Source organism: Cygnus atratus, chromosome 1 (assembly GCF_013377495.2).
Source record: "Cygnus atratus isolate AKBS03 ecotype Queensland, Australia chromosome 1, CAtr_DNAZoo_HiC_assembly, whole genome shotgun sequence".
Taxonomy (NCBI): Eukaryota; Metazoa; Chordata; class Aves; order Anseriformes; family Anatidae; genus Cygnus; species Cygnus atratus.
In genome coordinates this window covers 74,746,938-74,984,888 of record NC_066362.1, presented here as the reverse complement: position 1 = coordinate 74,984,888, position 237,951 = coordinate 74,746,938, and the positions used below count along the sequence as shown (strand labels likewise).

General features: G+C 38.7%; 1 protein-coding gene across 11 annotated transcripts; it reads right to left on the bottom strand.

The window, feature by feature from the left end:
* Positions 1 to 6,108: 6,108 nt before the first annotated feature.
* SCUBE1 (signal peptide, CUB domain and EGF like domain containing 1) lies at positions 6,109 to 219,999 on the bottom strand. 11 transcript variants are annotated; one of them, XM_035540954.2, is made up of 24 exons: positions 219,799 to 219,992; positions 217,487 to 217,609; positions 186,792 to 186,920; positions 163,843 to 163,977; positions 111,040 to 111,165; positions 101,598 to 101,714; positions 98,606 to 98,695; positions 81,071 to 81,187; positions 60,459 to 60,581; positions 37,281 to 37,397; positions 35,570 to 35,692; positions 32,205 to 32,324; positions 30,594 to 30,686; positions 28,957 to 29,073; positions 26,827 to 26,985; positions 25,471 to 25,674; positions 23,910 to 24,071; positions 20,541 to 20,708; positions 19,494 to 19,655; positions 17,835 to 18,032; positions 16,705 to 16,815; positions 14,639 to 14,791; positions 13,488 to 13,567; positions 6,109 to 12,322 (listed from the first exon to the last, which is right to left on the bottom strand). In XM_035540954.2, exons 1-24 carry the CDS (start codon positions 219,884 to 219,886, stop codon positions 12,170 to 12,172), a joined length of 3,168 nt encoding a protein of 1,055 aa, XP_035396847.1. In that variant the 5' UTR covers positions 219,887 to 219,992; the 3' UTR covers positions 6,109 to 12,169. The 11 variants fall into 11 exon arrangements, with proteins under 11 accessions (XP_035396847.1, XP_035396848.1, XP_035396853.1 ...); XM_035540955.1 differs by having other exon boundaries at positions 26,827 to 26,964; XM_035540960.1 differs by lacking the exon at positions 16,705 to 16,815 and having other exon boundaries at positions 26,827 to 26,964; positions 219,799 to 219,993.
* Positions 220,000 to 237,951: the final 17,952 nt, after the last annotated feature.

The window sequence follows — 237,951 nt, the reverse complement described above, 5'->3', positions numbered from 1 at the left end:
GCGGCCCTCTCACAGGAAAAGAGAGAGGTGGCTTGCCCTGTTGGGTTGTTTGGAAGAAGTTTCTGGGAAAATCTTTTTTTTTTTTTTCCCTCGGATTTAACAGGGAATAGCCACCACCTGTTTGACTTGAGTCTCCCAGGGCTGCGCTGGTAGCTCGGGCCTATGCTCAGGTGTGGCTGCAAAGCTGCAGAAGCACGGCATCGATACTTGTGGCCACTCTGTGCACAGGCTGGTGGTGCTGGGTCACGCTGTGCCTGCTGCTCTGGCTAGCCAAGAGCTGCTGCTGAGAACGCCTGCATTGTCTTCTTGCTGGGCTGTCTGCTCCAGGACTGTGCAAGTGGCTTTTCCTGCCAGCCCACCCTCAAACTGAGTCAGGGTCTGATTTCAGCGCTGTTCCTGCTGGCAGCACTGGGAGGGGTGCCCTACAGCCCTGCAAATGAAAGGCATGAGCTAGAAGTAGGAATGTAGGGCCAGGAGCTGGTCAAGAAAGACCCAGATTCATGGGGATCAATCATAAGAGAATGAACGTCAACAGCACATTGAAGAAATTCCTGTTTGCCCATCTTGTGTAGCTGGACTGATGTTCTCTGTCAAATAACTACCCAGCACAGCAGTCCCTCTCTGCACATGATGAAAGAGCTATCAGGAGGCAGGTCTGTATGTTAGAGTTGTGACAGCTTGGTCAGGCACAGAGGGTATAAAGAGATGAAAATTGATGCCTGCATACTGTAACGATACACCACCGTTCTGCAGCTGAGGATCTAGCACAATACCCAGGTTGGATATCTGAATAGTAAATGCAGGCAAATCTTCCTCTTTGCCTGAGATGGTCTGCCCCACTGTGTTCTGTGTTCCCATGCTTTCACAGCACAAAGCTTTTACTAGGATGTCACTAGGAACACCTACCTGATTAAACAACAGAAGCTTGAAAAGTAGCTGTATTCCTGCCATGCTTCTCTAAGTTTGTGGATATTTTTGCTAATATTGTGGTTTGGAGAAAAAAAAAGTCTGTGGTGGTGATCTTGCACTGATACTATAAAATGTGGGAACTAGATCACTTACCAGTCCTCACATGGATCTTGCTTACCACAAAAGCTCCCAAAGCCACCCTTCCCTCACCTCTAGCTCCACTGTACACTCAGTACAGGATGGCATATTATGTATGCACACACTGTCATACAGTTCTACAGAGCCTACATCATGTATGCCAAGTTACAAGACTTGTTTTTTTTGCATAGCTTTTGCTCAGTACACCAAATGTTATCTCAAGCAGTGAATGTTTACTACTGCTAATTTGAAGTAGTTGCTTGTTTACTACTGCCAGGTGACTTTATAAAAATGAGAAAGTTCCCAGAAAATAAAATCATTTTTATAGTTGTCAACCTTTTTTAAAAAATTACCTGAAAAACAGTCAGTCTTTTTCCCTAAACAAACCAAGTAAGAAAAGTAGGATGTATTTTCATTTCTTTGTTCAGTAGAGTCACACTGAACATGCCCTGTCCAGAGGCAAGGGAATGTGATCCTGCTTCAACCTGAGATTTACATAATTCTTGTTTTCGCCAAGTGTGAGCAGGTGCTTTCTCACTGCTTGTTTGCACTTCCATCTCACTTTGGGTAGGAGTTCTGGCTGCTGGCCAGCTGTCTGTGGTTCCAGGCTGTTCGGGTGAGTTTGCAGATCTGGGGGAAGGCTAAAAACGTTGCTGATGAAATCTAAGTAGTAACAAAACACAGTCAGAAGCACCGGGATTAAGAGCAGGTAAGACCCTGAGATGCAGAAGCAGTAGTAAGTGGGCTATTTCATGACTTTATCTAATGAGGTCTTGTTTGACTGCTTCACTCAGCGGCCCACCCCACTTTTTTGCTGGTTTTCCACAACAGGCATATCTCCTGGAGCAGGAATCAGTGTTTGGCACTCTCCCCTTTCACATCACACCACCTCAGCTGCTGGGCTGCACGGTGAGACTTTTGGGAGCAAACATTCCTACTCCATAGCATGGATCACCTGTGATACCAGGGTAGTAGTCCAGAGATACTGCTGGCAGCCCCTCGTTGTGAAAGTAGGCATTTCTGGGCAGTGTCTGTTAAGAAAAAGTTAGCTCCAAATATTATTCTGATTGTTTTCTTAGGAATAGTGACTAATTTGTGGTGCCTGAACAATGCAGCCTTCACTCAGGCAAGGTGCTTGTTGAATTGAATGGGTGCTTTATATGGGTGTTTCCGGAGGAGGGGGGGGAAGGCTGACCTTACTTGTGCTACCCCAGTGTGAAATAAGAGGATCTAGCCTTCCAGCGCTGTCTGTTGGGGGCCAACCCAAGCAGCCATTGTGCCTTTTGGTCACAGCAGTCCCGATGACTTACCCACCACTACCTCATTTAGTTCCTGCCCTGTAGCAGCCAAGAATTAGTCATGAGTTAGCATATGTGAAGCAGCATTTGCCCCCCAGCAAATATAACTAGAGTCTTGTAAGGTTTTGTGTCTGTCAGTTTCCATTTTTTTATGAATATTTGATCCTGAAAGGCTGATATGCTTTCTCCACTTTCTTTTCCTGTTGTTTCAGGTTAGAACAACTATGCATCTTTGATACAGTGTCATGGAAACCTTTTTCAGAAGGTGAGGATATAAGGGATGGAGGGGACCCTCAAAATAAAAATAAAAAGAATGTGAGAAAACATTACTGGTGCATTTTACAATAAATGCCTTAATATGTTATCAGTGAAACCATTTGCTTTCAGATAAACAACTTTCTCAACAGTAAAACTAGAACTTTTAGGACGGAAAGCTGAGATGGGGACTTAGATGAGAGGAACATCATTTGCTGAAAACACTCTATCACAGCTGTGTATCTGAACCTAAAACCTCATACATGCTGTTATAATGACACTAACCTTATTATTCTACATCAGGATAACAGTGATTTGATTACTAGTAACTTTTGCCTACCTGCTTTTGTGGAGGCATATATTTTTGGGAAGGTACTGCATCTCTCTAACTGCAAGAATCCCCAGAACAGCACTGACAGTGTTTTGTGCTCATGTGGCAAGACACCTGTGTGGGGGTAGTGACAGCAATCAGTTGTGAAGCTGCGAGCAGGACTTTGTGGTGAGCAACATAAGGCTTAGACAACAGTGGGGTCATCAGCTCAGAGCTTCAAACTGTAGTGATGCCCTGCCATGTAACTGCACACAAATGCTGCATGTAGAGCTGCAGAACAGGCTTCTGCAAATACTATGGCTATAAGCTGAACAACTGAGAGAAGGAGGAGGAAAGAAAAAGAAAGCAGCCAGGATTTGGTTAGATGCACAACACCCATCTGTAACCTGGAAGCTGTCAAGGGTCCTACACAAAACTTGTTTTCCATACCCTGGCTACTGCAGGTCTCTTCTCCTGCATGACAGTGGGGCTGCACTGTCCTGTTGTGTGCCTAGGCAGGAACTGAAGTGATGAGGGAAACCTACAATTTGATCTTGGGGCAGGTGTGCCGATGTGGGTGTGGAATCTGCAAAAAGCCCCAGAGAACAAGAGCCATGGAGGGCAGCTTGCAGGCAGATGTGTTTTGTTGGGTTAGACCCAGTTCCTGGCCACTACAAAGATCTGACAAAAGATGAATATCTCAAAGGTAGTAAGTAGAACAAATTGTCTGGCACAAACAATACTTTATTTCTTTGTGTCCCTCATGAAAAAAATGGCTACTGCATTTAAATAATGCACTGACATAACGTGCACTGGCGAGTGTAGGTGTTTTAATTTCACAGATGCTCTCTCACTGCTCAAGCAGCACTGTGGTGGAGGGAGGCTGCCCTCATACAGCAGGTGCAATATGAAAAAAATGCTTGCTGGGCAGCTCCAAGGATCTGTACCTCACATCACACCTGTGAGCAATATGACTTGCTGCCCTTAGTCCTGATACATGCTCCTGCACATCCGCAGCCAGGCCTGCAGTTTGTCTCAAGCTTCTTGGACATCTTCAGAAAGGCAGGTCCCTGCTCTTCTTATTTCTGTGTCTTGAGGCACACGTTGCATGTCATTTAACACATTACTTTTATAAAACTATGACCAGTATGTTAGGAATAGTGTTGTATACAGAGTGCAAGTGAGCTGGAGGTAAGCCAGCTGGATCGTGTGTTACTTTGCATGTAAAGTGTTAGTGGAGTGCAGCGTCTCACACCATGCATCAGCAGGCATGCAGTGGAGGGGGCAGTTGGTATGTGTGTCACCTTCGTGCTGGAGTGGTATGGGATGCTGAGGGGCTAGGTGCCCATGTTCATCGCCTTGGGCAGTGCTGAGGCTCTCCAGAGCTACTCAGCGAGGGATCTCCTCAAAAGATCATTAAAAAGTTGTGTGCGATAATAATGCCAACTCCTAAGTAAATAACACATGGCATAAAAAGCTAGATGGGCATTTATGGTGCTTTCTCTGGATTTATGCTTTAGCATAGAACCATTTTGTAGCAAAACCTAGAGCAAGAGCATCTATGCTTGTGTTGCCTGCCTAGTAACGACAGAAGAGAATTTGTTAGGGTTCTAGGCAGCAACAGTAAGATGTGCTTACAGGCAGGAGAAAGTAGACTGCAGCCCATGTTGTCTTCACGTGCTATAGGAGTTCAGGCATGGCTACACAAAATGGAGAAAGAAAATGCACTCTGACAGGGGAGTATCTCCTAAAAATGCACAGGGAATGATAATGATGTCTTCTTTGCAGCATGCAAAGAGGCAGAGACTAAGAAATCACTTATCATTCAACATGTTGCCAGTTATTATGATTGTACAGGACAGACACCCTCTGTGACATCAGGAATTGGTCATGGTTGATGGCTGAATAAAGAAGAAAGTAAATCTCTGACAAGTCTGCCTTCACTTACCTGCTGGGTCACTCAGGAGTGCTGTTCATCAGGCCAAGTGTTAAAATGATGTTTTGTGAGCTTGTTGGGAAGTCATGGCGAGATCTGGATTTTGCATAACTGCGATTCTTACCAGGCAATATTATTTCAGTAAACTGGAATCTTGTACTCAAATGCATATTGTCATGACTGCTGAGGTTTCAGTGGCTGATGTAGTTGTACACAGATACTTCATTACCAGAAATTAATTTGTCTTGCAACGACCTTTAGGAACTTCTGATTTCAGCTCTTCTGTCCTCAATAGGAGCTGACTTCTCTTATTACTCCTTCAGAGCTCTGAAGCTACAAAGACAGCTGAGCACCATCTGATGTTCTCCATCATGAGGCACTGTCTGTAGTCTGATAAAAATGATGATGTATCTTCTTGGAGTGTAATTAAGATAACTGCCAATATTACCTAAATGGATTGCTATTAGCTCGAAACGGCGGTAATTGATTTTTTGCAACCAGTCAGAATGTAGCTCTCTCTCTTTTTATGCCTTCCAAAACTGTCATAGTGACACCAATAGTCATCAGTCATACTGATAGAATTTATATCACATATAACATATATAAAATCAGCAGAGCGTATTATCATACAATAAATGCTTTCTGTTAATGAGATAAACCACTTACAGAAGAGTATCAGTGGAATACCATGCTGCTGTGCCAGGCCTTCTGACTGTTCCCCAATAGGTGGCTGCTGTACTGCTTGTTCACCCTGCAGACTGCATTAATCTCTTAACAAGCACTCCTGAGTGACAAACCTCACCTTTTGTCAATTGACTTAATAGCAATTAATTCAATTGACAAGTAACAATTAAATAGCAATTAAGTCAATTGACAATTGCTTTTTGTCTGATCTAGCACACCTTAATGACATTTTGCACTTCTTGCACTGCAAAAGATTATTTAAATAATTTTAACTGAGCTACTGATGTCACTACAGAGACTGTTACTTTTCACTTTTTCTATTTTTTTTTGCTTTGCACAACTCTCCTTGAAGTCTGTTTGGAAGGAACTCATTGTTCCAGCACTCATGTGCTCGAGTTGTTTGATAAAAAAGAAAAAGCTCTCTGTTGCATAAAGATACAAATTAGACTGAAATATATAAATGTTATCAAAAAGTTGATTTCTCTTCTGATTCCTGTTTATATTACACTGGTGTGTGGTACGTATACCTTGTATACCTTTTACATATACATGAATAAAATGGCAGGTGAAGATACCTATTCCCATTTAATGTTTATTATGAAAGTGATTTTAACAAAATTTTTATTACATGCTTCATTTTGAGCTTTGACATAGAAAACAAAGCTATTAATATACAGAGGCAAAAGGAAATGTATTTTCTTATAAGGTACATTTACAACATTTTCTACTATGAATCTGACAGTAGTGTTAAAATATTGGTAAAGCTTAGATCACTATTTTAGTTTCTAAGTATCAAATTTTGTACAGTTATTCACTGTCTTTGCTCTAAATTACCGTGGTACATTTCATACAGGAATAGCTGTTTGTACATAATTTACATTGATAATAAAGCTTAGAAGTCGTAGCAGCATCTAAAAGGGCTTAGTTCAAAATGTCACTCATGACCAGTGATTTAGACATAGCAAATTGGTACAGAAATCATTATTACGCATCCAGGTATTTTTCCTCAAAATCTAGTCTACCAGAAATTCCTGCTTAATACATGATGGATGCGATCATAGTGAACGTAATGTAGGTAAAAATCCCATAGATCTCAGTGACAATTTTGCCTAAAAAATGCTCATGAGCTCATCCAGTATGTTATTTTATCACTTCCACTGCTACCTATGAGCACAGAGATACCATACCTTTCCTTGTCTTTATGCTATATTTGGTGATAATCGTTTGAATTCCCTTGTATTTCTGAATTTTGTGTTGTTTCTTACCCTAGTAAGAACTAGCACTAACTTTAAAATACATATTCTTTATATGATGTGAAAATGGTAAGCACTTCAGAATGACACTTGATAGTCAGTTCTGTGAAAATTAGCAGGTTAAGTTGCCCCAGAAAATTCTTTCTATTATGCTAGTGAGACTGCAGAAATAAGAAGAGCAGTAGTCTGGAAGGATGTATCTGTCTACTGACCACATGCCAGTGCCCTATAAGTACCTTTTAAATCATCTGTTAAGTATCTGCTGCTGTCAATGCAAATTAGCGGCCTTTCTAAGGTATAAAACATAGAAAACAATATTTACAAAGTAATTTTAATTAAAAAAGTAATAAAAACAAACTAAAAAAGATATTTTCACAATCATTAAAATAAAGTTTAATTAAGCAAAGCCACTTTTCCTAGATATTTAGAAATTCAGCTAAAGTTGAATTGCAGTTGTTTGTAGATCTTTAAACTTATCTCACCTTTCTGAATACAGATGGTTTAAATTATTACATCTAAAGGTACTTCTGTACATTTTACTCTTGTATATTACATATTACTTTTATAGATTAAAAAGTTTAGTGATGAAACAGAATAAATAAATGAAATAACAAACTGGAATTGTATATATTCAGATTCTTTGATAACTATTTTTTTTTTACTTTAAGAGTTTATTTCCCACTTTGTTTCTATTCAGATGAAAAGTGTTAGAATAAAACACAAGACTTCTCTCTGAATTCAAGTCTGATACCAAGGAATACGTTTATATTACCTTACAGAAATTTATTTCCCTTCTTCCATAAATTCTTAAGGGAGACAATTTTTTTTTTCTTCATTGCAAGTGCTTACAACAGTCTCTCATCCTAGAAAACTATTTTATTAATGTCTTAAAGTATTGAGAGTCTATAGAACCTCTCCAGTTACTACCATTCCTGTCAAAGAGTGGTTTTAAATTATGGAAAAAAATGCAACTACTCGGAATCATGACACAGGTACACATAACAGCATGTTGCTCGTTCCCATCATGCAGAAAAGGGGAAACCCAGACTCCTGAGGTGGCTGAGGAATTTGCCACTGAATTCAGTTATTGAAGATTTCACTGCAACTTCATTTTTTTAAGAGCACTCAAAGGTATTTAGAGTCCAGACACGGGTGCTGTCACAGACCAGAATCATACCACTGCTTCTGCTCTTGAAGATTAGAACATGTTATCTACAAGATTAAAACTGGGTTGTTTGTACATAAGACTGATCTGAGAAATTTGAAATTGTTGGACACTTACAAAGGGGAATGGGGTGAGGTTTGACTTTCGTATTCGAATGTTTAATGCACATAAGCATGTTTCTTGTTCATGTGGCATCATCTGTTCATTCTGCATATAGACAGAGGTCCACAGATGAGCTGTTCTCTTTAAAAAACATCTGACAAATCAAAATGCAGACTCTGAGAGCTCTGCAACCAAACCTATCTTTACTTATGTTGGTCTAAAACAACATTAAGGTAAAATTAGCTTACTAGAGTAACCTTACTTAAAGCTAACGTGAGGCTGATGTATAGGAAGGATTGGTCTAAATCTTCAGTATGTCTAACACACTGTGATTTCACTTTATTGTATGGGGGAGGCACAATAAGGAAATAATTTTCTTTTGAAAAGTCAGTCATCAGGTAAAAATCTAATACATGATGGAAATCTAATACACGATGGAACACATTCCAGAAGGCAGGGCAGGAAAATGGGCTGAAAGAAGACTTCAGTGGCTTTAAACCCAGTTTCAGGGACCTAAATCTTCAGGCAGTATAAATCTTACTGCTGCAGGTAAGATGTAGGCAGCAATCTCCTACTGAGCACAGAATCCCAGTGGTCCCTGTACTCAAGTGACACACACAAGCACCTTGCTTACAGCAATCACTAACAAGCACTTTCACGGCATGACTTACGGCTTGATTAGCGACATCTGACTGTTGCAATCTCCTGGATTGCAGCAGGTGTGCAGGCTGTTATTTGGTGGCACATGAGAATGCTTAGGGATGATTCACCACCACCTTGCTAAAAATAAGTGCAGTATTTAAAGCAGGAGGAGAGATTTAAAATGTTAAGTGCTACAGGTGCAGCTTTTAAGGATATAGGCATTTGCAAATTGAAAATAAAAAGCTTGGCTTGTTTGTGATGTAGAATTGGGTGATCACCAATGGACACCCCTTCAGCCTTCCCAGAGTAACACAAATGTGTTGTTGAACCTATTCTGGACACAATGTGAAATTCTGCAACAATAGATAGAGGGAGGTATTTATTGAATATGCTTAAATGCACTATTTCACATCTAGGGTAAAAGCCAAAAATTTCTGCCATATGTCAATTCATTTCATGAAGCTAGTTTTCTTAAAGAAGGCAGTATTTCACCTTGTATGTTTTCTGATTTCTAAATTTATCTAAATCTTTTCCATAGAAAATGACATTCCTTGTTGTTATGCTGTTATAATACAGTAACAATATGCTCTCTAACTTCTTACAGTAAAAACACCCTATGCTACGTTAACAAATGAAGAGCTCAGCTCACCTTTTCTTTGGTGAATGCCAATTTCTGTAACTGTAAATCTAGTATGAAAAATCCTTATGTCCTTCTGAAACTGTTAAGATGTTCTTGGATAAGGTTTGTCAAAGCATTTTTTACTTTCAGAGCTCATGTAAAAATTATGTGCTGTCATAAAAATCAGCTGAAATTGGTTCAGAAGATCCTATATACCACTTGCCAGTATTTTTTTCATGAGAAATTTGCATATTCAGTGGCATTTCTATGCTAAGCTGCATGCAGTGGCTCGTGAAACTCCTATGTATTCAGAAGCATTTAACTGTATAATTTTGAAGGCTAAATTAATCTCTTTCACTGTTCTCAGCAACACAAATTCTGCATTTGCTACAGAAGTCACTGAGTGCTCTGTCCTGACTGTGGAGTCCATGCACTCATGTGGCTCCAGGGAGCATGGGCTAACACACACATCTGAAGTTGTCTGTCAGAATGAATTAGACAAAACAGAGTTTTTGTCTAATGTGGTTGTAATTGAGGGTGAGTTGTATCAAAACAAAACAAGGCTAGTTCTTTCTATATTCACCTCTCACAGCTGTACCAAGGTCCCAGTAACAGTGGCCACAACCAGGACAAGCCTGTGTTGTAGTTGCTGTGTGGCACTGGACTTCTCATGCAGCTAAGAACATGGAAAATGTCACAGTGCTGCCAGTGGTTTATGGACCTTTCAGGGCAGTTACTTTCAGCCCTGATCTAAAGAGAAAGCTTAACAGCCTTTAAAACATAATCTGTATGGAGCTGTTACGTTTGGAAGCAAGGGTTAATATATAAATATATAGAGTTAAAGGCAAAGCTCTTCAAAGACTGCAGATCTACAAGTGAAAAAACTGAGTTGCTAGACTAAGTTGAAACCATTTAGGCACAGAAAAGAAAAAAAAAATCTTCTTCAACAGAAAAGGAAAGAAGGCAAGCAAAAATACAAGATGGCCAAGTAGAAAAAATCAACAAAATATTTAAGGTATCTCTTAGAAATGGCGTATTCAACCAGTTGTAGCCAACAGAAAACAACTTTGTAAACTTAAACAGCACTTGCTCAAAGACAAAAGTTAACCGTAACAACACTTAATGTATGTCTTTGAGAGCATCCAAGGGTAATTTAAATGACAGGGTAGAGATAAAAAAACAAACAAACAACAGTTATAATAGTCTTTTTCTGAAAGGATGTTGGCATGATAGTTAATTTATGCATGTCATAAACTTGTAGGATCAGAAAAGAAAATTATACGAAAGAGGAAGGGACTTGAAGATAAAGAGGCTACTCCCCCACTGAAATTAGCTTCTGTGTCAGGAAACAGGAGGAAACAGGATTTATCATCGTCTTAGCCCCCAGGCACCTGTCACTCTGTGAGGAAGGCCTGACCACAAGGCTAATGCAATCTTGCAGACTGTACAGTCCTCATGTTTGCCGAGGACTGTGGCTGCAAATTTGTGATAAAAGGGAGCGTTGGGTCTCTGATGCCTGCAGGGCCTGACCTCCAACTCATCTAACTGGGGTTCAAAACTTTGTCCCCCCACTGCCCCCTTGGAGCTTGGGCCCGCGGCAGAGGTATGTTCCAGCATTTTTGAGCTGGCAGATCTGACATTTCCTCCTTAGTAAGCTCCTCGCAGGTATGCTGTCCTCAGGGGTAACTCTGCTCCTCTGGGTATGAGGGGTGCCGAAGAAAGAGGTAATAACTGACCCTTTACTGCACAGCAGTTGCATCTAAACAGATGTTAATTTTCTTGGAATAATACGTTAAAAGAGAATGCCCCAAACTAAACCATTATCCTGTGTTATAAAACTCTAAAAGGCTTCAGTTTGGTGTTAACAGAAGTGACAAGCACTTGGAGAAGTCATTTAATCGTCTAAGCAAAGTTACAGATAGATACGAGTAAATAGTGTGTGTGGGAGTAAAGATTTAAGCATGAATAATATTTACAGTAACTAAAGATAACATTACTAATGTACCCACAAATAGAAGTATATATTTATATGTTTATATATTGTACTTAATTAGATGCTCTATTAAGGGAAAGAAAAACAGAACACTACTTTTGTTGCTGTTGTTCATTTCTCATCTATCCTATTTTAACTGCCTCCAAAGGGACCAACTGTTGTATAGAATTCATTAGCTCAATCCATTTCAACGCTATTGCAGACAGCTGGAAAACCTCTGAAAAAGTTTAGAAGAGTACAGACAAAAACGTTAGGATATGGGACTCAATCGTACTTAATTCATAAAACAAAATTAAACATTTTTCTTTGTTTTTTTTCTTTTTTCCTTCCCTTTTGATTTCTACTTGGACAGAGGTTCCACTAAGCCACAAATGAGAAATAATGAAATTTAGATTGTTTTGTTTTCTTCTAAAGATTCAAATATAAACTTCAAGTGCAATTCAAAATCCAAGTATTATTTATACTACATACTCCTTTCTACAACAGAACTTATCGGCAGGTAGTTTAATCAGATTTGAATAGATGCCTTATTTGCTTTGCAGAAAACTACTTTTGAATGAAAAATAAAAAAATAGAAAGAATATTTTCTACATAATGTAGTTTTGAATGGAAACTGAAGATACACTAGTGCAGACACAAATTTTATCTTCAACTTAGATGCGCTCAGGGATCCACATTTTTTTTTTGTAGTAAAAATTCCATTTAGAACATTGGCTGTTAATGATTATAAAACATTGTAGGTATTCTTCAATATACAACTGAAAATAAAGACTGCAAAAAAGAGCCTTCAAATTACCAAATGTTTCTACTATGGAGGAGAGACAATATTCAACAAGAATGCAAAATAACCCCAAACTGAATACCACTATTTGTATGGTCGTAGAAATCTGGAAACTTTTGATCGCAGTAGCTTTATAAATGATCTTGGAAACATCTCTTTTGACTCTTGTGCTGTGTACTTGAAATAGTTTTGTGGATGTGCCAGTACATCAAAGAGAGCTTTAATCAGTTTCTTGTCCTACGAGACAGCATATATGTTAGATAAAAATACTGTTTGGATTTTTTTTCTGCACATCTTTTAAAATTAATGAACAACAATCTTTTTTTTTTTTCTTTTTGCAAAACTTGACTCTGGGTAAAGCAATATAAGGAAACTACTTAATGTTGTGTGGAATTTTACACTGATGAATCTGTCTACTGTGCCTTTTTTAAATTTTTTTTCCAGTTAGTGTTCCTGGAAGGTATGGAATTGAGCGTGTAGCAGCTGGGTTAACCACAAACCAGCTGTAGAAGATTGGCATTAGTACTGCAAGCTACCTCTGGCTGCCCTTCCAGCCTCTTTAATGCTGTTGTTCAGGGCCTTCCCTCCATGAGGGTAAGAGAAGGCTGGTCTCCAGCAACATTTATCTCTTTAAAGACCTTCTCCTGCACTTTGGTAAAACCTTGATTCAGAGAATCAGCTGAGCCTGTGCCTGAGTCTCTCAGCACAGGAGTTGAAACCTGAGTGACCTCAAAACTCTAGTCAGTGAGTATTTGCAGGGTTGGAGCAGGGATGGCCAGGAGAGCTGGCTGTTAATCAGCTCCTCTCCTTCTAAACTACACGTTCAGCAGGCTCAATTTGGCCTTCTGTTTCTTCCTTTTTTTTAAAAAAAAAAAGTTTTCATTAACTAGTTGTTATAGGTGGCAGCCCAGCAGCCTTTCCCCACAATTCTCTCCAATTTGTTGCTTATATTTTTTGAAAATCATTTCGTGGACAGCCTGCAATGCTACATTATGGCTGTACCTTGTGAAGGCAGGACAAAAGTTTAGGTAGATGCATTTTTTAATGCACAGGAAATTCTAACTTAATGACTCATTTAAACGAATTTTAGACTGAGGCGGAAGAAGACTCTTCAGATAATAGGTTTTTTATTCTTGAGTAATTATTCTAACATACAATCATGTTAGCATATGTTTCATTTAGATCCTGATTCAGCAGAGGATGTAGATGAGCTCAGCCCAGCTGAGCTACTGATTTTGTTACTACAAATACCAGCATAAACCTCAGAAGAGAGAGAATTTCATTTGGGGTCACATGTAGGCTTTAAATATTATGATCCTACCAGGGTAGTGAGAGCTATCTTGGGAAAGTATTTAGTAAAATGAATCCTTGGCTAGCCTCAACTAAAGCAGAATTTTTGTACCTTTAGAATGTCTTGATGATTTTCTGATGCATATAATCGTCCATCTCGAACAATATCTTCTATTAGTTGTTGGTAATCCTCTGAAAAATAAAGATCAGTGAGAGACTGTTTGTGACATCCTTTGGGAGGATAATAGCCAGACAAACACTGATTAACTAGACTTTCTCTTCAACACAGAGCTGAGAAATTTAGTATCAAGTTCTTTATTCGGTGTCTCTCATCCTGCTGTAGTCCTACCTAATCACATTAAAATTTAAAATTCCGTACTGCTTTTGAACAGTAAGCTTGAATTACCTATATAAATATTAACTTACCCCAGAAAACTTCTCCCTCCAGATAATAATGCTTTATTATCTGTATTTTACAGATGAAGACACAGCGCCACGTATAGAAAGTAACTATCAAAGATTACTCATGAAGTCAGGGACACAGTAAGGAACTGTCCCTGTTTTCTGCCCTGAGAACAGCTCTCATTTTAATTCTTGAATCAATGCTAATCACCAGCTTAATACAGATTTTCTTACCATTCACAAAATTGCTTTGGTGTTTGGAAAAGAGATGGGCTAACAGCTGCCAGAGGTATCACAGAAAAGTCTTAGTTTTGTTAAAACAGAATCATCCTGGAGTACAAAATATACAGTTTATTGTATATTTCTATATGAGAAGCAAGACTGTTTTAAAACATGTTGGATTTATGAATCCTTAGTGAAAGGATCCTTTTGCATCATTGCTTTTCTCTGTTGGACTTGTGATTTTATTAATTTATACTTTTCATGATTTTGTGGGTTACCAGTAGGGCTTGATGAAAGGGCTTCCTGAAATGCACAGAAATTCAGAGTATTCTTGTTATGCATATACTAAATGACCATTTAAAGGGAGTCTCTTTGAACTCAGTGGGAGAAGGATGAAGTTTATAAAGAATTCTGTGTAACTTGCCATCTGTCCTTCAAATATTAGGAAAATAACAAGTGTAAAATTAGGTATTATTTAAACCAGTTGTAAAGAGTTTGAAAGTAATGCACTGAAAACCTAAGTTACATTGATTTTTTTTGTCATTTTTCGCTCCCTGTCATCAATGTAAGAGAGATTCTAAAGGACAATTTTCTGCAATTCAGATACAACAGAAAGATAGAAAACAATTCCACTCTCACCATCGTAAGTGACATAAGGGACTTGAAATCCTTTGCCACTGTTTCCTTCATTTGACTTGAACTGAATCCATAGCTTCCTTGATCTTGAAGTAAATGCAATAGGTCTCTCATAAGTCTGACATGTTTCATATGTAGTAATTGAAGTAGGAGAAGCTAGGAAAGATTAAATAAATAAATGTTCTCTGTAAAATAACTTTTTTCACCCTTCCTGATCTTGATGTCAAAAATGTCAAATTGAAAAAACACTTTTTGGTTTACATATTCCCAAGAGCAGAAGTGTTTGTGATAGAAAGCACATACTTTTTATCTGTCTATGAAAGGAAGGAGGTTTTTCCACAAAGGTAGTGGAAATCCTTCCCCTCTGTCCCAAGACAAGATGCTTACGTAGACAGCAAGGTGCACCAGATTGTTTTTGATATTTGCAAAATTACTATCAATATTACTCATTCTGTGTACTGTTGGCCCCAGATAGACCAGAACAAGTCAGCTGCACCCCAGGCAGATGTGGTGACCAGCTCCTAACACTTCCAGTATGGGGAGTTAACCTGATAGTAACAAGCAATTACCGCCTGCAGAAGAATTAACGTGCCTATGCCCAGGCCTGTGTCGTGCTGCACGTGCAGCGTGGCCTTTGGGCCTGTACTGTGCTGCACAAACCCCATAGCTGCAGGATCACCTCAGCCAGCACCTGGTAATAAGAGGAGCCTGCATGCAGCTCCCACTGGGCACTTGTGACAATGCCCCCTGCCTGTCCTTGCCTTTATCTAGCAGTGCAGCAACAAGTTTTCATGAGAACATTGTTTTTGTTTGACAGTGGAAATTATGATAGAGTTGTTTCCTTGTAAGAAAATCCCATAATAGCTTGAATAGCCAAAAGGGGAAAATCTCTTCTGCACACAGGGTCTGCCCAGCATGCTGCGTGTGGATCAGAGGTCCACATGATGCTACACTGCCTATGGTTCCCACCATCTAAAGATTATCTATACTATTCTCTCTTTATAGTGCTAGTTCTAATTAATAGCATTTTAAGTAATATCTTACAGAGACTAAGTGCCTTTACCATAATGGACAAACACCTCCCGCTGCAAGACACCTTTCTGTAAATCCGCAAAGAAAATATCATTTATCTATACTGAAATAAAGCTGACAGTTTGGGAACCAGAAAGACCCTCATTTACTCATACTATAACAGATGGAGGGTGCAGGATGTCTTCAAATCATTACAAGTGTACCAGTATGCCCCTCTAAGCTGAAATGAATTACAAGCAAAAGAAAAAAATAGCTTCTTACCCAGTTCAGAAAGAAAATCCCACTCCATAGCCACAGGATAATTAGGGAAAATAACAAGCCTAACCTAAAACCTGAACTTGCTAAGGCTGACAACTTTCACCAATATTAGCAAAAAGAGACCTTTTCAACTGAATGGAATTTGGATAAGATCTTGGATGAATTCTGGAGTAAAGATTATACTAAACTGAGGTTAAACTTCAATATTTATCAAGAAGTCTTAAGGTTGTAACTATTACAATGTCCAAAGACAAACGGTCTTTGCCAGACAGAAGATGGAAATTCTATTTTTCTTAAAGATTTGTAGAAATTTTGAAGTGTTATTTCCGTCTAGGTACAGAAAAATGCCAATATCCAACTAACTTATCCCATTAACACTACATCTACCTATAGTATTGCCCTGCAACATACCTGTACAGTGAGTGTTTTTAATGAGTTCCAGACTAGCGTGAATTAATTTTTAAAAGTTATTTCTTACTATACAAAAGTGGCAGAGTTAAGGTGATATAGCAAGGCTAACAGCTGAATAAACTCCGCAACCCTGCTCACTTTTCATTCGTTTTGCCCGTGTAACTTGGGCTGAACACATCCACAGCACGCTAGAGGACTGTGCTCATGGCTTTTACCTGATCTGTGCAAACAGTTCCACAGAGCTGGAGCCTGCCTCAGCCCACTTCTGCCTGTGTGTGTGTAAGTGATGTGACTGGGTGGTGAGTGGGGTAGAGAGAGGCCTACTTTAACATAACAATACAGGGGAGAACATGCTATATTATACATACATAATATTGCGGTTGAGTCCATTCTTACAGTGCAAGTAAGTGGATCCAAGTGTAGCTCTGGAACTGCAATCAGTTTTTCAACGGTAACATTAGCAGCTGATCTTCCATGAACTGTGATAAATATTTGTAAGGGCTACTTTAACAATGCTAAACATACAGTGATCACAAATCACAGCTCTGAAAAGCTCTGAAAAACTCCTCTCATTTTCTAGCATTGATATTGTGGCACTGTTATTGGTTCTCAAGTGGAAGCCAAACTTTTCACTCATCTGCCTTGCTTTAGACACTGTTGGAACTACAATTCAGGATTAGAAGAACAACTAATTTGTTCTGCTACAATGTTTTGCTTTTTAAAAACTGCTCTAGACAGAAGTAATTTCCTCCCATCTGTAGTAAGCAGGTTTCTCTTTGTACTAATCTGATATATAGAGCTCTTGACACAAGCCCTCAAGGAGAAAAAAGTCATGAAAATTGTTTTAGCGAGTGAAATATGCTGTTTTAAACAAAGCTCCATATAAACAATTGCCTTTCAGGTTTGGTGCATCTTTGAGATTTAACAATAGATCACCAAAAGCTGGATGCCTGCACTGGACTGCAGGAGAAATGCATCTCAATGGCGTCTTAACTTCAGCAGTAGTTGAATTAGCTTTGTAATCAAAGACAGAACACAATATCCACTCCACAAAGAAGTCGGAAAACTTTGTATTTCTTGAAGGTGTCAGGTGTACCAAACCTATGTCACTGCACAGACACAGCAATAACTGCAGCATATATATATACTCGCAAAGGATAACTAAGAGCATAATTTGTATAGATGACGGGAAATTTATCTTCTAATATAACACAGCATAGCTGTGTTGACTTGTAGAGTGGTGGTGATTTATCCCACATGATAATTGGGCCAGAGAGAAGCCCATTAATTGCTTTGTGATTCAGCCAAGACACTTGAATAATTAATACCACTGTGTTAACTGTTATTAGTACAGCATTCTGTTTTAACATGCTGTGCCAGTTCATTCAACAGTCCTTTCAGAAACACTGGAAAGATGAAGACAGTTATCCCTTCAAGACAAACTTTCCACTCATCTGTTTACAATAAGTATTTACATAGCCCATATCTGGCAACTTACCACTTTTTCTCATTACTAAAACATCACCACATTCATCTTCAATTGGAAGAAATATCTCAGGTACTACGATGAGTATTCTTCTCTTTGGGGGTGGATTTATATTCCAAATGCATTCAACATTAGCTGGGTAGTCTCCAGGATAGTTGGGTGATTCAATATAGCCAGTATAATCACCAAGTTCTCCTCCACAGTGCTGGTCTGTGCAGAAACATAAATCAGTATTTGCATTAACCGATTAGCTAATTTGAGGTGTTTTTCCAGATCTGTCAAGAGCTAGTCTAAACTCCTCCCTGTGGCTTTAGAAATGCATACATTCTTCAGCTGCCTCTTTGTGTTTAGCATAGAAAGCCTTTGAAGGAATGCTCAATCTGCAGGACTGCTTCAACTGATTCACAAAACCTTAACCTCCAGTGTGTAAAACGATTTAACTCTTCACTTAGACTGCTTTGACATTTGATTAAGAAGCCAATGCAGGTAAGTAAATATTATCCCATTGTGGAGGTACAGTTGTTAGGTCTGAGACCATGCTGACATGCAGGTTTTCTGACTGAACTTCACATGCTTTTTAACCTGATTTAGCTGAATGAGCATGATGATTCTAATAGGTAACCTTGATTACAGATTTACCTTGCTTTATTTTAGATTAAACCAGTTACTAAAGAATCCCATTTGGCAGATCAGTTTTGCATTCTGAGCTTTCAAAATTCCTATTGAATTTGCCACAGAAGTGTGATTCACCAAGTTACTTTAGCTTGACCTCTCCAGACCTACACATCTACATAAAACTAAATAAATGTTTAAATATTTTGCTTAGTCCAAGCCTCAAAAATTCTGCAAGGTCAGAAGCTGGCTTGAAAACAGAAAATATCTAAGCCAGCAAAGTGACTGTGGACGTGTTTGCTTTACTGGAAATTATCAAATTTCTTCAAATTTCTTCTTATTATCTAATTTTTTATCAAGTTACATTAGAAGTGACAAAGAGCTTCATAGGTATACAGCATATAATCCGAATAAAAACTTATGGTAGCCTTGCATATGAATATTTAATTTAGGTGACATTACCTAATTATTATATTGAGCTTCTCTTAAATTAGCATGGTAGGCATGAAAATAAAATGCTTGCCTAGAAGAATCAGTCATTCACAAAAGATCAAATAAAATTGCACTGGAAACCTCGGAGATACTTAAAATGATAATTGAAGATAGAAGGCTGAGTACTGCAAAAAAGCCTACGAGAAGATTTCACTGTCATGAGTGATTATCTGGCATTTACAAAAGTATGCATGACTGTATCTCCTATTATTTTATAATGATTAGTAGCAGTTACTCTGATAGAAGACATTGTGCTCTACAGAGTCACAGAGGAATACATATAACTGCAAAACTTATGGGACCTGGGAATCTGAAAGCTCAATAGTTATAACTCACAGAGGGCACTCTACAAAATTACATTAATGCTAAAACAATTATATGTGTCAAGTGATATGTTTCCAGGTTTTGTTCTCATTGCTTTCACAATTTTTACTGGTCCAAATGGCAGTAGGTATATGCTCTCTGAGAAATATAGAATTGGAGTCCAGACTGACAGATGGAACCTTCAAGCTGCTGTTCAGATCCACAGAAATGCGTCACCTCACAACTAATACATATGCAACTTACTTTTGCAGTGTGTAACGTTAGTGGAGCCATCAAAATCTGTACTTGTATTCCCAGGGCAGGTGATGCAGTAATTTTGGCCAAACTCGGGCTGGTATGTTCCTACAGGGCATCGGATACATCTGTGTGTTGTGGAGTTGTAGTAGTGTCCAGGAGAACAATGAACTGCAAAGTATGAGATATATTATTTTCAGAAAGTAACAATCTTCAGTGCAGAGACAGCTTCCTTCTACCCTCGACATACTGCATGATCCCATACTGAAATATACTTACTAGGCCATAAAAGGCAAAAAAGACATCAGCTCCCTCTATTTCCAATTACAAAGGACCTTCTAACTAGAATCCTGTTCCGAAGACTACAGCTAAATCCCCATGAACTAGTAACACATGCTACATATGTCTCTCACTGTATTTAATACAGTGGTTTCTAATGAGTATATAACAAATGGAAGCTGATACATATTGCCTCAATGACAAAAATGTCTTTCACAATAGTAAGAGAGGTTTCCATTATGTATGTTTGCCAGGATCAGCATGTAATTCAAGTAACTAAGCCAAAGGACATTTATGCAGATTCCTTCTTCACTATTTGCACTGGAGGCTGTCATCATTGGGCACACATGTTGCACACTTACAGTTTGTGCCCAGCCCATTAGTAAAGAACTCTCAACTTCATATAATTTCTGTAGTGTTTAGTTTTTCTAATTTGGTAAATAAAAATAGGCAACATGTGAAGACCAAAGCATTCTCTGATGCAAGTTGATTTCTTGCCATGCAGTGATACTGATTTACTTTCCAGTTGCAGTGCTGACGCAATATGTGCCTGCGGTAAATTCCCAAGAATACCATAAAGCCTGCTCAGTCTCCACAATCTCAGGAGATCATGCCTAAATTTACAGATTTCCTGAGCATTTAATTTAATCACACAGAGTGTTGCTACATGCAGTGACTATGTTTGTTTTGGAGACTTTCAAAGTCCCTTCATACAGAAACTTAGAAACAAAAGGGCAAGCAGCAGGAAAATGAATCATAGAAAGATTTGAAATTCACCTTTGGTTTCACAGTCTTGAAAGGAAGCAGCACCTTCATACTTGGTCACAAGCCCTCCACCACAAGGAAAGCAGAGGGTTCTTCCTGGTTCAGGCTGATATGTACCAAGAGGACATATTCTACAAGGTTTAAAACCATCTGAAGAATAGCGTCCAGGAGAACACTGGCCTAGAAATTGAAAATGATCATCTGCATCAGTGAGACTACTTTTGTGGACAAGGTATAAATACAGCTCATAGTTAGCAATGCTTTCTTTTCCCTAAAAATGTAACATCAAGACAGCTGCAGATCAAATTTTAATCTTACCTACTGAGTTTGTATTGCTCCTGTAATTGCTTCCTAAAAACAGGGCCAGGAAATAGAACTACTCTCTTAATAAACTCTTTGCTGTTTTTTTTCTTCTTTTTTTCTTTTCTTGTTGTTGTTGTTTGTTTGTTTTATTATTATTATTTACTTATTGACAAGGGCTCTATTGAGATGTTGTTATAATACTTTGCACTTTCACAGACTCTCTCATCTGAGATTTCAAAGTGCTCTGTAGGAAAAAAATGAATCTTTGCATCATATCTATGAACCAAGTCATTGTTTTTATATCTCTATTTTATAGATACGGAAATAGTACATCATGGCATTTGCCAAACTGGATGGGAACACTCTAGAAACCTGTCTGTGAGAATAGCTGACATCAGCAGCTTTTTAGTTAGCTGTGAAAACTAGTGTTTGTCAGAAGCTCTCCTGCCAGAAAATGGCAATTTATGAAAAGCAAGGCACTTTGTGGACGAGTCTACTGACAGCTACAAGGTAGTTTCAAAACTTGCTCTCCGGGCAATTTCTGATAGGCGTTTGTTTGGCTTGGTTCTTGCTAGCTTGAGTAGTTTACTCCTTGACAACATACGTGAGAATCAGGATGTCAAGTTTTTCAAGATGATGGCATTAGTACATATCTTTACACCACCCCAGCCTGGGAGATTAGTACGTTGAGATGTGTTAGGTGTTCCCTGAGGTTGCCTAATGATGATACTTTGTAATTTAACTTCCCTAAGAACTGAAGAGTAGACAGAAACAACTGACTTGAAAACCAGAAGGTTTTGAGAGCTTTGGGTGGGGTTGGGGGTCTCTTACCAACCCTGACACTGGGAAATGTTGAGGACCTCCAGTATCTTGGGTAATCAGTGCTCAGGATGAACAAGAACTCCTGAGCAAAAGTAAAGTTCAAGTTCTGTCCCTACAAAAGTCAAACTTATGTTCAACGGTGGGACCAGGATCTCTGGGATTTAGTTTCACTCCCATCCCAGCTGGCTTGGAATATAACTGTACAAGTTGGCTGCTGACACAGACTTCTGAGACATGTTATAATATTGCTAATTTGAAGGCAATTCTGCTATTGTTTTTGTAGCAAAACCGATCGACCTGGTCTAGTCCAAGTGGTCACTGGACTTTAACATGAAGGCAGTTAATGAAGAATGGATATGGATCTGGATTTTAGTGATTTCAGTGTGAAAATTAAGAACTTGTGAAATGTGGCTTACAGACATCTTTTTAAAGAGGTGTTTAATACTGCTAAAATACCTGCTGCTTTCAGCACTAATATGTCTCAGTCCTTACCTGGAGATGTATATAGAAATGAGCTAAGTTGTTTCCTTCATGCCTTTTGTATTGAAATTGCCTACAAAATGTATCTGATCTGTTTTCCCTGAAAAATGCCCCAAATGAACAGCTTCCTAATTGAGTTTTGGGCTTCTGTCTACACAGATCACATGTAACTTAGGTATCAAACCATCTTTTTCACTTGCAGCTACAACAGGGTTCTATTACAGCCACTTAAAGTCTCTTAAATGCTTGTATGTGCTTCAGCTGTACAGAAGAGGATTTCAGTCATAGCCTATTTATTACTACAAAGGCTTTACTGCTCCAGAAGAGACAAGAAAACACTATTAATTACAGGTGGTGAAGTTTCTAACAAAGACAATGTTCATCAAAACAAATTGTTTCATTACATATACTGAAATATTTTATACTGTTGTTGATAAAATCTTTAACAGGGAGGTTCACGAAGTCCAAAGGATATCCTCTTGCAACTTTCAGAGAAAGAGAAAATGGGACAGTTGATCAGAGAAAAAGACTTATGATCTGACAACAAATATTTTGGGACAAATCCACTGTGGAAAAATAACCAGAAAGCTTTCTTTTTGTTGTGCAGAACAAAAATTTAAATGCAAGCCTCGCCAATTGTGACACAAAACACTCTTTTCCTGCCAGTCATTGTGCTGCTCTGGTCAGTATACTATATCAAACATTTCTAAACTCAGACTGTATTTTGTTAATCTATTCTTTTTGGATTTTGGCTAAGTAAAGTCAACATAATTAAGATGCATGGGTATTTCAAGATTTTTCCAGTGATAGTTCCTTCATGCAGGGTATCAGGAAAATATACCATATGTTTGGCTTGAGACGCTAGAGTTATTTCTTATTCAGTGGATGGGGAAAATGGCTGTTTCTCAAGTGTCATTCATTGTGTGTTCACTCTAGATATCCTTGAAACAAGCATTAATGTAAATTACATGAATGACTTTTAAAGTTAGAACTTGCAAAGCAGATAGGAAGATTTCTTTCAAAGTCAAATAATATATCTGCTATAAACTAGATTCTGGTCATCTGTAGTGAAATAAGGTAGAGAAAATAATTAACAGGGATGTGTTCAAAACTTTATATTGATCAAGTTACAGTAGCAGCATTTACAAACTGAATATCACAGCTCCTTTCTGAAACCAGGGATTATCATCATTATAATCTAATCTATATATCATGAAGTTGAGTCAGAGATGCTGCATCACTTGCCAAGAGCTACATTGAATTTATGCAGCATTGAACCTTGTAGTCATTAGCTTTGAGCCCAGGTACAGATCCTTGCAGCACAACTATCTCAAAATTATAATTGCTGCTGATTAGACTGGGTAAACTACATCCCATGCAAAACATTAAATCAGCAGGTTCATTAAACTCACCAATACCAGCCCAAAGTAATCTATCCCTCTGGCTCACACTATACCTGACGAGTCCTTACAAGTTGAGGTATGTCTATCCAGATTCCATACCTGACTTGAAGCAAGGCAGTTTGCTTGGCTTGTTCATTTCCATACCATAACTCACATTGTGGCAGCAGGTCCCATCTTCGTGTTGGCAATGCCAGCATGTCAGCAGATGGAACAAGCCAAAACATTTTGTGTATTGCTTTTAAGAGCACAGAGATATCTTCTGTTACCTTTACAAGACAGAAATGTGGAAGGCCGCCTTCTCCCTTCTTTTAGCCTCCATGCCTCACAGGTTGTGTGGCAACATCTAATCCTTTTATAACCAAATTAAACTTGCCTCCACATTCTGACACATTCCGGGCGCCCGCTACTCCCTGTCCATCGTTACTTGGGCAAGGCTCACAGGTTAGTTGACCTTCTGTGTCTTGGTATGTTCCTGGTGAGCAAGGAACGCACTGATTATGTTCTCCGCTATAAAAGGTGCCCGTGCTGCAGGTAACTGAGAAAAGAAAAGGGGAATCTGCATAAGGACTTGAATTTTGATCACATCATTTGCCTTTATTCCAAACATTTAGAGAAGATGAGTCTCTTTGGCCCCAGTATTATTAGTGGCACTTTTGCACATGTTAGGCAGGATCCTCACCTGATAAACAGGCCAATCTAGGATCTGTGGTCTAGCTCAATTTATATCAGTGCAAGGTCTTTCTTCTATTGCTTAAGCTATCAAATGATGTTGTACTATGCTGAAGCGCTATCAGACATATGTTGTTAATAAAGCTGATGCAGTCTGAAAATAGTATACTGCAGTTAAATTAAGACAGAGTTTTATAATGTATGGGAAATGATGTGAATTTTTTGTTTATACTAGGTATATTTATGCATTGGTTTTATGGAAGAAGACAACAGAAAAATCCATCTCCTGTCATCAGTTCCAGAGATTTCTCTGAGGGCACTGTATCCCATGTAATATTTTCTTTCTTGACACTCAAATAGCCCAATTAGTAGGCATTTTATATATATATATATATGTATGAATCCACATACTCTTCTGACGGCAACAGGACACATAATTGCATTAAAAGTTTTTCTCTGCTTGATATAGGTAATTAAAATGTATGGGTTTGTAGACACTAACACCAACAGTCTTTCAATAATAGCTTCTAAGTTCCAGCATGATGAAAATAGCCTCTGAAACAATTCATTAGAGGTCCCTATCACATCTGCATTTAACTCTTTCTTTTTGCTTGTAAATGACTTGGTGCCTGAAAGCAGCTGGAAAAACAGATATGCTGATTTTGAAAATATGATTCTAAGCAATTAAAACGCTTGTGCTGCTGGGAACTACCATTAATAGTTTTGTGTTAGCACCTTGGCTCTAGAGCCTGGTAACCTGGGAAAAAGCTTAAAGAAATTAGGTATTTTACATAAAGTTAAAACAGATTTTTATAGATTTTTTTTTTTTAATTGGACTTCTTGAGTGTTAAACATAAATATATCCATGGGTCATAGATTATTTGGTGATGATGAGAGAGACAATACCAAACTAAATACACAGCATCTAGGCAAACACCATTTTATAGTTTTACAGAACTGTATTTTCATTAGATGCTGGGAGCAAGTGGGAAATAATTACCAACAGTGTCTTGTGGCAGGCCTTGACATATATCAACTGGCAGTGTAGGAAGGTATGTATGTACATGCTTATTTTGTTTTCCTGCAATCATTTAACAAATTCTCTTCTGATACCTTAAGAACCTCAATGGTCCATGGACATACACCAAGTAGTATTAATTTAAATCATCTGTTATCTCAGACTTCCCGCCTGACTCGCTAAGAACAAGTTAATTTGGGGTTGCTTGGTTTTTGGGGTATGGCTGAACAGAGCTGTTGGGACTTACCGCATTTTCCATCCTGCACCACTTGCCCTGTACTGCAAGCTTCGTGCCCTTCAGTAGCTTTAGCTGGCTTCTGAGCCACTTCATATTCTGTCCCAGAAAACTGAATGTAAAATTGCTGTTTATTAATAGATTTCCTCAATGTTTTGATTGCAGTTTGCAGCTTCTGCTCCATCCTTTTCCGAACACAGTCAATGTTACAGGTGTCTAGATGGGAAATGATAAGAAAACTAGAAGCAATTGAGATTCATGCTTAAAAAGAGGTGCTTAACAAAAACCTTAGCCTACATTGTACCATGACACCTCTGTTTGCTTCACTGTCTTCTCCATATAAACTGTAGAAGTAGCTTACTGTATTCAAAATCAGGCCTTTTACAGGGTATATCAAGTAGTACACTGTGATCTATCAAACTGAGCTTCTTGGCCTGTAAGTGTACACTGAGTGCTGATCTTCTCTCCATCATTAAGAAATTTGGTTATACTGAGTGCACAAGGGAGAGGAGAGGGCTACAGAAGACACCAGTCTAGCCAGCAGAATCAAGCTGGCACTGTGCGACAACGCTGCACTCTGCTGTACTGAGCAGCAGTGACTGGTGCTTTGTGCACTGCTACAGGAATGGTGCATTTCCCACTGTCTTGTATTTCCAGATATGTGTTCCATCTGACATCACTATTATTTCTGAATTTTCTCAGTCAATGCTTTACTTGGTTGATTAGGAATTCTCCCCGCTTCCCTGACCAAAATATGTAAGTGACACAAAGAAAGGTACTTTCTGGCACGGTAACTTTGAACCACTTGGCTAGCAAGATACCCCTCAGAGGTTAAGAAACCTGCCTTTGAGGACTGACATGTTTATAGAATTCAACCCACATTTTCTTTGGCTGGATTTTATGGCATAATATTTCACCTCATGAATAACTTGAAGCAATTCTTTTTCTTCCTGAAGTTTGTTATGAAAACATGAATTTACCAAATGTGTGATAAAAATGTTTGATTCCCAACAACTTACATTTTGGAGGATATTTTTAGTGTCAGTGTTACAAAACTTCTAGTTAATCTTTACGTTCTCTGTGCATCAATTAACACTTCTGCTGCCTGAAGAAATCATACTAAATTAAAATACAAGACTTAACTCCAGGCTTTGAGGGAATTTTGCTGCAATCTTTGTTCCTTTATTCTGTAATTTCATACCTGACTCCTTTCAATTAAATCTTGGAAACTGAGTTTGGAAAAGCTGTTGAATGAGGCTTGTATTAAAAGTTTTGCATGGCAGCTTGATGAAGTAGCATCAAAAAGATTCTAACACGCAGAGGAACTGAATTATGGTTTCTCTCCTTAGACAGAGATCTTTCACAAACCTGAGACTTCTTCCGACTTCATCTCCACTTCAAACTCTGCAGTGATATGGGATACTTCTTTTGACGGTGACTTGCGGCCCCGGCGCTTTTTCTTGGAGGAATCACACTTGAGATTCACAAAGGTCACATGGCAGTTGTCTGTACAAGGGAATTGACCTCCTTTGTGTGAGAGAAGCAACACAGAAATCAAGTAGCAAAGTAGCAAGTGACAGTCTAATAAGCGGTATCTCAGCTGGATTATCATGAATGCAGCGACAGGTTTCATAACATTTCACATGCAGTTAGACACCTTTTCTGTGCAATTTTTGGTTTGCTCATTTTGCTGGTGACTGCAGGAGGCAAAAGTACAGTGTGGTGGTGCTCAGCTGCGTAGTGGTAACTCTAATTTTGTCTTTTTTCTGTGCAAGAATTAGGAAGTTCTTTACAGAGAGTAGCTAAAATCAGCTATATAAAGTCATTGTATGCTTAACCCAAGCAAGAGAGTCAGTTTTCATACATTTATGAGAGCAGCAGGCCTGAGACTAAACCATAGCAAGCATGGGCCTCAAGAAACTATTGTTACATCTTTTTCAGCAATGAAAATCACCAGATATCAAAAGACTTGAAAACCCTTTGATTAGGAGGTTTTGAAAATATATTGGAAGGTTTGAACAGAATGATAAGTCACAAGCAAGAGGAACTTAATGCATTCTTCAGTTATGTGTTACTGACAAGAACAAAGGCCACAGTCCATTGGGACACAATCATGTAAAGATCCTTTCCCTATATAAATAAGTTTATGTGACAAACATCCTTTTTTGATAAGTGATGAAAATTTCAACTCAGGGAGAAATTTCTAGCCCCAAGCCACCAGAAGGATTGCATTTTGAGTGTGCATATTTATGGTATAATCTGTTAGACCCAGAAGTTCAGGCATGTAACAGATACACAGCAAAGAGAGCAAAGGATAAGGAAATGCATCCGAGAAGTATATTCCTATGGTGACTGTATGGACAAAAAAAAGATAATTTATGACTTTAAAAATGAGTCCAATAGCCACATCTTATTAGAAGACAATACATAAGGACAAGGTAAGCATCTTAACAAGTGAGACTTGCTTTAAGCAAATACTTGGAAAATTAGGAAACTAGAAAGAAGAATGTTTAGACTGCATGATAAAGATAAAATACATGTCTAAATTTTAAAAATAAAATCTTTAAACCATTAACATTTTTTGGCTACCTATTTTTACTCTTTTCTGTTCAACGTTCATATAACTTCTCACTAGCAAAAGTGATATGACAGATTCACAACAGAGAATGTGTCACCAATAGACGTTTTCTGTAAGCTGCTAAGCTCTTCTAAGCAACAACATGAGCTGTTTCAGTTACACCAATGTTGTGTATTAAAATCCAGAAAATTCTAAGTTAATATTAAATTTAAATGAACTTCAAATATTTTAACTGCTGTGGAAATGTACAGCAAAAATACCACGACCTTCTTTAATTGCTTAATTTCCTCTATTATATATCAAAATAAATGTCATGATGAGCTGTCAAAGATGTATCAGTTTTATAATCCTTTTTAACTTTAAAAGTGAAGTTAAAAACTAGTAATAATAAAGATTTAAAAATAAATTTTCAAACAGCACAACTACTCACTCCAATATCACGAGTGGTCTAAGGTTGTGTAACATCAGATTTTGATTAGAACTTTGCTGCATAGGAGTTGTCTTGCTTCTGCAATGAGATACTAATCCAGAACAAAGCAAATAATAGCTTTCACTAGTGTATATTTTCTTTTATAAACCTAACTTGGAAAAAATAAACTGAAAACATTTCATGTAATTTTGCATTGGTCATAACTTTCTGTCTCAAGATTTTTCATTTTTACCAATGTCAGAAAAAGAATCAGCTTAATTCCAAATTTGTGTAGTTTTGGATGAAGATTTTTCAAAGCAACTGGTGACATTTCAGCACTGCCAGATCCAAACTCATGGCACTGTTCAGCTAAAGTGTGAAATTTGACTTGATCTTAAATTCAGAAAGCATTACTTTTTTCTGTCTGCAGTGTGAAAACAAATTATATGAACAAGCAAACAAACAAGAAAAAAATTAGAATGCTGCTTACGTGCTGGAAGAAACAACATACCTAAAACAGCTTGCTTCCCAGTATCTTTTGTTTTTTCTTTGCTGCGAGGCCGTAAGTGGCACTTTGCATCTTTAATTTTAAAACGAGCTTTCTGCTTGATTGGAGGGGCTAAGGAATCTGTTGATGTAAAATAAAAAAGCTATTGTTTGTGATGCAGATGAAACAAAATCTGAAACTTATTTTTGAAAACAGACTCAAAAGTCTTCTTGCAACACAGAAAACAGGCAGCCCAAGAGATACACACCTTGTCCAAAAGGATCCATTTCCTTAAGTTTATTTTTTTCCCATAAACACTTACTCCTGAGCCCATAAAGATCAATGAATTTGCTAGTACTGCATATACTCTGCCCATACTCTTCCCCTCCAGCAAACCTGCATATCTTGGTGGAATTTGGGTGAATTTGTCTCTTATTATGAGAAAAGTTAACTGTTACCATTTTTTCCTGGCTCTGTGACTTCCTATGCTACTTGGCTGTAGTTCTGCTCTTGCTAATGCTAGCCAGTAATAAGAATGATAGTGAAGTTATGCTGTTGACAACTGAAAACCATCCAAAGGAAATGTCTCTATTTGACTGTGGTCTATGGCTTGCTAGGTTTATTCTTCAGCTTTAAATCCAAGCCAGTCATGACTTTAAAGGCTCCAAGCACACGCTGCTTAGAAAATGCAGCTGCTGGCTGACCTTCTCACAAATGCTGTGGTGGAAAAGGCTAGGCATGACCTGTCACCTGCCTGCTGCTGTGGGCTGCTCACTGCAGTCAGAGCAAGTGGAGGGCGGTTGCAGGTTAAGTGCCATAGTGCGGGTCTCTTCTTCCCTGGGAGGTAACCTGCCCCTGTGGCACAGGCAGACAGATCTGCTCCTGTGTTAACTCACTTCACAGCATCGTAATTCCTAATACATTCCAAATATTTAAGAAATACATGGTTAGAGAACAGGCAAATTGCAGAGAAGCATAGCAGGTAATGACACAAAGTGGGCTGACACTTCTCTCTGATGGATACTATTTCATCTGCTTCTAAGTTTGCCAGACTTAAATCATTTGAGCTGAATCTTTTTATTTATTATTTTACTTTATTTTATGCTGGTTATCAGTTTTAAGACCAATTTTGAAATGTCTCTGCAAAATAATGCAGCTATTTCTGTGAACAAGATGAAAGAAACAAAATGTGCTCATAAAATTCCCATACCCTTTTTATCAGGAATGCCAAGAGCCTCTGTGCTCCTAAGCAAGGTCTTTGCAGCTGAGGACTGACCCCACTGCAGTCTGCTGCTACTGTACTAGTGCTGGCCCCCTTAAATCAATTCCAAGTCTGTGAAGAGCTGACATTTTGATGTGCTTATTATTGCCTTGCTGGACTATGGAAAGTAAATTACACTAGATGCTTGTCTTCACTGAGTATAAATCAAACCTCCACTGCTACTATATTGACCTCCCAACACGATGTGACACTAGAGGGCAACTAAGCACTCTCCAGCCCTAGAAGAGAGGCTGTGAAAAAGCAAGCGTGTGTAGGTTGAAACGCAGGCTACCTTAAATCTGGCCTTGTGTAACTTCAGAGCTGTGCATCTTGCAGCTCAGGGAACTTCCGTTGCCTTTCCTCTAGAGGCCATGGCCCAGGTGAGCAGGAGAGCACATACCTGCACAGCTGGGAAGGGTGGCATTGCGTTTCTGTTGAGCCTTGCCTTGCTGGACAGGAACACCACAGCTCAGCGTGTAGCTGTTCTCCGAATCTGCAAGGCACAACACAGAGTCAACACGCATGGCAACTGGTCACTACCAGCACTAATACACTGCACTTGAGCAAACTTTTTAATACTGCTAAATGAAGAGACATTTAAAGTGCTGAACTGGCTGAAATAGCTTGCCAAAGCCTACTGCTTCAACGTTGACTACAAATTTTGTTTCTTCAAACACTGAAACTTTACATTTCATAAACAGTTTGGCATGAGGTTAGCTGTAAATAAAATAATTCCATGGTGCACAATTAGGAAATATTTTACTGTGTTTGTCTGTGGTAGAGTCCTTGTGCTTTGATCATTTCTGTAATTTAAAAAGTAAACCATGTACTTTAGTAATAACGTTAGCTTCAGACCAAGAGAACTTATTGGCAGAAACAAAAATAACATACTTAGAACCATAAAAGGGTTTATATACTGCACAGATAAAACTGTGTATTGATGCATACAAATTAGATAAATGCATGGGTAATCTCTGCTAAATTGAAAATAAAGTGTGAACAGCTCTACAGCATATAATGCCAGGACTAACATTAAAAGTAGAGACACTCTTGTGGAAAATAATCCTGTGTCAGGATGAGAACATCCATAAAAAAGTAATCTCAACCCGTAGCTCCCCTGCCCTGCAAAACTGTATAGATGAAAATTACCTGTAGCAAATGATACAGAAAAGAGGAGGGAAAAAAAAAAAAAAAGGATGCTTGAGTTTCTATAACACTCAGCTGAACTACTGCCAAAAAATTTATTAAAACCCAGCAACTGAAAAAACTGAAGTGAGAGAGGGTTTTTCCATACAATTTCCAGAGACAGATTTAGTTATATTCATTTTGTATGAGACCGTAAGACAGATTTTAAGCGGTTGCTAGGCCATCCATTGCTCCACGGTGTCCCCAGATGAACTGATGGCATTTTCATACTACTGTGGCATGAGAGCTGGGGCTGCCACAGCATTAAATTGCTCAGTGTCCCAGTGCTCCTCTCCTGCCCCTGCCTCATGCTGTGCTCTGTCAGAGGAACCATCCACTTAATGATTTGTTTCTGCTCCTGCTCAGTCACACGATTGCAGGTTATTTCAGGACATGATGCACAGGCCACTTTTTTAAGAAGATGCCTGGATAGGCTCAGGGGTCTCTATTTACAGTGAATAACATGATATCTAAAATTAGCAGGGAAATCAACTGTTCAGTTTTTCCTCCACTTTTGACTGAACGATTTATTTTTTTTTCTTTTGCACCATGTTGGTTACGGTAGTTACATCTCAGTTTTTGGGGGGAATTTCATTCTTTTTTTCTTCAAATGACACCTCAATTAAACAACTAAGGGCCAAACCTCTAATGTAACAGGCAGTCAGCTCTTGTATTTAATGTTTGGCCCAAATTTAATTTATAATGATATTTTGCTCAATTACAGTTGTTCATACCAAAAACTGAGTGCATGAATCATGAATACATTAGCATAGAAAAATCATCAAGTCACATCCTAGACTTAGAAGGATAAATACTCTGTACAAACCTGGAACAAAAAGAGTATTGGATGGGCATGACAGGAAGCAGCTCTCTATTCCTCCTGTTTTACTACACACTAGCTGAGCCTTGGGAGCAGGTTTGGCATTCGGGAGACATTTAACCATCTCTGAGGAGAAAAAAAAAAAAGAAGAAAAATCAAACACTGTACAACCCAGAACCTCACACATCCACTTGTTTATAACAGTGCAGAAAGGTAGAAGTGGCAACAAAGCAAAATCACAGGTCCAGGCATTTCTGAAATAAGCACATAACAGAGAGAAGTATGTGGATCTTGTGCTTGGACTTAGAAATGAAACTCCTTCACATTTTTAGGCCTAAACACTGGATCCAATCTTTTCTTCCATTCCTCCATTTTGGGACTCCAGATCTGTTCTGTGAAATGCAGGTGTGTCTAATTATGAGCATGATGCTGCATGCACAGTGTGATCACAGAAGCAACAGGTCCAGAAGTCCTGTCCCCCCATTTTGGAGGCATAGCTCTCTGGTTCAGCAGGCCCACTACAACAACATAAATGGGAGTCACCCTCACAAAGGTCTATATATTCATATGACCAGTAAAAGCATTTTCTATTTCTCACTCCAGCTCTCACAGACTTACATCTCAGTTCTATGCTTAAACTTCTAAAAGTAGAAAACTTCCCAGCCAAGCCTGGGTGAGGCAGTACATGCTGGGACTGGGGGTATATGGTCCCACCAGTCCTTTCAGCCACTGCTGAAATTCCCTGAGCTATGCTAGGAAGGACACTGTGACATGCACATAAGTGTCAGCTACTTCTCATCAGCACCCACCACACAACGCACATTGCAGCTCATACAATGGAAATGTCCAGCTTCTCCTCATGGCTTCATGGTAGGTTGAAGACAGAATATCCTGTAGGTCTTACTCACACTGCTCTCTTTATCTGGGTGAATGACAGTTTTTATTTGAGTTGAATCTACATACGATTGTTGAGCTGTTGGACCAGTCTCTGTGCTTCCCCCAAAGATGACGGTATGCCACTGATAATTATAATACTGCACCTATTTTAATTCAACATCTTCTGGGACTCAGATATTCTTTAAATACATCTTTTTCCCTAGAAATTAGATGCATTCTCAGCTACAGCCAGTAGGTGCCATGTCTATCTGCAACTCAGATAGAGGCAGCCTCACTGCTTGCTTCTTTCCTCCAGTCATTTCCTCCAGAACTCTGCACTGAGGCTGACTGAGGTGCTGGGCACTTCTTCAAGCAGATACTTCATGCTGCATGAGCTGGCTGAATCTCAGGCAGGTGTCTGCAGAACAGTTCCTGTTTCAGCCCCATAAAAAAATTTGTTCAGGTACATATGCTTTTCCTCTGGTTGTTATTTGATACTTCCTCCAATCATGCTCACCTTGCAAGTTGGACTTGACTGGCCTCCTGTTTAGTTCCTGACTGGCCTTGCTGCTGCACCTGCTATTATTCCTACCCCTCATCTCACCACTGAACCACAGCAAGGTAGGGGGTATCAGAGCTGCAGCATCTGAGTCCCATAGGATGCAGTCAGACTGGTTTGGGTTGGCCAGGGTTTGGGAAAAGCCCAGTAAAGCTGGGATGAAAAAGGCCAGTTCAAATGTGGTAGCTGACATAAGCCTTGCCTGGTTTGGCCTGAGTGCAGAGGAAGGGTTCCAGCAGCTGCCATTTGGATTGTGGGCCTGGCCTCACTGCTGGTTAAATACAAATAAATGCAAGTCCCTTGAACACACCTGATGTTCACATCTGAAATATGGGAATAATCATCCTCCACTTACCTCCCTCCTAAGGCCCTTTTTGTTGCTTTGGTGATGTTTATAAAGAAATTATTTCTTTGGACTGAAGAGACAACACAAGTGCAAAGTGTCATTGCTGAGCACGAAAGGATTTTGTTACTGCAAATGTAGAATGCAGCAGGGAGATGACACTCATTTTAAGCCTCATTAAAGTCATCAGATAAAACAGTGTGTATTTATGGAGAAAGATATTCTATTTTGTGTCTCTAACTGAGTATTACAAATAATGAAGAGAAATTTACAATTAGGAAAATATTTTCAATACAGTTTGTTATTATAGGAACAGCATTCTTAATAGAGGGGGAGTATAACATAAAACTTCTGTGGTCTAACTGTATACCAGACTTCAGAAAACATTAGTCCCTGCTATTAGTTTACGAACCCCTTTCCAGAGGACTAACCAGTACTTTGCAAGGGAGATGCAGTAGATAGCTTAAAACCAAACCAAACCAAAACCAAAGAGTTAACCATTTCTTATTCCTATTGTACTTAGTTTGCTATGTAACAGTGAAGGTAATATATCTGAAGGTAAGTGAGGAAGATGAAGTTCTTAATGGTGCTTAAGAAAAAAAGTCAGTGGCAAAGGCTGAAAGCCAACTCAAGCCCTTCCAGTTATAAAGTGCTTTCCATAGTGCTGTATCCATGTAAGTGGAAAAAATGCCACAATCACCTGATCATGTAAGAGGCTGGCACAGTGCCCTCTACTCCAGAATACAGTGCTTTCCCTTGGTCTATCAGGAGATTCCCTTAAGTAAGGTCTTTCCCTTATTTTTGTGTCTTGCTCCATTAGGTATTAGACATCAGTTCCAAATGTATCCACAATAAGTTATTCATGGTTTAAAAAAAAAAGTAACAACTTTAATTTGCCTAGGAAAGACCTAAGGTATATAATTCCCACTAAAAATATGAAAACAGAATTATAATCTCATAGAAAATATTTCTAACAGGTGTAGCCATGTCCAAGATTTGCCATGTATCAAATTGTGCTTCCAGAATTAAAAATAATCTACTTATAAGATAAACAAGAACAATGATTGGAACAGATATTTGGATCTGCCACAAAGTAAGTGGCATTAGCAGTACGTGTCATCATTTTAGTGGTCTTGGGATTTGTACTTATTGCAATTAATACTTCTTATACAGTTACTGTCAGTACTTTATAATAAGCAGGATACCTTTGGAAAGAACTTGAAAAATTGGGGTATGGTGCTGTGAATATAGATGTTAGCTTGAATTAATATTAACTTTAATTTCTCCTATTTTTAAACAGTTAAATATTTTGGGTATTCTAAATGATTCTTAAAAAGTTGAGTTACATTTAAGGTCACAGAGTTGGATGTCAAGAAAAGGAGAAAATTATAAGATAGGTAAACTAATAATGTAGGAAGACTTAGATTTGTGGGCACAGAATCATAAAATCAAAAAAAAAACAACACAAAATCCAGCATATATCCCATTCTACAGTCCACCTACAGCAATCCTCAGACAAAGCCCCAGGCTTCTCCACTCTCCTGCAGAAATAGAGCATCACTGCAGTCACCTCTGAGTCAGTAACTTACTTACCAATGCAGTCTTTTTTATTCCAGTGCAGTTTCTTTCCAGGTGGACAGACACACTCATAGCTCCCCATTGTATTCAGACATCCATAGTCACAGCTGCCATTGCTGATGCTGCATTCATCGATATCTGAAAAGGTAATTAAAACTGAGAACAATATCAATAATATGTGCCCAGTATCCCTGTATATACTGTACACTGGAATATTATGTACATAAGAATATCTGTACCTACTATATCTTCTACATTTACACCTATATAAATGTGTGCAATACAGGCGATAGTCTTGTCAAACAATTTAGTGCACACTGCATGTATTTGTCCTCAGAAACACACATAACTCCTATTCCTATAAGGATTTATACATCTGATACAATTTACTTGTCAGGACTAGTTACACTGAAATTCTTGGAAGTACTGACAGGATACAAAACATACCTGAAAGTCTCTGCAACATCTCGACAATAACCATTCCATTATATGAAAAATGTAAAAGGTATAAACATCTGTGAGATTCAATCACTTTTACATATCAGGGAAATAAATTTTCCATAGTCATTCACAGAGTTTGCTTTTAGAAATGATTCAGGTGAAGGAAATGATAATATTTGATAGGAACCTAGGAGCTAAAAGGTAGTTGTTTATTCAGTCTTCTACTCCTCAAACAAAAAAATGAAAGCTGAAAGCTTCCAAGAAGGCCAAGCAGCTACCAGATACGTATCACTGATATTTCACATAGAGTCTTTCAACTTTAGATACATTAGAAAAGTATTTGGTCAATATGAGGTATAACCTTTTTAGTCTATTCAATCAGAATTTATATGTGCCAGCATGTCTGATCTCTCTTCTCCTCTTCCCCCCACACCCGAAGGTATGTTTATCTATCAAGCTCACCAGTTGTGCTGCCATGTACTTACCCCTGGATCACACTCAGGTGCATCTTGAGCAGTAGATGGCAGAGGCCAAAATGGTGATATGATACCAGCAAACCATCAATGTGCTATTCCAGACTCTTTAGTTTACTAAAAAAGCCATAATCTAAAAGCCCTCGTTATGGACCATAGCCCTGTTTTAGGCACTGTGCTAACCCCAACAACATGTGGTTTCTGCCCTTTAAACATACCTACCCATCTGCTTGCTAAAACAGTAGCATTACTTCAGTCGACTTCTACAAGGCACATAGGTTGTGCCATTTAACGTATGCTTAAGTGAGCTGGAATGACAACGGTCAACATGAAATACGCTGAATTGCTCAAACTCTACCTTAATGATAGGCCTCAAAATTTAACTGTCAGAGAAAAATTGTCACTGAACATGTTTCTAAGGGAGGTCTGGCCACAACGGCTGACAAGCTGAGTGTCTACCTGCCTTTCCAAATCACACCTGAGCCCCAGCTTGAACTCCAACTGCTGTGTACCTGGCCCTGTGTAAATCCACACACCCTGCTGGAACAGTGCTGGAGATCAAACCAATTCCCTCCAGGCCCCAGGTTTGGAGTCTAGTGACCCAGTCCAACGCCAGAGCATGAGGTACAGGTAGGAAGTGGGGACAATGAGGGACTGGGGTCAAGCGCACACCTAGGTCCTGCACCAATTAACATATGCAGGCCTAGCCCTATTAGCCACGTCTTCCTCTGGAATCTGTGGAAGAATGGCTGCTCAGTAAACAGTTCACAAAGCAAACAAGTAAACAAATGAGCAAAACTCAGTTTCCAAACCTCCACAGTGTGTCAGCCCGTACAAAGTGTAGCCTTTATGGCAGAGACATTCAAAGCTTCCAGGGTAGTTGATGCAGGTGTGATCACAGGTCCTTTCAAAGGAACACTCATCTATATCTGAATTCACAGAAAAAGCATTAAGAAGTTAGAATTCATTTGAACTGAATAGCTGCAATTTCACATCCAGCTGCAACATCTTGTTCATGATAAGCTAGCAGATCTCTTCCCAGGTAAAATCTGAATAAAACACCAGTTTCATTCGTCTAGTGCCTAATGAAGGAAGGACTTGCAGCTACACAGAGCAAGGTAATAAAAGACAAAACATCAAAACTGTATTATAGATATTCACCATTAGGTGGCAACATTTAACTTCTGATCATGTTTTCCCAGAAGGACTATGGGGTTATTTAGGTTTTTTGGGTTTGTTGGTGTTAGTGGCACAATGGAAAAAAACCTTTGAGTTGAATCACATCTTATTCTCTCTTTTCACTTCCTGCATAACCACCAAGTTGAATAGTTTTCACTCAAAATGGAATAGCATGAGTTTAACACTTGCACAAGAGCAAATGAGAAGAATGCCCTAATACAGAGAGCTGCCATGGTCTGTGGTATGTTTGACCTCAGCTCCAAGAAACAGCACTTGACCAATGTGGGTGCTCAGCTCCTCTGTTGCTCGGGGAAAGCAGAGGAACAGCTACCACCTCGCAGGCACACGTTCTTGTTAGTAGTCTACATGGGTGAAAAGAAGTGCCTGCCAATCCCTCCAGTGAATACTACTAACTTCACTGAGCAGTTGACCACTGCTCCGACATCTTACCCAGCAGGACAAGAATTTGCTGACTACTGAACAGTTACCATTCCTCTCACATCTTACTCACCAGGACAGGGAGCTGCTCAGACTTCTGCTCTGCCTACGTAAGACTACAAGGGGCACTACTTGCACAGATACAAGGGGCATAAGCAGAATATTACCTGAGAATAAACTATGGTTAGGAACAGATGGGCTGCACCTAAGAGATAGGGAATCAGTCACAGAGTGGTGTGGACTGGAAGGGACCCTACAGACCACCTGGTTCCAACCCCCCTGCCATGGGCAGGGATACCTCCCACTTTGACCAGGTTGCTCAAAGCCCCATCCAGCCTGGCCTTGAACACCTCCAAAGTGCACATTCTACCTAAGTCAAGAGAATTTGACCTCTTCCCCTTCAAAAAGTAAGGCATTTCTAATTATTGGTGCTCACTAATGTGAAACCCTTATTTACATAGTCTCTTCCATCCAGCAGCCCAGGAAGAAAGCAATTAACAGCACATTACTTCAAAGACAGTACAAAGGTTTTGCTGAGCAGGGCAATATAAAGGTTTATTTGACAGCAGTCATCACAGAATGAACTTGCTGAAAGCCACTACATTAAAAGTACTTTAAATAGCAATGTGTGCAAAATAACAGCACTCGACTGAATTTTATCCTTAAACAATTGGTTTTTGTAAATCCTCTTCAATGATCAATTTTTCTGTTAGAGGGACAGATAAATTTATACAATGGCATCATTTGAGAGATGTAACTTCAGAAAAAAAACAAACAACAAAAACATAGAAAGGAATGGTGTTTCCTTAATAGCTTGCACACTTTTTGGAGTTGCTCATAAACATAACCTGAGCAACACCATTACTATATATAAACTCAGACTTCCACATTGTGCATGTTTAGAAAGGCATGTGTGCTTGAAAAAATGTGGGAAATCACATATACTTTACGGTACCCATTTCCTTTATCCAGGTATTATTTATATAGTTTTGATCTTTAATTAAACATTCTGGATCTCATCTTGCTATTATAAATGCAAATACTTAACTTCAAGAACTAAAAAATTAAGCTTTTATGTATGTATACATAAAACCAAAGTCTTTGTGAGAGTTTATATAAAAATTTACAATGTTGTAAACAGATATATTTAATATGAGCCACAATTCTGAGTGTTTCAAAACATGCACAGAAAGAGAATTCACGACACAGAAAGCAAGTGCTCAAATGCATACTAAAATGAAATACATATAATGAACAAAAAATCTACGCTATCTGGTCCTATGTATGCATATCAACCACTTGTTATGATTAAGTACCAGAAAAAGACAATTGAGATTTTCTATTTTTGCACCTATTCATTTTTAATGCATTTTCCTATATATTTTAAAATATCACTATTTGAGTTGTGAAAGTAATTTCTTTTTAAGGTTTTCTTTATGGTCTTGGAAATATGAAGCTTTTGAATATACATAGATGGCAAACTTTCAGTTTTCTCTAAATAAATACGCAATGCACAATCATTTGGGAATGAACACTGCAGTTACAGTTTTAAAGTTTTTTTAATGCTTAAGAAGCCATATCATACATCATGGTTTCATTCACGTGCAACCTTGTTCAGTATATGGCATTGCAGGAAATTCACAAAAGCAGCTCATTTTCTGGCCTGACTTAGCATGGAAGGCACTATTTAAAAAAATAATTTCATATTTCTCAATAGTGACCTTATCCTGTACTATTTTATTAAACTGAGTTTACATGCTGCTTCCACACATGCTGCTTTGTCCTGTAATGCATTATGGCTTAGACCTTTACAGGTTTTTCTTCACATTAACAAGGACATGTACCGCACCTTGCCTGTGGAAACAACAGTCTGTCTAATAAGACCAGTCATCTGCTTGCCAAGCAACAGGCACTCAAGATGGACAAATGCATTTCTATTGCATGAATTATTGCATGAAATATCAGCTACTCATAAAGTTATATTGCTTACACTGACTAGCAAAGATGCTGAACCAAACACTTTTATTATAATACAAAGAGCACTATAAAAAGCATTTTTTAGCCATTTAAATCCCTCATCCCACCTCCTGCTGCTGTTCTCATAAATTCAACCTCTGCTGAATTCAGCTTCTTGCTTTGGCTGATTGCATGTGGAAAGCCTCCGCACAGACATTTCCTTGCTCAACAACAAGCCCTTTGCTCCCCTCTGCTCCGTGCCTGTTGAGGGTAGGGCTAGGCACTGCCCAAGGGATCAAGTTTTCCACAGCACCGTATCTGAAGAATCACCAGTCCCCTGAGGAATTCAGCACTGGTCATAGAAAAGGGAAAAATATGCACAACATGCTCTTCACTAAAAGAAAGCCGTGGTGTGATACTGGATGCTGAAATCCTCTTGCGTTTTTTTTTTTTTTTTTTTTTCCTTCTAAACTCCAAAACCTGTGTTCTGGGTGCTGTGATCCCCCATCTCCCAGAAACAGTGAAGTTGGCCCTCATGCCTTTGTAGTGCTCCACAACACTTCTCCATATTTACTCTGAAAGGATGCGTTTATTTCCCACTACCCTCATGATACAGGTATATCTCATAAGAAAATGAAGAGCAGGGAATTACTCTACTTTTCCACACTCACAGACCTGGGTTTCAAATTGTGCACACCACACAACTGAGAAAGAACGTAGGTATCTAATCTTTGTCTTCTCTCTATAAACACAACTACACAATCTGCTAGTGTTATCTATTGAAGAGAAACCCAAAAATACAAAAGCAGGGATGCGTCAGGTTACAGCTAAAGCACTGAAAATAAACAAATTGTCTTTTGGTTTTGTGGTCAAACTCACCACAAACATGTGCACATGCTCACACAAACAGAATTTTTTGTATTGGGTCACTCACTCTGAACTTTTCGGTTTGAGGTGCTCCATTTAAATTACATTTTTGAATCATTTTATCATGAGGAGTCAAAAAGTTTTGCTTTTGAGGAACTGCAGTGGAAAAAAACCTTGAAGTCTCTAGTCTATTTTTAGTTGAATATGGCATGAATTCAAAAATAGCCTAAGCTGTCTCAGAACCTTTCAGATTTGCTAGCACTAATCTTATTTTGCTAATCTGATATCTAGCACATTCTTTTTACTTTCACTTAGCCAATAATTCTTTATCACATTCACCACTATAATCAGCAGATGTGGTTGTGTTATTTCAGCGTATTAAGAGACATCTTCACAGTTTAACTGTTTGAGGCTTATGGGAACTATAGAGCTAAATTAATCTCTGATAATACAGGACGAGTTTCCTGCCAGAGGTAGTTTTTCTGCTGGTAGCATATAAATTCTAAGGTGAAGAACTCCCCAGTTCACAGCAGATGGGTCTGTGTAAGTGCCAGTTTCAGGGACCAGACCAGATGACCTCCAGAGATCCCTTCCAACCTCCACCATTCTGTGATCCATGTGCACACCAGATGCCCCAGACCTCCCTAAAGGCACTCTGTTTATGGTATCCAGTGTTGCTGACAGCTCTCCTTCCAGTCAATGTTTCCATGACATTGAGGCATCATCTCAGCCTGAAGTCCAGAATTACTTCTATCAATCCACATTCTCATCTCCAAGGAGACAGATTCAAATTGAAGAGACTGTTCAATGGTTTAATAAAAGAGCAGGATTTTCTGTATTTTTGAGGGAAAAAACTGTTGCCAATGGTGGTCAGGCTTTATAATATTTGCTGGGCTCTGTTCCTATTATTTTAAGACAGCACTTTGGATTTTCTTGTTAGTTCAACCATTTTTATTTTAAGTTCATGCTTTCACACATTAAACAATCTCTTAATGATCTTTCTTGTTCTTGAATATAATGTTTGTAAGTGGGTGTCAGATTGTCAGTAATGGCAAGTAAAGTCTTCCATTTTTCTCCAGAAGGAGAGCTACCACAGAGCTAATTTCTTAAAGGTTTCCTCACACAGTTATGTCTCAAAGGTGACCTGAAGGAGCAGGGAGAAAACAGCTCTTTTTCCATGCTCACTCAGTCCCTGCCCTTTCCACTGGTGCTGCCAGAAGACTCCCAATTACAGTAGCATTAATTGTTCTGATGGTTTGTGTGATGCGGATGCTGACTCATTTGTGGATGTAGAGTGCAGGGCACCAAGAAGCCATCACACAGTAATGATTTTTGCTAAATCTGAAGCTGAGCTGGATTCTCACCAGCAGCTCTGAAGTGAAAGGCTTCTTTCTGTACTCCAATTCCTCAAATGCAGTGCCCTATATTCTTGATTGCCATTGCTTTTTTCCTCTACAATAAATTTCAGAGAAATTAAAAGAAATCAATGATGAGAAAATTTAAGTGCAATGCAGGGCATTTCAAAAAGCATTAGCACTGCAAGCAAACAGCTCAATGCTAAACATTTAAAAGCAAGGCTGATAAAGAACAGTGGATTTGGAGATGCTTTGAGGACTGCAAACCAATGTAGAATCTGTTATGATTTCCAGTCAGAATACACACACGCAAAATTCACCTCGCACATAGTACATAGGTGATCTTGTGTTGTGGTTATAGAACTGAACAATTCAGTGCTCAGCTTGGCCAATCACATGTTAAAAATTTATTGCAAAAATATATGCCTCCTCCCCCCTTTTTTCTTCCTTAATGTCATTTTATTTGTTAATACTAATAACAAGCGATTAAATTAGTTAGTGTAACCTAATGGCCATCAGGACAGTTTTTCTCAGAGACATGCATTAAACAAATAGGTTAATTTATGAAACTGGGAGTCTCCTTCCAAAATACAGGCCACATGATGCTTGAATAAGAGTTTGGTCTTGTTGTTTGACATATTTTTCATGTGGTCTGAAAATAGACATGGTAAAGGAGGTCACTATTATTTGACGGTACTATTTATAACATAGAGAACAATACAGGAGGGGCTCTGAGACACTCAATAAAATCTATGGGTGCAGACTGGATCAGTTCTGGGCACTGTAAACAAAGAACCCATCTTATATTTGATTTGCCTCTGTGAGGGAAGACATGGAGTATACGCTAGATCATGGCATATATACAAAATATATAGATTAAATTTAAATGTGCTGTATTAAATAGAAATAGAATAGAATGACTTTTTGCACAGAAATATAAAGTAAAATAAAAATAAATATCCATTTCTTCTATCAATTCCTTTATCACTGAAAGTGACTCCTGACACCCTGAATGCTGATAGATGACCTCAGCCAAAAAAGGTCACAATATCACATTAATACTTTGAGGTGCTATCATAGTCATTACTTCATACGCTCCCAATCCTTCTCCCAGTTAAGTATACCTTCATTATTGCAGCAAAGACTTATATATATTTCAATGCTGCTCAGGATGCCGTGAAGAATATACGCAGCAAGGAATCTGCGGCTTTCTGATTCATGTGCCAGTAGTGTTCGGCCCCTTGCTGGAAGTGATGGCCCAGGTGTCCCACTGGGACACACAAAGCAACCGATCAGTACAGAGGGGTTATCTCCCAGTGCGGCACCACAGCGGGAGTCATTCTCCCTGTGCAAGAGTCTGCAACACATAGCTTTGTTTCGGCCTTCTCACACACCCTCAGTTTGCGTTTAAGCCCCAGTCAAATGCAGACTCATTGTGGAGTACCCCACTCAACTGATCACGCACACAGAGCAAACCCAAGGCTAGGCAGAACGTTTCTGCTCACAGTCCTCAGCTTCCAAGTCACTGGCTCCTCTAAGAAACAGCGCTTCTCCTTTTTCTCATTCATTAAGCACACATACATAGAAACTCTAAAAAACTGTTAGATGATGTTTTTAAAATAAACACTAATGCTTTTTTATACGTATTTTTGACTGAAAGTGATTTTCTATCTTACCCCCCCACCTCCATCCTCCAGTTTCTGCAGGGAATTCATACCACTCATGTAACGTTGTTCACCTTACAGCCCAGCCAGAGTGGTTTCCAACAATATTTGACAGACATCAGGGAAACCATGTATCTTAATCTGAGTGGTTGCTGGACCATAGGGAGCCATGATTCAAACTCTGCTCTCCAACAAATGCTGGTTTAAATTCACTATTGGGAAAGGTATTATTTTGCTACAGCAGCCACAAGAGGGGTTTCCACCACAGCTCAAGTTTTCTGATCCACAGTGACTTACTCCTATTCACCGTTAGTAAAAATACATCCTCCATCTGAGAACATAACTCTCTAATACACATCCAGCACCAACCAGAAGGAACGGCTTATAGCTACCTTCTTACATTTCAGGGTCTACAAAAATAAAACGAATGAAGAGGAAACATGGAAAGACCTAGTAATAGGCAAAACTTCTACTTCATTGCTTTCTCACTGAGTGCTTTTGAAGCAGGCTAACAAATAAGGAAAAAAAACACCAAACCAACCTATAACCCCAAACCCTTAAAAGTAATTGAAAAACCACACCCATTTAGGCTTCCCACAACAATACTGACTTGCAATCAAATCAACTTGCTGCTGAGACTTAATTGTTAATAACATACTAATGATCTGCAGAAAAACAGATCTGGCCTTAATTGTTTTATTTTTAATGTGAATGTAAGTATCTAAGTAGCCCAGTCACATCTTGTGTTTCAGAAATTTAAGTAGGAAACCGTCCATTATGACTAACATTGACTCGGACCAGAGCATTTATTTATTTAAGAATTTTATTGCTCACAGTTGTGATTAGGGAAGACCAAATGTAACATGCTAATCAGGGAATGAAAGACTTCTGAAGGAAATTGATTCTGCTTGCAAGAAAATGTGCTTTTTATTACAGATGATTTGTTCTTAGAATGCAAAGTGGTAGTAAAACAAATCTATATAAAATGTAAAAGAAACTTGCAAAATATACTAGAGACAGATGCAATAAATAATTAGAAACCTGTGACTTATTATGTAAGCATCCCACAGAGGAGACAGGGCAAGGATTTACAAAATGAAACTATTTTTTTATATCAGGGATAGGCACACGGAAGCAGTTAGTGCCAAATTTTGCAGAATTTTTGCTTCCTACCACTTTTTGCTTCCTACCCACTCTAATAAAGATAGGACCACTGCTCCATGCATTATTTAAACAGGCTGCCTTGGTTCAGTTCACAAACAAAAATTTGCCCATAGCAAATTAGAGTTAATCTAGTTTTCCCAGTCTAAATAAAGCATTTAGTTGTACCCTTGATTTCACTAGTAGCAAATAGCATGTCTCTGATCTCTAGCAATAGATTTAGGCAGCAATGCTACAAGTAGGTCCATGTCTTTGTCCACATGGGAGCCGTGAAATCGATAAGGACCTGCAGTGACACCAGGGTCACTCGGATGTGCGTCCAATGATGTTCCCACTGGTGGACTTTGGGCTCAAGTTAGCTTCTGCTCTGCAACTCACAGAAGGTACTTGCTGCCCCAGAGGGCAACACTTTCTAGGACTGCAGTAGCTTAACACTGACTTCACTAATTAGAGTCATTCCTCTGGGTTCACCATCCTGAGGGAGCTGCTTTCTTGCACGCTACCTGGTAGCCCAAGCTTCTGTGGCAGCAGTAGGGTCGCCACGGACCTTGAGCCTGCCAGCCCATCCAGGCTGGCTGAGCAAGAAGGCAGCACTCTGCTGAGCAGCCAAATGCCCTGGAAGATGCAACTAGGCCATGGTTTCCTTTTAAGTCAGTGTGGTATGCAATGCCTAGAGTGTGAGGCCCATCCTTTCCAGTCCATAGCTGCAGTAAGGACCGCTAGTATTATCATCTACATAGTTCTACCTCACTGCCTCAGTATCTTTTTATGTCTGTATATCCTGTTTATCCAGTATATTGAGATCCTGGAAACAGCTTGTCTTCACCTCCCTGTCAGGCTATCTGTACCCATAATAACTTCAATAACCTCTTATCTCTGTTCTTGAGGCTGTCAAACTGCTGATCATCACTCTTAAGAAAGGCTGTGTCTTTCTCTGTCTTTGTAGAGTACTAAATGCAGAATTACCACTCTATAGCTCTGGTGCAAATGCAATTTAGGGAGCCACAGTTGTCTCTACTGTTTATCATTCTGGTCTGATGGCTTCAGATACTCATATTGTGCTCTAAGGAATATCTGGACATCACTGATTTCTTCTTTCTGTGTGTACTCACACTTCTGCTACATGTCCAAGGCTGACTAAAGTCTTCTAAGTCCTACCACTGTGGACAGAAACTGGACATTTATTTTGATAGAATGAGTTTATTTAATACTAGCAAGATGACCATGCTCATTTAGCCTGACCTCCTGCACTTAAGCAGCATCTAGCACTTTCCTTGGTAACCTCCAAAAGCATCCCTCTTCCTGAACGGATGGTCTAGATGTTTTCCTGGAGTAAATTCCTAGTGTCCTCCATCAGTTTATTTTTTAGAGTTCAAATTAGTGCAATCTTTTTTAATTGCTAAATCTGGTAAAGGCTGAATAATTTCTCTTATAAGAGTGTAGTGCATACCTGATCCTTCCAGGAATCAGCAAGTACCTCTTGATGTATTTCTTGTAGTATCTTGTTGGGTCTGAGGTTACACACAAGAAAGGAAAACTCAACTAAGTAGTTCCCTTGGGCTGGCTGGCTGCCTCTATTAATTCATATCACCAGAGCAGTGAAGTTCAGAAGATGGTAATCATTCATTGGCCCCTTCAGTGGTTAGAGGAACTGCAGTAGTCAGATCTTTCTTTGATGCTATGCACCAACGGGACAACTCTTAACCCAGCAAACTCATCATCATCATTAACATCAGAACAGTTGGCTTCCCACTGTTTACCCAGAAGTTACAGCAAAGGGAACTGCAGTTGGAAAGAACAAGACAGTACAATTGGGAGAGTCTTTAAAGGCAAGTAGCAGCTTGTTTTCTTTATCTTTGCTATCAGACCTATTATAAGTACCCAACTGCACTTTCTGGAAACCGCTTTGCTATCTCTGGGGGTTGAAAGCAGAAGGAAAGAAGGTTAAACACTGAGACTTGGCAATAAAATTGTAGGTCTAAACTGTTTACTCCCTCTCCAGAGTAAATACAATCCTTTGTTTAGGAACTCTTCCAAGGGAGTTTTATGTGATCTCATGTACCAACAAATTAATTTTCCCTTTTCTTCTCCATTTCTTTCAAAAAATCCCTTTTTAATTTTCTTCCACACACAGTCCACAAGCTCGTTCTCTTCTACAAGCTTCCCTCAGGGCTTTCTCAGAATCTGCAGAAATGGGGCTGCAAAATGACATCTTAATGCTGTAAATATCTATTCCCTATGTGTTCCCCTTAATGCATGTGCCAAGTCAACTGACCACCGTACATTCCTCTTCCTGTCAGCACTGCAGAGCCAATTCTGCTACCAGTCAGTATGGTTTTGTTCTGCCTCATGCATCAGCCACAGAACCATTTGCTTGCTTTTGGATCACCAAAAGGTTTGCCTTAGGAGCTGGGAAGATTTATAGTTTTGGATGGAAACTGAAGAATTTGGCAATTTCAGCCAGGCAAAACTTGGCAGCTAACTTTGGGGTCTTTGGGGGTATCTTTGAATAAAGATGGTGGGATTTGGCCCAAGGGTTTTTACATTTCTGTCATGAAATACATCATCATCACCATCATCATTACTATTACATTATTATTTCTTTGCTGTTTGGCAAAGTAAAAAGTTTTCAACATTTTTTCTCTGCAGCACTATGAAAGACCCCACTACATTCTTTTTTTTGGTAAGAAGCAGCAAACTGAAAACAGAATAATGGTAGAGGACTACCCGATAATTTCCCTTTCTAGAAGACAATCATTTCTTCCAATATTTTCAACACAAAGCTACTTGCTAAATCTTGGCACTGCAAGAGGAGCTGGAGAATGGAGCTGCCCATGGGACTGCTGAGGAGAAAAAGGAATGTGGCCTCAGTATTGCTAAGCCAAGCCTCTTCCTTCACTTCTCTTCCTCTTCAGCTGAGCTGAACTGGTCAGCAATTCTGAATTTGACCAGCTGTCATAACTGATAGAGGAATGAGAAACCAGATGCTGGGTACTGAGGCTCTCTGAGTAGAAGGCAGCAGTACATTTCATATCTAATGAGAAATGTTTGTTTCTTATATGCAGACTATTCACCTTGTCACTTACATCAGGTAACACATCCTCAGTTCTCCTTAGCCCCATATTTCCCAGTGCCTCTCACCATATTTCAACCAACACTGCCATGGCTTCTCCCTCAATCTGTGAAATCACTTGAGAGATAACCTTAGTCAATGTAGTGTGTAATTTACTGACCTGCTTTACCAGATGTCTGAGCTTCTGGAGCTGGGGAGAGGCCAGAGACCTGTGCTGCAGCTGAAGATGGGTCACCTCCTGGGAGCACACACTGCAAGGCGCCTATACATCTGTGACACGTTCCACATATCCTGTCTGTACAGACACCCTCTAGACACCCTCAGATTGAGTACTCGTGTACTCCAAGAGAAGAAACTTGAGGGATCCCCATCTGCTCTTGGGCAGGGAAAGGGGGCAGAGAGGGCAGAAGAGCCCTCAGCTAGTGGAGTCTCCGAGGAGGGTTTGCAGAGAAACTCACCAATCACCAGAGACAGGTCTGGAGATACTTTAAAATAAAGAAGGTTAAAAGAAGAAATATTATTTTTGCACGCGAGAAAGTTTTCTGGGTCTCCTATGGAATAGGAAGAAAACATACTAATAACTAGACACAATGGCATAAAATTAGTAAGACTGCTAAGGTCACAGACATGAAGGGAGGTGTTCTAAAAAGGCATTTGGAAAGGAAGATTTCAAATATGGTTTTCACTGTCAAGCTCATTGCACTTAGTCTCACCATGAGCTCATGGCAGTTGCTTTCATCCTACTTTGTGTTTATTGTTATCCTTGTAACAATTTTTAAAAGGACTTCTAAAGAATTTTTTAAAGATTTTAAAATGCACTATAGGGATCTGAATCCGAGTAGTGCACAGCTATCTGCTAAATACAACAAAAGATAATAATATCAGCAATGCACAAGTACCTTCAACAATATTGTTCATTTTTAGAACCTACTACTTTTAAAATCAATAGGAAATGAGTGGAACTAAGAACTTTGCTATTTTTTTTTCCCTAAGAGCTACAAAATCTACCCACTATTGGTTCTGGAAGGGCTGAAACTGCTTGACGAAAGGCCATGTACAAGAGCAAAGAAAGAGTAATTTGGAACCTTTCGGTGATGGCAAATCAGAGAAAGGTCAACAAAGCTATGATAAATGAGCCTGAGTTAAAACCACACCTCTGAATGCTTAGCTTGGAGAATGCAAGTGCAACTACACTCAGTGACATTTGTGATCAGTCTGATCTGTTACGCATGCTAGCACCAACAAAGTTGTAGCACTGTGGGCATCAGGATGTGTAGTTCTCTCATGACAGCTCTTCTCAGTGCCCTGCATGAGCATTTCGACAATCACACCTTCATTGTTAATATGAAAAGAATATGCACATGCTAACAAATGCATTGTTCTGCATTTGGGGGCCACCACCGCCAACACGTATCTGACATTGCCTTTATTAGCTTCATGGCCCCGACACATTATGAACAGAGAGTCTTTGAGACAAGCTTTTGAAACACAGAATTATCTATGGTAAGAAAATAAAGATCCTCTTGAGTCAAGTTGCTTGTATAGGTTGTAGAGGTATTTCTACATGTGACAGTTGGACACAAATCCTTAGTGGAAACATAAGGGCCTCCAAGCCTTGAGGGCTGTTGGAGGGCTGAATCTGCTGAGATAGAAGGTGAAAGAGAGAGAGATGTAGAGACAAGAAGGCAAAAGACTAAGTTTTTGTGTGATGAGCTTAATATTGGCAACTGAAATAGTGTCAACGCTAGATGGCCTGTAGATTTCCCAGACAGAACCCTTGCTCTTGGGCCTATGTTTACCTGTCTGAGCTCTTTCCCACCCTGCAGTTCCTCTCCATTACATGAGGGCTTTGTTGTGCTCAGGCTCCTCTATTAACCTGAGGAACCCAGTAGGAGGCAATTGGCTTTAGCTCCTATTATGTTTATCCTCTTACCATTGTTTTGCTAGGACAATCTAAAATGCAATTAAAGTCACTACTTTCCCAACATTTTTTTAAGAAAACAAAGTTCTTTCATCAGACCATTGCCAAGATTTTATAAACAAACGTATCCTTTTCCAAAATCAATCATTTTCCAAGGCAAAGGCAAGTTGAGTTATCTACTGCTATTACAGCAATAAACTGCTACAGCGTCAAATGTTTGGGGTAGGAAAAGCCATATATCAACAGCAGAAATGCATTAAAAGAAACTTCAGGCAGGTTTATTTGTTTTCCTACAAATATAAACATGTTTAGTTGTCTGCACTCTGCTCAAGCCACTATTTACACAGCAACTCTGTAAGAGCAACTTAACAGCCTGATGAGACAAACAAAAAAGGCTTTACCCTCTGTGTATCAAGTGAGGAATATTCCCTCTATCCTGCAATACATTTGTTTTTTAGACATATTTCTGGAAAGAGAGAACTTCTCTTTGCCAAGCTGTCTCCATCACCGCTGAGTAGTAGCTGCTAGTGAGACTTCTTGAAGGAATAAGGAGCTACTCTGGGTCAAAATCTGCTTTAGTGTTATTTGATGGTGCTGAAAGAGCAAGTACAACAACACAGTTTCAGCTTTCAACTGAAAAATCAAATGCTGCACTTCACCTCCTGTCATTCTGATTGTGCATCCCTAGCTTACTTCAAGCTCCCAATGAAGTGAGTGGCCACTTAATATAAACAATAATTGCTGTTCTCTGGCTCTGCTTCAAAGGCTTGTTTAAAAAGTAATTAGAAGCCTTGTCCTGAGGTCCAGAACTAGCACAAGTCACCTCCTTCTTTGCAAGCACTCAATCTGAGGATCAGATCAAGGTGGGAGGAGGGCATATGGAAGCGGAGAGGTGAAAATGCTTGCCACTGTAAGGCAATGAGAAAAGCAGAAGAGGCCATGAAAAGAGACAGCCTCTTGTCTCTGCCACATGCTTGCTGATTGTTTGCCTGCAACTCATGGTCTGCCACAGGCTCCATGAGTTGTGGCTTGTGCCTGCAGAAAAGTGTACCCTCCATTGGGCTCTTCATGTGTGCTCTGCTCCATGCCACTACTTCCGCCCAGGAAGGCCGGCCTCCAGGGAGTCCAGAAATGGCAGGTATCACTCCAAAAACACGAACAGAAGCTTTTTGCAAATATGAATCAAAAAAAACTCCACCCAACAATAACCCAGGAAATACTCCTCCATCTCATTGCCTCTTAATATTTGGGCTTAAATTTTTGTTTTTATCTCACCTGTCCTAACACAGGGCTCATCAGAAAATTATCAACACAAGTAGTAACAGTTCATAACATGGCTTCTGGAAGAAAATCACACTCCTTTGCTTAAATGAGTTAGGATCTTAAGGGATTTTATTCTCATTAGAAAAAAGTACACAAAATTGAGCACTTTTAAAAGGCCCAGAAGGGTAGAAACAAGCACAGGAAGATGGAGCTCCTCTGAACATTTGGGATAGGGTTGTCATTTTCCTGCAATTCTGTACAGCACTTAGTGTAAAGGATTCCTGACCTTAAGGTGATTAAATGAGTGAGAGCTGTAACATGGCATTATCTCAAGGTGCACCACTGCAATAGTGGAGAATATATATACATAGAGTCTCCCTCTGGTTCTCTTCAAAAACAATTCCTATTGAATTACAGCTTTCACCACTATTTATCAACAGATTATTGTTTGTGGAACAATGCTACTTTCCTGCTCAAACTATTCCAAGGCTGACTCATATCCTGGTAATTCATTAATACATAATATGATTTTAATCCAGTAAAATCATTTCTGCACTATGCATATACTAAATCCTACAGCATCAAATGAAAAATATATCTCAAATTCTCCTTCTAAACATTAACAGAAAGTTTTGCTTGGCTTCCCACGCACAGCATCACTGGGGGGGGTCAGACAGAGCTGTAGAAAGCAATTTTATAGCAATATGCGTTACAGAGCTTAACACGGGAATATAATAGCTGCAATACTGAATGAGACCTGAGGTCAAACTAATCTAGTATCTTACTTCCAACAGTAGCCCGTGTCAGAAGCTTCATGGGAAAATAGAGGTGGAATAACCTGCCCCAGCTGCCCTCCCCACATTAGGTCTCATCCCATTAGAAATTGATTTAAAGCCTAGATTATGAGGTCTAATATTCCTTCCAAGCAGCAGCCACCAAACAAAATTTACTTTTAACTTATGATAAATCTGTATGTGCTGAAGAGAGGAGAACTGGAGGTGGGGGGGGAATGTATTTGTTTTCACATTTCAGCAGACATAATTGCTACAACCAACATGGGAGATACTATCACTTGGCAAACAAACTTGTACTGGCTAGAACTGTTCATAATTTATGCCTGAGGTATTTATTGTCTCTGCGTATGATCTTGCAACCCTTTTTTTCTCACAGAGGCAGACTGTACCACTATTCACAATCTCACTGACACCAAGAGTAAGCACCATGTATAACAGAAAGGTTTTGAGATGTATTCCTTTTATTGACAATGTAACATGTTGCTTCCCAGCAGAGTATTTTTCAACCTGATGCCAGAAGCAATATGGTGCCTGTCATAAGCAAGATATTTTTGCAAGCCTCAGTGACACACAGTGCCTTACAGAAAATATGCATAGGGAACGTACATGATCAGTGACAGGGAAATCATCTCAAATTTTCTTTCTGTGAGACACACTGATTTCCACAAGCAGCTCCCAGGATCACCTCCAGCACTCCAGATTCTTCCTGGTTCTCAACCCACCTCAGCAGCTGAACCAGCACAGCTGTTTGTACGCCACATGTGCATAGAACCAAACATACTGGGCCAGACATAGCTGGATTGGCTGCAAATCAGTCCAAATCAAGAAAATGTATTTTGTATCTTACAGCATGGCTATCTTATGTTGGTGAGGGGACAAGTGCATCAAGGTAAAACCACTCTTCTTCATGTGTATCACACAAATGAGTGTTGACACACAAATGGCTTGTGTCCCTTCATCCCTTTCTCTCATTAGTCAACCCTGCACTGGCACTGACTCACCCTGTTCAAGTGGTTTAATGCAATGAGGACCAGCAGATTCCTTTAGTGTGACTGCAATGTGAGTACAGAAGTCTGCCAAGTACAGTAGCCTTCTTACTTATATAAGCGAGAGCAAAATGAAGCCCTGGATATTTTCTCTGTCTGCTGAAAATCTACAGCTTACAGCACATGCAAACTCAGGCAAATGTCAGTGAGGGGACTTGTAAGCCTGCTAGCTCCTCATCCCCATTGCTGCCTTCTCTTGCAGGGACACAGAGAGCAGCACCCTTAAGGCTTGCTAATGCTCTGCACTGCCTGCAGTCCAGTCCTGAACCACAAGTGTGACATCCTGAGAGAGAGGTTTGCGTGGGTTAAGGTAAAAATGTATTTTAAATATTAAGAAAAAAAAAAAACACACTAAGTAATATTTCTGCTACTATCCCCTTTATGTCTCTTGCCTGGCTGTGAAGCTGTGACAGAGCAGTACTTTAGTGCCATTCCAGAAAGAAGGGACAGGCTAAATAATGCTCCTGTTATTGTACATTTGCTTCTTTTGTTTCTTTAGTGGGGAAGAAAAGGAAAGAAAAGTGTGGAACAACAACAAAACTTTTTAACAGTTTTCACTGGTAAGTCAGCCAAACTGTGATGCTGATCCATTGAATATGAGGGATCAGGGTTTCAACCAGTGTCTTTTAAACTAACTTACTTGAAACATAGGTTCTAGCACCAGTACAGATTAGCTGAAAGATTTCATCATGTGTGCAATTACAGCATGGTGCAGCTGTATCCATCTGCAATCTCCCACAGCTCACTGTCTCTGGGACTACACTAGGATAGATATACTCAGCTATTCACCTGAGCTACTCAGAGCAAGAAGAGTTATAGGAGCAGCAGTAAGGTAAAAAGAAATTTTGTCTAGGCTTGGAGAGTCATGGCATAAAATTCCCCTTTCCTGGTACAAGGAATTTTTTCAGGCTTTTAAAACTGGGGCACGGGACACGGGATTCTCCCTGTCTTCCATTTTCACGGTGCAGTGAGAGAGAGAGAGACAGATGCTCCAGCCCTGACCTCTATCCATGCATTCAGTTAAGTAACTTAAGACTGGTGGCTGTATAAATCAATGCAAGGGCTGTACCCTCATCCTGAGACCTCCATCAGATTATGTGACCGGGACAAGGTCAACTGCTTTACTGGGTTACATGATCAAATGTGGGTGGCAGGTCACTGTCATGTAACCTAGTGAAGAAAACCATCTCTGGTTCCTTTTTATTTTTTAATTTGGTCCCTCTATATTCAAGATGCTTGACGATTCAGTGCTGCTGGTATGGATGCACTGATTTACTTGAGTTTAAACTGGTTCTGTACAGCCATATTTATTATCAATGCTTCCATACAGAAGAGTATAGAGAGATCTTTGTAGTTAATCTTTGTGGGCTTCTTTAGGCCGAAAATAATTCCCACAAACACTTTCTATCTGTCATTCCCTGTATGATTAATCTCTCATTTCATACGCATTTTCAAAATGGAGATATCATGTGAGAGATTGCCCTTGGAAGGCTAATAGCGCATATTTTGCACAAGTAAGTGAAAAGATGGATGTTATTAGGGGGGATTAGATATCCAATTAATATGGCAATGTTTCAAGATCAGGCCTGTGTGATCCTTGGATCATAGACAGTTACTGTATTTTTCAAGGTGCTATTTTCTTTCTCTTGTTCTGAAATGCAAGAAGGTATCTCTTTACAATTATCCATTGGTAGCTCTATGTGAAGCATCCTTCTACTAACATATCACTCATAGGGTCAGCTAGGATTAATCCCTTCAAATTCTCGGGAAAGAAAACCTACTTGGCAATAAAAAAAGGTCTCTCATTTAACAGCATTATTTTAGGACTGCATGGATTATGGTTCTGTGGTGTACGGGTTAACAAAGCAGCCCTAAGACTAGGTTCAAATCTTATTTAAAGCCTGCTCATAGACAACCTGAGGGAAAAAAAAACACAAACAGAACAACAACAACAACAAAACAGAAAAAACCAAAAACACCAGTTGGGCAATGTTTGAAGTATTTCACAGGTCAGCATTGTGATATGCTGGCAGTTACTAAGGAAACTGCCTTAATATCTGCTCACAGCATACCTGGCTCTAGCCATCTCTTTCAGTTTCTCCACTCCTTGAGTGTCAAGTTTTGAGGAACACTTGTCTGGAAGTGAAGCTGAGGAGACAGGAAGGTGGGATACAGTAGGGCGCATAAGAAACACATTGCTTTAAAAGAAAGAAAGACAAGTCCAAATACATGAACATGATAGTGGATATGCTCACATCTTTCTCTTTTTCTTGAAGGAAAAAAAAAAGCACACAAACAAACAACAAAACAAATCAGCTATACTTGGGCTTTTACTGGATAGTTTTGTAGTGTTATAAAACCCCAAACCTCTAGCAAAATGTGCCCACAGAAAATTACTAGAAGGAAAAATCAATATATCATGAAGCTAGTGAGCCAAATTTTGTTTTGGATTTCCTGTTGAATAAACTGACATCTCTGAACTTCCTTTAGACAGATAACAGTACTACCAATAGCAGACTATGAGGCACTGTATTCCAACACCTAGTTATAAAATAGTCATTGCATTCATTTCAAATCTGGTAGGAAAGCAGTAAAGAATAATCAACAATCAAACAGGAAATATGTCAAAGCGAATAAAAAATGCCATCAACTACTGATTGTGAACACATAGCATTAAAGAAGCTCTAGAAATGCCAGAGAGCCTGTGCAGGTATTCCACATGCCAGAGGGGTACTTCTGCCTGGTGGACAATCATCTCCTTTTACAGTGGCTGTATCGATTGACATGGTTGGTGAAATGGCTGCTTGGACAGGTTTCATTATGGCTGAACACCATGTCTGTGAGATCTAGCAATCATCAAGGCCCACTTAAGCCTGCTTTTGAGGCTGTAAGTGGACTAGAATGATGCAAATGCCTTGAATTGCCTCCTGCAGAAGGTTAAATTCCTCAGCATACAAGGATTTGGCACAATTTTGGGCAGAGTTAGAGAGGGGCAGAGGAGCAGAGTGTAGATTTAGCAGTCCAAAGTATTGCATGTTGTTCACTGCATGGTCCCACTAAAAGCACTATTTTTTTTTCTGAATGGAGAGTTATGACAGATGGACTCCCTGGAGAGTTATGACAAATGTGCATGCTGTCTCTCCTTGTCTTCCCTTGCAAAAGGCAATTCCTACAGCAGGAAGAGAAAATTATTTATGACAGAATTTCACACATTTTTCTGGGTGCTTAATGAAGCTTGATCTTGAGTGGAGCAGAGAGAGTGCTTATTGTTGAATTTTTTCCAAGATCACTGCACAACAAACAGAAACTGAATAAGCAATTAAGTTAACTGGCTTTAAAACTCATATTGGCTGAGGATTAAGGTAATTACGTCTGCACTTATACACATTCAGCTTTAAGCAGTCTTGCTCGATGTTATGTTGCTGATGTTGTTCTAAAACTAATCTGAATTCTTGTCCTGCTGTTAATTATTGCAAAGGTTACAAATATAACCTCTCCTTGCTATAAATATAGCTATTAAATGCTCAAAGGAGACGCGGGCCTCTTTTTGCAAGATTTATACAAACAGATCCAATGGTTTCTTTCCATACCAATGAGTTTTAAATTCTTTAGGCTTAAGGGATCTTTTAAAATAATACACAATAGATGGGTTTGGCATTGTCAAACAGTGATTTCAGCGTCAAAAGTGAAAAAAAACAACACTATTTTTAAGTTTGCATGAAAAGAGAGACTCTGGGAAAGTCGTATTAGTCTCCACAATATTGCTGGCAAGGCAATGTGGATTCTTCACCTTCTGGGTTACAAATAAGTTTCCTTTTAAATGGTTGGAATGCAGGGGAGGGGAAAGGAAGAGAAACCCCCTACATTTGCCTTGTCTAACAAGGAGCCCCAGCGTGAGAACCACTCCCTAGCAGAAGTAATCTGTGATTGACAATAGTTTTCTTTGCAACCAGGGCTAAAAATGGTTTAGCTGTAAACAGGCAAATGCAGAACATTTTAATGCACTTTACAAATGCAAAGGCTGCTTATACAAGCCCTCTACATGCAGGGTGGCTAGCCAGTGGCTCCAACTGATCAGCAAGCTTCAGAGTTACTGAAAAATTATGAATTTTTGTAGCAGGGTATAAACACAAATACAAGAGTTTTTGTTGTTGTTTTTCTTTTTCCTTTTTCTTGTAATGAAGGAAGAGGGCAGATTCACAAAAACTTGAGAAAAAATTCTCTGCACTGTCTAGGCATTCCTATGTGTGATCTTAGGCAAGCTACTATATTGGACTTCACCCTTCCGGCTTGAAAAACTCAGAGAGAAATACTTTCCTCTTCACAAAGATAATGAATGTGTGTAAGGCATTTGGTACAATGGGGCGGGAGCTATGCAAACAGCCTGAACAAAGTCTGAGACTTTTGATACAATTTCTCTACAATCCTGAAGTTGGCTCTTTCTCTCTACAATGGGTCTACATAGGTCTACAATGAAAAGACAACAAGGAAATGAGGTGAGATGGGACAACCTGAGTTTCACAGGGAATATGGAAAGTACCTTTTTATTGAAGCATGTAAAGTTGCCTTGTGCTGAAGTTAACATTCACATAAATAAAGTTATGCAGCAACAGCTTATTTGTATTTTTCAACAGTTTGAAAAATGTTGCTAACATAGACTGTATCTCTGTGGCTTTTTTCTTTACAGGTTCTTTCTTGTGAACCAGACACACACACTTATCCAGGGATTCTGCAGGTCTTAAAAGGGCACGCTTATTGACTGCTTCCATGGGTATTTTGTTTAATGTTGGCGGAATCTGTTCCGTGATGTGAGTGATGGACTCATTTGGAGATGAACTCCCTATACACCAGCGAGGCCATCTGAACTAAATAGGACTTAACCCCAAACAACATATACTTCCAAGGTCCTAAATAAGTATTTGCTAAACACATTGATTTATAACTTAAAGAAATCTTTAGTTTTAAAATGAAAACCAGAGGAGAAAGGCAATGTTACAGCAAAATCGCAAGTCCTAAAAACTCTCTTATGAATCAAAATAACAGATATAACACAAATAACAGCATCTTCTATAAAGACAGATTAAACTTCTCTAATTCACTCATTGAAAAGGCTAATATACTTAAAATAAATTTCTCTGAATCTCTCAGTAATGGTCAGTGTTGACTGGCTATTACCAGAAAAAATATTTCTTATTTTACCAGAAAAAAACATGGATGATTTATATGCCAGCAGTGTGACTTAACCCCCAACCACATTTTCCTGTCAGACCTGACATTAGTATCAACAGTTCCACGAACTACATTCCCTTTGCAGGGGAAGCAACAAAGTATAAGTGACTAGTACATCAGATTTCTTGATCTATATCCACTTTTCCTTTTTCTTTGTTAGCAGGCCTTTTGTTTGCCTAAGTCAACAATTATCATCTCAAGCACCAGACAGGAACAGAATTATCACAGTGGTCCCTCCACAAAGCTGGCATCATACCATAGTTGCTATAATCAGTCTCTGGGGCCCAAATACCTCAGACTTCAAACAGGAAATAACTTTGTCCTCCCCATTTCACACTATGAAAGACCAGCATTTCTGGGACCAAAGCAATTCTCCAGAGCAAGAATTCTCTGGGCTTGCACTAATCAGGCTGTTAGTGCAGCAGATAAGCTACAGTTAACATGTCAGTCAAAGTATCGTGTAGAGGCAGACAGAGTGCCTGCCCTTGTTCATTGACAATGGCAAAAGTAGGATGGCCAGGTCATGTTTGTATTTCCAAACCAACAATTCTTGTCTGATCACATGAGGGTGAGAAAATCAGCTATGGCTTCATTCATTGCATGGTATGTACTGTCATCAGCAACTAATTCATTCAGCAGCCCAGGCACATGAAGAAACAAAACTCAGATGTTTACAGAACTGCTTCTAGTTTCTCATGATCACAAGAAATAACTGATTATTTACAGGCAGATTTCAAAGTCTGTTACCAAGACTTTGAACAATGAACACATAATTTTTTTATCTGCTCTTGCCTAACAAGAATGCAGGTCTCAACTTTCTTTATGAGTTTTTCCCTGGTGTAATTACAATGACTTCAGTGTCAAGACCTGTGGCTGATACCGCAGTGAGAAACTGTCATGATACAAGAAATTCAAGAACCAGAAACTATTCCTAACTATCTCTAGATGCATCATGAAGGGAATGTTTCTTTTTAACGTTTTGTTCCTATTTTTAGCAGGTGTATTGGAACCTGACAACTTATCCTTGTCTGACATGACCCAACAGTATTTGTTTCTGTCTAATCATAGAACTAATGGTTCTGGTCTGAGCTTTTCTCATCCTGTCCCAGCATGAAACCAACCTTGCACTGACTCCTCAGTGGCTAACCACACACTCAGGGTGGAGTAGACTTCTCAGATAATAGAAGTACCAATGAGAATCAATGGAAAATCTTTTGAATGACGTATGTATCTTCAGACATTTGTTTCTCCTTTGTTGATGAACAAAGAAGCTCTAAAATACTAATGCTGTTCTGGACTTCATAACTTTTACGTGTGCAAAGCCCATGCAGATAATTAATAAAAAGGCAATTCCTGTAGAAAAAAAATCCTTGAATACTTCCTTCCTTTTCTCTATTTAAAGTGTAATTTCTCCAAATGTACATGGGTTGTTGTACTGAAATGGGAAGTACTTATGCACTTAATTGGTCATAGAATATATAATTTTATATGACTTAAGTAACAAATCATGACAAACAAAAAACTTGACATAAATCATACTTCATCTGAATTCTCACAGAAGTCCTTCAATGATTGCTCCATAAGCAGATTCTATCAGGCAAAGGCGAGCTCATATATTACACTCTTTTTTTCAGTTTAACTGTTGCAAATGCTCTATTCCAGTAAATTACCCCAAATTAATCCAGTGTAAATATGGTAAACCTCTGTCCCATAAAGATCACAGCAAATTAAAGGATTTGAACATAAGATTCTGCCTGTGCTTATTACACTACACCACAGGGATTTTCCTGCTTCAGGACACTGGCATTCCTACTACTAAAAACAACGAAACAAGACATTTCCAGAAATATTCTAAACCAATCTCAGATTATCAAAATCTGGCAGGTCTTTTCTAACTTTACCTCCTATGACAGTATGATTAAAATCTGTAATACTTAAAACTTAATTCTCGCTCCCCCGCCCACTGCCCTCCCCCCAAAAAATCAGTCGAAATTAACAAATTAACATCCTCATTTTGCAAAGAGTGAAATAAGTGAAGATTTACCTTGACAGGTCCGTTCATCCGTGAGCAGTTTATAGCCTTTCCGGCAGCTGCATTCAAAGCTGCCAACCGTGTTTCGGCAGAAATGGTCACAGCCACCATTGTTTACCAAGCATTCATCAATATCTGCAAGGAATGAATGGGCAAAAATTTAGTTCATGGCTGTAATTAGAGTATTTCAGGGCAGGAATATAGGACTTTACTCAGATCCCCAAGGAGGCTGCAGTCCCCACTAAGAAACAGGTTTGTCAAATGTATCCCTTCCCAAACCTTTGTGGAAAAGCTTACAAAAGAGCTATGGATGAATTGTTCTGGAGACAGAAGTATTTCTCTCAGCAGTTCAACCAACAGATGACCAAGCCAAGGCACTTTGATGTTAAAAAAAAAATTTAGGGAAGTTTCTTTGTAGATGTAGTGATGTGCCTAACACTAGACTTCAGACTGTGTGAGATGTGAATCCCTCACCTTACATAGGAACTATCAAAACCTAACAGCATCTGAAAAAATGAAATAACAACAAACACAAAGCAAAACATATTTGATTTGAATTATCACAAAATACTTCCATTATTACTACATAAAGAAATGCAGAGGTACATTTGCTCACATTTAGGATTATGTGCTAGTTTGTCGGCTATGAACACAGTGCCACTGAATAACCATTTTCACACCTCTAACCTTTCTGATTTGATGTTTTTGCAGAGCAACACTAAGTGCATGTGAGATGTTGTCTCTTGAGTTGTTCTCAAGGCATAGCATCTATCGCCTTTATTTGAAAGCCATGTATATGTATGAAGGACAGGATCAATGGCTCTTACTTTAAAAAGTGATCATGAAGATAAGGACCTCTGTTCTGAATTTCAGACTCGTGACTCTACTTCCTCCACCCTATAACTACTCCCAAAGGTTTGGAAAATCTGGAATGACCAGTCCCTTTTCCATTCTATAAAAGCTTGTGCAATAGGTATATAATAGGTCATAGCACCTCATCTGAAATACAGAGCACCTTTCCTTCCTCCCCCAGTTATAAAACCATGGATCCACATTTTCTGAAAAATAAAAAAAAAACCAAGCCTGCTAGTTTTCAGGAGAAGAATACTGCCAAAAATATAGGTCTTTTTAGGGATAAATACAGAGAAGAAGAAATATGTCATAGAGCCCTGGCTGCACACTTCTGAAAGTGAAAATGAGATCTTTGAGAAAAATGAGTGGAGAGTGATCTTCCCTTCTGAAAATTCTCTTACTATACAAGCTCGGAAACTTTGAGGTAACAGCTGGCCATTTAAAAAGGAAACGTTGCAAAACACAAAGCTAGGAACTAATACGTGGAGATGGAAATTTATCAAAATGCATGATGCTGGTGAATGAAGGGAGCATTTAAAATAACTTGATTTTAGGATGACTTTGAGAGTCATTCACTCATTTTTGAATACATATGATTACAGATATGGGAGTGTTGTATGGTTTTTACCACATTCCTGCACATGAAATACAATCAGCAGCAAAATATGTCTGCAAGAGCAGTGAGGAAGTAAATCTAGAATTTCTAATAGCTGCGAAGCAATTTCAGCCTGCTTTTCTAAATGGTGCTTTGTTGCATGGACATTGACAGAAATATGTTCAGGAGGGTGTCCAACTCAAATGAGCAAAGGCAGCATACATCATTATAAAGGTTTGTTCGTGAGCTGAATTTTTGGAAAAGAGAAAGGAAAGCTGCTCTGAGACCCTCTGAACTAATACTGCTGCTTATTGCTTTTGTGTCTGGTTCTGCAGAGGAGTGGCTTTTGCATTCAATCCTATTAAAAGCATGAGGGTAAAATGGTAGGTAGCAGCTGTAGTAGTACTACGCCCTGAGTGCTTTGCACAAATGTAGCTGCAATCTTTGTGTCTCAGGCAACAGAGTTCTCAAACTGAGCTGATGGCTGGAGTCTTGTTTGTTGTCTGTGGTCCTCAAGTTTTGGTGACTGAAATAGAGTAGCCAAGAAAGATAAACTTAGGCTCTCAACCTGATAAACCTGGTGAAGATTACACTCTTGGCTGCTTTGCATAATACCATGAGACTGGAGGCAGCAACCCATTCCCACAGGCTGACATTTCCAATCTTGTGAGTGCTGCCTCCTAACTTTAGGATGTGGGGACTGTGGTACAGGTCTTATGATAGATCACCACAACTGTTCCATCCTTTTTCACAGCACAGGTGTACCTAACTATAGTTTGCTTGCTATGACAAAATGCTTGCTATAGCTTGCTATGACAAAACTTTTGGACAAATGGTATTGTGAGTTAAAATTACTAATATATTAAGTATCACAAACACATAGAGTAGTCATCTATCATGAAGAAGGTCTCTCTTACCCATGATAAGAATAACATGACCTCTGGGCTACTCTGCTGTTGAGACTGCTTGAAGAAGAAATTACTTGCAGACTGTCAAACACCATTCTGGAGGACTGATGTTTTAAATGACAGCCCCGGGATTTCACGTGTTAAATTACAAATTCCAGTCTCGCTAACTTTCTTTTTGGGGTCTCTGAAGTCCATAATGGACAAAAATGAAACCTCCCTGGCTCAGAGGGTAGATTTAAAGCTGTTAATTGTTGTAATTCCACTAACAATACAGCATATCAGTTTTACACCAGCAATTCCTTGGAATAATCCTGAGCCAGGGTCTGGGTAAAACCTGGGAGAGTCCACAGGAAAAGAAAGTATTTATTCATTTCTTCTAGCTGGAAGACATGACGTGGCCTTCTGAAACCAGGACCATCAAAACAGAATAGAGGTCAAAACTGTTAGCTGCAAAAACATTCTAAATAACACAAACAGCACCAGTGTCTCTGCTTTCACTGTATTTCTTTCCATGGCCATAGCAAGAATGACAAGGCATGTAAAATTATTTCACTCTATGGAGAATGGTGTGTTGCTGCACTTCACTTGAAAGAGAGCAGTATCCAACCATATAGTGTCTAACTGGTTCATATAAATTGCAACAGTCTATATTCCCATTATTTTTCTTTCCATAGCTATAGATAATTTGTGTTATGAGCCATGTGAAAATAAATGATTCCACTGTGTGAGAAGGTGAGGCTCCATTTATCTTTAAACTGACTGGTACCCAACTTTGTCAAGTGCCTTCTGTGAACTTCACAGAGTATACTTCCGTGACATGTCTGCTTACCACACAGGGAAAGAAACACAGTGGAAACCCATCATGGTATCTACCAGCTTTGAAATTACTTAGTCAAATCTCCTCATACTATTATTGGGACTGTCTGTAGAAGAGTCATAAAGTTGGTGTCTTCAGTTATAGCTCTGAAGTGGCTCCTTTTCAATTGATGATACAGGTTGCATAAAAATGCCTCAAGCTTTCCACAGTGCTCTGTTCCCCAGTATCCCTAGGAATGCAAAAGTATATACAGAGCTGTATTTCTCTGCAGAGGATGTTTCTCTGCAGGCAAAATGCCCTGACAATCAGTGCTCAGACAATGTGCTGGTCATTTCAGACTACGAGGCCTGATGGACTTTCAGTGCATTAGCAATGAAATCCAAAATGATTTCTCTTAATGCAGTAAGTCTATGCTGTTAAATGATACCTCGCTCATACAAGCTACTGACGTACAAGCACCAACTGATGTTCCCTGCACAGATGGGACACATGCAGAAACAGAAAACAGAGACCAATGACAAATCACAGAATCATTAAAATTTACTCGCATAGCCACAATTTGATTAGAGGTAACTGACATTCCATTATTTTTGTTTTCATGTCATTGTGAAGAATAATGGGAAAGACTGTTCCTGTTCCACTTGTACCTTTTTAAGCTCTGCTCATTGTGATTCGTGTTTAGAAGGAGCTAGTTTTGATCAGGGTATGTGTGCATGTACATGTGTATATGCATATAAACTCGCAAAGGTTTGCCTTGCTGCACGCAAGTCAGAGAACAAATTAAAAAGTAGGGATTTTAAGCAACTTAGAATTTAACTTTCCACATAAGCTGCTTAAATGCAACTGAAAGGGTAATCAATATGCAATCTTCACTTAGCTCTTGAACAATGGTGGATATGGAGATTTCCAAAGCCTCATCACAGGCGGAAGTTAGACTTCTCCTTTCAATGGCTGGACAAATATTTGAACTGATTGTGTCAGCCTAATCCTTTGCAGTATAAAAATGCTACCTAGCTTCAGGAAGATAATATACTCCAAGATTAACCTAAAATTATTACAGAAGCTTCACACCCTTCTAGTTTTTACTAATGACAGCATGTTAAGATTAACAATACTATTATCAACATACAGTGGGCATCAATAGACATGTTTTCTGCAAAGTGGGAAGTCTGACAACTCTTCTTAGCTTCTTATTCTTAGACACGACATTTTTCTTTGCTTTTCTTTCTTTCTTTTTCTCATGCTTCTAAAAATCACTACTGTTCCCTAACCATTATAACTACTGTTGTCTTGTTGACACAGGTATTAGTTTCGTGATTCATGCAGACCACAGAGTACTTTATAAAACAGGCCACAAAACTCTTTAACCTTGTCAGAGATGGGGAAATAGAGGCACAGAAAAACAAATTTACTCTTCCACACTTGAATTCTATCCCCATGCACAATCCAACAGGCTATCTTGCTTAGACAGCGTGTCAAACAGTATAAGCTTGCACAAAGCACATCTTGCTCTACATTACCACCAATGCTCAGATTGCAATTATTTTAATAGTTTCTCTCTCTCTCTTTTTTTTTTTCTCTCAATATAACATGAAATATATTAAGGAATTTGGAATTAACATAAACATAACCTATTAGGCTACACTTGCAATGTACTAAGTAACATTTCCTATTGTATGTATGTCAGGGATATTTTATTAAGGATATTCCATATCCTCAGACATACTGGATTCGGTGACACTGTAAGAAAGCCTAAATCTAAATGCTGTCTGGTAGATTACAGAGAGTTAGAAGTCCTAGTTCTAGTTTTACAATGGGTTTATCTAGCAGTTTTGGCAAGTTGTAACACCTCTCTACTTTACTCCATCTGTGTAACAGGGTATTGGTAACAATCACGTGATATTTTCAGGACCAATACTTCCAAATGGATTAATTTAATTGAAGAAAGCATTTTGAATCAAAGTAGTTTATAGTAAAAAAAAAAAAGGTAGTTAAATTACAGTTGTTCTTCCTTTGTGGGCTAGGCTTTTGAGTGATTTGTTCTGGAAGATTTTGTGAATATGTGCAGAACTGTACAGGCATACTCCACTTTAAGAAGTACATGTGCTGCTCCACCACTCTACCTGTGACTGTGCTCTCCAAACGTAGCTCATTGCCTCTAACACGCTTTGCATGTTTCAGAGAGGAATAATTCTATTTATGCAGTATCTTCTATTTGAGGCTTTCAAAGCACAAGATCTTAACATCTTTATTACATTGAAGCTACACAACACTTCTGCAGCAGAGATAAATTTAATTATTTCTCCCTTAACAAAGGTGAAACTGAGGCAGGTAGGGTAGTGTGTGACTTTCCTGCATCAGATAGCTATAAAATGAAATAAGACATATATTACAGGACTTCTAATTTGAATTCTGCACTTCAGTGACATCCTCATTTTCCCTCCCACAGTGCTAATTAACTGTAATGTATGATAATCATTACTGAACTGAAGTTCCACTAGGTAGCAAATGAAGGTTATCTGTTTAATTAGCTTTATGGCTAGGTTGTGGGGCAAGGAATTTTCCTAATTAACAGAACTAAAACTAGACCGGGCAAACAGGAATGAGTGTAATTAAAATTTGATCTCCCTCATCCTGAAAACACACGGCCCACAAAATAGAGAACTTTGTGTAAATGCTCATAGAGCATGGAAGGGTTGGTGCAGGTTTCAACACATTTCCCTCATGTCACTTTCTCTATTTTCACCTGTTATCTTTGCAATTTCATGAAGAAACTTGTCTTCCAACACAGATGGTAATTTGTCACATATGGATTTAGGTGTCAGGTATTCTCCTCCAGGACATATCCACTCTGACATTATCCACCAACCAATCAATAAAAGAGTCTGCTATGCTGCCAAGAGATCAATCACCTTGTAAAATAAACATTATGTCCTATTATTTTCTTATTACAGTTAATTAGATTCATAAAACACAAAAAGCTTCGAAAGCAAAAAACTTAGAAATGCTGTCAGAACAGTTTAGACCCTGATTTTTCATTTGTGAAAGGGAAGGGATTTACTAAATCTAATATGAAAAGAAAGGATTTCCATCTACAATTTTGCTGAACACTGAATTCTTTTTTAAACTTAAAAACATGTTAGTGCAATGCTACCAACCCAAACAGTGCAAGCTGTCTTAAGACTGTGATGCCAGAATGTGAAAGGGACTGGAGAAATCAAGAGATAAGGGTGCTCCAGTTAATACAGTCTAGGCTGAGCTAAATGCAAAAACTACCAAAAAAAGAAAAAAAAAAAAGAAAAGCAATAGAGATCGCAGAAAATATAGTTAGTTTTCCTCCAACTGTAAGATTTTATTAATCAAAGTGTTTTCTACAATACACTGGAGAGGGAGAAATATGTATGCAATTAGGACTCCTGTCTGTACCTGGGGACAACAAATAATGTCTCTCTGTTACAAAGCATCTGGAAAGCTAAGTACATTAGACTCTGTGAAACTCAGATGGCAATAACGACAGTTTAAGTATATGCAGACTTGGAGGGTGCGGTTAAAATGGTGGTACAGAATTGTGCAAATATATTGGGCTGACTACTTTTCTACCTTTATTATTCATATAGCCACTATTACCATAATAATTCTATATTTAATGCTTATCTGCTATATGTAGGAAGAGCTGAGACAGAGAAGAACTATACAAGTTGCTGAAGGTTACAATCAATGACTACAGTAAAGGAGTTAATTCAGTGTCTCCTAAAGTATATTTAAAAAAAAGAAGTTGAAAATACAAAACTGTCTGAGCTAACACACTTGAGCAACTTCTCTGTACTCTGTCTCACTAAAAAACAGTGCCTTGCTCTAACAGTATTTAATTTCTCCATGTAATCTCAATGAAGAGCACAGGGGCAAGTGAGAAAGCTGGGCAAAGATACAAGAATCTCCGGACTCAGCATATTAACTCAATTTACCTTAACTGTTAGTTATTTTAATTTTTCCCCTTGGAATTGTTGTTTGCTCAGGAAGCTGCATGTTTATTTTCAAGAATCTCAACTTGCATCTAAAAATTGCTTGTGTTTGATTTAATTAAATACAATTAAAAAATGAAATTGGTATTGGGTAAGGACAGTTGAAGACACTGATGCGCTTTCTAAAATCCCATTGAAATTGTGTTGGCTTTACGATGATAAAGGTACTCTTGCTGAAAAAGACAGCTGAATACTATTAACCCATGATAACTCAAATCCGTTATTGCTGATAATGAATCAAAGAAAATTGGCTGGTGACCAAACATTAACCCTCCAAAACTTTTGGAAGACATTTCTTCACCCAGCCAAGGATCAGTTCTGTACCAGGGAAGACAAATACTTTACTGAGAGCAGGATCTGGCCATATAAAAAACAAGCTGTTATTTATGATGAAAAAAAAAAAAGGAATAAAAAAAAGTACTGTCAGTTTTGAATGTTGGTAGCTATGATTATGTGAGCAGTCAACCCCCAAATTACAGAAAGCACAGTACATTTTTACGTAATAAACTGTGGTTGCTCATCCTCAGGGACCTTTATATTGTTGAATAAATGCAAGGTCTTTTCAACAACTGAAATGCAAAATATGACCCTCCCAAGCATTAATTTAAAGGATTTGGCATTTTCAAAGGGGAGGTTCACAAAGACAAATAACAACTGCAAGTTTCCAGGGAACAGGGATATTGCCTACTCATGAAAAAACCCTAAGTTAGTACACATGAATTTATTTTGTGAGGATAGATGGAACCCTTGGGAAGGAATGAAACTGAATGAGTTACATGGCAGCTGACCCAAGTCTGCAATTTTTTAATGGAAGATAATCTGTTATATTATATTTGTCTGTCATGAATGAGTCTACACCAGACAAATGAATTGAATGTCTTAAACCTAAAAAAAGGCAATCCCCCAAAAAGGGATGGTGCAGTGGAAGTGTCACAGCCTGGATTAGATAAAGTTACAGCAACAGTTAGAAGGCAGATGTTATTCACAGCTCTACTTCCATTTCTCAGATTCTGTTCTCCACCAATTCTTTTTTTTTTTAATTGCCTTCCATCCTGTTTTCTTCTTTCTGAAAAATTTCACCTGTGTTGGTATTTAAAATTTTAATTTCCTCTCATTTTTTAAATCCCGTGGGTTTATCACTTCATTTTTCCTCACTGTGACCTGGAACTTCACATCTCTCTTAGAAAATCTGGATCAAATAATGTCTACATATCTAAAATTAATTGTTCTGGTGCTCACTCAAAATATATACCCATCAGTCAAAGTCCAGTCCTCACTTTTCTGATTCCTTCCTTCTCTAGGCTTCTTATCACTTGCAGCCACCTACCACCAAATATTTTCTATGCTTTCTCCCTGCAGAATGCTGCACATTTCCTCTTGGTGACAAGCATCTCTTTCTCTCTCCAACATCTTCTTCTCTACCACATTATGGTCTCACCACCACCTCTGCCCACCTTTCTCCTCTCTCTGTGCCTCCCTCTGTCCCTTGGTCAGTCTATCATCCAATCACATGCCAGATTTGCCTTTGCACTGACAACAGTCAAATCTCTGTTTTCTTTAAAAAAGTGGGGAAAAAAGCAGAATCCAGTCACCCCTCGGTCTTTTCAAAGTCTTGAAACAGTTGTTTCCAGGGCAGCAGTGCTGGGACAGGTGACTACAGCCCCTTCTTTGGGCATGACATAGAGCTCTGCACTGAGAAGCTGCAGCTGCCTGCCAGATGCTGTTATTATTTTTCTCACATTAGGTTGATCCTATTTGTTCTTTGTCCTGAGACTGGTTAACATTGGTATAATCACATAAAATGAGTGTGGCCTCAATAATAAGGCTATTGCAGTCAGGCTTTCATGTTTGCTTCTTTAATCCACATTTCGGTAGATATTTTGAAACTGTTTTTGTAGCTACCTTGGGAGCTTATGCTCTAGTCTGATTTTCTTGTCATCGCTACCTTTTCTAAAACAAGCAGCTTTTTTGATAAACTGAACTTGACCACTGCTCTTCCACCAGTTTTCCCTCTCTGAATTCTGAGTTTTACGAGTTTTCTCAGATACAGATTATCTTGCAGCTTGTTCAAGTCCTACCAAAACAACAAAAATAATTTCAAAACTGCCTCTGTTGTTTAGTATTCCTTTTTGTCTTTAATCTTCCTTTTGTCTCCTCTATGTAACAAATTTTGAAAATTTCCTTTGCTTCTTCTTCCTTCACCAACTACAAGTCTACCTGTTATCTCTGCAGTGTAGCCCATGTATACAGTTGATTCATATTTCAAGGAATCCTGTGTAGAAGCATTTACTGGGTTGCACTCTGACATGGTCTTCTCTCCTTTCCCAAAGATGTCACAAAGTATGCATTCTCAGAAATTCTCACCAGTACTCAAACACTCAACAGGACTGCTGTTTTCATGACAAAAGTCTTAATTTTCCTCTAGTTTAATGTTGCTTTTTCTTTACTTTTTTCTTCAGTTAAGTAGCTGTATCCATTTTTTCACAGTCCTAAATCACCAATTAGCTGCCTTTGGTTGCCTCTTTGGCACAAACACCTCTATTTTCTTAATAATAAGGGTTTTGTCAGCAGTGGATTAGGAAAGGGAAAAGACAAGGAGATCCTTTGCTGTTGCTGTAACATCTACCCAGAAAATCTGGAAAATCTGTCCATTTCTATATATCAAAAAGCAGTTTGAGATTCACACAGTCCATGCTGCCTTTACCAAGAAGCTATCTGCTTGCTTCCTGAAAATGACACGTGACCTTGTCCTTTAACTATGCAGAAGCACTGTAAAATTGTCAGAACTTGTTTGCCAGAAGACATTTTATAGAAAATTCAGCCATTTTTAATTGTACATTTAATTGCACATTTAATTTGTGCAACATAGAGCTATACAGAAGATGACTATTTTTGTTCCTCCTAAAAGCACAAGTCTAGTTACTGGAGAACCTTCATTTCCATTACCATCTTTCTTCACATCGTTCTCATGTTCATGAATTTATTTAGGTGCTGACTTCTCACACAAGGCAAGTATGTTCCTCTGACCATTCACCCCTCTGCATCATACAGTTTATGTATGCAAAGATATAAGAGGTTTTTGCATTTGATTTTTTTTTGTTTTTAGAATAAAAGATGGGCCTTAACCACAAGATTTGTATTTGACTTCAATCCCTTTCAACTCCTGCAGACTACAAAGTTGGTGAGACCTTGGGTTTGCTTCAACAGTAAATAAATTCATTGTTATAAATTCAACTTCAGCTCTTTCTCATTCCCTTGTGTTCAGCATGGAGAGGCCAAAGTTATTTTTTGTTTTGATTCATGGTTGTAGTGGCATGTGATCATATCTGACCTCTTCTGTTTTCTGATAGCTTTTTACTTACATGTATGGAGAAGCAAACTTAAATGGCATTTATATTTGAACATGCACTTATTTCTCGTTACAAACACTGGGAGGGTAAGTTGCTATAGCTTGAAAGCAGAATCATGTAAGGGCTCTGATGGAAGTAGAATTGCTATATAATGAATTATGAAAACTAGATCATGATTTGACTACTCAGAAGTTTACTCTAGGTTTAAGTTGATGAGAAGCAGGGAGAAAGCTATCACAGAGAAAGAAGGACTCAAAATAAACCACTTCAATAAACACTTAAGGGCTGTTAATAGACAACACATACTCAGCTTGCGGACTGGCTTTGACAAACAGGATAGGGCCTGGTGTTGATAAAAATCAAGGATGTCTGATTCCTGTGGAGTAGGAAGTTCTTCTGAGGGAGTGACACAGCAGGTAGAAGGAAACCAAAGAGGGACTAGAATTTTGTGCTGCATCAACTACCACGTGTGAAGGGAGAACATGGGCCTGTTTGCACCACTGTAATAACATCTACTCTTTCCTTATATTTTGTTTCTATTGTTGAGATTAAGAAGAGTCTCTTTATTACTCACTGGTCAGACTCTGAAGGGAAGTGGAATAGCTAACCCAATTCAGATGGATTTTCAAGGCAAGTAAGGTGGATATCCTATAGGTTGGGATTAGGCTATTTGCATGTGCTTATGAGCATGTTATTGCAATAGGATCAGAGTTCAGAGCATGCCAGCTGTTCCGTGTTATTTCCCAATGCACAAATTTTTAAGGAGGTACCTTAGCTATATAATGTAAGACTTCAAATCCCATTAGGAATGACCAAGGCTGATATGCTTATTTTACCTCAGGGTCACCAATTCTGACCATATTCTAAAAAAATGGGAAATTGTGTGATTCCTGAGAGAAGTAAAAGGCATGAGGTACAAAATCAAAGTCAGTGCTCACTGAGAGCTGATGCACAGAAGAAAGGACAGAGGTTCTAGCTTGGTATCCGTGTCAGGAACAAAATGGGCCTTGGGGATCAAAGGAAGAATGGCAGAAGGTGTAATCTATACAAACACCTGAGAATAACAACCTCTGCTTTAAAAATGAACTAGTAATTTTTGATTACTTTTTTTTTTGAGGTTCTGGACTTGAAACCCCACAAAGATCCAACTTGCTGAAATGTCTGAGAATCTTCCCCTAAAACAACTGAATTTTATCTAGCTGATCACCTAAAAACCTTTTTTTTTCACTAGCCACTCCGAGAAACCATGGTTAAAATGCTCCATTTGCTCAGGTCAGCCTCTTCAGAGGGTCAATGCACTCACTGTACCTCAATCTGTTTCCATTTGCAAAATTTTGCATTTTTTTCTAGTGGAGATACCACAAAAGTAAATTAAATACTACTGAGAGTAATCCTGTCTTTCCCTTAATTAACTTTTCACGGGCTTTGAGGAACATGCATATGATTGCTCTGTGATAGAGCAATCCAACCCAGATAGCTTTATGTATGTGCAGCAAGCAAATAAAAGCTATTTATTAGCTTAAATGAAAACCTGCTCTCACTAGTCATCACTGTACCTTGACTGAGTAAGGACCATTTTCCAAATACTACTTCCAAACCAAACTATGAATATAAGGCACCATATCAGCAGAACGTTAGCAAAATTTAATGTGCTGTACACCAAATTAGGCTGGCATCAAGTAGCAATGGTATAAACCAATACTAAAATCATGAGTACAACTGCTCTATTAACTACATAAATTATCTTAAAGAAGCACCACTGAAGTAAAGGCCATTTCAGGTTCTGCTATTATCAAAGGAAATGAATCAGAAGAAACGGTAATAAAACAAACAGGTCTGTGCCCTTTCTGGCTTTGCCAGAGATCCTGTTTAAAAAACTCACTGCTGCTGTAATCTTGTGGTTGACATTTATGCTGACATTTGCTGGTGCCACAGCACTCTGACTGCAGTGGAGATGATGACTGCCAGCAGCTTACTTCATTTCAGTTTATTCTTTCACGCCATTTGTATATATGCTTTTTCCCTTTTTCGAGAGGGATCACTGGAAAATGCTAACAGCCCATTATAGCTAATGGCTCAAATACTTATGTTTTGCAAAAGCAGTATGGGTCCAATGGGGAAGACGCTAAACAGATGTGTGAAAAAATGTGATTCACCATCATGCTGCTAGAGAAAGGTGAGCTGGAAAAAAGCTGTTTTTTATGTCTCAGGACCTGCTATGGGTGCTAATACATCTATTGACACTAACACCAGTAGTCTTTTCATTGTGCGGACTATCTGCGGACAGATATCGCACTAAAGAACAGTGCTAATGGGGGACGCACAGAAAGTATTCTGCCAATCTCAAGTGGTAGTAGTCCAGGCAGCTATGAGCAGTTTTGCTTCTATAAAGTAACCTCTAGAAGTTTCAACTCTTGAGGAGACCATTCAAAATCATTTTAATTTAAAATGCTAACATACCTGAATGTATTCAACAGGGAGGACAAGAACAGCTACGCAGCATGGTATCTTAGTGAATCCAATGTAATTCTTAATCTTGGATTAGGTGTTTAACCACCTTGGCTCAATATGTTCATGTAGCTATAACATGACTACTAAAGGCAAAATCAGTAGGAAATATTGCAGAGACAGCAGAGAGAAAGGTTACACACAGATTCCTACCCACTTCATGCTGAATTGAAGTGACAATGGTTCCTTCTAGACAGCATTAATGGATATGAGTCATCTTCTTGGTTTACTATGATCAATCTTTTTTTTTTTTTTTTTCATTCCCATCTTCCCTCTGAAGAGGAAGTGGAAGTTCCTTCATACTTATCAGACCTGCAGCTAGTGTACTTGCAAATGCATATGAGACTGGGGTTCAAATCCTATGTTTCCTGCAGTGAAAGGCAGATTTCCATGCAATCTTCCTCCAAGTAACTGTTCCAGTCATAGATGAGCAGAAAACAACCTTTCACAAGCTTTCTGATTTATTAGGCATGGGAATGCCTGCCAGAGCAAGTGAACCAAGAAAAGAAGACCAATTTTCCATTGTAATTCAGATTTGAGCTTAGGGTAACTGGAATTTGACTGAGTATGCACCTCAGACACTGGCAGAAATTCAGACACTGTAGAATTTTTGCAGGTGAAAGTTTAGGTCCTTTGGGAATTTACATTGCTTGAAGCTATGCAGAAGGCAAGTAACTAAATTATGTGGCTGTGCACCTTCAAATGGAAGTTATACACTTCAGCAGAAAACTCAGGGGTAGCTTTCAGCATGCTGTTTTAGTGCTGTCTTCTCTAATGCTGCTTATGCATTTACGAAAAAGTCAAGCTTTATTAAAATGATGGTCTCACTTAAACAGAAGTCTATGAATTTTCTGTGGGAATCAAACCCAAGGAAAACTTTTTGTATTTTTCTATTAAGAAAGAAAACTAGAACAATGCCCAAACAAAGAAAAAAATTAATTCACATGTATTTATTTGTGCCTATCTTGCATATGTCTCTTAGGTGAGACAAATTTTAGTTCAGAAGACCTGCTCCAAACCTATGTACTTGATTCTAAAGGCACTGAGTCACCGACATGATGTGAAAAGTATGGTTGTACGTGCCACTTTACTTACATCTGCCTTGCTGTAAATTTGATTGATGCATGTATTTCACATGAGTTATCTTGCACAGGGATATATTTTACTGTCAAACTTTTACTGGCGTGCAAAAAGAATGCTGAGTCAGGCATACATACAAAGCAAAATGTTAGTTCATCATAGATAATTACTCCTACTGCAAAAAGTTCCCCAGTTAAGCAATCTGTGAAAAAATATACTACTCTGATTATCAAATCAATCACAGTCAAACAAAGGTGGAATCATAACTCAAGTGAGCCAATAGTTGATGTAACCAACTAACAACTGCATCTTACTAATGGTAAACAATACAAGTAACTTACAACTCCGTCTGTTGTTCCTTTCTAAAAAAAACGAGAGAACATTTTCAGTTTCATATGAATTGATCAGGATTGACAAGATGCAATTTTAAAAGCTTTAGTCAATTTAATCCAATTTAGAGAAAAAAAACTAAAACAAATTTTAAGTAATTTCGACTAATGGAATGATGGAGGAAATCATAACTGTTCGCAGATATTTTATAGCCAGGAAATGAAGCCAAATTGGCCAACTAAACTGTTCATTGTGAGCTTTTCACTTTGTGTTAGTGTGTTCTGAATGAAAAGAGAGGAAAGCCTTCAACATTTGAGTCAGATTCTCGTACCAAACTGATGTAAGCATTAATTTTACACATTTAATTTAATGAAAACTTTCAGTTCATATTTAACAAAACACAACGTAGTTTGCTTCATTGAAATTCATTCCGTAACAAAACCTTTCCTCACAGAAACGATTCCATTTTCAAAATTTAATCCACTTCTGGGTTTTCATTTTTTTTAATCAAAAAATAATTTAAAATGCATTCTCCTGACATAATAGGCTACAATTAAGAATGATAAAAATGTGAAATTGCTATATCAATCTAATAAAGCCAATATAAAATTTCCCTTCTGTTTCAATAAACTTTGATTAGGTCATTTGACTGAAATAGTTCAGTAGTCATTATGCTCCTGGTTTTCACTTATAGATTGCTTAATGATAAGGAAGGTTACAGAGTTGAGTTAGTGGATAAACCAGTCAATGATAAGGCATTTCTGATGCTCCCACTGCAGCAGAGTCAAGTATTTTAGCACGTAAGTGACACATTTCTCTGCTGCATCTGAATGCAAAAGGATGGGGGCCTGTTTCAAGGAAGTAGAGAGCACACCACATTGCTGGGTAACCATGACAATGAGACAGCAGGAAGAAGAAATGTTTGCCTAAACAGCATCCAGTCACATAACCCCAGCATAACACTGCCTAGTTAAACAATATGCCAGAGGGCTAAGAAGGGCTTACTTAGTATAGAACAGTAAATAAAATGCCCCATCCTTAGGTGTAGATGTGCAGGGACCTTTCTGTCTCCTAAATACACGTCTGTAAGATCATCTGGGCTTGGCAAAGTTCTGTTTGTGTGCATGAATTAATACTGTTGTATTTAGCAACATTACCAATGTAACATCATAGTGCTACCAAAATCTAGCACATTTTGGCCCAGCTGAGGACCTACCTCCCCAAAACCCCACTGTCAAGCCTGCCTGTGAAAGTGAAGCAAACTAGCAAGTTAGCTAATCAAAATAATACACATCTTGCTACTATTGCAAAAAAATCTATGGGCCACTGCAAAGTTAGATGCTTTACAGAAAAGCCATGTTTGAGATGTGGCTTTTGCTCCATACATCTAGAAATCCAGTTATGCTTTTATTCTCCTGCTTTAGAATCATATTCACTCTGCCATTTGAGTCTAGGAATTTGGAGAGTACTTCACCCTGCACAGTCAGACTGTCTTTGTGTACAGTGCTCAGAGGCTGCATTACTCTGGGGCACTGGAGTGCCTCAGGGGGCACAGTTTCTTTGTCAAATCCCTGAGGCAGAGATGGCTGATGCCACACTTCTACATTTTACACCTTGCCAGAAGCCTGTGGTCCTTTCCGTTGCCCTAATTGCTTCTTAGAGCCCACAAAACAACCCCCCACCTTTTTTTTTTTTTTTTTTTTGTTCGATACAGTTTGGCAGCTGGATTTAAACAGTTCAGAAAATAAACTAGTCTGACTTCAGTCCTCTTGAACCCCACAAGTTTTTCTCAAATGAATCTCCTGCTTTATCAGCTACATAGATTCTATTTAATATAATTAAAATGTTAAAGTGATGAGTCTTCTCACTGAGAGCAAATTATGGCTGAATGCATGAAATGGGTACTCAGCAGGAAAGATGCACAGGAACCAACAAGCGAGGGAACTAGGGACTGGAGAATTCTGACACACACAAGACAGGGAAAACTAAAAAGTGGATAGGAAACAATGAGCAATAAGAATCCTGGGCCACTATGTCTTTTAATCTTCTGTCTCCCTTTCTGTCTGTGTTAGCTGACTTCTGTGGGATGACTTGGTAGGCATCTAAGGAAACGAACTACACACTGTTTTGGCATGCATAGCACAATAATCAACAGCATAAAATCAACTCAGTATCAAGCTGGGATCACCAAATTACAATGGCAGGAGAAATTAAATAACATTAATTAGAAGGAGGATATAGAATTCTTTCTGTCTGGGACATGCCTCTTTTCTTAGTTGACAATGGTCTGCATGGTTTGGCTTACTAACAGACAAGGCTAACACCTGATAGGAAAGCTGAAGGGAAAAAAGGATCATTTTATATTCTGCACCAACCCAGCTGAGAAAAGGCTTGGGTTTGAAACTAAATAAAGACGAACAGTAAAATGTTAATGAATCTGTGTCCCAGTCACCATTCATATAACTGAAGGTCCCTCTACCTAGACCACAGACAGCACTTTTGCTCGTATTTCAACATGAGATCACGTAAGTAGTAATGTGTAAGGGAGAAAGAATCAGAGATAAAAAAAGATTTTTCAAGCTCCCCTCTTCAGCTCCCAGAAACCAAAATAATCTTCCTCTACAGCAGTCCTCCTATTGGCTATGCCGCTACCTGTACATATGCCATGGTAAGACTTTATTCACAATGATTTTTCATCTATTTTATTGACGTTTGATATAGACCAGACTGCACTCTGCATTAACTAAGGGAGCCTGATTCTTTGAGGTCCACTAAACTCCCATTTCCCACCGAGCCTGTGAAAGAGGTTGATGCACAAAGCCACTGAAGATAGGTCCCTTGCATTACTTGGAACTTGCTTTCCTGCAGCCTCCGTTCTCTGATATATTGGGAAAGAGCCAGGAGAAATACCAGCACTTCAGTCCCAACTCAGTTTTGTACTCTGTGGTTTGAGTCCCAGCTTTTATGAAAAAACTATAGAATTTGAATTACGGTATAGCAAAGAAAGTGTGGAACAATTAGTTACGTTTAAAGAATTACAAACTCTTTCCTGGGAATTTTTTTTTTTGTATGAAAACTTGTCTTTTTTCTACACTAAACTGTTAATGAAATTCCAAACTACTAAACAGAAACAAACAAACAAACAAACAAACAAACAAAACCTGTGTACATTTTGAACAGCAAACTCTTTTTCCCATTACATGAGCTGACTAGGAATTTTTGTTATTTTAAAAATATGTATATTTATTTCATGAATGTAAAAATAAAAATGTTCTTTAATATATCTGATTCCCTGATTATAAAAAAAAAAAAAAAGGAAGCAAAGCGGCGGAAGATTTCCATAAAATACCAGTTTCGTAAAAACACACTATTGAGGCAATCACCTGCTAGTGAGCTAAAACTACAGATTAATAAACTGCATAATGCCTCCCTTGGAGTACTCAACAGTTCAGATGTTTCTCTGAGTCTTATTTAAGCCTCTTCAATCTCAGCAAATACATAATTTCAAATAGTAGCTGTACTATGTTAAATGCCGTAGGAAGGGAGATGCCAAAATGGACTAAAAAATCATAGACTTCCCAATAAAAATATTATTTTTGGTCGACATTATTTGCTAAATTCAACCTAAACATATTAATCATTCTGCTCAACCCCCAGTTGCATTTTTTGGTTAATACATTAACTATCCCTCCAATTTCTCTCAGCTTTTCTTACATGTCTTGCCTCTCTGTTTTCCTTTAATAGATAACCTTTCTCCCGTATTTAAAAATATGACCTTTCTTAATATCATGCTTCTATGAAAAACCTCCCTTGGAGATGCTGCCACATTTGATAGGCTTTGAAATTCTGTGCATGAAAGACAGGATGTGATAACTCTATGATACCTGAAGATGCTTTAATGGGCACTCAATAGGCAATCCATTGCTCTTACCACACAGATATAATTGTTACAGAGAGATGGAACAATGAACTATATACAAGAAAGAGTAGTGCAGTCAAATCAAGAGGAACAAAAAGAAAAAAAAATCAAAATCAAAAACTTGGGAAGATCACTCTTTTCTATTGTTTCCTACAAAATTCACGGGAAAAAATGTGTGAACACTGAACTTCCCCACCCCAGACATTTCTGGGCTCTACCTATAAGCTGGAGGAGCAGAGAAGGCATCAATTTTACTCTGTCAGAATGCTCACTATTGCACTCAGAAGATGTAAATCTCGTAGAGCAGTCCTGACTAAGGGTTGTCTGCATAATCTACAGAAGCAGCTTCAGTGGTCAGTTTAAGAGCATGATTCTTCACAGATTTAAATGGGAAGTTACTTTGGCTTCAGGGAAGTAGAATCTAGCTCAGAAATCTCACAGTGTAATACATTACAAAAATATTATTAATTTCAGTTAAATTAAATGAAAAACATACATTTTACTATTTTATGCTGACAAGTATTTCCTAAAATGTCAATAAAGGTTAAAAAGAAATGAGCTGGTTGGTTTGTTCAACCATATGAGGGAATTTCAATTTGGTATTTATTTTAAGTAAAAATGTATCTGCAACTTCATAAAAATATAGATTCTGTTTCTCATATTTTCTTCTCATAAAAAAGGGAGAATGAAGACAAATGTGAAAGAGCTTAAAGCTATGGTATTTGGTTTGAGGATCAGTTGAACATTTCATTTTGTCTGTAGCACTAATTATAGATTTGATTATTATATAAATATTGTTTTGTGTTAGTTCTACGGCCAGACTTCTAAATTTAGAATTCATGTTTTTTGTTTTTTTTTCATGATGTAGTTTCAATAATAAACATTATGATCAAGCTTAGGTGCATGTTACAGCATTAAAATGCCTCCTTTTTAGGCACTCGGTGGAATCACTGTTACTGCTCAGCTATGGCTTAGCTAGTCTGCCTGTAAAAATGAAGATTTATTTTTATGTGGCTTAAACTAAAACGACTGAGTTTTAATGTGTGCTCACTCTTAACTATTAAAATTGTGTGCAATGGCAGTTTAAATGTTTTATTTTCAAATAAACAAGCAAATGGACTGTTATTTCTATAAATACTAACAGAATCATGTCCAAGCACTGGGAGTTTTTAGCCTGGAGCAAGAGGAAACCACACATTTTCTGTTTATTTTTTGTGGGTTTTACTATTTTAAGTAACATCAAGGCCTGAACTGGAGATATTCTGACATTTCTGGTTACTTAGAAGAAAAAAAGTCCCAGTAGTTTCTTAGCAAGGTAGGTCAGTTTATGCTAAGTCACTGAGTGACAAAAAAGTATTCTCCATGACAACAATATATGCAATGTCCTTCTGGATGTCCATCACCAAGTCTCTTCCAATGGAGCCCAAAGAAAAAAAAAAAGAAGAAAATGGGAAAATAGTTGATGGAGGGCCCAGTCCTGCAAGCATATATGCAAAACTACTTACATGCACAGTGCCATCAAGTGTCATTCTGCAGGGATATTTGAGAACTGTCCCTGTCTCCTTAACTGAGAACAGATGTTGAAAGTGGTATCAGATGCTCTTTGCTGTTCTCCCTCCCTGTATCCTCAGCATGAAGGATAAAATGACAAGGTTCTTATGATGTCTTTGAAACAGTAAAAGCTGAGCATCAGCTGCAAGGTTTAGATCTAATAAATGTTGCTTTGGCTTTCCTTTATAACTAGCTCCTTTTAATGTTTTGAAGGAGCAGAAATGGACAATTATTTGGTTGTGTTGTTCTAAGTAATACCTGTGGAGCTTTTGCTCAGCCTCATTTAGTGATAAACGATTATCTGCAGGTGACAAAGTATTGGTTGAGTTTTTAAACTAAATTTTGAATAGACAAATTCAGACAGCATTACATGACTGATTTTTTACAAGGGTATCAGGCTATCCTTTGAAACTGTATGTTTTTGCAGCCCAGAGTTGTTCCTCTAAAACTCTGGTCAGTTGAAAACAGTGCAATCTCATTTCTTTGCAGCAATAAAACCCTCTAATAAATAGAGAGAAAAATGATTGAAATAAGTAAATACAACAAAATTAGGGATGCTGAAAGCTAATGAACTCAATTGCAATCACTATGAGAGTAATAGCCTTAACTATTGATTAAATATCCGACTATTTACATCTTGTACTGGAACTGCTGAAGGCAAATGATGCATTGCAAAGCAAACAGAAGCTGACCTTTGCACGTTTTCCCATCAGGCTGCAGCGTAAATCCAACTGGGCAACTGCATCGTACCCCTGTTGCGGTATCCTTGCAAGTCCGATCACAGCCTCCATTATTGACAGCACATGTTTCTGCAGAATGAAAGAGAAAGAGACAGAGAGGAGGGGGGAGAAAGGGAGTGTAATGAAATGTTCTGGGGGAGGGGAGAGGCACCAACTCTTTGGGACAATTTTACAACATTATGAAAGCAATCTAAGTTTAAGCAAGCCAATTCAAGCAAGCTGTCAAGGTCATCAGGGCCCATGTACTTGTTTTGACTGACAAATCATTTCCACAAGTCATGATTTCTTTCTCCCACAAAACTGGTGTTTTTATTTATTATATTTAGTTAGTGCTTTTGAACTGTCTTAGACAATAGGATGGGTTATTACATATGAAACAAGTTTAAAAAGAAAAAAAGTGATTGCCTTTAAAAGCAGAACCAAACAGTCAGTCTGTTTCATATCAGTCAATGTCTAGCCAAGGCTTTTTAAGGTTCATTTTTTTAAAATGATGTTGCAGGCAGAATGAACTTTAAAAAGCAGTAGAAAGCAAAGCAGAGTGCTAGACTTGGAACTGAGAATATAAAATCCTTAGTTAAGAAAGAGTTAATGGAAAATGAACTACATATATCACTTTGACAAGAATCTACATGCCCAATCTGTTCTTACTGAACTACAAGCAAAAGGCATCTGGGTTTTGTCCACTTAAAGCTTTTTGCAAATTGAAAGGAGTTTGGAGTGGGTGGGAGGGCATAATTGAGGTCACTGAACCCATTCCAAGCTGTGTCATTGAAATTTCCCAGTGCTTGTAGTATGTAGAAGGGTGGCTGGGCAAACACAGGCAAAAGAAAGCTGCAGTACTTCTTAGCTTTTACAACAGTGGGCAACGACTATTAAGTACCACTACATTAAAAAAAATAATCTTCAACTTCATTACAAAAAAAGCAAAAACCTCTTCCTTAATGCCGTTATTTTCTGTTACTTGTGTGTGCACATGCGCCCACCTTACACATACATACACATGCATACCCACACACACATCCATAAAATAGATAAAAGGCAAGTGAAATGATTAACTGCTTTGATCCAGAGAATAGAGTGGATGCGAGGATGCCAATTTAGCATGTCAGTTTGAACTGTGTATTTATCTGAAAAGTATTTACTTCAGAGAGCAAGTCCTTTTAATAGTATCTTTTTCAGTTGCTCTGGCTTTGATTAAATTAAAATAGCCTCCCTGCTCCCCCCACGATTGCCATTATTCTACTCAGCTCACCTCATTTTGGCTTTCCCTGAAGAGGCTTTGTCATTACTTACTCAGATTTACAGACTCTTACTGCTGAATATTCAGTCTGTGTCACAATTGTACTCTGTAGACAGGGTCTGAAAATACGCTATAGGATATGCTAATGGAGAATTGCCTTAGAACCGTATGTTGATCAAAAATTATTTACACAGAACAGAAAATGTTTTACTTTTAAACCAACTGGTACTATAGGATTTTTACTTTAAAGTAGCCTCTGCTAATGCCTTCAGTGTGAACTTAGGCTGGTCCTTTGGAAAGACTTCACTGCTTCAAAGTAAGAAAAAAATATATCTGTTTCTTTATTCTTTTGAACTGGTACAGACCTCTACATCAGTTTTGGAACAAGTTGCTGGCACCTATAAACAAACTGAAAGCAAGTGGTAGGGGCACACATGCATTAACAGCATGGGACAAAACTTTGCTGTCCATATACATTTACCTATGCTGTACTAGATATATCTATATCATGTGTGCTACATAATAACATCATATAGAAAAAGCAATAAGTACACGAACGAATTTGCATTAAGCTACTAGCAAGTACAGCTAACATAATGATTGACTTTTTTAGTGAAAGCTTTCTAAAAATGGAGCTGAACCTGCAACTCCTTATTTTCAGGCGGAGTTCTTGCTTACCTGTCTAATCCAACAAAATTAAAAGGCCATTTTGCATGAGCACAGAACATTTATGTAAGACTTGCAGAACATGAACCTAACTGCTTAAGTTCTGATTTTCATTTACTATCCTGGGAATCTTAGATGCTGACACTACTTTTTGGAGAATTCCTTGGTAAATTACAATGCTGTCATTTCCATTTGTATGTGAATGTGTGTGTCCTCGTACACCAACATATCAAATTATTTTACATTCCAGAGAAGGGAAAAGGTTTCAGGTCATTTAATTTATTTATTTTTTTTAATTTGGGTACAAGTTAATGATAGGATGACTTGCCAAGAGTAAAAAGTTAAGATTAAAAAACAGGAAGAAGTGTTGAAGATGTACGTTTGGCATGGCACTGCAAAGAGCAGTAAATCTTATGTTAGCAGATTAACTTTGGCATATGAAGAGTCTTTTATTGCCATCACCAAGATATGTACATAAGCAGTAATATTTCTGCTTTCTGGATGACATCCAGTGAAAATGAATAGACACAACAATTTTTTTTTCCCATGGCATGGATGACTGGATCTATAGGGTAAGGGTCATTCAGTGAACAAGAGTTATTTCTATGTATAAATAGAGGGAATCAAGCCAGCTTTTCTTATTTTCACAGAGATTTAGTAAAACAAACCAAAAAGGATAAATACCCTTCAACTTTCCTGGTGACTCTGACTTTAATACATGACAAACTCCAACAGAATGAAGACCCAAGTGAGTGAGAGGACATCTGACAGTACCTCTAACATTCTGGATAATCAGAGAGATGTATTGACGAAATTCCTTACACTTAAGGTCATGAGAAAAAAATGGTAAAAGAAAGCTAATATGAATAGCAGAATGTGGGAAAGAGGTATTACAAGCTACATCAAATAGAATTGCTGAGGCCTATATACAACATAAACTGAAGCATGTCATCACTGGTGTTTCTGTTAGAAATTACTTCAACCCATTCTTCTCACCACTGTCAAACTTTAGTATATATTTGAAATGCAAATACAAATTTTAGGTCTCAAATAAAGAGCAGAAAGAAATGACTTATTTCCAAGCTATCATGCTGGAGATGCTATACTTATACAGAAGGGAAAGAACAAATGTTCAAAATTTGGATCAAGTCTTCATGATCATATTGATCCTACAGGCTATTTTCCACAGTTTTTGTCTCTGTGAAAGGTAACCTCACCATATTTAATACTCTTTTTTTTTTTTTTCCGGATTATTTTGGCATGTTTCTGATGTTTTTTGTTCTGATGCAGGAGCAGAAAATCACTGGAAGACAAAGTAGTGTTGGGTAACTGATATTTCAGTTCCTTCTGAATTAAGATAAAGCTCATCATTCATAACTAGACTTCACTAGAGTTTTAAATCCTACTTATATCCTCACTTACAGCCCTGCTTATATTCTTATCAAATTCCCACCAGAAAACTTAGACAGAAACAGAGATCTAAAGAAGAGGACATCTATTTATACAACGCAGTGTGGGACAGCTTATATTGTGTTTTTCCACTGTAAGCTCCTAAGTCTGGAACAGTCTCTCATGTAACTGCTCCCCGGATTGATAAACAAGAAGTAACCAAAATCATTACCAACATGATTTAAAAAAATCTACATTTTACTAAATTAAAATATTTATTGATTCAGCAATAGTTCATTGCACTATGGGATATGTGCTGTTTCTAAGCATCCTATTAAACTAAATATCCTATTAAAAAGTACATGCTTGAGCTGTCAGTCCTTCAGCACTGGATCAGAAGTGTTTACTAAGTTAGGAGGTGAAGTTACATGAGTATTCAGTCCTTTAATCACTCCAGTGTCTGTAAGGATTTAGAAGTGAAAGATGAGTTCTCCAGGTTCTAGTTCTGCATCTTTTCGAACTAAAGTGGCCACAGGGACTGGTCACTTCCTTTAAAATAAGCTGACATCATCGGACAGGACTTATTTGGTGTTGAACACTATTAAATGCCTGAAACACAAAACACATTTATCATGGTTTGGGAACATTTCTACAAAACTAAATTTCATCTTTTTTATTAAATATGTAAAAGATAAACACTCAAAATGTAAGCCTCTATCCAAATCTGTTTTTTGGAAATGGTCAATTGTTTCACAAACCCATTCAAAAAGTGCCTCCAATTTTTGTAGTTGCATTTTACCTCTACAATCAAAAGAACATGATGTGATTTCAAAGGCATTACTGAAAATCAGGCAAATCTTGGAATTTTTATTATTTACTTCGGCAGCTTGGGTCAATTTCATCTAAAATCTAAAACAAGTTTTAGGAACTGAGATATGATGCAAACCAAAACAAACTTACATAGGTCTACGTGACCAGAAGGGATACATCTGAAGATTATAAAGTAATATATGTCTTAGTGAGGTTACTGCCTATAATCTTTGATAAGTCATGAGTTAGGTTCCTGATGACAGGAAAGGGCAAACATCAGGAAGGGCAATGGGGAGGCTCTGGGCAACGACAGGCCAATCAGCCACACGTAATAAAATCATGCTGGAAGCCATTTCCAAGAACATGAAAGACCAGTTGATTTGAGAACAGCCAGCACTGGCTTACTAAGGGCTAATCATGCCTGATTAACATGATCACCTTCTAAAATGACATGATTTGCTCTGTCCATAAGGGGATGGCTGTGGATGTTGTTCACCTTAAATTTCGCAAGTGCTTTGGCATTATTTTCCATAGTATCCTTATAACCACAGTGATCAGAATGATTATGCACTGGATAAGTGGATAATATGTCAAGTAGAAGATTGGCTGGATCACAGGGCTCAAATGATTGAATCAGTGGTACAAAGTCCAACTGGCAGTGTGTCATGAGAATTATCCCTCAGCTAGTGATATTAGGGCCAGTATGTCTGTACTAACAATGTGGACATTGGGATGGAGTGCACTTTCTGAAAATTTGGGGTTGATACCAAATTGGGTGACTAAGGACTAAGGCTGCTATTCAGAGGGGCCTTAGCAAGTTGGGAAAATGGACTGAAATGAACATCATGAACTTCAGTGAAGGCAAATAAAAATCCTGCATCTGGGATGGAATAATTCCATACAACAGAAAAAGCTGAGCATTTACTGGCTAGAAAGCAGCTTTGTAGAAAAAAATGGAGTCTTGGCTGAGTGGGATTCAGCTTTGTTTCCTCGTGGCAAAGAAGATAATCCACATCCTGGCCTGCATTAATACCAGTACAACCGGAAGATCAAGAGAAGTGATCTACCTGGCACTTGGAGTAACAACATCTGGAGTGCTTTGTCCAGCTCTGGGTGCTGCAGTGCAGGAAAGGCATGGACATACTGGAACAGATTCAGTGGAGGTCTGCCAAGACCATTTTTAGGAGGTTGGAGCACATGACAGGAAGAGGCTGACAGAGCTGTTCAGCCTTAACAGCCTTCTGAGCCTGAATACTCAGAAGAGATCTTATTTCCGTCTACAGCTATCTAATGGGGCAGTGTATAGAAAGTGGAACCAGACCTTTCTTGGAGGTGCGCAGTAGAAGGACAAGAGGCAACACATGTAATTTGGAATTCCAACTTGATACAAGGAAAAAATTGTTCACTATGACAGTGGTCAAACACTGGAACAGGTGCTCAGGGAGGCTCTGAAATCTGTATCCTTGGAGATGTTCAAAACTCAACTGGACGTGGCTCTAAGCAACCTGGTATAGTTGGCCTTCATATAATATATGAATCATATATAATTCATATAAGAAAGCTTCATCTAACAGATGAAGGTGTTTCTGCTTTGTCCTAACCAAGGTCAGTCATTTTGCATTAGCACTAATTATGTTCTACATAAAAAATTAATCCTACACTCTGGAATGTGTGTATACACCTGCAGATATACGCAAAACTCCCCTTTCCCAGTCTCAGTGAACCTGTCAAAGCATTTGGTATACTGTTCAGTGTGATAAAAATTTGCTTAAGACAATATAAAACGTTCAAATGATTCTCTTACAGAATAAAAAGGTTTAAAAAACTAAAAATGCTGTACTTGGCTATAAGGAATGAAGTGAAGAAGTAACAAAGGAATTGATCATGTTTTTTAAGAAGACCTAAAAATTCACATGGTACACAAGTGTTAGGCAGGTAAGAAGGTAACTGATGAATTTAAAATTTTATGAAGAGCTAAGGTCTCTATTAGCACTGAAAAGGTGTAATCCTGCTTGTCCCACAAGAAGGTTGAGCCAGACGGCAGTCACAAAGAGCCCTCAGAAAAAGATGTTGAATATAACTTGGTTTTACAGTATTACTGTTTAAAAGCACAAGTGCTATTCTGCAGCCAATGCACCACTGTGTGGGCTACCAAGACACCAGTCAGCGTAGTGTATTTCTGCTGTGTAGACCAGTGCAGGTCTACATAGTATCCTGAAAAAGAAAAAAGACAGATGAATGCTGTGTGGATCTCAGCCTGGAGGATGATGATCGTAATTGCATGTTATTACCAGAGTGTCTAAAAAGTGTAAAAACATTGCACTAGTAATCATTGTCAGTTCCCTTTTTTTCATCAACATGCAGCTCTATCCCAAAGGCACTGCAAGGCATGAAAGGAAGACCAAGCCATCTAGCAACAAGATGTTTCCTTTGGAGATACCGAGAAGCGGTTCTCTGATCTTTTCAGTCACCCAGCATGGCAGCCTGCAGTCAGCAGGATCCAGAAGCCCTATGTGTTTTCATTCTCTTGATCACAAAACAATGACTGGAAAGAGCAGGGAACAACTGTAAATCAAAGAACTGTTCTCAATAACGTGCGTATGAACATGCAAAGAAGACTTAACAGAAGACCAAAAGTAGCCAGCAGTAGTGAAAACAACAGAAATCATACATAGGGTCAAGTGAAAATGGAGAGAGAAGCCACTCGAGTCATAACCTACATCCAATGAAGTCTTGCAGCAGCTGCTGTCTTGATCCATCTTTCTCTTTGGAAAAGCACAAGAGAGGGGACAGTTAACAGTACATGCTTCCACAGAAGAAGTTGTTCTTGGAAGAAATGAAAAAATTCTGTATAGCTAATGATTTCTATTTTCTATTTTCTATCCTAAATCATATTCTATGATTTTGACTGACCTTCTCTCTTCAGACTTTGTGCAGACAAAAAGGATATATGCAGCAATGTGTAGGCAGTAAAAGATTAGGATTGGTCATATCTGCTGGTTTATGTCATCAAACTAAAGATGGTGAAATCCATATACTACAAAAGGTGCAGCACTGTCCTGGTTTCAGCTGGGAGAGAGTTAATTTTCTTCAGAGTGGTTGGTATGGTACTGTGTCTTGGACTTAGGATGAAAATAGTTTTGGTAACACTGATGTTTTAGTTGTTGAGCAGCCTGGCTTCTGCGTTGCCAGTGAGTAAGCTGAAGGGGGTGGTAAGAAGCTCGGAGGGGACACAACCAGGACAGCTGACCCATACTGACCAAGGAAATATTCCATACCATACGACACCACGCTGAACAACAAAACTGTGGGGAGTTGGCTAGGGGGAGGCTACTGTTGCTGAGAGACTGGCTGGGTACTGGTCAGCAGGTGGTGAGCAATTGTGTTGTGCATCACTTGTTTTTTTAATTTTTTTTTCTTCTTCTTCACTTTCTTATTAAACTGTCCTTACCTCAATCCACAAGTTCTCACACTTTTACCTTTTTCAGTTGTCTCCCTCATCCCACTGTGGAGGAGTGAGAGAATGGCTATGTGGTGCTTAGCTGCCTGACAGGTTAAACCACAACAAGCATGTACCCTTTTTTCTCACTGATTAGTAATTAGTAACTGATTTGAAGATAATTGCTACTGGAAACATGGAGAGGCAGGTTTGTGCTGATTCTCAAATTTAAAGGCCACTGAGGTGCTTAATGCTGCCTAAAGACACAAATCTGGGCAATGTCTGACTTTAAGACAGAAGGGAGAAGAAGAGATAGCAGTCCCTCAAAACAAAGAATTGTTTCTAAGTTTGCCAAATTTCTGTAAACTGTTAAGACTGAAATGGTAAGAGGTAAGTATGGCTGAAAGGAGGACCTGAGGGACATGTTTTCCCTACCTAGTTCCTATGACTGGCCAAACAATAATACTGCCCATAGTGCAAGTCAAAGCAATCTAGCAGTTCATTGCCCTTCATTTGGAATTCACTTGCAGAAGCTTAAAGTTCACTGGGTCAGCAGAAATCTTAATCTGTGAAGTAATGATGCCTGGCAAGTGGAGTGGCAAAAAGGGTTAACCTACTGGCAATCTCTGTTCCTCAGCAGATGTGCCATAGCTAAAGCTGTTGTAAACTGCTTCTGTGTTTGAGCCAAGAGATAACATGCTTACCTATCCTAAAACACATAAAAAGGTGTTGAGAAGGCCTAATCTTAATGCATTAATTGTCATCATCTGTAATGATTCTTTGCATCTGGATTCTTAGCATTCTGGAGCCCTCCTAAGGATTAACATCAGGACCCAACTGTGCCAGCTGCTATTAAGTTAAGGTTAAGAAACAGTTATCAAAGGAAACAGTATGATTGTAAGGTATTAGAGCAGTTCTATAGGAGAGACAGATCCTGCCCAGCTGAGTGGAACTGGCTCCCTCACTTTCAACAACACTAAATTCATTCAGTTTAACACACACAAAAAAAAGTACCTGAAATCAAATCGTGCCATAACTTTTAGCTACAAGGTGTCACCTTCTCTCACACCCAAAAAAGCCTGTGCTGACATCTCGTTTTTTCACTTCAAGTTGATATCACAGCACAATCTCTAACAACCACGGCTCTCTGTGAATTCCACATATATTAGATTTTTGCATAGTACACTCCTCCACTTAACATTTATATTATGTAGTGGAATCTTATGGAAACAGTTTTACCACTAGTGTCATCACTAGTGTATGCAGGTGAGTTGCGTGACCAAGCCTAACAAAGATATCTAACTGGATAAAATAACACTCAAAATCCCACTCAAATTCTGACCAAAATAATTCTTTAAGCCTGAAACTTGGAAGACACTAAAGCTTAACTTGGGAAAGGTAATTTTGGAGGGAAAAGTTCTGTCGATTATACAGTTGAGCTTGCTTTTAAATAAGAGACAATAGGCAGTATGGGTAACAAGGCAATGAGACAGAGGACACGTGTCAAGACTGCTGCTGTCATCCATAAAGAGAATTTTACTGCAAATGGCAGTGTATGCAGTATACAGCATAAGATCAGGGTAGAAGGAAAGACCCCAAGAACAACAAGCACAAGGAGAAAATTAAACACACAACTAAAATAATTGAATTTTCAGTTAAGTCAGAACGATGTTATTCTCATGCAAATTATGCTCTGTGATGCTGAAAGGATAGAGAAAGAGCATTCAGAAGAGTATAATGAAAGAAAAAAGTAGCTGTGAACAGAAAGAAGGAGAAAGTGAAAGAGCTTCATATTCAGGGAATGAAAAACGTGAGACAGAAAGGGTAACTTGCAGGATGTGGAATTCTTCACTCCATTATGCTTGTCTCCTCATTTCCTTGCAATTTCATGACTGGTAGAATTTTATTTGCATGAAAATAGGATGAGAATTCTGCACTGCCACATAAAGAATGTATGAAGAAATGACTAGGTGAATCTTGCAGTGAATCACTAATCCTGCAGTCCTCATTTCACAGTTTCAGGTTCATCTTCAGGGGAACAGTACACATTTAGGGAATGTCACTTGATAGATTGGATCAGGTGTTTTACAAACACTGGATGAGTCCATTCTGGTCACTTATAAATAGCACTATTAGTTTTGCTTTGTTGTTTTTTTTCTAAATAGGGAAGATGCATTTAAGAAATATTGAAATACTCCAAACATCACTAGGGAGCATTATCTCTTGACCTTGGACAAATCCTTTCATTTAAAATGGAAAAGCAAAAAAATGGAAGGTATTGGTAGGAATTCTGGATAAGGTCAGAGACTTTATCATCAGCAAAGAAATGAAGAAAAGGGATTTTTACAGGAAATAGCACACCATTCACAAACTCAATGAATAAAAGTGATGATAACTCAAGATGAAAATATCTGCCCATGGGAGAGAGAGAATGAATAACCTCAGGGATTCCTTCCCCTATTTTCCGTGATTTCATATAGCAAAGTAGAACTGATAGAAAGAGCTAAAGTGGGGTCTTGGTTTCACTGTTAGTAACTGAGTTAGAGACTCCCCTGGCAATATGCTTGTTAAGAACACATTTTAAATGCTTTGTTGATTAAAGAACAAAAAGGTTGGGATGTATACAGAGCAGCACGTTTGGCTTTCTGACAGCAGATTTCTGACAGTGAGCATTTTAAAATCAGATAAATACCATTCAGAGAAATAAAGACGTATTTTAAGTTATTTGAAAGACTCCTAGGAGGCAGTACAACAGAGCTAAGAACTGAAGTAAATGCTGAAAAGGTGCTTCTGGCATAAAGTGATACTTGGTAGGCTGTAACTATGATAGAAGTTAATTGCTTTGGAAGAACATTTGAAAATAAACACTAGCTTGTCCATCTCCCTGCTCTTTGAGACAGAAAAGCAATACTAGGGTCATCTGGAAACTATCATTCCATTTTGAAAGAGAATCAAAAATCAATACTACAGAATGCATTTTTATTTCACACTGGAACAAAACAACCTAAGCCTTTTGGAAAACTTCTAATGAAAAAACAGACCTCAAAACACTTTATTCTGATGGCATGGTATTTAGGTTATTACATGGCATGTTAGAAGCCCTGGTTCCATTTTCTATCAGTTAATGTTTACTGCAGCTGAAGAATCCTAAGCCCTTATCAAGCTATATTGGTTATCGATATGAGCCCAAAAAGTAGAACACCTTCGTGAGCTAATAATGAGGTAGTCTGAATTTACAGCCCAATGTATCCCTTGAACATGGGTGGTAAATCACCATGAAAAGGGCTTCAGTATCATTTTTTTCACAGCCCAAAGAAGTGTTCAAAACAGACTACTGCGTTCAGTTTGTTTCCCTATTTCTGAAGACCATTCCAGGCAAAAGCAATTTGAAAACCATAGTCTTCCCACAAAATTTTCTTTCAAGAAAAAGGAAAGGCTTTTGCCAGAAAACTTCTATCATACGGAAGAAATTTTTTAGGTGAACAATGCAAGACTTCAGTAAGTTCTACAGTTCCACAATATTCCTTCCTGAGCTGCAAAGGAACTAAATTTGGCTCTACTAGAGAGTTCTGAAATCCAGAAAATGGTGGATTTCTATATGAATTACACAACCATTGTGTGTTATACAGTAATTCAAGACAGAGATTTGACTTTGTAGAAGTTATTCACAGTGAACCATCAGAGTAGAGATCTTTGGCTGAAAAGGTGACCCGTGATTGTTTCCATACTGGTATGACGTTATTTTACACCTGGCAGGAGAAAATCGCTTTAATTATGAGGCTGTGGTAATCCTAGTTAATTTTGTTGATTCTATTTCCCTGTAGCCAAGGAAGAGCTGTATGTCTCTGCTGGAAAGAAAATAGTGATTCAGAGAGATTAAGTCCTGAATTCCTAACAAACAAAACACCAGACTGGAGGCAACAGCTTGGATAAGGTAAACATAACAGACTAGAAAGTCTGCAAGAACAGGTATTCTATGATTCCTACAAAGCTTAAGCCATAATGCCTCCTGTCCTGGTTTCAGCTAGGATAGAGTTAATTTTCCTCCTAGTAGCTAGTAGGGTGCTGTGTTTTGGATTTAGGATGAGAATAATGTTGATAACACACTGATGTTTTAATTGTTGCAGAGCAGTGTTTACATTAAGCCAATGACTTGTCAGCTTCTTGCTCTGTCCCGCCAGTGGGCAGGCTGGGGGTGCAGCAGGAGCTGGGAGGGGACAGACCCAGGACAGCCGACCCAAACTGGCCAAAGGGGTATTCCATACCATCTGATGTCATGCTGAACAATATATATATATAGGGGTGGCTGGCCGGGGGGGGAGGCTGGCTGCTTGGGGATAGGCTGGGCATTGGTCAGTGGGTGGTGAGCAATTGCGTTGTGCATCACTTGTTTTGTATACATTATTATTAGTAGTACTATTATCATTATTATTATTATTTTCTTTTCCTCTCTGTCCTAATAAACTGTCTCTATCTCAACCCACAGGCTTCATTTTCCTGATTCTCTCCCCCATCCCAGAGAGGGAGGGGGGAGAGTGAGAGAACGGCTGTGTGGTGCTTAGCTGCCGGACGGGTTAAACCACTACACTCCTTAATGTTCTACCAAGCTTATACTCTTCAGCATATAAGACTATAACCCTCAGAATTGCAATGTGCCATAGGGAGAAGCAGAAGTAAAAAGAAGACAGCATACTAGAGAAAGTAGAAAGTTTGTATGTTATTCACGTGCACGGTCATAGAAGGCATATATCCTTGCAAGTTAAGACCTGAGATTTTTTAGCCTTAACACCAACATAGTGCCATAGCACCAGTTCTTGTCAGCTCTGGAATCCCAAGAATTTCCAGTTGGACTAAGAGAAAGAAGAGGAGAAGGGTGGCTTACCATATGAATGTGCATATGGCAACATGTCTCAAGTAACTGACCTTCATTTCTCCTCACATGATTATCAATATGATATTTACACACTAGGTATCTGCCCTCTGGGTATCTGCCTTCTTGAGTCCCTGACTTATGTAAGCTTCCTGAAGGAGAATCTTGTTTCATCAGAAATGAGGAATGTAGAGGACCGCTCTGCTAAGAGCTGCATAGTACCTAGAAGCCTCTGAAGGAAAACTGCAGAAACAGAGATGGTGCTTCAGATGGCCTTTCTGTTATGGTCAGGCACAAAATCAATGAGGTACCTTGAACTCCTGGAGGATGTTCAGCTCACATCTGATGGTTCTACCCCTGCTCATTAACAACATGGCCTGACACCTACAGTGTGTATACATCTGATACCTACAGTGATAATCTGGGGTGGAAATAAGTATAACTAGGTACTGTTCTGCCATGGAGGCAATCAGGTGAGGGAAGAGTGCTCCTCAGGCACCTGCTCCTAAACAAAACAAAGTCAAATCATGCTTGGTGCCCAGGGTAAATAGGGTAGCTTTATTCTTAGATAATTGTGGTTTAGGAAAAAATAAACTCAAGATATAAAGCCGGGTACCACTTTAGGGTTCAAATGGGTAAACCTAACCTAAGAAGGATCAGCTATAAATTTATATCTCCCTGACTGACGTACTTGAAGTAATAAATACAGGTTGCCCAGAGAAGCTGTGGATGCCCCATCCCTGGAAGCGTTCAAGGCCAGGTTGGATGTGGACTTGGGCAACCTGACCAAAGACCTGCCTGTAAGTCACGCTCAGGAAATCAGGGATGGAATGTAATACAGGTACATGTAATGTACAGCCTGAAAAAGCTGGTCCTTGTTGGTGTGTATTACCAAATCACTTAAAGTGCTTCCTACATTGCAGAAGCAATCTAGGCAGAGGTAAAGTTCAGCAAAAACAAAGTCCAGGACATTGCCAATGTACTTCACTGCTTATACAAGCACTTCAGTTGACAGTAAAATGGTTTGTAAGGGCCTCGGGAACCAGCTTAGAATCATAGAATCAAGAATCATAGAATCATCTTCAAGGGAAGGAAAGAGAATTACATTCCTGTATCTGAGGCAGGCTGCCAATAGCCTTACTGATGATCCAAGAAGCCAGTGCCCAATGGCAAAACCTTTAGAAGCCCTGACTTACGATGAGATGAGCACATCTTGTCAAAGAGTGAATTTCAGTGCCCAGTTTGGGTGTTATGAAGGTGTTTGTAGTGATGGTATTACTACCATTTGTACGATTATTCTGGCCTTAAACATGCAAGGGAAATTACTGCACTTCTTTAAGTTCAAGGCAGGATCAATGCAATCAGTGCCCCTTGTTCTTTGATATAATAAAAGGAACTTTGTATAACTGTCTTCTTGAGATAAGAAACCAACCTTATACCTTCTAGAATCAGAGGAAGAGCATTTTATTGCCAAAGTGGGATCTTACAACAGTGACCTCTGGAAAGAATGGAAAAGGTATACAGAAGGTGAAGGAGAGAAATGCAGAGAGCCTTTGCAGTGGTTCTGAAGTTACATGGGTTCAAGCCCAAATCAACCTGATCCGCTTGAGTAGCAGAGAGTGCAGGCAGGGAAGTGAAACATGGTGAGAAATGGGTCAGGCCCACCTCTTCAAAAGTTCTGACCATACGGGAAAATAAGATGATAAGATATTAGAAATACCCTGCTGGACAGAAGTTGGATCATACCATGGTGGTGTTGCTAAAGCAACTTGAGGATTTATACTGTCTAGTAAGGTCTGTGATGATGACAATGCAGCAAGTGACTGTATTTTTAAAGATAATTAAAACAATCAAACAAACAAACATAAAATTTCTTGCTTCTAAGAGTTGATGTAGACTCCCCAAAGAGCAAAGTATTACCTTTAATTAGGATATGAGGACTTCTTGAGACTTAAGACCAAACAGTGGCTCAGTGTCCATAATTCTGGCAGACAGCAGAAGTCCATCTGGAATACAATTAAAGGTGCACTCCTTTTCCCTCTAAAATGGCAACTGAAGTGGAAGTGAAGGAAATGTAAATAAGCTGTATGAAGAGCAATATGGCACAACATTTCACTGACAGGAGAAAATTCATTCAGTGACATCTCTTTAATGAGAGCACTCTTTACTCTAAACCCAAGTGGTTTGCTAAGAACAGGGGAAGTAAAAGAAAAGACGGAAGCCCGCAGTATTTCTCAATGTTATGAAAGTAATTGGATAAAAATTTCTAAGAATCACTGGATGGCTCTAAAGGAAAGTCTCTTGCAGATCATCTGAGAAGGCCAGTTTCTTGTCTGCCTCACAAGACCTAAAAAAAAAATACATCAGGCAGGAAGGAAGGGGGTGTATATATCTAGTTTTCTCTATTTAAGATTTAGCTGCAGGTCACAGAACCACACCATGACTAGGACACAGGCCCTTCTAAGAGTCAGTCTGAGATACTGAAGCAGCCACTCTTCCTGTAGGAAATTAGTGGCACTGGCACTCATATCTGACAGCAGTCCCGTTCTCCCAAAGTTATCTAACTCAAGACTATTCTTAGCCTGTGCTGATATTAAGTGTTACGAAGATCACAGTCATTTTAATAATACAGCAAATGACAGAGGACTAGTAGAGATCATCTCAGGGCTTGCAATAGAAGGCATCTTTCATCAGATTACTGAAATTACATAGTCATCAACTTTTCCTACTTTTCCAAGACTGCCTGCAGCAGGGTCAAAAATTGCAGTCCATTTACAAGAGCTGGTAAGGTTTTCTGAGGAACTTTCTAGTGCTTTCTAAAACAACTGTTTAGAAAGCACATGAAGAAATATGGAATTTTATGGAAATGCACTACACTTTTAAAATGTAATAAAACTCTATAAAAAAAACAGTTATGGATTTTATGAGTATCATAACATAGAGTAGAAATAAACAATCAGATAAGTCCCTAAATAGTAAGCTACCCACTCAGGTCTCAGTTCCTAATTAAATTTCTGTACAACCATAGTTAATGTTCTTCTAAGGAATCAGTTGTTCAAACAGGGGCTGTCCAGAAACTGTCAGCTCTTGGCCAATACCTGCTGATACAGGAGGTACTGAAGAGTTATACAATGTGTTTTGCAAACTGATTTTTTAACCATCTCCCTAAACCTACTTCTAGAGTCTATGTTTGTCTTGGAACTTGCAGGCCTAGTGTAACTAAGAAGCTTGTTGTTCATAATATCTTTTTAATTCTGTGCCTGAACTCTTGTAAGCATTGTGAACTTACTCTCAGGTTGGATAATTGCTTCTATCAGAGGGCAAAGTAGCAAAGCAGTACACTATGCTGCTCAGTCCCTCTAAACCACATTTTACATACTGTTAGTGCTGGGTAATCTCACTTTGTAGATAGACCTTGAGTACTGGATTTTCCAATAGTATATAGGTCCTTTCCATGATTTTTTACTGACTTCCTGTGAGATGATGGATCTCACTGGAATTACAACTAGAAGTGTTACTATCACCTTTAGAAAGCAAGATGGGCTGCCTCATAGCTTTTGTCAGCTTAAATCAGTGTAAACAGGGCATCATTAAACAACAAATTTATATGGGTCGCTTGCTAGATCTGTGAACGAATTGCAAATTAACAAGCATAGATATTCTAAAAATAAAGGAACATATGCACAGGTGTTCACAAGAGGGAAAATATTTTACTTCAATATTATCATCTAATACAATTTCAGACTTAACAACACCCTGTGATTTCTAACATAGGGTCTGTCTGCTGTCCTACGATTAAGTGGATGGTTTAGCATGGGTGACATGATATGAAGTGGTATGAAAATTGTGCAAGTGTTGTCACCTATTGCAACTATTAGCCCAACAATTAACTCAAACTGAGACTTCTGGTCTTCCAAAGGTGGTTCTTCTAGGTAGGTGAAGATGTTTACAGCCAGAGCTGAGCCTGCCAAGGGCTATCAGGGCAGAGTGTGTGATGGGCTTACTGCTTTTAGGAAAGGAAACAACAACCAGAAGGGAACAGAGCAGAATCTCATCATGCCAGAATCTCTTCTGTGAGTGAAGAACCCCTACCTTGTAAATGGTTCATTGGGTATATCTCATCAATGCTTGCTATGCTTAAAAACTAATAGAAATATTGTATGGGGTGTGTAGGGCATCAGAATGGAAAATACAGAGTAATAAACCACTTGGAAGCCTCCAAACTGCTGGCATCATTCAGCAGTCTATGCTACCCTGTGCCCTTTGTCACATGAAAAGAATCTGGTAGAGATCCAGCCACTACCCTGTCAAGTTATCAAAAGGTTGTTCTCACTAATGGCCATAAAAGTAACATAAGAAGAGCAGTACAAAGGTAAGCAATGGGTTAACTGAGGAACTAAAGAATTATCTTCATTGTCCAATGCACTTCCTCATCTCTTCCACTCTCAGGCTCCAACAATACAGAGAAACAAGCCATGCTTTAGTCTTGAAAGAAGAACATAAGGAAGCTCACTAGTCACTAGGGAAAAAATCTTTCAGCGATTACAAACATAGCTACACGAAGGAAATAAATCAATTTCCAGTCATAATATTTACATTTTTATCAAAAGTAGGCAAATTCAGTTGTTCATTTAACGCCACATACGTAATAGAACATTGTTTTATATCATCATCATCATCCACTTTTAAGTCAAAAGGCAAGTCTGCAGCATGAGATTTTTTAGGAATCTTAGAGCAACACATACACACAAACACACACAATTCACATGTAAGAAGTAGCTTGCATAAGGTAAGTAAGGTTAATGGCAAAAGCTTCTTTCTATGCAGAAGAAATTGAACATTAATGCTTCAGCATTAGGAAAAAAAAGTTTAAAAACGAGAAATGAAGTTGTACAACAGATGAGAACTTAGCAAAATCGGTGACCTTTCAACTCAGATAAAGTCAGCTAAAAAAAAAAACACAAACCAAACCAAAACCAAAAGGACCAAATGAGACCAAAAGAGAACCTCCCCCCACACGCACATACAGACAAAAGTGAGAGCACAACAAAGGAAGTGGAAGAAAAGTGTTACCCATAAGTAGCCGCCGTTTCACCCGCTTGTCCACATCAGCTACTGACGTGGCATTGTACTCAGAACTCTCAATTGCAGCCTCATCCTTCTCTAAAACACAAGTAGGGGACAAACATGGAGCAGTTGGTTAATCACAAGCCCAATTTTCCGCTGCCTAAGACAGTTTCTTGGCATGGCACAGCCAAAGCCAAGAAGCAAGGCATGAAAGCACTAAATCCCCGTTAGAGAGTTAATTCCCTTAAAGACCCCAGGAAAAAATTAAAGGGAGTTTTGGGAAAGGAGGATGAAAGAGGGGGAGGAGGAAGAATGGTCAACTACAAAGTAATTAACCAGATACATGAAGGTTAATGACTACTGGAGAACAAGACAGCTAACATGAGTGCCCCAGAGAGGTGTTAATGATGGAAATTAAAATTCAAGGATGCTAGTTAAACAACCTATTAAAGACAAACTTTAAAGTGATTCAGGCTAGTGGTGGCATCATGATCTGAAATTGGCAGGTGGAAGACCAAGACAGACAGAGAAAGCAAGAAGAGTCCGGTGATGGATGGGCATGGATGCACCATAGTCTTGTACACATTGACACATCATGAAGAGGAACCAAACAACAGCATGCAAATTGAACAAAAACAACAACAAAAATAAACAAACAACAAACCAAACAAACACAAAAAAGATCAATTTGGGCAGTGCTGGTTGCCTGCTTGTCTATGAAACACTACTAGCTAAACATTCAGTGCTAGAAAGGATGTTGCAAGAACAGGGTTTAGTAATTTTATAAGCATGCAGTAAGCAAGATGATGTCAGCAAAGGTCATTGTACAAGGTAGTCTCTGATATCCTGTATGTAAGAGTTTCAGACATCATAATGAGGACTTAGTTTGGTTATGCTTTATTAGAAATACACAGAAACAGTCACAAGTGTGGGAAGAGATGATCAGTAAGTGAAATAAAAATAAAGATTTCTCATACAGGAGAGCAATGGAGAAGCAGCAGCTTGGTAAATAAAATGATTTATACAGAAAAGGAATTGCTTTATTAGCAAAACAAAAACCAAAATGCAAGTGGGGACTTTCACATGCAGCAAACATAAAAAATAAAATAAAAGGATAAGTTAAGCAAACAAAGACAAAATATGTTAGACAAAGGGTCAGAAAGTATTTATATGGCATTGCAGAAGTTTGCATTCTTGCAGTGATGCCTGGAATCTACACACCACTGAAGACAGCAAACATTGGAATCACTGAAGTGAGGAGGAGGAGGAGGCTGGCAGGTTTTGTTTGTGGCAACACTACATAGTTGGGTAGTAACAAGAGTTGTTTTGTTTTGGTTTTAACAAGTTCTAGATGGGATCAGGCTGCAATGGAGGCTTTTGTTTGAGTTTCTTTTTTATTTATTTATTTATTTTGCTCTGTAAATAATTAATGAACGTCAGTTATCAGACAAGACAGGCAATCAGGAACCATCACCAGAAAGCAGGAATAAAAATGTAAAAAAAAAATAATAAAGAAGTATTCTAAGAGAAAGAACTATTTAGTGGGAAGAAAATCAGCACAGGCAGTAATATGTGACTTACATCACAAGACCAAGGAATGTAACATGAAGTTATATGTATTACATTACAAAAATGGAAAAAAAAGTAAAAAACAGGTGCAGTGTATACAGCTTTTAAAATCATTTTTACATGCTGGATAATATAAAACATTGATCTGAGGATATTAGTGAATGCTAAGAAACAGAAGATCAATAATCCATTCAATATAATATGCTCTCAAGGCCCTCACTCTTGCAAATTCTCTGCATTTGGAACTGCCACAGGCTTCAGGGAGGGTTATTTAAACAGAGGAACTGTAAGACTGAGTCCTCCGTTAATCAAAAAGTACTAGCTGAGAGATCCCGTAAGCTGAGACACAGCTTGTGTACAATACAGCAAGGCAAAGACCAGTGCTGAACCTTGTTCAGCTCTGCCTCTGCCCATACAACTCTTATCCTACCACACAATTTGTGCAATCAAATCCATCAGAAGCAAATGAAGTCCTGTGCAGCCTCTGAGTTTTATGCCATGGATCTGATCAAGAGACCACTAAAGATAACTGACAGATTTCCATGGATTTTAGATCAAGTGCTTTGTCTTGCAGTAATGACAAAGGAGACAAAAGATGATAAACGTGTCCATTTTTTTTTAACCTCAGGAAATTACTAGGAATTCATAAGAACTTGAAATTAAACAAACAAAAAACTCAACAAGACCACAATACTAATGAAAGCCATTATGGATTTTAGGCTCTAGCCTGTAAGAATCTTTGAATTCTAACTTACATTGTGCAAAAATATCCCTTTTTATTTAAAAAAATGCAGGGGATGGAAAGAAACGGTGTTAAGCAAATAACATATTTTATAATCATAAATGTTTGCATAACATCTCCCAAGATGCTTTGTCTCTTGAATGGCTTTCCTACTGGTAATCTTAGTGAAAGCATATTCGCTACAAGTGCTGTAATTTTTAGAATCATAAAAAATACATCAGGGAAGAAAGCACATCACGATGTTTCATTTTCCACAATAACAGCTTAGAAAAACAGGACCATTTTCCTCACCTTACTTACACAAGGAAGGCTGACTCATGAAAGTGAACAGAAGAGCTGAACTTTCATACTAATTATGTAATGAAACTTTCATACATAATTATGAAAGTTCTACACCTGTTCATTAAAAAAAATCAGAGTAATGAAAAGAAAAGTTAAAGAAGAGTAACAAAGGGATACTTCATTAACAAACATTTTGACAAAACACACACAAATGCTTCTCTCTATACATAGCGTGACCTTTGCTGTTATGGCCAGGAACTGCTGTTACACGCTTCTCTCAGCAATGATACTAAACTCCTGGGAGATACAAACACACACACGTGCACACACACACACACACACGTATGTGCACATATGTATTTTACGAGGAATATGAAATAAAATGCGCTGCAGAGAAGTACTTACCAATGCAGGTTCGGCCATCTGAATGTAGGGCATACTTCTGATGACAACCACACACAGGACCAGTATCAGTGTCATCACAGGTGTGTTGGCAGCCTCCATTCCCATAGTTACAGGTTACTAGTTAAGCCCCAAATGAATGTGTATATATGTATATATAAATAAAATGACAATGAAACCAATTAGTCTTGAGGGCCTTTCAGAATACAGAAGAGCAGTAACAAACCAAGACATAAGGCAACATAACATTCGTATTTGCAGTTATTTGCATTCTTTATTCTTTCTGAGCCACATTGTCTTAGCCACGCTCCTGCCTCATGCCTTACTTTTTCAATCCATGCAGTGAAGAAAAGGAAAGAAAGAAAAAAGAAGCATGTGCTACTTTTCCACCAGTCTATTTTTATTAGTAATTTTAGCATGAGTGGTCTGCCAATTTCATCTCTTCCTAACAGCTATATGCTTTTACGTACATATCTGTGATGTATGTGGCAGAAAGAAATGAGCAGTCTCCTAATACAAAGTCTATAAACAGCCTTTCTCTTTTCATTCTTCTTTACTTTCTAAGTAGAGGAAGCAGAGACCGAACAGCAAGAACAGAACCACGTAAGACTTGAAATCTACTGTTTCAAGTAGTGGTCCTCCTAGAGTAGAAGAACGTTTAAAAATAAAGCAGGATTTTTTTTTTCCTCTCTGAGACAAAAAATACAATGTTAATATGGCCCCACAGTGTACTGGCCTCTACTAGGGAGGAAGCATTGGAAAGGTTGCTTTTACTTACAAGCATACAGTGCAAAATCGCTTTTAGCAGTTAAAATGTTCTCTGTTAAAAAAAATACTAAATATACATTAAAGCAAACATTTTTCCTGACAGGTACAGTTTTGAAGTTTACAAGAATTAATAGATTGATTTTTTTTGTCACTTGATGGATTTAATTTCTGACAAACTAGTTTTTAAATACCAACCTGGTATACAATGGCTCTAATTTGCCCCCGTTCTGTCTGATCTTTTGCAGTCACATAGCTTGATGCTGAACAAACCAGTTCTGAATTCAGTTTATTGTCTTTATATACAGATAATTTTGACTAGACTCTTTATGGATATATTTTTATTACCAGATACAGGGGAAATTCAATGTACGATTATTCAGTTATACTTAGAAATTTCAGAGGACTTAGATATTCTGATATGTTAGAGTAATTTAAATACTGACTGCTATTAATCAGAATGAACTTCCTCACATTGGTCTTCAGCAGAAATTTTCTCCTAGATAAGAGAGTTTATACAAGAGCCAGGGTAGCAAATTGCAATATACCGTAAAACTAAGATAATAGTTAACAGGATTTTAAAATTGGGGATCTAAATCTAAACTGTGATTCTACTTAATCCAACATAGCTGAACTCATAATTTCCCAGTGACCTCAGTAACTCTGCTTTAACACTAGCTTCTTAAAATGGAGTAGACTGGAATTTCTAGTAATAGTATCAGTAACTGAAATATCTCACATCTGTTGTGAGTGTCCCTGTGCCGAATAGTCATGCCACTCTCAGTAACCACTGAAGTATTTTACATAAAATGGAACAATTCTAGCAAAAGAAATTGAGGGAGACCACCTCACCATATCCAATAGAATTCCCATTAAATCTCCCGACAACACAGGAACCTCTAGTTGACGTGAACAGCCCCTGAAGTCTGGTAAAGGTCACAACAGAAATTGTCCCTCTCCTAAGTGAGTGTAGACCCCAGGCTACTCTGGGTGCAAGCATTCTTGGTCCTTGACATTGTACAACCTGAACAAAATCCCTGTGATGTTGAGAGATAGTGAGAGAATAATCTCTTGGTGTAGTAAAAACAATCCCTAAGAAGATGGCCTGCCTGGATTCCTGCCTCTCCTTCCATGAATACTGGTATTTTAGCCAACTGAAAAGAATGGCGGTGAGAAAGATGGACAGCAGCTTGATTCATTTTTTTTACTGGAGCCTGACAGCGCACTAGGCTGCAAAATGGGAATTGTGGGTCCAGTCCCACCAGACAGAGGAGGGAATTAATTCAAATCATGACAATCCTATGCTTTCAGAGAATTACATTAAAAAAGCCCTCCAAGCAGCAACCGCTCTCAGGAATTTCTTCTTTTTCTCCTGTTTTATAACTAACCGTTGATTTATTTTTCTGAAAAAATACCTAAAGCAAACCATTCTACTTCGCATCAGATTGAAGCAACATTTTTTTTCAATACACAGTAACAAATAAGCTTTTATTTTTGATGCAAAACAAAAACTTAAAATTTTATGTTGATTCTTCATTCTTAAACTCCCACTTTCTCAATGCAGTCATGATGAAAATCATTTTCCTGCTCAACACTATGCCTGTCCTCATTCACTTCTTTTTCTCCACTCTTTGATTTGCAATTATTTTTGGCGTGTCATCTTCTTGGGACTCCCTCTCTATGTCACATGATGTGCAGAACAGTAACACTTTTTTGTTAGTCTGGGGGTAGATGTAATACTGTTTTACAGCCTAACTGAAAGGTACAGGAACAGACAGAGGATGTTTGAATCAGGTGGCTGCAGGCTGACTGCAAATGTGAGCTGTTCTTCTGGCTGGCTGTGTCTGGGATGTGATCAACCAGGGGCTGTAAGTGGTACAGAAGGCAGCCGCTTGCAATATTCATGGTAAAGGGTGCACACTGGCAGAGCTAATCCAGGCCAAGGTAATTTTCATTTATCTATCTTCCCCTCATTCTCAACCCTGCATGCCTCTTGGACTACTTGGAGATTCATTCAATGTTTCCATTCCTGTTGGACTGCAGTGCCATCACAAATTAACTTAAAGGTGCTGTTTATGCCAGATATTTAAATACATATATAACCAACAGTATTTTTATTAACTATTTTAAAGTACAATCAGCAACAACGTGTACACTTCAGACAACTTGACTGCAATGCAGTCAAAAAACTAAAAACCTCCACTCAAGTCTAAAAACCTCCACTGGAAGAGATGAAAGTATCTTAACACAGTTGCTCTGATCCACATAACATAATGGACTTTTCCTTACTACGTTTGTCTGATGCTGTTCATAGTACATCCTGCAGAATCACACACTTGTTTTATAGTTTCCTTGTATACTGAAGTTAGAGGAATACTGGTTCCTGCTCTACCCAATCAATAAACGTACAATTTAGGTCAGTTCCTTTTACTGTCTCTTACAAATATTTGTAAATCATGAAAAATACTTAAGAGCAAAGGGACATCCAGATTGACTCCATTTTTATCAGAAAGCATTAAAGCAAATTCATGAGTAAAAAGTGTTCTTTTAAAAATTATTTCTTACAAATTTGGACTCTACAGCTATGCAACAGACTATGTGTGCGTTCATTAAGTTTGTGGCATTGAAGAGGCAAACGAAAAAGGACAAAATGGTAAATTCTGACAGACACGGATTATCTTCAAACACTATAAATCAAGTTAAAAGGATGGAAAATACTAGGTAATGGTTTGTTTTGTTTTACCAAAAGAGAATATACACGTATCTGTTAGAATTCAGATACACTGATCCCCACATTGCAGATTTAAAACCTGAATAACACCACTGCTTTTGACACTGCATCAGCATTCACATCTATCTTAAGTGCAATCAAGATGCTGGACTTGTTCTCTTAGTATTTATGGCATGGTAATTAAAATATGTGATACAGATCGAGAGAGTTTTCTGAATATCTTATAGGCCAAATCTCGACATGGCTTTTCCATTTGTGGGGAAGTACTCTGTACATTTGGCTTAGAGAAGAGGAGGCTGAGGGGAGGCCTCATGGTGGCCCCCATCTTCCTCATGAGGGGAGTGGAGGGGCAGGTGCTGAGCTCTGCTCTCTGTGGACAGTGACAGAACCCAAGGGAATGACATGGAGCTGGGACAGGGGAGGATTGCGCTGAGTGTTAGGGAAAGGTTCTGCACCCAGAGGGTGGTCGGGCACTGGGACAGGCTTCCCAGGGCAGTGGTCACGGCATTGAGCCTGCCAGAGTTCAAGAAGTGTTTGGACAATGCTCTCAGACATGGGGTCTGGTTTTGGGTTGGCCCTGTGTGGAGCCAGGAGTTGGACTTGATGATCATTGTGGGTCCCTTCCAACCCAGGATATTCTATGACTCTATGTTTCTATGAAAACTAGCACCAGATAGAGAAGGCTTTGCTCATGCCTGCTACTAACATGAGCAGAAACAACATATAAGCCCTTCAGAGACACACACCATTTATAAGAGATGGCTAACGCTGGTGGCCAAGTTACTGGTCTGTTCTCCCAACATTCTTTCTACTGTGAATGAAGAGCTATAGGGCATCCTGAGCCAAAGCCAAGATACCAGTACTTCAGACTGCATTCAAACAAGATTTATTCTTTTCATTGACTATCACGCTCGGGCTCCTAAACCGGCCAGCCACCCTTCAGGGACTGCAGGCAGGTTGCATGGCATGATCTCCCAAACTATCCACCTGCCTCTGTGTAACAGCAGCATTTACTCTGTTTGGTTGGGCTGTGCTAAGCACTCCTGAGCTTTGCATTTGAGCCAGTGCTTACATCCATGGACTAGTCTTGAAATGACATTTTGATGATGAAAGACAAGAAATTACTGTTTGGACGACAAACGATATATTAAAGAAAAAAAGGAATTGTGATGTGCATATTCCACTAAATAAAGGTATTTTCTACCTTCCATGTTAAAACACCTGGAAAACTGAAAATACCAGAATTCAGCCCCACTCTACAGCCTAGATCCTAGAATTGAATTTCCAGTGCTTCTCTGAACTTTGGTATCATTCTTTTTCTGGTCTCTTCCATCTCTTCCATCTGTCATGCCCATGATAAGGAACATTTGGAAAATATATGGCCAAATATTGAATCTAGTATTTAGTACCAACTAGCCCCCAAAATTCACTAAGACAATGATCTCATCTTGTATATGTGTAGATATATACCATGGCTCAGATGTCACAAAATTTGCAGCAAATTTTGTTTTTTGCAATAGACTATGTGAAAACATGGCTTTCTCTGATAGATCAAACCAGTGTATTGCAATTCCAGATAAACTAAAACTTGCAGTGTTTTTTAACTAAATTGGCCATTGAATATATAATTAATATATAATTTATATAAATACACGGACATCTCTATCTATGCGATAAAGCTATGAATGCAACACTGTTTGCACTACTTATTCGAGTATGGCCTTACATTTTTAACATTCTGAAGATCTGTGTACTGACAGCAAATAGCTGAAACTGTCAGCAGAAGCTGAAAAGCTGCCACTAGGCCTGGGTGGGAGGGCATTTTATTGCAAACATACTAGACAGGATTTTTGGAATTACTTAGCACTAGCCCTCCTGTTCACTTATTATAGGAGGGGGTAGGTAGAAATAGCTTTAGTTAGGTTTATCTAGTATTCTTCATTAAAAGACTCAGCTTTCACTTGATTATAACTCTGTCAGCATTATTTCTTTTAGGTTACGACTTGCATGAATGTGTATCTGCTTTAGGTTTCTTCATACTTCCTCAAGTTCCAGCAAAACTGATCCAGGTAACTAACAAAAAATGCCTTGTTTTGTCCATATTTGGGGAAAAAAAAATCTTCTCTTTATCAAAAAAACTATGCTATCATGATGCATAGGCGTAAGATACGGATTTAGATAGTAGAGGTCATTTCCAATGTTTTTCCACTGTAATCTGGAACCAAATTCACCATGCCTAAGTCTCATCTTTATGCTGCCAGCGAGTACCCATGAAAATCACTGACAAAGCATATTCTTCTTCTAATGGCTTGTGAGCACAGAAGATGGTAGTTTACTACTGTTTTGGATCTAAAGGATGTAGCTTTGCTGAGAAATCATGTATGGTTCTGCCTGGTGCATTTCTAGATGCCTTTCTGACATCACTTCCAGCCTCAATGCTTCTGTATTTTCCCAGTAGCACCTGAGAAACTGCATGTTTAAAATTTACATTAAGAAAACACTAAGGTTGCAATATTAAGCATCCAAAAGCTAAAAAAATACCAGACTTCTGGTGCACAGACATATTGTATCATGATAACCATCCTTAATGACAAATGCAGACAACATTTCTGTCTTTTCAGTGCACAGGTGGGAAAGTCAGGTCTGTGGAAACAGCTGGAGGATCCTTGCCTCACTGCCAAGAGGGGATGGTCTTTTGATACAGTGAATACAGCCCTATAAAACTCTCAATTTCTGCCCTTGTAATGGAAATCCTACTTAGGGCTTGGCAAGCCATGTGGATCTCATCTATTACGGGTTTCTAGTATAATAATTATTTCTCCATGGCATTTGAGACTACAATGGGAGCCATTGGGAGCTTGGCTTTGACCATACTAAGTGCTATAAATGCAGAACTGGGTTCTGGGTTGTCTTGGTTTCAGCTAGGATAGAGCTAATTTTCCTCCTAGTAGCTAGTAGGGTGCTGTGTTTTGGATTTAGGATGAGAATAATGTTGATAACACACTGATGTTTTAATTGTTGCAGAGCAGTGTTTACATTAAGCCAATGACTTTTCAGCTTCTTGCTCTGTCCTGCCAGTGGGCAGGCTGGGGGTGCAGCAGGAGCTGGGAGGGGACAGACCCAGGACAGCTGACCCAAACTGGCCAAAGGGGTATTCCATATCATCTGACGTCATGCTGAGGGTGGCTGGCCAGGGGGGGAGGCTGGCTGCTTGGGGATAGGCTGGGCATTGGTCAGTGGGTGGTGAGCAATTGCGTTGTGCATCACTTGTTTTGTATACATTATTATTAGTAGTACTATTATCATTATTATTATTATTTTCTTTTCCTCTCTGTCCTAATAAACTGTCTCTATCTCAACCCACAGGCTTCATTTTCCTGATTCTCTCCCCCATCCCAGAGAGGGAGGGGGGAGGGTGAGAGAACGGCTGTGTGGTGCTTAGCTGCCAGACGGGTTAAACCACAACATGGGTGTTTCTTGTTAATCACCTGTCACTACTAAATGACTTTGACATTAACATCTTTACATTATTCTCCCATTTGTAAGATAGGCAACACAGTACTTTTTAACTTGACAAGAATGTTCTGAAAGTACATTAACAATGCCTATGGAGCATTCTTATTACTGTAATGAGTATCATGGGAAAATCCATGAGGAAATTTAAAATCTTATGTTCAGTATAGATTTTAAACACTGTGCAGCAAGCAAGGCATGACAATGAATTATGAAGGAGAGGAAACTATTGAACGAAAGCCTATTTAATGAGCACTGACCATGACATACACTGAATGAAGCAAGACACCAATAGTGATTGCCTTATTAGTATGGAATGATATGACCAGGTGAGGTGTGATCATGTAATTAGGATGTAATGACACAGTCATGTAATGCATGCATAAAAAGCTGGGAGCCTTCCCTCCATTTTTTATGCTTTCTACTTTCTTTTAACATTTTTTTTTTAAACTGAGAAACATATGCCACATTAGTAGTGGACTTGGGCCAATTCTGAAAATTTCTCTCAGTATTCTGATTCAGTGGCAAACTGACTGATAAAAATTCACCTATTGACACATTGGTTATCTGTCATCTCCTCACATAAAAAAACAAACAAATAAACATGGAAGAAAGCTCTGACAAACCCTGAAATGCACAGTTTCATGGAAGGACCATTACAAACCAGAATACTTGAGAGGGACAGACAGTATATCAGACAGTACCAGTCTGTATCCCTGTACACCAGGGGTATAGACCCAGTCCAGGCTGCCAAGGGGCAAGCGTCTCTTCTTCAGCTCTTCATCATAGCTGTATGCAATAATTGCAAAGTTTCAGCTCAGGATTTAAGTGAATTCCACTGAAATGCTTAGCTGTAAAAAGTTGGTTTTTTTTTTTTTTTATGTCAAGATTTTGTTTCAGTACTAAACCTTTATAAATAGTCTTCTGTAATCTCACAATTGTTGTCCCCGGCTATCTGGCTACAATTTTAGGTATCTTTGCATATGGAAGGGCTAGTAGTACAACTATTTTAAACAATACTCTGGAACATATTTGCAGAATATGCTGTGATTTTAGGGGTTGGTGTATTCTGCAGCAAGATCTGTGGCCTTGAAGAACTTCGTGTTCCTACATAGAGGCCTGGCAGCAAAAGTTCCTTATAAATCAAACTAACATTTGAACACCACAGGGCAATGAATAAATTCAAGTATTTTACTCTATTAAACTTTGAGGCATTTAGAAATATCTTTCTAGAAGAGGCCCTAATTCTCCTGTCACCATCTCACTATGAAAAAGGATAATGTAATTCTTAAGGAATGTACAAATTCGTGGAAACAAATAATAAACAGTATAAATAAACATCCCCTCCAATTTAACCAATGTGGCTGATCTTGCACTGCAATTAATGGCATGCAACGTTTGCTTCTAATAAACACTGGGAAAGAAAATGACCATAGAGGCATTTTTTTCTCTATGTTTTTGCCATTGGCCTTGTGTAGCCTCGCAAGCATTGAGGAGCAATCAGGCTGTACAGTATCCTGTGGGACTTCTTGATGACATTCAAAGGTGATCCTTTTGAATTCATACTTAGGAACAAGTGTTATCTAAGCATGTTTAACCAGTGGAGATCTCAGGTAGAAAAAAGCTGGAGTGGAAGAAAGGGTAGCACAAAAATACTGGCCCTATGCAAAGTACAAAACGTGTTTTGTATCGTTTTATTGCACTTTTTTTTTTTTTTTGTCTCTCACAAAGCTACCAGCTAGGAAAGGAAGCTATTGGAGTTAGATCTAACACTCACTGAAGCCATAAGAAAGACTCCCATGCACTTCAGAAGCTTTCAGATGAAGAAGTTATAGAGGGTCAATTATTTTAACCTATACAGAACAATTCTAGCTTCCAATTTTGTGGGCTGATGAACATCTTCAGTATCTCAGCTTCTAGAATACATCACTAATAGTACATATGATACAGCTGAGTAATATCAATAAAAGTAGCCTGTATGCAGTGGAATCAACAGTAGAGCAAACATTCCTATCCTTTAAAAAAGAGCAATTAACATTGATAGTTTGATGGCTGTAACAGATTTATCATTAAACCTATTAGTAGACTTATCAATGCATCCATCATTGTGGACCTCCAAAAGCTAGAACCCTCTATGCTCTTCTTTGTTTGTTTTGCTTTACAAGGAAAGTCTAGATTAAAATTATCTATCACTTTCTGCATTCATAGGAAGATACAAAAGTTTATAACATTTTGCTAACAGGCTCACTGCCAAAATTCTGTTATTTGATCCCTCTTATCCAACCCCAAGTAAACCTTTGACAGAAAAAACACATTACTAAAATTACAATTCACCTTTGGCCAAAACAAAGTTGATTTCTTGACTTCTGGAAAACAACAACAATGAAGAAAATACGACATTTGTGGGCATTTGAAATTTAATCTTTATCTACCTACATTTGCAGTCCTTCTGGTTTTTGGCAAGTTCAAAGCCAGGCCTACATTCACAGGCAACCCCACCTTTGGGTGTCTCCCGGCAGATGTGTGCACACCCGTGATCTTTGTTCATACAGTTCATACCCTCTGTAAAAGAAAGAAAGAAGAATAGAAAATATTAGTACTGAAATAAAATTGCAAAATGATTATCACCAATTATACACATCCTGTCCTTCATTGTCATTGTAATTTTAATTTTGCATCTGGACCATGTTCCACAAGGCAAAAAAATGCAGCTGAAAAGGCATATACAATCAACAAAACTGTGTAATGAAGGACAAAATAACCAATCCTATGATCAACTGCAGCTCTATTTCACACTTTACACATTACAGTAATGTATATTTTGAGCATGGATTCACAAAGGGGAAGTCAAGCTTAACCAGCCTGATAAACTTATACAAGGAAATGACTTGATTGGTAGATGAGGGGAGAGTGGCTGATATTGTCTACCTGGGCTTAGAAACGTAGAACCATAGAATAACCTGGGTTGGAAGGGACCCAACAAGGATCATCGAGTCCAACTCCTGGCTCTACACAGGACCAACCCAAAAACCAGATTCTATGTCTGATAGCGTTGTCCAAACACTTCTTGAACTCTGGCAGGCTCAGTGCCATGACCCTAACTTTCCACACTTATAAAATTGCAGAATCTATTTTCCAAATTCAAATATAAGTATTTGAAAAATGAAAAGATAATGGAAAATGCATGTAGGATTGGCTGTATTTGTTTATATCTTTATAAAAATTCTCATTTCAAAAGGAAAAGACAGACATGAGAAATTTGGCAGTATACTGAGGCTAGTGGTATATACCTTCCTTGGGGCATACACAGTGAGCATTGCTATAGAATATAGGGTGTTTTTCTGCATGTAGAAACCCATTACTTTTGATCTCCCTATTAAATCTCCATATTCTAATTTTTCATGAAAATATAATGGATTAAAAGGATAGTTCAGGATACTCCAGGAAGTTGTCTGTGCCACTGGTGATTATCAGAGTTCAATAACTAAGCTCACAGCTATTTGTTTTATGAATAAATGTAATGGTTGTTAATGCCTGGTCCATTTTCATTTGCCTGTTAATGTGCTGTATACTCTGTAACACACAAAATCTGTTTTTCGGATGATGCATCCACCGAAGATTATATCTAAGCATTTTTGGTTGGATTTCTTTGCTCTTTGCTATACAACTCAATTATCTCTGTCATCCACCATAAGTGCAGGCAATCTCCAACAAACCTACTACTCCTTTTCTCTTTGACTACATTAATTTCTTAATCATCTTAAGTCCAATTTTAGCTTTCTAAACTATAGAATTGATTTAGATATTTGATGTGCCTGATGTTCTTAGAGGCTTTCATCACCACATTAACTCAAATCCCACATATTCACAGAAATCTTGAACTCAGTCCTTGTGGGTCAGCATCTAGCATTCCTAGTGTGAAGGAAGGCTAGCTAAATTTGCATTACAAAGCCTTCCCAGACTTCCCCTTGGGTTTCTGACCTGGAAAGGAGAGAGAAATTCTCTCAGAGTACACTGCCCGAGATTTCACAGTGTAATTCAGCTTACTACCATGAAAACATGTATTCCCCAAAATGCTGGTGAATGCAGCATCACTGTAGACTCAGCAGATCATCTGTCACTTTGTACCATGGCTACTTCTACCTATTAAACGCCAATTTCGCAAAACAACTCCAATGGAAAATGTTCAAGCTAAACTGACAGTGATGATGTATTATAAATAAATGCGTTTTTCAGGGCTGTTGCAAGGTTTTTGCTTCCAAAGGTGGAAACAATCTCTGTGTTCCCTTTTCATTCTTAAGGAACTCAGATGAACACATCTGCCACCTCCGGCATCTACATGCACAGCCTTTGTGTTTAGGCTGGTCTCACACTATCAAATCAAATACTTCAAACCAAGTACTGAGATTTTATGACAAACTTTTATGACAAACTCAGTATACAGAATAGCTTTTAATCAAACATAAATGAAAGGATTAGCATGTAAAACAGTTAATAATAAACTTTGTGTACAAAATTTGAAGAAGGAAATGTTCCAGAAAGTCAGATTGGCTCAGGTTGACAGAAGCTAACAGCTTCAGAAGTTATTTGCACTGCCTGACTTTACTTCAGAAAGGTTTATATTAGCAGAACAATGAAAAACACATCACCAGTAAGACTGGGTAGGTTAGTTGATCTCACCTATAAAAAAAATCAGAATCTTAAAACTCAACATATGAAAATCAACATCATAAACAAATTATTTCTCTCTAAGCTGTGTTAGCATGGATGAGTATAAAAACTTGTCAAAGCACAAAATTCTCTGCAAACTGTAGCCTGCACAAGAGATGCTATTGAAGATATAATACACACCATACTATACTATACTATACGCATGATACTGTACTATGCCATCCCATACATAAAAGTGAGGTATGAATGTTTTATATGGATGAACAGATATAAGAAACCTGGTAATAGCCTTTTTGAAAGTTTTGAGGCATTTTATAATCTCTTTCCCTCCACTGCTACCAACAAAGGATTTCAGACACAATGTGTTTGACAAACTACATTCCTGCATACTACGTTATTTTCAGAAAAGGATCTGGGAAAGATACCACATGCCCAATTGAGTCACACTGCTGAGGCAATGAGAAGAGAGGAAATAGATAGATGAAAGAAGATATTTAATGGCCCAGAAGTGTAATGAAGCAAGCGATTTTCAGTGTTTACTTACAGATACTGAATATCTGCCATTGTTAAAATCACTCAGGAAGTGAGAAATTGTGCACTGCTAATAATATTGGGAAAAGCTACGATTAGAATTATTACATCCTGAAACTAAAGTGAAAGGCAAAGCAGGTTTTTATTCTAGTATTTGTGTGTATGACCAAAATATATCGGTTATTTTCTTATTCATTTCAGTTATTGTATTCATCAGGTAGTTGGAGCTGTACAAAAACTATTTCAGTTTAGCTGGAGAACACCATTAAAATCTCCTAAACCTGAGAATCATTATTTCAGAAAATTGAAGTTTTTATGGCGAAATATAACACCATTATTTTTCAGAGCAGGAACTCATCCACAATGAAGCTTCTCTTTTATATTTTAGTATTTTTCAAATCCCTAAGAACTAAATTAAAAAGAAATTCTGAACAAAATTTTGATTAGAACTTAAAAAACATTTATATGAAAATACAGCAAGGAAATATTTTGGCTTGTTTAAAAAATATTGTACTAAACAAATTCATGCTAATTTGCAAATAGTTTTAATTGTTCCAAATTTTAGATTTTCAGCAAAAGCAGCATTTGGCCAGATGCCTCCTGCATCAATCTACATACACAAATGATTTATGAATCATTGTTGAGACATAAGATTTACCTTTTTTTGAAGAGCTGGCCCTTCAGCCAATACTGAATCTTTTGTGATATTGCATATAAATCAAACTAAAAAAATACAAAAATATGCTACTTTCCAAATGCTAGTTTATTTGCTATACAAATGCATGCAAGTGGGAGAGAAAAATGCTTCTAGAATTACTTTGCTAGATATTCCCTTTAGCAAGATATAGTCTAAAATGTCCGATGTAGTACAAATACATAAACACCTCACATATTTTCCTATACTGGAACTGGGTAGATTGCACTGCTAGTAGTAGAACAGCTGGTCTCTTGACACTACTTCATTGCGCTATCACAGAAGTAGTAAAATATCTGAGTTATCATTTCCCCTCACTATCACCTACTGAGAAACAAAGTTTTGCCTTATTTTAGTTCATCTTCAGTAGCTACCTAATGTTCCCATACTTTTTACCTTGGGAGCCAAAAGTGTGAATAAACGCATGGAAAAAGCATCTCAGTGTCTGCCTCGGTGTTCAGCATCCCTTGGCCTCACAAAAAAAGGGCAACTGAAAGAGGAGGTGGGGAACATGTGTCCAGACCCACTGGCACTGTCATGTGCAGGGAGACAGGAAGCTCCTCTCCTGGGTGATGGGCAGTGCAGAGCTACAGCAAAAATGCTGTGTTCCCTCTGGGGGTAAGTGGAACAATCAAGGAGGCCAAACAGCTTGATTTGTAGAGATGTGTGGAAAACTAGTCGTTCAAGTAAAAAACATCGTCATTGAGTAACCGAGTGGGATTCTATTTTTCATTTAAATGTGTTTGAAGCTTTTCTCTTCATCATCTTAAGCCCCAAGTCAGCAAAGAGACCCAAGCTCCAGGAGGATCACCCTGTGCCTCACATGTTACTCCTTCCTAGAGCTGACAACCAGGTCCAAAAAAGAGAGGGGAAATACCTATGGAATTATCCTAGCCCTTTCCCAAGACAGTACAGGATTATGTCTAGAGCACTTTTACCCCAGTATGCTGCACAGCCTGGACCAAGGAACAGACAATGGATCTTTCACCCTATCCTTAACCAAAATGTATTTGCAAAACTCTATCTTCTACTACACAGCTTTCATAGAATCATGAAATCACAGAATGGTTTGGGTTAGAAGGGACCTCAAAGACCACCTGGTTCCAACCCCCCTGCAATGGGCAGGGACACCTCTCGCTAAACCAGGTCACACAAAGCCCCATCTAACCTGACCTTGAACACTTCCACGTATAGGGCATCCACAGTTTCTCTGGGCAGCCTGTTCCAGTGCCTCACCACATCCAGGGTAAAGAATTTCTTCCAAATATCTAACATAAATCTACCATCTTTTAGTTTAAAGACATTACTCCTTGTCCTATCACTACACTCCCAGACAAAGAGTCCCTCTCCAGCTTTCTTGTATCCTTTTAGGTACTAGAAGGCTGCAATGAGGTTTCTCTTCTCCAGGCTGAACAACCTCAACTCTTTCAGCCTTTCTTCACAGGAGAGGTGCTCCAGCCCTCTGATCATCCTCGTGGCCCTCCTCTGGACTTGTTCTAATATAATCATGTCCTTCTTGTCCTGGGGACTCCAGAGCTGAACACAGTGCTCCAGGTGGGGTCTCAGGAGGGCAGAGTAGAGGGGTAGAATCCCCTCCCTCGACCTGCTGGCCACACTGCTTTTGATGCAGCCCAGGATACGGTTGGCTTTCTGGGCTGCAAGTGCACATTGCTGGCTCATGTTGAGGTTCTCATCAACCAACACCCCCAGGTCCTTCTCCTCAGGGCTGCTCTCAGTGTGTTTTCTGCCCAGCCTTTATTTGTGCTTGGGACTGCCCTGATGCAGGTATAGAAACTGGCCTTGTTGAAATTCATGAGGTTTGCACAGGCCCAGCTCTGATCCCTCTGTCATCAGCTCTGCCATCCCTCTGGATGGCATTCCTTCCCTCCATCTTTGTGGTCCCCTCTCTCTCTCGCTTCTGTTATTTTTGCACTAATCTGTGTACAGCAGCTTCTAGAACTTGAGTGATTATAGATGAACTGAAAAAACATAGTTCCCAAATCAAGGGGAAGACTAAATGTTGAGAAAAGTCAGAACACCAAAAAATCTTTACTTGTCCTTGATACTATAATGTTTGAAGTTGAAAGGCTCTAGATTTTTCATGTTAATTGTTAATTAAAGCAATATCTTAATTTCATATACTGCTACTCAAGGTCATCTTTAGAGCCTAGCACAAAAACAGGTGTGTGTTCTCTTTGGCAGTGCTGGCAGACAGTAAAATGAAGACTTTTCAAACAGAGTTATAAACATTCTCAGTAGATTCACCTCACAAAAGACAGCAAAACAGAATCCAATAGAAAATACATTACAAACAGGAAGAGAAATGCTACTTAAGAAAGAAGAACACTAATCTAATTGAACTAAAACCTCTCAGCATTTTAGATATGACTTGAGAAGCTCGCCTACTGCTTTCATGTTTTTTCTTCTGACTTTCAGTTACAAAAGATTGTTCATGGGAGAGTGGCAGACATTGTTATGTGACCTGCAATCCACAGTCATTTTGTTCCTGGCCTACGAGAGATTTGGGTGTGAGTCTACTACATTAATACACTCTGCCATCTATTTATAACAAATCTCTTCATAGTGCTGTTCTGCAAAACGTTCAGTCTGATACAATGACCTCTCCATTGTATTATGCTCTAAAAATGTTTTCAGCTCAGTGGCTCTGAAAGTGCTTGAATCAGGCTCACTGTGACAACTAATGTGCTGATCAGCCTTTATTTTTCATTAACACTGCCTGTTCTCATCTTAATTAAGATATCTAGCCATTATTTTACTCTGTGGTTCATCATATATGCTCATATGACCTTCTCTGTTGTCACAATTTCACTTACTCTGTGTTTGCTTTGTTGCTGTTTTTTATATTTTCCAATCAACCATGCTAGTTCCAAACACAATCTGAAAATGAATACTTTGAATTGTGCCAATGATATAATACAGTACCACCTTTGAGGGTTATTGTCAGAGTATACATGGTTGAATGTGGTTAAAAAGTACAAGAAATCTAGAACTTAATCCATACAAATACATTGGCATACACATTAACATGTGCAGCATTGATACTCAATCCCCAAAACTACATAATTGGAATCTCTGTTTTTGTGTGTGGGTATGTTAATTTTAGTACTAGGTACACATAAAAATAATTTATTACAGTTGCACCCTCATTTAATTAAAAAATGGATCTTATAAAAAGTCATTAAAAAGTTGTAGAAATTATTTATATAATTCATATATCATACATAATCTGTATGATTGTGTTCAATAGCTTCTAGAAAAGTTAAAAGACATTAAATATATTTATATGCTAGTCACTGAATTTCTGGACTCAGATAAGCCACAGTGTTTTATTATTTATTGTTTTACATACTTTTTATGAACATGCTCTGCATGCAAAGTAAGCAAAAATCTTTTTAACACAAACAATAAGAAATTGTTGTGGTCAGCTTCTTTCCATTAATCTTAATTATAGTGGATAATTACTTTTGCTTAGGCAGGGGATACACGTGGTGCTATGAAACTGCTACTAGTGATACTCATGAATTTCAGGTATAAATTAGAGAACTGCTCTTTGAATGACAGGATTCAATTGTATCAGAATCAGTTGTTGCAGTTCAACTGTATCAGTATGCATTATATATCATAGCAAAATAAAGTAATACATAGTATATTGTAATGATAATATAGTAAGAACCAGAATGTAACATGAACTGTAATCTTTTTAGATCAGCTGATTGTCACTTATAGTCATTCCCTCCATAACCACTGCCAGAAAGAGGGGAATACACCTTCAGCAGCAGAGAAATGAAAGAATACAAGACACAAACATTCTCATTTTAGTTGTTTACTAAATTATTGGAATAGTGTAATTTTTTGTTGTTGTTGCTGTTGTTTGCTTTCTTTCTAAAAATTCATGTGAGCAATGACAGCACTGCTACAATAAAACACACTGGGGAATGACCAAGAAATGTAGAAGACTGACAGAAAATTCCTCTCAGAGTTTCTGGTTTACTGTGTTCGGAATGGAGGCCAAAAAAACCACAGTAAGTTTCTGATGGAGACACGAATACGATGTTAGTGAAAGTGCAAGACAGATGTTTCAAGCCAAATGTTACTTCTGTGTGTAAATTTTGGTCATAAGTGCCGAAAGATGGTTGAATATCCAAAATAAGCGTACAGTTAACTTTCCCACTGGCTTGTGGAAAGCAGATCCCCATCTATACCCTAATACACAAAGTATTCCTGCTTTGGCCTTTTAACTCAAACATCTTGCATGCTTCAGAGCAATGAAAATCAACATTTGGCTAACTACCCCAGGTACAGGCAACAAATGCATATGGTCTGATCTTGGTTCCATTAAAACCAAAGGATTGTTTTCCAGCAGCTTGGACCTGACCTTCACCTTCATGCTGCACACTTCCATCAAACCTTCTGGACATTTCTGGCTCACTAATAAGGACCTTGTTCTGGGAGGTGAAGAACATCTGGTGAGCTTGGCTACCCAGTGAGAGCTTGAGATGCTGTCATCTCAAAAAATAATACATCCTTACCTGAGGATAGGAAAAAACAAAACAAAACAAAAACAAACACAAACAAACAAAACAACAAAAAGAAAACATACCAAGATTTTCTCTCTTTAGCAAGAAAAAAAAAAGGACAAAATAAATTTATCAGGGCAGCTACCCTTCCTCAGACGATGATAATGTCATGGGTAAAAAGCATCCATCTAGGAACAGACCACTGGAGGTAAGTGGGAAATGTATCAGGTATGTCAGAAATATAATAACCTATTTCATGGTCTAATATTTTTCATTTTGTTAAGTGGATGAATGCAGGACTTTCTGCTTTCATTTGTGGAATAGGTTGCTTCTTCCTACCTAAAGCTTTAGGAAAATACCACTTTTAGTGACCACTATCTCACCTCTACAGGGGTTGAAAAGAAAACTAAACAAATATAGCAGACAAACTGACACAAGGAAACAGAATTTTACGCTATTAAGTAGGTTGGCTAGATAAATTCTGGACATCATACAAGAAAACAGCTGCTACTATATAATACAAAATAAACAAGTTCAAGTTTGTTTAGCAATTGCATGTGTTTTCAGTTTGGATATAAAACATGCTTAGGGACACCATCTTCAGCAGGCAGACTTGCAGTCTGATCTCTGACAAAACACTCCTGCTCTGAGTGTCAGCTGGAAAAACTGCATCTGTCATCCAGCCCTGAAGAGAGGTTTTGTCTGACAATTTAAAAATAGGCATGTGTCAGAAATACAACTTCATTCTGTCAGTAGTATACAGATAGATTTGTGATTCTGCAAAGGTACTGTAATTTCAGGTAAGAGGATAGAAAGATTAAACGAATGATGGGAGTGAACAAACCAAGTTTAATTTAGCAGAAAAATCATGCAGGTAGAGAAAGAGAATAGATTTAAAAATTTCCAAAAAATGACAGCAATTCCAGTGGGACTAAGAGAGAATGAGAATGACAGGCTGAAATCCAACCCAGGTTGGTTGAGACTGACTATTGTGATTGCGTGATGGCTTTTTGGTGGATCACATGAAGGGATTTTGGCAAACTCAGTCTTTCCCACATTGTAGAGCTACAAACGCTGGTGCTCACTGTAGAGACCCTTTCCAATGGCCTTTGTGGGGAGGCTGAGTACAGTTACCTTCTCACACATAGAATGGGTTTTATTTCAAAGATAATTCAGCAAGATAGCACAGGGAACTTGAGCTGCTGCTGTTCTGGCAAAATCTGGCAAAATACCTACTTGGCACCCACCATCAATGCTGATTTCACACAAAGGGAAAGAAATGGCAGGGGAAGGGAAAGGGAAGGGAAAGGGAAGGGAAAGGGAAGGGAAGGGAAGGGAAGGGAAGGGAAGGGAAGGGGAGGGGAGGGGAGGGGAGGGGAGGGGAGGGGAGGGGAGGGGAGGGGAGGGGAGGGGAGGGGAGGGGAGGGGAGGGGAGGAGAGGAGAGGAGAGGAGAGGAGAGGAGAGGAGAGGAGAGGAGAGGAGAGGAGAGGAGAGGAGAGGAGAGGAGAGGAGAGGAGAGGAGAGGAGAGGAGAGGAGAGGAGAGGAGAGGAGAGGAGAGGAGAGGAGAGGAGAGGAAAGGAAAGGAAAGGAAAGGAAAGGAAAGGAAAGGAAAGGAAAGGAAAGGAAAGGAAAGGAAAGGAAAGGAAAGGAAAGGAAAGGAAAGGAAAGGAAAGGAAAGGAAAGGAAAGGAAAGGAAAGGAAAGGAAAGGAAAGGACAGTCAACACTACTACAATCTGCTTTTAATTTTTCTTCATCTTTGAATAAGAATTCCTTAAGGACCAAAGCAAAGCAGAAGAAAAGGCTGTTTTTTGAGGAGATACTGCCACACAAAGCCCTCTGGCAGATGAAGGTAACCCTGAATGCGGGCAAGGCTATGCAGGAGGCATAGCTGAGGAATGTTCTTTCTCTATTTGAGTATTCACCACTGCTGTTGTATTTCTTGGTGCCTTGGTGGGAGCTACTAAACCACAAATGGCTGTCATGTCCCACCCCTCAGAGACGTCGTGCTACAGCAGAGCTAGCAAATGACAGCATCATTGAGGCTTAAATACCCTCAGATGGGTAGGAGTTTGGTAACCACAAAAAAGGCCCAAGTTGTCTCAAAAATTAGAAACTCCCAGGTTATTTTTGAAAATACTAGTCTTTGGGCCTTATAGCATACTGAAGATATGAAAACCTGGCTCATTGATTTCTATATGGTCTCTCTAAGTAGAAAAAATTCTATTTATAACATGGGAAGGTTGTAGAGCATTAGAACAGACAATGGCAAGACGGGTATTTTTTTCCTCCCTGTCCACAGGAATACTCAGTTTTTCAGCAAAAATACTGCACCTAATATCATGTGAAACTTATCTAAAACATGTTGTGAAGCTTTTAGTTTTCCAATAAAATGACTTACAGTAGTCCCTGGAAGCAGAGAATTTCCACAAATATAAATAAATCATTTAATTAAAAATACAGCTCTTCATTAGTGTTTCATGAGGAGATTTTGAACAAGGACTCATTAAAGTTTAAACAACTATTATCATCTATGTAAAGATAAGGTAAGAAATGGGATGATGGGAATAATAAAATGAAGTCTAAAATCCTCTGTGTTTTTTTTTTCCTTCTGAAATCTTCACAGTTGACATGAGACAGCCTTGGTTTCCAGAAAGAAATCATTCTAATAAAATATTTCAAAAATAAAGATTTCAAGGGCACTTTTTCAAAACACATAGCATGTACTCAAATAGACAGACTAGCAGCAAATATTTCAACAACACTTCACTTTGCAGGAACTTCTTCACATCTGAAACTCTTCCTAGGGAAATTTAATAACTTCTTGCAACATCATGTAATAAAATATACAATGAATATGTGCTTAATCAGCACACTTGAAGGCAATATAGGGCACTTACCAAGTTTAATTTCAGACTCTGCTATTTAAGGAAGCTGTGAAGTAAATAATCCTCTCAAAACAGCAGGATGAAACAGATTCTCATTCTTGATTCCTTTTAAACTTTAACTAAGATGCTTTTTTCCCCATGGAACCAGCTCATGACGAATGCCCCAGCTGTATGTGAGGTTTAGGTTAAAAATCCTAACTGGAAAAACGACCTCAGCCATGCCTATTCTGCACTGGGAATGTACTCACAACTCTCAAATTCTTTTTCAGGGAAGAAGCCATCTCCTGTGCTCTTGGCCTTACAGGTACTACCTTTCTGAGGCATGATACATCCCCATACCAGACAGGATTTTCTGAAGACATTCCAAAGAAACCTAATATTAATTCTGCTATTTTAGTAAGATTATTTATTACCATGAACACAATATTTAAAGACACTTGTGTTTTGTGTTGATGGCTGGAAAAAAGCTGGATATATGCAATTGATTTTTTACTATTTTTACATCAATAGAAAATGCACTGTAGAACTAGTTAGCAAAATGATACATGATACTATATATAACTACATAAAATATTTTACTTATGCTACTATATATACCACTATAAATATACTATTTTATATGTATTATGAACATTATACACATAATTACATATAACACTATACACACATATGCACATACACAATCTATTTAAACCTACAAACGTGTTGTGCAAAAAATGAAGACTGCCCACTTCTCTACAGGCAAATATAGAGAACAGACCAAACGATTATCTATCATCAGGCCTATCATTTTTGTTAGGGTATGACCAAGATTCAAAGCTCAACCTGCCATTGATTTTGGTTCTTACAAAATGAAACACTGACCACGATGACAACAAATTCATAGACTTGTGCGCATGCCGAAAGGCTCACGTAGCACAAAGGCGGTCATGTTTCTCGAAGATAAGGGATAAAGCTACTGAGTTAGCCTCCTGTTAAGTTTTTTATAGATCAGTTCAGCTCTAGAAAGCCAAATGTGAAGCAACATCCATATGTAGCTGTGCTATAGTCCCCAGAACTTCACAGTACCATCAACATTTTGACAGTAGAAAAATCCAATAGTCTTAGCCGTTCTCAAACAACCAAATAGCTGATGTCCACCACTGTGGTGACTTTCAGAAAAAAGGGTCATTCATAGCTTATATACAATGCAGAACTTTAATTTTAACAGTGTTTTTGGAGCTATTCTTTATAGATGCAAACTTCAAGGTTTGTACAGCCCACTTCCACAAACCATCAGTGTTCAGGAAACAGTTTCTTTCTTGGAAAAGTCAAACTGGAAGGTGTATATCAGGTTGCCATATATAGCACCACAGAGTACAGAATGGATTTCAAAACTGTTTCCAATTTCAATGCATTCCCCCTTTTTTTTTTCAATAAAAACATACATATATATATATCACTGATGAGTGTCAAAGAAATAAAGTAATCTAAGTCAGAACTGTAGCAGAAGCAAGAAATAATAAAATTATACTATGTCTCAGAAATGCTATTGCTTCTGCAATTTTACACTAGCAAGACTGTCAATACCTGGGGACAATGGAACACTGAATATGAAAGGCAAAATATATGTTTGCAAACTGCCTTGTAGATGGACAATTAGATTTCCTACCAAAATGTTTCAAAATGTGAATAGTGGCTGGAGTACAAGCTTAGCAATCTAGAGTACTGCCATAACTGGATTAATATTTTATCAGAGTGTTTGTCTCTTCTCCATTTGTCTCTCTCTCTTGATTATTTAGTTGGTCTGGTGCTAGAGGTCATAAATTTCAAAATTCTTTCAAGTTTTTTTTCTCTTTTTGATCAAAGAAATGTTTATGTATCCTTCCCATACTGTGTCTCTTTAAACCATTGGCTTTTTCAAGGTGTTTTTTTTTTTTTTTTTAAACACCATTATGTGATGTGCACAGAGAGGTAAATGATGTCAGAATCCTTTCTGCTCCAAACCAGTCTGTAAATCTTCAGAAAAGCAAAGTTCATGGGTGCATTTAAAAGGGGCACAATCTGTTTGTGCTTAAAAGAAAGTCCCCCTTTTTTTGTGTGTGCAGAATAACAATGCCAGAATGTGTTATTCCAAAGAACTGTTGCCATGGCGATGCCATCAATAACATCATTTTCTGCATCCTTGTCTTTTAAACACATAAGGAAGGCAACAAGCATTGGCAAATGTGAAAAAAGAACAATTACCTTTTCTCTCTCAACAGCAGAGGAAGCCTTTTTTCACCTCATCAATAGAAAATTATGTAGAAAGGAATAATAAAGACTGTTACAAGAAGCACCAAGAAGCCTATTAGTGACAAAGGCTTTTTTTTTTCCTTTCCATGAATAATTACAGCTCTTCAAGAAGAAATCAGCCCAGACTAAGGACCCTTTGCAAGCTTTAGATGGTAAAACAAACATTTGACTATACAAGGATTTCCCTTTCATGTACCTTTCCAAGGAAAAACAACTAAAATCCAGAGTGAAATGGGAGAGAGAAAACCCAAAGGAACATCTGCTGCAATTAAATCCAAAGAACCCTACACATTCACCTAAAAAACGTGAATCAAAAGCAACTATATTAGTGACAGAATCAAGCCAGCAGGTTAAAGTTGGCTGTAGTGGGAAAAATTGACTCTTTAAGTAGTATAATAACAGGAAGCTATTCCAATTTTGAACCAATGGGGAGAAAAGGATTTCAATAGCAGATGTGTTACCAAACACTTGTAAAACACTGTTAAGTTTAAAACCTCAACGTCTAGAGCAAAACAGTAGATACACTTACTATATGGAGTCGATTCATAAGTAATGGAAACTTTACCAAAGCAAGATATGACTGCAGAATCATGTAAAATGTAATTAAGAAACCCTTCTGAAACATTACACTTTTTTTTTGTCCTGACTTTGATGGGCAATGTACAAACTGGAGCTCTGAATGTGCTCCTTGGTGTTTTCTACACAAAGTGAAGGTCAACATATTGTGCGATGGCTTGTTTGTATCTTTTGGACCTTTCTCTGTATGCCTGTAGTAGGATATAGTTATGAGGATGACATTGGGAAAATCTACTGCTTCCCTCTCCTTGACTCTAGGCAATAAAGGGAACATAAATGAAGGACAATTGTGAAGGAAAAGAAGAAAGAAGTCACAACTTTTAAAGGTAGCTGGAGCACATGAGTTGGAAATGAGAGCAGGGGTTGGTAACTTCAGACGCAGATGTCCTACAGGGTTAGATCAAAGGGCTGTTAGGGTTAATGGCAGCAAAGATACATAGCACAAAACTGTAATCAGATTTAAATCAGTAAAATTAATTTATTAAGATGATAAAATTCCAAACTCTTCAACTGACTGAGAATGATCTATGAGTAAGAGATACCAACTTAACCATAAAGCTGTATTTATGACAGAAAGTCTCAGCTAGTTAGGAAAAGGGACACTGCATTCATTTTCTGAACATATTATTATCTTACACTGTCCTTTGACTTTTTACTACTTTAGTCTCTCTATCTCTAAAGTGAGAAATAATGCTTGCTTGTTTTGGATAGGTCCTTGAGCTCTCCACTTGTTACTGTGGAAATCCAAAAAGTATTGTGAGCCAGTACAGATGAACAACATATGGAGATGGTGGGAACCAATACTTTTCATTTCTGTTTTAGTGCCTCTGCAATGTTTCAAAGTACTCACACTATTCAATATAGTTTAAGTGCCAACACTGACTGGGTTCTGTTTCATGGAGAAAAAGCTTCCGTCTTCTGTCTAGGTTTCAACACATTTAAGAAAAGTTTAGAAAGATCTGTTGAAAGGCTTTAATAGGGCAGCTAATGGGCTAACTCAGCTTATCTGAGGGGCTACTTACCACATTCCCCAGAAAACAAAAATTAGTGAATTCTGTTTCTCAGCATCCAAACATTAGCATTTAAGTTCTAGGAATAAAAGACAAATTATTCAAAGAAAATATTATGATTCTCTTCCTTTCCAGTTTGTCTGAGACTTGGAAAGAAAATGTCTGCTTTTCTAATTTGCTAACTGGACTCAATAGGTTGAAAGCTGAACTGCAATTCCCAGGTTACCAATCCCTCAGATCAACACTCCTGCACGATTGTCAACACAACAAAACAATGTTTCTGATGAATTGGTGGAGAGTCCCTTGAAATCCTTTGAGATACTTTAAAGGCCATTGGAAGTTTATATGCTTAATTTATGGAGTAAGTATTAAAAGCATACATGTGTTTTGTTAAGCAACAGTTTCTTAACTCCGTTGAACTCTGTGACTAGAAGGACACTAGTAATTTTAATTGCTTATCATTCCTCTCAGAATGCCTAAGGGTCACCTCAGTGTGAACACCTCCTTGCACAGATCTTTGAGAAAATCTTTAATTCTTATTTTGAAGAGAGAAAAAAAGATTCTGAAATATTTAAAAATAAATGCCATTGCTTACAATATTATTCTCTTTTACCAGTAATTAAAAAAAATAAATTAAATTCACTAAAACAATCAGATAACAATGAAATTGTTCTCTTTATTGGTCCACTGAGTCCTCAGATGGAACTTCCTCCATTTGATCATATAAAACTGTAACATTTGGCAGTGGAAAAGCAAAAGGAATGTCAACTCCCTTTAAACTCCAATGTGCTAACATATTTGAAATACAAATGGTGCTTGAGAAAAGAGAACAATCTTTCCATTTTAGGGATGCTTGCAGAATGAAAACCTGTAGATGAATCCAGGAGTGTGCCTTTGTGGCTATTTAGATTAAATAAGACTTCTACTGTGGCAAATGGCATACTATCCCTACAAAGCAAACTACACCATGCCACATCATAATTACAAATTTAATTGTTTTAATGGCCTCTGCAACAATGCATCCTCCTCTACATCATCACCATTTCTCCTCGAATGGGAGTGTTTCCCCTATTCTTAGGTGACATGACTATTTTTTAAAAGTTTTTAAAGATAGCACTGAAAAGCTTTAGTAGCATATTTCTGGCTACATCCTGCACAACAGAAGCTAGGAAGTATGTCTTACAGCTCTGCTTTTGTCACCACGTAGGTAACAGTAGACTTTTTGCAATGTATCTTTGCTAACATACTTGTCAGATCCTGAGAGAAAAATGAAAGCTGTTGAGTGCATGGGCACATGGTGAAAGCACGAGATGGGTCTTGTGGAAGAGGCAAAATAAGGGAAGGAAGTCTCTTGTGGAAGAGACTAAAAAATGGGAAGGAAAACTGTTTTCAGTGAATTCCTGGAAGTGATCTAGTGTGGATATCGAATGGAGAAAGTGGTGTGCTGAACAGACAGGTAACTTAAATTCCTGGGACCAGAATAACAGGGAAAAACAAAACAAAACAAAACAAAAAAAACACATGAAAAAGTGGGATAATAGAGAAATGAATGGAAATGATGGTAGACTGCAGTAGTCAATGAATACAGCCTTTAGGGTTATCTGAAACAGGCGTGTATCACTCATTTTTTTTCCAAGTTCCTCAGTGACTTTATATTACAGTTGCTTGCATACCACTGAAGATCTTGGCTTGAGAACATATGTGTTTTTCAGCATCTTTAACAGAGTTTTGTAAGAAGGCTTGGTTTCATCTACTACAGTCTTCCACCACAACTCTTTGTAACCAGGCTTCTTGTGGGGTGACATCAAACCAAAGAAACATTATGAGCATTCCTGGCATAAGGACCATCTGGCATAAGGACCATCATTATCAATACCCAGCAAAGCATAACAGTGGAAACTCTATACGGTCAGAAGCGAAGTACCGGACAAACTCTCATTCTGTAACAAAAACAGGAGTTTCAGTCTCCAGGTGCTATGCTGGATGAGCTTAGCATTCTTGGGTGCTCATGAAATTACATTCTTTGTGTGTTAAACAATGTTTCTTGTTTCACCAAAAAAACTATAATTAGCTGGGTTATTAGCTGGACCTGGAATGTAGCTGCAGGGTGTGAGTTGTATGCGATTTTAGTAGATGCTGTATGTTGTTTCTGAGTATCACTGATGTTTTTTTCTAGATTCATTGAACTATGAAGGAGACAAAGAACATACACTTTGTCCTGACTTCAACTTTGAAAAGTTCAGTTGGATGGCAATCCACATCCTTAAAAATTAGAGGGTACCATCATCTGAATTAAACCCAACATATGCAAAACAAACTTCAGCTATCTCATTTTGCCAGCCAAGGAAGAGAATACAATGCTACTTTAGGATGTGCTTGTTCACTGGATTGAAAGCACTACCCTCAGTTTTTGTCTACAACTAGCTATGGAATGAAGAAGACAGGCCAAGTGGTGTGTGCCAGAAAGCAAAATCAGGACAACACCTCTTAAGTTCCTAAGACACAGGAAGCCTTTCTCTTTTCCCTAGGCTTGCAATTCTTCTGTGAAGCTGCTTTTATGACCTTGCCTTCACAATTCAAGACATGCAGATTTATAGGTCTGGCACATCTGATAACCAGGATTCGCATTACCACAGCCTAACAATGAGCCTCCCAGCACTAGTGAGCCATTTTACATCAGTTATAATATTGCTGCTCTACATTGATGCCACTGAGTTTCCAACTTCAACTTCATGGCATAAGCAAAAGGACAGAGATCTTTCTCCCATCTACTGTTGTGAAAGCATATTGGCAGCCACTGTACTTTTTTTTCCCCGTGATGGTAGTTGCCAGATTTCATAAGTAGTGAGAGTGTTGCTATGTTACTTTTGACCCCAACTTGTCTTCCATGTCTTCTATCTTGTATACAAGTTTTATAAATGTCAGTGAAGAATAGTAAGGAATCAGTCTAATGATAGGTAAAACCACAGAATCTTATAAATAAATATTACTTTGTAAGAGGCTATGGACTAATGTGTTCTGCTAAGATGACATTTGTACTTACAGTCCTACAATATTATTTTTCATGAAACATTGAGTAATTGAAGACTGATAGTGTGGAAGAGTCGTTGCTCTTTACATGGAATTTATGATGTTGCAAGAGATTTCAGATTCAAAAGCTACAGTATAACACAGTAATCACCAGAAATCTTTTTACAAGCAAAAAGAAATCTTACTTCCTTATTAAAGGAGTAACTAGGAAGGGGTCTTCATCTGAATGGAAAAGGCAACTCTCGTTGACTTGGTTGCAGTGGCCCCAAGCCATTAAGGTCAGAACAAAAAGGAAATTGTTTGGAAAATGATTTTGTGGTCATTGGTCACAAGCCATCCAAGAGGAAGTCCTTGAAGAAAGTGTATGAAAAGATTTCCAGATGAAACTGTCTTTGTGGACATAAAATTATCCATGCTTCTTCTTAAGATAATGCAAGCTAAACATGCTATCTGCTTGCAGAATGATTATCGTGGCCATTGCTTCTATGTAAATGATACACTTATGTAGACTATTGTCAAGCTGTATAATCATTGCTGTCACTGAAAATTGTGACAGGGATTATGATAACATGGCATAGCTTATTTTATACAAACTATGAATGCTCATTCTTTTAATGCTGCCTGCTGCATAGGTACCTTTTCAAGAGAAATCAGTTGTGGGCAGATCTATTATCAAGAGAAAGTATTTAATTTACTTCAATACTGACAACTTCTTTGGCTCTCTAACAACTTTTTGGCATTTTAAATTGAGGAGTTAAGTAATTTCTTACCCTCTCGGACAAGGTCAAAGACCTTAAGTGCTAGATTTTATTTTAGGAAGAGCAAGGATAAACTAACGTGCACTCCTATGTCATGCAGCGACATGAAGAATCAGTGTTACAGGAACACTGTCAGAGAAAAGCCAAAATACAAAAACATGCCTAACTTAACCAGACTTTACTAGCATAGTTGACGTTGCTTCTTGATAACAATGCCTGTTTTCAATGTCTTCAAAAGTTTTCAATAAACTTCAGACAATAAAGAAGTTGAACAAAGCTAAATAGCATTGTTCTCATAGTAAGGCCGGTTAAGTCAGTAATCTTAAATGCTACTTCTCACAGCAAAAATACTGCTTCCCAGAAATCTCCAAACCAACTGCATCTTACATGAACAAACAATAAACCCACATCTGAGACTGTTTAGATTATAGTAGCAACTCTGAAGAAACTAAGGGATATGGAAGAGGGCAGGCTGTATTTTTACTATCTATTCTCAAATAGTTTCTGTCTAAATTAGGAATCAATCTCTATTCTCCCTGTATTGTTAAGGAATAAACTCCCCTAGAAGTCCAAATCCCTCCAGGACACGTGAGATTAAATGCAAGGAAAAAACACAACTATCCCTCAATTCCCCCCAACCCCTCAACTCCTTGAAGAGATTGTTGATGAACTACAACTTTTCCAAGATAATGTCAGATGAATGCTTTTTGAAAGATGATTGAATACATTCATGATGGTGGATAACAGCCAGCAATCATATCAGGTTTATGCCTCACACACAAAAGCTGTTTTGGTATCACAGACCTTTCCAGTTCTGATCCCACAGACAGGTGAGAGACAAAACAGAAACAGTATGGTCATTTTGGAAAAAATAAGGTAAACCACTTCTACAGGAGTAGAAAGCTGTCATGAGAACAAAGGCAGTCCATCTTCTGGTTAGACTCATACAGTCTGTAGCAAAAAGTGTGAATGAAGTCTTGATAAACCCATCTAATACTGTAAATAGAAAGAAAAAAAGACTTGGAAGTAATGAACAAATTATGAGAAAACATTACTGAACAGTCTTATGACTGAGAGACAAGAGAGAGAGTGCATGTGTCTGGCTAAGACAGTCTAGCACCTGATAACTATAAAACATCATTTAATTGTTCCAAAGGAATATAGTTTAACAACAACAACAAAAACTGCCCAGCACCTAGATTACTGTGTTCTACTTCACTTAAACTATGATATTACTGTCCCATGCAAAGTGTAACACTGAAGAAACCTGCTAATTCTGAGAAGGTCTGAAATACTGTAAAGGGAACAAAGACATCAAGACTACTTCTGATGAAAATTAAAAAACTGTAAGTGTAATATGCTGGCACAGTGAAACAGGCATCCTAGCCTGTATCAGAAATAGTTTGGCCAGGAGAACTGGGGAAGGGATTGTCTCCTTGTACGTGGCACTGGTGAGACCACAACTTGAATATTGTGTTCAGTTATGGGCCACTCACTACAGGAAGAATACTGAGTTGCTCCAGCATGTGCAGAGAAGAGCGATGAAGCTGGTGAAGGGACTAGAAAACAAGACTCATGAGAAGCCACTGAGGGAACTGGGGTTGTTCAGTCCGAAGAAAAAGAGGCTGAGGCTCATTGCTCTCTACAGCTACCTGAAAGGAAGCTGCAGTGAGGAGGGTGTTGGCCTCTTTTCTCCAGTGACAAGTGATAGGACACGAGGAAGCAGTCTCGGGTTGTGCCAGGGGAGATTTAGATTTGATATTGGGAAGAATTTCTTCACGGAAAGCGTGGTCAAGCATTGGAATAGGCTGCCCAGTCAAGTGGTGGAGTCCCCATCCTAGAGGTATTTGACAGATGTGTGGATGTGGCACTAAGGGACATGATTTAGTGATGGGAATCAGTAGGTCGGGTTGATGGTCAGACTTGACGCTCTTGAATGTTTTTTACAACCTAGATAATTCTATGCTACTATGAAAAAGTTGAATAGCAAACAACTTAGCACCTGGACCTACAAATTACAAAATACCGTAAAAGGGCTGTCAAATCTATTTCACTCAGAAAAGGCAACAACTACACCTAGAGAATCGATCAATGATTCCTTCCAAAGTACTTTCATCCTACTATTCTCTGTCTTCCTTGCCACCAGTATTATTGGTGACCATTAATGCCACGGTTGTGCCTTGTCTTTACATTTTCAAGTCAGTATAAGCAAGTACCAAGAAATATAGGTATCGATTTCTTCTTATAGTCATTGTCTTTCACTTTGGAGATACACAGAACCTTTCTTCAGTTTTTAGTCACAGCACTTTATTATAACAACTAGGCTGTCTTTCTGAGCTGCCAGGTGCAAACAATAGTAAAAGCTAGAAGTGTGGTAGTGAGGGTGTTGGGTTTGCTTGCTCAACTGGCTGTGTTGTCCACAGGAACTACAATCCAGAAGCATATGACACTAGAGAAAACAAAGTGATTAAAACTACCTGCATGTTTAAGCAAGTGGAGGACAGGGAAAATGGATGGCATAGAACATTTTTGACCCTTCCCTCAGGACCTTCCTGTGTGAGAAGTGGGCTGAACCCTTCCTTTAGGTGGCTACGAAAGGGATGCAATGGGAAACAAGAACTGAAAACTCAATAAAGAGAAAAACTTATGGATGAAAATCATGGCAAAACATAATGGTACTGCTTTACACTGAGGGAATGAGTACACATTTCTGAAGTATATTTGACTTAATGTGGTAACTACATCAACTTTGCTTTGTAAATATCGTAGTTAGGGCTTCATAATAATTATATGTCTTTGCAGCACAGCTGATAATTACTCTCAAATGGATCCCAGAGTATTTACCATGTATCTGCTTTGTGGTTTAGAAGATGAGATGGCTATATAATTCGAAGGTATTTTTCGTGGCTAAACCCTACTATTATATGGTACTGTATTTACCATGAACTATCACCAATATGATCAACACACACGTTGTTGAGCGTATTGTTTTGAGCAATAAAATTCCGTATGATTGGAAACCTGAGTTAGAATGAAATACTTCTTTTTAGATGCTCAATGCACATCTGCATTTTAAAGTAAATACCCAAGAATGCTAAATTCCCTTTTTACACATGCTTTTAAGTAATTTCACACAGAAAATTTGCTAGCAAATACATATTGAGTGTATGTGAGCATAAGAATTCACACTTAAGCTCTGATTTTCAGAAATGCATTCACCCACTCACCAAAAAGTTATTTCTTGCATGGTCTGTGCATTTAATCAGAAATCTACTTTGAATATCAAGAAATTATGAACAGATGCCAACAGATACACTTCATTTGAAGAGGTATTCAGATAAATTTGTGACCTCACAGGCTGTTCTACTTGACTGAGTACAGAAGTGCAGCTCAGGAAGTCTGATCTCTTGCAATGCCTGAAGGAAATTAACTTAAACTCCCTTGCCTCTGTCTCTCTCTTCAGTCTCTTCTACCTATTTAGATGGAAAGATTTTTGCTTCAGATCTGTATTTGCTCACTGTCTGAATGCATGGACATACCAACACAGGTCCAGGAATGGACTCATCACTCTACTCATCATGGTAATATAAATCATGCAGAAATGACTTCTAACGGTGTGTACATTTTGACAGAAAAATTGGTTTTAATCAAAGAGCTTATTCTTCATGAATGAAATCTCTGAGCTGTAACTACTGAGTGGTGTTTCTACAGTGAGAGTTTGTACACAAATTTACCCTAATCCCTGAAAAAGAGATGTGAGCTTCAAGGTTACTGGGGAACAGTGTCAGTGTCATTCAGCCAGAGACTACTTTTTTCTATGCTCATTTTGCAGCAGTTTTAGAAGCACTTACTTAAGGCTAGGTGCCTCCAAACAATTTTAAAAAGATTTGACATCTGCTTAGTGCTGAACTTCTCCAAAAAGAGAAAAATACAAACAGAGAAGCATAGCACATTATTCTGAGCTGGTTATACATATTCATTCTGAAGTACTCCTAGGGTTGCAGTAGTAACATAGATCCAGAGGATGCTCTTCTAGCCCAATCATTTTACACATCTCCCCATCTCCCTACCTGCACACTTATCATCATATCATGAGAATATCAGCTATAAGAAGTCTTGCTGTCATAAAAGTATTGAATAATTTAGGTTAGAAGGCATCTTTAAGGATCATTTGGTCCAATATCCTTCTCCAAGCAGGGCTAATGGAAGTAACATTGCATCTTGAACTGCTGGATATTGTTTTTAAAGGTACTAATATCTCATCACAGCAATTACAAACCATGGTAAACTTGGTGAAATAGGGTTTTAAAAGTTTGAAAATCAACATTAGAGGGTTTTTGTAATAAAATTGTCAGCTACTTTTTGTGGAACTACTGCTGAGTTCATGCTGGTGATATCCGTCACTTGTACATTTGTCACCTTAACAATATGCTATTATAAACAAAATCTAACAAAAGAAAGTTATCTGCATTGAGGAGATACTGAAAGAGTATCATTTGGAGAACAATTAACACCCTTCTCTCTCATCCCACTGGAGATAACTGCCTTATCACCCTTCCTTCGCCTTCTTGCTACTGACACAATTTCCCTTAGTGCATCTCATCACACATGGAACAATTGTTCTCAGTTCGTATTTACTTTTGAACATTCTTGTTTCTATTCCAGACTTGAAAACCTTACATGCTCAAAGCTTGCCAGCCTTTCCATATATATCAAGTAAGTCAGAAGACATACTATCTCTTCTGACAATCCTTACCTTTCTTATGCCACCAGATTATCCCAGCTATGACAGCTTTACTGTTCTAATAAGACATCTGCAACACACCATGATGTCTTCCATAGTTTAGGTAAATCCTTGGTTTTAAGATAATGTCAAAATTTGATGAAATTTCAATCTAACTAAGTTTTGACTGTTGACACTATTTTAAATCCTCCCTGTATTTTGCTTAAAAAAGGACGGAGTGAGTCTTGACATCTGACTCCAGTCAGCTGCCATTTCTGCAAGCTAGGGCACGGCCCTTAGACGCCTGGTGATCTGCCAAAGCAGCTGTCATCAGGGGACAGCTCAAGTGCCCCTTGCTTGTGGTTAAGCTCTACTTGTAGGGTGATGAAAGTCAGAGTTAGAACAGATAAGAAAAGAAAACATATTTGCAACTGATCATCTCGTCTTATGTATTAGATCCACACGTCCTTATCCCTGATGCTGCACTGGATTCACGACCAGGAAACACGAAGAGAAATTATCCAAAAAGGAAATACTATTTTGGGGGAGAGGGGTTCTTTTCCATGTCTTACCTATTTGTGGGTTATTCATTTCCAATCCTTTTCTTTAACCTGTTCCAAACATTAGGTCAAATCTATACACATCTGATGCAAAACTTCAGGCAAGTGAACATATGCTAAGGAAAGAGCTTTGTTCAAGGTCATCTCTATTGTTTGGGGGGGAGAGGGGGGAATAACAGTAATTATTATTTTTTCTTTTTTTTTAAAAGACACTATTTCTCTGTGCATGTGTGGCTAGGTATTTAGCCACGTACAGAACTGGCTTACTGGGAAACTTTCTCTTTATGACCACATAAATCTTTTTCATTAAAATCAGAGTTATTTATGCCTAGGACTACCTGTGCTTGCACCAGACTTGGTTGGCCAGAAGAAAACCCTGCCAAGACCACAGACTAACCCAGCTGTCTAGGGATTCCTGGTTTGCCATAAGGAGTGGCTTAAGAAAGCAGTTTTTTGAAGTCAGGTTATGACTCCCTGTGGGTCTCCTGCTTATTTTATAACGGAAAAATTCATGCTACCTCTTTACTACATAACCCAATACCCATAGAGAAGAGGAAATACTTTGAGAAATTTACGCAAACTTATCTTGGACAATTGCAGAATCTCATACACCTTGCTCATGCTTCTACATATCCATTAAAGAAAAAGACAACTCCCTAGATTTTGTGCTAAAGAGTATCATTCTATTAATAAAATACAATTGTAGACACTGAAAATAGAACATTCATAAAATCCTGTGCAAATATTTGTGCTAATGAAGGCTAAGGAGTTGTCAGTCCTGAAAACTGTAGTCCTCTATTTATCGACAGTCTAATTTCAGCGCAGGCAGCTGCAGTGGAAGCTTCCCTACCCTGGACTGCCAATGCTTTCAACCCTGACCTAAAGAGACCCTCTCTAGAAGCAAGAAATAATTCATTCTTTATGCTTGTTTGGCCCTGGATTTATTTCAAGTAAAGCTGCCAATTCCACTGAATCTGTACACAGTGGTTTTATAGTACGGTCCACAGTCAACTCGGATCTGAGACTACGTAAGTCATTTCCATACACTGTAGTAGAAATAGAGTGTTGGGAGCAAAAGGCCAGAGCTGTTATCCACTTCAGCTGATTTTTGTGATTTGGAGGTGGTTGCAAAGAAAGGGAAAGAGTTTTGAAGCAAGCTGAGTCACACCTAATAGCCTTGAAAACTGCATAATAAAAATTAAGAGTAAAGGTCAGACAGCACTGAAAAAAAGTTTAGACTTCTATACACTTGTATCACCTATTCTTTTAAACACTAATATTCCCTATTCCTTTCACAAAATGAAACGCATTCTTGATGTCAGAATTCACCTGTTGTAAGCATGTTGTGTCTGACGCAACACCAGCTAGTAAAAAGTAGAAATATCTCCATTGACTGAGACAGTGATTTATAAGCTTCTTTTTATTTAGACCAGCTTTCAGAAACGGGTGTCTTGGTATTTCAGGATCTTAGGTTTGCCTTCTGCTTAAAGAGTGTGATCTTCAGAAAATATGAAGCACTCTCCTCCTGAAATGTACCCATTTAATGTCATACTGTACCCAAATTGACTTAAAGGCACACCTGTCACTTCCGAAAGGCAGAAATTCACATGGTTCCCCTCTGAAGTCTCATCCAGCTTTTTTTTTTTTTTTTTTTTTTAATATCTTGGCAAAACTCTGCTCAGTAAGAGACAGTGTCAAAAGGACTGCATTACACAAACAGTATTTCCATCAGTCTTCAGTAAAGTCTACTTTTTTCTTCACTAGGTGTGTCTAGAAACAGAAAATTTCCACTGTTCAGAAGGGTGAAGAGTTTACTTGCTTTATGACCATGTTGTCTGCTTTGGGAACATCTGCAACTCCAAAATCTCATCCCAGATCATAGTTCTGTTTTAGGAGACTCATTCCTCCAGTACTCAGAAGTTAATGTCACTGCTGACATTTGTGAAGCACAGACTGGCTTTATGATATGACCAAAAAGGGAAAGAATCAGTGGCAGTAGAAAAAAGGAACTACTTACAAAAAATGGTTTATCTACATGATCCATATGATCAACTTATACTGCTTTTGGAAGCATGCTTATCATAACCTGTTACATCTAACTAAATTATATGATAGCAATTTGTAAAGTAAGGAAGGTAATAAAATCCTCTAGTTTAATAGCATGAATTGAAAAACTATCTGGGAAACAAAGCAAAGTCCTCTGTGATTATGTATTTAATCCTGCTAAGTTCAACATAAAGATGCACTGATATCAGTAGTGTTAGATTAATCTCTTCAGCTCTATTTATTTGCTCAGAAATAAACAGTTCAGGTGGGATTCTTAAAAAAATAAAGCAAAACAAAAAAATAGGAATACATATTCTTCTTTTAGATCACTGTAGTTCGTTTCTTCAGAGCTGATTAGGTGCATGACAGAGCCCTTAAGACTACCCTAGTACACAAGCTACCAGTCAGAACATGACTCCACCCATTTTCCCTATGATTTTATTTCATAGAAAGACAACTGTGCTAAATTTGACCAAAGAATCATATTGACTTAATTTCAAGAGAATTATTTTTATTTAAAAAGTAATTATGCTTCTAAAAGTTTGCAAAATTGTATCTAAAACAATAACTTTGGAAAAGGATAATTCCTTAAGAGATACTTAATACTTAAGAGAACAACATCCCAAAGTGGCAACTTTAATAACCTTTTTGCATTCCTTTTCCCTCTTATTCAGACATTCTGACACAGTTAACAAGTTCTGCTACTTGTATTTTCCACCTCATATCAGTACAGAGCTGGGGCTCTGATATGTATTTTGATTACTTCCTCTTGCCTCACCCCACACCTGTATCCACTTAATGTCTCAGGAAAGCAACAGAACTGGAGAGTACAGCATTGCAGAAAATGGTGCACTTATATTGAAAGAAAGAATTTAATATCAGATATGGAATGGTTAGGTAGTATAGTATGAAATAATTTCAAGGAAGAATTACTACCAAGAAAGGCAGTACAAAGAACCAAAGCAGTATATCTGCCTTGCTCGCTTTATTTAGGCAAAAAACATCACTGTATCTTTTAAAGAAGGAAAGGGATAAAAAAAAAACAGTTGTGGGATTTTATTTTTTATTTTATTTCTTTACTATTAAGTACAACAAAAATAATTCTTAATAGTAAGCCACCCACAAGAAACAGAACTTCATGTCAATTTGTCTATTTGAAGGGAATGAAATACAGTTACCGATTTTCCAGTTGTACTCAACTTTTGTTTTGTACTTACTTCGAGACATATCTGATGTTTTGGCTGAACAAGTCCTGGCTTTTAACTATACAAAAACGTCTCTAAAGCTTTGTATTTTGTGTGTGGTTCCCTTACTACTTTTTCAAGCACAGATGAATACCACATAATCTTCAAGCAGGCAAACTGCCACTCATGGCTCTCTCACAGATACCAGCATGAATATATGTTGCTTTGGATTGACCCCTAACAAAGGTGGAATCAAAATTAGAAAAGATGTATCCATAATAAAGCTGGACTGGATTATACATCCTATATGAGGAAAACAATAAATTCAACTACTGAAACAAAATGTCAACCAAAAAAGGTACACAATGGGCCTCACCTGCTCCAAACACATAGCATGCAGCTTGTAGCAAAACCTTACTGCACTCTGATAAACAATAAATTACTGGTTTGATATGGGTGGCAAATGATGTCACATGCAAATGAAATAACCAGCTCAATTTCATTCATGACTATATTTCCACACTGAAGATTAGCTAAGATGTTAATCATTTCAGGTCAGACTGGCTAATGGCAAAACCACATAGCTCACCAGGTCCTCTTCCATCAGAAGCAATCTGCTCGTTGTTGCATGCTGGGTTGCTAATAAGATCGACTGTACCTGATCCAGCTCCTGGAGAGACACTCCCAAGTCTTTGTACTTACCTTGTGATTATCCTGGAAGAGTTTATTGGCTTGTGCACCATATGGTATGAATGCCCAGGGCAGCCCAAGAAGCTCACCTGAGCCTGGAGGAGCGATGAAGTAACTTCTTTGGCCCTCAGTACAACTGTCCAAGAGGGGTGCACCTCTACATGGGCTCCAGGTTGGTTTATCTGTTCCATCCTAGGGGTGCCCATGCCAAGGCCACACCAGATGTATGTCACACTGTATGTATGTTCCCTGTACTCGGCTCTGGTGAGGCCGCACCTCCAGTACTGTGTTCAGTTTTGGGCCCCTCGCTACAAGAAGGACATGGAGGTGCTCGAGAGAGTCCAGAGAAGGGCAACGAAGCTGGTGAGGGGTCTGGAGAACAAGTCTTACGAGGAGCGGCTGAGGGAACTGGGGTTGTTCAGCCTGGAGGAGGCTCAGGGGTGACCTCATCGCTCTCTATAGGTACCTTAAAGGAGGCTGTAGTGAGGTGGGGGTTGGTCTATTCTCCCACATGCCTGGTGGCAGGACGAGGGGGAATGGGCTAAAGTTGCGCCAGGGGAGGTTTAGGTTGGATATTAGGAAGAACTTCTTTACTGAAAGGGTTGTTAGGCATTGGAATGGACTGCCCAGGGAAGTGGTGGAGTCGCCATCCCTGGAGGTCTTTAAAAGACGTTTAGATGTAGTCCTTAATGATATGGTTTAGTGGAGGTCTTGTTAGTGTTAGGACAGAGGTTGGACTAGGTGATCTTGGAGGTCTCTTCCAACCTAGACGATTCTGTGATTCTCTGATTCTGTGATTCACAGCACTGGAGTGAGGGGGTATTGCACAGGTCTGCAATATGATAAACGAATGGGCCAGAGTGCATATAAACTGACAGTTCTCTTTCTCTTGCAGCCGGGGAGCAGGAGGCCACCAAACAGAGGGAGCAGGAGCCAGGATGAGGCAAAGGGGAGATGGCAGATCAGCCAAGATGCAGTAGGCTCATGGGGCTCCCTGCCAAAGAAGGCAAAATGCCTGTATGGATTCAAGGGTAAACAAGAGAAGTATATGTAGGAGAGATCCACTAATGATTACAAAGCACACAAACCACAAGAGGCAAAGGAAATCCCCTGAACAACAGTCAGGTGCCAGGAAGTAACCCATGTGCCTGCCCAGATTTTTCTCTTCCCTAGATACCTATGGCCATTAATGGAAACAGGATACTGGGCAAGATGGACCTTTATTCTGAACCAGTACACCTCTTCTTAGGCCCTAGCACGTTCCTTAGGGCCAACATGACCTTTTTTGTATTCAAATATCAACAGATTTTTCCATTCCACGTTATTCTTGAATAATGAAGACAGTATTTTACTCATAAGGTAGATGAGCCATTTCTTAAGCAAACTTTTTAGCCTTACTTCTCCTAATGCCACTGAAATAAACTGGAAGATAAGTACCAGCTCACACATATGCATATTTGACTCCCCTTTACTTTTACCTAACAGCTTTCTGACTTTGAAAACAAGACTACTGTTCTAGATCATCAAGTGTGGTAGAGTCATAATACAGAAATCAAAGCTAGGTACTTATATTGGTAAATATTGGCAAACATTTTTTTAAGAAGGCTTTCTAAGTTGCAAGTGTTTTTAATAACTTTAAACAAGTTTTTACCCTATAAATTTTGGAGTTCAATTTTATAGTATTTATTAATATTAATACTTTATTTATTAAAAATGGGTTTTATTTCAGAATTTTAAAGTTTTTGTAAAAGAACTTAGTGTGGGTTTAATTACCAGTGAGATAAATGTTGCATTTTTGCTATGAATTCTATGCATCTATGTATTCTGCTTACACCCTTAATACTGGTGGGATAAACCTGGCTCCTTGCTGCCTTAGTAGACCTATATTAGCATGTAATGGGTTTCTTTTTCACATACCTGATCTTCACAGGTCTATAAGTTACATTACAGGACTGAACTGATATCAAAATTAAAGGCAAAAGTATTTATTCACACTATTAACTTTAGGCATCTGATATCAGTATTCTTGGCGGTGTGCTGGAGATCCTTTCTGATATCCACAGAGTGCCTCAGCTCTTAAACTCAGGCGCTCTCAATCACTTAGATCTCATAGTCATTCCTATTCCTGAATTCAGCTTGAAAGCTAAAGCTTTGAAGAACCTCTTTCCCTTGAACTCATAAGGAGGATGGTTTTGTGCATCATCTGAAACCAGTCTGATTTGTTTCATTTAGGTGTAGCTGATTTTTTTTTGCAGTTTTGTTGGCAAAATTAAGCACAAACAGCTGTATTCAAAGTTAAATGAAAATAGTTTTTTAAACTGCAATTATTTCAGGTATTGTTCTCCTTTTTTCCCTAAAATCTAAATTAAATGAATCTGTATTTCATTTCAAAAAACTGTTCATTTATTTTTCTTTGTCTGAATATGTTTTCTCTGTGAGTTTGCTCATCATTCTGGATTATATAAACGTGATTTTTCAACTAATGAACAGTTTGTCTGTGAAACCTTGCCCGATGCTGGCAGTGAAGATGAAAGATGTAGGCAACCAGAAATCAGAAGGCAATGTTCTCTCCCTAGTGAGGCCAGCTGAATGCTGTGCTTCCCTGCCTGTAGAGTAGGGATACACATCTTTTGTCTGTTTAAATAGTAAGGGAGAGTCTCAACTTCACAGTCTCTCTCTCTGTATAGAGTGTAGAGCAGTTAACACAATAGACCCTGACCTAAAAGCTACTGTAATACAAATTAATACTTGTTTTCCAAAGGACTTCAATAATGCTAACTAAATATATATTTTTGGCCACAGTGCCATCCAAACCCAAATGCAATAATACAACAGAGATTTTTCCTCACTTGTACTGCAATTACCACAGTGAAGTGTGTCTTTTAAGAATCTGAGTGGTATAAAAAGAAAATAGCATCATCTTGTTCAATGCCAATTCCTCTGCTGATATATTCATCACCTAAGTAATAGTTGTGTCTTTTCAAAGTGTTAAATATGCACGGCCTTTGCCACCAGAAGGCTATGTTCTTACTACGTTTAAAGGTGTATAGGGCAGCCATAATTATTAAGCTTGGACAGCCAAAAGTTATGATAAATTTAAAGATTGTATATTTTTATTCAATTTACATACTGACATTTTAGAAAGAAATTAAGAAAATCTCAAAACTGAAAAACACAAGCCTATACCCTGGATCTGAACCGTGTAAGTAGCAATTACCTTAAAATAAAATGCTGATATAGTTATTAAAATAACAAAATTTATTTTTATTACTTGTTACCATTGGTACAATTTGCATTATTATTATGCAATTGATATTTGTCATTTAACAATGCTTGTCTGACCATGCTGTCTATCCATCAGTCTCCCAGCTTAGTTATTTTTGAACACACTGGGCAATCCCAACTCATTTAGCTAAAGGTATCAAAGATAACTGCATTCACACAAACTTTGTGCAAATTGGCAACCAAACAGAGAAGAGAGAACCAGATTGGTGTGGCCAGCCAGGAAAGGTTGCAACATCAGCACACGAGCTACCCACTTTCCCTAGCATACCATCAAGTCAGTCAGCACACAGGTACAAATAGGAATAATTGGCTAAAGCACAGCTGAGAACCACAGCCAGAGCATACATGGCTTCTAGTTTCAAAGGAGACTGGGGCCCCAGAAGGGGAATGGCTGGGGCCAGAGGTGGAAAGAGAAAGGCGTTATTGTGCCAGGGTGTAACCACAGTTAGGGAGAAAGCATGAGCCACACTAGCCAGAAAATGGGCTTCACTGGTTTCATTGACCATGAGACAACAGGTCCTAAACTACAAAAATACATTGAAACTTCTTCATGGATGTAACCTGAGCAGTTCTACAGAAGAAAACTTCAAACACAAAATCAATAGAGCGCTTCACTATACAAGCTCCTGGATCATGCAAAACATGAAGGCAACTTCTGGAGAAAAAAAAAAAAAAGGATTGGGGAAAGGATTGGGGAGCAAAATTTGGTGAGGACAGGTGTTAGATAAATGATTGATTTCAAATAAAGCATTCTATTACATCTTCCTTGGAAATTCTATATCCATAAAGAAGGCAGATTTGATCTTGACTGACAAGGCTTGACTGACTAGGCTTTTGGTATTTTTCTTTCCTGCAAAGCCTGTTAGCCACTCTGCTGCTTCCAGTGGTGCAGTAGTTAAGGGTTCAAGTATCATTATAGACGCCCTGCAGAAACCAAGATAAAGGCAAAAATAATAAATTCATGACTGACGTGATACACTGCCATTTGTGTTCCTCTGAAGAAATCCTGTTCATGGCAGGCCAGTGCTCTAGAGCTGAAACCCTGAGGCTTCAAGCAGTTTCAAGTGTTGTATGAGAGCTAATGAGATCCAAATGACTCTGCAACTCTCTGTAAAATTGCCTTAGCTCCACTCTGCTGAGGCAGTTTTGCCTTGAATCCCACTATGTGGGATTGGTTTGGTTCTAGGTATCCTCCAAGGCATGTTATAAAACTCCTGGCTTTCCTTGAACTTGTAGGAGTGAGACACAGCTAGTGACTTGGCAAGATGAAGAATACTACTTAGACTATGTAGGTTTTATGTTTGTTACAACAGCTATTCCAAGGACCTGCAAGCATTTGTTTATTGGTACATCCTCATCATATTTTGAGATTTAGAGACAAACAATTCTTACAGTAGGTCAGTTCAACAGATATTGTTCTGTTCATGCTGTCTTTTATAATAGGGCACAGAACACTAGGGTCATCTGGGAATTTCATTTTAGTTCCCCATGATTTCAAGGATCTAAGGAACAGGCAATGGCCTGGATTTTTCTTTTCTTAGTGTGGTAAATTACATTTGCGGCTTTTGGGGTTCTACTACAAGTTTTGAGTTTGTTTTACTGGCAAGCATTTTGTGGCCAGTGGTATTTAGTTGCATCTAGAACATATGTTCTCTGAACCTTTATGTATCTCTTGCATACTTCCCTGCAACTGACTTCAGCTGATGGCCATGGTGGGCCTTTCTAGTCATATATTGATGTATTCCTGTTATTTATTGACTGAGGTTGCTCAGACATCAATTCAATGAGGTGTCATACTACAGAAGCCACTGGAATTAAAATAAAAACAAACTACAGCCTTTGTAAGAAAAAAAAAAGTTAATGGCAACTACTACCATAGCTAAATACAGAAAAAATAGCTATTAGGCAATTTTATTTCTTTTGAAAATATATTTTCCCTTCCAAATTTTCTAATCAATCTATCAATGTAGAAATTAGTCAAGATTGCACCTGTGAGGGAAAAAAAAAAAGAGCCACAGCTTTGATCTGAATAAAACTTTAGGTCTATGGGATTTTTCTTTTACTCATTTTGAAATATCTTGCTCTCAGACCTATTAAAACACTGTTTCAAGGAATGATGTTTGATGTCTGTAAAGTGCATGAGACAGATACTTACATATTTCACTCAATATAAAAATGGCAATGATCGGCTTCACAGAGCCATACAAATACCTTTTTAATTGAAATCTTTCCATCTCTTCTATTTTCAAGACCCCAAAGGTACCAAGCTATGAATTTCAATGAGGGATTTGCAAAACAGGAGTTAATTAGTGCTTTTCTGTCAATTTTTCTCTCATCACTCACCTATGCATTCTTGTTTCTCCAGTGACATGTAACAACAATTTAATGTTATACAAAAGGAGCAACATACTTTAACAGTAGCAAGAATATGAGACATATCAGTTCAAACTAATTTTTGTATGGCTGTTTTTCAAACCCATATGGAATACAGTGCCTCCTTTTATTATGGAGATAACAGACTTTCATTCATTTACTCAAAAAAAGTAATTTTGTACCTAAAGGAAACAAAGGCTTCAACACAGTGTTACAAAGCATAATCTGAATTTAATCCCTTGTTTTAGAGTGCAGCCATGAATAGTTCCTTGTAATAGAACCAGCCCATTTTATTACTGTTGGATTTCAGCTGTCAATCTAAAAGTATCACTATGTTGTTCTTCATTCAACATTCAAAAGACAAAGAGTGAAAACCTCTAAGGTCTGATTTTTGAGGCAGGATACCAGGATCTCTGAATCACAGTCCAGACCCTTCTGACCTGTGAAATATTATCACTAACAACTGCTGCCACCTTGACCAAACAACCACTCTACATAAATTCACAGAAAAATCTACCAAATGCTAAATACAAATGTTTTCAACAAAGTCAGTTACTGCTGGCCTAGCTCAGTCTGGATTTCACCTAGGTCATAAGTGAATACAAACAATGACTTGAATGAATTGATTCTTATCCTCTAGGATTCTGCACCGGGCAATATTGTCTCAGCTGGTGAGGGGCATAGCTAATGCAGTATAATAGTTTGATTCCTTACAGCGTGATCTGTGCTTTAAGTAATTGGAAGAAATTACAGTATCACCACCAGATCCCACACTTGTGAAGCTGCAAAATGGATCGATTCTTTTTCTACCTCTTTTTTCCTGTGTGCCTGTAGCACCAAGTAAACTAATTGAACTATACAGAAACAAGAGCATGTAATATGTAGATAACTCAGTGTCTTGCCTGCTTACTGTTTATCCTACACTTGACCATAACACTACCAGCAGCCGGCAGAAATCAGTTCTTGGATAAAAAAGTCTGACTGAAGCTGAACCTCAGCAAATGATGCAGTTGGACACAGGACAGTGTTTTCAGTAAACTTGCAGACACTCTGCAGTCTCTTTTGGTTGAATGCTAATTGGTTGCTTTTATCCCTAGTTAAAGAATACTTTTGCATTCCTTGCCAAGTAAACCTTAACACAGCTGAGTTCACAATTACCACCTGCTATATTTTCTGTCTAAAAAGCTGATTAGCCAATAAACCTGGCTTCAGTACTTCTGATTTTATCCTCTTTCACTGGGACCACAGCAAGTTCATAAAACCTTTAGGATTTTCCTTTGGGAAATGCAGGTGCTACACTATGAAAAACTGCAGTGCATCACCTGGAGTAGGCATATAAGACATCCCCTTCATTGCTGATGCTGGCTTGCCACCGGAGTGAAATCAAATCCTTGTTCCTTGCCTAAAGGACTTTAATAACTTCTACACTCAGCTTCTCATCACCTTCAAAGGAATTCAAAAATCCCTACTCTGAATAGGATCTCCCAGCTAAAAGGTTCTTCACTGAGATGAAATTCTCCTTGAGAAAGGTAAATTCTGTCTACAATGGACACACAGCATTCCTAGAGGTGAACGGAATAAGGGTAAATGAATTACTAGATCCCGTACACATTTCTTGTGGAGAATTTGAGAATACGAAGAAACAATATGTGACAGAAATAACCACCATTGATGTGGCTTAATATTGCAATGTTTTCATATTAAAGTGGTAAGGATGCAGTAGCATACACAGAATGGAATAGCATCCCAACAGACTAATGCTGCTTGAGTAATATTCTAGAAATTTAAATTCAGCTCTTGAAGTAAACTGTAGAAAGACATCATTCATTCAGATGAATGTTCCCATATGAAGTCTTTAAACAAATTTCATCATGACTGATAATTTCTTGCTCAGACAAGGAGTGAGAAATGGATTAAAAGGCATGCTACCAGCAAAGAAAAATGAGTAATTCTGAGAGGTGTCACAAGGGTAATTATTCACACTACCCCTACCCTTTCATAATATTTTTCCTTCCTTCAAATACCGCCTTAACCTTACACTAAATACATTCCGAAAACAGAAGATCAAAGCAATAAAATGTTTTTCAACTTCTGGTGGCAGGAAGACTTGGGAAAAAGTGGGGTAGTATCCAGCAATAAGAAAAAGAACCATGATAAAATTATCGTTGGAAAGCTGATGGTATCACATAAATTGCTCCTTACTGTACACCTTTCTGTCCTCAGTTTTGACTACAACTTGCAAGTCAGTGTGACAATACTAATTTTGGTACACAGAGAGCAGAGAAGAAAAAGAAACTGGCAGTAAAAGCCACAAGGCACCACAGGAGGGTGCTGCACACAGTCACTGTATTCATTTAGCAGGAACACTTAAAGGCAGCATGATTTTATGCCTTCCATACAGACAAAGCAGGAATAACTCCTTTTCCTTCAGAGCACCTCAGAGTGAATCCATCTACTTGTAATCAGGGACTTGAAACAAAAGGGCAATGGCGGTGTTAGCCTGATATCCATGTTGTCTGTAATGACAATGTCAACTAAGGCCCATTGCTAACATAGTAAAGAGTAAGAATTAGCTCAACAAAGGACTGATCCAATGCAGAGAGTTTAATGACCTTGTATTTTCCTGTGTTTACAATGTGTTAGAGGATAACACTTCTCTACCTCAAGACATCAGCAGTTATTCTCTACACACTTAATTTCAATACATCTTCGGAAGACTCTATGATTCAAAGAATGAAATTGCTGTATGAAGGGATTTACACTTTTATGAACCAGTATGTAACAATACACTGACTGTATACAAGTATAGATGTATATTACTGTGCCCAGATATGTTTTCTTCTGCACATCCCACTCGATTTTAAGTGGATAAACAAATGCACAGCACTGTATTGTATACAATACAGCTGGGTTACCATTACCTACTTTTTCCTGAGGCTGCTTACAGCAATTTAACAGAATCTGCTGGTCCCCTTCCCCTCTCAGCAAATGAAAGTCAGGTTGTATTACTATATAGAAGCTGATGAAGATAACAGGGGCAGAAAATATCCCAAGAGATTTCTCCTAACTTTCCAGGATATAACTCCCTTCTATACATAAGTGAAGCTATGAGAGCTTACCACAGTAATCTGATGCATATTGGATGCTCTTGGTAACATATAAAGTGCATATAGTATTGAGACTCTGACCCTCGTCTAGTTACATCTTACTGAGGTATCCTTCCTCTGTGTGTTGGTTTTCTTGCTAACTTCTTTAACATAATGCTGGCCAACAGCCACTGCACTGCCAGCTTCACTTTCTTCAGTCATAATATCTCTTTCAAGTTACCACTCCAGTTTTCTTCCCTTTACCTGTACAGTAGCTACATCTTGCAGCTTTCCTTTCTCCATAAAACCATCTTTCCTTATTTCTCTCTATGATGGAGCTTGCACCCTTCAAGGAATGAGTCCATCTGCTGTTCTCTCTTTGATCCTGTTTGCTTGATGTTATATCCACTTTATACAACATCAAACCTAAGGCTTTTGCTTTCACCTGTCTCTGTCCCCTCTAACTTGACAAATTCCAGTTGTTTTTCAGGAAGATGGCGAAGGGAAAACAACCCCTAGCTCCTCCTTCTGTTCACTTGATTCTAGTGCTCATCACTACTGAGTATATTACTGTTTGCTTCCAGTAAAACCCAGAGCATGCTGTGTGTACGTCCCATACAGTCCATGCTTTCAAGCACCTTCCAGAGGTAATGCCACTACCTAGAATGACATCTGTAAAGCACCCTGAGTGAATTCAGGATGAAAGCTGCTATATTAAATCAATAGCTAACTATCTCAGAAGCAATACTGTGAGAAAACGATACATACCACTGCCTTAAAATCATTGCTGGTCTACTACTCCACACAGGGATTCCAAGTTAATGCTAGCAAACATGGGAGACAGCACCATGATGCAGGATGGAAAAAAACCTAGCAGGTGAGGAAATAATGTTGACATGCAAGATGGGATGCACTCAGCAGCACCGCCTCATGCAATGTGGAACTCTGGTGCTGCTGTCTCTATCCAGGCATGACTTTGCTTTGAGAAAGCCACCAAATTTAAACACCAAATATTAACTGAAACCAAAAGTGGCAATCAGGACCCAACACAGATGTGACAAAGTGGGTGGTGACTGACAACACATGCCACTCAAAACAGTGGTAGTGGAGGAGTGGAGATAGTCAGTTCTCATGGTCAATTTCTTACTAATGGCAAAGTATCAATATAGAAAAACAAATAATTTACCAAAATAAGAACTCATCTGCTTTCTAATATGTGCTGTGTACAAATATTTGTTTTACCAATTGAAATTTCATTGCAAAGGAGAAATTTGCCAAAGAAGCACAGCTACTGTCCCCTGCTGCAAGCTGGAGGCACAGAACAGGCAAAGGCTTTCAGAGAAACTCCTGTCAGCCCGCGTTGAGTATCTGTTGTCACTAACACTCTTATTATTTGGCAGCAAAATTCTGTTTCTAACACTGGGACATACTGTAAGGAAAATACATTCACACATTGCCACTTTTGCAGAAGAAAAGAAAGTATCGCAACAATGGCCACCACATGGACTTTTTCTTCAGGGAATTGAACTTGCATGGGAAGAAAAGGGGATGAGAATTCAGAATATCTATCAGAAGGCAATGCAGAAATAATAACTAGTGAGAAGACATTTTTGCACACAATTTCATAAACACAGAAAACAAGCTGCTGGTTGCTCTATATCGTATACAGATACTGGAAGTACAAACTGTCTGGAAAGAAGAAATAGAATGCTATACCCTGGTATGTGCCCTAATTCATTAACTGCTCTGTAGCTCCAATCCAGCAAAACACTTAAGCCCGTGAATAGTCCCAAGGACAAAGGCCTGAAAGCCTGACCATACATTAAAGTAAAATGCACTGTAAGCATAAGCCTCTCCCCTTGCTTTCAGGAAAAACAGACAAACAAACAAACAAGCAAAAAGCTACAAAACCCAGAGAACAAAACCAGTGCTGCCTCCCTTGAGTATACCAGGCAGGGAGTGGGGTCACAGCAGCCACATTCAAGGACAACAAGGAAAATATACGTACTAAATGCACATGTATTTGTATATACAAACTTTAAATACATATCCAGTGATGGTATTACAAACCCAGTTACTTATGAAAAACCTTCAGAACTTTTTACTGTTGACTCTTTTATGGGAAAACAGTTTGCCATTCTGTGGAAACAGAACGTTCTTCTTTTCTCCCTGAATTTTTCTCACAGAAGAAATGTTAATAAAATGTCTGACATACAGTAATCCTAGCTCACACAAATCAAATTTCAGGCTCAAGCCAGCATGATGATAACTTTTGGTGGGGGCATGAGGGAGAGAGATGAGTGACTCATAGTCTGGAAAGCAACATTTCAGAGTCTAGGTCAGGACAAAAGTGAGAGGTGCTGGAGAATGATGGGTGTAGAATGGAGATGATAAATATATTGCCATTTAAAAAAAAAAGTTACCTGCTATCTAGATTTCCTCAGGCAGTGCCATTAAGGCATTCAAAAACAACTTTCCAATGAGCTGAAACAACCAGATCGTTTATTATCCAAGCACACTTATTCCCAAGAGGATCATTTTAAAGCACAGTTATAATTTCTCCTTTTACTACTGTTGTTATTTATCTTCACCAAAGTAATCCTCTTGCTTCTCCACTCAAACGCTACAAGCAGCCCCAAACACAAACACAAAGGGGGCATCCACGCACACATATTTTCCTTAAACCATCAAATTTAATCCTATTCTTGTCACAAATGGTTAATTTTTTTTTTCTGGTGATCTCAGCATCAGGTTTCATGTGGAGGGACCTGAAATAGCAGCACTATGTTATTAGCCCTTGAAGACCAAATGCTATCACCAACACAATGAGTGGAACCCTAATCTACAAGCGGTACTTCAGAAATGAATGAAATGTTTATAGGGCAATAGTAGCATGAAAGTGGAAGAACCTGCTTCACTCAGAAGTCTATATGCTCTGCTGGCACATGGAGGGTGAGAAACATCCGGTGTGTACATAAATCACCCTACTGTTCTCATACCATTGTTCTCTTTCTGTGCATTGAGGCTTATTTGTCATTGCAAATAGTCGCTTTAGCACAGAAGAGAGCCTGCTGGTTTTAAGATGAAAAAAACCTCCTAAGCACCTATTTACTGCCCTGCTACAGTGCCTACCTACTTCTTACTACCATAAGTATCATTAATAGTGTTTGGGATTAGTGGACTATGTAAAATCCTTGAAAGCATATTCTTCAGTACTGAACTGCCATCACTTTACTTACCACGTATTGGTTTCTTCCTGGCACTTTTTAATCCCCTTTCTCAAAGTTCTGTGTTGGTCCTAAAGACACTTCTGTCCTCCAGATTGGTGAAATGGTTTGCTAAATTATTCCACGGGAAGGGAAAAATTTACAATGATGGTACAGTTATTCACATTTTTATTTACCTATGCAATGCTGTAACCCAATGAAATAATTTGCATCATCAATCTGTTGTCGGAAGATGTTCACTGTCTCCTGAGTCCAGTTTAAGTCCTACTGAAATTGCTGGGAGTTTGTGAACTTCTGAACCAGTTTAATCAGACTTGCATCTCATCTCCACTTCAGAGAGAACACTACTTTAGCCTTCACAGATTTCATGGTCTATCAAAGCCGTGTTATTTCATCCGATTTTCCATTTATACACCTAACTGGTATTCTGTTCTTTAGTAAGAATGAAAAGGTGAAAGGACAGGATGAACGAAGATGACGACACACTGGCAAAGCTGCACATGGAAATATACATGACATCTGCCAGAAGAATATCCAGTTAGCATCAATCCCTTGTTTGAATCATCTATGAAAACAAAGGTGAAGAAAAATCATTTGGAATCTATGAGGCATTTGTCAGAATTCAACAAGACCTTGTAACAATAAATAGAGTGCAGGAAGCATTGCTCTGCAAGGGTGAACATGCAAAAAGAGAAATCTTCTTGATAAGCAGCTCTATTTGATTTCTGTACTTTGACAAATAGTATCATCTAAACTTTGAAAATAGATTTTCATTTGGCCACTATTTGCAGGTTCTCAAGGTAAGCAGAAAAAAATGACTATTTTTATTCTGATATCACATTGGATTAGAAAGCAGAGGAATCTTATTTCTGCCTGTAAACAGATCATGAAAGTCCAAGGAGAGAATAAATATAGAACGGGAAATGTGATGTCATTCAACACAGCCACACTTCCGACCACTATGTTGCTTTTCAGATAGCACAAGTAGTAGAGCTTAGCACAGAATTATCTCCATGAAGTGAGTCATAAGAAACACTAAAAGAAAACGAGGCCATTACAGGTGTTTCTTAAGGGAAACAAAGAAACAAAACAAACCATAAAATATATAACTAAGTGACATAAACTTTGAGTGCTTGGAAATATTTTTATGTTCTGCGTTTAAGCACTTGATAGCTAATAAGAAGCTAATTTGATGGACACGCAGAAGCAGCACCATTTATAGCTAGGTCTAAAAAGCCTCAGAGGTGGGTTAAAAACATATCCACAAGCTGCACAACAGAAAAATTCCTTTAGCCACTTTGTGTCCCTCTTGCATGAAACTGAGTGCAACACACAAAATACAGTGGGACTTTCCTGCTCTCACCAAGGCTGTATTTTTAAAGGATCTAACTATTGAGAATTACCACCGGTGCTCTTTGATTTTATTATTTTTTTTACTCTACGGCAGGGCTGTTCCGTGGAGCATTTCAGTGAGCTCCTGACAGGTAATCCTCCAGAGTAATTCAGAGTTCATTTGGCAGATAAGTGGTCAGCTTCTGAGAAGGACAGCTCAGGAATGACAGCTACTACCTCTTCATGTGAATCCTCAGAAGATTCAACAGCACAAGGTATTTTCAACTAATGCCAGCTGAAGACAAATGGTAACTTAGCCAAATGCCAAATAGTCATGCTGAGATCTCCATAGAAAGCCTTTTCAAAATAAATGTCCAGGTAAACATACTATTCAGGATTCAAAAGGGAGACACAGATTAGGCTAGGAAAGTATTGCACACCAAATCCTGGTTTAAAGCAGCTTATTACAGGCTTTTTTTTTAATTATATATTTTTCCAGACCCCAATTAGAGCAGAGTAATTAAATGTCCATTAAGGAAGCACTTAGGACAAATTATAACTTTTCCTGGGGAGCCTAGAAGGAGTTCTAAAAGCATTTTGTCTGGGGAGATGTGGAGCAGGAACACAGAGTTTAGAGAAGAGCATACAGGGAGAAACACACAACTGTCCATAAGGGCAGGGTTAGCCAGTCTCTCCACAAGCACAGCCCAAATGCTGCCCTTTGATAGAGCTGGCCAGATTTTTTTTTGTGTGACCTTTTCCTCAAAAGCTCCCCTAACCCGGAAATATTTCACCTGTGAAAGGAAACTGGCAATTCAGAAATGCTTCTGGGAATACGCTCTTTCACCAGCCAAACCAGGCTTCATGCTTGAGCTATTTCTTGCAATAAATACTCAGTCTACCCTCTTGGTAAGATGCTTCATGGACACTCCTGTTATAATGTAATACAACATATGAAATCTAGCTGCACTGCCTGGCATATGGAGGCAGACAAGGCTGCCTAACTACCACACTGTACAGTGCCAAGGACAACACCCTTCAGGACTAAATGTTTCAGAGTTTTGATGTTTGTTTATTTTTCTATGAGGTTTATTATTATTATTATTCCAGAAAAAGAAGCTACTTCAGAGGACAGAATTTGGTTTAGTGGAAAAATACACCTCTTTCTAAAATAATGTTGACAACATTTGGTTGACCTGTTCAGGTAGCTGTATTCTACCTCACTTTTCAGAACGTACACATTCCCAGTGTAACTTTGGCTGCCTTCCCAGTACAAGGGCACAGTGCAGAGTCATCAGGCATCCGGATTTTCAGTAAGGAGTTCCTTGGCACCGTCAGGAATTGTTCAATTTACAGTGCTGAACCAGCAGAAAACAAACAGATGAGAGAAGTTTGGGGGGGGGGGGGGTGGTGAAGATGGGAGAGGATAGGATTTGCAAAGGCACTGTGCTACACTTTGATTGCCAAACATGTACATGTAACTCATCAATCACTGATTTTAAAGTGCACCAGGGATGAAAGAAGAGAATTAAATAGCAGAGCAAAAGAATGGGGCTTAAGACATCTGCAACATTTTCCTAGTAGGAGCATACAGAAAAACAGACACCCAGTTTTACAAAAGGGGGTTGATGAAATCAACTTAGTATCAATAAAAAGGCACGCTCTGTCTAATGATTCCTTCACAACTTTTCTGAAAAGCTCTTGGGATTTCTGTAGGCTTCCTGTTTTTCTTCTAGGTAAATTATTTAACTTTTCTGTCTTCTATACCAATAATCTACAGCACATGGCCTGATAGTTCCTATTTCAGAGGGGATTTACAGTCCTGAGGTAGTTTTTGTAGACTCCTTCAACATCCTCTAATTAATCAGTGATTAGAAGAGCAAATAACTAGCAGTTCACTTCCAAAGCAGACAGAACAAGGAATGCACATCATAAGAACTGTTCACATCACTGCTTCCCATCTTGGTATTTCTACCATTCCAAAACAAATGTCAATTTAAATAACCATTTGTCATTACACAAAATACTGAAATACCAACACTGATTATGTGAACTTCTGTCAAAAATTAGCAATTGAGTAAGGAGGCTCTTAGATTTAGCTTGTCTAGTACTTTGCAGTTTGATATGGATTGAAGAGAGCAGCTATTATATTTTCTTTAGCCCATGTTACCTGTAGGGAGAAAACCTGCCAACTCTGGTAAATCACCAGCATAACACAATGCTCACGGTACGGGATACTATTGGCTTACATTGCATGTTCTGTGATTTAATCAGCTATGAACACACAAAAGAACTTTTAAAGGAGGTGCTCCACACCAAAGAGGGACAAAAGTGATGTAGGTTTCACTCTCAGGTGAATGTTTTATGTTTGGTACAAAAGAAGAAAGATATTAGCAGCTTCTCAGCATAAGTCAGACAGGGCCTCTTGAAAATGCATAATCATCCTACACATTATGCATAAAAAGCAGGTAAACTGATTCATTGCATAAGCTCAATGCTCTTATCAGCGGTGAACATAGTTCAGAGAATATTGAACTCCAACAGCACATGATGCCTTGCTCCCTGTTATAGTCAATGCCCTTTTTCTGCATTTCTTGACTCCTGGGAGATGCGAGGAGCTGAACTCTTACAGGGTTATCATTCTGTTCACTCGTGCATGACTGGCAGGTTTGCTTTGCAGTCTCAACACTTGCCCCTTTCCACTGAAAATAACACAAGTCTTCCAATATATTGATGGAATTTGGGTAGTTTGACTATAATACAGTTTAAACAGGACAGGAGTTAGCTAAATAAAAAGAAAACTAAAAGAGAGAGGATACTGAAAAGAAATGGCGTTAGTGAGCCAGGGAATTCAGGAGACAGAGAAGTATAGGTTTTGTATTGTGCTAACTCTCCCACACCTTTCGTTTCTTCTTTGATCTAGTCTCCTCCACTTCATTCCCACTTGGCTATCTGTCTGTCTTCCTCCTTCTCCTGCTGTTTAGCTCATACATCCTTGTCTCACTCCCTTCTTCTTTTGTGGCTCTTCTTAAAACTATCTCATGGTGCTACCGCAGCATTTCTGCTGTGAAAGCATTCACTGTGTGTGTGACTCTGTCTTTTATCCTGTCCTCTGCCCTATGTCTACCCTGTTTACTTAGGCTGTAATTTTTCCAAGTTTGTTCAAGCTCTAGTATGATCTGGCCCCTTTCTTGACTGGTGCTCAAGTACCAAAATAAATAAATAAAAAATCAAAGTACCATCAAGAACAGTGACAACAATTCACTACCCAAAAGCTTCTAGGATGCAAACCTTAGCAAAGCATGCAACTATTAGGCTTGAAAATATACAATGTTATTAAATGCAAGCATCTTCCTTCTCATTTCCATAAACTCCTAAATTATTTCAGAATAGCTCAGAGCAACCTCAAACATAATTACATGGAAATGAATAATTAATTGAACTCATTAAATCCACAATATACATACTATATACAGTATGGTATAAACGAACAGGAGGTATATATGAACAACTATTTAGCATTTATATCTTGAATTCCTACTGGTTTATAGCCAAAAACACATTGTGCTGTCAGCCTCTAGAGAGCTCCTGCTGGATTACATCTCTGAGATTTGGCATGAATAGCAAAAAAGAGAAACAGTGCCCACACTACGGTCTGTGGGTGATTTCTCCACATAGTGAAAAAGAAGTAAGAGAGATACTGAGAGGTCCATAGTCACTGCAGTAGGTATGAAAGATGCTGAGCATCTCTACACAGCATTCAGAATGAGACAGGAATTCATCATTGTATCCCTAATGGCATGAGAGAGACATATCATGAGAAATTCAAAGTATTGGCGTACTTAAAACAGAGTCCACTTGTTGTGCACATTTGTGAATGCAAGTTTTTTCCAGTACATTCTGGCTTAATATTCTTCCCAGATCTTTCTCACCTGATGTTTCAGTCAACTGGATGCTAGAGGCCTTTAAAAAACATGCCAGCTCTTTTATTTAGTATAATCCTGCTATATCCTGAACAGACAGTATGAACAGAATATTGGTTCTCTTCCAATGCTATTGAATGATTGAGTGTGAAAGCCCCCTTTGCATATTTTCTCTTTAATTTTTTTCTCTTTTTAATGTACTGTTTCCAGTGTGTTTTCCCATTTGCGCGTATAGCTTTCCTGTCTTGTCAGCACTGCCAGTCAGTCAGGAGCTGAGGTACAGACTGTTTACCATACTTGCTGTCACACAGGTGTGGAGAGATTTTTGATCTGACTTACAAATTCTCTGCTCCTCCTGGCAAGCTAGCTGCCTGTCATGCTGCTGCAGGGTGTTTCTAACAGCTGCTCTTTCCAATACACACTTTTTTACATCTCCAGCTTATTTCTTACACAATTCTTTTCTCCCTTTAGTTTCATCCCCTCCAAACGAAAAGACATTGGCAATGAAGCCATGCAGAAGCAACTACCACACCATCAAACTATTTCAGATTCTGGTTCATTGAGAAGTTATCTACATGTCCTAGTTGAACATGACTGCCTAAATGATAAACTGTGCTGTTTTTATTACTGTTCAAGCACTATGTGCAACTTACACATGACTTGTTGGTTACATATCAGTTAATGTTTTCTAGAACATTGGGGCTTTTTTTTTTTTTTAAACATATGTCTGTTTGATCATGGACACTTAAATTTGGAACCTACTACAGGCTAGCTTCTGCACAACACTAAGAATTCAGCCACAGATTTTGACAATATCTGGCAATCTGCTATTGCTCGTGAGAGTTGGGAGATGTTTTCCTTTGAGTTTTAACAAACTCAATCCGTTGTATATGGCTAATGAGTTAGTTTACTAGCATACTCAATCTCAGCTGAAGCAAAGCAGCACAGGGTAATGATTATTGAACAAAATCTGGTTTTCTTTCTGAATCAAACCTAATCCAAAGTCCCAGAAAATTATAAAGTGCAGTATTTTTCTTTTAGAAGGCAAGTGAGCTATAAAACTAAGGTAGAGTATGTAGAGACTTCATCATTTTGTAGAGTACAAGTATGAAATGGGTCTCAGTTCGTGCTTAGGAACCCAACAGGGGCCTGCAATAAACCATACTTGGCTCTACTTAACTCTGTAGCTTGGGATATACTGAAACACTACCACAATTTCATATCCTATACCGTTTCCTCATGTATTTGTTTCCATCTGGACTGCTTTGAGGAACAGGCTGCTTTAGCGGAGTGAATCTGTCCTGCAGTTCAGACACAGTTACAAGGACTTCAGACAATACAGTATTGCTTACACCTCATGTTTCTTACCTATAAAAGGAAGATTGCAGCCTCAGGTTTCAGATACATTTAAAACTTTTATAAAGCAAGAGTGGCATGCCTTTGCTTCCAGTTCTATGATATCCTAAGCAGTCACCATTTAAGATGACATTTATTGAAGACCTTAAATGTGAAAGGCTAAAGAAAAAAAAAACAACTTCTAACAATTTTGATATTTTACTAAAAAAACCTGCTGTTGCACATTTATTTGGGTAAACTACATTTTCACATCTAATCCTAAGCTTTCACCTAATATTGTTTTTAATGATTTTATAATTATTGCTTACCCTTACAGCTGAACTTAAGACAGTTTTCACTTAAATCAGTTTTATACCAGTGTAACTTTACTAGTACTAATCGTGACAAATCACAGGTGCATGATAGGTGTAAGATCAGGCCTAAGAGAGATTATTTTCAATTTATATCAGATGTTGTCACCTGTTGTAACTTGGCTGGAGAGAAAATGAAAAGTCCTTCCATCCTAGAGCAATGGAGAAAGCAAAGGTGAGGCGTCCTTCACACTGACTGCTGGAGCAAATAAAAATTCCTGAAACCAAAGTACAGCAATTTCTGTGGACTGTAGACACTTTTAAAAGCTTACACATTTCTAATAGGGAACAATGAGATTTAAAATGCTTTGTTAAGCCTTTTTTTCCTGGATGCATTCTGTATCCTACATTCTGTGAAAGATGATTGATCAAAATGCAACATATGAATGTATAAATGAATTAGGTTCTATTACGCTTCGGTCATACTGAGTGCAGTTTTAGGAAAAAGCATCCAGAGTCTCTGTATGTTTGTCCAGATAAAACTTTTGCTGTGTGAAATGTTTTCTTATTATGTTATCTAAAAGCACATGAACTGATTTCCTTAAAATATATTTAACATATTCCTCTACTTTCCAATGATATTAGGATTCCAATTTAAAAAGACAAATAGGATGATGTTCCAGTGAATGGGATGCCTGTACTCAGGGTAGCTATGGCAAGTATATTGGAAGTAATGGAGTAATTTAACTGGTTACATCACCATGAAAGGGCTTTCATAGTTGAGATGAGAAACCCCGTGCTTCATGAAGTCTGGAATGGTGCTGGCAATACTTAATTATTTAAAGTCACCCTTCCACATTAATCTAAACATGAATAGATTATTGTGCTTCTGTAGAAAAAGCACCTTTGTCCTCTAAAGTGTGTTGCAGAAATTCTGAGCCACAATAACCTTCTTGCCCTGAGTCCCACAAGGCATCAGCACCGGTGATGGGAATAAAGTCCAGAAACCCAGCCTGTAGACTTCTCCTGCACTGGCTGGGGATTGTGCTTCCTCCCAGGGAGTCCTAACACATTACTCTACTGCTATGAAATCCCACTGAACTATGAAAATAGGTAAGGAATAACAATAAGTCATGGAAAGCAGGAAAGAAAAAAAAAATGAACAAAAGTGGTTTTTTTTAGTCCTCAGAACAAGAAGGAACTGGGTAGTTTGATGCCAGGTTACAGGACTCCTATGCTGCTACTGCAAAATTTTCAAGGGTTTAAACATTTTTAAAACATTTTAAACATTTAAACATTAAGTTTACAAGGTACTATGTATCAGCACAAGCATGGCAAGTCATTTCATAAGAATACTTAGCCCATTACAAACGTAAGACAGTTTGACTTTGCATGTTTTTCTTTCCTCTGAGACTAGATTTTTGTACTTGTGCAAAAAGAGATGCAGTTTCTGAGACTTGGTTTGTAGCACAGTAATTTGCTGGATTGTGGTAGCTTGACTTTATACATCAAAATCCCTAACTGCTAAGAATATAAGTCTAATAGGATAAGTAATTCTTTAATTTATTTATTTTTTTAAACAGGCTTGAAAAATTACTGTGACAACCACATTAAAACAAACAAACAAAACCTTTTCTGCCATTTGACCAGACCATCACAATCTCCATACTTCTATGGTCTGGTACTACTCCACCTCTTCTTGTCTCCACTTAAAATTACCACTCCTAATTGCACCTGACTTTTTAGCTGTGCTAGGTTTGGCTGGGATGGAGTTAACTTTCCCTACAGCCGCCCTTACAGTGCTGTGCTCTGCACTTGTAGCTAGATCAGCACTGGTATCATACCAGTGTTTTGTCTGTTGCTGCACAATACTGGCACCGCATCAGGACTCCCTCCAAGCCCCCAAGAGCCGGCAGGCTGGGGGTGGGCAAGTCATGGGGAGGGGACATCACCAGGGCAGCTGACCTAAACTGACCAAAGGGATATCCCATGCCATATGGTGTCACACTCAGCAATAAAATGTGGGAAAGAGGAAGGAGGGGGGGGCTCTTGTGGAAATATCTGTCCTCCCAAACAACGGCTACGCGTATTGAGGCCCTGCTTCCCAGGATGTGGCCGAACATCACTCATTGATGGGAATTAGAGAGTAACTGCTTTTCTCTCTCTGTGCTTCCATGCAGCTTTTCCTTTTTTTTTTTTCCTCTTCTTTTCTTTCTTTTTTCTTTTTTTTTTTTCCTTCCCCCCCCACTCCCTTTTCCCTTTAATTAAATCATCCTTATCTCAAATCTTGAGCTCTTTGTGCTGTACTTTCTCCCCCTTGCTCTTTGAGGAGGGGGAGTGAGAGAGCGGCCGTGGTAGAACTTGTCTGCCCACCTGAGTAAAACCACCACACTAGCTGTATAAAAATACTGGCAGTGAACAATTAGCATATATAAGACCATTAATATAACTATGTTCATTCAAGGCATGAAATTTTAAACGGCAAAAGTCTTCCTGGCCACTGAACTCATGAAGCATCTGGCTTGTGAGCAAACACCTGTTGTGCTTTAGGTGACTTGATCTCTCTAGGTGGGACAGTAATAGCTTTCTTTACTGCTTCGGCTGAGATTTCTGTCTGGAGAGGCACTTTATCACCAGGGCTCCTGAACACAACACCTTTAATAGTTGGAATACAAATGGGACATACTGTACCCTTCATCTTGCACAGTCTCAACTTCAGGGGCATTACAGGCATGTAGCTAAACTCTGTCTATTTTGATGCTTTTAGGTCCAGTTCAGATTTTTAACTAACTTTGATATTGCTAGGAGCTTAAGGATGTGCTAAACTGGGGCTTTTAGCTTATCAGCATATTAAAGAAAAACATGCTGTAACCCCCTCACCTGACTCAGTCACAACCACAGTGTATGATTCTAATCTCCGCATTTATTAAACATGTTCCCTCTGGAGCTGGAGATGATACAGTAACAGCTGTTTTATTCTGGTTTCTTTTCAAGTCACAAGGAAACACAAATGCGTCTCGAGTGTAATTTACAGCTTTCACACTGACTTTTGTAATTAAGATAAACAAGTTCCCCATATCTTTCACAATCCGCACTCCCTCCCATTCTCTCTCTCTCTCCCTCTGTTGTTGTGATCATTAATGTGAGTAAACTAGGCAAAGGGAAATTAAGTTTTATGCAAAAATAAATGAGGTAAGTTGTACTGGGCATAGTCTCCTCCCAAAAGATGCAGAGATTAAACATAAGAAATCAGCAGGCCTATAACAAAGATGGTGAAATAGAGCAAATACTGGGAAACCAGGGTATGCCCTGGCTTTAATGTCAGCCTGGTCTCTGGTTGGTACAAAATTTATATTTCTCTGTAGATCACTAATCCTTCTTGTCCACGGGAAATAATGAGAACACTTCTAGACTGCAAGCAATGTGCCATTTGGGACACAAGGATGATATTAAAACCCCCTACCATGATGGTATAACACACCCGGCAAACCACTGAGACAAGCACAGCACATTTCTCACACTGCAGCTAACAGTCATAAAGAGGACGCGTCATATCACAAGATACTTCTCCCTTGGCTGGTTAGTGCAAAAAGGGACACATTTCTTCCTCTGTTCAACACCTGAGAAAATATCCACTGCCATTTCTCAAATCTGAAGCTACCATAACACCTGAATGTGCTGATGAGCTCAAAGCACCAGCCTTGCTGAAGGCTGAGGAAGGCAAGCTTCCCCACAGCGAGGGCATTGCTTAGGCTTGGTACAGCCCCTTCCTCTCTGAACTCATCCTGACTCCAAGTGCATCCTAAGCACCCTGCAGTACTTCTCCCTGGGCATTTGAAAACAGGAGAGAAAAAGTGGTAGCTAGCAAACTGAATGACGAACCTTGTGGTTGATTTAGATTAGCTGAATCCTTGAAGAGACAGGGGGTTTGTGTGACTGCATATGCATTTTTCAGAGACAGAAAAGTAATCCCACTACAATTAATGGATCTTATTATGCTCAAAGTCAACAAGCTTGCAGAGTGTTTTGGTGATTCAGCACCTCTGTGTTTGGATTGCAGTGCTAGATGTGTGTTATGCCTTTGTCCATTTCAGCCTTGTTTGCCAACATAGGTATAGACATAATCTAGCACTAGGCACAATTCTCGCTGAACGGATTGGTGGAAGTATTTTGGTATTTTTGCATTCCCACAGTTTCTGTAGAGGCATTTACAATTGAGACAGATGAAAGCAAGTAAACACAGATATTAAAAAAAAAAGCCATTTACTTTCTCACCACACAATGTTTACTATTTGCAGTTCAGTCACCTCTGACAACTGAAATAGATCATTCCATCTCATTTCCTTCCTCCAGCATACCCACCCAATGTATTTGTGTGGGGGATCATGACACTGCAATTTAATGTTTGTTTTTACTGCAAATAGGTACTTTATTTTTCAAAGCTCACAAAACATCTATTTGTAAAATACTTTGCAACCACTATCAGTCTATTTGGTGGTGTTTTTTTTTTCCAATTCTCTAAATAATGTGAAGATATTGCTTCAAATTAAATGTCCATGTTTTATTTGACATTTTCCTTGTAAATAAGTTAACGAATATATTATTTCCATGTTTATTTATTAAGTGCATGCAGCAGTCAACATTCAAGTCCACTCCCCCAGTCCTTCCTACAAATTAGAAATCTTCTTTGCCATAAAAATTCACCTATTTTCCTCAATAAATCTATTCCTTACAAAAAACTTTTGCCTTTAGAGTCTCATTTTTTAAATTTATTTCATTAGTTTCCACCTCAGACAACTAAATTCTCTTTTATTACAACAGGGAATTTTTATAATGTGCAGATTGAAATAATGATTGTATCACAGCGCTCTGCAAGTGGTTTTCATTAAGCCTCCAGCTACTACTCCTTGCCCTGTTGGATATCTTTGTGTCAGTGTTACTTTATGCTGGACAGAAATGTGAACAATTTATGTTGAAAAGGATAAATAAAAACCTGTTAGATAACAACCTTTAAAATACACTGGCTGATGGAGCTTAATTGCATGTCCTTGTCATAATCAAAATACTTCAATTGCTTAAAACTTAACAGTCATGCTGAAAAGTGGACCTGTGAATATATTCTGGAGTTTCACATTTCTAAAAATCAAATTTCCTACTTGTCATTACAATTTTGTGTAAGCAGGCACACAGTGCCAGAAATACATTTACATTTTTGAAATGCTAGACTACAAAGATTTGTTTTTTTTGTAAACAGGGTGACTAAATTCATACTCTAAGTTCAAGTAGGATTTTCTGGTTAATTTTAGTGACTTAAAATAGCTCGGAACCATTTGTGTGGCTTACTGAAATTTACAGCATACTTATATTGTTGATCACCAGACTCATCTTGCTACTTTGTCATTCTGTATTGCCTAAGGTAAATGAGTTTGCTAGCATATATTCCCTTTGCTGCCAGGGTCACCAGAAGTCTGAACGAACACATAAAGAGTCCACTTAATTGCAAAGATTTATAGCTATGCTGTTTTCTTTTCTCCCTTTCCACTCAAACTTGTCTTCCATGTCTGACAAGGGAGAGCTGCTTATTCTAGTCAAAATCAGCAGCAGACAAGGACCATAGTTCTGCAGGGATTCCTTATTTCTGCTGCTAATGCACAGGCAACAGAGAAGCAGTTTTCTAATCCACCCCAGACACAGTACAGAACCAAAGAAAAATGATGTGTCAGTATAGTATCAGCCATCATGTCTACAATGACGCAATACGTTACACGACTGGCAAAAATAAAAAAATAAAATTAAAAAACAAACAAACAAAAAAAACAAAAACACAACAACATAACTTCCAGAAGCAACAAGCTGTTCATTTTAAGCTGTTCATTTTGATTTAAGGTATCACCCTCTCTAAGGTAAAAGACAGGCAAACTATTATGCAATAAACAGATGAGAAGTTTTTGAGTCTTTAAAGTCAGAAGCAGAAAGTTGCCATTTGAAAATCTCTTCTCTGCCTGTCCCAAGAGCCTGCTGTTTGACCCATGTATAGTTTCTACTTCATACGGAAGCCTTATCCTTTGCTTTATTTATGGCTGTGCTACAAGTTTGGGTAGCAGAGGAATTGACCAATTCCAACCAACCAGTGAAATGATTTTTCGTAACCCTCTCAAAGCACTTTCTGCTTGAACTGATTTCTAGACACTTACCAATGGAGCGATGAATACAGGTGTGCTGGTTATCACTCAGAAAAAAGCCTTCTTTGCACTGACATTCGTAGCTGCCCATAGTATTTACACATATCTGCTGGCACCCTCCATTGTTATCCTGACACTCATCGACATCTAGGAGAGAAGGAAAAAGAAATGCAAGGTAATATAAAGATTCAGAACACACATATGGAAGAGCAGGGAATCCATAAAAAGGCATACTGCAAATTAAACTAATCAAAACTACCCAGACTCCATCACGGTCAATCTAAATTAATCCATCTAATTCTTTTTCCTGCATCCCAGGTTTATAGTTAAAATAACAATAAATAAATAAATAAAAACAGCTCAGAGGAGTCCAGCAAAGTCTCCATGCATTTTGAGCTGCAAATTGATTTCCAGTCTGCAATAAATGTTCTAAACGTTAATGTTCTAGAAAGGCTGTGACCCCATCTGCCAAGTGCGATGTTGCACTCTGTCATGCCCACTCTGCTTGGAAAGACATACTTCAGGCCTACAGAATTTTTAGCAGGGGTAGCAGGCAAACACAAAGGGCATTACTAGGTAAAAAGAGTCTTTATAGAGTTCTGGTCTTGAACAGAACAGCATGTTTCAATTACTGGAGTCATAACTCCCTACTTTGTCAGTTTGTTTAGTGTTGGTTAATGAAAAGAAGGCTTCTTAAATCTAAATGTTCCATGTCTCTATTGTCATTTTAATAGGCAAATATATAAGACCCCAAAGGCAGCATTAGCTACTGGCTGTTTTGAGGGTTGCTGCCTACCCCACCTTCCCCCAATCACCTCCCTTTGGCATAAAAAGTTTTTACGCTGTTGCATTTGACAGAAACATGCATTTCAGCATTGGGAAAACACTGCCTCTAAAAGATGTCTGACCCATATTCAACCTTGCAACCCTCCTGTTTGCTCATAAAAGGTGTATCATACCCATTTTCTGTTTTCTGTTTGGATAAAAGCAACTTGCCACCTGAGAAATCCATGTTTTGCTTTTTTTTTTTTTTATAGACACGCTGCCACCAGTTAGTTATTCCACCATATGTGCCAACATGTTAGCAAACAATTTGGTGTTATGTTTTGCTTTCATTTTATTTTTGGAAAGGGAAAAAAAACACCAAAGCTAAAACAAACAAACAAACAACAAAAACAAACAAACAAAAAACAAAAAACAGATTAACAACATTGAAAACCTCAGAAGAGCTAGCACAGCTCCTTCAGAAATTAATTCCTGCAGGACCGGCCACAATACACTAAAGTAAAACCAAGCTGCTTTTGCCAGTACTCTTCCAGGCAAGGCCAGGAAGCTCAGAAAAGCTGGAGAAACTTAGCTGGTAACTAATGCAGGAACTTAACCTAGCAGCTTGCTCAACTAAGCCTGCTATTGCTGTTTGTGCTGCTCACACTTCATGTAGATGACAGAAACTCAAGCACTTTTTCACAGAGAAAGAAAGCTCTAGGGTAATTACAGCAATACCCACGGAAACCAGGCTGTCTACTCCTGTCTTGAACTGCAATGCAAGTACATAGACAGTCCTTTTCCTTTATTTTATTTTGTTTCATTTTATTTAAGCACTACTGCCTCAGATTTCCTGTGTCAACATCCTCCCTGCCCACAGTTCTTAGCCTTTTCCAGATCCAAACCTATTTCATAACCCCATCAGAGTAGTTTGGGAGAGCCTAAGAAAAGGAAAAGTGAAGACTTTCCTTGCTTACTGCAGTATGAGAAGGAAAGACAAATAGGACAACTCTGTGAGAACTTTCATCTGTAAATCAGCAGGCCTTGCTGCCATATTAGTGCCAACTCAAACTCGTTCCTTTAAAACAGCATACTGCAATCTAGGCTCACCTCTCTAGAAGATTAGTTGAACACTTCCTGAAGGAAAAAGTCTCAGTTGGTAATTGTACAAACCCTAAAATTTTGCTACAAAGCATGCGGCCTTCCAAGCATTCTGTTTATAGTATCACAAAGCAAGTTGAACAATTGCCTTCCAGCTCTGATGAATAACCTGAAACAAATGCAATGATTTTATAAACATTATTGTCTGCTCTTGATAGTAAAGGCTGGTGATTTACCACTTCTGTAAGGAGACAGCTCAATTTACCACCAACCCTCAAATCCTTACGCTGGAATAAAAGTTACAATGCTTTATGAGGAATTTCTTCCAATTGTTTTCACTTACTTGCCTCGAAATGATCTTAATGTGCATTTATGAAGAGGAGCAGTTGAAGAAAGGGGACAGCTGGGATCTAGGACTACCATATGTGTATCTCCATAACACATGCCTTCCAATAAATGTTGGCCTGGTGGTGCAGGATTAGCACTGTCTCTTCTTAGGCTTCAATCCCACATTAGGATTAGGGTTTTTGGAGCACTCTGTATTACTCCAGTCTTAAAAGACAGTATTGCATAATATCCACCATACCAAGCAATCTATTGGCCATGGCTGCCTACAAAATATCTGTTGAATTATTTACTTGACAAACTTTCTTTCCAATAGTATCACTTTGCGGTCAGTTCATTACTAACCCTGTTTAGAGAATGGTGTAAAAAAGTCTTCTGAAGTTAGGAAAGACAACTCCATTGACTCCAATGCACTCAAGTTTTGGTAGGTTTGGCAGAAAAAATCCTTCAAAAAAAAAAAAAAAACAATTTGAATTTCTTCAAAACTTAGAAATGAAAGAGCTGCCAAAGATGTTTTTTCTTTTTTTCATTGTTTGTGCAACTCCAGTTCAATGCAGCCCAAGTTGCCCAGCTGAACATGTAAACACTGGTAATGCAGCAAATGTGAGATTGCGTTTTGGACCAGATTTTCTAGAGATTAAGTTCCACATAAACACTAAAATAAGTCAGTTTTTCAATAAAGCTCCTCCGGCTCCGGTTTTGGAGGCTCTACATGTCAAACTGGGCTGTTGACTGTTGTGAAAAACTGAGGGTGGATCCTCAGCAGCTTTTACTGTCACTTTGTATGACAATTTACACCTGCTGGAGACCTGCACCCCAAGGCCTAACACTAATACAGGAAAAAAAAGCCACTTCTGATGATGCAAAATCCTTTCTCTTGAACATCTGCTTTAAGCCCCGCTAAAACCCATTTTTAAGTCTTTTAAAATGAGCACAAATACAAAGCTCACTTTCTTTATTTCTCCTTATAAAAAGTGTGGTTTTAAGAGCAGGTATGTCTTCTTTGGCTACCTTTTGCACAAAATTCACTAACACTGGTCATCTTATTGAGGACCAGGGTTACCTCCTTGTGGACAGCAGCCCCAAGGCGATGGGTGCAGGTCTCTCTCTTCCCTAGAACTGATATATGGAAACTCAAATCCACTTCCTAGGCTCTTTATCTGACAAAAGCTCTTAACTACTCCTTACTAACATACTTAAATAGATAAAATGACTAACAGCACAACGGCTAGAATCACTTATACAGGGGTTAGACCAGTGTGAGAAACCTGTTTTTCCAAGGAGATTGGGACCCGAACTTCGAATTGGCTAGCCATCATCAAGGAATAAGGGAAAATCCAGCTTAGGGAGGGGCTGGGAAATAAGTATCTTCCAAATAAGAGGGAAAGATAATGGATGCACCTATACATACATACATAGAGAGATACATCTATATATTAGAAGCATGATGCAAATTAATGCATACCTGAATTTGCATAAGACCTCTAGCTTTTTGGCCCACTGCCTTCACATAATCAAACTTGTGTTCTGTATCTTGGTAATATGAGATCCTCTAAGAGAGCGGTAGTGTGGAACAGTATCAAAGAGTAGGAGACATTACAGATGATAAAGATAGATGTTTTATTTATTACATAAACAAATGATTTCAGTTTCTCATTTAATTTATCTGATGAACTTTTCAAACAAGCTCCACTGGTATTTCACCTTGATCTGGCTCATAACTTCCTTCAGTATCTGCCCTAAAGAAGCTATTCTGACCATGTGTCCTGTTTGGATATGAGGGAGAAAGGTTTGCCAAGGGTGCCTGAAACCAAAACCACAAGCAGGAAGACACGAAAATGGAAATGGTATACAGAGTCAAATGACAAGAACAGTATGTTCACTGTCCAATTCCTCCCATGATCTTCTCTTCCTTCCTTCTGGCGTTTTTCTGTCACGTGAGCATTCATGTAAGCACTCAAGCCCCTCAGAAATCTGAGTCATCCTTGAAGTCTCCAAAGCATTTAGGAGTGACAGAACAATTCACTTACCATTGCATTAACATTCTTTGGAGTCTTCTGAAAACAGGACTTTGACTCATGATCCAGGGAACCAATCCTGTACATTTTACTCTAAGTTATTCTTTGAAACTTACTGAAGATTTTTCTAAGCAGCCTATTTTACCCATTGTGGAACACTGTGACAGAGAGATGAACTCTGACAGCATTACTGCAGACTTTTCTCAGAAGTTAGCAACTAAACACCACTAAGGATATACTGTATATGTAAAAGAAATTATCAGCAATGTCAAGCTCAGAAAATACAAATATGCAATTTTGGAATTTAAAAAAATCATTCTGAATATTTCTAACCAAAAAAAAGGGTGAAAATCTCAAAAATCACATTCCTGCATTCACCATAGTAATAGTTGTTATAATACAAAAAGAACATCTAGCCCAGCATCCTATCTTTCACATTGCCTTGTAGTGGATACTCAGGAAAGACTATACAGATGGAACAGAATCATTACTGACATGCCCTCCTGCTTCCTGTGATCATGTACCTATTAGCCTTCCCAAACCACTAGCCATGCCATTGCCACTGGTGGACCTTTCCTGTATTAATTTTTCCAATCTCTTCTGAACCCAACATGATGGTGCAATTTAATTGAGTTAAAGACTTATTTTTGTTTCAAACATGTTGTTTCATAATCTGAATGAATGTCCCCTAATGCCATGATTGTAATATACAGTTAATATTCATTCCCTACTTGCGTTTTTCATATGTTTCTTGATCTTACCGATCCCCCTCAGCCTTGTATGGTCTACCTCGTCTATTTCAAACTACAAAGCACAGCTATACACAAATATTATTACAGAGATCATTCAAATGACTTCAGTACATCGTGTTTAAAACAAGTGCCCATTTCTAGAAATTAATGTTAATGACAGCAACATTTGGCAAGTGTTCTTCTCACTTCTCTATTCCATTCCCCTCAAGCACTATGATTCTCTATTGGAGTGGGTGTCTTGGAAGATCTGATTTCAAGATAGATCTCCGGTGAGATGCTACAGGCAGGTGTTCCTGCTGGAATGGTCACACAAGTAGTGACATGTCAAGGTAGGAAAGCTAATACATGGCATCAGCTGAGGGGGCTATGAGAACAGGGATCATTAATTGAAATAATTGCTAAACCATCTTTCTTACACCAACTTTATATGAGAACACAAAGGGAAATATTAGAAGAAAGAGACCACTACCTACATACACAACATTTGTGTCTCCAGGAGATTTGACATCAGACTTCAACAAGAATTTAAAAGCATGGCTCAAATTTTCTACCATTTGCACATAGCGCTAGAATTCTGCTTTTTGTTCCCTTCCTTCAGAAAGAAATGGAAAAATGTGGTGAAGGAAAAAAGAATACCAAGCCCTTGAATCCAGAACTTCACTATTGTGGTTTCAGAAATCTTCAAGGAAGCTTTTGCTGAGAAGTCCACTGTTTTTTCCAAAAAAATAAAATCCTTTTTTTTTTTTCCAAAAAAAGTTTACCAGAGTTGAAATAAAAAAAAAGTAAGAAAAAAAAACCTTTCCCTGATAAATAAAGGACATTTTACAGAAAAGAGAAACATGAGTACGTAATCACAAGGACACTTTTGATGATGAATACACAAACCATTCTAAAATGATCAATGAATATTGTAAAACACAAGGTTTCCCTAGAACCACTCTTTTCTTATGTGCAATGGTACAACACCATACACATGCTCATGACCTGTCCTGGAGAACCCCACCTCTTAATGGGCTACAATCACCTATCACCCGAACACCCACAGAGTAGGTTTCTTATTTGTGTGCAGTTAACAGATGCACAGAACTTGAAAAGAAATGCTCAAAATCTTTTTCCTGCAGCTGCTTTGTGAAACATGGTGGTATTCCTTAAACTTCACAGTACACACGTGCTCTAAGTATGGCTGTAACAAATGCCTCTTATGGGCAATGAACCTAAGGAATTTTTTCATGTTGCTCCAACAGTTTTTGTAATAATCTACTTAATCTATTGAAACTACCACTTAAGAAAACCATAAACACAGACAAATCTGCATCTGAGGTGGAAACAGTGGTTCAGTTTTCCTGCAATACACTCGATCTGCTGCAACAGTATTTGGTTTAAGGCATTTTGCTCTTAAATTTGAACCCTCACAATCAATGAGATTATAAAGACCCATGATTTTCTACGCGCATCTCAGTAAAATAGACTTCTTTGCTATCTGTAGCATAGGAAATACTAATTTAATGTAAGACCTCATCTCTGTTGTGCATGATGCCTGCCCATTTGCTGAGCAGAAGGAAACAGCTCCATGGACATTGTGCCAATGTTGCACTGAGTTCAAGTCTCTTGACGTCATTTGCTTGTTCCATTCTTGAACAACTGGGCACCACTGCCTGTCCTTTTAAGACACCAAAGCTATTTTCACAACTTTTAGCATTTCCAAAATAAATAAATAAAAAAAGCTCCTTAATGTGACATCTTACTTGGTGCTTCTATCTTTTCATTTGGTACTCATGCCTGAATTTTAGACAGACACATAGACAGGGCAGCCAATTCACAACAGTGCCTAAACACAACAAAGCTCCCTATCAATTATTTTTAAATAAGTTTTCCATTTTTTGACATAGGGTTTTAAAATAATTTTGTATGAATTTGATCCTGCTTTTTTGCATCTGCGGTGTCACTGTCTAGGGAAAGCCAGCAGCCTCCAGTTTGACATTAATGGGAGGCTTGGAGAGCCACAGCTCCATTAGCAATAAGCTTGCAGTTCTCACTGATGTTCAATTGAATGTAGGCCACTCAGAGTTGCAATGCTGGATTAACAATCCTCTATAAACTAAGAGAGAAGTTAATGACATATGCAAACAAACAGCAGTCCTGATGAATTGAAGGAAAAGCTTGGTACAACTTAAGTAAATTATCCATTCTATCATATTGTCCCTTAGCTTGTCTTGCCTCTGGTCTTTCTCTGGGGCCTCATTAACTGCTACACACTCAGCTGAAGTAGTACTCTAAATCTTTCTTCCAGGTTAACTACTGCTTATACCTACTTTCTTTTACATCTATGTAGAGACACTGCCAGGACCAGAAAAATCTGGTCTGGATTAACTCAAAAGTACTTTTTTTTTTTTGTTGTTTTGTTTTGCTTATTTTCTCTCTCACACACAAAAATGAAACATATTTTCCTTTGGGTCAAACAAAGCATGTAACTTTACATGGAAAATGAAACTATTTTCATTTCAAGTTGGTAACATCCTCATGGTCTATATCATAAGAAGCATTTTCTTCCTGTGCGCTGGTAATAAAAGCTGAGGAAATGGCTACATTAATGAATCGTTCAGAAGCCCGAGGTGACTTCTTTGTTCTCTCTCAGTAACCCAGGGGACTCTCCAGAATCAGATGAGGATTTTACCCTAAGCACTGCAGCATCCAGGAGGCTACAAAGTCATTCTCACTATCTCTATAAATAATGTTTCAAGTCCACAAAAAGTGGAAGATGATTAACAGGAGAGTCTGAAGCACAACCTTCATTACACTGAAGAGGAAACTGTATCAGGAGCTGAGAAACTTGCTTAGTCAGGCACTTATCTACTTCTTAAGCTTTTGGGGAACATGAAAATTCTGAAAATGTTCTGAAAGCACTGAAATTGCTCCTGTAGATCACATCAAATATTTCTCAAAGGATCTCCATTGTGAAAAGAGTTTCATAAATGCAACCTGAATTTCTGAATAGTTTCAGCAGTTGCATTTTCAGTGAATGAATGCATAATTTGGCACAAAATATTTAGGCAAATTTTCATTTATACCACATATGAAACTGTTTCAGCATTTCCACTCTCCTACATGAGTAACACAAAAGCAGTACTTAGAAACAGTATTTTGTCTGATTTCTCTTGACAAAAATACCTGAAAGATATTCAAGATCTTACGGTAAACATTCATTTCTTTTTTATATGTAGTGGAAATACTAGCTTACCACTCAACATATCCAGTACAAGCCAGATTGATTAATTGTTTTCTTTTGATGACGTGGCTTTAAGAAAACAACCTTAGAAAACAGTTGGACACCTGAACAACAGCTGAGCAGGAGCCACCCATTAGTAGATGTAAGCTGCAGCAAGTTGTATTAGTGCTATGCAACTCAACAAATTAACACAGTAAGCCATATGAATTTTTCACACAGAGGTCACCATTGCCATGATCAGTAAGAGTCTTGGGAATCATCAGTGAAACCCAACAGTAGTCAAAAAAAAAACCACCTGACTTCACAAGCATTATAACTATGGAAAGAAGTAATGAATTTAGTTAAGTTTGGAGCTGGTTTGATAGTGTAAAGCCAAGACAAACAAACAAAATCCCCAAACATATCAAAACCAAAGAATCTCCTCATCTCCACCTTCCCCCTAAAATTCACTAGGGCTGTATATCATTTTCATCAGAGCACCAGTAGCAACAGTGCACTTTCCCCCCCCCCACCCCTTAAATCAAAGTACTTAAGGGTCACAGCCTTCTGTGTCCAACATATGAAGTTAATGTATATGTTCACATAGATAAGTAAAACATTCACAGTTACATCACATAGCTTAAATACACATATGAGAGAATAAAACTTGTGTTTCATGCACAAGCTAATAATTAAATGACAGGAATTTCCATGGACAATTCATTCCACTAAAAGCCCTCCTACCTTTTACTCCCAGATATCTGATGTTGGTTGTACAGGATCTTGAGTCAGAGGGAAAACTATTTACAAGTTAAGGGAAATGGATTGACTGTCCACTGACAAATTCTGCAACTTTACTCCTTGAAGTCCCATTCAGATATGTAGCCTGTGTGAAATTACAAAGTGGATGCTTGTTGGAACTTCTTTATTGGCAGCTCTGTACACTCACCAATTTCCTAGAGCTCTTCTTTGAGTTCTGATTTCAAATTCAAACACTCAAAGCAAAACTCAGTTCATACCCAAGATATTCTCACACAAGAATGAGTTTTCATGTTCTTTCAATGTGCAGTCACAAACAGATTTGGCCTATGGTCCTTTCCATAAGTCAGAGCCTAACTCAAACTGGACTTATAGTTAAGAGGAGTTCTTCTAGTTATTTTGTCCAAGTTTCTTAGACTTCTCCGAGATGTTTATACAGTGAATTTCAGAGGGTTTTGTAAGTACTGAACAGCTGATGGCATATAGTGAGTCTCAGGCCTGTTCAAGAAAATGCTGCACTTGCACAGGCAGTGGACATCGTTACTCATATCTAGTTGGTGCCAAAAAGTTCTGATGCACTGGGACCAGGGTGCTTATTCTTATATAATCAAACCCTAAACAATTTCTAATTCGCATGGCACTCTGGCTTCCTGTCCTGTAAATGCAACTCTAAGCCTGTTACTATAAATCACCAGTGGGATACAGAACCCATTCTTTGCTGTCATATTAATATATATATTTCTTTATTGCTTCTCTGACTAATTTCAGAAGCAGTTTCTTAGTTATGAGTGGAAAAAAAAAAAAAAAAAAAAAAGACAACTAAATAAATGAAGTTCCTCAGCTGCTTCAAAGGAAATCATTCAAGCTCCACACTTAAGTCTAAATATATCAATGCATATACTCACAATTTTAAGTACAAAAACTACTTTTCAGAAGATAATGCTGAAATATTGTTCCTCTTTATTTGCTAATACATATCTGAAAAACAGAATTCTGGTACTTTAATATAACAGTCTGAGTTATCAGTAGTAGAAAACTTCTCAGCCTGTACTGGCCACAATATAAATACACTAGGAATACTTTCAAATAATCACTTTAGGGATTTTTTGATGATTCACATACACTGAAACAGAACACCTCATTTTCAAGATGCCTGTATACTTATACATAAATTATGTTGGAGAAACTGTGTGAGAGGAAAAATCTTATATAAAAATGTACTTCTTTCCCATTCAAGCTTATTTTACTAAAAGAATTAAAAAAAAAAAACACCTATGAGTTTTCTCTTTTTAGTACATTGTCTGATATAATAGCTAATGCAAGAAAAGAATTAGAATGGAAAACTCTACAGTACATCCTACAATAAAAAATCAATTTTTCTTCCTTGAAGAACTACACAATTTTAAATTTTTTTCATTTTTAAGGGAAAGCCAACTTTCAAGGTCATACAACAGAACGTTGTCCTCTCTGTATAGCTCTTCTTATAAGAAGAAAAAAAGACATGAAAACACGCCCACTAACATATGAACCAAAGTATACCCAAAAGGTTCCCAAAATTCTGGATGCCCAACTCTTGCTAAGGATTGTCTGTAACACTGCCTTCTAAATAAATTCAGCAAATACATCTTTCCATTCCTTTAAACTCTTCAGTTCTTATCATAGAATCACAGAACGGTTTGGGTTGGAAGGGACCTTAAAGACCATCTGGTTCCAACACCCCTGCCATGGGCAGGAACACCTCCCACCAGACCAGGTTGCCCAAAGCCTCATCCAGCCTGACCTTGAACACCTCCAGAGATGGGGCATCCACAGCTTCTCTGGGCAGCCTGTGCCAGTGCATCACCACCCTCAGAGTAAAGAATTTCTTCCTTATACCTAATCTAAATCTACCCTCTTTCAATTTAAAGCCTTTATCCCTTGTTCTATCACTATACCCCTTGACAAATAGTCCATCCCCAGGTTTCCTCTAGGCACCCTTTAGGTACTGGAAGGCTGCTAAAAGGTCTCCCCGAAGCCTTCTCTTCTCCAGGCTGAACAACCCCAACTCCCTCAGCCTTTCTTCACAGGAGAGGTGCTCTAGCCCCTTGATCATTCTCGTGGACTCCTCTGGACCTGCTCTATCAGGTCCATGTCTTTTCTAGTGCTGGGAGCCCCAGAGCTGGATGCAGTACTCCAGGTGGGGCTGCATGAGGGTGGAGATTCAACTAAGGTGTAATCACTCTGTTGAGGAGGTTATACTATAGTCCAACACTTACTGCTGTAGCAACTTTCTCTTCAGTTAATATTTTCTTTTGTAAAGATAGAGTAGAAAAGCTTTGCCCTGATTCTCATTTCTGTTCCCATGGCACAATAACTCATGTCTGCTCCAGTCTTAGTTAAGAAAGTACATACCAATTGTTTCCAAACATTTATTTCCATAACCTATAAGGCCCCTTAACAATAAATTTTGCTAAATCCTCCAAATTCTCTAAGCAATCATTCTTGTAAACTATGTCCAATTTTAATTAATGCTTTAATTACTCACTATTACTATTATTTGTTAGTTACAGGCTTCACAAAGACAAAATAAAAGTTGCTACTTCATGTTCATTCTTGCCCCTCTTTTATCCAAAACTACTTATTGTGCTCTGATACAATTTCTCTAAGCACCGTGTACACATGGAGTATTTTGAGATGCTCAAGAAGGATCTGGACTGAAGCCTGCAAAAGCTAATGGAAGCAGTAAATAACGATCCTGTCTTGTAGTCTTATCCAAACTTTCAAGTTTGCACATTGTACACTAAAGTCAAAAGGATAATGTTAAAACACCGAAATTCATGGAAATTATCAGACAGCAAAAGCAGGCACTACAGAAAGCTGAGGCTCTGGAATCTACCTAACAAGGAAGTTCACTGCCAACCTTTCAACTCATGCTCAAGTCTACTGGAAAATAATTTTGTCTAAAAATTGTTCTAATTTGTCTAAATTTTCTAATACAGCAAGCAATTATGCAGCAGCTATTATTTTCAATGGCTAATTTCTCAACTGTTTAAATCATGCTGCTTATCATAAATCAACACTGCCAAGAATTGATTGCATTCTAGAGCACAGTATAATGACAGCGACTATATTTGGAATCAGAGACCAGAGAATTTTGCTGCTCTCTGCTTTGTCTGTATTTGTTTGATTGTTTGTTTTGTTTTTTCTGTAATCCATATGCAATTTTCACTGGTTATACATAATTTCTGGGACTGACACATACATTATAGGCTGAAATCCTACACCTTCAGGTGAAGACATGGTCTCTCTTGCTTTAAGAAAGATTTACACACAACATGGATCCCAAACTTCTGGTTAATTTTAGTATATTTTATAGCATTTATCTCAAGGTATACATCAACATAGGCCCTACTGGCTTAGAAATTATTTATTTTTAGAAAGTTGAGATGAATTAACAAAAGATATGAAGCTAATACAAACAACATAAAACAGTAAAGATGCACAATCCAGAATAAAACTGTGACTTTGATGAACTAAGACACAGCCACCTACAGCAGTGTTAGATCAAAGAAGAGCATCCATATACAATTTAACTTATACATAATAACTACACACTCTAAGCAGATTATTCTTTACTTTTCTGTGTGTTCCATGCAGAGAAATCTTTACTGTGACTTATTACCTCCTCCAGGGAGTAAGTATTCAAAAAAAAAAAAAAGACTCAGATAACAAGAAGACTTGAAGAAACAAGAGACTGAGATTGATGCGGCTGTCACATAGCTCCTGGTTTCTTAATTTATTATGACAGTCTGAGAATCTTACTTTACAGTTGACAGCAACCAAGATTTATTCTACACTTCTGATTATTTCCCTATACCTAACAAAAAACTTCAGGCCTACAGTGATTTATATACTCTCTTGTTTCAGTACTTCTTAGATCGCATTGGCTTAAGAAAGCAAACATAGGGCAAATTAACATGTAAAGAAAGTTATATGTCATTTGAACACAAAAGATTAATGTCAGGTGATCAAACATCAGAGTAATTCTGAGGGGAAAATGTTCAGATACAGAATTAGAAAAAGCAGAGTTTTATAACAAAAGCAGTGTGTTCAGATCCTAGTTTCAGAGAAAGCTGGATATTGGAGGCCTTTCCATTGGTCACAATGAAAATTCCTTATTTTTATTGGATTTCCAGAGTGAACCTGGATGCATTTTCAAAATTAGTCTCCAGTTTTCAGACTTCCTAGAGCAAAAATCCTATTTTCAAAGGTGTTAGTTGACTGAATTCTATGGAACTACATCTGTGGGGAAAAAAAAGGGAGCAGTTCATCTGAGCTACAGAAAATACACACCTTATGATCTGAGGATCACACACCCAAAATACCTATTTCTCTCTAGTGACTTCAAAGTGAGTACAGATAGACGTCTTATATGCAGACGTTTACACTCCACTAGCTGAACCTCAGCCCAGGACATTTAAAGTAATGGTAGTTAAATGTTTTTCAAATTTGCATTGCAAACACAGTGACAATGATTCTCATCCATCTATCACAGAATCATCAAGAGATGAGGCTGAAATTGCTCAGTTTGAAAATTTCTAGTTACCAGGTGCCATAAAACTAAATCTGATATTTACAGAGGGGAGAACATTATAACTAGTATGTTACTTATAAGCCCATTTCAAAGGAGACATATAATTTATTTCTAGGACTGTGCTACCACTTACACTATCCAGACTCTCACAACATGCAGGCAACCAAATAATAGAAGTAAACATACATGTACAGAAATTGTATGTAAAAATCTAATACAGAGTTGCCTATGGAACATTTACTTCTCATCCTAGCTTTCATATTTGCTCAGCATCTACTCTTCAGTCTGCAGAACAGCAGTACATGTTATGAAGTCTGATGCATGCCCCTGTACCACAAATACTAAATACTTAAAATTGCTGTGATGAATCACAGCTGTTATCATTCATCTAACATACAGACTGATGGAAGATTTGAAAACAGTAATACAATAAAAACTAGTTCCCCAAAGAGACATATCACAAAGCAATCACAAAGACACAATCACTGCCGGTCATCATTTGCAGAAGTAGAGAATACATAAAGGTTTAAAACACAAACACATTTCTACCGTTAAAACTTGCATTTCAACACTTTTCACTATGCCTGTAAATATATATTATACAGAGAGCCATTCCCATCTTGTGCCTGGGCCCCTCAAATTTAGAACAGATCTCTCCATTACTCAACCACTGAGCCCTGATTCGGGAGTCTGGCTTCCTTCTCTTAAGACGTAAAATAACTGCTGAGTCCTAAAGTTCTGCTCAAGAAAATCTCTCACTGGAACCACTGGAAATGAGTTTCAAGATTTAGATTAATAACTTTCTCAGAAAACAAAACAAAACAATAGAAAAACTCATGTAATTTAATAAAAATGAAGAATTATGAAGAGAAGGCTATCGGGTTTATTCAACCCTCCTCTGTCTGCCAAGGTGTTTAAGATTAGCAGCCATGAAAATCTGTAAGAGAGTGATAACATTATCTGATTGATAATATTATCTGATTGATAATATTATCAGAGGCCCTGCTGACGTGCTGGAGCAGGACAATACTACGGCTCATCTAATAGTGTCCTGGAATTAGGAAAGAAGGGCAAGGAAAACTGGAAGACAGCCAAGAAAATGGACTACTTTTCTCAGTTTCTCTTTAAAGTATTTATGAAACTAAAAAACAAAATGAAGCAAAAACTTCCCAAAGTTGTTTAGTTTTATATTAAAAATGTTCATATTTAAACAAAAAAAATCTATTTGAACTGTTGGGAAACAAAGAAAAATAAACATAAGTAATAAAGTATTCATTTGGAGTTCAAGCAAGCAACACACTGCACATAGCTGTCTGGAAATGAAGAAAAATAAAGCCGTATTAAAAGGAAGGCACTGGTTCCTTTAATCATACTAGTGATTATGCAATCCTTAATCAGCTATGTACCACCACTTGACATTTTGCATCTGGGAGTTTTAGAAGCGATTTCACATACACTTGCAACTTTCCTCCCACTTCATGTTGACAGGCAAATTAGGTTATAAACCCCTGTACCTGTGTACACATTCAGACAAACCCAGGGGTAGAAATACATAGATTTCAGGTTCTAACTGTTGTGTTGTTGGTTTGTTGTTGTTGCTTGTTTTTGAAAGAAAAACTGGAACATTCATTGAAAAGGTACATTCATGAATGGTACAATGAGGTATACATACACATGCATACATACTAATGTTCGTTTTGTAATCTGAGTCAGACTGTAGGCTACTACTATCCAGTCAGGAATTAAGCTTACATGTCAGGATTGAAATCCCTTCTCTCTTAATGTAAGCCAACAGATCTTAAAGGAGCACAGCAAGACAAGAACTTGGGTCTAGATCCTAACTTCATACCTCAGAAGAAAAGAAATCATGTCATTTTAGACATGAGCCTGGTTTTCATACTGACTTGGGATCCCAAGAACCATTTTATAACAGGCAGATGTTACTTCGAGGACATCCAATCTGTTCCTGGTTTGTCTCTGAAGTTTCTCCTTTAGCTGCAGGCTCCTAAATGACTTGCTATGTTGTTGCTCTGCCCCACCTGCCAAAGCTGGTAGACTGGTACCACTCTCGGAGCAGGTTCAGTTGCTCCAGGGAAAGCACTACCTCTCTTTTCCTGCAAGGAACTCCATGTGACAGTTACTTTGTCAAGAAAGGCAAAAAAACATCTGAGAACAGGCAAACGAAACACTGAAGTCCATTTTTCCAGGCTGAAAAATCAGACCTGCTGCCCAATGCACACCTTCAAGACTGGGGACATAACCAGGATTTTGCCATTGACTTTTTGGTACTGAAGTCAAGATGACACTGTGCTTGTATACCACATTGAACAATCAACTCTTGAAGAGGGCTCTGTGGAATTTATGATGAACACTAGAACTTGCAATCCTGGCTTAATTTTCATAAACATTTTCATAAATTTTCCTGGCTTTATTTTCATATATCATAATTTCACTCTGCTTCCTAGGACTCTTCTGAATCACAGACACAGGATCAACTGCTGAAGAACCGTATGTCTTTATTGGACCACCAAAATCAATTCTTGTAGTTATTTCCAGAAGTATGACATACAAGACAATTAATTGAGATATCATACTATTGGCGTCCAAATTTAGCGAATCTGTTACTTTCCTGTAAACAAGAGAAATCGAAGTTACACAGAATATTTGAAATAGGAGTGTATAAGCAGGGTTTCATAAAAGTAGGGATTCTATTCCTGACTATGTTGCAGACATCCTGTGTGAAGATCAGGAAGTCACTTTGCCTTAGTTCCTCATCTATAAAACAACTATTAAAATTATAATTCTTTTTCTTAAAGGATTTTGTGAAGACAAATCTATTAGTATTTGCAAGGTGCTCACATATGTTCCCATGTCACAGAAATTAATACCATGGAAAAACCTATAAATAAAAGAAATACATCTCTAAATAGATTATGATTAAATTTTCGTCCAGTTAAGATGAGTGCAACCTGGAAGAGAGAGGTGCTTTTTCAAAAAAAACAATGCAAACTCCCTGTTAAAAAGAGACAATCTGAAGGGAGAGCTGAGAAAATAAAAACCAAAAACCTCCAAAGAACAGAGAGCTGAGCAGCATTTCATATCTATTTATATTCATATCTGATTAGGTATGCAAAGAAAATTATCACTCCATGCAATTCAATCCTTTAACCTTTTAATCCTTTAACATTTTTCACACAGATTTGGTTTGACAAACGAACAGAAAACAATGAGTTGTGACAATTTTTTTCTATTTTTTTTTTTTTTTAGGAAGAATTCCCCAACTACATGTACACAAAACTCTGGCTCCAGGTAAAAAAGACAGAAGAGAAGAATTTGGAGGAAGTATCACATGGTTGTCTCATATCAACGGCAATCACTTTTTGTTTTTACATATTTTTCTTTCACACTTTTTTCTCCCCATTTTTTGACAGTCTGATCAGAGATGGCTGAATTCCTGAACGCCTTGAATGGTCAAATATTAGCTGACACGTAAGCCCTTTGGCAAGGAAATTTTGCAAAGTTAGGCTCACCGCTTTCTCACTCACATAGATATGGCACTCTCTTCTACTTTCTATTTCCAGATGCTGAATAACTTCTTAAGACTTGCTCAGGTATATCAGTAAGAACTGCTTTCACTAAGGTTTCTATCAAGCTTTTCCTGAATAAATCCCTAGGTTTATTAGTGTTAAGCAATGCTTCAGACCAAAACAGAATATAATACTCTCCCAGGAAGCTAATATTTTTATACAGTAGGGGAGAGATGAATCTAAGACAATAGTACTCCACACAAGAGTCTTTTAGGAGAAAGGCAAAATAATTCAATGCTTTTTCTGAATATCCAAGTGGAGCACACTACTGCAACTTTTTGAATTCTGCAACTGCAGTAACCAAACACTACTGCTCTACCTCATTCAATTCAGCAGGGCTATGAAGGCTAATCAGTAAAACTGCAATTCTTTGCAGCAACCTTTTCTGGACTTGATGACTATTGTAACTTCCTTTCCATCTTCTCTTCCATGCAAGAGAATTAAACCTTTTATTTCATTCTTTCGGCATTAGCCATCTTATCTACAACACTCATTAGTCTCATTGCTCTCTTCTGGCATCTTCCAAATGCAATGCCTCACACTGAACAGTCCTCCAACAGCTGAAGCCTAATCACTGCTTAAGGAGTAGAGTTTTTTTCCATATGACAATTCCTATCACAATAGCTTAAAAGCAAACAAAAACAAACAAAAAAACCACCACACCCAGTAAATTTTCTCTTCTCCTAAGTACATCTTAAAGCCTCTGTATTGGCAGCTAAACAAAGCTCCCTTGAAATTCTCAATGAAAAGGAAGACATATTTGCTAGCCTTCCCTATGGCATCCCCATCAATAGCATATCTACTTGTTGAAAGCTGGGTGTTGCACAACCAGTCTCAGTCTACCTCTTCTAGCACGTCTGCTGTCAAGGAGCAATTCTGCTCTCTGTCTTACTGAAAGCTTCCAACAGGATATGAAGACAGAGTACAAGAACGCCCAGATGCCAGAGGCCTCAATTCAATAATATACTTAGACATATATAAAACTCCAATCTTCTTTCTTAATATTATATCAAAGAAGCTTCAAAAAAAAAAAAAAAGGCAAATTAGGAACACCTGTAAGTGTCATGCTGAATCAGAGAAGGAAATGTATATTGAATAACTAGTTTAAAAGGCATAAGTGTTACCCATTGATTCTATGTAGTACAGATTCAGATTTTACCAGTTAACTGAGAATAGAAACTGATTTACTACAAACAAGATTGGTAAAGTGTTCAGTAGTAATAGGAACGATGATCAGTTAAGCCATAAACTCTTCTAAAGGCAAAAGAGAACAGAAATTGATAGCCTGCCTCAATGGCTCAACACGTGAAAGACACAAAGAAGGAAAAATCGATTTATCAGTAAGATCATGGAGAAAAAATGATCAAACAGGAAAGAACATCTGGACCAGTGAGATAATTGCTTGCAAAAAAAACAGACTGGTATTTCATATATGAAAGAGGAAAACATATTTCACGACCAGTTGCAAATGAAGGATAAAGAAAACCCATTGCATGAGACCAAATATTAGTCTTGCATCCACAGAGCAGAATTTAGAGCAATTTTCAGAAAGAACTACTGCTATTCCATGTGATTATAGTGATAAAATAAATTATTTCTAGCCAGACAAGGATCTCATCATAGTTCAAATTCCCTGTGGTGTCATTTCATGTTATATTTGAGAAATTCCTCAATAAAAATGTCAAATAGAGAATGAGTCAGGTTCCCCTGAGGATGGTTTTGGACATTTTCCAGTACAAATTTTAGCCATGAAATCTTAACCAAACACCTCCTCCCAACAAATAAATAAACAAGAAATTTTGGTTCATTAGAAAGAAAGACAGAAATGTTGAAACAAGAACGCAGGAAAAAATACTTAACCTGTCAGCCACAGTTGATATAACTAGTTGTGAATATTTCAAGTTTGTTATTTATAAAGAAGATTGTAATTATCTTGCTATACTGACGTTACTAGAAAGACATCCAATGAAGGTTTAAAAAGAAATGGAAACACTGTCAAGAAGAGATGGCTTAAGATTTTGCACAGACTGAAGTCAAAATCCTGACACAAGTCTTCTCCATTACAATTTGTTTTCTAGAGGTTCCTAGGTGGCCTGCAGGACTATCATTGAACTATCATTAGCTCCCATCCCTAGGCCTTCTATCTTAAATGACTAGACAAAGATTTCTGGTGATCTGTGTGTGAGACATGCAGCCCAGGTCACTGAAAGAGCAATTCAGCTGTCTGAACATAGGAGTCTGACACCATTTTAGATTCCTTATATTATCCCATCTGGCCACCAGCTCACACTCCAGATCTACAGCAGTAGATCCCATGTCACATCTGCCAGCTCCAGGGTGTTTTAAATGGTACAAGACACCTATGTTTAAGCGACCAAATTGCCCCCTAAGAGTTCTTGTTGTCTGGCTCCCTGTGTGCTGACAGAGCAGACCCCAACAGTAATGTCTGCAAGATCAAAAAATATGGGTGAGAAGTAGGTACAGTATAGTCTGATCTTGGTTCAGTCCCAGAAAATCTACTTCCATCTAAGCATATACACATCTGTGTTGCTGTATGAGAAGTTGGTTCAATCAGGGTTTTCAAAATCAACCTAAAGCGAATCTTACAGGCTCTTATATAAATTCATATGTTATGAAATACATATAATTCTTGTATAAATGGAAATGACAATTCTATGCAAGAATACCCAATGTTAAGTACCCACTTAATCTACTTAATCTGTTTACAGACTCAATTTCAGCATGCTGATCGAACATTACATGCCATTTAGGGGTGTAATGTTTTGGGGGCATGGTTTGGGGTAGAAAGGACCTTAAAGACCACCTGGTTCCAACACCCCTGCCATGGGCAGGAACATCTACCCCCAGATCAGGTTGCTCAAAGCCCCATCCAGCCTGGCCTTGAATACTTCAGGGATGGGGCATCCACAGCTTCTCTGGGCAGCCTGTGCCAGTGCATCACCACCCTCAGAGTAAAGAATTTCTTCCTTATATCTAATCTAAATCTACCCTCTTTCAATTTAAGGCTATTACTTCTTGTCCTATCACTATACCCCTTGACAAATAGTCCATCCCCAGGTTTCCTCTAGGCACCCTTTAGGTACTGGAAAGCTGCTGTAAGGTTTCCCCATAGCCTTCTCTTCTCCAGGCTGAACAACCCCAACTCCCTCAGCCTTTCTTCACAGGAGAGGTGCTCCAGCTCTCTGATTATCCTCGTGGCCCTCCTCTGAACTCACTCCAACAAGTCCATGTCTTTCTTGTGCTGGGGGCCCCAGAGCTGAACACAGTGCTCCAGGTGGGGTCTCATGAGAGCAGAGCAGAGGGGAAGAATCACTTCCCTCACCCTGCTGGCCACGCTGCTTTTCATGCACCCCAGGATATGGTTGGCTTTCCAGGCTGCAAGCAGGCATTACTGGCTCATGACAAGCTTTTTATCCACCAATATCCCCAAGTCCTTCTCTGTAGGGCTGCTCTCTATCCACTCATTGCCCAGACTATATTCATGTTTGGGATTGCCTTGACTTAGGTGCAGGTCCCCTGCACTTGGCCTTGTTGAACCACATCTTGTTCGCACAGGCCACCTCTCAATCCTGTCACAGTCCCTCGGGGTGTCATCCCTTCCCTCCAGTGTATCAACCACACCTCTCAGTTTGGTGTCATCCACAAACTTGCAAAGGATGCACTCAATCACACCATCCATATTGCCGACATGTTCAATAGTACTGGTCTCTATACAGACCCCTGAGGAACACCACTTGCCACTGGTCTCCACTTGGACATTGAGATGTTGACTGCAACTCTTTCAGGACAACCATTCAGCCAATTCCTTATCCACCAAGTGGTCATTCATTAGCTGCGAATATTCAATTTGCATTTGAGGAACAAACTTCCCCAGTCTGGTCCCAAAATTAAAAGGCAATTGTGACCTCTTTTAGTGTCCTAAAGTTACAGAGTGGGAGACAGCGAGCCCTTTGCTACCATTCCCACTCATTGTCTGTTCACTGCATCTCTTCTGGAGGCAACATGGTTCCTAACATTTTGGAAGTAATACAAAATGCCAGCTCAGAGAAACATGAATACGGGCAGACACTGATTCTGACAAACCTGTAAGATCTCTTGGCAAGCTTTGGAACAATACTTGGAACCAGAGCCACCTGTTAAACACAGTGGCTTATATTATTTTAGGCCTTTTCTGCCAAAACTGTCTGAATAGAAATCTATGAAAAGAAAATTAGAAACCTATCTCTGTAAACCTGTATATTTCACGATCAGAGAGCAACAACACAGACAGCATGGGTCCAAGATAATCCCACAGATCTCCTGAAGGGTTCGTCTTTTATCAGGTCCCTCCCTTTTCCTGTTCATAACTGCAAATATACATTGCCCTATTTCTGTAGGAATCACTTGGAAACAAAGTTGGTAATAGCAAGCTGTTCGAAACAACATACTTGCACATTTATTAGAATCCCAGGTAGCTGAAATATTTGATTGGGTTCTGTTCAGTTAAGAGATATTCGTGAACAATAGCATAAACAGTTTTTCTTTCATTTTCAAATGAATAGCTGGCTGCTCTTTGTTTAAGAAATACCACTTGCACAGTTAATCATTTGACCACCTCAGGTTGAGGCAAATAAATATATTTAGTCTGTTCTATGATAAATGAAATTTGGAAGTTTGAGTCAGAAACCTGTCAATGGTCAGGATGTATAATCCATCTGAACAAATATACACAGTTTGAAAATGAACGAAGTAGGAAATACATCTACTGAAAAGCTAACCAAAACCCTGCTCAGAAATTCTAGTTGTTCTATAGCTTCAGTGAGTGCAGGCTGGTGTTACTATACATTATGATTTCTCGTTCAGTACCTGATTTTTTGATTTTTCTTGCAAAGAACCCCAGCTTTACCAAAGTAAAGATATTGCGTGACACAGATGAAATATCCCTTTTCTTCACTGTATAATGCACATCAATTTGAAATGAATTTGGTAATGCATCAAACAGCGGTTGTTGCAATTATATTGGGAATATTGAGAAAGACAATACGAGTCCTATGCACTGTGACATAACTAGAATGACTATCAAGTCAGCAGGTATGGGAAACTGGATGTAGCAGTCAAAGTTTGTTTCCAAGTAATTGGTATGATGAAATTAAAACATAAAACACAAACTTTGTTTTCAGTATATAGGATAAAGCCCACCTCTTTAAAACAGAGCAATGGACATAAATCAAAATCACAGATCCCCAAATCCTAAGACTGCCGATACAACTAAGATCCTGCTCTGAACCTGTTTTTGTAGAGTTAGTGGACTGTGCCCATTTCCTTTGTAAACATCTATTACTGATAACTATTCTTCTGCCTTGTTTTATTGTCTAAGTATTCCTTCATCACAGCTGCACTTTTAACATTCAGTATCTGTTCATACAGCACGTTCAGGAATCCTTTTACCCTAAAAAGGGGGAAAAGAGGAAGGGAAAACTTTAAACTTATGACTGGAATTACAGAACTTGGAAGAAATAGGCAAAATATGTATGTGTTGTAGGGCAGATTACTTTTCTTAAAAAAGAAGTCCAAACATCCAGCACAAGCCTTGCTTAAATGAAAACAAAAAACCAACCCTGACCTCCAATGTTAGAGATGGACAAACTGATTAGAGCATGTTAGGATGATGAGTGCCAACTTTAATGGTCTGGTCTAAACCACACTGGAGTCAATAGAAACACTTCAACTTATTCAGTGGGATCTGGATCAGGTCTTCATCGAAAACATGTACGAGCTGACAAAACGCTGCCAGTACATCAGGCTTTCTTACCACAGTCATGAAATGAAACTTCCTTGCCAGCATTCACTACTTACCAAGACAGTTGTGGCCATCATGGGCTAACATGAACCCATCGTAGCAGGTACATCTGTAGTTGCCTGGAATGTTGATGCACTCATGGACGCAGCCCCCATTGTAGAAGTCATTTTCACACTCATCAATATCTAAAACACAAAAGGAGGATAAAGAAGTTTTTGTAAATAGAGAATCCTATGAATACAGGAAAATCCTCCAGCCAAGCATGATCTTTGAATATATGCATGCTCCTAATCATTCTATACACTTATATTGCATATTCCATCCAATAGATGGCTCAGGGAATTATGGGCAGATTATATGAGGATCATATGAGACTGAAATTCAGCAAGCTTATGCCTAGAACACTCCTTCCCAAATTAACTGTAGTATGACCACAGGAAACAATGATATGTTTTCAGAAAATTTTCAAGTGATTTTGGTATATTTTTATATTTAAAATGTACTTTTCATTTTCTGTTTAAAATAATCAAGCAGACAATGAGTTAAACCATACTATTAATACAGTGTAATAGATAAAAGTATGCCTTCTTTAACCAGAAAGTCTTCTCAGCACAAGGATGACTTGATATATTCCTGACAACACATAAAGCTATTTTTCTGTGCAATAAATCTTGACAGACATCATTTCTGAAATAGCTGTCACAGTCTGCTGAGCTCTGTGAAGTTGCTCTTGATAACACAGTACAGTTTTGTCCGTCTCTTTCGCTTTCCCCAAAAAGAGAAGCCCTGTTATAATTTTCTCTAGTATTTCACATATGACAGTGACAAAAAAATTTAAAGTTTTATTCTTAGAAAGTATGTTAGAATTACTGTTAATTATGTTTTGTACACTGGCATGCAACTGGAAAACCACCATGAATGACAAGAGATATTAATTCTATTTCAACTGCAAACAATTCTATTATGATCTTCCCTGACTCATATTTAAAAAAAAATAAAAAAATCACTTCTTCACTCATTCTAGAAAGTGCAAACTTTCTTCTTTTTACAGATTGTATCTTGACTTACAGATGGGATGTCAGCATTACAATTGCTGCTGTGAATCAGTGGCGCACATCAACCAACTAAAAATACACAAATAATTACAGTCTCATAACTTGATAACTGTCAGCTCTAAATCTGTGGTGTGCTAAACCAAAGTCCCCACCTACTGTCCCTAAGTTACATAGTGCGTGATATACCGATAAAGACATCTTCAGAAAATAATCTGTTGGTACATTAAAGCTATCCTGCCTGTACATTTCAAATATGCCTTCCATTGCAGAGGTGGATGACATACTTTGATATTAGGATCACACAGACTCTCTCTCTTTTTTTTTTTTTTTTAAACTTTCAAAACTATCACCAGAAAAGCTTAGCTACCTGGTATCATACTCAGAAACAATCCCAAAACAGCATGGTGGTCTGGGAAAAACAGATTCTTCTGAAAAGACAGCAGAGACTCAGTCGTTCACTGGCCCTTCAAGCATTTCTGCCCTTGGTCTGAATCTAAGTTTGTCCCTCCTAGCACAATCCTTTGAGATGTTTGATTTGGCAGAGCACGGACAGGCCCTCTCCACCCTTCTTTGTAGGTCTTCCCCCTCAGGTCTGCCTGCCCCAGAAACCTCCCCTAACCTCAGAATAGCCTATGTCTCCGTCCACTTCCATCCAACAGCTTCGAAGCCCTCCTTCTGCAATCTCCTCAGCAGTTCAAAATGGGAATTACTAATTTAACTCTATCTGCAAAAACAGTTAGCTTTTTTTGTAACTCAGAGTTCAGCACAACAAAAATGCTGGAAACAAGAAGGTGGAGAGAGGATCTTAATAAAAATAATACCTACTGATGAAAAGTAAACTTCCTAGCCTTTGAACCACTCATCTATTCTGAAAAATTCCCATCTTTCACTAAGTGCTCTCATCCGTTAGCTTTATCAATGCCTAGTCAGTGCAGTCTGCGGGTGTGTTCTGCCTCCCAGAGCCCAGTATGACAACAAAAAGCATCATTTGTGATTTTTCCTGACAACACTAACCAGTAAATCAGTTACTGCTTATTGGGGCCATTCCGAACACAGCTGCACTACAGTATTGCAAAGTCCCAGAGATGCTCTCCTGTCTTTATAGCCCAGTAAACCTGGGTACACATTTCTAGAGAATTCTAGTGAGCTCTCCACTTAATAAATATTTGCAAGGTTACTTAACCACTCATGAATATTGTTAAAAGCTTCCTATCATTCTAGGGCTACAAGGATAAAATCAGAGACCTACAGTAATGTCATGCTATAAATGGGCCAAGTCAATAACTGAAAAGCACATAACAGGACTTTGGTGTCAGGTGTGTACTTTAGTACGCTCCCGGGAAAAAAGATAACTTCATTTTAAGATTTGTTCTTAACTTTCATCCAGCACCCAGTTTTGTCTGAAGAGGAAATTCAGAAGACAGTGTGATCAGTTGTTACGTTACTCAGCATCAGACTGCAATGCACTGATCAATCCACTTCCTTTTTTCAATGAATTAAGTAAGACTATCTGTTAAAGCAAGCAACAGGAGAACCTTACAAAGGGACAAAAATCAAAGAAACAAAGCCTTTTGAATGCTTACCCTTTATATAATACTGATTTCTACAAAGCTGTACTGTGATTAGAGGCACAAGGTGCTGATGTAACACAAATACTTAAGTTCCAGAAAGGGTAATCTAGCAGATACATAAACCAGAAAAACAATGAAAGGAAAACATTTTTTTCATCTCTTTCTCTCATGAAGTTCCCGTTATGTTAGTTTTTGCCAAAGGATTAGAGGATTACTTTTTGTACCCCAACAACTGTACAAAACTAGGAGTGAAGCCAAACATTCTGCCTATTTTTAAGAGACATGATGTGCGACTTTTTTTTTTTCCCCACTGTTTCTTCCCCCTCTGAAAACACAATTTTATTTCAGAGACATCATCTATTGGCTGAGTGGAATTGCTATCTCCAGTACTCCTAGTAAAAAAACAAGAGGATATGACTGTTGATTTCAACACTTCAAAAAATATATATACATATTATCACAAAACCAAACCAAAGCCAAAAACCCTCAAAGTTGAAAGGTTAAACTTCTTTCAAGTTCCAACTGCACCAAGAGAAATGCAGACATAGTGCCTGCAAACAATGCAAACACTACTCTATCTTCTCATATCCTTGAAAAAGGACATTCTTTAAAGAATGCATTAATGAAAGTGTTGGACAACTGTAATTTACAGGCAGAATATTACATGTGACATGGCAGGATATGGCTTCCTCAGTTAGCCTAATACAGCAATAAAAGCAATAGAAATGCATTCAAAAATACAAACACTACAGGCTTGCTCTTAATCTGTTGTAAAACTCAAAATTCCCAGGGGCCAGCTATGTTTGCTTCCTTTTGTTTAGGTCATATCCTATTATTCTTTTTTCCCTGTAGTTGATAGAACTGGTTGTTAATCAGATTGTTGGCTCCAAACAGCTCTAACTCAGAAAGTTAACTTTTTCTACTAATTTTGTACCTTCAACTATCCTTACAATTTTTTTTAGTGTTTGGTTTAATATTGTCATTCACTGTGAAGGAATTGCCATAACACAAAACCAAAACAAGCAGGTACATGCAATGTTGAATTAGCAAGGTTTACTGCAATCCAGCTCTCAGTGGGAAGCCTACGGTTGTATCTGAATTGGCCAAATATTGATTTTTGTATCTACATTGGCAAAATATTGGCAAAAAAAGAGTTTTTACTCCAAGTAATTCCAGCTGTGCAGACAGGCAACTCTTGGGGTATCTGGTGAAGAAAATGCCAGAATAGGTTCCCTTAAAAAAGTATTGTAGTTTTCCCTCTAGAACGAATTCATTTTATATGGTATTACACTGGCAGCAATTATTGAAGCTCTGGAAAATATACCAAAATGGTTAAGGCAGCATAGGGCCATTTATAATAATGATACAGTCTGCTAAGAACCTATTTATGCTTACTGCATTTAAATAAGACAGCAACTCCCAAGGCCAGAGCTGGATGTGTACAACCACATTTTCAGTTGCCAGTGAGCTAAGTTCTGATCGTCCCTTTCTGGAACTGGTTTGGGAAATCTTGAAAATCCACTACTTGTTTCAAAAGTTTTTAAAGATAACATTATTGGGAGAAAAAAAAAGATAAAAAGAAACTTGCTTACTTGGGGGTACAACTAACTGTACAGGTTCATCTGTCTCACAAGATGAAAGAAGCTTGTATACTACAGTGTAAGTCCTTCTGGAAAGCAGAGATGAATCTTTTTGTTACAACCTGGAACTCTCTTTCAGCAGCCCTAGGGAACGCAGCCATGTCATACAATGCTATTGTCCTCCTCCATCAACTTGCTACTTAAAGGGTACATAAAGGACAAGCCTAATTGTTATATAAGCATCCAATAACTTTTTAAAATTCTAGACAGTTATCTGAGAAAATCTTAGCATTTGATAACATAAGGAAGTGCTGTAATTTGCAATCGCTGAATTTGAGTCATAGGAAGAGAATCTGAAGTTGTCTTCTTTACGTGACCTAATTCTTTTTAGTCTGGCAGAACCTGTATCCATCTTATACAGACTGACTCTTCTTTCATTATTACTGCTGAGACTCTCAGCAGCCCAGAAATTTGTTTTATTTGTGTATTCTGCAACAAAGGGATAGCACTCTCAGAAGTCTCACGAAGTCACTGTGATTTATAAGCCTCCAGAGAAGCAGATCTGCCAGGAGCATATACAACTTGGCTAAGAAATGTTCAAAATAAAACAAGAACTGATCTCTTCTGCTTCCAGCTTTCTAGTTTCAGCAGAGTATAAGACATCACTATGTAATAACTAATGTCCAAAATACAAAACAAACTGTAAAACAGACTGAAGAAATGCTTGTTCCCATTTTATCTAAACAGTTTCAGCCTGCTATCATGAAATTTGCTGTGCACTAACCATCTTTTCCAAGCAGAAGGCTGCAGAGACATTATTCTAGGAAAGTATAAAATCCACCTCCAGCAAAATCCATTCCGAGTCTTCATGAAACCAGTTGCCACTCATCACATCCTCAAATGTCCAAAAATCCTTACAGCACATACAAGAAAATGTATTTGTTAGCACAGCTACAGATCATTGTGGACAAAGCCACTGAAATCAAAGGAAACCTCTGTGTGGAGTTGACACATTTTGGATCAGTGTCACAGCTGAACTGTCAAAGATGCCTTATGGCTGTTAACATGCAAGAGCAAGAACGGCTGAGCCCTGAAAGTCAATGAGCCAAATTCAGCTTTTAGTGTTGAATTTCACAGATTTCTACAGAAAATTGGGAAGTGTGCATTGTAACAACCTTTATCTTGGCATCTATCAAGGACACAGATCCCAACACTCACCACGCAGCAGAACTTCAAAACAGGAGTAGGATTGGGTAAAATATGGGTTCATTTGAAAGTACTTCTAGACTACTAATGTAAGGGAAAATCTGGAGTTAATTTAGTAAACACAAATTATAATTGACTTTGAAAGAAATAATTTATGTGCTTGGACATTTTAAAATAAATGGAAAGGAAGCTGTCTGCCCTCATCAATTTCTTCTAAACTAAAGAGCCATGAACAAAACTAAGCATACAGGTATATTACACAGATGTGGGGTATTTCCTAAAGCAGTTGGATCTATAAAACAGCTAGAAAAATAAATATTAAATTATTCGTAACTGTACCTCAATGGACAAATCTACATATTTATTCAGTATCTAAAGAAAAAGATATTTCTGTTTTCATCTTTATCTATTAATCTAGCTGCTTTAAACAAAACACTGCCAAGGGGCATTATGGAGACGTTAAATAACATTGTCTTTAAAGACTTGCCAAAGGAACCATGTTTTTACCTTCATGCTCCATGAGAGGTTGCTGCTAGCCCTTGTTTCACCTACAGAAGACAAAGCACACCACTTGCAGAATTGTGTATTATCAGTAGTTTTGCGCATATTGCCTGTTTCTCCAGAACTGGTATGCAGCAAAGGACATTGCAAAATGCTGGAACACTTATTTCCATGTGGTAACATTTTGCACTTTTATGGCTTCTCTCTTAAAAGGCCTTAAAGAATTTTTACTGATTCATTACTGAGTTTGGTCACTGTTCCTCCCAGAACTAATGCAGCATCTTCTGAAAAAAAAAAAAAAGAAAAAAAAGCCCCATACTAGCTTCCAGTTCTTATACAATTAAGAATAAAGCTACAGTGTGAACAGAGCTTTTTTTCATACGATTGGGAAAGAAGTGACTTTGTAATATCTAAAGGTGAAATGCCCTGGGGTGAAATCCCAACCCTACAAAAGTCAAGAGGCATTTTTGGCATGGGTTTTGTGGAGCCAGGACAACATTTTTTCTGGGATGTATGGTAAAGAGATACCAGAGACAGGATCAGCAATTAAATTTCTTGTTCCCACTTACAAATTCAGAATAAGAAGCAGTGTAGCATCAACACTGTTACATTACTTTTAAGGAAGCAGGCAGAAATGTAGTAACATGCCAACTGACAAGAATACGAACGAAAAAAGAATACGAACAAAAATGACGAAGAATACGAGCTCCTGGATCATAATCAGATCAACATCTGATATATTTTCATGGCTTTTGCAGTCCCCAGATCTAGTCATTAAAAAGAATAAAGCCACATTATTCCCACATGGGAATATTTATATATACTCTGTTTCTTTGGCAGATTCTACATTTAATATACTTTCAGGAGTAACACACACCCTGGATAACCTGAACTGTGTAAGGTATTTGTATTTCCCATATTGAGTTGCACTTTCCTGCCAGAAAAAAAGCTCACACAAGTTAAAGACTGTTTTGGTTAAGTGCAGCCCAAATTTGCTAGAAGTTCAGCTCTCTTTGGAAAGCATTCAACCAGAACAAGACAACTAAAATGATAAGATTCCCAAGGAGTTCAGCATCAGCAAATTTCCACATGTTCAAAATTACTTGAAGCCTTTCAGTGTTCTGCTCTTAACATTTGCAAGAGTTGACCCAGCTAGATGTTTGAAGAATCAACTGGTAAAACGTTACCAATTCCTCTCAATATGACCTGCTGATACTCTGCTTCCCTCTGTGACTTTTGTGATGGATGAATTTTGCACCATATTCCAAGTCCAAATTTTATGAAGAAAAAATTGACATAACAAGAAACTGATTCATTTAATTTTTTTCTACTCCAAACAAACCCTTGACCTCCATTTCACAATGAAGTCCATTTCCAAAAATCCCTCACCATGAAAAACTTCCTAAGTCACTTTTTCTGTAAGAGAAAACAAATTCAAATTTATCATTTGTCACATCTGGAAACAAATCTGGCTCCTTCTGATATATATATATTTTAAATACTCAAAAATGCTAACATCTTTATTCTTTAGATGTTGTGACCTTGGAAACATTATGATCTAATGAATCAAAGAGGAACGCACTGCAGTTTTTATGGCTTTCAAGTTGTCATGATATTTTCAAGGCGCTTGTGCCCAAGAAAACTGTAAAATTTGATAGCCATTAGGACTACTCCGAGAGCCAAGGTGAAGGGTGAGCAGGATGGGAATGGGGTAAAACCAGAAAATACAGTCTAAGGTTTCTCAGTGGAGAAAGAAAAGAGTAGAACAGGTACAATAGGTTGTTTAGTATGAGGGTTTCTTGCAGTTTAAATCCCTCAACAGCCCTTCTACTAAGGGCACTGTCCTTCCAGTGTTTTCCATGTTAGCACATCCCTGAAGAAAAAAAAAAAAAAAACACTCAATTTTACAACTTTCTTCAAAAATGTCACAAAGCTCTATTTTCCACTGTTAAAACAGCAGTAAAATGAAAATGCCATGCCAACTTAATGGAGATGGTTTGGATGCAATCTGTGGCATTGTTGGGGTGTTTTTCTGGAAGACATCTCCTACAGTTTCCCAGAAAACATCAAGTAGTCTGTTGCAGTTTTATTTGCTTCCTCTTATTATGGGAATGCTGAGCATAAAATTAATCATACTTTGCATCTTGTTAAAGTCCTTGTCCAAAAGAGGGGGAAAAATATGAATCGAAGCCAAATTATGCAGGGGTATGGCCAGCTGGTTAAAAAGTACATAGATTTTTGAAGTGCAAACAGCCTCAAATTTATAACTATAATGCCTAAAACATTTAGTATGCACTTGAAGAGTAGATAAGATATCAAGCCATTAATCACTGTCCATAGGGTGGGACTTTTTTATTTTCTGTTTGTTTATTATTATGTTCTTCTCTAACAATAATTATCTCCTTATTGTTAAAAGTTGTTAAAAGTCACAAAGAGTGAGGATGACCTTACGAGAGTCACATTCCCTTCTTGAGGAGGAGATGGACTAACTGCTCTGGGGAAAAAAAAAAAAAAGCTCACAGGCACACAAGCCTTCTCTAAGGAGGCAATGGAGTATACGAACTTCTGAATTTATCAGCTGTAGAAAAATAGGTGTGTTTAGCAGTTACTGTTTTGTAAGTTTTAGTTAATGTTCTTCAAATATCATCCAGCATACAACAGGAAAATTAAAGAGTCGCATCCAAAGATTCTGGCAGCTAGACACGGTCGTGTACCCAGTGCTGTAAATAGAGTCAGCTCACACTGTTAAATGGAACAAGGCAGCAGACTGAAAATCCAAACTTTCTGCAGTAGCTGCATGGTTATATTTTACATTTATTTTTGACAGTGAATGACCATCGCATTCTTTATTCACTAATAAGAAATACAGTCTCTGGAGACTCCCATTCCATATATTTTTCTTAAATTCACTTTACCTTTCTCAGTTTTCCCATCTCTTCTCTTTCTTATGCACTTCCCTCCTTTCCCTCAAAAAATTGACTCACTCCTAGTTCAGAGTCAAAAGAAAGTTTTTAATAGCTGGGCATTTTAATACTGAAACTTTGCCTCTGGGCATCAGATTTGATATACTCTTCTAAATGACAGCAGAGAAAAGAATCTCCCCTTTGATTCATATCTGCACTTTGGTGCAGGTATTACTGCTTCAGTGTACACATACTTTACCAAAGGAAAGTTATCACTGAAGTACAGAGGATTAAAAATTACTTAAAAAACAAAACAAAAACAAACAAACAAAAAACCCACAACACCAAACTTAATGCTGAGATTTTGCATGCACTTGGTGTCATTTGCTGGCCAGATAAATACCTTTTGTGGTGGTACATATAACAATCCAGAAGCAGGAACGAAGAGGAGATCGAATAAATAACATGGAATATTCTTCATTTAGGACCGTGCAGAGTTTTTGACTGTTTAATTGATAAGTCTTCCTACTGCATTAATAGTTTATATAGCACTTTTTGCCATGAATTACTTTTGTGGGTCTAAAGCCTTTGGACAGCTACAGTCATTTATGGAAAAAAGTTTTCTATTAAATAGAACATGAATAGAAAACTTATTACATACATTTGTACATTATGTAAATTTATACCTGAGTATTATCTCTATGTGACATTTGCCATTCTAATCAGCACAATGGGAACTGATTTGGGACCATCCAAGCTCCATTCATACTTAATATAGCATTTTACCAGATTTAAAAAAAGAAAAAAAAATGTTATCCTGCACCAGGCATCTTGAACTCTTGATTATAGTTTATTGTGGTTTCACGTTTTTCCTAATTGATATTTAAACAGATTGGCTACAAGTTCTTTGAACTGCAAGTGAGATACTCAAATAAAGATGGATACCTGCAGAGCACATAACATTTTAGAGTCTGTCTTTATTCAGTGGCTGCCATGCCCAACAAGCTCAAGCAGAGAGATTTCCTGTTCACAAGCTGTTATGAATGTGAAACATGACATTTGACAGCATTTTCCCCACCACTTCTAAATCACAGCCATTTCCACCACAGCTCCCTCTTTTAATATAATGGGAAATGTTTGCTTCCACATCTAATCCTGCAAGTTCTTGGAGATCTAATGGGAGAATATTTTTGTGTGCCTTACTGCCACAACTGGTGTGCATACATCCTAACAATTACGGTTTCAGTAAATCACAGCAGGAGCTTATTCCTAGATCTTCAAACTGAAATACGCAACTAAAAACTTTGAGGAAGACGTTTAAAAGTGTTAATCTCCCTGATTCACACTGACATCACTCACTCACATTTTTCCAACCCTTCACATCTTCCTCATTTGCCAATTGTTTACCTCCAACCTCACTTCATTCTTAAACTCCTGTCCATTGTCAAAAGGAAACAATCCCAAGCCTCAATTTTGAAATAAATTCTCTTATTACCAGTCAGTGAATGAACATTAACTTATTGCCCAAGAACCTTCGTATCGGAGAACAGAAGGTAGCTATTCCTCCTTGCTTATTTCAGAGTATGCAGCAGATCACATTATAGTGTAAAATGAAGACTTCTCAATACCATGCAGCTCATGCTTCATGCTTCCCTGGCAGATTAACACTACTTCAGCTTCATATTGAGACAGCTAAGGCCAAAAGAGGTTTGAGGAGCTATACTGTAGCGGTTTTCAACAGTCTTGAGGAGTTTTTTTATATGTTCCAGCAGAGATACCAATCACTGTATAGCAAAATCAAGTCTTCTGACAGCAGGGTTTCCTTTTCAAATGATTTTTTCCGTAGATGCTTTAGCAGTAGCCCTTGGGCTAGTGCAGACTCCTAGCTGAGATCTGTTCTGTCGCACTGGTTAACCACTCAAGAAATACAATGTACTTTACATCATGTAGAATTTTTAGAGTGTAGAGCTTCCTGTCATCCTGTATTATTTGATCAAACTCCCTATTTCATATGGGATGTGTATCAGACATGAAATTTACCAGGCTTACAAGAGAACTTCCATGTATATATACCATACCACTAATCTATCTATAAGCAGAGCAACTCTTATTGCACGCACCATGAAGCTGCTGTGAGAGAGTCACTGCACACACTCAAATGACCTGTTCAGGGCTGCCCTTCATTTCAACATTAGTAGAAGGCTGATGGCTACTTCTAATGTGATACACAGGGGTCCCATTCGTGTCCTCTTATAATGCTGGACCTAATAGTTATGAAGCCCAACAGATTAACTCTGCATATTATTTTCTCACCTGTCCCAAATGCAGACAAATCCAAACATTTCCTCAACAGCATCCTTTATGGATAGAAGGCCTCCCAGCATTTTAGTTTGCAAAGAGCACTCTGTACAGGCTGCTACTCTAAGGCCTTCACAAGTGTGAAGACAGTAACTCTTTCCCTATTAAAAAGTAGCTGACTGGAGGACAATTTAGACGATCAAAGCATAGATCCTTCTTTGTGTCAGTCATCATTTTTGCCACAAATAGTTTTTCTAACGCAGAACTGTTTATCTGGACTAGGAAGGTCCACACGATAGTAAAATAGCTGTCATACTGAAAACAAGAGCATGGCTCATTCATTAAACTAAATGAAACAGAAGTCCCACATACCTAGTGGTAATTTAAGACCCTAGAGTAATTTAGCAAGAGTAGTATATTAATACCTGCATGTTGACTAACTTCCAAATCAAATCATTTTATATTCCACTGTTCTTACAAGGAGATAGTACTGGGGATTTCCTATTTTCCTTCTATTTTCTATGGTACACACAGAGTGTAAGCCTGTTTAAAAACTATTTCAATGCTCTAGCCTAGATACAGATGCAAAATCTGTATATAATTTATGCTTTCAGAAGAGTGTTTTTTTTTTTTTTTTTTTTTGGCAAGTCCTTAAAGATGCTGAGTCCTGCAAGGAAACAAATTCAGTAAAATTTTCTGAGATGCCACTACAACCATAAGAATTGTCTTCTCTATGAGGTTATGTATTTGCTTCAAGAGGATCCTAGAGGACTAAACTGAACAGAAATTAAATAAAAGATTTATCACAGATTTTTTTGAAAAATCTGTGATACACAACGCTCAAACTCATTTTTGTCTAGCACCCTTCAACTTTATGCACTTATAGAAGGTAATAATGTTACTAGGCCACAGATTTTGTTATTATCCAAGAGTTGAATACAATCAAGTCACTTTTTCTTTCTGTGATGACCAGTTCAAGTTGTCACAGAACTGCGCCTCAGAATCTCAACTTTCATCAAGTTAAATCTTATTAAATTTATGATAATATAAATAATACCCTAAATATGAGCACACAGCACTGTCTGAAACAGCTGTAGGAGCTACTGGAATCAGAAGTCAGTGGATTTGAGACTGTACAATCAAGAATTAATTCCAGGATGCCAGACCATTTGGAAATTTTGCTGCACAGCTCAGAATACTAGCGCACCCCCTGAGCTTCATACTAACAATTCTATAGTCACAATATGCAAAGTGCCTGCCATGTAGCATTGCTTGGGCACAGACCAACCACTTTCCCTTTTTTTTTTTTTTTTTCTTTATTTGGGAAGCATGGCCCTGGCCAGTAACAACAGGAAACCCTGGATGATGATGATGGTCAATCCAAAAGGGTTTTATTTTCAAAAGAATATTAGAATATTACATTAACGTAATTTCTGACAGTTCTAAAATGTTATTAACAAAGGGAGTTCATCACTTATGTAGGCTGTCCTTTATGTCTAAAAAGCCAGAAGTAGATCTTGTGAGCCAGAGCTCTATTTATAACCAGAGGCAAATAATAATAAAGAAAATTTGAAAACCTACAGTAAACAACCTTTATTTTTTTAATCTGTGGATGTGTAACAATCGTTCAGCAGAGACACAGATATGCAGACAGTGACCACCGGCACGGAACCCATCAGCTCTTTCCATCATTACCTTTTACAGGCTCATCAAAACATTCCCTAGACTCACTGGCCAGTAGAGAAATAAGCGAGAGCAGGGGCTCTCTGAAAAGGAACTGATGAAGCTACCTACACACTCCACTTTACCTGGGACGCAGGGGTGACGGTTAGGCAAGGCCAGGGCAGGCTGTACAAACACATATTTCACAGTGAGGAAAATCCAGGAAAAGTGGTAAGGACGAAATTTAAAGTTCAACTGTGAAAAACACCATTGTTGACCTGTGAATCATCAAATATTTTCAGTTATAAACTGTGCTTGCATCTGATGTTTGGACAAGAAAGAAAGATAGAGCAAACAGATGCAATAACTAGCTCTGCCAAGAAATTAAATATTTTTGCTCCACTGTTCAAATATCCATACTAGAAAGTACCCAGGGCTTCCAGTGTTGTTAAGGCTATTCAGTGTAAAAAAGAATGAAACTACAGATATGGAAATAGTAGCACGGACATTTACTGAAAATTGAAGTCAGTTTGTATTTGTAGCCTGTAAATTTTCCTTTTGTAATTTTATATAATTATATTTGTTTGTTACTTTTGGGAGGTTGTTAGGTAAAAGAACCAAAGAATGACTACAACTTCTATACAGTATTCAAACAGTACCATGCATTTGACTGACTACGTCACAGCAAACTAATTGTACTGCCTTCTTCCCCAGCAGCAGAGGTATAAAAGTGGGTAAGTTTATACAAATATTGGTTGTGTCCTGTAAACTTATCCCAAATACTCTCATTTAGATTATTTATCATGGAAGGCCTTTTACAGCAATGCTCTTTTATTATGCACAGATAAGCAAAATGTAGCAATCTCTTGACTAAACACTTGATTAACAACCCAGTAAACAGCTATGTTTTTTTGTTTTGTTTGCTTTTCTTTTTTAAATTGGACAGTACATCCTATATAAAACTAGAGATTAGATAAGTCACTTTTTGAAATGTTCTTGATGAGTTCTCCATGCTCCTCTTTTCTCCTTCCCATCTTTCTAGATAATCCTTTTTAAAAGCTATATCTGGTGTATTTTCATAGCATTTCTAAGACATATAAACAAAAGTCCAGGAGTCCACATTATAACATTCTTAGTTATTCATTGAAAACAGGACACCAGGCCTAAATAGTTAACTCACCCATGATTAATAGAGGACTTTACTCCCAGTAAAAGGCTCAAAATTAAAGGGGTTTTAGGTGTTTATCAGTGGCTCCTGGTTTAACAATGTAACCATTTAAAGTTAGATTAAACATCCAAATCAAACTTTTTAAAGGACCTATTTGTTTTCCACAACTGACTTAAGACTCTTCTTAATGAAGTCTCATTTTCAGAAAAGCAGGAAGGCCAGTCATTCCGAAGATATTATTTGCCAGGCTGAAAAATTAATAACTTGTTTTGTAGGGTTTGGCCATCATCATGTAGAGACAGGTGGTGTGACACTTATAGTAAATAACTGTAGGCAGGAGGCTCACAAGAGGCAGGTGTATATGACTACCTGTTCGTATGCAATTCTTTTCCAGCACACAGAGCATGGCTAAACACCTATCTACTAACTGTGTTTTGAAGAACACTTGTTGAAGGAAACATACTCATTTTCCATTTCTATTCTGAAAATGAAATTAAACACAATGATTTGGATGAAATTTCTGGCTCTAGAAGTCTCCAAATCACATAGTGCAGATAATGGTTACATCATTCTTCCATGTTCAATTTTTTATAGTCTACCCTAAGTGTCCACTGTTGACCGTTGTCAGAGACTTCACATCAACCCAGACAGATCCTTAGTCTAACTCTGCTTGGCCATCTTACACACTCAAGATATTGAAACATAAATACATGTAGGTATGTAGCATGGGTAAATAACTGGAGTTATTTGAACCCACTGTAAAGAGTCCTGATTTTACTTTTTCTTCTAATGGATATAAATTAACAATCTTTGTATACTCTGTCAGCACAGAACACACAACTACACAGTAAGGAAAAATTATGATGAAAGCTTAAAAGATATTCTGAAGATCTGACAACTAAGCAAAGGAAACTGATGTTCAGGAAGGTCTGTCCATTTCCATAGCTGGCAAAAGTGACTTTTGTTTGAAGATACTTAAATGCACATAAATGTCTAGCAGGCTTAGTGTAAACAGCTGAATTTGCATTTAGTTTAATGCAAGCAGACAACTCACAGTTACTGGAATTAAAAGCAATGAAACTTTTTAAAAAGGTATCATCACATGGTCTAGCAGCGCTTCCTGAGCAGGATGCAGCAAGAAAAAAAATGAGTTCTAAGAAAACACAATTTAAAAACAAAAAAAAACAGCTTTTTGCTAAAATGAAGTGTGGTGGCTTTTTGTTTGCCTTTGTTTTCTGGTTTGTTTGTTTTTTTTTTTGGTGGGAGAGAGTGGGGGAGGGGTTGGTTATACCTGTACTGGACAGGTTGGATTGCATTTTAAATTAGAAAATAAATAAAGTAAATGGGAGACTGAATTTCATAATGATTGAATGAGAATACTGCAGCTTAAAAATCACCTGTCACAGTTAAATTTAAAGTACAATTAAGTACAGAATACTTTTCAATAATTTTTAAAATATAACAGATTTTTTTTACTGCAATTTAGGCCCCATGAAGGAGTGCAATGTAAAGCCCATAATCAACAGTCTGAACAAAACTTAAATGTTAAAGTGAATTATGCAATGTATTACTAGAGACTGCAATTATATTCCTAGTACACCATCTAATTTGTGACTGACAAGCATTTAGTGAGGATAAGGAAATGCAGGAAGCTGATATTTATATTAATTCACGTTAATTTTGTGATTTGTGACCCTAGAAAATTTTAAAAATAAATAAATAGAGGCAGCAACATGTTTTCAAATTACTACAGAAAAAGTAATCCCCACACGCACCATCCAAACAATTTTACAGCCAACAGACAGAACAAAACCACATGGAGGATATATTTTTTAATTAAGTGCAATACAAAGACAATAATGGTTACCCATACGCAGTCTAAACAATTATCAAAAGGGCCTCAGCTTTTAAAAATAAGTCATTTAAGAATGGCTTACTGTTTTAAGCATAGGCTGTTTCCAATTATAAAAAGAGCTTTTAATTAAGATTAGTAAAGTCTAATTCAAGCTATAATTTGGTTCCTTTAGTTAGCAAATGTCTATTAAAACTGAGCAATTAAGGCTAAATGGGTTGAAGCATTTAAAGCACTCCCCCCAGCATCAAATACTACAATAGAAAAGACCATGTCAGTGACTAATTCAGACCAGAAGACATGTATTTCCATTAGGTTTTATATTTCCTTGCTGATCATAAAGTTTGCTTAAGAATCCATTAGTAAACTAGATTTTCAGTGGAACTTAATTTTTTTATGTTTGTATATTATGTAACAAAATATAAACCACAAATTCTGCAACCTGACACATATAGTATAATGTTTACTCCTACAATGGCTTTTCTCCCTTAATTTTGTATAGTTCAGTAATAAAAATATGTACTAAGCTTCTCAGTAGCACATCTCCCCCTTTTAATAATTATTTTCATACCTGGCATAAGGGTTTTGAGCACATATGTTGTGTGTACTTCTGTCAGGTAAAGAAGAATACCAAGATTTGTACTTACATAAGTGTCTTTTAACGCTTTCCCTCCCCACCTCCCACTTCCCATTTTCACAAGTTCTTCAAAGACTGAAATTCTTCATGCTTGGAATCATCATTGAGATCAATTTATTCCATTGAGTTTAAGCAAAAACATCTGAGCAAGCTTGAGGCCTGTAGTTGTGAATGCATGGCAGGCACCCACACATTTCCCCAACCAGCTGTGGCAGCCCCCTCACGCAGCAAGACCAAACAGCAAACCTCTCATACATTACCTGGGGTCTCCTGGACTCCCCACAGGCACACGGACCCTGTCTTAAAAGTCAAATTGCATGGCCCAGACACTAGACTATCCTTTCCATTAAGCATGAGACCTACAGAATATGGTAGGTATTAACAGGATCATTTAGGTGGCTTCACAGTTACAAACACTAGGATTTTCTGCAATGAATGGTGACTAAGAGAAACATGCTGGTCCTTTCAGAAAGGATCCCTCCAACCCTTATGTTCAGACTCATCCTAACTCAGGCATTTTATCAGGTAATCCTATACAGGATAAGGATTGATGTAGTATTCCCATTGCAGAGCAGGCTACAGCAACTGCTTGTCACCTTCCTTACGGATCACAAGACACTTGCCTTGAAAACTCCTAAAACGTACCGCCATTGTCTAATCATAACATCAATATTAATGATAATGACTAAAAACTTTACATTTTTATGCAGTACAGGAATGTCTTCCAGTAAATCTGTTCTACTTGGATACAGACTAACACACAAATTTACAAGCTGGAGTTCCTCAGGATACTTAAATATATTATGTGACATAAAGAGACAAAAAACTACAAAGTGTTATTTCTGCTTTTATTAGCACTGCTTTTTCCTGACCTTTTTAAAATCCTTTTAGACTTATGTTTCATACCCTCCAAAGTACATTATGTCAATAAGTTATTCTAGAAAATGGATGCAATTCCTGATGCTATCCTGAATAGATTTTTGTGTGCTCCCTATTCAGAACAAATGCTAAAGCTTTTGCTTCATGAGACCATATGTGATACAATCAACTGATTTTCCTTATACAGTTCTCACATATCATTCAAGAAGAATTATAAAAATATTTCAAAACAGAAACAGTGAAAGGATGTAAAGTGCTAGAGGCAAAAAGAACTCAATTTTTATTAAGGTTTAGAAGTGACTATTAACATAAAACTTAAGTGACAACACTTTGGATTTTATCCATACCACAAAAAAAAAAGTTGTTTTTCCTCATCAACTGGAATGGCTAATCACATTATAAACAAAAATTTGAGGGGGTTGTTTTTATTAAGCCCCTGAGAGAACTGTAACTGAGAAGTTCTTCCATTCTGAAGCCATAATCTCCTTAGATGTTAAACTGTTTGTATACAGAATGAGCTGCTTCCATCTTCACGTAATAAAACAGTCTATACCTAATGAAACAGACTACACCAAAACAAGCCATTTTAGTCTTCAGGTTTTCATTTCAGGAAAATAGGCTGAGGTTGTCTATTCCTGCCTTATTCTCTGGCGTGCTCTTACAGGTCAAAACAGTTACAGGTCAGAGTAATTCTGGCAGCCCTCGCTCCCTCAGTCATTGCTTGCACTCCGAGTATGTCCACACACTTCAGTCTTAACAGATGTAAATTCACTGTGCAAGGAATTCAAGCTAAGCAAAGGCCACAGGGCTCCACTTGCACAAAGCCAAGCATGGCACAACAGGCTCTGCCCTCCAGTAGCTGAACAGTTCTCATTTAGCCTCCCTAATGAAGCAGTTTCATGACTTCGGATCAGTCTGAAACACAGGCCAAGCAAGACTGCCTTTGCCCAGTGTGCCCAATTACCCTTGAAGAAATCCTTTAGCAGTCAGAAGTAGGAGCAGTCAGCTGTTCAGAGCACATGCCTTTCTGGTGCGTAATATACCGAGGCCATTATTAAGGATCGCGTGTAGCATACCACTGCACAAGCAACAACTGGGATGGTTTAAGAGAGACTGGTGTGAGGAAGGAGGACGTGGAAAGAAGCACTCCGATAATTTTTATCTTTAGACAAGTTGGAATGAATCAGAAAAACATACGTTTCTGAATAAACTCAGAATTTGGTGCTTCATAGCTAGAGGCACATCTCAAAATCATGTTTTTTATGTAATCATCTTCCAAGAAAGTTTAGCAAATGGAAGAAAACTGCAAAAAGAATAAAGGCACAACTATGTTCAGTAAAAGACAAGAACATCTCTAGAGTATAAAGTCAGATATCAAACTCCTGCATACGTGCTGACTAAAAAAAAAAATAAATATGCACTACTCACACTCTCCATCCAGCAAAATAGATATGCACTTACTTCAAGCATGTTATCACTGTAACAGGAAGACTATTTGCTTAAAAGCTTTCTATGTAGCTTCAGCTTCCAGATAATGAAAGCAGAACAAAAGCAATCCAGTAATTTTCTTCTGACAACAGCAAGAACTTGAATGCACAGCAGTTACGTCATGGAGTACTTTCAGAGATGATACGTCCAACGATATGTCCAACAAATATTTACTTCTGCAGTGGTTCCCATCCTCTGTTCTTTAAAGCACATTCTACAGTAGACCCCTCTCCAGAACAACACCAAATCACTATCATCAGTATCCATATTTTTTTCAAGTAAAACATTGATGTTCTTTGAGCATGATGCCTTATGAAACATAAGGACTGACAGTAGTTCATGCAGACTAAAGCATGGGAGCCTCAGTACGCTGAGCTGAGCTCTCTCAACTTAAAATTGCTAATCTGTTAAAAAAATATTACAGGAATCAGAACTGGTCATTTAATCCATTTAATATATCAGGTTCTGTCATTAGTGGTTGTACTCTAAAACATCATCAATAGCTGTGAAATCATGATCTTGAATTTGATGTTATCTATGGGGCAGACAACACCAAACAAACTGCTCGTTTTAAGCACTTGGTTCAGGTCTAAAGCACCTGCTAAACAAAGGCCTTATATCAGCTCATTAAATGATCCAAAGACTTTTTTTTTTCTTTTCCTTCAACAGTGAAGAAAAAATTGTGATATTCTACAGCTCCAGAAAAAGTGCACTGCAGTAAGTAAATAAGGTGATATCTTCAATTTAGTAAAGCACTTAAAGGGAATTAGTTTAAAGGGTAACATCTAGTATGATTAAAGCACACATTAAAGTACTCTGATGAATCCAGGCACGTGAACAAAATAACTCTTCAAATCATAACATAGATGTATTCCTTCTGTTGAGCATCTTAAATGTGTACGAAAGCCTTGAAATTTCAAGGTAGGCTGTCAAAATCAGTTCTTATGTGCCAAGTATTTATATATGGGCTACAATTTATCATGAAAGTTATTTGCTTCAAACCAGGTCTTCTTTCAACTGAAATTTATATACCAAAATAACAAAACCGAACCCACAGAGGTGCTCCCCACCTCCCCCCCAAAAGTGATTATATGGAAAAGTCACTGCTTTAGTGCATTTTAAAAAAATCTCCCCCAATTACTTGAACAAATTTTGTGCTCTCATATTTTTGAGCAACCTCCTGAAAGAAAGCAGGGAGCATTCATTAGGTTTCTGGGAACAGAAAAAGCTGACAAAGATACAGAGCTAAAAACTCACCAAACAAAAAAATAACAATTTAAAAATAATTTAAAAATAATCATGATCAAATAAATTCACAAGATAAATTACCTGCTGAAATTTAGGTAGAAACTTTCAAAAATGTCTCTCTCTGTCAGTGTTTTTGCAGCCTTAGGCTGTAGTTTCAGAATACAATTACTCCAGGAACCAACCCAGATTAGGAAACCTACTCACCTTTTCCGCCATTTCTTTCAGTTACTATAACACAGTTTAATGCCTTTTCAGTGTAGAGCTGCTTACGGGGCCATGCTGTAATCCTTTGGTTTTTCTTCCTTTTTTTTTGGGGGGTGGTGGTGGTGGTGGTGGTGGTGGTGGTATTTCAGTGATATTCTTCACAGTATAGCCCTGCCTCAGTTGATGCTGTGTGAAAAAGCATGATCAAGCAAACAGGAACTCCCTAAATCAGTGCATTGAGAAGATTGAGAGTATTATTCCTTTTCCCAACCAACTGTACATGTAACTATCTGCTCTATTTTCCTCCATCCCAGGGCTAGTTAAGCTAGGCAAGACTTTCCCTCTTGTTATGGCTCCCATTAATCCTGGTCTAGAACAGGGTTGGGTTAGTTCCACTAGTACAAAAACTGTATCCATCATCCGTAATTACAATTACTGCCTCTGTCCTAATAGTATTAGAGAGGATGCTACCTGGCTCAAATGCAGAGGAGACAAAAGCCACACTAGCAGAGCTTATTTGGGCAAGGATTAGAGAAAAAGCAGAAGGTCACATTTCCCAATTCTTCTTCTGTCATTTGACCAAAGGCTCCCTAACCACCTGATGCATCAGTGTATGCATGCATTTTGATACTGTGTTGGATACACATGCTTACAGCCCCCCCCAATCAAATGAAAGCTGACAAACGGTGGCAAACCATTTGGACCGATGTCTTTCCAGTCAGCCGTCTGAGGAAAGAGCCATGAATCTGTGCGGGCGTGAACAACAGGGAAAGGGCTGAGGGACAGGTGAACTCTGAGATGGCAGTGAAGCCCAGAAAAGAAACAGAGAAAAGGAGAAAAAAGAAGAAAAAGGTAAAAAAAAGCTACAAGTTGATGGGAACTATTTTGATCTGAAGATAGAACTCAAGAGAGAGGACTCATAAGGGGTCCACAGCCAGCAGCTACCAGTTCTCCATTCCCAGGAGTCTTGCAATAGGACATTGGCTCTCAGAATAATACTGCTCTAATTGGAATAAGCAACTGAGATAAAGGACGAGGCAGGGAAAACAGAACAATAGTTTTTTAAAAGGCAAAAATGCACTAGGAATGGACAAAAGATAGAGAAATGAGATTTGCAGGGAAGTGACAAGGTTAAGGGACAGCTAAATAACAGAATACACAGGACAACAGAGACAAAGGCTGCAAGGGAAGAGACATCACAAAGGTGCAGGTAGGAGAACAAGTCAAAGTAAAGAGAAATACAGAAATTGAGGAAAACTGGGCAGTGTGTGGCAGACATTTAAAGAATGAAGACAAAAGAAGGACTCACAGACTCTTACATATTGAGCTTAGTACAATCTATTTATGCTCCTTCATTTTATTATAATTTTTCTGGCAGATAACTTATACTGTATATTTGGGGAAAGGAGAAGTTCCTGTTAAATACCAAGTTTACATCACCATCGGAGGCCACCCTGGGTTCTGCAGCTCAGCAACTGCTGAGACTGATGAAATTTTATATATATTTATAAGTTCCCAGAGTACCCATAGACCATCCAGCAGACAGGGAGCTTATCAACTATTTAGAGAAGTGTCCTTGGAAAAAAACATTTTTTCCAAATCAAGAATTACATGTAATGCTTCTGAAGAATGAGACCATATTTCTATCTGCATGGTATTTGTTTATGCAAAATGCAGTGAAATTTGTATCCAAGAAGTATTTCTAAAAAAAAAAAAAAAAAAAAAGAGAGAGAGAAAGAAAAAAAAAAGAAAAAAGTAAACGTTCTTTTCCAAAGTAAAAATGGAAGATTTCCAAACTGGACCACCAGGGGAGCTGTTCACTGAAGTAGCATTATGGGCTCCCAGAAAGTAGCTCTGAAAGGTAGGACAGGGTAGGGCGTAAAGGTGAGAGGAGAAAATAAGAGCATGCGACTCATGGGGACTGATGGCAAAATGAGCAGTTAAACAGGTCGGGCCTTCACAACTAAGGGTTTTGTTGGATAAACTGCTGAACTAAATCAGAAAACCAAATCAATCTGAAAGAAAAAAAAAATCTAAGGCTCAACCCTGGCCAAAACAAGACCCCTAATTAAAGGAAAAGGGTGAAAGAGAAAGGAAAAGTTACCATAAGCTGTTAATTCACTTAGGCTGTAATAAAATTCTGTTTTATTACAGAATGTTCTCAAGAGTATTTTCTTGTTTGCTACTCCTTCTCCATCCCCTAAGCAACTCCACTCCCTGGAGTAGTTCAGAAAACTGGCAAGCTGCGAATTAAGCATTAAATAGTACAAGATGGGGGGGGAGGGGGGGAAGCACAGATAGAGAAGTCCTCAGAACTGAGTTGTGGGAGATGCCTTTATCAGCCTAAACTGATGCATCAAGTTAGCCAGTCAAATGAATATGATTTACAGAGAAGAAAAAAATGAGTTACTAGCTCGAATCAAAGAAGCTGGTTTATATTTTTCCTCCCCCACTTTTTGACAACATGTAGTGCTTCAATCTAGAAGCTGCTTTTGATGAAGTCAGCACAATGGCTCACCCAGAGTAAACTTATTATCTGTGTGATTAGAACTGGGAAGATCTGATGCTGAAATAAAGATCACCACAAAACTGGGAGATGGCGGATCTTTTCCTCCGGGCTTGGATAGGCTGCAGCAAGCCAACAGGCAACAAAACAGGCATTGCAGGCTGGTAGCAAGAGATCTCATCCAGGCAACACAGCCATTATGGGAGGGCGATGTGAAGTTCCACAAATGATATTAATGTTATTGTTAATGTTTTGTAGCTGGAAAACTAGAAAGCAATGCAGATTCAGTACCTAATGTTCACTATCGACCTCAAGAATACTGTACTACCAGTTCAAAAGTAATTAAATCTGTGTCAAAGTCTCAATCACTAAACAGATCAGGTCATGAAATGGTTATAGAGAAAACAACAAATTAGAATAAGGATATGAACCAATGATGAAACAATATTTAGGAATAACCTGCACATTTCATCTTCCTGCAGCTTTTCAGAATAGGTAAAGGGTGTAGATATATGTCCTCAGAAAATTGTTTGTTCCTCTGACAGGTACATAGCAGGATATTATTGATGGATATTATTGGTGGATTTGACCAAACCAACTTCACAAAGCACCTTCTTATAGGCAAGAACAGTAAGACTATGGATGCAGTAATAATATTCAACCTGAAATGCATCAATATATCCAAGATCCTAGAAGATGACCTTTCCCTGAGGAAATAAATTCACCTTTCACTGCATTTAGAAGTATTATCAGTCAGGAAGAAGTCACTTAAGCTGCCCTGTTCAGTGGCAACACTGTTATTCAGCAGAGTGATACAGACAGCTCAAGCTTGAGCCCACTAGAGTAGTGTGATCATTGAGATGCTTATGTTTCAAAAACCCAAGGACGAGAAACAGTGGTTATTTACTCTCACATGACTTCACTGATAAGGAAAATCCACTTAAAAAAAGACTTGCTGAGAGTGGACTGATAGGACAACATTGGTCACTTAAAAGAAATGGGTATGACCGTTCCATTCACAGAACATCCGGAATCCCTGCACATGCTTATCTCTGCAGATAGGAGGAAACTTCAGTCCAAATTACTTGACCAAGAGCTGGGAAATGAGAACCCTGAATTGTCTTGTGCTACTTCCAGGCTCAGAGGGGCTCTGTGGCAATATTTGGAATCGTCTTTGATGAGCATGAGAAAAATATGACAGATATTTGAAAGACTAAAGTAACATTACAATCCAATGAGTGAGACCAGCTTCTTAAGAAAGATGAAATTGATGAACAAGATTAAAATAGTAAGAATAACACTAAGTCAACCTTGGAGAAACAGTCATTATTGTTCAAATAAGAGCAATGAGGAGATAAATTTTATGTACGTATTTCCAATTGCTAAGATTTGTTTACAATTTTTAAAAAACAGATCTAACATACAGGTATAAGAAGAAAGTTGGCCTTAGACCCACAAAATTACTGAAGATGGTAAAGAGTGGTTTATATATACAATTTCTGATTCATTGTACATGCAATGAGTTGTTCATTTTAAACTTTACTGTATTGCTGTAAACACCACGAGTAGTTTAAATTTTGGGTTAGGAACATTACTGCACCTGCAGCATGAAGATAGAATTGTGTGTGACATTCCCAAGAATCTCAAACATTCGCTGAATTAAGAAAATCACTGCCCTGTGGTTTCTACTTTATTAGGATTCCTAGTTCCAAAAAGGGCCTTTAGTTAACAGTTTAGAGACGATCTTTACAGTACTCCCTGCTCTTCTGTCTGCAACAACAGACTGTGTCAAAGACAAAGCCAGACACCACAGAACATCAATGGAAATAACACAAAACCTAGGTATATAAATACAAGTATTTTTCCAGACACTGCACTGAGTATTTCCGTTCATTGTACACAGACAAATGTTAGGAGCTATGGAAGTAATTGCAGTGAGCAGTGTATCAGCCCTGCATGAGGAGGAGCCTTGCTAGATCGCTCAGCTCCACATTTTCCAGAAGACTCCTTCAGCAAAGCAGCCCTTAGATGGACCCAGGAATTCAGAAGGGACAATTAATTACCAAACGGATGCATGCAGAATATATTGCGCTGTGGGGCATACATCTGTGAATGATGCAGGAATAGTTTCTTTTATTTTGAGACTGTATCATGCTTAAATCCAGCAAGGTCCTATCATTGGGATAATCAAAAGTAACAGCCCCCTTTGCAGATTACCATGACCATCTGCCTGTTTACCTGGAATGATTAGTTACATTAGGAAAGGAACTACAAGTATGTCAGCACACAGCAAACTTACGTAAAACTGCACAGGCCTACCCAACTAGCAACTATGCCGTATGCTGCTGATAGCGCTAATTTCCAACACAAGCAAAAAGCTGAAAATCAGCCTGTAAAGGCAGACTCTGCCAAGATGCTTGTCATGGTACATGTACGTCGACCTCAGCGAGAGGGCAACATAAATAATGTTGCTGATGTTGTTACATTCATAATGTAATAAACTTCATAATTCATGCATTCATAATGTAATAAACTTCACAAAGGAAAAAGGCTACAGCTAAAAGATTCCATACAGTGAGTGAGCATTTCTCTTCTGTGCAGAGTTCAAGAAGCATGGCAACTGTGTGAGACCAAGTATAAGAACTGGAGAGTACTTACACAAATGCTACAAAAGACAGTAGAAAGAACGTAACAAGAGGGAAATCTTACTCAGAAAGGTAAAGGTCAGAGCAGAGTTTTGCAACCCAGAAGCAACAGATCCCAGTAAACGTATCTTCAGGAAAAAATAAATAAATAGAATCACATCCCCCCAGTCATGTCCTCTATATAGAAAGAGGGTCCAACGTATAAGGTACCGTCTAAAAGAAAAAGAAACTACAGCTAGAGCAACCCATTGACATTGCAATCACACTGACAAACAGTATGCTGAGAGGAAAAAAGTTTTAAATCGAGAATAAACATGAGACACTAACTGGATATAAAAGGGGCACAGATAATCATCAACCACAAATCATACAGAGTTTTTTAACCACTAATGGTATGAGGGTTTGGTATAGCCTTGTCTGAGTAGCAGGGGCAAACAACCAGTTTTCAGAGCTAAATCCCTTCATAAACTGATCAACAATAGAGCTCACTATGACAGCAAACATGTAACACTGGCATTAGGGACATGGGAGACCCTCTTAAGCCCTAAGGAACTCCCAGACTTGGAATCCGTTTGAACTCTCTGGATTTTTCTGTTTTGTTGTAATTTTCCAGTAACAACTGGAAAAAGTTGAGATACCAACCTGAGTGGAGACCAAAAGTTAAAGTAGAGAAGATAAGGTCACTGCATTTGAGATATTGACTAAAGTCATGACACAGAAAATGTCCAAGGTAATAGCACATATACCACCGTCATGGAAACAAAATCAATTTCAGTGAATAGACTTTATATGTTGAATAGAAATGGGCAATTGAAAGCTAATATGTTTTTTCCAAGATTGCCTGGACTGGACACACTATTCTGTCCCATGGAAACCCCAGCAAGAGAATTTGTGGTCAATGGATATTGATATGTTATATATGACACAGGGAAGTATTATCATGGCAATAGTAACCACATGGCTTGACAAAAGCATAGCAGATAGCGTTTCGCAAAAAAAGTAAACTGAAATCTATGGAGGGAAGCAAGAAACAGGACACACAAGTTTACATGGCAAGGTTTTGGTAGCAGGGGGCCATAGGGGTGGCTTCTGTGAGAAGAATCTAGAAGCTGCCCCATGTTAGGTAAGGGCCCTGCTGCTGACCAGAGCTGAGCCAATAAGTGATGTTGTTTGCGCCTCTGTGAGAGCATATTTAAGACAGGGAAAAAAAAACGCTGCGTCACACAGCAGCTGGGAGAGTGAGAGGAGTGAGGAACAGCCTTGCAGGCACCAAGGTCAGTGAAAAAGGATGGGGAGAGGTGCTCCAGGTGCCAGAGCAGAAGTCCCCTGCAGTATATGGTGAGGACCATGGTGAAGCAGGCTGTCCCCCTGCAGTCCATGGAGTACCACGGTGGAGCAGGGTTCCACGCTGCAGCCCGTGGAGGAGACGATGATGGATCAGGTGGACCTGCACCAATGGAGGCTGCGGCCTGTGGAGGACCCCCGCCAGAGCAGATTCCAGGCTGGACCTGGAGCCCGTGGAGAAGAGACCACGCAGGAGCAGGTGACCTGGCAGGAGCTGCTGCCCGTGGAGGACCCAGGTCGGAGCAGTTTGGTCCTGAGGGATGGACCCCATGGTACAGACCCATATCTAGAGCAGTTCTTGAAGAGCTGCTGCCTGTGGGCAGCCCACGCTGGATCAGTTCATCAAGGACTGCATCCTGTGGGAGGGACCCCACAGCACAGGGGACAAGAGTGACCGAAAAAGAGCGGCGGCGAAGAAGCGCTATAGACTAACCATAACCCCCGTTCCCCCATTCCCCTGTGCCGCTCAGGGGAAGGAGGTGAAAGAGGGTGGATGGGGGGGAAGGTGCTTTTAGTTTCTTTCCTTCGTTTCTCGCTTCTCTAGCTTGTTAGTAATAAGCAATAAATCTTACTATCTTCCTATGCTGGGTCTGTTTTGCCCGTCACAATAATTACTGCGCGATCTCCCTGTCCTTATCACAACCCTTGAGCCCTTTTCATCATATTTTCTCCCCATTCCTCTTTGAGGAGGGGGAGTGAGAGCACGGTTGTGGTGGAACTCAGCTGCCCACCTGAGTAAAACCACCACAATGAGGAAAGAGCAGCTGTCCTGTCTAGAGAAGCAACTGTGCTCTGTGGAAAGAAATTCGTCAGATGGTTCAGGCAGGGAAGGCTACAGAGTAAAAGGAAAAAAAAAGGAAAAAAGATAAGGTAGACCTGCGAACTGAGAAGTCATCCCTAATCCAAAGAAACTCTAGAGAAGCCCAGTCCAAAGACATTCTGGGAGAAAAGCAAAGTCCTGAAACAAATTCCCCGTTAAAGGAATTTAACAGATGGTCAAGAAAAAGTTTCATTTCAGTATAATTACTGCTAAAGCTCTCTGCAAGTCCTTAAAGGAATGTTTCTGTCTTGTGCAGTTCTTCCTACCCTTTAGGTCAGAGCAGCAAAATATGCACAAAACCTTGCACAAGTGGCTAGACCCTACATTTCCAGTCACAAGAAAGGCATGCATTAGCCCAACAGTCCCACTTTTTAAATTATTCCTCTTATTTGAAGAAAAAATATAAATACACAAGAGTACACAAAATACATATTCCCATTCTCAACATATTTGTTCAAACATGCTACATTGTTTTTATAAAACTTAAGAATCATCCAAATCATATTAGTTCCCATACTCCATCTTGTTCTCCAAAAATGGATTTGGAGTGAGTGAAAGCAATATTTAAGACTGATCTTTAAAGTAAACTAACATGCGCACCTTTCTAAATTAATTGTAGTATCTCAGTATATTCCAATAAATTTTGGTAAGCCCCCAGTTTAGATTAAATGTGATAACAGTGTCATTTCTTCGAGGTCACTGCAGCATTTAAACTGCTATTCTGCTTGTCTAGTAAAGGCTGGCTGTATAGGACAGCCGGCACTATAAGGGAGTTAGTTTTGCCATAATGAATGTTCTTTAGACATGAAGCAATACAGGTAGTTTGCTACAAATGTCAGCAAGAACTTGATTAAAGACGCACATTATCTTTACAAAAGACATTTTTTTCTCATAGATAACTAATTAAAAAGCTTGTTTAGAAAAGATCTGTTATGAAGTCCCTGAATAATTTAACAACCCAGCTTTGGTATTTGTACAATGAAAACCGTTTGACATATTTCATCTATGTTATTACAAGCACAGTCACTTTTATCTTAAAAGTGAATTTTTTAAGGCTGATTATTGGTGTTGTCTTGTGATGGAATATTGAATACCAATCCATACTGCCAGTCTGTTTATTTCTGTAGGTCTGGAGTACTTGACCTTAAGATGCAAAATAAACCCATGCTATGTGAACAGCAGGCCTAAGGCAGATCTTAGGTCTGCCACTGACTTGTGTGATCCTTCCTTCACCTCTATGGTTTTAAGAAGGACATTAATGATATTTGTCTGCCACTGAAGGGATATTACTTCAGTAGCAAATTTTCAAAGTACTCCAGGATCAAATTAAAAGAGACTATATTAAGTAATCTAAAATAAGCTTATTTCATGCTTTCCGTTTATCCCAATGTCTGATATTAATCAGAAACTTCAGATTTAAAGTTGATGAAAAATCTTTAGAACTATTACTATATTACAAAAAAGTCATATACAACACACAGTAATACCTGGTTTAGACACCTTATATTTATTTACCTAAACACTGAACAATTTAAGATACACACAGAACATGTTGTAGACTGTCCCAGCTTACTTTACTCATCAAGCTTGTCAGACACTAAACACCATCAGATACAAGAGTTTGACATCAGCCACGGAAATTCCATGCCTCTGTACATCATTCTGCAGGGAAATCTGAATTTTACTACTTACACAACTCTCTCTATTTTTAAAATGAGCCAAGGTAAGCCAGGCAAAGAGAAATTCATTTATTAAATAAGCATGAATACCAGCCAGGTCTACTGTTAAACAGAGCTCAACAGCTGAAATACAAGTAGCTAAAGCTTAAGGAAACTTCTGATGTGGAAAACCAATACAAGAAGTACCAATTCTGAGAACACTGCAACCTCTACAGCTGTGGCCTTGAGTGCATTTTCACTGCACAGAGCTCTTTCCCTGAAAGGGACGAATAGGGGAGGAAAATATGGTGCTGAACGATTATTCTGTCTGTTTGCAAGAAGGAAATTCTGGCTTTGAAATGAACAGCAGCTCAGATACATTAGAGCACCAAGAGATGGACAGTAGGAATTTGTCAATTTAAACCCAAGACAGAAAAAATATGACAACCACAAAAATGCTTTATGAGGGCACTTGAACAAACACTTTGGAAGTCCATGGAGAATAATATGTGGTTTCAAATTTTTGTAGACTTCAGCAAAGTCATTTCTAGGTCTTTAATCTTTTTAATGTACTGGCCATATACATTTTGAAAAAAGATTTAGTCTGCAGTAGAGAGACTTGGAAGAATTTATATAGCTGCTAAGTATCTAAAAGTGAAAAAAATAACGTTGCCTCTTTTATTTGTAAGGCATTCTGCTGTGGTTACAATATTCCTTCCTTTCACCAGAGAATAATCTCTTTGCTGAGGTTCAATAAATGAGTTCACAAAATCTGAAATACGATTGTACACAATGCCCTATAAAAAGGGATAGCTTTTTTTCCCCTCAGTAAAATGGATGATTTAGAGACACACAGAAGCAAAACAACTTTTCAAAGTTTAAGTATCATGAAACAGTCCTTTCTAAAACAGTAAGCATTACACAGACTCAAAAATACACGAGCGTGACACACGTGTAGTGCCAACGCCAGGCACGCTCTGGCACCCGGTTAAGTTGTGCAAAAGAAGCACAAGAGGGCACCGGGCTCCCCCCGGGTGAGGGGAGCGAGGGGCGATGGCAAATCTCTGGGTGGCCACACAACCCTACCCGTGCCTCCGAGGGCCCCGGGGACAACCAGCGGCTGAACCCGCGGCACCACCGCCATGGGCAAGACCGGGACAGCCGGGGGGCGGCTGCTCCCCACGGGTCCCCCCGGCCCCAAACCCGCTCGGTGGCTCCACGGACTTCCCCGGCCGCTGCCCGGGGTACTCCGGAGCCGACTCGGTGGGGAAAAAATCGCACCCCGCCTTTTTTTTTTTTTTTTTCTCCCCTCCTTAAAGCGGGCTGGAGGACGCGATGCTTGTGACGGCGGACAATTAGCGAAAGCAGCAGGGGGATGCTTGCCAATAAACACCGAGATTTGAGGTTAAGCAGCTGTAAATCTGCATTAATCGTTTCAGGAATTCAGCTATTTACAAAAGCTTTCAAAGAGCAAACAAATAAGTAGTAGGAGGGGAGGAAAAGGGGAGAAGCCGAGCGGTCCTTACCTTCACATTGTTTCCCTTCGCCTTTATAGCCTGGCTTGCAGATGCATCTGTAGGATTTTGGTGTGTTTTGGCATATCGCATCGATGTGACAGTCATCTGTAGCTTCTGCGCACTCGTCAACATCTGGAATCACAGGATAAACCCCAGGGAAGACAGATAAGACAGGAGACCTGAGACACAGAAAACCTCCATGGACACCCTCCCTGCAGAAGCTCTTTGCTTGCTTGCCGTCCAAGTGTCATCCTGGAAGTGAGAACACCTAAGGCTAAATGATAAACAAGCCGATGAGTTATTCTCACTAAGTCTAAGCACTGCCTTTTGCCGTCCACGAACCTAGAGGGGCTCTGTCCCACGTTTCTGCTTTAAACGATCATTAAACTTACTAGAAATTAGTGGCTGTTGTATAGGTCTGGTGGTGGAGATGCACATCTCGGTTAGATAAAACAAGCGAGTATTTAAACGACCCAAAAGAGGAGAAGAAAATCCCATTTGCATGTTCTAGCAAAGAGACCTCAATTTAGAAAGAGATGCCCTAGTTTAAATAGACTATGCTGGCAGGGGAATGCGGGAAATGAACTATTTGAAGAGCAAAACCACACGAATCCTTTTTATTAAGAGGCAAAACGTAAATAGATGGGAAACCGTGTGAGGCTCGGTAAGTTTGAGCAGAGAAAAGCAACCTGCGTTAACATTCCCGCCCCCCCCATCTCCCCGACCACCCCTAACCCGGGGGAAAGGGGCCCGGAGCCCCCTCGCCACTGCCCGGGGATGCCTCCCGGGGGAGCCGGGCTCTGAAAGGGGGGGCCCTGCCCGCTGTCCTTGCTTTCAGGGGAGGAAAGCCTTTACAAACATTTCAGTGACGGGTATTCGTTTTCTCCCCCGGCCTTAAAGAGGCTGGGGGGAGGGAAGAGGATGAGAGCAAGTCGAGATTTGGTAGTCGTGGGAATGTTAATGAAGTGAACATAGAAGGAGGGAGAGGGGAGGAAAAAAAAAAAAGGCTCGGACTAGGCGCACCAAAGTGAAAGCGGGTTTATTGTCAGCTTCAAATTCCAACGTTAATCGGTTCCGAAGTGCTTGCTCAGGCATTCCCAGCGCTGAAACACGGATCCTCCGAGGTCCCCGGCAGAGAAGGGGGCGATGGGGGAGCGCATGCAGCACAGCATTGCGCCCAGAGGCGCACAGTGGCACACCGCAGGGCTCCTCGCAAGAGAACTGCCTGGACTTGCCTTTTTTTTTTTTTTTTTTAAAAAAAAAAAAAAGGAGAACAATTTTCTCCTCCTAAACGCAGAGCGTTGTGTTTCCTCGAGAATCGCCGGGCTGCTGCACTCTGTTCCCTTCTTTCTTGCCCGTTCGTTTCTTTGAACCGCTCAGCCGGTTCAGACCTAGCTATGATTTACGTGAATTCGCTTTGGGGGTCCGAGGGTGTTGCCCAGATGAGACACAGATCCAGTCAAGTACAAAAAGAAAAGAAATTTTTTCTCTTTTGCCTCCAAACGCTTTGGTTCATACTTTTGACTCATTAAACCGGCACCCATCTCCCATCAAGATCAGCAGAAGTGACAGCTGGACTCTTTATAATGCCATCAAAAATCCGAACTGCATTGAGCCATGGGGGACATTTCACAGCAACCAGAGGATGCCTGAGAGTCAGGCGTGAATGCCAATGAGTCAAATGAAAGAGCAAAACCAAATATGAGCCCCTGCTCTGCTCCACATCTCACGTTGCATTTCGGGAACTTGAAGAACTTCTACACTCACTCCGTTCATTTCGTTGCATTTAAAGTCAGTCTGTTGCATTTAAAGTCAGCATTTAAAGTCTGGGCAAAAGAGAATTTCTTATACCCCTTACCCTCTGCTTTACCTTGAAGGATTTCTCCTAGCACAACTTTAGAGACTACGTACACATCTTTAAGAAATTACTCCTGGCTTACAACATTCCTAGGCAGATTTTTTTTTAAAACATCTGAGCAAAAGCTTAATATCATTACTACTATTAGACAGATCCGAGCGCGGTTGTTAAGAAACACCAGGTTAATACGCAAACAGGGAAAACCTGAGACGATAGAGCAGCCTGCGGAGTCTCCGGGGCTCAGCACAGATTTATCTCGCAGGCACTTAGGGAACTTTTTCTCCCTAGCCTCTCCCCCGTGAGTCCCTGGGCTCTGGCAGTGCCAGACGCGATAAAACACCTCCCCACCGCAACCTGCGGCAACCCCGGCGCCTCCAACAGCGAGCAGCCACCTCCCCGACGCCTTCAGTCGGGGACGTCGGGTGGGCACAGCCCCCCCGGTACCAGGACCCCCTCCTCTTACCTGCACCCCCGCTGCCTCCCGTCAACCTGCCGGCCCAGGCGAGGGCGAGAAGCAAACAGCAGCGCCACGGAAAGCCGGCAGCGCCCATGCTACCGCTGCGAGCTCCGACCCCCGGTGCCTGCCTGCGCCGTGCGGGACGCGCTCGGGGCCGGCCGCCGGCGCTGACGCCCTGGCAGCGCCCCGCCGATTCGCCGCCGCTCCGGGGGCGGGACGGGGCCGGCCCCTCAGCCTGCCCCCTCCCCGGCCCCTCCGCCCCCTGCTCTGCTCCCCCCCGGCTTCCCCTCGGCCCTGTCCCCGCTCGCCCGGGGTCACTGACGGAGCTACCAGGGGCGGCTTCGCCCCTCGCCCCGGCTCGGTCCTTCCACCCCAAAAATTTCCCATCCGAGAGGGGCAAGGCGCGACGCCGCAGCCTTCCAGCCCCAGCATTTCCAGCAGCTGGCACGCAGCCCCCGCTAGGGCTTTGCGCCCCTGCCCATTTCAGGCTTTTGTCCCTTCCACCAGCGAACGGTTTTGCTGCTTTGGCGCCTCTGCTTTAATTTCTATCTCCCTGCCACCCGGCTGCGACGTCCACTTGTCACCCGGCTAGCACGTGAACCCCGCCACAGCCTGACGTGCCGCTTCTCGGCAACTCCTGTCCAATGCAGGCATGTGCTATTGCAAGTGTTGTGCAGCACCGCCAAGTGTCCCAAAGCCCGAAGACACTGGAAGGACAAGTAAGACAGTTGCCCACTCCAGCTTCTCGAGAAGTACGCACCACGATCTTTTTCCTCCATAAAACTCAATAATTAGTGCGGCCTAAAAGCTGTTGCTTTCTCAGTGTTTACACCTTTGGGCAGTCGCCTCCCTAATCCCCTAGAAGTGGGGCTCTGGCATCAGTATTTTAGTTTCGGTCCCGTATTTTTGTGTTAATACCTTGAGGTGCAGTTGTGACATTCCATGCTCAAGCCTTCCCCTAGATAGAGCGTTTCTTCCATGTGGGTCTCCAGAGGTACATTAGAGCTCCACCTAGTGAGTTTTATGGCATGCTGTAGCTGAATCGTTCGTCCCAATCATTAGTTGTCTGATAGTGATATTTAACTCACTAACAGCAATCTTCCTTGGAAAGGCTTCTTATTTTCAAAGACTTTGTAAGTATGTGTTTTGCCTGGGTGAAAAATAAGGCTAACCCTCCTTATTAGAGTTCTTGCTTATTTTCTTTCCTCTTTAATTTTGTAATTGGCCTTGCCATTCAATTCCATGAAATCATGCTACTTAATTGAGGTAAATCGCCTGAAAAGTGTATTTTTCATGAAGGAATTCACTAGAACTGTCTAAAAGTGAGCTACCTCCACTTTGAGGTCACAATGTAATAAAAAGATTTGCTAGAGCACAAAATACTTCAATTGCCTTCATGACTTGCTGTCTAGCATGCATTAAAAGTGTCACATTGAGTGCATGTGTTAAGTTATTCTTACAGAAGTGACTGCAATTGCCTTCCATCTTCCCCAATTCTGTGCATTTATTATCTGTACATCAATACCACCACCCATGTAGCACTCAGGAAAGGAAGTCATCTTGATCCAAATCTATCACTCTACGCATGCGTTTCCTTGTATATTCTAGGGGTGGCATGCAATTAAAATCCAAGGATACTTCATAACATCTGTCCATTATCTAGCAAGCTTCCCCCCCAAAAAAAAGCAAAGCAAAACAACAACAACAAACCTATGTGGAAATACAGTGGAAGAGGGCCTGAACCTGATCATCACACTCAATAAGGAATACAATCTACAGTGCCAGGCTGAATATTTCCATAAGGGTCTTTTCAGCAGTTTTCCTTGCTAATGGTGACATCTTAGAAAGAGAATCCCTTTGGATTTTTACCTTTTCCACTTTAATTATGTTTCTGTTCTTATCTATAATCATATAAACATCCTGTGTCAATTGCACAGATGCTTCTATGAAAAATTTAATATTGGAATTAATGACCAAGAAGCTTCCAGCATGGCAGCTTCAGAGTCAGTTGCTTGACTGTAAACCTTCTCTATATAACTGTGGTGAGCAAGAGCGCCTTGAATCTAAGTGGGGGCTCCTAGCCTGGGAACTCCTACCATTGCCCTTGAGTCCTACCTGAAAACTTTTGGGCAGTCTGCAACAACAGACTTTGTGATTGTGGACTGCACAGACTTCTAATGTGTTAAAATAATTCATTAGGACCCATCTCTTTACTGTGTAGAAGGTCCCTGAACACCTGTGTACCAGAAAGGTCAATAACATTAATAAACTTTAACATTAATTAATGTTTAATTAAACATTAAAAACATTAATAGAAGTGTCTGCTGAGCAGTAGCCTCACCTTCAAAACACTTTAAACCACAGACACGCACCATTCCAAAAAATACTTTGAGAAAACAGGAAATACTTTGAGAGGACAGCATCTGCAGAATTACTTAGTTTCCCAATTCGCTATTTAAGAACACCTGTATATTGGGACCAACAGTGCTGGACCCTCAGCACTGAGGGGGTGGGGGAGGTCCACCTGTTCAAGACATCCATATGGAAAGTTTTATACAAGAAGCAGAATCCATGATAAAGTTCAATGTCAGAGGGGAAGGATTCCTGTACCTTCCCCCCCCCCCCCCCCCCCCCCCCCCCCCCAGGGATGGGGAATTATATAATAGTTCATCAATACATGCATGAAGGCTGGAGGACTGTTATTCTCCTATTTCTACTGTAACATTATCTTCCTCCAAAACATGCCTCCTCTTCACCCATCTAGCCTTCTCCTTTCATTGCCAAGGGTGCCAGAAGAGTTAAAACTTATACAAACACTTTTTCTTAAACCTGTAAATCTTTCAACAAGGTAGATCACAATATGCCTTACTGATGATCTACAAAGTCATAAACTGTTTTTCCCTTAACTGTCTTATGAACAGTTCTCCATTTAGAAAAATGAATTAGCAGCTAGAGAGAAAAAAAATTAAAGAGTAATGGAGTTGTTCTTTCCTGCTTAGATTGTAATCACGGAGATGGAAAAATGACATCGAAGAACTGGAACATACCTCCATCACCATAAAGAGTAGATTAGATCCTTCACTATTTATACTCACTTCATCCTGGTAGAAGACATGTTTTGCCAAGTTGAAAATTGTAACTCAAACAGGTAAATGAAGACTTGATGCATTAAAAGCTGGGTACTGTTTCATGACTTATATTACATGGGAGACTGGTTACTGCAGCCTCCCTTAAAATGAATAACGGAGACCTATAAAAGGTGCAAAAGGGATGGGACAGGACAAGGGTATATGTACTACCTGTTAAGTGATTACACCACAGCAAGTGGAAGAAGACACGGACTTGTGTGAAATATGCAGTTAAAAAAGATGCTTTTTCTGAAGTCCTGTTTGTTAACTCTGTTGCAAAAATACTAGCAGAGGTGGTGATCTGTCTTTGTTCACAAGGACATTATAGTCCCAAAGCTGGGGAAAAAACAAGAAAACCTTGAAGAAAATAGGGAGGCCTGTAGCTTGTGTAGTCTTTCTACAGCATTCTGAATTGGGCAGAAGCATTCTGAATTGGTTTCATTTTAGAAAGTGAGAGCATAATGGAACCAGAAGGGAAATATCAAGGCAATTTAAAAAACAACAATAAAAAAGCAACAACAAACAAACACAAACAAAAAAACAACCAACCAGAAAGACTAGGGAAACAGCAAAACAGCATCTGACCATTCAGATTTCTGTGCCAGTAAAAGTTACAGGGAGAAAGGATGGTAAGAACACCCTCTTGTTTTTGAGCTGCACCAACTGATTGAAGTGAAGCTACAACTTATTTACCTAGAGTTTATAGAAAGATGTAGAGGATGCTAAAAAGCCAGAGTTGAATCCTGTGCTTGACTACAAAGAGGATAAAGCAAGCAGGTATCCATTGCTCTTTGTCCACACCGACTTTAGACAAGTGTAAGATCAGGATTTTAATTCAATGACTCCTCCACAGAAGCCTTCAAAACAGTGACATTTTTGCTAGTACAACTTCTGACTCCTGATCTGGTATGGATTACCTATCATATTCTTTTCATTGTCAACTCAGTTATTCTCAAAGTGGATGTTACTGATTATTATGATTGCATACAAATATATTGTATTGCTGCTGTTTTAACAGGCTATCTTCTTGAACACCAAGGTTTGCACAGTCTAAAAAGGTCAAGCAACTCAAAGAAAAGTACTCTCAGGGGTACTTTAGACCTGCACCAGTCAATTTTAATCGTAAATCCTGGATAGTCATTAATTGCTCTGACTGCACAGGACAGCAACAAGAGTTACAGTAATCCAACAGATGAGAAAGTTTTTGGGCTGTTTTAGGAGACATAAGACCTCAAACTATTTTATGATTACTCCTGTTAAAGTGATCTTAAAAAAAATGGCTACAGCAGACTCTGCTTTCTTCTTCAAAGCCCTGATTAGGGCACTCAGTCAGAGATACTTTGTTGTTCCTTTTCTGACAGATGTCCAAGATCTGCAGTCAGCTATGCGTGTGCTTTTCTGTTCTAATCAAGACCCCAAATACGTAAGGAACACTGAAGCATGTGCATATGCATCAGCAGAATGACTCTTGCATATAGACTTCTGATAGGACTGTCTCAACAAGATCAGAATCATACATTGCAAGATAAAGAGAAGGGCCTATGACCTCTACTCAGAGTCCCTTTATCCTTCAGCTTAGCTCAAAACCAGATGTGGGGAGTAGCGTGGCTCTAAGCCACATGGGCTGTCCCTTCTCGGTAAGGCACACCATGACAGCAGTTCAGAGAAAAAGCTGATTTCACTTCACAGAAGGCTTCAATATTGTGAAATTTGATTTTGTTCCAATCCAGAGCCTTGCCTACCCCCAAAAACACTCCCAGAAGTCTCAAGACTTCCAGAAGCTGCAAGTTTCAACTGCAACCTGACAGAGCAGTCACAGAGGTGGGTAAGTTGGCAGGACAGCTTGCCAAGTTGTGGTAGGATACTGTCAGATCCCTGCTTCAGTTTTTTCAGACCTTTCCTGAACCCAGAATGATTCAGTTTAAATATTAAAAGTAGCAGCAATACTCCAGGAAAATTGAGGGTTCTTTAGTCAAAGTTTTTCCTGACTCCACAATCCCACAAAAAATTTAAGGCTGTTTCTCAGGTCACTTTCATGCAGATGGGAAAGGAAAATATCTGTAATGCAGCCTGCTCCTGCAATTTTCCTCCTTCCCTACCCACCTACTCTGCCATTGAGGGTTGAGTGAGATTTGTGTACTCGCTAAAAATTCTGTGTTGTTCAGGGAGATCCACAATACAAAAGCTACCCTCAAGTTCTTCCCTTTAACTTGCTATAATACGAAAAGGAGCCAATTGATAATTTTGTATTTTAGCACCTTTTCAATGTATTGCAGGGCAAAAGAGTTCCATCAAAAACATCTGGAGGACCAAGGACCAGGTCAGGACATCAATCCCTTTACCAACCCAAGTCCTAGCTAGCTATGTAGTGGTAAGGTTATTCAGCTGGTGGAAAATTGCATACAAACTTCTTAAAAACAATATGCTTATTTTAGTGCAAGTGTATGTATGCACTTATCCTCTTGTTAGCTGCAATCTTTACTGCATGTAATCCACATGGTGTAAGAGCCTGTCAACATATAAACTTGATCTTGAGTAGGAAGAAAGAACTGCATGGTTTGTGCTAAAGAGGAGCTCTAGATTAAGTCCTGCTTTATTGGGTAAAGCCTGGCCTATTACCAATAATAATTTTATCCTAATCAAAACCTGTGTTGATCAAATAGTCTTATTCTGAAGTAGGTACCTACACAGAAATATAAAACACATGTAATTCTTTGTACTGTAATTAAATGCATTTTAACTCAGTTATTTAGTTCATCCAACACAGCTGAGCTGCAATCAGCTTTGATCAGAAAGCCTGCATCTCCCCTGGTTCGTCTGTAGCCTAGGCCTCTTCAGCTGTGTCAGATGAATGCAAAGCACTCCAGGTGTCTCCTGTAAAGACAAGTGAGCATACCAGGGAAATGGCAGTGAAATCAAACCTATGGTCTTATGCCATGAGGACTGTGGTGTTCACTTAATGAGAACTAACTAGCAGAGTAGCACCACAGGACAGTCCCTCACCACTGTGTGTAAGATTGATCAGGAGAGAAGCATAGATGGAGGTTTAGAATCAGAACAAGCAAGGTCCTGTCTCCCATTGTCCTGCCATAAGCAATTCCATTGCTACCTATAGCTTTGCTCAGATGAGCTACAGAGTGTGATAGCCAACACGTTTCAGTCACTTCCCAGTAAACAGAACTGTGCTTCTTAACAGAAAATTAAATCAAGGAAAGGATGATTTCCCCTCACTGTCTTTTAAATGAGAAGGAAAAGACATGGTCTTATCTTACAAAAGGATCTTGAAAATACTTTGCTGAAGCTTCTTTAACTACTTGAGTATTATTCAACTTTTTAGAAACTATCTTATTTTACAGAAGGATAAGCTGTATTCACCACATTTTTCATACACTTAAAATGACGCTGTGCACTACTGTGAGCATTAGAAAAGGCTCAAGATCCTATTATAGTCCAAAAGAATAGACAAAGTACATAAAAATAAGTTATATCTAAGAATACAGTTGTGTGCTCAGGGTTTTGATAGATACAAATAAAACTCAATTGTCATAGGACTATACAGCAACAGACAAAGGGCATGTTTTGAGAAGATTCATGATGTGCTCAACACACCAGATTAATCTGATGGAATGAATTTGTCTTAAACAGCAATGATCATGCCAATCTTCCAACACAGAAGATATCACAAAATATGCAAGCCCAAATCTTTGCCTTAGGATTTCTACTGCATCAAGCAATGACTCCCTCTTCTCAAAAAAAAAAAAAGTCTATCCACCCATTGGTGTTGATATTTTGATATTTGCAGTTCTTCCAACCTAAGTTTGCATAGACTTAAATCAAAAGAAAAGGTCAGCAAATCTTCATTCCTCATACTACATTTTTCCTCACATCCCAACATAGTATTTCAGTGGCCTATTCTGAAATTGACTGCAGGTAAAATTGAAATTGCTGTCATGGAGTCCATGCTCGTGGGCTGCACTCATATAGACACCAGCCCTTTTTCCCCATACTTCTGTGAAGGGCTTAGAAGTTATCACTTATCTCAGCATAAAAGGTGAACATCCCTCCGCAAATCCCTCATGCCAAAAGCTTGCTGCTCCCCTATGGTAGAATGCTTATCTCACATGTTTTCCCAGTAACCATCTTCAAAGGAACCAGGAGTTGGGGTAGTCTAGTAGCACACTTCATCCTTAAAATCACAGCCTGCTCTGTTACACAAATTTCTGCAGAGGCTTTTGAAATAGATCATCCTATCCAAATATAAAGGGACAACTCTAGAACCATTTGAAAAACCCTATCATCATTTTCTACTAAATGAGTTCTTCCTGAGGGCTCTCTGGAGGAGCCAATGCTATAGTATACTAAGCTACCTATGTGACAGCTGAAGCTCAGACCAACTCAGTTCCTGACAGGCAGCTGCAGGTGGTGTGAAATAGCAAATGAAAAAGATTATCAAATAGAATTAAATGCAACACTCTCAGTAGGCCTTGATATAGAAAGGGTAGAAGTCCACTCACCTTAATCCTGCATATTATCCCGTTCAAGTGAATGGGTATAGCTATATGAGTAAAGACAGCAGGATTTGGTCTCATATGCTTACTATTCCTCTTTTTAAATAATATGAAATGCACAATATAGACCTATTAATAATGTTGCAGTTTGTTAGTATTATGCTATTTGGGACAGATTGGATTAACACAGGTATATTAAATTACAGTGAAAGCAGCTGTCAAGAAAATAGGATGGTAAGACTGGTTCATAAAGGTGTGCTCAGAAAGCTCATGAAATCGGAAAAACTGCATACTACCACTAAATGAAAATACAAGAAGCAGAAGTTACTGACTGCTTGAGAGTCCTAATAAATTCTCATCATACTTGAACTGATCACAGTTTAATTATTTATCTAAAATATTTGGAAGACTTTCAATCAAATACCTATAATAGAATTATAGAAAAGCAAAATCAATACTTGTTCCCTCCAATTTCCAAGTGAATGTAAAGAATCCTGGGATATCAAATTAGGTGTACGTAGAGATCTACATGGGTCAAGACCAAGACAGAGACTTCAACCAGTCCTGCAGTATGCCCTACAGGCTGTGACCCATGGGGGAAAAAAGTGGTGTGGGTTTCATACTGTCTTTGTATTTCCAGAGGTGTCCTTAGACACGAGGTATTCTTAGCTGGCTAGGTGAGTCAGTGGTAGGTCTGTTGTGCACTGCTGAAACAGTTTGAAGCAAACAGGGAGCAAATACTTAACATTCAAACTTTTATTTTTGCTGTGTGCTATCAGTAAGCACGTGTAAGATTTAGAGGATGTTCAGAACCTGCTTTAAACACATTATCTCAGGTTCCTCTCTTTATTCTTAGACAAGTTAATCTACATACAAACACTTATTGAACAGGCACAGACATGATGGTATCTGCCTTCTACAGCTTTCCCTGTAAGTTTTGTCTTCATATAGCATATGATACAATGTTCAATTATGGTCTCAATCTCATCTTCTTTCTACCTCTACTTGTCCAACCCAACAACTCAGAATAATGTAGACCTTTCTATTAGCTTCACTCAGCCTCCAGCTGAGCACTCAGGTTTGCACCAAAGGGGTGAAAACCCTCACAGCTCTGAATGGCAAGATGAACAACTCCGCAGGGTGCAAACAGTAATGTCAGCCCTGTGGAAAGGTCACACTGCATATCTGAGTTCAAACTGAAACACAGTGTGTGTCCAGCAGAGCCCCCAGCTGTGTCTGTAGTGGCAGGATACCTCAGGTGGCTGGGCAATGACTGAGTGCTGCCAGCTGTGCCAGCCACAATCATCTGTCCATCACTTTGCACTCTCATTTCTTGCTGGCCACCTTGTCAGCCTGGAACTGCATCTGCTGTTTTGGGAAGAAAGCACAATAGGGACTTTGCCTCCGGGTACCAAAGTTACACAAACATTACTCCACCAAAGGTTATGACAATACAACTAAAGAATAGCTCCTATAGCAATCTATAGAAACTCCAGCAGGCTCTCAATGTGCAATTCTAAAAATTATTTATGAGGCCACTATGTACAACTCTTCTGCAAGGACATCGGTAAACATTCATGAATTAGGTCGCTCACAAAGATAAGGAAAAGAACATACAGATAGGTTAAGTGACTTTCTCAGGTTCGCATGGGAAGTTCGGAAACCCAGAAATAGAATCAGTCAAGACTTTCAAAGGGATCCCAGGTATCTCTATTACACAACTTAGAGTGGCTTAGTGCAGTAACTGCAAGCTCTGTGCACATTTGGTATCACTTGAGAGGGTCCACATTTTGGCAACCATTGCTACTCATGACCTTGGCAAAACTTAGTCCATATTCTTGACTCCTGCTACACAGTGTTTGGTACTGCAAAGCACAGCATGCTGTCCTACCAAGACACGGGGGGAACTAATTAAAGCAGTAACTTATCCTTAGCCACCCAAAAAACCTGAAGTTCCACATTCATTAAGCACTGTTTTGTTTTGTAATTTGCTCAATGGAGCTTAAATGTTATTTATGGACTAGAAATTTAGGATAAGTCCTGGGTTTTGTGGAATAGTTATGCTCCAAAAAATCCTTTCACTCAGAATAGATGATCACAACAGTTTCTATAAATATAAATTATCTTACAGACAAAGGCAGACATTACAGTTTGTTCTAGTTTTCACTGAAATTAAGCCAGCAAAGCTCTCATGCCAGTATTATAACAATAATCATGCTGATAGTATTATTTCATTTTACCAAAGCCAAAAGCCAATATACTGTAAATTAGATCAAGCACCAAATAAAATTAAGCAAAAGATAAGCAAAGCTAAAGGAAATGAATGCTAATAATAGTAAAAAAAAAAAAAAGTGTTTACATTTCTTTGCTGGTTTCAGATACAAGCTAGACATATATAAGCAATTTTATGTTTAACTGTGCCTTTATTTCCCACTGCTCCCACCTCTCTTTTTTTTATTAAAAAAAGAAAAAAAAAAGGATTTTGCAGACAAAGATATTTCAAAAGAGCACATTTCAGTTTAAATATACTGGTTTTAGGACTGGGGAAGGAAAACAGGGCTCATACCAATTAAAAGCTTTAAGAAGAAAGACAAATCAATTAAAAATGCCAGAGGGCAAAGATTGCTTAGGAAGAGAAGAGACTTTGACAAATTTGAGATAGCTATGTTCTACAAGGTCCTTAATGGAAAACAAAGTAACTTGCATTTGTAACAGCAAATATCCACAGGAAAATAGGGCATCTGATACATCACAAATAATATGAATCTATGCTTTCACAGGCTGAATAAACAAGCCACATCACTGAGTTAGTGCTTGTTGAGTACTTTGAAGATGAAAAGCAACGTATAAAATGTGAGGTGTTATTCTTAAGACACCCAAGGCAGCCAGCCAACCTTCAAGCTCAGCTGCTGAATTATTAGTCTTATTGATGTGACATTGCATTATTTTTTGCACCACAAAACCCAGTAGCTACTCAATAGAACACATGCACCAAAAAGACAGTAAAAAAACACCCAACAACGACAAAACACCACCACCAAACCAAGCTTCTTATTTGGGACTTTTAAAAGTAATATTCTGATTTTTGGCAGCTTGCTAGGAAAAAAGAACCAGAACTGTCATTGTTGAATGTATCTTTTGACTGTAACTATAATTTAAAAGAATTGTCTGATGTAATTTCTTCTTTTCTCACAGTGATTCCAGGCCAATTATTTATCCCCCTCCCTCCCCCCATAAGAATAGTGTTTTGAAGTCAGCCAATGAAACATGTTTTATTTAAGGACTATATTCCTAGAGCAATGGATTCTTTGGAGACCTAAAGGTTGCAGAGCACTTCATTAGTTCCACATAATGAAAGAATGGTGCAATTGAAGGAGGTCTCTAAGGGAGAATGGTGTGAAAATTAGAGACCCGTCTGCTCACTTGCAAAAAAAAAAAAAAAAAAAAAATGCAAAAAAGGAAAGAAGAGGAAAAAGGAAAAAAAAGGAGAAAAAGGAGGAAAATAATAAAAGTTGTGGATTTTCTAAATAAAGCACACTGTCTCCATTCAGTCCACTGATAAAGGGTGTCTACTCAATCCTCTTACCATTGACAATATAATAAAACCAGAGCAAATTTTTTGAAGTAGATCTGCACATTCCACATTTGGATTGAGGGGCAATGGACTGTTTAAATTGCTATTTACATTTCCAGCTGTTTTACCAGTGATTTGCCCAACTTAATAGCTCTTTAAGCTTTTAAACAAGAAAATAGCTATTCTCACGATTCAAAGAGGAAACCATGGTTATTTCAGACTGCCTCTATTGTAAAAGGCTTAGACCCCTCTGTCTTTATAGATGCCCTTCCCTTTATAGTACTTCCCTTTTCCATCTCCTCCTGCTTTCTAAATCTTCTTCCATTTTCAGTTCACTTTTTACATTATATATTTTTAGTAATATAACGAATCTTTGCTGATACTGCTGATTCAACAAAAATGTTTGCATGCAGCCACCAAAGTTCCCAGGAGAGACTTAAGTTAGCTAGAAAATTAGATTTGCCTGTATGATCTTCCACTAGTTGTTGGGGAGTTAGCCAGTGTTAAACAAATGTTCCACAACTATTGAAAAATGTGTATTTATTTATACTCTTTCCTCTGAGGCTGTACTAAAAAAAAAAAACACAACAACAAAACACTAGTACAGCCATAATGTAAACTGTATTTTCTGCTTATTTTTTCAGGTGAAAGGGAAGAGGAGGGCAAGGGGGTAGTCCACAAATAAGAATGAGACTAAGATGAAAGGTTAAAAAGGGGTGGAGGGAGGAAGGAGTTATTTCATAGTGGCTCAACAAACCACTGCAATTATTTTGTAATAATTTGCACCCATTAGTTTGTTTAACCCGGTGCTAATAAACTCTAATGTCATGAAGAAAAAGTTGAAAAACAAAAGCCTCCCCATCTTGCTTTTGCCCTGATCAAAGCTTAAACATTTTCCTTTTACTTACTCTTAAGTATCCTCTGTGTATACAGATGATTAAAACACCATTCAGATAGTGGGGAAAACTGTCAAATTCAAATTGTTTAGAAAGTGGTAGCTGCTACTCTGATCAAAATTTTCAAAACTAATACAGTTCACTGAAGAAAATTATGGTAATACTTGGAAAAGTGTAAATTCTTTTCAAGAACTGATTGTACCCTACCTTAAAAAAATGAGAGAAAGGTATTATAACCAGCATAATGCTAAACAACTGATTTTTATTTTAAAAGGTAACACTTCATATATAACAGTCAATATATCCTGAACTAAAATTCCCATTTTTATATACAATTTATGCAGAAGGCAGTGAATGATCCCCAAATTGACATATTGGCTGCTGATAAAGCAGATGTTTGTCTTAGTTTCATGCACCAGAGCGTCATTGAGGATATAACAGTTTCACTAGGCAAAACAGGACCAAGAATCAATCTGTATTTGAATTAGTGTGGTTAAATAAAATGGGCTTGTAGCTGGAATGTCTGGTCCCTTCAAAAGGAAGGAAAAAAAAGCTGCACACCTGAGTTACTGAGAAATGACAAAGTTCTAAAGAAAGTATGTTTAAGGGTAAATCAAGTGCCCCATTCCCTTGCAAAGAAAAAAAGATCAAACAGCATCATAAATAAATAAAGGTCCAGTAAGGGCTAGAAGATTTTTTGGATGTTTTTTCCAGCTTTAAATACAAGTAGCCTTCATGAACTTTGTTAGTGAAAAGTTCTACCAACTTCTAGCACTCTGCAGGAAGGTTGAAAATGAGCCATACTTAGCAGTATTTTTCTGAAAAACTCTTCACTCATATTATGAAAATTCCCAGGCAGCTCTGCTATTAATGCCCAAAATAAAACAGATTTCCCAGGGAAAAAAAAATGTAAAAATCTAATGCAATAAATCCAGTGCTGCTTTGGAGTATTGGTGGAAAACAAAACAAAACAAACAAAAAGACAGTTCTTAAAGTACATGGCAGAAGAAAACATAAAAATACTAAAAGAAAGGCTCAAAAGGAAGTTCCTCAGAGCAGGCATTTCTTGGCACTTAGTTCCAAGAAACGCGATACCTTCCCACCCTACACAAGACAGATTTTTGGTTAAACATAAAATAATCCCCTTTTCAACCTTGTTGCCAACATGTAGTAGTAAGAAAGGAGAACTGCAAATCAGATTTTGTTCTGTGCCAAGGAGCTGTTGTGTGCACTTAGGTACATTAGGTATATTCCCTTAGTCTTGGTTTCAACAACTAAAAATAGCATCAGGACCCATCTTCATGGAAGTTCCTAGTAAAACTAGCAGAGAAAACTACTGCATACAAAGGGAAAAAAATTAGCTTATTGTCCACAGTCTATTAATAGCCCCAAACCTGTGCAGTAGAGCAGCCACAGTAAGTCACACTTCAAGTAAAAAGTATTTGAAAGTCGAACTTTCCAGCACTGGGCATGATTAACAGCAGATGCACTCCTGTGAGCAGCTCCACTAAAATCAAAACAATTGTTTACAATAATGAAAGTACGTGCAATTATGGCTGCAGGATTAAGACCCATTCCAGAGCTACAGGAGCCCTGTATTAGAAAGTACACTTGTATTAAATCACTGTGACCACTTTGTGGCAGAGATAGAAGTTTTATTGCCAAAGGAGCCATAGTGAAAGGGCAATGACTCAACTCAAGCACTCTGCAGCATATGAACAGTTGCACACTTTATGGAGCACTCAGCTGCCACAGCCGCCAGATCTCAGTAATGCCTCCTGGCAAATCCCGTTAGGCTTCTTCTTGCCCCATTAAAATCACTGGAGGCTAAAAAAGCAGTAGCAAATCGATTTCGTATTGCCTAAGGATCTGTTACTGCATTTATTCTTTACACTGACCTATTATTTACACGGATAAGATTCACCGTGGAGACTATTTTCTAAGAATCTGAGTAACACAGATTGGCTTTAGCGATCACAAAGTAGGAACTAACCTGCCACAAGCAAGTTGAACACGTGGATTAACACACAGTTTAGATGCCCAAAAGGCCCAGGAACCCTGGAAAAAAGCACAAGACTGCCAGGTTACCTTCACCTCTGCTCTCTTCCAATTTTGCAGTCTGCCTTCTCTACTCAAAAAAAAAAAAAAAAAAAAAAAAAAAAAAAAAAAAAAAGGCTCCCTGGGATGACCAGGGCACAGCAGGCTCCACGTCCCACCCAGCAAGGGTGCTTTGCTGCCTCTTGCAGACAGCCTGCCTGGGCATTTCCAGCTGGGTATTGAGAGGTAGGATGTGCTTGGAGCCACTCAGCTCCTCAAGCTCTGGTGAAATCTCCCTGTTGTGCCTGGACTCCCCCACCTGCAGCCCTTCTATCTGAGGGCCTGAAGGTGGGGCCTGAAGGTGAGCTGGGGGGAAGGTGGCTACAGCTACACAGGCTATATCAATGCAGCAGCAGAGATGAAGGCTAAAAGAAACTAATGATTATCTCATCTAAATATCCCCAGCTTGGAATGACTTCTATTGTCTTCCCCAAGTGACACTGTGAGCACACAGGTGTTTTTGCAACTCCAGAAAAGGTGTTGCAAGAAGAAGAGTTTAGAAACAAAGGAGTTAGTCTAATCTTTATCACAGGCTGTTACCTTTCTGAAGCCTCTCAGGTGCTAGGAGGTTGTTTGGAGACGGGGGATTGATGGTGAGGTGCACCCACCTAGCCATGCTCTTAAGTCACTGAAGATGCTCTGAGGTCTAGGCAAATGAGCAAAACCCTTCCCCTGTGGCCTGGAGAAAGGAGCCTCAGTGTAACCCTGGGCCACTGTGAGGTTCACCAGGGAGGAGTCAGTCTCCAGGCATGGCCAGTTTCCAGTGCTTCAGAGGAACTAAGCAAACACTAAACCAGAGTACATCTGGCTAATTGTATAGCGGGAGAAAAAAAATCTTTCTTGACCCCAGCTAAATCCCTGAAGCAGAGGCTTTTATTACAACCATTATCTTTATGCAAATGATGATCATGCTGAGGACTTATTCTGCCTGTTACATATGAAGGAAAGAGCTGAATGAATGATACATTCTGGACAGATTCCTTGGCCAGAAGGGACCATTCATGCCAAAGCCAGTTTGAAAGAATATCTTTTAGAAAAATATCCAAACTGCCTCTTAAAATCTCCAAGTGATGTCAATCATGCTGCCCCCTTGGTCTATTGTTGCAACGTTCTGTTACCCTCACTACTAGGACACTATCTGAAATCAATGTAAAATTTATCTAGCATGAGCTCTTCCCTGTCAGACCAGTTTCTGCAAGCCTGAAAAGCAATGATAAACTGCTTGGTTGCTTTGCTGTTAACATTCTTACTGATGGCAGTTTTATAAAGAGCTCTGCTAGCCGCCCTGAACTGCTTTATTTCGGGTTTCAGAGGGATTCATAAGGTCCCAGAGAAATTCTCTCTTAGATGCCAAAAGTTCTGCAAGGGAACTAGACAAAACCATGCTTTTTTTCTTGAATAATAATTAACAAACAAACAAACAAAAAACAAAAACCAAAAAACAGACAGACACACAAGAAGCAAGGAAGCAAAATGAAAATGACTCTACTTTACAAGGTATGGCATAGAGCATGGCTGCAAGGCAAACTCCTTTATCCTTGCTTATGCTTCTGTCCACTCCAGCAATATACGCTGGCCATACACAAAAAGGCTGCTTGGTCTCAATCTCCCAACATGGACCAGAGGAAGAAGCACAAGCAGGAAGAGAAAAAAACAATTAGTTCAACAGTAAATGGGATCTGAGACAGCAGGATGCTTCAGCTGTTTCATGTAGCTATCGCCACAAACTCAGTATGATGGCTCTGAGTGCTAGAAAGGTACAAACCATTTATCAAATATTAATGGGCAAAACATGGGATCTTGCCAGCTGGAGATATTGAGACCAAGCATAGAAGAGGCCATCTTAGTCTGTCTTCATGTTCCAGAAACTTCCAAGACAGTGGTGAAGAGCAGCCATCACAGTCATCTGGCATTGCAGAAAAACAGCTTCTCAGCAGCTCTGGGATGTGCTCGATCAATAGCTGGAAAATACTATTTGGTTGAACATTGAGCAGTAGCAGGTGCACCTCGTGTGCAGCTATTAAAATGCCTGTTCCCCAATCAATTCCCTTACACGGATACTTCTTGGCCTAGACATACCAGTTTTCACAAGCTTTGTCACTTAAGGCTTTGCTTGTCCGGCCCTGTCGCTGCTGTCACACCAGTCACACCAGCATGCGTCTATCTGTGTTAGGTAAATCACTGTGTTTGCTGCAGAACATGCTTCATTTTTGGTTGGTGCAGGATGCCTGAATTCAGCTTCCCTTACTTGCTTCAGATCAAACAGGTATAGTTTTGCTGTTCTCACAGTCACCCTGCTCCTGGTGTCCTGCTAGGCACGCTTCCTTTGAAGTCCAACAGCCTCTTATCTAACAGAGAATTGACTGGAAACTGTTTCTGTGCCAGCTACCTTGCTGGAGCCTGAATTATGTGTTGAAGTCAGTCTAAGTATTGTACATAAAAGCTGAAAAATACTTGAATTCCTAAGGTCAGAAGTGCAGCAAAATTTGCGTTCCTTGACTTTAACCCCCCCAATATAACTGCTGAAAGTCCTATGCTGGGAGTCCAAAATTCAAGCATATGCAGAAATTGGCTCCCCTAATTCTTTTTAGGAGGCTCACTGATGGGAACCATTAGCCGAATAAGGATGCCAGGCAAGGCTAGGACTTCAAAGATTGTTCTTGTGGATCACACAGGACAGTATCATTCTGTGTAGTTTTGCCGAGTTTCTTTTGTAGGGCACAAACTTTAGGCTCGGGAGACATGGAATGTTCGCCTGCATGGACAGCTTAACTTGGCTTCAAATGCTCTATATTTTAATACACCTCCTGCCTGCATGTGAAAATGTTTCACAATCTGATTCCCAGAATATAAATTGTGACCATTTGCAAATATGTTAAAATGTTCAGAATGCTCAAAAAGATGTAAATACATAAAAAATCTCACAATTAGAGCCTTGGCATGTTGCACTATCTAGATGCTAATATAGCCAGGACTCTGGTCCTGTGCTGGAACAAATCCTAAACTGGCTGCGTTCAAAGAACCTTGTCCTCAGAAGCCAAAATTACACAAGCAAACTATTCCACTAGCTGTGCAGAGGGAAAAAAGCATGGCCAGCCATGAGATGGAGATGCAACCTGGGGAGCTTGAGAGCCAGAAGGAACATCAGAGCTTGCACAGCACATCTGCATAGACATTGCCTGCATCCTGATACATGTGTGCCGTGATTCTTCAGAGCAGTTGGCAGGAAAATTTGCTCCCTGCCACAATCTCTCTTATCAGTCACCACAACATGTCTCCAAGGTAGAACAGTTTCTCCGGGGCCTGGTATTAACATTTTGGCAGACAGTTTTTTATGCTGTTTGTGAGCACTTCTGTTCTGAGGCTGGTAAATGTATGTAGCGTACATGGCACTGAGACTGAATTTCTCATCACTATTTTGCCTAATGGTGGGAAGTTACCATATGCTATTGCTCAGCAAAGGACAACATTACATTATAGTTCCTTCATTTAAAACAATAACAACTGCCTCCTGCATAGAAAACTAATAGGCCCTGTTCCCAGATGGTGTAAATTAGCATGGCACCACTAATGTCTGATTTATAACAATTGAAGATCCAGCCTTCCCAATACACCACATGATTAAGCATGCACTTTGCTAGCCTGGAAATGTTTTGAGGGCCATGTAATTGTGCAGTAATGAACTAAACTTTTAATTAAGTTCTCATTTTGAATTAGAATCAATAAGTCAATAAATAGCCTTCACTTGATTTAGATGATAAATATGCACAGCTGAGGCTGCACTGTATGTCCTCCCCAGTTTTCAGGCTCTCCTTTCTCCTCCATATGTCAGAATCTAATGAAGGAGCTCTGAAGTACAGTCCTAATATATTATTGTCACACATGGTGATAATACTGCTTGAATTAAGAGACTGCCAGGCTTCTATTATAAATCCTGTTCTCAAGGTTTTATAGCA

Coding starts and splice junctions, on each gene's coding strand:
- SCUBE1 (XM_035540954.2), bottom strand. CDS start 219,886: ATGGGCGCTGCCGGCTTTCCGTGGCGCTGCTGTTTGCTTCTCGCCCTC. Junction 98,696..101,597: donor AGATGGCCGAACCTGCATTG/GTAAGTACTTCT, acceptor CTTGTGTTTTAG/AGAAGGATGAGGCTGCAATT. Junction 29,074..30,593: donor CACCCTTCCCAGCTGTGCAG/GTATGTGCTCTC, acceptor TTACATCAACAG/ATTCCTTAGCCCCTCCAATC.